The 288,358-nt window shown below is 38.0% G+C and overlaps 1 protein-coding gene, 1 long non-coding RNA gene, 1 other non-coding gene and 2 pseudogenes across 5 annotated transcripts; 3 read left to right on the forward strand and 2 right to left on the reverse strand.

Annotated features, from left to right (window-relative positions):
• Positions 1 to 41,786: 41,786 nt before the first annotated feature.
• On the reverse strand, positions 41,787 to 161,896 carry LNPEP (leucyl and cystinyl aminopeptidase). 2 transcript variants are annotated; one of them, XM_077139083.1, is made up of 18 exons: positions 160,585 to 161,896; positions 102,197 to 103,037; positions 96,966 to 97,104; positions 95,504 to 95,635; positions 87,216 to 87,336; positions 86,403 to 86,557; positions 84,142 to 84,255; positions 82,344 to 82,475; positions 76,957 to 77,088; positions 74,351 to 74,511; positions 74,044 to 74,132; positions 65,287 to 65,470; positions 63,992 to 64,148; positions 57,914 to 58,098; positions 56,974 to 57,135; positions 51,845 to 51,985; positions 51,097 to 51,178; positions 41,787 to 50,472 (listed from the first exon to the last, which is right to left on the reverse strand). In XM_077139083.1, the coding sequence occupies exons 1-18, from the start codon at positions 160,682 to 160,684 to the stop codon at positions 50,341 to 50,343; spliced, it is 3,159 nt and encodes a 1,052-aa protein (XP_076995198.1). In that variant the 5' UTR covers positions 160,685 to 161,896; the 3' UTR covers positions 41,787 to 50,340. The 2 variants fall into 2 exon arrangements, with proteins under 2 accessions (XP_076995198.1, XP_076995199.1); XM_077139084.1 differs by lacking the exon at positions 160,585 to 161,896 and adding an exon at positions 159,801 to 160,105.
• On the forward strand, positions 141,670 to 142,501 carry LOC143665555 (TIMELESS-interacting protein pseudogene; annotated as a pseudogene).
• Positions 159,831 to 222,506, forward strand: LOC143665556 (uncharacterized). Of its 2 annotated transcripts, XR_013167052.1 has the most exons (3): positions 159,831 to 160,092; positions 220,127 to 220,284; positions 222,305 to 222,506. It is a non-coding gene; the product is annotated as an uncharacterized LOC143665556 (long non-coding RNA). The 2 variants fall into 2 exon arrangements; XR_013167053.1 differs by lacking the exons at positions 220,127 to 220,284; positions 222,305 to 222,506 and adding an exon at positions 178,867 to 179,222.
• LOC143665853 (U5 spliceosomal RNA) lies at positions 164,972 to 165,087 on the reverse strand. Its single transcript, XR_013167248.1, has one exon. It is a non-coding gene; the product is annotated as a U5 spliceosomal RNA (small nuclear RNA).
• Positions 222,507 to 255,563: 33,057 nt separating the features above from the next.
• Positions 255,564 to 258,410, forward strand: LOC143665183 (protein lifeguard 4 pseudogene; annotated as a pseudogene).
• The last annotated feature ends 29,948 nt before the right edge of the window (positions 258,411 to 288,358 follow it).

The following is a 288,358-nucleotide window of genomic DNA, read 5'->3' on the forward strand; positions in this document are numbered from 1 at the left end:
GCCTCGTACAAGAAACTCTTTCTAATGAGAAAGATTTTCTTCTCCCTATCTGCAGGGAGGTTCATTTCTCAGCAGTTTTCTTTACCTTACACAATTACCACCTAGCATATAAACTCTATGTCACTACGCTTTCTGCACAATAACCTTTATAATACCCTCTGTTTCATATCTAAAGTATTATTTGTATAAATATTTGTAAAAGAGATTCTACCACCTGGACACTTGAAGAAATTAATTAAAAGATGGGGATGATTTTAAAAGACATGTAGGTCAAATTGAAAACAATCTTTTTCAGCTAATCAAAGGTTAGGGAGGGAGAAAAATGAGATTAAATAGCAAGAATGATCAAATAAATGTCTATAGCTTAATACTGCAATCACAAAAAAAAAATCATTAACTTGGGTTGTGCCCATCCTCACTGTATAATATACTAATGCTTGGCATCTTTCATCATAGTCTACTTAAATTTTCCCAATTCAACACAATTAAGGTGTCTAATATGAATCTATTTTGAATACCCCTCGTGTGTACTTGTCCTTCCTGCCCAACTAAAGTGTGATACAATGACTTTTCTACTTATTAATTGTGACAAATTTAGATTCTAAAATACGTATTTTAAAATTAAATGTTAAAGGACACCAAGGATATTATATAAGAACCTACAAAGTTTCCACTAGGGTAACTTTACAGAAACCTACAATCTCCAGATGGGTCCCTGGACTAGACAAATCCTGAAATGCAGGGGGCCCAGCCTCTCCAGAACATCAGCTAGTTCCATCCTCCTATCCCAATTATTGACAGCCCCTTCCAGCATGAAAAAGGTAGAATGGCCATAGCCCAAATACCCCTAAAGAGTGGGAGAAAGATCAAAGGTGATGATGGAGTTATACAGAGAAGGTAGGGTTTAACAAATAAGTATAAGTGTTGAATCATTATACTGATAATTCTTTTGGCCTCCAGTACCTTAGAGCAGCTAGAAGTAAAAACCTCAAATTGTAGAGTTGTAACCCAAAACAAAATCTGAAATCTGTTCTACAACTAATTATTGTGATGTACTTTGAAATGTATTGCTTTTATGTATATGTTATTTTTCAAAAAAAAGAAAAAAGTCGATCGTGATGATAAATGCACAGCTATATGATAAAAAATTTTCTTAAATAATTAAAAAAAACTTTAAAAAAGTTAAATAGTTGCATTATTTTACTTATAAAGTACGTTTAAAAAGTACATATATGTTTTTTGCTGGATTCCTAATTTAAAGGGTATCAGCTTTTAAGGGTATATACTGGTTGAGTTATTAAAGGCTAAATCAGAGATGTTAAGTAGGTTAATTATCACCTGTATAGAGGGCAAAATCAAATTCCTGTGATAAACATAGTTTATGACTTCAGGTGAACAAATAGAGCTCTCTACAGAAGCTATTCTAATAAATGTTATTATAACAAACATTTTCTGTTGCCAAATTTATAAGACAACAGTCATTAGAACTATTCAAACAGACCTTTCAATTTTACCGGGAGACTCTGCCTTTCTTAGCAAATAAGCTTGGACAAAAACTCAGGTTTATGACAATAAAAATGTAGGAAAAATAACAATTTAAATTAAATTTTAATATACAATAGGTTTGTAAATATCTGCTGACCTTTTCCTAGATATCTGACTTGTAGCATGACCAAATCAGGAATTATCTTCTCAAAGCCACTCTATCAACAAAGTTGTTGTCCTCCTAACTTCAATGATACTTTTCTAGCCAAGGCAAGCATGCCTCTTCTACAATTGTTGTTATTATTTCATTTGCATACGTAAAACAAGAACACTCAGCTCTCTTCCTTCAAGAACTATTTTCAGTGCTTTAAATTTATCAGCACATTTACCTTTCAACAACCCTATGGTGTAGGAATTAGTATTCTCTTCAGTTTATAAAGGCAGAGATACAGTCAGAGAGGTTAAGTACCTTGCCCAAAGTCACACAGCTAGGAAGTTAGCTTTCTAGTGGCCTCCTCAATAGTATCCATTATGGGTTAGGTCTGGGCCTGAAGGCTCCCTGATCAGCAGCTAAATCAGGGCTTCTTAGGCTTGGCTGAGCATATAATTACCTGAGGATCTTTTGAAATGCAGTTTCTGATTCAGTAGGTCTGGAGTGGGGCCCAAGATTCTGTACTTGTGACAAATTCCCAAGTGACGCTGATGCTGCTGGTCTGAGGAGCCTCCTTGGAGTAGGAAGGCCATCGCCATGCTCTTGCCAGCTCTCACGGCTCAGGGCTGCGTCGTGGCGCAGGGGCCGTGCTACCCGTTGGCCAGCACAGATGATGTGCAGGGAATGACATTACGATGCCTTTGAATATATGATGTGACCATCTCAGTCTTGTTCTGACAACTATTATTAATATTTACTTGTCCATTAAAATGCCTTCATGTCCTAGGACCTGTCAATATTGCTGGTTTCCTGTCAAATCAATTCCAATCATCAGTGGAGAGATGCAGGCTTACATAGTAATTTTTCTTGTTCAATTCATTCCACACAGCTGTCCTCAAGAATTGAGGGGACAAACTGGTATAAAAATCTGCTTCTGAAACTCATGAACTCAGAATCTAAACTATAGCTCGCCAGGGCCACGGTGGGGGTAGGGAATGGGGAGTGAAAGCTTAAATTCTATTTGGGTTGACTGTAAAGCTTTGGTGATAGGTGGTGGTGATGGTAGCACATTTTGAAAATAATTAAAAGCACTGAAATATATAGGTGTATGTGATGAAAAGGAGACATTTTAGGTTGTACATATGTTACTGGAATAAAAACTTTTAAAAAAATAGGACTGCACAACGCAGTGATAACTGCTATGAATGAAGGACAATAGTTAATAGTACAATTATAAAATGAACGAAGGATAATAGTTAATAGTACAATTATAAAATGCTCATGAATTGTACACATGGGCCACACTCTCGCAAAGTGTCAACAATAGGGTGGGATGCGGGAACCCTATTTTATGCATGATTTTTTGGTAAACCTTCAACTTCTCAGATGAAAAAATAGATAAATGAGTAATTAAATAAACAAGTAAAAAGATAGACTTCTACTCTGGGAGGCATTTTAACTGGAAAGGTACTGATACAGCTGCAAATCCTGAAGATAATTATTTAGCACCTGCTGCTGGTGTGAAGCCTGCACACACGAGAAACATTTTGCACAAACCCAAGAGTTTCATGTGCACGTGTTCAGACCTAAGGAGAATAAAGTATCTTTTCTTAATAAACACTTCTGGGCTAAGCACTTTTTCATGGTTTCAAATTAAATCTCACATTTTAATTCTCACAACTATCGCATGAGGTAATTTTTTTTCAGGGTCTATGTCCATATTTTTTAATTTACTTTTTTGTGTGTGCTGTACAGTGGGGTCACATCTCATTTTTCCATGTGAGTATCTTGTTACTGCAGCATCATTTGTTGAATTTTTGTTTGTTTGCTTTTTGTTTGTTTTTAGGGATGGGCATGGACTGGGAATCGAACCCGGGTCTCCCGCATGGCAGGCGGGAATTCTACCACTGAACTACACTTGCCCCCCTTTAATTTACATTTTATTGAAATATATAATATATTCACATACCATGTAATCAACCAAAGCGTACAGTCAATGGTTCACAGTATCATCATATAGCTGTGCATTTATCATCACAATTGACTTTGGTTTTTCTTTTTTGTGAAAAATAACATACATACTAAAAAGCAATAAATTTCAAAGCACATCACAACAATTAGTTGTAGAGCAGATTTCCGAGTTTGGTATAGGTTACAAGTCCACATTTTTTAGGTTTTTACTACCAGCTGCTTCAAAACATTGGAGATTAAAAGAAATATCAGTATAATGATACAGCAATCATACTCATTTATTAAACCCTACCTTCTCTGTATGACCCCACCATCATCTTCATCTTTCTCCCACTCTTCAGAGGTATTTGGGCTATGGCCATTCTAACTTTTTCACATTGGAAGGGGCTGTCAATGTATAGGATAAGGGATGGAACTAGATGATGTTCTGGAAAGGCTGGCCCCTCTGTATTTCAGGATTTATCTAGTCTAGGGACCCATCTGGAGGTTCTAGGTTTCTGGAAAGTTATCCTAGGGCATGGGACATTTGTAGATTCTTATATAATGCCCCAAATGTTCTTTAGGATTGGCAGGAATGGTTTTGGTTGGGGCTTGGTAACCTATGATAGATAGTAATGTCTAACTGCAACTTGCATAAAAGTGATCTGCAGAGTAGCCTCTTGACTCTATTTGAACTCTCTCAGCCACTGATACCTTATCAGTTACACTTCTATTTGCCCATTTGGTCAGGATGGTGTTGTTGATTCCATAGTGCCAGCGCCACACAAATCCCTGGGAGTCATCTCCCACGTTGCTGGGAAGACTTTCACCCCTGGATGTCCTGTCCCACGTAGGGGTGAGGGCAATAATTTCATTTCCAGAGTTGGATTTAGAGAGAGAGAGAGAGGCCACATCTGAGCAACAAAAGAGGTCCTGCAGAAGTAATTCTTAGGCATACTTATCAGTAGGCTAAGCTTCTCTGCTGCATACATAAATTTCACAAGAGCAAGACCCAGGATCAAGGACTTGGCCTATTGATTTGGGTGTCTCTAATGTTTGAAAGAATATTAGGTGTTTCCCTTGTGGTAAAGTTTAATAATTCCATATGTTTTCTTTCATCCCTCAAGGGACTTTGCCAATACTTTTTTTGTCTATTTGCTTAATATACTCTGGGATGTATCCAGGCATTACATTAAGCTATACAGGATTTAGGGCCCTCATTCTTATTCTGAGCTCCCTGTGTTTGGATTGTTTAACTGATCTATCCAGACAGAATGACTTATATTACATGCTACATAAAATTTAGGTTCTGGACAAAATACACCTCTATTTCTTTGGTCTCACAGAATAAGTGAAGTTCTAAAATACAGACAATGTCTTCCTTACCCATGTTTCCTGAATTACCTTAATCCCAGCCTGATTGGCTTCATTCTTATCTCTAAGTACCAGGTTATACGTATATAAAACAGCCTCTCAAAACTGAGAAATAACAATTACCACTCCAGAATAAATGTGACTGCTATAAGAGCTTACAATCTAAGCCTCAGTTTTCTTATAAATATTTTCTAAATGAGAGCATACAATATTTGCCCTTTTTTTCTGGCTTATTTTGCCTCACCAAATGCCCCATAGATTCATTCACAATGTTGCATGCCTCACAACTTTGTTACTTTTTGTAGCAGCACAATTTTCAATTATATGTATACCGTTATTCGCCAGTTTACTCCTCAGTCAGTGCATCCTTCAACCACCTCACATCATATAGAATGTCCAAAGTCAATAGTCAATCAACACTCTCAATTTTAGATACTTTCATTGCTCCCAAGAGAAAGATAACCAATAAACACATCCTCACCAAATAGAAAATCCAAACCTCCCCTTAACTCTTGTCCCCCCCCCACCCCCCCTCCATTATTTACCCCTGGTATTGCTGTGGTACTGTTGATGTTTTCCTGTTAAACATAGCCCACAGCATGCAACAGCAGTTTTCCACCTATACCCCCAAGTTGTACACTCTTTGTACAAGATCCATACCTTTACAGTAGTTCACGCAGGAATTTACATGAGTGTTAACTGGTGGGACACATGTGTCTATACAACCCCTTTCGATCTTGTTCACCTTCAGTATGGTAATATTACTTATAGACCCACTAGTGAACCACCTTCACTTCTGTTTATTACCTTACATTTAAGTTCAACTTCATTAGCTAACCAGTCACCCATCTCTAGCGACTGTGTATCTCTAGGTCTCCGATATTTTGTATTTATAAGCCTTTGATTTTACCTCTACCATGATCATAAAAGTGGAATTATACAGTATGTATCCTTTTGTGTCTGGCTTATTTCACTCAGTATTATGTCCTCAAGGCTTATCCATCTGTTCATGTGCTTCAGGATGTCATTTCATCTTACTGCTGCATAATATTCCTTCATATGTATATACCATGCATTGTTAATCCACTTGTCTGTTGATGGGCACCTGGATTATTTCCTTGAATCTATAGATCAATGTGGGTAGAATTTAACCTTCCTGTCCATGAGCAAGAAATGTCTTTCCACCTATTTCAATCTTCTTGGATTTCTTTTAGCAGTGTAATATAGTTTTCTGTGTACAAGTTCTTTATATCCTTAGTTAAGTTCATTTCTAGATACTTGATTTTTTGTTAGGTCATTTCTTAGGTATAGAAACATTACTGATTTTTCACATTAATTTTATATCCTGCCACCTTGGTGAATTTGTTTATTAGCTCAAGTAACTTTATTGTACATTCCTCAGGAGTTTTTAAATGTAGTATCATGTCATCTGTAAATAAGGGAAGTTGTACTTCTTCCTTTACAATTTGGATGTCTTTTATTTCCTTTTCTGTCTGATTGCTCTAGCTAGAACTTCTAGTACGATGTTGGATAATAGTGGTGACAGAGGGCATCTTTGTCTCATTCCTGATTTTAGGGGGAAAGCTTTTAGTCTCTTAGCATTCAGTATGATGCTGGAAAAAGGAAGTTACCTTTTTTTTTTTGTATGCTGTATGGGGGGGGAGTCACATTTCATTATTTTTCCATGTGAGTATCCCATTATTGTAGCACTATTTGTTGAATTTTTGTTTGACTTGTTGGCTTTTTGTTTGGTTTTGCTTGTTTGTTTGTTTTTTGGGAAGTGTGTAGTCTGGGAATTGAACCCAGGTCTCCTGCATGGCAGGCAAAAATTCTACCCCTGAACTAACCTTGCACCCCCAGGAAGTTACCTTTGATTCCTACCTTTTGAAGTATTTTCATCAGAAAAGGATGTTGAATTTTGTCTAATGCTTTTTCAGCATCAATCCAGATGATTGTGTGAATTTTCCCTTTTGATTTATTAATATACTTTTTACAATAATTGACTTCCTTGTGTTGAACCATCCTTGCATTCCTAGTATAAATTCCACTTGATCATTGTGTATAATTCTTTTACTGTTTCATTGGATTCAATTTGTTAGTACTTTGTTGAGAATTTTTGCATCTGTGTTCATTAGGGAGATTGGCCTGTAGCTTTCCTTTCTTATAGCATTTTAACCCAGTTTTGGTATGAAAGTGATGTTAGCTCCATGAAATGATTTAGGTAGTGTTCCTTTTTCCTCAATTTTTCAGAAGTTTGAGCAGGACTGGTGTTAGTTCTTTTTGGAATGTTTGATAAAATTTTCCTGTGAAGCCATCTGGCCCTGGGCTTTTCTTTGCATGAAGATTTTTGATGACTGATTGGATCTCTTTACTCATGATTCAAGAAGAGATATAGTTCATCTTGAGTCAGTGTAGCTTGTTCATGTGTTTCCAGGAATTTGTCCATTTCATCTAAGTTGTCCAGTTTATGGGCGTATAGTTGTTCATATGATTTTTTTTTTTTTACTTCTTCATGATCTTCATGGTAATGACCCCCTCTCATTTCTGATTTTGTTTATTTGCAGTCACTCTCTTTTTCCTTTGTCAGCTTTGCTAGTGATTGATCAATTTTATTGCTTTTCTCAAAAGAACCAACTTTTGGTTTTATTGATTCTTTTTATCATTCTTTTGTTTTCCCATTCATTTAACCCTGCTTTTATATCTTCTTCTATTTGCTTTGGGGTTAGGTTACTGTTCTTTCTCTAGTTCCTCCAGGTGAGCAGTTGAGTCCCTGATTTTTGCTCTTTCTTGTTTTTTAATATAGGTATTTAGGGCCATAAATTTTCTTCTCAGCACAGCCTTTGCCACATCACAAAAGTTCTGGTGTGTTTTATTCTCATTTTCATTCGTTTCCAGATAACTACTGATTTCTCTAGCAATTTCTCCTTTGACCCATTCATTGTTTAAGAATGTGCTCTTTAATCTCCATATATTTATGAAAGTTCCCATTCTCTAGAGAATTGATTTCCAGCTTCATTCCCTTGTGATCAGAGAAAGTGCTTCAAATAATGTCAATGTTTTCAAATTTATAAAGACCTGTTTTGTGACCCAGCATATGATCTATCCTGGATAATGTTCCAATGGCACTAGGGAAGAATGCATACCCAGATGTTTTGGGGTGTAACGACCTGTATATGTCTGTTAGATTTAATCCATTTATCAAATTGTCTAAGTTCTCTACTTCCTTGCTGATCTTCTGTCAGTTGTTCTATCTACTAAAGAGAGTGGTGTATTGAAGTTTCCTATTATTATTGTGAAATATCTAACACTGCCTTCAGTTTTGCCAATGCCTGTCTCATGTACTTTGGAGCTCCTTGATTGGGAGCATAAATAATTATGATTGTTGTATCTTCTAGGTGAATTGACCCCTTAGTAAGTATATAGTGTCCTTCTTTGTCTGTTATGATGTTTATACATTTAAAGTCTATTTTGTCCGATATTAGTATAGCTACTCCTATTTTCTTTTGGTTACAAGTTGCATGGAAAATCTTTTTCCATCCTTTCATTTTCAATCTATTTGTATCCTTGTGTCTAAGATAAGTCTCTTGTAAGCAGCATATAGCTGGGTTATGTTTCTTAGTCCATTCTGCCAATCTGTATCTTTTAATTGGTGAGTTTAGTCCATTAACATTCAAAGTTATTACTGAAAAGGTGTTTCTTGAATCCACCATCTTATCTTTTTTATTTTGTTTGTCAGATCTCTATATTCTTTTCCCTCTTTTTCTTTATATACTTTAAATTACCCTTTGTGGTACTCTTCAATTGTGTGCCCTCCTCCAGGCCTCCCTCTCCTGTTTTTTTTTTTTTTTTTTTTAGCTGGCAGAACTCCTTTTAGATTTCTTGTAGGGCCGGTCTCTTGTTGACAAATTCTTTCAGGACTTCTTTGTGAAAATTATAATCTTTCCCTTACTTTTTTTCCTTCTTTTTTTTATCCCCCTTACTTTTGAAGGACAATTTAACTGGGTATAGAATTTTTGGTTGGAAGTCTTTCTCTTTCAGGATCTTAAATATATTGTACCACTGCCTTCTTCCCTCCATAGTGCCAGTTGAGTAGTTCAAGCTCAGTCTTACGTATTTTCCCTTATATGTAGTAGATTGTTTTTCTCTTGCCGCTTTCAGGATTTTCTGCTTCTCTTCAAATTTGACAGAATGATTAATATGTGTTTTGGGGTATGCGTATTTGGATTCATTGTGTTTGGAGTTCGTTGGGCTTCTTTGATTTGCATACTGATGTCTTTTATAAGTGTTGGGAAGTTTTCCCTCATTATATCCTCAGCTAATCTTCCTAGCCCTTTACTCTTCTCTTCTCTTTCTGGGACACTGATGATTCCTATATTTGTGCATTTTGTTTTGTCCATCATTTCCCTGAGATCAATTCAAATTTTTCCATCTTTTTTGCCATTTGTTCTTTTGTGTTGAAAATCTGTTGTTTTGTCCTCTAGTTTGCTTATTCTTTCTTCTGTCTCTTCAAATCAGCTGTTGTGTGTCACTAGTATATTTTTTATTTGGTCTACAGCATCTTTAATCTCTGTGATATTCACTATTTTTCTTTTTATTCTTTCAAATTCCTCTTTATGCTTTTCTAGCATCCTCTTGATCTCCTTTATGTGATTAGACAACCCATTGATTTAATTTTTTCCTTTATTTTTAATATTTTTTATTGTGAAATATAACATATATACAAAAAAGCAATAAATTTCCAAGTATGTTTTTACAAGTAGTTTTATAGGACAGATTTTAATGTTTTGTATGGGTTACAGTTTTTTTCTTCTAGCTGCTCTAAGACACTGGAAATCAAAAGAAATATCAATATAATGATTCAGCAACCAATCTCATTTGTTCAGTCCTATCTTTTCTGTTACACTCTTCTTTCTTTTTCTTTTTCATGAAAAGTAACACAGTTGAAAAAAGCTATAAATTTCAAAGTATATCACAACAATTAGTTGTAGAACCCATTTCAGATTTTGGTATGGTTTACGGTTCCACGAATTTAGGTTTTTACTTCTAGTTGCTCTAAGGTATTGGAGCCTATAAGAAATATCAATATAATGATTCAGCACTCAAACTTATTTTTTAAACCCTATCTTCTCTGTGTAATGCCACCATCACTTTTGACCTTGTTTGCACCCTTTAGTGGTATTTCAACAATGCCCATTCTAATTTTTTCATGTTGGAAGGGACTGTCAATAATATAGGATAGGGGGATTGAACTAGCTCTCATTGATTTCGTTTAGTATAATTGTATGAATATCTTTGATTAGTTGTTCCAAACTCTGCCTCTCCTCCAGTGTTTTAACTTGGTCATTAGGCTGGGCTATATCTGTCTGCATCTTCATATGCTTTATGATCTTCTGTTCCCTTTGAGGCATTTAAATATCTTGATTGGTTTATTTTGGAAGTTGATTTTCTTCAGTAGTCTAAAGCTTTGTATTTGAGGGATGGATGTGGAGCAGGATGTGGGGTGTGGGGTGGAGCACAAGTGCAGTGATGGGTTGCAGGGCAGGTAAAGGCATGGGTTGGGGACTCTATACTGGTTACTGTGAGCATGTGGTGTGGGGCATGGGGTTTTGAAGGTGCAATGCGGGGGCCTTGGGGGCAGTGTGCAGCTCAGGCAGGCCTTAGAGTGAAGGAGTAGGGTGTGGCGTGGGAGACACAGAGGTAGGGCATGAGAGGAGGAGGATGGGGGGCTCTATGGGTACATGGGGGCTGATGCAAAGGCAGGATGTGGGTTGGCACATGGGCCTTGGGGGTGGGTGGGTATCAGGTGTGGGGTACAGGGCACAGAGGTTGGGGTACGGGAACAGGAGGGTGCAGGTGTGTCCTTGCACAAGGAGAAATGCACAAAGGGGGCTGGGATGAAGATTCGCGAGTCTGTAGGGTCTGAGAACAGGTCACGGTGGTTATGGGACATGGGTCAGGGTTGGGTGTTGTCGGGTTGGCAGGACCCTAGCAGAGATACGCAGGTGTGTGGAGGTGGGGCATGGGTGCACATGTATAGAGGGTGAGGGCTATCTGGCATGGATATGCACATAAGCACCTACCAGATGTGGGAGCAGGGTGCTTGTGCTGGGGGTTGGGGCAAGTGTATGCATGTGTGCAGGGTAGGGGTTGGGGTGCTGGGGTGGAGAGATTGGTGCAGGGATGCTTGGGTGCCCGCTGGGAGGATGTGGCTGTGTGCATGAGCAGGTGTGGGAGCGATGTCCTTGTGTGTGCATGCACACACTCAGAGGAAGCAGAGCTGGGTTGTGCTTCGTAGGCTGAGGGAGGGTGTGGCTGTGATGCACAGGTCAGCACTTGCCCAGTGTTGGAAGGGCAGGGGCTGCGTGCGTGCACAGGGCCAGCGTGGTGGGGTGCAGTGGTCGAGGGGGTGGGGCACAGATGCCACAACACGTGGGTGCGCACATGCACAGGACTGGTGGGGCTGGATGTTGATGTATGCACGAGCAGAGCTCAGAGAGGGCGGGGCAGGTTGCAAGACTGTTTGGGCTGGGGGTGGGTGTGGCCTGAGTATGCAGGTGAGTACCTGCAGAGGGCAGGGAAGGGGAGATGGGAGTGAAGGGGCTGGATGCAGGCATGTGGGTCTCAGGAGTGGTGGGGTGAGACTGTGCTCTTGTGTGAGACAGATGGGTTGGGCTGGGGCTGGCGTGCATGCATGCATGGGGCAGGGATGTGGGGTGGGATTGCATGAGTGGGGGTTCGCGGTGGGCATGCTCGCAACACAGCTGGGGGATAAGGGGAGTCTCAGGTCACGAGTCTCAGGGCAAGGATGGTGCATGTGGGTGTAGTACATTCAGGGAACCGGCTTGGCCTACTTCCTTTTCCCCATCTCCCTGTGCAGTAGGCTGTTTGTACTAGCTGTATGCTCTCTGGTTCTCTGCATCTCAATTTTTCAGCTTTTGCAACCAGGGCCTTGCTAGGTGGTGTAGAAGACCCTCCCAGGTCACTTACACCCTGGAATCACTGTCCTAGCTGTTTTTCTGTCACTTCTCTAGCTGTTCCTTGGAGCAGAGGTGAACTCAACTTATCCCATTCCCCCACTTTCCCAGAATTGCCTTCCATGACAATTTAATCCTTGTTTAATAGATGAGAAAAGTGAGACTTGAGCATTTTATATGACTACACAGGTCATAGGGGTACTGTGTGATGCAGCTGGGCTTTGATTCCAGGTGCAGAGTCTTCTTTTCATGATGTAGCTTTGATGTTTATGCCAGCCTACACAGGAGCCAGATAAAGTCAGAAGGACCTGGGTTAGCAGCTCAGCTATTGTACTTTTTTAGCTACATAACCTTGGACAAATATGCTTAACTTTTCTAAGGCTCGGTTTTTCAATATTTAAAATAGGGATAATATCCTCCTTGCAAATTTGTTTTGAGGATTCAATAAGGTAATATTAAGGCAATGAGAGTTATATACGACACTGTGCCGGTTTGGAGCTGTTATGTACCCCAGAAAAGCCATGTCCTTTTTCCAGATCTGATCTTGTGGAGGTAGCCAGATTTCTATAATCTTGATTTAATATTGTTGGGTGGAAACCTTTGATTAGATTGTTTCCATGAAGATTGGCCCACTCAATTGTGGGTGTGACCTTTGATTAGATGGAGATATAACTCCGCCCATTCAAGGTGAGTCCTGGTTAGTTTACTACAGTCCTTTAAAAAGGGGAAACATTTTGGAGAAACCTCAGCTGCTGATGCTTGGAGAGCAGTTGCTTCATAGCTGACAGAGATGCTTGGAGATGCTTGGAATGCCAACAGAGAGAGCATATGCCTAGACATGGATGTTTGGGGAGCCCAAGACATGTCGCCATATGCCTTCCATGAGATGCTAAGCAAGCCAGAACCCAAGGTTGTGTCTTGGGGTTGCTAAGTGAAGGTCCACAGACACACAGAGGAAACCACGGGCATCAGAAGCTGGAAGCAAAGGAACTGGGAACAAGGACCAGCAGGTGCCAGCCACGTGCCTTCCAACGTGACAGCTTTTCTTTGGAGTGTAGGTATCTTTTCCTGGATGCCTTAGTTTGGACATTTCTATGGCCTTAGAACTGTAAACCCACAACTTAATAATTCCCTTTTTAACAGCCATTTCATTTCTGGTATATTGCATTCCAGCAGCTTTAGCAAACTAAAACAGATATATCATAGGTGCCAGATAAATCACAGCATATTTAGAAATTCTTCTAGGTTCAGCAAGATTAACAGAGCCAAGGAGACTTACTAAGCCTCGGGTGTTGGGTCAAGGATTCAAACTTTCCTTCCTTATACCCTATCTTACTTCAGAGTTTCCCATGTCTGTCTTAATATAGATGATTTTATATTAATATCAGCTCTTTATGTAAGTTTTCCTTCTAGACTAAAAACCCTTCTAGAGTAGGAACTGTGTCTAATTCACATTTGTTCCTCCAGTTCTAGCATAGTTTCTTGAACACAGTATGCACACAATAATGTGTATTGACAAATAATAGCCCAACAGAAGAGAATTTGATATAAGCAACAGTGTTGAAAAGTAAAAGAATGAATTCAAGAAAGCCAGCGTTTAGTTTCCTCATATCTAAAACAAACACCATCAAAGGGTGACTTGAACAACAGGAGTGTTTTGTTTGTGGTTTTGAGGTTAGGAGAAGTTCAAAATCAAGATGCCATTAAGACAATGATTTCCCCCAGAAGACTATGGCATTTGGGGGCTGGTTGCTGGTGATCCTTGGTACTTGGCTTTTCTCTCATATGGCAATGCACATGGTGGCCTCTCTTAGCCTCTTGGCTGTCCTGAGCCAAACCATATCTAAAGTAATCTCATCGAAAGGTCCTATTTACAAGAGTTCATATCCACAGGAATGGATTAAGTTTAAAACCATGTTTTTTGGGGGTACACAGCTCCAAGCCACTTCAGTCAATCTAAGTGAAGAAAGAATAGGGCCAAAGTCACATTCATTCGTTCCTTTATTCAATACGTATTTGTTCTCAGCACAAAGATAGACCTTACCCTTAAGGAACTCAAAATTCCATGGGAAGCCAGACCTGTGCACAATTACAATATGAGGGGATCATGCTATAAGAGGGATACAGGGAGGGCTCTATGGGAATGCAGAGGAGGCTGCCTGGGAAGGATTAGGCAGAAAATAATATCTGAGCTGAATCTTATAGGGAGAGCAGGAAATTTCAAGGCTGAATGTAAGATGGGGCAAATGAAGACAAATTTATCAGTGGGAACAACTGTGCAAAGACATGGAGATAGGAGAGAGCATGAAGTTTCAGAAGGTATCAAAATTTCAGGGCTGTTGGCTCATGAATCCCTCCTTCAACAAATGTAGCTCCATAACAGCTAAACTCTTATCTTCTAGCTCTGGGCCTAACCCAGAGTATGAACTCAATGCCACTTGGAGGTGTTTTAGTAAAATGGTTGAATGAAATGGATAAATGAATAGATAAGTGAAAATATTTCATATCTAGTGCTAAGCTGAAGGAGGCTTGCTGGTCATATATTGGTTTACAAGTAGCTATGGCATTTTCAGTTCTGCCATCTTGCCAAATAGAGACTATATAATTATGTTAACTCAGGCTGAAGCCAAGACTCAACTCCCAAGTTCTCTGAGGAATACATATACATTTATATACATCACTTAGTCATTTGTGTCTTGGTTTTCTTGTTTGAAATGGAGATACTGCATCCCCCTTTCCTTATGATGAGTAAGATTACTTTGTATTCCATATCTCCCTCCAGATAACATGGTAGGATAAAAATAACATCACAATGATTATTACAATATCTGTTTAAGTTTGCTAGCTACCAGAATGCAACACACCAGAGATGGATTGGCTTTCAATAAAAGGGGATTTATTTAGTTAATGTATAGTTCTTCAGAGGAAAGGCAGCTAACTTTCAACTGAGGTTCTTTCTTATGTGGGAAAGCACAGGGCGATCTCTACTGGCCTTCTCTCCAGGTCTCTGGGTCCCAACAACTTTCCTTGGGGTGATTCCTTTCTGCATCTCCAAAGGCCTGGGCTGCGCTGCAAGTGCTGAGATGAGGTATGCTGAGCTGCTTGGGCTATGCTACGTTGAGCTCTCTCAATTAAGCACCAGCCAATTAAATCAAGCATCATTCATTGCAGCAGGCACACCTCCTAGCCGACTGCAGATGCTGCCCACACCTTGGTTTGTGCAGTGTAGGGGGTTCAATTGTGTCCCTCAAAGATGTGTCTACCCAGAACCTGAGAATCTGAACTTATTTGGAAAGTAAGGATCTTGAGATTGGCTCATGCTGGATTTAGGGTGGGACCTAAATCCAGTGACTGGTGCTCTTAAAAGAGAAAAGAGAGAGATTTGAGAGGTGGACCCAGATACACAGATGGGAAACCTACGTAAAGATAGAGGTAGAGACTGGAGTGATGAGTCTACAAGCCAAGGAATGCCAACAACTGCTGGCAACCACCAGAAGCACAGAGAGAAGCATGGAAGGAATTCTCCCTCAGAGCCTCCAACCAGCCCTGCCAACACCATGGGTTTGGACTGTTAAACACCAGAACTGTGAGAAACTAAAATTCTATTGTTTAAAGTCACCTAGTTTGAGGGAGTCCCCAGAAACGAATACAGTAATTACCCAGAGCTCTCTGCCACTCAGGCTGCAAAGCTGTAATGTCTCAAGCTCTGGCTTTCTTAGTAGACATTCAGGAAACAGCTTTTCTGGATTTTACCTTTTTTGAAATCTTTCTCCAAAGTCAGGGGTAAGAGTCCACTGGGGCTGAGTACTAAACCCGTCACCCTTCAGCATTGTGCTGTTGACTTTGGACCAAAGATCTATACTTAACCTGTCCTTCCAACTAGAGGAGGACTCATTTACAGTCCCAAAGCATCCAAATTATGACAGAATATGGTGTGAACTCAACTCAAGATGGGATTCATGCTACATGAAAAGCTCCTTACAGACAAAGGCCACACTTCTTTTGTGCCCCTTTCTCTGCTCCATTATATTGGACAAATGGTTAACACTTGAGAATACTTTTTAAATTGAAAACTGATGGTTTAACGCTATATAGTATTTAAGCACTGCAGAAGAAAAGGAGACTCCTAAAAATAACTAAGCATTTCAGTTCAAGCAGAAGCAGCCTGGCTCTGTATGCCTAGTTCAGCAGACAGTGTCTGGATGTAGTTGGCCCTCTATAAACACATGTTGAATGGGCAGACATTTTAAAGGCTCACTCTGAAATAAGACAAATAGATCTTACCTGTTGAGGATGTAGGTCCCAGAACATTATAATAGGCCATGATCTCAAAGAATGACTGTGAAGACTTTTGACACACATAAAATTGAATTTTAAAGAGAATGGCATTCTCTTCCCCATTAGAATCCTTAAAGAAGTAACATGGAATGGCATAAGAAAGAATAGGAAAAGAGAAAAGGAGACAATAGATCATTTTCTATCACTCATTTTCTTACTCTAGTCTTGCTGACCTCTGAGCTATCTCTTGCACACTTCAGGAATGTTCCCATCTCAGCACTGCTGCAGCTGCTGTTCCCTGTACCTGGAATATATAGACCTCAGATCATTCATGTGGCTTGATCCCTGATTTTCAGGCTCCATTTCGCAATTTGGCCTTTCCTGATGACCCTCTATTGTCACACTGAGATTTTAGTGTTAGGTCCACATGGGGAGTGTCACGGTCAGGTTCATATGTCAACTTGGCCAGGTGGTGGTACTCGTTTGTCTGGTTGGGCAAGTGTTGGCCTGTCTGTCACTGTGAGGACACTTCATAGAATTAAATCACGATCATGGTGGCTGCATCCACACTTGATTGCATTTGTAATCAGCCAAGGGGAGTGTCTTCTGCAATGAGTGATGCTTAATCTAATCACTGGAAGGCTCTTATGGAAGATTCAGAAGAGACAGTCTTCTTCCTTCTTCAGCCTGGTGAGCCTCTCCTGTGGAATTCGTCCAGACAGTTCATTGAAGTTGTCAGCTTCATAGCCTGCTCTACAGATTCTGGATTCTATATTCCCATGGTAACATGAGACATTTTATATCTATGAATATTTCCTGCTGATTCTGTTTCTCTAGAGAACTCTAGCCAATACAGGGAGGGACTGTTTGTTCACTGCTCTGTCTCCAGCATCTAAAACACAGTAGCTCAATAAATAATTTTTAATAAACAATTATTTGCATATGGATGGGCACAAGATATATATGATTAAGTAAAGCATTGGTTAAGACTTACACTTCTGGGCATAATGGAGTAGTTGGCTCACTGAGAAAAACTAGATTCTTAAAAATTATGGGTATATGTGTATTAGAGACATTGGAGTGCTGCCGAAGCTAATGGGACCATGATTTGTGGGGAAGGGAGCAGGTCACTGAGAGGTGAACTGAAATTCTGTTGCTTTTCCCTAGGACATACACAATTCTGACAGAGAAAAGAAGCTGAAATTGTGGATTTTTTTGTGTGTGTGGGTGGGGAGAGGTTTCTAGGGCTAAAGAAACCAGTAGAATTTTGGTCTAGTTCTTGGGGCTGAAGAGGCCATGCTAGAGACGTGAAGGTTTCGGTCCTGGTGAGAGGGAATGGTAGAGAAAGAGCACTTACTGAACTGAACCTGAAACACGTTCTGTTTTCTTGTCAAGGCATTTGCTGGATTCTGAAAGGGCTTGGGACAGGTCTGATTAAGCAAGTAAGCAGAATGCCTTGGAGAGTTGAGTAGAAGTTGGAGAGTTGAGTAGTTTATTGGTCATGTCATGCTGAGGCAACAGTAATGAGCACTCACAATGAGGTGCTTAGGAGACAAGGATGATGGGAGCATCTCCGCTGAACACACGAGGCTACAGCACTGGGTCCTAAATGTGGTGGCATGTTGGAATCACTTGGGGGTCTTTAAAAAGTGTGGACTCCTGGTTCTCACCCCCAGACATTTTTATCTAATTGTTATGAGGTGTGAACTGGGTGATCAGGTCTCACTTAGTCCATTTAGCAGAGGAAAGGGTACATCTTCTCAGGAAAAAGATAACGTGGGCTGAAGTATGTATGATTTTTTGCACACAGTGTCAAGGTTTTAATTTTTAAAAAAAGCACTAGGAAATTCAAGAGACAGGGCTATAAGATGAAAAACTAGAAGAAAAAACAGTGCAAAAACAGACCTCAGAGGTGATGCACTTATTGGTATCTGCAGATAAAGACTTCAACTGATTAATATAGTCAATCAAATAGAGGAAAAGATGGGAAAAGTAGACAAACGATGGACTATTAAATTGGAGTTGGATTTTACTAAAAAATGAATTGAATGGAAATTCTAGAACTGAAACAAATAATAATTGAAATTGAACATTATAGATAGATTTAACAGCAGATTAGATATAGCAGAAGAAAATTAGTAACCTGTATTGAGAACTACAAGACCAATAGATATTATCCAAAATGAAAAAAACTACATTATTTTATGTCCAATCATTCATTTAAATTGAACAGAGTTTTCAGCAAATTTATATCCCTGAATACATTTTAAAATGTCAAGACTGTGAAGTTCAAATTGCCTGCATGTACCACAAAAAGGATATAATAAATCGTTATTAAATTCCTCACTTTACTTTTCTTTTTTTATTAATTAAAAAAATTAAACAAAACATTTAGAAATCATTCCATTCTACACATATAATCAGTAATTCTTAATATCATCACATAGTTGCATATTCATCATTTCTTAGTACATTTGCATCGATTTAGAAAAAGAAATAAAAAGACAACAGAAAAAGAAAGAAAACGATAATAGAGAAAAAAAAAAAAAACTATACGTACCATACCCCTTACTCCTAGCTTTCATTTACCACTATTTCAAACTGAATTTATTTTAACATTTGTTCCCCCTATTATTTATTTTTATCCCATATGTTCTACTCTTCTGTTGATATAGTAGCTAAAAGGAGCATCAGACATAAGGTTTTCACATTCACAGAGTCTCATTCTGAAAGCTATATCATTGTTCAATCATCATCAAGAAACATGGCTACTGGAACACAGTACTACATTTTCAGGCAATTCCCTCCAGCTTCTCCACTACATCTTGATCACCAAGGTGATATCTACTTAATGCGTAAGAGTAACCTCCAGGATAACCTCTCAACTCTGTTTGGAATCTCTCAGCCATTGACACTTTGTGTCATTTTACTCTTCCCCCTTTTGGTCAAGAAGGTTCTCTCAGTCTCTTGATGTTAATTCTCAGCTCATTCTAGGGTTTTTCTCAGTCCTTTGATGCTGAGTTTCAGCTCATTCCAGGATCTTTGTCCCACATTGCCAGGAAGGTCCACACCCCTGGGAGTCATGTCCCACACAGAGAGGGGGAGCGTGGTGAGACTGCTCATCATATTGGCTGGAGAGAGAGGCCACATCTTAGCAACAAAAGAGGCTCTCTTGGGGGTGACTCTTAGGCCTAAATTTTAAGTAGACTTGACCTATCTTTTGTGGGGTTAAGTTTCATATGAACAAACCCCAAGACTGGGGGCTTAGCCTATAGCTTTGGTTGTCCACACTGCTTGTGAGAATATCAAGAATTCAACTTGGGGAAGTTGAATTTCTCCCCACTCTCACCATTCCCCGAAGGGGGCTTGCAAATACTTTTCCAGTCACTGATCAAATCATTCTGGGATTCATCGGGGGATCACTCTGGACAAACCAACAAAATCTCATGTGCTACCTGAGATTCCAAGTACTTATAACATTCAATCAAACTATCTACATGAGTTATATTAGGAAATACTCTAGTCAAAATATAAATTTTGTAACAAATAAACATTTTTTGCTTTAGTCTCACACATAACGTGACATTTTAAAGTATTAGTTATCATCTATTTTCAGCACCCTGCAATAATGACATTCCTTTGTTCTTCCTCATGCAAAAACATTTTTAAAATTTGTACATTGTACATTTCACTATTATTATACACTCTAGGCATTCCTAGATTATACCATCTCGATCTTTAACATCTATCTTTCTTTCTGATTTCATTTATGTCCCCAGCCCTCCTCCCTCTATCATTCTCACATGCAGCTTCATTCAGTGTTTTAACATATTTACATTACAGTTAGGTAGTATTGTGCTGTCCATTTCTGAGTTTTTGTATCCAGTCCTGTTGCACAGCCCGTATCCCTTCAGCTCCAATTACCCACTATCTTACCCTATTTCTATCTCCTGATGGTCTCTGTTACCAATTACCTATTCCAAGTTTATTCACTAATGTCGGTTCATATCACTCACTTTACTTTTCTCATGAGTATATAATTTTCTATCATTTGGGAAAGGGGTAATCAAGGAGAGTAAAAGGAGTTTAAATCAGCAGCCCACCATTCCTGCCACAATTTAGAGGCATTTTGTGCTTAATTAAGCCCAGTGTGGTAACTGTATGGTGAAGTTAAGTCTTACACATACCAGCGTGGCTGAACGAGTTCTTTAGTTAATTGGGGAGTTTAGGTCAGTTTTAGAATAGGTCAAGGTTAATGAGAATATCAGTACTATCTTAGGCTAGCACACATGAACCTCACTATCCAATGAGTAGCCCAAGAGATTTTTGCAGTTACTATAAATGGAAATGGAGCCATGGAGGCCAGCACTGATTGGCCAGATGGTATCATTTCCCACTTCCTCTTTGTTGTTAATCCAGTTAGAAACAACCCCATGTCCTGCAAAGTGGCTTTAAAAGGACGATTTAACAAAGAAGAGCCTGAAGATTACCTGATCTGAGACTATAAAGAAATAGAGATGTTGTTTTCAAGACCTCTATATCAAAGGAATAGCAAACAAGAGAAAATGAACAGCAAGCTCATTTATAACCCTAACAACTATAGTCATATTATATATTTTCCGATATGACTATAGTTGTTATGGTTATTTTTTCTGGAAAACTATATTTTCCAGAACTATCTCTTAAAATCTTAGACTCTATGGGCCCATAGGGGTTTGCAATAATCAACACATTAGAATGTGAAGAGAGGATACAGTACCCCTGGTGCGTAAATGGTTTCCAGTACCCAAGAGTTCTCACGTAAAATGAAACAGCCACCTGCATTGGACATTGCTGGGAGAACGCCCCTGTCTGAGAAGGGCTTGCTCAGAAAACAAAAGCAATTGACCTGCGTGGGTTTTCCGAGAATCTGGAACACACCCTACAAGGCTGCAGATAAGCAACACCTGGTGATAAGACGCGTTTCAGTCCAGGAGAGACAGCTTGCCGGAATGGAGAAGGCTACCACCTGACGCAGCGCGCATCTGCCCCCCACTGTGTAAGATCCACCCCCACCCCAGGTAAAACGGGTCAGCCAATCGGAACATTTCCTCACTCGCTTCTGTGTTTGCCCTGAATGAGTTTCCCCCTTCCATCCCCTCAGCGGAGCTCCCTTCTCCTTTCTGGCTGGGATGCTACCAGATTCATCAATCGCTCGGTAAAGCTGTGAGATCCTAAATTGCATGGCAGGTTTTTCCTTCGCCAGGGCTGTGGGGCCGCTCTCCTGAGACGTCATTCACCGCAGAGCGCAGATAATGACTGACACAAACCAGTTGCTGTCCCTTGGAGGCTGAGAGGTGGAACCGTTCCAAAGGAAAAGAAAGGCTTTTCTCACACCCAGCCTTTCAAAACAAAGTAACTGAATAGCTTCAGAAATAACAGCAACAAACAATAGATCACCACAGACCAGGTATCAACTGAAACAATAAACGTTTTTACTCTCTCCATGGGTGGGAGTCAAAACCAACTACCAGGACGGCAGGTCTGCTTCTTTTCCATTTCTAGTTCACTTCTCCCTGCAAATGAGTCTTGGTTATGGTGTTGGTTCTCTTACTAGCAGAGAAGAAGGTGACGGCTGCACACAGAGATCCAAGGAAACACCCTTGGACAGTCAGCCTCCTTTGCCCACTTGACCATCCTCCTGCCCCAGACTTGTAGGTTCCGGTCCTCTCTAATGATGCTCCATTGTATACACAGAAAGTGGTCAACAAAACAACACTGTGTAAACTGGGAATAAAATATATTCTGGGCTGAATTAAAGCACCATTAGCTCCTTGAAAAGTCACTCTGAGGAAGGGAAAGCCAACCAGCCTTTCAGAGGTGCAGAGGAAAGAAGAGTTGTTACCTGGGAATCCTGTTCAACTTTAAATGCTATTCAGATTAGATTACTTAATGAGTGGAAAGAATAGAGTGAGCATAAGTTAGGAAATCAGTTTGGTTGTTTTCTGTCAGGAACAACTGGAACAAATGAAGCAGGTTTTTGAAAGTTAATTTCCGTGGGTTCTGCTTCCGAGTGCATTCTAAAAATCTAAAAGCAAAAACTTCCAGCACTGTTTTGTCCAGGAGAACGATGCCTGACATCCAGAGAAAGGGGGAGTCAGGGAGACAGCGTCTACCAGGGCCTTCCTTGTAGGTGGACAAGGAGTATAGAAAAAGGACCTAACAATGAAGCACAACCATTTGGATTCCAAGTAAGGTCGCCATGGAGAGGGAATATGCTAACTCTTATTTTAATGTGCCTTTAGAGTACTTAACTGTCCTATTCTGATAAATAATAATAACAACGCTACAAAATAGCCCATAGTTTACAAATTTCATGGGGAAAACTTGGATGAAGCAATGGATAAAAATGCAAAACACATTCTCCCATTTCTTCTCCTCTTTTTTTTTCTTAAAGGTGGTCTTTCTCCATCCACAGTGTGGTCGGATGTTAAACTCAGTAATTTTCCTTTCTGCAATTCCGACCCCATTGTGCTGCATTATGGCCACGGCCATGCTATTCATCTGTCATCTTCTGCTAACTACCACAATTTAGTAGGTGTTTGCTATTCCTGAAGGTAGTGTTTTTCATTAAAAGACACATTCAAGCTAGTTCTATACACTCAGTTGAAGGGAGGGCTTGGAAATGAACTCATTATTTAAATTAATAAACAGTTCTAGGACACTGTTTTAAAACATAGATCTTGTTTTAGAATTCAAGTGGCAAGCAGCCTGGCCTGTTTTTGTCGAGAAAAATGTTTTATTCACTTTGCAACACAGTTATTTGCATTTTTTTCTACAGCTACAATTCACTAAACTGAAAACAAATAGCTAGAGATGTAAAAATGAAATAGCAAAATAAATAAAACCATGTCCATGCCTTTTTTTTCTCTCTGTTTTTTTTTTTTTGAGACACACCAAGAAAACAGGCTTGATTAGTTCAACATTTGGGGCAACCAGACATAGCATGTAATGTTCAGCAAAGCCATCTCAGCAAGAGACCCAAGGCCATGGCCGAAGGGGATGTTTTATCAGACAAAGGGGGTCTCAAAGATTTTTCAGTACTTGGAGGCACCTTTCCCAGCCCTTCCTGTTTGCATTCCTCAGAATCAAATTTCAGCTAAGAGGATGGAAATTAAATAAAGGTACACAGGAGAAGACATAATTAGTCCTTAAATCACAGGACCTCAAATTCTTGAAATTTCATTGGAAGATTAGCTAGAAAGTCTAAAAACATGCCTCCGAGGGAATCTCTCCAAGTTTTGTCCCAAGAATTTAACGCTAGCATACATAAGTAATTATTACTCGGTAGTGCTCTTTTGTGCAGAGCTGACAGTTTTCTTTAGCAGTCTTTCCCACCTGTGGAACAGCATAACACACATGGGCAAATACAATGACATTCACCCAGACCTGTTCCCATGTGAAGTTCATTTCAAATTTTTTCTCAGAGCATCCAACCCTTCTCTCAGTTGTTTCTTGCAATTGTTCACATTGGCAAACACATTACTGAATGGCACTAGGTCAATCTCAGAGCATTCTCGGGTGTCAGTCCCCTTCATATAAGAGCCACCCTATGGAGACAAAGGATATAATGTGGAGAAAACCTAAATGAATCTTCAGAGGAGTGCAAACTTCAAGTTGCAGCATTTTTAAGGATAAATTAACATTGTGGCGTAGCTAAGTCATGTGCTATTTTACCATTCCACTCCCCAAACCCCTGCCACCCCTCCCCCCCCCCCCCAAAAAAAAGACAGGAGAAGGAGAAAATAACCTATCATGTTCTACTGAGGGTACTGGTTCAGTTGTGGAAATGAAAGCAGAATTTGCAGAAAAAGCTGAAAATCCTTATGAATAGTTGCAGCTAAAAGTTCTCAGACTCCTACTTGAAAAGCCACTTGATTGTGAGGAATCTATGCGGACAAGAATTAAATTCACTCTTTACACCCAGAACCCAGCCCACACTCACACCTAGTCAGCCTCAGTGAACCCCTGGGAAGGCTGGCTCCTTTGTGGAGGTGCCATAATTACACCCCTTAAGTTAGAACTATTAAATGATTGCTTTCATGTCTCTGGTGGATGTTAGTTTGTTACGTTTCTGAATATATCATGAATGATTTTAATAAAGGATTCTGTCATTACAGTTCATGAAAACTAACTTCAAAGTTCCTGATAAATAGAATGTTAAGTAATTAACAGTACATCTTCATCTCCTTTACCTTCTTAGCACTCAAGAAAAGACTTTGCAAGTTCCCAAAGGCGGCTCTTTAGCAGCGAAAGGAGCTGTTATCTGTGATTTAGGAATCATCATGACCGTAAGGCAAAAGCAAGATGGCGAAAGGTAGAATGTCATACCTAAAATGACCACAATTTCCCACAAAGTGAGAAAGTGTTTGGAAGCTGTGACCCCTCTGCCATTTATGGTATGGCAACCTCATAAGGATTTTAGCAGCTCACTCTCTCAGGCACTGTGTCGAGTGCTGAAGTGAGATAGCATGTGCCATTTTTAATTCCTTGGCATCTCTCCAGCCTGCCCTGTCACAGAGACATGGCAACCTGGCCCAAGTCTCTAAAGGAAGAGGGAAGAGTCCACGGAGAGTAAGGACCATCTGCTATTAGAGCAAATAGGGGGATACATTATCACTCACCAGTATGCTGTGTAGGTCTTTCAAGTCATAGGATCACAAAAAATACTTCAGAGCGACACTTCCAAAGTTGAGAACCACAGTGTACCCGTCAGGATTCAGAGAAACCCTTCCAGGTATTTCAAGCAGAAAGGGATTTGATGCAGGGAAATCTTTGGAATAGCTAGAGGAGCACGGCTCTAGGAATGACTTTCAGAATAACCCTGCAGAAATGGATGTTAGGGAACTACAGTCAGAGACCCAGGAATCTGGAAGCTGCTATGGCAACTGCTGGCTGCAGGAGCACGCTGCCTTTGTTAAGATCTGGGAATCAGGAAGCCCTAGTTGTTAGTCCAGGGACCGCAGGGCATCACCAGAACTCTTGGCTCCAAAGCCGTTCTGCATCTGCTGCATCTGCTCTAGTTAAATGAATGTCTCATGCCCCACTGCTTCTCTCCTGACTCACTCAGCTCTGAACACAAAGTTTGAACTAGTGCAACTAATTGACAGGACCTAAATCACATATATAGCAAAGGAGTATGGGAAATGTAATCTTTAGCTTCTGTGATAGGACTGCTCTTAATACGTTAATAGGCACTATGAGTTTCCAAGAATGGAATACAGGGCTCAGCAATATCTGCCCTTATTTTAGCATCCATCCCTGCTTTCAGCTAGAATCTTGCAGGACCAGAATAAGAATTCTGGCTTGCAGTTCTCAGCTCAGTGTTCCACACTTTATCTCTATAAAAGAAAAATGTTGTTCTACATTCAGGCTTTTATCATAGCTACCTTGGCTAGAGTTTAATACTCATAAAATCATATTTGGTACTGAGTTACATTAAAGGATGATTTTTGCTTTTAAGTAAACTTCTGGTTTAAAGATGATTTTATAAAAATAATATGTGTGTGTGTGTTTTAAATGAAGGAATGGAAAATCATCAGAATAAAATACCCCCAGAAATATCTCCCCTCCCTCCCCACCTTTTATTTTAAACAGAGATTAGACATTATTTGGTGATGGTACTAACATTAAAAGTAACAGTCATGGAAGGGACCACATTCCATCATTCCTGTTTGGATCCCTTCCCTGAGCTTAGGTCGTTTTCCCTCAAGGAACTTTTCACAGAATGGCCTGGACTCTATGCACAGCCACTCCGGCACACGGTGACGTGCTGTTAAGCTGACAGGGAGTCCATCAGCCCAGCACCTAATTACTTCCACAGGCAGGTTGCTCTGGCATGAAATTGTACCCTGGGGGGAAAGACTCGCCTCCTTTGCCTTAAATTCCCTTTAGCATCCTTTTCTAAATTTCAGTCAAGTGAGCCAAGTCTTTGGTCCTGCCAGTGTAAAAGGCACTTTAGTCCCTTGGGCAGAAATTGCCATCCATAATGGGTTCCAGCTGCCTGCTGGTTGAGTGCCAGTTCCACCAGCCTGCAGCCTGCCCCGGCATTTCAAAGGGCTCCTGCCAGGCCTGGTGTCACCCCCGTGCGAAAGGCGAAACTGGCCTCTGAACATGTGGCCCTGCCCCGTTGATGTGCGTTACCTCCAAGGGAAAGGAAATGGCTTCCTTACGGCTGCAAGGCCTGGCCAGAGAGTGCTGGAGCTCAGATTACCCGGATCACTCGGAGGCCAGCTCCGGAAGGCAGCCCTTGATCAGCTTGATGAGACCACCGATTTCAGCAACACACGCAGCGCTCAGAGCGCCTGAGGCAGGGCGAGTTTTTTCATCTGCAAATCTCTGCAGCTCTTGGGGACTTTTACCCTCCAACACAGTATGAGGTGAAAATCCTGTGGACATTTGGGCTGCACAGAGAAATGATCAGTATTTGATACTCACTGTGCAAAAATAGATTTGTATGGCTAAGGCAAGAATCCAGTTCTGTGGCAAAGCTGTGCGTAGCTTATGACTGGGATGACCTTGTCATGAGACCAGGAGACCACCTCTCCCTGCTGCTGCAGCATCGGTTCAACCAGCAGAATCTGCCCGCTCCCTTCTTAGCTGATGTTTAACCCTCGGTTTCTAACAGAGAAATGGATGGATTTCATAGAAAACTGAGATATCTGGACATTCTTGTTCCAGAAAACAGACAAAGAAAGAAGCAACTTTGCCCCAATTTACTAAATCATTTTAAGTTTCTAAATGAGAAACATGCACTTTAACAAGGGCCATTACAATGATCCCAGGGTAAAGAATTTCAAATTAAGTGATCTAGTCCAGGGGTCTCAAACTGTCAGCCCATGGACCTGATTCTGCCTGCGGAATGCTTGGTTTGGCCTGCACACTGCTTTCAAGAGAAAACATCTAAAACTTGTGAGATAGTACATTTTTAAAAGTGGGGTTAGCAGAGGTGTGTTTTGTTTTCTTTTTTTAACCAGAAGTTCTGACGAGGCTGACCAAGTCCTTCCCAGACCGGAACTGTGAATTGCAACCTCCTGTCAGAGGGAGGCGGGGATGGGTGGGTGGTTTTGAGAATAACAGAAGTTTTACTAAACGAATAAATTACACCCCAGCATCTCATAATGCAATTTTTCAAATAGAGGTTTGCATGGAATAATGTAATAAAAGGGGTCCCTAGAGAGAAAAATCTGGGAACCATTGTTCTAGACTCTTCTTTCTTGCTCCTAATAAAAATGTCTTTCCCTGGAAATCAGCTTTTTAAGTATTAATGGGCTAATGTGATAAGGTAATTTGTGCTAATTCACAAAAGAGTTCTTCCCAAGTAAATATGTGTATATGTGTTCATAGACAGTTACCTTGAAGAGACAATGTCATCACCTAAAGGAATATAGTTGCAGGAAGCTCAGACACTGGGCCAAAATTTGGGGGGAACAGTTGTGAGACCATGCACAGTCCCCTTCAGGTGGGCTGGACAATTCCCCTTCTCAGAGGCACAACCCACAGCTGACTCCCAATTGGTACCACTGAGTGACTTAATTCTGTATAAATATCAACTGCAGAGTTCTCTTATTTAGGCCAAATCTACTTCACAATGCTTATTTCAGATTTAGGCCCCAGAGCCTAGGGTGAGCTTCAATGTCTCTCTCTCTCTTTTTCTCTCCCATCTCTGTCTTCATCTAGATTCTCAGAGTCCTGAATGCCTGTCCCTCTTACAAGGCCTACAGGCTACTGAGTCTCCAAGCCCTGAGGCAATCAGCCTCAGGCATCTGCTGCTGGTTGGAATTCTCTTCCTGCCCCGATGGTCCTTGCCTGATTTAGGGGATCCATGCAAACCTAAAAAGAGAGTCTCCTTCTTTGCCCAAGACATTAAGGCCTGGAGGCCCTCCAGGACACTGCCTTCTGCTGGGGCCACACCAGCTTGGTTTTCCCATGAGACTGCTCCTAAGTTTTACCCATTTCTCTTCCATGACCAAGTCTCCCTGTTATTTTGTCTTGCTCATTCCTCTTCCTTGGGACTGAGCCTGCTCCCCACCCCACAGTAGCTGGGGTTATGATATGAACAGTCAATCCTCTTGGATATGAGTAGCCCACATCTTTGATTCTGAAAAACTGACTCCTGCTGGATTCCTGACACTATGTCCCCATGACTGACCGGAAACCCCAGGGCTGACTCTCCCTAGAATTGTGCATCTGACTGTGTTGTCTCTTTTTACGGTCACCCCGTTGCCAAGCTTCCTCTAGAGGGTTGTCCTCTGTTCCTTTTGTCCCAAGCATCTCAAGGCACATCCTGGTTCCATTTGCTTCCTTCTCTATTTCTAGTTTTTGGAAACAAACTCTCATGCCTTGCCTTGAAGAAAACCAAATACAGCTCCTACTCTGTGTGGATATTCACAGGAGGCAGGTGCTGGGCATCTGCTTTACTTCTTTTATTGGCTGTGAAGTGATGCTCTTATATTTCATGGTTCTCTCTACTAAGGATAGTTCCAAAGTGCCTAGAATGCATCCTATAAGTTTTTTATATTTTTATAGCCATGTGCTTTATAGTCCTCTCTTCTAGATTTTCCCAGGTTAGCTTGGGTGCCTCCGGAGTTGACCTGTCATGCATAAACTGAGAAAAAGGAAACACAACTCAGAAATTAAAAGCACTATTTGAAAGATCTGCTGGCCTTCCTCTCGTGGGCAGAGTAAATTGTCACTCCATCCTCTGAGGGTCTCCAAATGCAGCAAAGACCTTTACTCCTGACATAAATGGAAAACTGTTGTAGATTAATAAAGTAAAGAGCGAAGGAAAAAAGATATAATAAAAAGAGTGCTAGATTTTGTTTTACAAAAGCAGAATGAGATCCTAGTTGTTGCATGACCTTGGGCAAATCATTTCACCTAGCGGAGTCTTTGTCCCTTCACCTGGGAGATGGACAGAAGGAAGGACACTCATCCACCAGTCTAGAAGAGGACATTGGTCATTGTAAAAAAAAAATTGTCAAAGTAAAAAAAAAAAAAAAATTCTAGCATTCTGAGGATCAAATCGCGGCACAAAGCACTTGGGATAATATTTACAGCAACAGCAACCACCCCATATATACCCCTTGAGCCCAGCACAAGTGCTAAGTGCTCTTCACAGCAGCTCTGTGATAAGGACACTTTATAGCTGAGGAGACCAAGTCACATAGCCTCAGCTACTACGTTACACCACCTGTACTATGTCCATGAGTTTTAAATTTTTAATTTTCTGTAATAGATTTCCATACAGAGGACTAAAAACCAAAACCAAAGACAACCCAGGAAGAGCATGGGTGTTTTAGAAAAAGTGGGAAGAACACGGAAGCTTTCACCCACTTTCACCGGCTTGTACCTTACCGTGTTCTTGGGGCTTCTCCCTCTTGACTTCTTGGCCACGGTTTTCATGGTGGACTTTTCCAAGATGCTTCCGTCAAAAGTGATACTTCAGAGCCCAGTGTCCGAGGAAATCATTCCCACAGCGCTCACAGTTGCAGGATTTAAGAGCCCGCATCTTTCCCAGTGTAGCCTTAGATTTCGATCCTATTGAAAACAATGACACAAAAAAGCATAAGCCTTTCTAAGAGACTCTGGTCCTCTACAGTTAATTAGAATAAAGATACTATTATTTCTATTGTGCTTATTTGTGCTCTGTTACCTGAATGTTTTCTAAGGAATTTTTCCCTCACTAAAATCAAATATGTAGAATGGTATGATTTCTAAATGTTGGGTTAATTTCTTTTTTTCCGTTAATTAATAAAAAAAAAATCAAATATGACATCACGAAAATGTCTGTGAAGATTGGCAGTTTGTAACTTGGGTCAATGAACACAGGAAGGCTGCAAAAGCCCTAAAAGTAAAAATGCAAGCCTGCGTGTGTAAGAATGTAGGTGCATTTTTCTAAAGAGAGTTCCGAATGGATCTGTTACCCAAGACATGTTAATATCTGCTGATTTAGATTTTACCTCAGTGACTCTCTGAGAATCATTGTTTCTTCAATTTTTACAATTCAATCAATTCCCATATTTGAAGAAATTACCATGATGGTTTCTACAGATCTTTGGAATCACTCTCAGTTTTTTTTAAAGTAAAATAATTCAAAAATAAAAGCAGAAATGTATACCAAGAGACACAGTCTAGAAAGGACATTGGTCATTCTGGTCTTCAGCTGCATCTGAAACTGTTTATTTTTTTCATTGCCACGGAACTTTAACTTGTATTTGTAGTAACTTGTCTGAAGCTTGGAGCTCCTTCCTATGAGTAAAGAATTATGGAATTTGTAGTTAGCAGTTATAGAGCAAGGGATTAGAACCAACTCTTCTCACTGTGCTTACACAAAACCTGTGTGCATGGTTTTCTGTTTGCTGCTGAAAGAAATTGCCACAAACTTTAGCATCTGAGACACAAAATTTTCATTGTATAATTCAGAGGCTCAGAAGCCTGACATGGGTCTTACAGGAACTAAGAATCAGAATGCAGGGTGAAGGGTGACAGTGTCTGTATTTTAGAACTTCCTAACCTACTTTTGTACTGCATTTGATAACAATATGTAATAGATATTTATAGATATTTATAATTCTCAATGTGTGATTAATGATCCCCTGGGAAAGGATCTCGATCTCAAGAGTCCTTTAAGAGGTCCATGAGGTCAAAATTATTTTCTTACAAATATTAAAACTTTATCTGCCTTTTCAGTATGTTGACATTTGCATTGATAGTGCAAAAGCAATGCGGGTAAGACTTCTTGTGCCTTAGGAATACTCAAGACACTGGCACTAAATTATAATAGTTTTTACATTCTTCATCCATGTGCAGTGGCAGTAAAACAAGTGAAAACCTGTTTCACTGAAAAATATCTTTGATGATGCAGTAAAAAGTATCAATTTTATTAAATCTCTACCCTTAAGTACACATCCTTTTCATATTCTACGTAACAAAATGGAAAATGTGCAAGAGGCACCTCCTTTGTATTCTGAAGTTGGACAGTTTTCCCAAGGAATGGCACTTCTGCAGCTGTTTGAACTGAACCAGCCCCTTTTTTCATGAAACATCATCTACTTGAAAGAATGACTGATCGACTGTAGTTTCTTTGTCAAACTTGAGTATTTGGCAAACAATTACTCAAAATCAATGAAGTGATAAACGTAGAAAAAGATGTATGACAGCACTAGTCCAACAGGGTAATGCATATTAAGGCCACAATGAGATGTGACAGGCAAAAATTGGAAATAATGAGAATGACTGCTAAAAGGTGAACTGAGGTACAGCCACACCATGGAATACTTTTCAGCAATAAAAAAGGACAAACTATGGCAACACACAACAACTTGAATGGATCTTAAGGGAATTAAGCTGTGTGAATAAAGTCAAACTCAAAAGATCATGTTGTGGTTGACTAAACCTGCTGGAATGCAATATACCAAAGATGGACAGGCTTTTACAAAAGGAGACTTACTGAGTTAAAAATGTGCAGTTCTAAAGCCATGAAAATGTCCGAAGACATCAGCATGATACCTGGACTCTGAAGAAAGGCGGCTGGCATCTGGACCGCCTCTCTCAGCTGGGAAGGCACGTGGCTGCCATCTACTGGTCCTTGCTCCCGGTGTGTGGCTTTCAGCTTCTGATTCCAAGGTCCTCTCTTAGCTCACCCTGAGTAAACTCTGGATTTCAACTCTTAGCTTAGCTTTTTCCAAGGAGTTTCTGTCTTCAAGCATCTGTGCTTTCTCCAAAATGTCTCCTTCTTAAAGAACTCCAGTAAGCATCTCCAGTAAGCCAATCTTGAATGGGCGGAGTCACGTTTCCATGGAAATAACCCAATCAAAAGGTCCCACCCACATTAGGTCTGTTCCCACGAGATTGGATTAAAAGAGCATGGCTTTTTTGGGGTCCATAACAGTTCTAAACCAGCACAGGTCACAGATGTTTATATAACGTTCTAGAAATGACAAAATTATAGAAATGGAAAACAGGTTAGTGGTTACCGGAAGTTAAATTGGATGAGAGAGGCGGGGTTTGACTATGAAGGAGTAGCATGAGGGAATTCTTGGTAGTGATGGAACTGTTCTGTACCTTGAGTGTAGTGGTGGTGGCACAGGTCTGTGATAAACGGCATAGAACTATGCATGCATTGTACCAAAGGGAATTTCCTGGTTTTGATATTTTGTATTATAGTTGTGCAAGATCTTGTCATTGGGGGAAAATGATGAACGGTATATTGGAAACTTTCTGTACTAGTGTGACAACTTAAGAATTTATAATTTTTTCAAATAAAAAGTTAAGATATTGTTCAAAGGTTAAAAAAATGAAGTGAACCTGTCACTTCAAGAAAAACAATAGAGAGTATTTGTTGCCAATGATAAAATTTGAGCTTCCAAGAGAGAATTGGTAAACTGGAACCCTTCCATCTGCCCCTGGGAGCTTGACAGCTCCCCAATTACTAAAGACTTTTTTTTATAAGATGGGAGGTAATATTAACCAATGTGATTTTCTTTTTTATAGTTTCTGATGAAATGTGTCACCATTTGAAAGCGCTGCATAACTCAGTGAACCAAGATTTTCGAAATGACCCCTGCATGATGTTTCAAAATCATTCATGGGCAATAGATTCACTCAAAGTGCAAGAGCCATTAATGGATTTTAAACTAAGAGAGTGAGAAAAGCTGATGATAATGTTACAGATTCCACATTGCATCCAACCTATAAGAAACAACCACTTGTGTCTTGGTGATTAAAGAGGAATATCCACAGTTATCTGAAAAGGCTATTAAAATGTTCCTTCCTTTTCTAACCACATATCTGTGGGAGACTGTATTTTTCTTATATATTTCCACCAAAATAATATATTATAACAGATTAAATGAAGAAGCAGATATGGGAGACTGATGATCTTCTATGAGGCCAGACATTAAAGAGATCTGCAAAACTGTAAAAGAATGGCTTTCTTCTTACTAAAATTTATTTTTAGTTTGAAAAGCATAGTTATTTGCTATAAAATATGTAATTAATTTTAATAGGCAATGGGTTTATTTTGATTAAAAATATCACAAATAAAGGTTTTGGGGTGTTCTCACTAATTTTTAGTATTTTATTTTGATTTTTTTTAACTTTACTTTCTCATTAATTTTTATGAATGTAAAGAAGCTTGGAGAACAAAACATTTTAGAACTGCTGTTCTACTGTAATTGAGCTTTTAACACTTCTTATCTTGAAATTTCTGTATTAATGAGAGGAAGTCTATACAACCCAATGGCTAGAGAAGTTTAAACGCAGGGCCCAAATGTAGAGAAGAGCTATAGTTCTCTTCTGTACATTTGGGGCGACATCACTTGGAGCTACTTTTCATGGAAAACTAATCGTCCGTTCTTCAGCCTCAGTGTGGGTTGGGCAGGCTGGTGGGCTAACTTGGACAACCATCTCCATGGCAACCGCTGGGCAAAGGAGCACCCTTAAGAACCAGCACCCTTTCTGCCTATTCCATCAGGAGCCTTGTCTCACAGATTTCAGGAAGATTCCTTGCCTGAAGGAACCTGGCGTAGTCTCGGAACCTGGCGTAGTTTCCGCCCCTGGGATGAGGTGGCCCCAACCAAGCCCATACACTGCCTGCCTCCTTCTGGAGGAGATTCCAGCTGCTCTAGCAAAGCATCCCCTGCTACAGTTCCTGCTCGAGTCAGTCTCATTCGGGGTGGGTCAACTCCCTTCCTGGTCAGCTCTGCTCAGCCACTTGGGAGGAAGGTGTGCGATGTCCTTGAGAGCTCATCAACTCTTTTCACAACACAAAGGCCTTCCTTGTAGGCGCCACCCCAAAACTACTCACAAGGAGCACATTCCCAGGATGCCTTTGATTCCATTCACAGTTCCCATTCTCTGTGTGAGTCTGGGCTCCCTGTTACAGGAGCTGTGTGGACTCTCAGCCATCTCAGGCAGATGGGTCACTCTTGGTGAGCACTGGGCCAGAGTTCCTCTCCCACTCTCCAATCCAGCAGAAGCTGCACCCCGAGCACATTCTAAGACTTGAGCAGAATGCTCTTAACTGAAGGCAAGGACCTTGGAAAGGTCAAAGACCAGAATTCCTGTTCTGTTTGCTGAGGCAGGAGGGCAGTAATTGCAATAACTGAGGTGGTGCCTGTTATCTGGAAGCCAAGAATGTAAACAACATACTTCCTGTACAAAACATTTGATTGTGCTCGGGGACTTTACAGATGACCTTTCAACCACAAACAGTGCCACAGTTTACCCTCTAGCTTTACCACCTTTTATTGCACTTAGGTGTAAGTCAAGACTCCCTGCTTTATAAGTTTATCTGAAACGCTCTCCTTCTTTTTGCTTAGCCACAAAGACATGGAACCCAGACATGGAAGCACTCTTACAACTCAGATTGAGGTGAGCAAGCTCATTTATTGATAATTAGAATTCAGGGGAACCCTGGAGTGAAACTGAAACAGGCAATTAACTTCCAGCCTCTTGTCATTCACTTGGAACACACTTAGGAATGAACGCCTGTGTGCTTGGGTATTCTGTAGATCAAAAGCACCTCTAGTTCCAAATCAGTGTCACAGGACATGAAACGAGGGCACTTAGACAGTATCTGGGGAGAGGCCTCCACTTCTCACCTTGCACCGCACACATAAATGAGCAGAGGGAGAATTCCGGCTGGGATATGAGTGTCCCCCAAAGGCTTCACTCAAGGTGGTTGTACAGTTGTTGGAGTTTAAAACCTCCCACTGCAACACCCTTCACTTCTGTTCCTCAAGACCCCAAACGCCCTCAGCTATCTACCACCCACTATGCAGGCAGTGTTTATAAAACCTGAGTGGCATTCTCCCAGCTGGAGAATGTTCCTCAGTTGGCAGAGTCAAGTCAAGCCTCATGCACCCTCCTGGCATAGGGCCTGGTGCGGAGTAGATAATCACGAATACTTATTGAATGAAAGATCCATGAAAAACATTTTAAAAGTCTGGTCTGGCTTCCTCCTTCTACCGGTTCAATTTATGGCTGCTTTCTCCCACCCAAAGTCAGGATGTGCTCAGATATTATAAGCCAATTTTCATATTAGCCTGGAAAAACATAGTTAGGAAGAAAAATCTGTTCCCAATCTAAAGAGGTCAATGAAGTTTCCTTTTACTAGAACAATGTATTAGTTTGAAATAAATAGCTGATTAGTTACTTGAAGTAAGAAATGAGACTCCAAGGCGTAAGCCCAAACAGCCAAAGGCCACAGACTGGCCTTTTCAATCACAGGGCCAGCTGCTGACTTCAGGCCATTTATTTTGTTGTGCTCCTGATGGGCTTGTTTGTGCAAATCTGGGTGGCGATGCTGAGGCAAAGCACAAGGATATAAAGAGGGAGAAATTTCTAGTTCGGGGGATGTCTAATAGCAAGAGTGAAGAATTAGCAAGGCCCAAGGTATGCACATGTGTTTGCATGGATGTGTACATGTGGGTGCTTTGGGTGGGAGAGGTAGGTCAAAAAGATACCCCAGAAATGGCAAGGTAAAAGAGAGGCTCTGGAGAACAGAAACATTAAATAGGAATGAAGCTATTGTAACATGTGAGAGGTACTCTCCCTCTCAGACACTTCCAGATGAAATCTTGGGGAAAATCTACATTGCTCAGTGATGCTTTGGCTTTAGCCACATTGCCAGGGAGATTTACACCCCTGGGAATCATGTCCCATGTAGAGGGGGAGGGCAGTGAGTTTGCTTGCCATGTTGGTTGAGAGAGAGAGAGGCCACATCTGAGCAACAAAAGAGGTTCTCTGGGGGTGACTTTTAGGCCTAATTTTAAGTAGGCTTAGCCTATCTTTTTCAGGGATGTTTCATATGAACAAACCCCAAGATTGAGGGTTTGGCTTACTGATTTGGTTGTCACCACTGCTTATGAGAATATCAGGAATTCTCCAAATGGAGATGTTGAATTTCCCCCTTTCTCACTATTCCCCAAGGGGACTTTGCAAATACTTTTTTATTCCTTGTTCAAATCACTCTGGGATTTATCAGGGCATCACAATGGACAAACTAACAAAATCGCATGCCCTATTAAAGATTCCATGTACTTATAGTGTTCAACTAACCTGTCCATATAAGTTATATTAGGAAACGCACTAGTCAAAATATAAATTTTGTTAGGTAGGACTTTTTGACTAGGTTGGTTCCATAGATATGCAACCCACTCAATTGTGATTGGGACCTCTTGATTAGATGGAGATGTGACCCTGCCCATTCAAGGTGGGTCTTTTAGTTTACTAGAGTTCTTTAAAGAGCTAACACAAGAAAGCAGAGACTTCAGATGCTTGGAGACAGACAGAAGAATACACAGACATTTGGAGATGCTAAGAGATGAAACCCGCAGTTTGTCCTGGAGAAGCTATATGGGGACCCACAGATGCTTAGAAAGCCACTGGAAACAGTAACTGAGAGAGCTGTTTGACACCAGAAGTTGGGAGAGAAGCAGACGTCACCATGCATCTTCTTCCTATATGACGGAGGAACCAGGGCCAGCTGCCTTTCCTCTGAGAAGATATCCTCTTGTCGATGCCTTACTTTGGACATTTTTATGGCCTTAGAATTGTAAGTTGCAACTTCATAAATCCCCTTTATAAAAGCCATTTCTGCTATATAGCATTCCAGCACTTTAGCAGACCCAAACAGATTTTGGTATTAGAGAAGTGGGGTGCTGTGGTTTAAAAATACCTAACATGTTGGAATGGCTTTTTACATGGATAAGGAGAAGATTCTGGAAGAACTATGAGGAATTAAATGGGAAATGCTTGAATTGCTTTGAACAGATTGTTGGTAGAAATATGGACACTAAAGATACCTCTGATAAGGTTTTAGACAGAAATGATGAATGTGTCATTGCAACTGGGAGAAAGGTTACAGTTATTTTAAAGTGGAAGAGAATTTGGTGAAATTGAGCCCTGGTGTTTGGTGGAAGGTAGAATTTGAAGGCAAAGAGCTTGTTTATCTAACTTAAGAATTTCCAAAATGAATGTGGAAAATACAGCCTGGCTTCTTCTTGTAGCTTATAATAAATGTGATAGGAGAGACATAAGCTGAGAACTGAACTTACAGGTACAAAGAAACCAGAAACTGATAGTTTGGAAAATTCTGAGCCTTTAGAAAATGAGGCCCCAGAGAATATTGCTCCAAGTGAGGATTTAACTAAACATGGAACCATTTCAGAAAAAGCCAGGATTGGAAATGGAGTTATCCAGAAAGGATTTTTCTATTGTCTGATGGTTACGATGTCTGTATGCTGCATGCCAGATCAACACATTTTTGGTGAGATCTGTATGAATGGAAACACTGCCAGTTTGGATTAAGACAGACTGATTGAAAGAAAAATGACTTCAAAAGCAGAACCATGGAAGTTACAGGCTGGAGTCAGGAAATCTCAGGCCAGGAGAGATCCACCCATGCATGTGGAGAAGGTGAGTTTTCCCTGAAAGCAGAGGCAGGCCTTCTGCTTCATTGTTCAGGAAGAGTTTTGCCATCTCAGGCCCCAGAGAGAGTAGAAAGCACATTCCCCAGGGATTGGGGAGGACCCTGGTGACAACCCCACTGTTCTGAAAGTGTTGAGCATGTGCCCTGGAGATGGCAGAGCCCAGGTGCTGCCCCAATGCTTGGAGAAGGTGGAGCTGAGGACAAGGTGGTCTTCCCAATGCTTGGATATATTAAAACCCTCATCCCAGTGTTTTTAGAGAGAAGAGCTGCTGGGTAAACCCTTGCAGAGGGTGGGACTGCCACTTTTGCAAGTCTTATAGAAGAAACATCATTCTATGAATGAGTTTCAGACTTTCAAATCAAATTGAGTATGCCCTGCAGGTTTTCAAAATTGTTTGGGTCCAGTGACCCATTTTCCTTTCAATTTCACCTTATGGAAAAGGTAATATTTATCTATGACTGCCCCGCCTTTTTATACTGGCAGCAGTTAACTCGTTCTGAGTTCCATAGGTCCATAGACAGAGGAGAATTTTGCCTCAGGACTTTCATGCATATGACTGATTTTGATGAGAATTTGTACTGTTTCTGACTTTTTATTGTATTTGCATTGTTACTGAAATGGTTTAAGGCTTTTCTGATATTGTAATGGAATGAATATATTTTCTATATGAAACAACATGTCTTTTTGGGGTTCAGAGGGTGAATTGTGCTGGCTCGAAACTGTTAGTACCCCAGAAAATCCAGTCTTTTAATCCAAACCCAATCTTGTGGGGGCAGACCTACTGTAGGGTAGGATCTTTTTATTAGCTTGTTTCCAGGGAGATGCACCTAATTGTGGGTGTGACCTTTTGATTAGACTATTTCCATGGAGATACGACCCCACCCATTCAAGGTGTGTCTTACTTGGTTTATTGGAGTCCTTAAAGGAGCTCATGGAGAGAGAAATTGCTCAGAACTGACAAGGGGAGCAGAAAGATGAAAGCAGACATAAGGGAAACCCACAGAAGCTAAGAGGGTGATTTTGAAACCAACCCAGGAGGGCCAGCAGGTATCACCGTATGCCTTCCCATGTGACAGAGGAACCTGCCTTTCCTTTGAGAAGGTCCTCTTGTTGGTACCTTAATTCAGATATTTTCACAGCCTTAGAACTGTTACTTGAAACTTAATAAAACCCCTTTATATAAACCAGTCAATTTCTGGTATATTGCATTCCAGCAGCTTTAGCAAACCACTATGTGGGCACTGGGCACCATGCTAGGTACTTTATAGATATTTACCTCCTTGTCAGATAGGCAGTATCCCTCTTTTATAGATGGAGAGAAGAGAGGCTAACAAGAATTAAGCAATAGCTATCAGTGGAAAATGACTGAACCAGAAGTCAATCCCAGGCCTACTTGTTGTCAGAGTTTATGCTCCATAGCCTTTCAAGTATTTTAAACTTCTTGAACTCATTACCTTTTGTTATTATATGATAATAGCAATGTTCCATTGATTTTTGTTTAAATTAAAAATTACAAAAGCCGTGGAGGCAAAGAAAATGAAAATGTAAACAGCAATGAAACACATAGGGAAGCCAATGTACAATCTTGCACGTTGTGCCCAAGGATCTCTTCAGGAACATTCACAGAGGAAGGAAACAAACAGCATCAGAAAAGAAAACATCAGACAGGTGGGCATTCATTTCCATTTGGCCTGTGGGCACACAGCACTTCAATAAGCAACACACTGACATCCTAAATTGCTTTTCTTATGCTGATTTTTCATCTGATTTCTTTCAAACTATTGCTTCCTGGTGCTACCTGTTTGTGAACAGTTTAAGTTCGGCAGCATTTCTCTCTTTGACAACTCCACTGGGTTATTTGTTTGTTTTTACACCATGTTCTCCTTTTATAAAAATAGGAAATTAAGGATGAAAGTTATTATACATATGAGCATAAGCCAAGGATGTCAAAAAGCTCAGTCAACAACAGGAGCCAGGGGTCCCAAATGTGCACTTAGCCTCAACTGGACTTAGGCCAGTTGATTGGCATCCATTCATGGATGAAGAAACATAATAAATTGATCAAGTACAAAGCAATTACAATATATTACCAATTATTGGATCCAGAGGGGGGGATATAATCAAGAATTTAAAAGTATATTTGTTCTCTCTGGAAATAAAACACCCCTCTATAGCATGAAAATCAACTGTTCAAGTTGCAGTTTCAGAAAGTGCTTGGAGCCCTTTTGTGTGTGCTTTACAGTAAGAATTGAAGAAATAAGCAAACAGAGAATTCAATCAAATCAAACCGTTTTGTGCCTTGAGTTCTAAAAAAGTAAATGATTTAGAAAAATAGTATAAGTTTACAGTCCATCTAAAAAGTCCAATGGAATCAAAGTATTCTTCACATTTAAAATTGGCTTTAGTTCAATTGTTTACTGCAATCGAAATTTTAAGTAAAAAAAATATCAAAACCTTAACCAGAAGCTTTTGATCAAAATTTTCATAATTCCTAATAGCTTTTGCTGTATGCATTATTAAGCTCCATCATAAGGACTTAAAAAGGGCGTGGCACCAATACCCTTTTGCATCCTCAGAAACAGTATGTGGAGTATGCAGCTTAAGTTAGGAAATTTACTCAATTATGCCCTAAAATGACCAATTTTAAGCCCAAACAATTACTATATAAGAATTTCCAGTTCCCACAGCTGGAAACCAAAGTAAGTCTCAATTCTATGCGTAGACTACTCATTGGAAAAGAACAAAAAGGCTCCTTTTATAGACCAGGCCAGGAGCATAGCTGTAGCAGTGCTGGCCACTCCAGTTCAAAGTAAATCAAGACAAAGGATGTCCCTTTGATAACATCCAATGCCATTTCACCTTTAAATTAAGATAGTGAATGTTCTTTGGTTTTACTGGCATAAAAGGTTACATGCTTCACTGTGCTGGTTTGAGAGTACTGTGTACCCCAGAAAAGCCATGTTCTAATCCTGATTCAATCTGGTGGAGGCAGCCATTTCTTTCAGTCCTGATTCCGTAATGTAGGTTGGAATCTTTTGTCGAGATTATCTCCAGAGTTGTGACATACCCAACAGTGGATGTGACCTTTATTTAGAGATGTGACTCCACCCCTTCTGGGCGGGTCTTGATTAGGGTTATTGGAATCCTTTAAAAGAGGAAACGTTTTAGAAAGAGCGAGAGACAAGAGAAGCTTCACAGCTGATGGAAACTTGACAGCAGAGCTGACACAGATGTGGACACGTGAATAGGAACACGTGTTTGGCGAAGCTTGGAGCCCAGCAGACAATGCCATGAGAAGTTAGCAAGCCAGAACCTGGAGCAGGAAGCCAAGAGATGAAAGCCAGCCCCGGAAAAGCAAAGTGAGGAACCCCCGGAGGAACAGAGGCTGAAAGCAACGCAGGAACAAGGGACCAGCAGATGCCAGCCATGTGCCTTCTGAGCTGAAAGGTGTTCCTGACCCATCAGTCTTTCTTGAGTGAAGGTAACCCTTGTTGGTGCCTTCATTTGGACACTTTCACTTCCTTTGAACTGTAAACTTATTAAATTCTTCTTTGTAAAAGCTGTTCCAGTTCTGGTAGATCTCATTCCGGCAGTATGCAGACTAATGCACTGGTTCATGTGTTGTATTAGCACATCAACTGCCTTCTAAGGGGATCTGAAGTGTGTATAGCATCATTTCAGTCCAAAAAGTAAAAAATTTCCTCAGATCAAGTTCATGTAACTGTTACTGAGCCCCCTGCTGTATGCATCCATTTGAAGTTTTGCCCCCTCCCCGAACCCAAGGACACTTGGCAATGTCTGGAGACTCCTGTGGTCGTCGTAACTGGGAGGGAGAGAAGTGTGCTGTTGGCACCTAGTGGGTAGATGCCAGGGAACCTACTAAGCACCCTACAATGTACAGGACAGCCCCTGCAGAAAATGTCAGTTGTGCCGAGGTCGAGGAACCTTGAGTTACATGTAGTGACAATGGGGTCTTAGTGAGTTAAGGAAACAAGTTATGAAAGACAACAAATATGGTCACTGCCTTGGTAGAGTTCATAGTCTGAGAAGAAATACCACTTTATATATATAATTCTTTTTATCCAAAGAGTCCACATGTTATTTGTATTTAAATACTTTTATTTTTCATTTCACAGAAAAAAAGCAACAGTGTTTGCAGTTACACATGCCTTTCAATCAGTGCTGGTCATATGCAAAATAAGTTATCAGAAGTATAAAGAAAAATAAGCTTTTTCCCTTTACAACTGAAACAACACAATTTGCATATACAATTTTATACATATACATACTATTTTCAGTCTTCCACAAAAGACAGATTATGATATAAATTTAGAATTCCAACCACAAACTCAGATTCAAGGAACTGAGGATCTTTATAGGTGCTTAAATATAAAAAATTTCCAAGTAATTACTTTCCAAAGTATTTGAAAGATGCTGTTCTTCACAGCAACATGGAACACGGCTTTAATCAAGACAGTGGCAAGACTAAGTTTTGTCTCAATGTGAGTTTGTTGATTAATGCAAATGCTCCAATTATGTTGTAATTCTCATTTTATATATACATACACACATGAGTGTATTATTGTTATGATGGTTTATAACATTTCAACTTCTGGAACATTTCATTCAGTTAAGCCATGACCTTTTACTTCCTTTGAAGTCTTTCAAATTAAGAACTGTTCAGAAATATCACTAATGACTACCATGACTAACTCCAAAAAGGTGTCCCCTCTCTTTTATTTATGATCAAAGTTAAATATGTCATGAACAAACTTTTACTTTTTCTACAGCAGCAGGTATAAGTAACAGCAAAGTAGAGGCTAATTTTTCAACACTAGAACCTGAGAATTTGATATGGTAAATAAAGTTTCTTTGCAATTTTACAGGAGTCCTATCACCTAATGTTTCTAAAAACTATATATAATATGGCAAATCTTCAGCATGGAGTGCATCATTATAAATGTCAAAACAAACAATGCTAAGATGCTTGAAAGAAGGGAGGGAGGAAAGAAAGCAAGAAGGAAGGGAAAGATGTTTACATACACATCTTCTTTGATACAGACAAATATGGAGTCATGACATTTACCATGTGGTAGATGAAGAGACAGCGTGAAATATAATACAAGAATGCTGACAGTGCACATAAAAGCCTGGGTGCATGAAATGCACACACAAACATAGAGCTAGTGAGGCAGCATTGGCTTAAATTTTTGAGTGCAATTGAAGATAACATCTAACAGGGAAGAACCAAAGACAAAAGGGAAAAGGAACAGGATAGTACAGCAAATGGAGAACGAAGGAGAGAGATGCAGCCACAGCAAAGAGCTCTGCACAGGAAAGGGCCAAACTTGCTGTGCCACCTCCAAAACTGTTTTTGGATTATGTTTTGGGCCCAAGGTTTCATTCACTGGAACCATGATAACTCAAAAGGCTCATTCTCAGAATCAAAATAATTTCCCCCAGGTACACATGAATATGCTATTGATGGAACTGAAACTGACTTCTGCAGATGATTCAGAATTCGAGGTCTCAAAAAGGAATTACTCTCAAGAGTCTTCAAATGAGTACCAGGCAGCATTTTTATTTCAAAATACCATAGTCGGCTTTATTGTCTTAACAGTTACTGAAAGACTAATCATCAACAAACTGTAAACACACTTTAACTGCTGTCCTCTTGCCTGGGCTGGGAATTTCCAAAGTAGAGTTTCCTTCTCACCATTTTATTCAGTCTGAATCAACATGAGAAATATTGGATCTGATTTGTGTCCACAGTTGAACCATATTCAAAGAGTCTTCTCATATCCAAACAGTCCCTCACCTTATTTGCTATCCATCTACTGCCACTAGTTACAGCACCACGCTGCTGGGCCTTCAAGCCAGACAGCAGGGATTCAGTGGGCCTTTATTTCTTGTTACGTACCTTCACAGCCCTGTAAGGGACTAAGAACTAAAGAGAAATGATGAAAATAAAGAAGAAAATTGTATGTATGTATATATATAATTACGATTTTAAAAGTATAGACCCTTTGGAACAAGGTGAAATAACCACAAAACAACTATTATACTAGTTACTGCTGAACAAGAAAATACATGGGAAGGAAAGAAGTGATCTGTAATGTTAAGAAGCTCAATATTCTTTAGGTCCCTAAATATGCAAAAGACTAAATACAAAATGGAATAAAGCCTATTTATACTTACTAATAATATTTTCCTGGCAAAAATACAAATCCCACCAAAACTAACAAGTAAGTAAACAACATACAACTATTCTACTAACTATTGCCCATATAGGCAATAAGGGGAAGGGGAGAAAGGGAGATGTGTCATACATTGATCCTCAATTTTCATTAGTTGCCCCTACATCTATGCAAAGGACAAGGTACAAAACCAGTAACACAAAAACACTTATATACATTTATTAAAAATACGCACCCTATTTCCCTTAACCACTACCCACCCAAATAAGAAACCTCAGAAACAAAACAAAACCATAAAATGAAACAAAACAAAAAAGCCTACCCCAAATTATTATAAAACTATTGCCCAGGCAGGCAATGTGGGACGGGAAGAAGAGGAGATTTATCATACATATGGACCTCCACATTTCATTAGTACCTACAAGTTCCAGCAAAGGACTGGGTACTAAATGAAATAACACAGAATGTAGCAAACTTCTATGTACATTAAAAAAATATAGAGACCCAACACTTTTTCTCACCCAGAAAGAAAACCAAACATCTATTCTTCTACCATTGCCCACCAGGCAATGAGTGCAGGAAGAAGGGGATATTTTTCATAGACTCAATCTCAACCTCAAATATATAAACAAGCAAACCCTCACACTATGGCTACTGCCCGTGTACACAAGATTTAGGGGAAGGGAGAAGAGATCTATCACAACTCTGGATCTGGGCTTCTGTATTTAATTTCATTTTCTACCTCCAAGTACAAACACAAAACTGGGTTTGGAATCAAAGAACACAAAAGTAGCAAACATTTATATACGTTAAAAAACAATACAAACCCAGAAATCCCCATCCCACCCTGCCAAAAAAACCCTCAAAAAACCAAAAACCTAAACAACTACTCTATTAGCCATTGCCCAGACAGGCAATAAGGAAAGGGGAGAGAGGGAGATTTTTCATAGAATGAACCTCAATTATGTACCTAAAATAGCCATGGAAAGGTCTAGGTACAAAATGAAGCAACAGAAAAAGGTGCAAAAACATTTATATACATTTTTTAAAGTATACATCTCCACCCTCCTGGGGGTGGTGATGGAATAAAAAACTATTGCCCACAGAGGCAATAAGGAAAAGGGACAAAAGGAGATTTTCATACATCCGGACCTCCACATTTCATTAGGTACCTACATGTCCTAGCAAAGGACTGGGTCCTCAATGAAATAACACATAGAGTAAGAAAAACTGTATATACATTTTCAAAAAGTATATAATATATCCTGCCCTTAGCCCCCTCACCTCCCTCAATATTCAAAAAACCCAAACTATTGAAAAATTATTGCCTATAGAGGTAAAAAAGGGAAAAGGAAAAGAGGAGATTGTTATACATCCACAACTCCATGGTTTATAAGGAACCTAAGAGTCCAAGTGAAGGAGTGGGTGCCAAATGAAGTAATAATTAAAATATGTACATGTGTTTAAAAAGTATATGTCCTGAAATCACCCTCTGCCCCAATACCCAAAAAGAACCCTTAAAACTACTCAACTAGTCTTCTATCCACTGCCTGCACAGCAATAAAAGAAGGGGGAAGAGGAGACTGTCACAGACTGAACCTCAATTTTCTTTATATATCTAAATATTCATTTAAAGGACAAGGTAAGAAATGAAGTTAACAAAAGAGTAGCAAATACATTTATATACATTACCCTGAAACCCCTTTCCCTCCCCAGGCAAGAAAACACTCAAAAAAACCCAAACTACTCTAAATTATTGCCCACTAGGCAATAAGGGAAAGGGAGAAAAGGAGATTGTTATACATCCGGAACTCCATGGTTTATTAGGTACTTCCAGTCCAAGAAAAGGACTGGGTACCCAATGAAATAACACAATATAGAAGTAAAAACATGTATATACACAAATACATATCCCTGCCCTGCCTTCTCTCTCTCACCCTATTACCACCCCATGCTCCCAAAAAACACACAAAAAACAAAACTTGACTGCAACAACTACTCTATGACCTACAGCTCACACATGCAATAAGGGAAAGGGCGAAGAGACTGTTATACATTTGGACTTCCATGTTTCATTAGGTACTCTCATGTCCATGAGAAGGATGTAGTACAAAATGAGGGACATAATACAAAATATATTAGCAAATATACTTGTATTTATTAAGTACATATCTTACATACCCTACTCACGCCCACCCCTAATATAAAACAAACTACTCTATTAGCTATTGCCCAGAGAGGCAATAAGGAAAAGGGAAGAGAGATTTGTCATACTCTGAACCTCAGTTTTCATTAAGTACATGTGCATCCAAAGGAACAAGTATAAAATATAAAAAGTAGCCAAATGTTTATATACACTTAAAAGAATGATATAAACTCTCCCTCCCCCCACCACCCTCAAGACTAGATCAAGACAGTAGCAACTACTCTATTAGTTATTGTCCACACTGGCAATGCAATACAGAGAGAAGAAAATGGGACATTAATCACACTTCTGGAACCCTATGGTTCATCAGGTATCCATATATCCATAAGAAGGCTGAATGAAGTTCAAAGTGAAATACTGACAAAATAGCAGCAAAGACATTTATACACATTTTTAAAAGAACATATTCTGTTCTACTCCCAACATCACTACCTCCTTTCCCAATACAAAACCAATAAACTACTCTGTCAACTGTTGCCAACAGAGGTAACATGGGAAGGGGAGAAGAGATTTTCATAGGATAGTACCACACTTTTTGGGGGACAAAATATATAAAATGAAAAACTATAAATATCAAGATACATGTATATTTGAAAAGTATATACCTTCCTCAAAACCACCCAAATCAACCAATCAATCACTATTCTATCAACTACTTGCCCATGCAGGTAGTAAGGGAAAGGGAAAAGAGGAGATTTATCATACTTTTGGACCTCTACTTTTCATTGGTAAAACAATGCAGAGACCAAAGTCCAAAATGAAAGGATGTAAAAAAAAAAAAAAAAAAAATCAAACAAATTTATATGTCAGTTTTAAAAAATTCAAATGGGAAGGGGAGGATGTTTTTCAAAAAGAGAGTAAATTCTTATAAAAAGAAGAGTAACAAAGGCAAAGGGGAGAAGAAGAGCTACATCATAACCCTATGACTTAAATTCTTAGACAGGTCTGTGTAACAAAATTCCGGTGCAGTTTTGCAAATTCAGCCCAGGAACTGCTGTCTTTGGTAACAAGGCGTTCTGATATGCATATGGCTTCCCTGCAGCCCCATGAAACACAAGGAGTTTAAATGATGTTTGGCAATCTGATTGCAGATTATGGCCCTAGGTGCCTTAGTCTTGAGTAGATGCTGTCAAAATCCAACCTCAATAAAAAAGGTCATCAGTTACCCAAGGAACTCAGCATTTAACTTTAATTTCTCACTTTCTGATATTCAGGAAGGATTCCGTTCTGTAATCAGTAATACTGAAGCTGCTCCTTCCTCTGTGCAGGACACTGCTGACAATGGCTAAAGCCCAACAAAATGAAAGTACGGTGAAGAAGATTAGAGTGGCGTAAACCTTTGATAGTGTGGAAGTGTTTCATGAATACTGTAAAAGTGTCAAGCCAATTTCATTTAAAGAGACTTATATGAAACCACAAGATGGAGGAAGGCACAAGCTTATGGTGGAAGCTGACAGTATTTGCAGTTCAATATAACTAATCATTTGATTACAATGATTAGTTATATTTAATCATTTATATGATTAATGATTAGTTAATCATTACATTTATATGTATATTTATACAACAGAATAAACTGGACTCATTAGATTTCTACTTTCATAACTCTTGAGATCTCCAAAGCATAAATTTTTCTTCCACAATTTCCAATTCCACCTTCCCTAATAATTTAGTATGATGCACCTTTTACGTTACATTCCAGTGGACAGTTTCTGCAGTAAAAGGCATACGATATTTACCAACCTACTTAATTCTGTCATAGATCTGTGTGCTTATAGAAAAAACATACTTTGACTTTTGTGCTTCAGTCTGTTTGAGTTCTCAGAAATATAGTGGCTAAGATAAAGTTTTTTTTGGGGGGGGGGACTTTGAAAGCTACAATCATACTTATTATACTATAAGTTTTACCCATTACTTAACCCTTAGGTTTCTAGCTTAGAGATAACTGTTAGAAGTCCTATTTGGATGGGTGAGTAGAATGCTAAAAATTAATGGCATTTATGGGAAAAACTGAAGGAAAGCCTACTAAAACTTACAAAAATAATTTAGATGTTATGGATCTGGAAGGACAGGAATGAACAGCTTTTCAGTATGAAGATAGCAATGGGTCATGAGTTGCTTCTTCTTTTAGCCTGAGTTTTGACAGGTTTTACTTAGAATGACACCTTTCCCACATTACAAACAAACACACACACACGCATGCACTGAGAAAAATGATGTAATTCAGGACAAGATTTGCCATATGCAGAGTTAATACATACTACAGGAGCGATGCCAAGATGGTCAGGTAAAACTGAAGAATTACAGCTGGTTTTGAGAAATAACAAAATTTAAACTTGGTATCAAAGTGGAATTTAGTAATATATAGTAAAAAACCAGGAACAACAAGAAAACCCTCAAAAGTTTATTATTATCCTCACTTTAGAAATATAAAAAAACATTAACTTTCAAAATAAACTAAATTATCATCCATTTACTGAAAAACAAAAGGAACAGAGAACTACATTCACCCCAGTTTCAATAAGACATCTTCAGATGATTCTGTGATTCTCAGGACAAGCAGAGAGATAAATATTGTTTAGAAGAACTTAAATTGGGGGAAATGTATTGTAGTTAAAGAAAGCTGTCTTTTAGTTTGCCAGCCTTTTAAATTTTGTTTTATAAAAATATTTTCCATAAAAAAAATATAATTTTATACAGTCCCACAGATTCTAAACTGCACACCTGCTGAATAAAAAAAGTGACCTTTCCCATTGTTTGACTACAGGGTACTATTAAGAGCTCACAAATGGGCAACTACACTTTTAATGTACATAGAAGCTGTTTTCAAACTACTTAGGAATTATTAGGAAGAAAGCTTTTCCCCTAGAAATCAAAGAAACACAATAATCTGGGTTTAAGTCTGCATAGCTCAAAAAATTCAAGTACATATTTCTCCTTCAGAAAGAGTAAAAATGCCATACAGTTTTGATATTCTCCCTCATTTTCTTTCTTTCTTTGGCCATTTTTTTAAATTTATTAGTTTGACCACAATAAACAAAAAACTATGATTTCCAATGAAAGAAAAGTACTGTTTTTCATGTTGGAAAAAATTCAAAACCCACCATATCAAACCTGAATTCACGTTACCTCTACCCTACAATCTATTAATTCATTAAGGTACTATGGTGAACCTCAAATAAAAATGTTCAATTTCTCAAAGGTCTAATTTTAAAATATGCTTCTAATATGCTACTCTATGATATAAAATGAAAATCCACACAGGGGTATGATCTGGAAACAAAGTATCTATGACCTATTATGCCAAAAGGTAACTTAAGCAAACTGTATTCTTAGTAATAGAGACAAAAATCATAATGAAAGACAGCAGTGTTAACTAAATGCTTGTCATGAATGTAGAAATGGCTAACTGTAACAGATCACAGGGAGTGATAAAGGTGTACAGATTTGGGCAATTTCAGTATCCTTGAATAAAATAATCACTATCAGAGTGAACTAATTTTGGAGCAGTTTCCTATGGTAATGTTATAAAAGATCAAAAAGAAAGTGTTAAATATTTGGAAAATTTAAGCTTTTTGGCCTTGTTATTTAACTTTTCAATGCAACAAAAACATAAAAATTCCGTAGCACCTGGCTATTCTGCAGAAAAAGACACAACAGCTATAGAGCTTATTTAAACTTTTTTTTTCAGAAAAGAAAAGACTAATCAAAACCCCAAAGTAGATCTGCACACCTGAGATCAGTTCTTACATTCGCACACTTCACCATCTTTTCATCATATTCTTTGAAGTAAACTTTGTACCACATTCAAATGAGATATATAAACATGAAGCAACGAATGGCTGACAGAACAGCAGCTTGCAGAGACGGTGGCCCTTACGATAGACCTTTCACTGTGTTAGCACTTTCCAGATATTGAGAAAGAGAACGGATTTCTAAAACAGATTCCTCAGATTCCACCCTCCTCCCCATTTTTATATCTTCAAAGTAGAAAATTTACTCATTGTTTTTGTAGATGACTGGCATTTAGGGGAATAGAATTTTGTAATAAATAACTATAGACTGCCCGAAGACACCAAAACAGACAGACATGAAATACAGACATGCCCTGAGCTAACTAGAACTCTGAAGAGTGTGCAAACAACTTGGCAACAATTCTGGCTTCATCTTGGCTTTTTGCAAAAGCAGCAGAGCCCCCAAGTTTACAAGCTTTCTGAATGGATGACAAAATGAGGTGTGGTTGTGTGTGCTACAGCCACGATGACAGAGTTTTTAGGTTTTTCTCCATCCATTGGATATTTAACTGAATGACTTCCAAAGCCTCCTGGACATAACGAAGCCGAAACGTTGCCTCTGATTGATTTTCAAAGAATGCCTGGACCTGGAAGTTCAACACAGAAATATTTCAAAAGAAGAAAAGCACAGTAAATTTCAGGTAACCATGAATATCCTTTGCAAATAAGATTTTAATTGATGATGATTGTGATATTTTGAAATCAGTGGAGAGAAGAGGTACTTTGATATTCAAGGTCTTTACACTGAGTTTCTGATTTTAGTGAAGTACTTTTACAACTAAATTCTCCTTATTTCCACAAAGATGAATTTTTTCAAATTAAAATATAAAACAAAAAGGCCCAAGTAACAGTAAATAAGATACAGGCTAAAGTTAGGCTTGGTGCTAAAAATTCACCCCCCAAATACAATTCTTCAAACAATTTTACTTCCACTTAAATAAATATTTGGTATATTTTGGTCTTAATCTAAAAAATTATTTGTTATTTTCTAATAGAAAGAAAAGAGAGTATTACTGAGAACAGAATCGTAATTTTTCCTCAGTGTCATTTAGCCCATCCTTCATAAGTAAATCTCAACACAGAATCATTAGCACCGAAGGCCCGCAGAGAAAAGGGGGACAGGGACAGACACGAGAATTCACCATCTCAAAGATAGCAAACCTGAGGAGAAAGAGTTACTCAATATCCATATAGCATTTTATACAACTAACCTCTGACAAATGTGTCTTTGTTGAAAACAGATGAGTTGATCCAGCAACGATATTTTGCATGATATAGGACCCCAGAAGGAACCTGGAGTAATACAAATAAAAAGAAAAAAATGAGGCAGCTGCTGGTAAGCAAAGCACTATTCCCGAATACAGAGGAAAGGCTTTAATGTAAGCTATAGATGCCAAAGGCAGAGCGGAGTCCTGATTTTGGGAATCTCAGCTCAGTAAATGAGAAGCAGTCCTACACAGTTACTTCCAGTAGGAAGGAAAGGACCAAAAAGATTAGGCATTAAAGATAGCCAGATAAAGTATTATTCATTTAATCTACTAAAAATCATATCAAACTCCCAGAAATTTCATTCTCACTTTAAAAAAAGAAAGAAAAAGGGAAAAAATCTACTTGTGCTACTTAGCTAGGTGTGAGTTCTTAATCTCTTGGCAATGACATACAACTAAACACATACAACTAAATGGCTCTTCTGAAATAGCCTACGGTTATGCTGAGCTAACTGACCTAATGCCACACATGACTGGGCTTGATGAGAACTTGAATGGAACACCTCAGTTAAATGAAGCATATTATGGAATTATGCTTACAAATGTGAAAAATTCTGGGTGTTTCAGTTAAACTGTCAATGAAGCATTTTTCTTCTCACAGTAAATCATAATTCCTGTGAACCAACAAAAAACTGGGGGACTTTAAATGTAGAACCTGAGAAAACTAACAGTAATTCTCTGAGAAACTTACTTCTGTACAAGCCTATTCCATTTCTCTTTGACAAAATCCCATGCCAATAAATGTCCCGGAAAACGCCGTCCCACTGTTTTGATGACGAGCGACAGCTTCTGTGCTCGGATGGTATCTCCTTCAAGGCAACTTTTCATTAACCTGAGGAGCAAAGCAGATTTAGTCTCCAAAATAATTGTGATAAAGTGATGACTGAATTTAAATTAGTGTTGGTTTCCTATTAAAACTCTGGTGCAATTCAAGGGAAAAAAGTATTGGTATAGTCTAAAATTGATCTATAGATGAAAACCTCTCACTTGTCTAAATGAAGGGAAACTCACCCATGAACTAGGCACTTACATATACCCTCAGAGAATAATAAATAGCTATTGGCTACATATATTGACTATACAAAGCACACTGGAAATAAATTCTGATAGAATTCTGGAGACAGGTATTTTTTTTCTGATAAAAACCTTATTTGAGTTGGAAGGCATATTAACACTCATGAAAGAACCAGGCTAGTTTAGGTGATTTGAAAATGAAGATATATTTCAGAATGTATTCTTAAATGATATTAATAGTTAACACTTATTGATTACTATGTGCCAGATAATACTCTAAGTTCTTGTCACACAAAGCTATTAAATAGGTATTTATCACCTGTTTCTATTTAACAACTGAAGAAACAGAGGTTATGAACTTACCCCATGGTTGCATGGCTAATAAATGCTAAAGCCTGGCATTTGAATGTAAGCAGTTCTCATCACCTGAGCATTACTATCTGTTTACAGTGAGAAAACACATTATAATGGGGATAAATCCCAAATATCCATTGTGTAGACTGAACTATATACCCCAATTTAGACATGTTCTTAATCCTTATCCATATTCCTATGATGTGAGCGCAATGTGAACAGGACCTTTGGAAGATGTTATTTTTAGTAAGGTGGGGCCACACTGAACCAGGGTGGGCTTTAATCCAGATTACTGGATGCCCTATAAAGAGAAAGCCACAGAGGGGAATCAGAAGTGGGAAGACAAAGGGGACCTGGAAGAGAAAGGAGGAAACAATGCCAAGTGGCAAGAAAGCCAAGAATTGCCAGGAGCCAGTATCACAACAGCACAGAGCCCACGAACAGTGTGGTATTTGTGACAGCAGTTCAGGCAAACTAGGGCACTCATCATGGGCACTTAAGGAAATAATGGTTTAAATAAATTATAGCAGACCCATATTATGGAATACTGTGCAACCATAAAACAAATGAAGTAGACTTTATAAACCAACATGGAAAACCTTAAAAGTGTTCATGAAAAAGAACCTCGTTAGACAGATTTATCTAAGAAAGAAAACCATAAAGAAATGGAAAACCTGAACAGTATTATAAACCAATTAGACTTAATAGACATGTATAGAATCTCACCATCAACAGCAGAATACACATTTTTCTCTAGTGCACATAGGTCATGCTCTAGGATAGACCATGTTAGGTCACAAAACAAGTCTCAATAAAATTAAAATTAAAAGTACTGAAATCACACAATGTGTTTTCTCCGACCACTACAAAATGAAGCTAGAAATCAGTAACAGAGGAAGAACTGAAAATTTCACAAATATGTGGAAATTAAACAAGATACTCAACCAACCCATGAGTCAAGGAAGAAATCATAAGGAAAATTAGGAAATATCTTGAGGTGAATTATACTGAAAACACAGCATACTATAACTAATGGATGTAGCAAAGACAGTGCTGAGAGATCTCAAATCATTAACCTAAACAAATCTAGAGGAACTAGAAAGAACAAACAAACCCAAAGTGAGCAAGAAGGAAGGAAATAAAGATTAGAGAGAATATAAATGAAACAGAGAGTAAAAATAAATAGAAAGAATAAAATGAAACCAAAAGATCAATAAATCAACAAAACTTTAGCTAGACTGATTGAAAAAAAAAAGAGGGGATGCAAAGAACTGAAATTAGAAATGGCAGGGAGACATTACTACCTACACCACAGAAATGCAAAGGATAATAAAAGGACACTACAAATAATTGCATGTCAACCTAGATAACCTAGACAAAATGGACAAATTCCTAGAAATATACATCCTACCTACACTATCACAAAAAGAAATAGAAGATTTGAACAGACCAATAACAAGTAAAGAGGTTGAACCAATATCAAAAACCTCTGAACAAAGATAAGTCAAGGCCCAGAACGCTTCGCTGGTGAATTTTTTTTTTTTTTTTTGGTCATAGGCAGGCTTCACTGGTGAATTTTACCAAATACTCAAAGTAGAATTAACACCAAGCCTTCTCAAACTCTTCCAAATAATCAAAATGGTGGGAACACTCCCCAGTTCATTATATGAAGCCAATATCAACCTGTCACCAAAGCCAGATAAAGATATCAGAAAAAAGGAAAATTATAGACCAATATCTCTTATGAATATGCGCATGCAAAAATATTCAACAAAAACTGAATCCAATAGCACATTAAAAGAATTATAAGCAGGAACAAACAGAATTTATCCTAGGAATTCAAAGGTGGTTCAACATAAGAAAATTAACAAATACAATACACATTAACAGAATGAAGGAAAAAAAATTATCATCTCATTTGATGCAGAAAAGGCATTTGACAAAATCTAGTACCCTTATTGAAAGCAACTCTCAGAAAACTAGGAATACAAGGAAACTTCCTTAACATGATAAAGGGAATATATGAAAAACCCACAGCTAATATCATGGCTGAAAGACTGATCAGATCAGGAAGAAGACAAGGATGCCCAGTGTTAGCACTGTTATTCAGCGTTGTATTGGAAGTTCCTGCCAGAGCAATAAGGCAAGAAAAAATAAATAAAAGGCATCCAAATTGGAAAGAAGTGAAATCTTCCCCATTTGCAAATGCAATAATCCTATTTGAAATCCTAAAAAAATCCACAACAAAGTGACTAGAGGTGATAAACGAATTTAGCAAAATTGGGGTAAACTATCAACATGCAAAAATAACGATGTTTTTATACACAAGTAATGAACCATCTGAAAAGGAAATCAAGAACCAAATATCTAGAAATAAACACAACTAAAGATGTAAGGGATTTACTTGTACATGGAAAACTACAAAAACATTGCTGAAGTAAATTAAAGATGTCTTTAATAAATGGGAGGACATTCTGTGTTTATGAATGGGAAGACTAAATATTGTTAAGATGTGAATTCTACCCAAAGTGATTTAGAATCCTAATGAAAATCTTAACATTCTTCTTTGCAGAAATGGAAAAGTCAATCATTAATTTCCTATGGCAATGTAAGAGGCTCTGAACAGCCAAAACAACATTGAAAAAGAAGAACATAGCTGAAGGATTCACCCTTCCCAATTTTAAAATATATTACAAAGTTAAAGTAATCAAAACAACAATGTACTGGCACAAGGACAAATAGACCAATGGAATAGAATTGGTGGTTCAGAAATAAACTCTCATATCTAAATGGCCAACTGATTATACTGACAAGGGTACCAAGTCCACTTAATGGGGAAAAAACAGTCTCTTCAACAAATGGTTTTGTGAAAACTGGATATCCATATGTGAAAGAATGAAAGTGGACCCCTACCCTCACACTATATATATAAATTAACTCCAAATGAATCAAAGACCTAAATATAAAAACCAAAACTATAAAACTTCTAGAAGAAAACAAAGAAACACCTTCAGGACTTTGTTTTAGGCAATATTTCTTAGACTTTAAACCAAAAGCACTAGCAGCATAAGGAAGAAACAGATAAATGAGACTTCATTAAAATTAAAAACTGCTATGCATCAAATGACATTATCAGGAAAGTAAAAAGACAACTACAGAATGGGAGAAAGTAGAGGCATATTCACATTTGATAAGAGTTTAATATCCAGAGTATATTAAGAAGTCTTACAACTCAGCCATGAAAAGACCAAAAAGACCAAGAAACTCAATTTTTAAATGGGTAAAGGATTCAACTAGACATTTTTTCAAAGAAGATACACAAATGGCCAACAAGCACATGAAAAATACTCAACACCTTTAGCCAATAGAGAAATGCAAATCAAAATGACAATGAGAGATCATTTCATACTCACTAGAATGGTTACTATTAAAAAAAACACAACAGGAAATAAAAGCATTGTGAGGATGAGGAGAAAAAGAAATATCAAATATTGTTGTGGTAATGTAAAGGGTACAGAAGTTGTAGAAGACAATGTGGTGGCTCCTCAGAAACTTAAGTGCAGACATACCATATGACTTGGTATTCACATATTTTACTCCGTTTCTTATGTATCACTTGAATTCTTTATAATAGGAATGGATTAGTGATTATTAGCTTATTTTAGAAACAAAATATGTTCTCTATTTGCTTGGGTCAGAAGTTAGCTACCATTTTGAAGAAAATGCCTATTTAGAGTGTGTCCTTTGGAAAGTGCTCTGGGCAGGGAATGATGACATCTTTAGGGCCCTATTAGGATTTACCTGAGCAAAACACTGAGACCCAGGTCCTCCCTCTGTCCTCAGGATGACTCTCAATTTCTGATGTCTTACACACTAGGCAGCAGATACTATCATACTTTTCTTGGCTACCTAGAACTCCTCTTTGCTGCCATAACCCATTTTTCCTGTCCCAAAGCTCTATTTACTGCCCTTCTTTCACGTATTCTCAGTCCTTCATCAGCTAGATAAAAAGGAAATAAATTCACATGAAGGTATTAACCTGTAAGCTTTTATATGTTATCTTTTTTCTGAAGTGTCTGAATTTTCAAACTGACAGCTCAGACAGAACAACACCTTGACCCAAAAGAATAAAGCACTAAATGTGGAATCTAAGGCAACATACTAAGTTAAGACAACCTATGAAGAAGTGCTTCAGCAGGGAGGAGGGGGTTGTGAGTCCTGGCATCTTCCAATCTCTCTTGGGCAAAGCATGTTCTGCAAATCTGTAAATGTTCACTCCCTGAAAGGAAGCCTAGTGCATGAAAGCTCCTCACCACACTGTCCAAATTAAGTCTAGCCTGTTAGTAAAAGGAATAAAAGGGAGGTCCCAAAGAAAATAAGGTCCTCATCCTGGGAACATAATCCTTTTATGTTTTGCTTTCTTTATACCATACTCCTTGGGTAATGTCATACCAGTAAAGTTTCCGTACATCATCTGAGCTGGCCAGAGCTTCAAGTATTTTATTCTTCTTTGCTTCAGAGTCTATAGTAAAGTACTTGCTTAAGAGAAATGACCAGCCTTTCTCAGTTTTGGCTCCAACTTTGAACACAGTAGTCATGACATCAATAGGAATACTGTAAGACAGGTGGTCACACGTGAGAACAAGAAAAAATTCTTAAACACAAAGGCAAAAAAGAGAATTAATTGGCAAGTGGTGACTGTTTTGGGGTCAGGGTAGGTAATAATTAGAAGAGTCTTTACTGCACAATAGAGGGTCAAGGAAAGGTTTAATTCAATGGATGCTACTTTCCCAGTGGTATGACTATGAAGAGCATCAATTCAATTTCATACAATGACTATTCACTGAGCACCTACAAAAAGTCATGCGAGCAACTGGCTGGATGTGGCAGAAGGGAAGGGGTATGAGACACATTCCCTGCCCTCTAGGAACCCACAGGCTATCGCAAAGTACAGAACAATGAAAACACTCAGTACAAAACAGAGTGACAGGATCCAGGACAGAAATACGCAGCAAATGTCCAAGGGGAACAAACACAAGCAAATTCCTATATCAAAGTATTAGAGCTGAGAGAAAGCTCAATAGGCTATCCTAATTCCCCACCCCAACTCCCCATCAGATGCTTGAATCTTCTCTTCATAATGCCCAGTAAGGAACCCAGAGAGAACTAATCATTGCCAAAAGCATTTCTAGTAACTGTTAACTCTACCTGCTACTTTTTATTCCTAAATTAAAAGAGGTTTGTTGGAGGAATACAAAAGCACAGAGTTTAACTACACTAACACTCACATTTTCCTAACATTTATGCCCCAGAAAGAGAAGATCCTGTTTTCAGTATATGATGTGAAGTAAAGAAGAGGAAGAGAGTTCATTTGAATAGAAGTACACTTCACCTGTGAGTTCCATTGGACGCCATCCAATCATCAAACAGCTTCATGGCAGCCGTGGTACAGTTTTCTAGGTTGTGGTTGCAAGCAAATTCTAGTAAGAGTGACCGAAGCTCTCGCATAGATGGGGTGCCTTCATCAGTCCAAGTTTGCTGTTTGATATGGTTTTGAAGCAATTTAAATACTCTGGTCTGGAGAGAGAAAATGGATTATAATGAAGTAATAATAATTAGGACAACCAAATCATTTCTCCCATCATTTACCCAAAGAGGGAAAAATAAAGGGGAACCTATTACTCATTAAATCTCAACTGATATATGTAACTCATATACAGCTAGGATGAAACCATTTGATAACAAAGGCTATATACACATAAGGCTGCTATTGTCAAGGGGGACTTTGAGTAATATAACAGAAAGAATTAATGACTTCTGTGCAGTAGGTAATCTTTATTCTCTGTGTACTCTAAGCTAGAAGTTATTTTCCTGCCAAAAAGTATCACTTACAACCACTGCTGGAAGAAAGTTGGAACTTCCCAACTATGTGATCTTAGAATCCATAAATAATACAAGAAAAGTATAATTCTTTACTTACGGCTAAATTTTAAATATTTCTGAATCTAATAGTAAAGGTATACTTACTATATCAACTAGATTGATAGTGTAACTAAATTAATTAGCAAGATGAGTCCTGAGGGGAAGAACAGTTGCTTATTATTTTTTCTCCCAATTTTTTGTTTAAAAAATTTTTCAAACCTACAGAAAATACGTAAGAACAGGAAGATGAACACTCATATGCTGCTCAACAAGATTCAGTTTTTAATACAATTACCTTCGCTTTGTCTCCAGCGTGTAACAGATATGCACCAGCACTTAGTTTTTCTTTGAGGGGGCCCAAGGGGGCAGTCAGCAAAAGCATATGAAAGTTGAGTTATAGCTTTCATGACAACTTCACTTCTAAATTTTATGGCATGCAACTCTCAGAAATAAGGATATTCCTTAACCAAAATACCATATTACACTTAAGAAGATGAAGACATTCAGTGTTATCCATTATCTAGTCCACGCTTAACTTACTTCTGAATGGGATGTGATAGCTAAATTCATACTTGTAGTATTAAAAAAGGAAAAAATCTCATTTTTTCCATCTTCACCCACTACAAAAGCATAAAAACTGTTCATAGTGTATGTAAATATTTCCATATTGCAAGCTGTTGTGCATGGTGAAAGGTGAGGACATATGGGATTCTAAAAATTCAACATATGAAATCTGGCAACGGAATAACTTACCAGTATTTACTATGGTTTACCAGCCTCTTCCTCCTGCTCTTTCCTGGATGCTATAAAGTGTTCCACTAGTCTCCAGAGTTTCAAAGCAGTAGACTCAGATAACTCCTGCCTGTTTAATATTTTTTCTGGTAGAGGGACTGATTCATGGTACTTTCTACTCCATCATCTTCCCAGTCCTCCTCCTACTACTTTAATTTGACCTTGATATGCCCAAGGAGTTCTTTCTTGGGTTAACTGAGTTTCTTGAAAGTGAAATGTCACCTTTTAATGCAAAAGGGCGTTCTCCTCAATCCCTCATATGTAAAAGAATGACCAATTTGTAAGTGAGAAATAGTAACATGGCTGAGATCAGACCCTAGTATTAGATGCATATAATAAAATGTAACTCAAATGTACCTTTATATTACACAGCAAAACATCATGGCATGCATCACAAAATGCAGCATATATCATGTGTGTCATACATAACAAAATGATTACGGAACATACATGATGCTCTGGTAACAAAGATATAAAAATTAACTAGATACTAGTCTTAAATACGGACACTTTTTTGATCCAAGGATTCAGAAATGCCAGCTATCCCAAGCTCTAACTATATTGGGTCATATTTCATAACTTCAGTTTTGATGTTACCAGAGTACCTGATGATTAGAATAAGAATTTTAAGAAGGCAGTTCTTCCCACTTAATGAACCAACGCTAACCTGACTTTTAACTAACAATCAAGACTATTAAGACCTACAGCAAGGAAAAGGCCTCTGATCTTACAAACACTTACTAAGCATCCTGTCTTACCCTGTACTCATTTGTCTCCTAGACTCTACCCATACAGAAAACTAGACAGATCCCTGGAAAACTGGATATCATCTGTTACGATTCAGTGAGAAGAAGAGTTACTTGAGTGTCACAATAGGAAAAAATTCAAAAGGTCGAATCCCTTAAACTGTTCTTTAGTACTGTTAGCACAGTGGTTAGAATGTGAAAATGTCTTGACGTAAGAATGAAGTGCTTCCTGAGCACTAGACCCGAAACAGGGTTAACTGGGAGAGGGAGAGAGAAGAATGGCTCTGTCTTCACGAAATTTATTTAGCTCATTAGCCCGAGAGTAGGCTGATATTCTGCCTTCTCTTAGGGTATATTCAGTCCCAACAATGTCCTTTAGTAAAAAAAAAAAAAAAAAAAAAAAAGGTGAGTAATATCTTATTTACTGCTATCCTAAATGATATTTTATGACACTAATTACTGCCAATGTAATTCTATAATTTAAAAAATACATGTATATACACTATAGTACAATGGGGTTAGGTCAACTGGATATTCATATTGAAAAAAACGAATCCACCTCCTATCTTTCACAAAAATCCATTCCAGATAGATCATAGATCTAAACGTGAAAGACAAAACAACGTTTCCAGGAGAAAACACAGGACAGTATCTTGGGATAGGCAAAGATTTGATAAATTAGAATACATTAAATTTTAAGTTAATAAAAGAGGGCGGTGCGTTGGTGGCTCAGTGGCAAAGTTCTTGCCTGCCGTGCTGGATCCGGGTTCAATTCCCAGTGCCTGCCCATGCAAAACAAACAAACAAAAAAACATGATGGAGAGAGTGAAAAGCAAGCCAGAGCTGGAGAAAATATTTGGATATATACATGATCCACAAGACTCATATTTAGAATATATAAAAGAACTCTTACAAATCAGTTTTAAAAAGGCAGAAAAATCCAACAGAAAAATAAGCACTTTGCAAAAGAACATCCAAAAGGCCAATAAACCTATGAAAAATTTGTATTTCTTCACTAGTCATTAGAGAAATACAAATTAGAGTCAAAGTGGCAATACCACTATGCACCTTGATATCAGAATGGCTAAAATGATAAAGATTAACTATTAATGCTAAGTGTCAACTTTTTCATGAATTGTAACAAATGCAACACACTAATGCAAGGTGTTAATAGGGTGGTACATGGGAACTCTGTATATTATGCACGATTTTTCTGTAAACGAAGAACTCCTCTAAAACAATTAATACCTAAGTATTGACAAGGATGCATAACAGCTAGAATTCTTGTATACTGCTGGTGGGAGTATAAATTGGCACAACAACTTTGAAAATGTATTTGGCAGTTTGATATTAACTATGTGTACTTTATGATTTAGCAATTCCACTCCTAGGCATATATCCCATGGAAATGCCTATGGATGATCGCCAAAAGACATGTATAAGATATTCTCAGAGCTATTATTTGTAATAGCCTCAAACTGCCTATAACCCAAATGTCCATCTACAATAATTGGCATGGCTAACAAATGACCAATTTCTTTACCATATTACCAGTGGAAAATCTGTGTTAGATTCTAAGTTTGCCCTGAAGAGACCAGTAAGTTACTTGCATACTTCCTAGAAATGCACATAAATACTCTAAAAAGGCACTGTTCCTATCATTTGGATATAAAAGAACTTTAATTAAATATTAAATTGGCAATTTCATTTTCAAGAGAACAATTATTTAAACTTTAAAAAAACAGTTTTTTAAGTGGTTTTAATTTAAAATCTCAGTTTAAAAAAAAATGAAAGTAAGAAAGAAACAGCTTTAATTTTTTCAACAAAAAGGTATCCTTTGAGGTTCCATACAATAGGGTAATTTTCCAAAATCTACAACCTCCAGATGGGTCCCTGGACCAGATAAGTTCTGAAATGCAGAAAGGCCAGCATTTCTAGAACATCAATTAGTTCCATAGCCCTAGCCTGTATTATCAACAGTTCCTTCCAACATAAAAAGTTAGAATGGGCATAGCCCAAATACCCCTGAAAAGTGGGAGAAAGATCAAAGCTGATGGTGAAATTATACAGAGAAGTATGGGTTTAACAAATGAGTATGAGTACTGAATCATTATGCTAATATTTCTTTTAGCCTCCAGTATCTTAGAGCAGCTAGAAATAAAAACCTAGAAGTGTGGAATTGTAACCCATACCAAATTCTGAAATCTGTTGGACATCCAATTGCTGTGATGTACTTTGAAATTTATTGCTTTTATATATATATTTCATTGAAAGAGAAGGAGGAGTATAACAGAGAAGATAGGATTTACAAATGAGTATAACCCTGAATCATTATATTGATATTTCTGCTAGTCTCTAGTTTTGGAGCAGCTAGAAGAAAAAAACAAAAATCATGGAATTGTAACCCACATGAAACTTTAACATCTGTTCTATAACTACTTGCTAAAATGTACTTGAAATTTATTGCTTTTTTTGTATATAAGCTATATTTTACAATTAAAAAAACGTATCCTATGAAAGATGTCTTTGCTAGAACATAATTTAAAATATACCAATACAAACCAAAAAGTAGGCTCTGGCAAGAAATTAATCTGGGTTTGAATCTCAGCTTTATAACTTACTAGGTAAGCGACTCTGAGGGAAATTATTTAATGTCTCCTCATTTATCTAATGGGGTATCTATCTCTTGGTATTGAGTGAGGATTAAATGAAGAAATCTACATAAAGCATTGAGCATGGTGTCTAGAACACAATAAGCCCTCAAATGTACTTGTTTCTGATGTGTTTCCTTCATCTATTTACTCAGCAAACATTTACTGAATAAATGTTTGGTCATGTTCTAGGCACTGGGTTTTATTAAGGCTGGTAGTTGAGAGTCTGATGACCTGGTTTGACAATCTAAAATAGAACAATGATAAACACCTTAACAATTAGAAGAAATCTCATAAATCATCTAACCCAAGCATTCTTACTTAAGAGTCGGAACGGGGAAGGCGATTTTGTTGTCAGATCAGAAACTTGCAGGGGACGGGGAGGTGGGTGCTTTTCAAGCTCTGGATGGCCTGTGAGCCTTGCGTTCTCTCCAGCGGGAATCATGAATGTGGTGAGAGAGCACACCACGCGGGATGTGCAGTAAGACAGTCACAGAAAGTTGTTTAAAAAATGATTTAAATCAATCCTTTCATCTTACCAGTGAGGAAACCAAAACCCCAAAAAGACCAATTTAATTCCTGGTCCAAAACTTTCTTCCTTTTCCTGAGAGTTGTCTTTTGCCCAAGTTCCTAAAAAACCTGACGAGTTTATAAAGAAAACTGCTACCAGAAAGTGTTGATTAAGAGAAATAGGTAAAAACAAGAATTCATCACTCACTTCCAAGCTTTTTAAGGACTCAGTCAACAGTTCAATACCGGAGGAGTCTAAAATGACAACTGTTAAGATCAGGCAATCAGTTTTAAAAAAGGTACAGCAGTCACCAATACCAAGAGTTCTTTAGTGTTTTGCAGAGAAACTTACATCCATCAGCATCATGATCCATAGAATAGGTAGCAGCAAGGACTCCTAAAACAAAATATTCTCAATACATACATACCTGTCATGTTATAATGAACACTGGGAAATTAATAGGGAGATCTACTTTGCAAAGGAGCCAATTTCAAGCATTCACTGTGTAAAAATAATTCAGGATGTAAATGTTACCACAAAAAAAAATTAAAAACAATGAGCCAGGATTTGAACGGAGAAATTTTCTTTTCATGTGACCCTATTTTGACAGCAGTGCCTAAAGTCTATATTTTGATACTCAAACAAAACTATGCCATGCTAAATCTTTTATCAACTCATTGTGGCAAGCAATGACGTTATGATTCAAAGTAAAGATTTCGTAACTAGGAAAGCGAAGAAAATTGAATTTGACGGGTTGCTTTTCTAGCCCACTATGGCTGAATGGAAGACTGTCAACAGAAATATTAAAGTTAATCAGCAAAAAGGAGCCGGCAGAAAGTCGGACTTACCACCAGTCTTGAGGCCAGTTCCATGTGTCCTTGTTTTTCAAGGAGGTTAAATATGAGTTCTGTCTGGAACAGGGCTTCAGTGATGGGTGCAGTGTGGGTTTCATTTCCAAGATAATCAATCAAATCAAAGGCCCTCTGAAGAGGTACCTTACCTACACTAAAAGGTAAAAGAACAGAAAAAGTAAATATGTGGGGACAGACAGATGAACTTCCTACATGTTGAGAGGGAAGCATTATGGCTAGATAGTGAGTTTTAAAGATCTCAAATTTAAGCTCTGACTGGTGTTCTGTAAAGCTAAACTAGATTTCCTTATCTTTGATAAGTCCATGTGGCCCAAGGCGAAAGACACATTTCAAGAGAAATATAAAGTTAAGCAATAGCTCAGTTTTTAATTGCAACACCTGTAAGTTGCTACTGACTCAGAAAAGTATTACAGTGTTTTAGGTAAGAAAAGATTGAGTACTAATTTTATTAATTAATTAGTCATATTTACTAGGGGTGAGGGGTGACAAAGAGAGCATTTAAATAATAAAATATTGTTTATAGGTTGTGAGGGAATTTACCAAAATTGTTAGGACCAAGAGCCACTGTGAATTTATGATGAGTACATTTAAAAATTTAATTATTTTGCAGAAATCATACAATGATGGCTGAGATGACTGATATCAGAAAGTAACTTCATAAAATATGAACCAAAACAGAAGGGCAAGAGAGTTCAGAAAGAACACTTCTGAGCGCTCCTTGTGTCTTTAGGCCCCCTAAAAATTTAAAATGGTAATCTTCCTATTTAGAGGATATCTACTCGAGGTCACTGCCATTCTTGACTTTGAATGTTATTCGGAAGGCAAATGGTACACAGATAAAGAGATTCCAGCCATCAAAGATGTCCCTCAGACCAGGGGTAAGCACCAACTTTCACACTTAAACCAACTGCTGCTTGAAAAAATTTCTCTAATGAAATAAACTGACGCCTAAACTCCTGTATCAATTTAGTCAGGAAATTATGTATCCTGCGTGGTGTTAGCTACAGTCTTGAAACACTATTTACAGCTTGTTTTATGTTATTTAGCTACTCTATATGTTTGTAGTTAATGTTTCTAAATGGGTTATAAAGTTCCTGAAGGCAAGGAATATGCATTATCTTTTCTCCATCTCCCCAAATGAGCTATACTTACAGGTTACAGGTTAGTTCTTTTGAACCGTGGTCCTGAAATCTTCTTTTTCCAATAACACTTGTTAAAAAAACAAGCAATCAAACAAACAAAAACAAATACCCAAACCAAGCATACTCTACCCTGCAAGTTCAAAGATGTTGTTGATGAGGTTGGCTCGGTCTTTGTCACTCAGGACAAAAGGGTCGATTTTCAGCTGTTTGATTAGTGCTTCCCAGTCCTCATCTGCATAGTGTACAATGTAATAGCCGTTCATGTTCGTATTGACTTTGACCCACGGTACTTCTTCTGTAAGATTGATGACACCTGATACAGACCGAAAAATAAAGAGGGGGAGAAGGTAAAAGAGAAGAAGAGAGAGAAGGAAGATAAACAGTGCAAGAAAAAAATTTAAATGGATGCTTGGTTTCAAAGTTAATATAGTTTATTTTTATATTTAATCATTTTACTAAGAAACTAAATATCTGCAGTGACTTTCATGTTAAGTATCATCACTCATTCATTAAATAATGATTTATTTACTGTGTATTACTGACTCTAGGGCAGGCATTGGAGATCAAATGCTGAATGAGGTAGGTATCTCTCTGCTTTCATGGATCTTACAGTCTCATGTAATCAGGTAAGTACAATATCATGTAAGTGTTATAGATGAGAAAGGAAAATGTGGCATATTACAGGAGCATATAAAAATAAGTGTTTCACCACCCTCCCCACTCCCTTGGGAAGTTAGGAAAGGCTTCCTCGAAGATATGACATCTATGTTGAAAACAAGGTGTTAGCTAGGTGAAGAGGGTAAATTAGGGGCCTTAAGCATTCAAGGCCCAGGTAGCATGGATATATGATGCCCACGCATTAAACTGGCTCTCAAGTTCTTTACTGTGGGGTGGGGGGCGGAAGCATAGAGAAAGGTAAAGCATAGAGGCAAAAGGAAAAGTCAGTGGGAGAACTATATAAAATGTGTTCCATCTCAGCCTTTTCTTTTGCTCTGTTAGCAAAGAACAAACACAGCCATTTAGAAAAGTTGCATAATTCAAAGCTACCAAAATAAACACTACGGCAGACAAAATCTCACTAAACACAACTATAATACAAAGCAGTTAAAATATACAGAAAAGTGATATGCACTCTTGGGTCTCCTACCATTTTATATATATATATATATATATATATATATATATATAAACACTGACAGAATTGTTAAAAATTCCTATGGAATAATTTCAATTAACCTACTGTATAAATGAGAAGATAAATGAATATTAAATAAATGTATGAATTGTTTAAATCCTTAAAATTACTAATCAAGAAAAGGATGTGGATTTAATATAATAATTAAGAGCTGCTTCTTAGCATTCTGAGTTTATCATTTTTAAAATATACGTTCCATGCGCTTACTGTTTTGTCCACTTAACCCACAGCACAATAAACCTTGCAGGTGGCTCAAAAACTGTTTGTTGAATTAATGAATGAAAAAATAATAACTTCGTAGGGTAAACAGATGCAAATAAAATCTAAATAAGGTTTCTAGATGTTTATGAAGTAAATTTGTTTTTCCATTTGAAAGTAATGAGTACTAAATTTTAAAATTAAACAAGAAGGCAGGACATGGTGGCTCAGCAGGCAGAGTTCTCGCCTGCCATGCTGGAGACCCGGTTTCGATTCCTGGTACCTGCCCATGTGAAAAAAAAAATCAAAAGAGAAAGAAGAGCACAGATAAAAATAATCTAAATTCAGCCAATGATAGCATTTGGGGTGTCTTTCCTGCCCAGTGTTTTCCTAAACACATTTTAATTGGAATATTTTATACAGTGGATCTATATACATTTATTTTCACCTTGCCTTTTCAGTTATTGGACTTTTTCTATTGTCTGATTCATAAGCAGTGTTGAAATATCTATATGCTACTACATTTCAAGATATATCACACTTTAACCAATCTCCTATTTTGAAACATTTAGGCTGTTTTAAATTTACAGTATTATAATTCTATAGCAAAGGTATCAATATATAAAATGCTTTAGAAGCATACTGTAAACCCAAGGATTATATACAAATCAGTATGTGAAGCCTGTTATTTATTAACTTCAAAAGCATGAATAAATTCAAATTTACAGAATTTTCTTAATGTCTTAGTTCTTTCTACTGAAGCAGAATATTTTTAAGATGGAAAAGGCTTACATTATGATCACGTTTTAATAGGACATGTCAGTTAATCAGTCTTCTTCACTTAAAAACTCCACACTAATTTCTGTTGTGACTATTGCTGATATAGCAACAGACAGGAAAGATCAATTAGATTAAGTAGGGTATATTTCATTTTCAAGAGTAGATATAGTTCTAAGGAATACTCGTAATAGTAACAGTAGCTGTTTCAAGTTGGAGCCATTTTTAACAAACCTATGATTAATACAATTAACTTTATCATCGGCTAATCTGAAAAAAATCCATACTCTCCAGTTCACCAAACTCGCTCTCCTATAGAGCAGGACTTTGGGGAGAAGGGCGATAGGGCCTCAAATCTCCCTTGCCTCAAAATGGAGACAAGAAATGAAAAACACGGCAACTGTTTTAATGGATTGATGTGGGAAAACACTGAAATACAAACTCCTTGGGTGGAGAAGCAACTTGCCAGGTTGTAAACTTAGCCAAGTCAAGAGAGGAGGAATGCAGCTGGGAATGTACTTGAAATGATTACTGGCATCCAGATGACAAAATATAAAGTAAGGCAGCCGAAAACACAAAGAGAAAAAAGTTACCATTTATAGAATTAACAAGTAAATTTCTTTCAGGTCTTCAGAATTATCCAGAAAGGAGGAATTGAAACCATAGGTGTCCAAAAATAATGTCTTTGTATATAACAGAGGTAACTACACCCTGCAGCTCAAATGTGGATGAGGCTGTTTTCATGTTTTAAACAGATTAACAGTTCAATTTTCATGGTCCACTGAGTAGTTAAAAAAAAAGTGAACAACTCCAATCTTAAATGGCAGAAATCCAGATGAAGTAATCTAATGCCCCTTTTCAAAAAAATATTTGTCAATGAGTTATGAAAGCCAACTATTTCTTTATAAAAATATTGAGGTACAGAAACAAAAACATGATTTTTACTAAAGAGTTACAAAATTTCCTGCCCACTTAGCTCCAGAGCGCCAGAATGATACCTGTAGTTGAATTACTTCCCCTCATTTACAAAAGCATTCCTTTCTCTAATACCCTTTTCTTCTTTATTTTATTAGGGGGGAATAAGGCAAAAACTGAGAACGGCACACTGGAAATATTTTAATCACATGCCCTTCCTTATTCTCCAATTATCGTTCACTTGAACATGTCCTTTGGTTTCAGAGGAATATTTCTGGCACAGTGATATCCTTTCAGAAACATGAATGTTTTGAGTTATAGTTAATCTAAAAGTTTTCTACAGTGAAAAAGCTTGAATGTTAAGATCTAGATAAGAAGGAAAGGGAGAAAGGGAGATAAGACGACTTTGAAAAAATATAATTTCCTCAATATGTAGGCTGGAAAAATGTACCTTTAGCCCTTCTTATGTACAACAAATATTAACAGTTCAAAATTCACGCGTATGGGTATAAAGACTGCAAAAACTTCTGACATCAACTGCAAATGACTGCAGTGTATATCAACTCAATGCAGAATCTACCTGGAGTTAAGACACACTCCACAGGCAGGGGCAATCCTCTACTGGCCTCGGACTTGGGAGCCCAGGCCACTGACAACTTCACCAACTGGCTAGAAATCGTGGATTTCCACCAACCCCTTTGGTTTCGTAATTTGCTCTAATGACTCAGGAAAGCATTATACTTATGATTATAGTTTTATTATAGTGACAAGGAAACAAATGAGAAGCCAAAAATGGGAAGGTCTCAAATGCAAGCTTCCAAGTTTTCATGCCCTCCATAAGGAGTCAGAATGTCACCCTCCCGGCACACGAATGTATGAGAATTCACATGGGTTCCACCGTGCAGGCATGACTCTTATTATACAGGCCCACATGGTTGCGGTTGAACTTGCTCTCCTGGAGGGGGAGAGTCTGGGCTGATCTGGAGTGGCTCAAAGCCCAACTCTCTCTCCTCACATGACTGGCTTTTTGGTATGGTCAGCTGCTCAACTCTAAGACAATCAGGTGGTTGGCCCTCCCAGTAATATCGTTAGCATGTCAACTATCAGGTAGGGTCCAGGGCCACTATGAATAACAAAAGATACTTGTATCATAGGAAACTCCATAGATTTTCAGGTTATCCCTCCAGGAGCCAGGACAAAGGCTAGACCTTTTGCGAAGGCCAAATTTCCTTACTATGCAGCAGGCGGAAAGCGACAAAGATACTGACCAACTATAACTCCTGTGTATGAATGAACTAATGGACTAACCTGGCAACCCTGGAATTGGAACACATGAAAATTTTCAACAGGTTTAAATTTAAAACCACCAAGTTAATAGCATTGTTTTGAAGTCATTTGGCATAAAATAAGCCTGAAGTTATCCTGCTTCATTTCTTTTGAGAATAGAAAAAAACAGAAATGCAATTAAAATAAGAGTGATTCTAAATGGAGCATTAGGAATCAAGACGACCCAGCTATCCTCAGGGTCAAACACTTCTTGGGAGGGCAGAACATTTTCAGTGTGGACTCTAAAAATGACACAAATGAGAAGAGGCCCAGTTCCAGCTCTGGATTAAATGAATTATATTATACTACATCTTTTATATTCCTCTTTACTAATAAGAATTTTTCATATAAAGGGAAGAGAAGATAACATTTCATAAGGCTTTAAATGCTCTTTTCCTAAACCATTCTATTGTAAGATTTGAAATCGAATCACTTTATGTAGACTACAATTCATTCATTCAATAAATGTATGTATCCTTATGAGTGCTAAGGTTACAAAAGTGATTCTTAGTAATGATCCTTACCCTCAATGGCCGATATATCTAATAGTAGACAGACTTAAGTGAAACTTTACTTTTTATTACGGCTGGGAAAGGAGAAAGTGTTATGTAAATGAAGTAGGGCATTCAATGAGATCTGGGGTGAGGGAAGGCTTCCTAGATCAAGATATGAATAGGCTCAGATCTAAACAACGACTATGAATAAACCAAGGGAAGGCAGGGGTGTTCTTCTAGAAGAAGAAATAAATGTAAAGGCCCAGAGACAAGAGGCATGTTTGAGTTGTTTAAAGAACTTTTGTGCAGCTGATGCACAGAGTGCCAGATAAGGGCTTAGAAAGAAAAGGCCAGAGCAGAAAAATATGAGCTAGACTATGGGGTGTAAATCTCAAAGAGTTTAACAAACTAACATACAAAATGAGCTAAAGGATGAAGGTATTATGAAAGCAGAACACACTATCCAATTATTTCTAATACCACCAGAAATTAATACACTCTCAGGAGGAGGTGTGCAAAATTTTCTTTTTGGTCCCATTTGGATGTTTCAGCCTTGTTTTAGATTACTTGTACTCTGTTAAGGCCAGAGATGATCCTTCAAGGACCCACTTAAAGTTTTACATTTTGTTTTTATCAAAGAAGGCAGCATTTCTTTGCACATCCAAATAAGCCACATTACCAAAAGATGTGATGACATCAACAACTCTTCCTAAGGTTTTAAAATAATGGGATTAGGGCGGGCCATGGTGGCTCAGCAGGCAAGGATGCCTGCCTGCCATGCCAGAGGACCCGGGTTTGATTCCCGGTGCCTGCCCATGTAAAAAAATAAATAAAAAATAAATAAAATAATGGGATTAATGTTGTAATAACACTCCATATTCTGGTAGAGTACAATGAAACCGACATGCTCATATATTGAGGTGTTATAATTAACCTTTACCACACATAGAAGGTTAAATTAATAATATGTATCAAATCACAAAAGGTAACAGCAATTTTATTTTGGAGAAGTATTAAGAAAAAACTTATATACTGGAAAAACCTTCACGACTCTTGCGCTGGATTGAAAGGATTATGTGTCCTTGAAAAGACATGTTTTAATTCTGATCCCATCTTGGAGGAAGCCATTTCATTTAATCCCCATTCAGCACTATAGGTTGGAAACGTAATTGGAATACCTCCACAGAGATGTGATGTGCCCATTGTGGGTATTAACTTTGCTTAGAGGGACATGTGACTCTACCCTTTCCAGGTGGGTACAGATTAGTTTACTGAAATCCTTTAAAAAAAGGAAGCATTTTGGAGAGTCAGAGAGCCACAACAGAGCCACGAGAACCAACAGAGCCCAAGTAGCCAGAGTTGGAGATGAAGAAGGAAAACGCCCCTGGGGGAGCTTCATGAAACAAGAAGCCTGGAGAGAAAGCTAGCAGATGTCGCCATGTTCCTCATGTGCCTTTCCAGTTGAGAGAGAAAGCCTGAAAGTCATCAGCCTTCTTGAACCAAGGTATCTTTCACTGTATGCCTTAGATTGGACATTCCTATAAACTTGCTTTTAATTTGGACAATTACTCGGCCTTAGAACTGCAAATCCGCAACTTAATAAATTTGCCCCTTTAAAAGCTGTTCTGTTTCTGGTATATCGTATTCTGGCAGCTAGCAAACTACAACAACTCTACTTTTTATTAAGGTGTTTTTATAAAGACAAATAGGGGATCAAGTGTCTAATGGTCAGAGAAAGGTTAAAGGTTAAAAAAAAGACTGGAAAGAATCATGGGAACAATTCTAACAGTGTGGTAAGATTTATTTGTTGTCCATTTTTCAAATTTTATGAAATGTGGATATACTATGTTTAAAGATTCATTTTTTTCAAAAACAACATTAATAAAAGTAGTTTACATTTATAACAAAGCTGTTATACATGCCAGGCACTGTTCTGGCACTTAATATAAATTTAGCTCATTTAATCCTCACAACATCTTATAAAGTACATATAATTACTACCTTCATTCCTTGGCTGAGAGAAAGAGGTGCAGAGAGGTTATATAACTTAACCTAACTCATACAACTGACAAATGGTGGAGAATGGTGGAGCCAAGAATTGAATCAGGCAATCTGTCTCCAAAGTCCATTCTCTTGAACATTAAGCTACACTCCCTTCTCATAAATATGGGCTTGAACACTAGATTCAAATTTAAATAAGAAAATTTTCCTTTTCCCATAAATCTCTAAAGCACAACTAATGGTTCCTACAGAACCCAAGAGCCTTTATTCTTTCAGGCTGTAAATTAAGAGGATGCATGGTGTGATATGCATGGTGGTATTTAACAGTGGTCAGAATCTACATTTCAATTGCTTTTTATAGATTCCCTGGGGATCAGCTCATACCACCTTTATATTTTATTACTCCTCTTCTTCCTTGCTAGCATAATTTCTTGTCCCATTTTCTTATTACCAAAGAATATATACTATGTCTGCAGGACATTTTATAATTATATTTACTATATAAATCTAGGTCATGAATCACAACTTTCATTATGCGTAAGAATCACCTAGAGTGTTTTTAATTAAAAAAAATTTTTTGAAGTTTTATTTATGTACCATACATTCCACTCAAAGCATACAATTAAATGGCTCTTGGTATAATCACAGAGCTGTGCTCATATTGCCACAATCAATTTTAGAACACTTTCATGACTACAAAAAGAAAAAGCCCAAGCTCCTTAAAGCCCCCTATTAATGACACTTAGCTTTGGTGTGGTATCTCTGTTACAAATGATGGAAGAACATTATGTTATTACTGTTAACTACAGCCTATGGTTTGCATTAGGTGCATTTTTCCCCCACATACCACCCTATCACCAACCCCCTGTAGTTGTGACATATATTTGCTCTAATTCATGGAAGAACGGAACTTGTACTATCAATCACCTGCATCATCTACAACAGTGTTCAGGATGTTACACAACCCCTTGTTTCATCCTTTAGCTTTCCTTCCAGTGATATTCACGACCCTAAACTTTCCCTTTCAACTACTACCACACACATGATTTAGCCCTGTAACTAATATACATGATAATGTGCTACCATCATAGTGTGCTGTGTTGGTTTGAATCTATTGTGTAACCCAGAAAAGTTGCATCCTCTAATCCTCATTCAATATTGCTGGGTAGGATCTTTTTGATTATTTCCATGGAGGTGTGACCCACCCAATTGTGTATGGTAACTTTTGATTAGATGGTTTCCATGGAAGTGTGCCTCTACCTATTTAAGGTGGGGTTGCTTACTGGAGCCATTTAATGGGAATCTTTTTGGAAAAAGCTTTAGAGCCACCAGAACCAACGGAGCCCATGCAGCTAGAGACCTTTGGAACAGAAGGAAAATGCCCCTGGGGGAAGCCTTATGAAATGAGAGAAAGCTAGATGTTGCCATGTGCCCTCCCAGCTGAGAGAAAACCCCCCAACTTCATAGGCCTTTTCTTTGCAGTTAAGGTATCTTTCCCTCGATGCTTTTATTTGGACATTTTTGCAACTTAATAAATTCCCTTTTTAACAGTCATTCTGTTTCTGGTATATTGCATTCTGACAGCTTACAAATTAAAACAGGTGCTTTCTAAAATGCAGTTGCCCCAGCCTACTCCTAGAAGGTAGTCACAGCAGAGCATATTTTAAGAAATTGTCTATTTCTATTTCTTGCTTTGTAACATAAAATATTTATTAGGATATAAGAATTCAGCATTTATTATTTTCTGCCAGGGCTGCAAGCACATTCCTTGCAACATTTTATACTTTATTTCATACAACTAAAGAAAGACTAATTTTGTACATTAATCACACTTTAGTCACATCTTACGTATGTGCACCACCCTAGAAAGTGTGCATACTGGAAAGTGTAGTCCCCTTTTTGATCTTTGGTCAAACGTTTTTATTTTTTAATTTACTGTTCCTAATCTCTTATCGGTAAAGTGTTAATTATAGTCAATACCTGATTTCTTGTCCAGTAATGATACCAATGGATATTTTGAATTATTTCTTCCACCAGTGATATAGGACAGTGGAATATGCCACAGGTGGCTGTAAAAAGAAAATACTGTAAGATTATTACTCATTTCAGTACTCTGCCAGGTACGATTTCTAGGGTCTGTTTTTTGGGAAGGGGTTGAAATTTTTAAGTTATAATCAGAAAGGGATAATCTCAGTTCATTTCATAAGAGCCTATGATAACAAAATATTAAAAATACTTCCATCTGAGGGTATAAAAGAGACCATGAGGAGAGAAAGAGGGCATGTACCTTATATCTGAAGGCTGAATTTCAGGTTTTATATTTAATAAGAATTTCTCTTGTTGTACAAAAAGTTCCTTCCCTTTTCGCTGAACAGTCACTAAAGGAAGTCCCTTCTGCAGGGTCCAGGTTTTCATAATTTTCTTTACATCTAGCGTTTGGTTTGTGACCTATGAAGAAAGAATAAATTGTACTTAAAGATAAAAATTTAAATATTTTAATTTATTTCTATCCTTCCCTCTCTCCCTGATACATCTATGAAGATTGTATTTAGTGTTACTATTAAACAAAGGCATGAATGCTCTGAGTTACATCTATATCTCTAATCCAGGTAAAGGTTACAAGTAGTCTGCTAAAAGGAAAGCAACCTGGACTAGAACTAAGTGATAACCAAGGGCAGTGACAGAAACAAATTATTGATTGAATTGCGTCCCCTGTTTCCAAGTCCTAGTTCCCAGGACCTCAGAACGGGATTTCATTTGGAAAAAGGACTGCTACAAATAGAATTAGGCAAGTTAAAATGAGGCCGTACTGCAGTAGAGTGAGCCCTTAATTCAGTATGACTCAGTGACCTTATAGGAAGAAATTTGGACCCAGAAAGACAGACAAGAGGGAGAATACCAGGTGATGACTGAGGCAAAGGATGCTGTGGATTGCTGCCAAGCCATCCACCAGAAGCCAGGAAGAGGCCTGTGACAGATTATTCCCTATGGATAGAAAGGGAGTATGCCCTTGCCAACACCTTGATTTCAGACTTCTAGCCTCCAGAATCATGCATCAATAAATTTCTGTTGTTTGAAGCTACCCAGTTTGTAGCACTTCTTTATGGCAGCTCTTGGAAACTAAGACAGTAAGCCACTTCCCACTATATTCTCAATTCTCTGGCAATACCAAGATAGGTATCAAAATGCCTGGAGACAAGACATCAAAAGTACCTTCATTCTCCTCATTTACAGGAGGATGAGGCACAGAGAAAATAAACACCTTCCTCAAAGCCAAATGATGCCAGTGGTATCTCCTGCATTGGATCCTACATTCTCTGACCCCAAAACAGTACTTAAGAAATATAAACCCTTGCCAATTAATGTCCTCGTCTGTCTGTAACTCTAATTCCAAATTCCCAGGAGGAATTTGGCAGCACTGCAAAGCTCCGGGGGCACCATTTACACAGAATATGGAAATCCCATGGCGCCTAGTTTCATACATCATGAACTTTCAGAGGCCACCCTCAGAGGTAAGTAGCACATTACAGAGAAGGTGGTAATGAGTTAAGCAGATACCTCAAAAGGTTTGTCTACTGAAGTGATCTTGACAAGTCACTAAGTTTATTGGATATTTAGTTACCTTATCCCATAGCAGTTTTAAAAAATGGTCTCAAGATTCTTTAATGCTCCTTCCACTGAGAAGCAGAGGTGTTTGTCCCTTCTCCCTGTATTTTGGCTTTGTGAAAGCATGACCAACGGCATACAATGCAAATGCTACTATGCCAAGTTTCTGGACTCATATTTCAAGAAACTGGAGGTTTTCACTTCACATTTTTTAGGATGTTTGCTCTTGGGACCTAGTCATCATGCTGTAAGAAAATAGCAGCAGCCCCAGGAGAATCCCAAGTGGACAGCCAGTGCCACCCTGCTAGCTAAGTGAGGGAGCCAACTTGGCAGTTCATCCTCCAGCCCCTAGTCAAGTTATCTCAGCTTAAATCCTTCATGGGGGAGAGATAAGCCTTCCCCATGGAGCCCTTTCCAAATGAGCTAAGTAAACAACTGTTCTTTTCAGCCATTAAGTTTTGGAGTAGGCTGTTTTGCAGTAACAGATAACAGGAACAGTCATATTTTCAGCCTTCCTCATGACAGTATTAGGATGATCTACAAAAAGTGAAAGCTTTTTCAAGTTAAGTCAGATACATTTTTTATTATTTCAGAGTAAACAGGTAGCAAAACCACGGTTCTCCAGGCAAGTCAGCAGCTGGTCTGAATTAAAAAGAAAGGAGTTAGGTGCTAAAGGCAGAAACTAGAGGAACCAGGTAAAAGAAGGGGAGCATGAAGGAGGACCCTAGGGCAGAATGCCATACTTTATCAAGTTTCAGGTTTAAAGGTAAACCTGAGAGGCTGTCTGACCCTTCTTCCAGACAGATACATGAATACTGATTCTATTTTAAAGGCTCTATAAGGAAATAAATGTCAGGGTCTAGCATTAAGCTTGAGTTATTCTGTATTCTCTCTCAGGAAATTTTAAACGACGTCCCTTAGGTTTCCCATTGGCACACATCCCTGAGTTATGTTGTCAGATAAACTAGGGAACAAAAATAGAAAGCTGAAGGGGAAACAACTTCAACTTAGGAGCACTGGCTGAAGAGGAGCAGGTGCCAGGGGTGGTGGGAGGGCAAATCCACCAGGCAACTGTACGTGCCAGTTTATCCTGGGCCATGATAACTCTGGCCCAGAGGGAGTTTCCAGAAGTTCCAATTCAGTGCTCTATTCAGATAGAGTAAACACTAAGCTCATCTCCCTCTCTCCTCAGTATCACAGGACTGTGTACATATTTGATAAAAATATAAATAAAAGAACTTGTCTCGTCTTACTTTAAGAACTAGGTAAAATATCCCGGTTGCTTACCTCATTAAAACTATCCCACAGATCATCACTTTGAATGGAGGCATAACTATGATTATGCAGGTAAAGAATAATAGCATGTTGAAATACATCTTCACTAAGATAAGTTTTCAGCATCAACAAGAGGGAAGCTCCCTATTCCAAAAAAAAGAAAAGGAGGATATAATATAACACCATAGATTACAGAACCAAGAATTGAAAATTCAAAATACAATCATTGTAAATATAAACTTTCATATGTAGAATTCTGTTATCATACACTATTATTTATATCATATAACCAATTGTGGACTGTGTGTTTACACTGCCTTTTAATTATTTTAAGTGATTTTAAAAAGAACTAATCAAATAGATTGCCTTGTGCATTACCATGAGCTATTTAGTGTGGCCTTTCAGTATACTCACTGCTACAATGTTACTCTATGCCTTCAAAAGCTAAGTGTTTATAAATATACATTTTTAATTAATTAATTAATGTTTTGGTGAATGCACCGGGAATCGAATCCAGGTCTCCCGCATGGAAAGCAAGCATTCTACCGCCTAACCACCCGTACACCCGATAAATATATTTTTAATAGATCAAATTGTCTGTGGCATTCTCCTTCACATTCTCAATGCCTACAGGCACCAGCTGAATTGATCAGCACTGCCAGAGACACAATAAAATTAGCAGAGTTCTCAAAGTCTGTCTGCTAGGTAGTCATTTTGCTTCAATTTTAGTACTTTGTGTTGTTGAAGTAACCAGGGTCTCTCTTCCTGCAGAATTACTTCAAATATCTTTCTGAATAATGAATGTACAGGGAAGCAAGCATACACTGATACTACAGAATTGGGCACGTAACAATTATTGTTACATTCTATAGTCACTCAAGCATGTCATCATCCCCAATCTTGAAACAAGGGTTTCCTCTCTGAGGACTTCCCTGAATCAACATAGAAATCACATTAACTTCAATGGCACTTTTTTTTAAATCACTTTTTGCATGTGCTATAGATTTATTTTCCTCTTTAACTGAATGCTAGTTGAGGGAAAAGTTGAAAAGCTCAACTCCAATAACTGAAAAATGCGTACTATACACTAAGCAATCAATTTTAGAATGAATTTAATTTCTGATAAAAATGCCAGAATGCTATCAAGACTATCAGACACACATAACTGAATTTAATATCTATTACACAATTATTTTTATATCATGCTTCATAGGTACTTTTTCTATAAACTGTTCTATAAATTGAAGCACTCATTCTTTTCTCAACAGTCCATGTTCTCCCCTGCATCACAAACTTTCTCTTTCCCATTAGCAAACAAAAATGATATAAAATTCTTCATTTTAAACATAAAGAAAAGGCACTTTCCCTTAACTCCATACCTTCTATAGTTATTACTCTATTTCTTGTACTCCCTTTGTAGTAAAAATTCTCAAAAGAATTGTCTGCATCTGCTATCTCCATTTGCTCTCCTTCCATTTCTCTTGAGGCTACTTCTAACCATCACTCTTACTGGAAATGCACCTATCAAGGCTGTGGATAACCTTCACAGTACCAAACCAATGTCAATTCTCAGGCTTATCTAATCAACCTATCAGAAGCATTTGAAATGACTTGACTAGTCCTTCACCCTGAAACTCTTTCTTCATTTGGCCTCTGGACATCACTCTTGATTTTCCCTATCACTGGCCTTCCCTCTCATTCTCTCTCTCTCTCTCTCTTTTTTTTTTTCAGTTTTACTGAGATATTTCCACATCAAAGGAAACCATCCAAAGTGTACAATCACTGGCTCACAGTATCATCATACAGTTGCACATATATAACCCCATGATCAATTTTAGAACATTTTCATTACTCCAGAAAAGAAATAAAAATAAAGATAATCCAAACCCTCCCATACTCCTTTCCCCTCCGATTACTGACCAACAGTATCAGTGTAGTCCATTTGTTGGTGTTAATGAAAGAATATTAAAAAATTACTGTTAACTATTAGTTCACAGATTGTAATAGGTACATTTTCCCCCATAAATCCCTCTATTATTAACTCCTGGTAATAAAATGAAGCTAAAGAATGAGGAGTAGTTACTTAATATGTAAAAAATATTTATTTAGGTTGTACTTAAATACTGGGAAATGGACAGAGATGATGGTAGTGCATTATTGTGAGCCCAAGTGATTTTAAATTATTTTTAATGCAATTTTATTGAAATACATTTATATCCATATAATCAGCCACAGTGTACAATCAATGGTTCACAGTATCATCATATGCTTGTGTATTCATCCATCACCACAATCAATGTTTGAACATTTTCATTATTCCAAAAAAAATAATAAAAAGAAAAAGAAAAAATAATACCCAAAACATCCCATACCCTTATGTCCCCTATTATTTATTTATTTTTGTCTTTATTTTCTTACTCATCTGTCCATATACTGGATTAAGGGAGTGTCAGTCACAAGTTTTCACAACACACGGTCATGCCATAAAATCTATATAGTTCTACAATCACCTTCAAGAATCAAGACTACTTACTGGATTACAACAGTTCAACAGCTTCAGGTACTTCCTTCTAGTTATTCTAATACACTAAAAACTAAAAAGGGATATCTTTATAATGTATCTGAATAACCTCCAGAATGACCTCTCAACTCTATTTGAAATCTCTCAGTCACTGAAAATTTATTTTGTTTTATTTCTCTTTCCATTTTCAGTTAAGAAGTCTTTCTCCATCCCCCCAATGCCACGACCAAGTTCATTCCTGGGAGTCACGCCCCACCTTGAAGGGAGAGTTCCACCCCTGGGAGTCATGCTCCATGTAGTGAGGGGAGGACAGGAGCTTTACCTGCAGAGTTGACTTAGAGAGAGACCACCCACATCTGAGCAACAAAAGAGGTTCTCTGAGGGTGACTCCTAGGCCTAATTATAAGTAGGCTTAGCTTCTCCCTTGCAGGAATAAGTTTCATAAAGGCAAGCCCCAAGATTGAGGGCTCAGCTATTAAATGGGCAGTCCCCAGTGACTGTGAGAATATCAGGAACTCCCCAAGTGGGGAAGTTTAATATTTCCATATTTTCCCTCACTTCCTCTAGAAGATTTTGCTAATAATCTTTTTATTTTCCCTCTCAGTCTCTTGCCAGATCCTCCTCATCTTCCCAATGACTAAATTTTGGTATTCACTGGTATTTGATCCTCAGACAGTTTTTTCCTCTCTATTTACATTTACTTTCTAGTTGATCTCATCAACTCCAAGGGTTTAAACGATTTTCAAATCTGTATATCTAAGCAGACTTCTGCCCTAAATTCTAGGCTCAAATTCCAGACTGCTTGCTTGGTATCTTTACTTGGATATCTAATACACATCTTAAACTTACTCAAAAATTGAGCTTTTTCTTTTTTTTCCTGCTCCAAATCTGCTCCTCCAGGAGTCTTCTCCATTTAAGCAAATGGCAACCCCATTTTTCCAGTTCAGGCAAAAATTTTGAAGTCATCCTTAACTTCTCTTGCACATTCTACAACTAATCCATCAGTAAATTTTGTTCAATTAGTCTTTAAAATATATTCAAATCCAACCTATCTCAGAACCTTCACTACTACCACCCTAGCCCAGGCCACCATGATCTCTCCACTGGTCTAGTACAACAACTCCCTAACTTCTCATCCTGACTCCATGTGCTGTTGAAGGTTAAAATGATTTTTAAAAATAAGTCTTACCATGATATTTCCCTGATCAAATGGCTTTTTATTTCACTTAGAATAAAATCAAGGTCCTTACCATGGCCTACATACCTTTACAATTACCCGCCCCCCTATAAATTCTCTGACCTCATCTACTACTGTCCCCTCTGTTTACTCCACTCCACATTGGCTCTCTGCTGGTATTTGAAGAGACGAAAAATGTGGCAGTTTGAGTTATATGCACCACAGAAAAACACGTTCTTAAGTATAATCCTTTCCTAAGGGTGTAAACCCATTATAGGAAGGTTCTTTTGACGAGGCTACTTCAGTTAAGCTATCACCCACCTCATTTAGGATGGGATTTAATCCTATTACTGGAGTCCTTTATAAATGGAATGAATAGAGAGAACAAATGGAAGCAGGAAGCTGAAATCAACGAGACCAGGAAGAGAAGGGAGAGACAAGAATAAGCATCGTGTGCTTTGCCACGTGACAAACTAAGGACCAAAAGCCACTTGCAGCCAGCCCCAGAATACTCCTTAGGTGGGAAGCATTGCCTTGATGATGTCTTGAATTGGATTCTTTCCCAGCTTCATACTGTGAGCAAATAAATTCCTATTGTTAAACCTGACCTATTTCATGGTATTTGCTTGAGTAGTCTAGAAAATTAAACACTTATGGAAAAAACATCCAGATTCCTTATGTCATACAGGATCTTCTACCACTAAGCTTCACCTACTTTCCCCATCTTCTCTACTGCTCCACATGCAGCTTCCATTGGAGTCAAATGTTTACTCCCTAACTAAACATGCCTTATCCATCAGTGTTCCTAACCTTTTCTTTGCAGATCTCATTGTCCCATTTCTGCCCAACCCTACTCTTCCTTTTCACCTATTATTACTCTTTAAAACTCATTTCAAATCATATTTTTCTCCATTACCCCAGGCAGAAGTATCCTGTACCCCTCATTTAGCATATACTACCTCTCATATTTCTCCATAAATATCCATCAAATAAATTATGAGCTTCTTGATAGACTATATCCCATACTTTGTGTATTTCTTCTCTGTCCAAAACAGGAATTCAATTTATTAATCAATTAACATGATAACCAGAATAAGAAGGCCAATAGGTAGTTAAGATTCATTCCCTATTTCACTCCCAGCTACACAAATATAAATGACATCGATACCCTTATTCTGTTTTCTGACTTCTGATAACCCTAACTGGTTTCCAGTTTCATTTTTGCTTCACTCCCAAACTTGAGTCTGTGTTTCGGATCCTGCAATCTAATCTTCAATTCTTAAAATCTCTGTTTGCTTAGTTATTTTGATAATCCTGACTTTGGAATAGACAACTATTCTTATAGCCCAGGGCTTGCTTAGGGCTTTCCTGGACATTTTCTATCTACAGATTTGGAGAATAAACCAACTTTTAAAAATACATTGCTATAAGATCTGGTTAACTGCCTACTGTACTAGTCATAGAACTCAAGAGAGAGACAGAGAAAGAAAGAAAAACTCACAAAAAAGTTAAAATGAAGACTTAAATAGAAGCAAATACCTTAAATTAAATTTAATTAGAACTAATGCTACATCTGAAATTATTCAAATTTAATATTCAAAATATATGAAATTAATATTCATATAATATTCAAAATATATGTAGTTTGCTCATATATTTAATTGAGAACTACTCCAGATACTTCTTAATGCATAACAATACCTTAAAATAGGAAAGAGAATCAAACATCCCTTCAATCTGCTCTGAAGATTGAACAGATGATGATATTGGACGAGATGAATTCAAGGAATCTTTCTTCATGGTTTTAAACAGAGCATCGAGGAAATCTTCATACTTGTAAAAAGTGAAACAAATTAGGATATTATGAACAGTATCAAAGGTAATTATAGCAACTTTTTATATGGATGAGACTAATTGCTTTGTAAGGACATTATGAAAATTTCACTAAATTTCAGAATATAAGCTTTTGAAAATGCAGGATATTGCTTATATTTAAAAATAAAATTTTAACTTGGCCACATGAAAGACAGCATTCCCTAAACAACAGCATAAGGATAAATTAAGAACCTATTACTAAGGCAACAAATTCCAAATCTGGATATTCAATTTGAATACCCTATAAAGGTACGTGTGTGTGTGTGTGTGTGTGTGTGTGTGTGTGTGTGTGTATAGTTTTTTTCTTTGTATGTCATATGGTGGGGTCACATTCCATTGTTTTTTTCCATGTGTATCCTGTTATTGCAGCACCAATTGCTGAATTCTTGTTTGCTTGTTCTGCTAGCTTTTTTGGGGGAGAAGTACATGGATCAGGAATTGAATCCGGGTCTCCCACACGACAGGTGGGAATTCTAACACTGAACTACCCTTGCACCCCCTAAAAAGGTGAATATATATTTTAAAAATGAAACTCAAAATTAAAAAATAAAATTAACTCAAGCATTTCTCAACTCAGTTATAGTCCAACTTTTCTACTAAGATGATATGTAGATTTTTAAACTCAGGTTTATTTTAAATAAAACATAACTCTTAAACCAAAAGAATTCTTTGAGCGCTCAGCAGATAAATACCTCCAGAATATATATTAGAAGTTTTAAAAAATTCTGGGCACCACCAAGTGGTGAAACTGTATATCTCATTGCTTAAATAGCATATAATGGATTCAGAATAACTTGCTTAGTATTTTAGCTAAATATTAGTTTCCCCTACCACTTGAAATTTCTGAACAAGCCCTACACAAAAGTTTCAATGTGAATGCTCTAATACTTCTGTTTTGAAACAACCTTGACTCACATCTCCAGAAGTTTAATAAAAAGCCATAGAATTTTAGGGTTGAAAGGAAACTTTATATTTTCCCAGCTATTGTTTGAATTATTTTCTCAATATATGTCATGTCATATGGTGGCCCAGTGTGTCCAAATATCTCTAAGAATAAATAGGAAATATCTCCAGAGAGTCAAATAACATAATGAACAACATTATTATTCTTCCTTATAACAGAATTGTTCTAAATCTTTTGAAAACGGCAGAAAATATGGTTCATACACAAAAAAGTCAAATGATTAATCTGTATCAGCATATGTATCATTGTTATAAGAATGCAAACAGTGATAATAGCATTGCTTCAAAATGTCTTAATTTTTTCTTTCTATGTATGTTGATCTGCATAAAAAAGGCTTTCCAAATTTATCTAAATTCCTTACAAGCAGAAAGGCCACACACATAAAATATAAAACGTAGCAATTTTTTTAAATGGTCATCTTAATGGTAAAAAGGTTAAATAATTTCAACTTTTAATGAAATACATTAATAAATAATACTGTACTTTTCACTTGTTAAATTTCAAAAAGTAAATAAGGATCAAGTAATAAGGATCAATTTCATTGCATCTTTCTAAAAACACTGCTGTTACTTCAAATGCATAGAATATACAGAGAAAATAGGATTTGACTACTTTTGCCTCAGCATTAGTAAAAAAAGGGTTAAGGAACACCGTACTTACAGTGGAGAGCTCTCCGAATATTTTTTCCAAAGCGAAAAACTCCAAGAAAGTGGCAAAACCTTCATTTAGCCACAGATCATTCCACCACTTCATTGTTACCAGGTTACCAAACCACTGCGGGAAAAAGCAAACCACTAAACACCACAATATTTAACATTCTTGAGAATTTTCTAAAAATTGATAGTTATTAAATTAATCACCAATAACTATATTACAATTTCAAAAGTACAGTTATTATGATGATAACAAATTATACTCAAATTAATTCGACTTACAAAAGTTGTATAAGTTTACTTTAAAGTTTTAACAATTTACCTTATTTGAATGGGAAAACAAGCAAGAAAGATTATTGGTATATTTATCAACCTAACACACATGCTTTGCTGGTTTGAAATAACCTAGAAAAGCCATGTTTTAATCCTAATCCCATTTTGTAAAGGCAGCTGTTTCTTCTAATCCCTATTCAGTATTGTATGTTTGAAACCATAATTAGAGCATCTCCCTGGAGATGATTTAATCAAGAGTGGCTGTTAAACTGGATTAGGGGAGATGTGTCTCCACCCACTTGGGTGGGTTTTAATTAGTTTACTGGAATCCTATAAAAGAGGAAACATTTTTGGAGAAAGGGAGATTCAGAGAGAGCAGAGCAGAACAACATAGCCATGAGAAGCAGAGTCCACCAGCCAGTGACCTTTGGAGATGAAGGAAAATGCCTCCCGGGGAGTTTCATAAAACAGGAAGCGAGGAGAAGAAGCTAGCAGATGATGCCGTGTTCGCCGTGTGTCCTTTCAGATGAGAGAGGAACCTTGACTGTTCACCATGTGCCTTTCCAGATGAGAGAAAAACTCTGACTGTGTGCCCTTCCACTTGAGAGAGAATTCCCGAACTTCATCGGCCTTCTTGAATCAAGGTATCTTCCCTGGATGCCTTAGATTGGACAGACTTGCTTTAACTGGGACATTTTTTCAGCCTTAGAATTATAATCTAGCAACCTATTAAATCTCCTTTTTAAAAGCCATTCTGTTTCTGGTATATTGCATTCTGGCAGCTAGCAAACTAGAACACATGCATTATACTAGGTAAATAAAAAATGACTGTATTAGCCATCCCATCAAAAGTAAGCTTTCCTAGATAATGAAGATAATTCTACCTTTGAATATCAAGTTGGTATGTAAGATTATTTTTTCATTATATCTAAACCATCTATGACAAGTAAAAAGTTAAGTTTCTATGTGAGAAATCTTCCTCTAGTAAGATTTCTCCTCAGTTGCTCAACTTCAGGACAGTATTTCCATGATTCCAAACAGAATTTAAACAACATTCTTAAAACAAAAAAATTGGCATGTTTATAAACAAATTAAATCAGAAAGATCTTTAAATGACTTCTTATATGAGGAGGTAAGAATAAAGGAGAAAAGAGCGATAAGAGATCCTAAAAAACTGCAAAACCTCAAAATAAAGAATGACCGTAAGTTATACATTTTAGTCAGTGTGGCCTAGGGCTTGTTTCAAACCAGCAGCAAAGGGACAGGGCTCCTAGAAACTGAGACAAAAACACTTTTGAGAACTGTAATAATATACTTTTTTTCCAGATATTATCTTAAAACCTGTTTCAGAGGAAGATGGTCTATTAAGTCTTAAAGAAGCAATGGAGAAATACTTCCCAGTGGTGAGGGTTGGTCCCCAAAGTAACAGACCCAGAAGACAGGAAAGACAACCAGGGACAGATTCTGTTTAAGCTAAAGAGTGAACTGACCAGAGCACACCACACTCTTCCTCCATGCCCTTTCCAACATCACAGCATCCACCAAACACACCTAACACTGATAAGCACCTCACCAAGGGCACAAGATGGGAAGGTTCATGTACTTATATGATTTTCTTTTTTACTCCTCTGTCGTAAAAATGTATTCTCACCCTTTTCCCAAGACTTCCATACCAATATTAGAGAACACAGGTCTAACAGGAGATGAAAAAGTAACTCAAGTCCTGAGCACTACAGTTCAGAAGTTATCCGAAGAGAGAACAAAACGATTCTTTTCCACAAAGTTACAAAGCAGTTAGCATTTGTCAGAATTGTGAAGCAGATGCGTTTTATTAGGGAAAAAAAATTGTTTGTATTAAAGGGCATCTTTTCATTGTGAAAAAAGACAATATTGTAATTAAAAACTGGATTACTATTAGCATCTACATCTATTATAAAACTCTAGGACACGAAGCAGACCACAGGAATGAGATATGACAATCCTGGCTGCTAATACCTGATGGGCCAGCTCATGAGCGATGACTTTGGTAAGCAGTCTTGCATTTGCCACTGAAGAAGTATTACTGTCATACAGAACTGTCGCTTCTTGAAAGGTGAGCAAACCCCAATTTTCCATTGCTCCTGCTTGAAAATCAGGAATAGCCACCAAATCTGGACACCAAAACAGGACAGAAATGATCAGTTTTCCCTCCACTAAGGCCCTCCCTAGTTAAATAAAAATATTTTATGATAGGTTTATCACAGTGAATCAGTACGCATTGAGTTCTCTTTATAATTCTAACAAATGGAACCTTCCTCATACTATCCAGCATGTTCCTTAACCACCCATCAGCTGAGGAGACCCTGATCAAACTCCTTTTAGTTCCACTGTTCCACTGTTGCTTAGAAAAGGAAGAGATAACTAATTCCTTCACAATGAAACAACATCCCAGAGTAAGAAGGCCAAAGAGCAGGGCTGACATTCTTCTACATAAGACAGCTCCATATTAAACAGTACTAAACTCCTCTGGCTTTCCTGAACTCCCAGTACTCAATTTTTACTTGTGTATCAGGAATTTCTTAGGAAGTTATAATTAGTCAAACTTCAGACTTTAGTACCTTTGTAAAGACCCAAAAGCTTCTAAGTGTTTCAAGATCCAGTTGAGATATACTCATGGAATCTAAATAATCTTGACAATTACATCTTTTTTAACAATTAACATTGTTGATTACTTTTAAAATAACTTTGAGAAAATATCTTCTAAAAAATTTGCAAAATGAATCAAGGTTATAATCATTAAGAAGAGCAGAGGCACTGTTTAATTCTTACCCAGTTTCTTATATGGGAATTGAATTTCAAAGTAGTTTTGGAAAAACTCAAGAAGCTTCACAGCTGTTTCCAAGGCATGTTGAACTTGACCAATCTTTTCTGGTCTAGCATATATAGAAACCTAAAGGAAAGCATTAGGTATGATGTAAGGACAGATACAATTAAAATGGCATGATATTCAGGTGATCACTGTCAAAGACTAATATATTTGAAAACTGCATAGCTGTATGAGATCTTCCAGGACAGAAACTCTTACTTATAGTTTGTAGCCCCTGCAGAGTTTAGCAAGTCTCTCCCATACCACAATACTCAAAATACTTATTGATTTTTTTTAAAATTCTAACATCCAGTCATTTTAAGCAATTAATAAATATTTGCTCTTTATGATATTATTCTCTTCCTCTCTTACTACTGTGGTTGCCTTTCCTTACCTATGAGCTATCAAAAATGTGAGTTCTTAAAAGACAGGACCGAATTTTTGTCCTTCCAGTACCATCACAGCGCCTGGCAGCTAACAACTCTGCCATACATGCAATGCAGAGGAGTCAGATCTTATGATGGAGTTAAATTTGCAAGTTAACATATAAGGCAAAATTTGCACATTTGCTAAAATAACTCTGGAAAAACAGATTAGAGACCAATTACTCCTTTTTCAATTAGTAGCGGACAGTTTTCTTCCAGTTTTGGAACAGCTTACTTGCTTTCAGTTGTTGGCCTGTTTACATGGACCCTGTTGTATAAAACACATCATACCCAGTAGAGTGAAGCACACCATGAGTGGTACACATTAACTAAAATCAACTAAGGGAACAACAGATTCATGTTCTCCATCTCCCATTCATTTTAGAGCAAACACTCAATAGAGGGAGCAGATGGAATAAACTTCATTAATTAAATCGTTATTCTTTCTCTCTCTTTTTTAGGCTAAGCGCATAAATTAAACACTTAATGTGACTCAACTGCACATTCTTATTCAGTGAATACCAAAAAGCAAAATTTAACAACAATAAAAAGAGAAACAATCCAGTTTAAAAAACAGGCAAAAGATACGAACAGACAATTTTTCCAAAGAGGAAAAACGAACTGCCAAAAAGCACATGAATAGATGGTCATACTCATCCTCACTAGCTATTAGAGAAATACAAGTGAAAATGACAATGAGATACTATCATACATTTAATACAATAGTTACTATGAAAAACAAACAGGAAACTACAAGTGTTGAAGGTAGGGACAAACAGGAACACTTATTCACTGCTGGTGGGAATGTAAAATGGTACAGCCACTGTGGAATATAGCTTGGCAATTCCTTAGGAACCTAAATAAAGAATTGCCACATGATCCGGCAGTTCTGTTACTAGGTATATACCCAGAGGAACTGAAAGAAGGGACGTGAATAGACATTTGCACACCAATGTTTACAGCAGCTTTATTCACAATTGCCAAAAGAAGAAAACAACTTAAGTGTCCATCAACTGATGAACGGATAAACAGAATGTGGTATATAAATACAATGAATATTAATCAGCAGCAAGAAGGAATGAAATCCTGAAGCATGTGACAACATGGATAAAACTTGAGGACATTATGCTGAGTTTATGTCAGACACAAAAGGACAAGTATTGAATGATCTCATTAATATGACCTAATCATAATATGTACACTCACAGACATAAAATCTAGAATACTGGTACTAGGAGATAGAACAAGGCTACAGAATGAGGAATGAATGTTTAATGTGTGCTGAATTTTTAACTAGGTTGAATTCAAATGTCTAGAAATGAATAGCAGTCATGGGAGCACGTTACGGTGTGTATAATTAACAGCATGGAATTGTGGGTGTGACTGTGGTTGAAAGGGGGGAGTCATGTGTGCCACCAAAAGGAAAGCTAGAGGTTAAAATAGGGGAGTGTGATACAACGGGCCCTGTGGTGGATGATGACTACGATTAACAGTACAAATGTTAAAGCTTTTCAATGAACTACAACAAATATACATTATTATTACAAGAAGTTAATAATAGAGCAGGGAAAAATGCACCTATTGCAAACTATATACTATAGTTAACTGTAATATTTAAATATTCTTTTGTAAACAGTAACTAATGTACTACACCAATGCTAGGAGCCCATAATAAGGGGGGATGTGATAACGGGTACAGGATGCTTTGGACTTTTTTTTTTTTGGAGTAATCAAAATGTTCTAAAACAGATTGTGGTGACGACTGTACAACTATGTGATGATACTGTAAGACAACTGATTGTATACTTTGGATGGATTGTATAATGTGTGATATATCTTAATAAAATTGCATTAAAAAATTTAAGCAATTATGTTCAAATAATGGGTTTTAAAAAGGAATATTTACTATCTCTTAATTGACTAAGAAAAGTCCTTCTACACTCACTTGAGAAAATGGGATGTAGATGAGAATCAGCGGAAAATAAATACCTCAAAATAAAGCTCTCAACAAATAGGAAATAATTCATCATATGGACAAAATAGACTGGTAAACTTAACACCAAATTAATTTTAGTTTCCCATTAAAAGGATTATAAAACCATCAACAATTCCTAAATGCTCAAAGAGATTTCAACCATAATTGCTTTAATGTGGGGCTTTGGTTTACAGAATGTATGCATTAATCACAGAAACATGGAGGTAACATGGCAGACAAATTCAATATAAAGAAAAAAAATGTTTAGGTAAACAAAAAGTTAAATTCACGAGTTCGGTAGTTAGGTCAGGAGTGTCAGGGATCAAAGTGCTAGTTTAGGACTGTGAACAGGTTATCTAGTCTCAGCTTCTTTATGTGTAAAATGGTGATAAAATTACCCTCACACAGGGTTACTGTGAGAATTAAACGAATTAATACACATATAGAACTTAGATTAGTGCCTGACACAAGTAAAATGCTCAAATTTAGTTAACTTAGTTAGGACTCGCTGTGTACTTTAGTTCCATAGATTAAAAAAATTTTTTTTTTATTCTGTTACCATAATCTAACATTTCCCCATTTAACACTATTCGCATATATATATTTAAGTGCTGTTAATCGCACTCATAATACTGCCCTGCTGTCATCACTGTTCAATACCAAAACAGTCTTACCATCCCTGCACATTTTAACTTCTCATTTCGCATCCCCGTGGCATCCCCTGGTAATCTATACCTTAGAGTCTGGCTCTATAAATTTGATCATTCTCATTTTTCAAATCAGTGAGATTATACAATATTTGTCCCTTCATGTCTGGTTTCACTCAAGATGAAGTCTTCAAAATTCATCCATGTTGTCACATGTATCAGGACATCATTCCTTTTTATGGCTGAATAACGTTCAACCCTTTGGATTTGTTGATTCAATTTTTTTTTCCTATTTTATCTCCATTCTGATTTTTGTTATTTTTTCATTCTACTTACTTTGGGTTTAGTTTGTTTTTCTTCTAATTCTTACAGTTTTGAGGTTAGGTCTCTGATTTGAAGTCTTCTTTTTTAATGTAAGTGTTTATAGGTATAAACTTCCCTCTGAGCACCGTCTTTGCTGCATACTGCATGTTTCGGTATGTTGTATTTTCATTTTCATTAGCCTCAAGATATTTCCTTATTTCACTTCTGATTTCCTCTTTAACCCATGGGTTAAGAGTTATGTTATTTAATTTCCATGTATTTCTGAATTTCCCATTTGTCCTTCTGCTACTGATTTCCAGCTTCATTTTGTTGTGGTCGGAGAATATACATCGTATGATTTCAATATTTTTGAACTTATGAGACTTGTTTTCTGACCCAACGTATGGTCTATCTTGAAGGATGATCTCCATGCACCCAAGAAGAATCTGTATTGCTTTTGTTGAGTGGAGTGGCCTACATGTGCCTGTTAGGTCTAGTCAGTTTAGTGTTATCATTCAAGTCCTGTACTTCCTTACAAATCTTCTAACTAGACTTTCTATCCCTTATTTAGAGTGACGTGTTAAAGTCTCCTACTATCAATGCAGAAACATCAATTTCTCACTTCAAATCTGTCAGTATTTGCTTCATATATTTTGGGGCTCTACTGTTCGTTGCATACATTTTCTAACTATTACATCATCCTGTTGAATTGTCCCCTATATCAATATATAATGACCATTTTTGTCTCTCGAACTGTTCTTTAGTCTGTTTTATAGAATATTAGTAACAGCTACTCCAGCTCTCTTTTGGTTCCTACTTACATGGTAAATATTTTTCCATCCTCTCACCCTCAATCTACTTGAATCTTTGAATTTAAGGTAAATCTCTAGCAGAAGCATATAGTTGGGTCATGATTTTTTATTCATTCTGTCAATCTCTGCCTTTTGACTGGAGAGTTTAATCCATTTAAGGTCACTACTGATAACATGGGAATTTCATCTGTCATTTTGCTATTTAACCTTTGTAAGTGTTATGGCTTTTTTTCCCTTACTTCTTCTTATATTTATTTGCTTTTTTATGCTATACCATATTGAGTGTCTGCACATTTCTTTCTGGATAAATTTTTCATCTGTTTACCTTGTGGTTACACTGGGTCAAAATTTAACATCCGAATTATATAACAATAATATCAACTTGATATCAACTTAACTTCAATAGCATGCAGTATACTTTTTCTATACACCTTTGTCCCCCCACCATTGTTTACACTTGTTATCACTTATATCTTCGTAAACCGAATGTCCAAAAACCTGGACATATCATTACTTTTTATGCATTTGCATTTTACCATCCTTAGGAAGTGAAAAGTGGAGTTATATATCTAATACAGTACAGTAATACTGGCATTTGTAATTACACAAATGGTTACCTTTATCATAAGTCTTTTATTTCTTTATGCTGCTTTGAACCTAGTGTCCTTTCCTTACAAGTTGAAGAACTTCCTTCAGCATTACTTGTAGGGCAGGTCTAGTAGTGATAAACTTCCTCAGTTTTTGTTTATCTGATAATGCCTTAATCTATTCCTATTTTTTAAAAAGAGTTCTACTACATATAAAATTCTTGGCTGCAGCTGTTTTCCTTCAGTACTTTTAGTGTTACAACCCATTGCCTTCTTGCCTCCATGTTTCTATTGAGAAAGCAGCACTCAATCCAAATGGGACTTCCTTGTACTTAACATGTTGCTTTTCTCTTGCAACTTTCAGAACACTTCCCTTGTCCTTTGCATTTGATACTGTAATCAACATATGATGGGGTGCATTTTTCTTCATGTTTATTCTATTTGATGTTCTCTGAACTTCTTGAATATGCATGAAAACGTCTTTTGCAAAATACGGAATGCTTTCTGTCACAATTTCTTGAGCTATTCCTTCTGCCTCTTTCTCGCTTTCTTCTCCTTCTGGGCCTCCCATAACACATATATTGGGGTCCCATTTTTATTTTACACTATTTTCACTTTAGTAGTTTTTTCTTTCTGTTCCTCAGATAGACTCATTTCAAACGTTTTGTCTTTTAGTTCATGGATTCTTTCCTCTGCCAGCTCCAATCTGCTCTTGAGAACCTACTGGGCATTTTTTCATTTCAGTTACTATGGTCTTCAACTCCAGTAGTTCTATTCAGTTTCTTTTTTTTTTTTTACATGGGCAGGCACCGGGAATCGAACCCTGGTCCTCCGGCATGGCAGGCAAGCATTCTTGCCTGCTGAGCCACCGTGGCCCGCCCCTATTCAGTTTCTTTTTAAACTTTCTCTTTTAAATTTCTTATATTGTTCATTCACTGTTTTCCTGATATCTTTCACCTCTTTCTTTGTACTTTCCTTCATCTCCTTGAGCATTTTCAAAATCATTTTTTTCAAGGCTTTGTTTACTATGTCCATATTTTTGTGTCCTTTATTGGTGTTTTTCTGTATTATTATCCTTTTCCTTTGGATGGGCCATCATTTCCTGCTTCTTTGTGCTACATTCTTTTGTCGGACACTATACTTACTTACTTACTTACTTACTTACTCACTCACTTACTCACTTACTTACTCACTTACTTACTCACTTACTTACTCACTCACTTACTTACTCACTCACTCACTCACTCACTCACTCACTTACTTATTTATCGCATGGGTAAGGCACTGGGAATTGAACCCGGGTTTCTGGCATGGCAAGCGAGAACTCTGCCTGCTGAGCCACTATGGCCCGCTCAACACTATACATTTTAATATTTTAAAATGTTAACTCTGGGATTTACTCCCTGGGATGTCTGTTTCCTGGTTTTGTAACCAGCTGGTAATAAGACAGATTTTCTTGAGTGTCAGCTCTCCTATAAAGGAGGTCTCCCCAAGGCACATCTAGTGTACAGGGTTTTCCCTGCCTTTCTAGGCTTCTGTCTTGTCCTGGGCTTTTGCCTGTTAGCTGTTTTTGGAGTTCCCCTATTTATAGGAGTTTCGGCTTCCCAGAAGAGAGCGCCCCCCTCCCAGGTATGTGAGGCTGGCAGACCCCTGTAACAGACTGTCTGTCTCTACAGTTTTCCACATTCCTTTCATAGCCTCATGCCGCTTTTGCCTAGAGAGGAAATTCTGGGATGGTGGTTGTCCAGAGAACTTTCCCTAAATTGGTCTTTCCTAGTCAACACAGGACTAGGGACCCACAACAGGCATAAAGACTGGCCCCACAGTGCCCCAGGGAGGGGGAATCAGGAACGGTACCAAAATCTCCTTCAAAGCTGAGCTCTCTTGGGCTGCCCAGCAAATGTCTCCCTTCAGCTAACTTTACCCTTCAGCTCTGAGGAAGTACTGCATCATTAAATTTCCATCCCCTCCACCTCTGTCCAGGAAGGGCTTAAAGAGCCACCTTCGTCCGGGGCAGGTTGAAACAACAGTTTGCCTTCAGAGGGGGGACCCAGTGATCCAAATTTGCTAATCATGATGAGTGATGGCTATGCCCACCCCATTCTTAGGGCAAAGGACTTTCCTGTCCCTTTCTGTTATGACAAAGCCAGTCAGAGACTGGACCCCAAGGTGGCGGGTGGGCACAGGCTGTACTAAGAGAGCACTTTACAGTTCTTTGTCGTAATTTATCTTCCCTGGATGCTAAACAGTGTTCTTCTGGCTTCTGGGGTTTCAAAATAGTTGTTTCAGATAGTCCCTGCTGATTTAATAGTTGTTTGGGTGGAAGGACTGGTCCTGGCACTATCTACCCTGCCATGTTCCCTGGAAGTGCCCCTCCATTCTTCAACCCTGAGCTAAAGGCACATCGTATTACTGCTAATGAACAGCTAGAGAAACCTTATCTCTGTGACGTATGGCATATACATAATAATTTTTTCTAATGGAAAAAATATATCCTTTTGAAGTAGTAAAATGATAATACTCAAGAATACTGTGATAAAAATAGCAAATCCAGCTGGACATGTCCAAATGGTAAACAATATTCCATGGAAGTGTTAAAAGAAAAATGAAAAAAAAAATTCCATCTATTTTTCTATCATGATGTATAACAATTTTTCACTTAAAAGACCCTTCTGTCCTTCAATATTATCAGTAAGTGAAAACATTAGCTTTATTAGGTCACCACTGTGAAAATAACGCATAACATCCAATCAAATAATCATTTGCAGAGCAGGCATTAATGATAAAGAAAAGCAGAGGAGACTGATTAGAACAAATTTTGACAAAATACAGATAAGCCAGACAGTTAAACTAAATCAACCCACTCACTACTCTTAGATGAGGAAAATTCAGGACTTGAATTATCAAACACATACACACACAAAAGATTCACCTAAATTTTACAACCTTGAGTTTTTATTTTAATCACATGTTAACAGTATCTTTTAAGTCTATTTTAATGTTCCGGCATTTAGTGCAGCCTAATAAAACTGTCTGCATTGACGGAAATGTTCTATTATCTGCACTATTCAACATGATAGTCAACAGCTACATGAATACTCTTGAACACTTGAAATGTGGTTAGCAAGCCTGAGGAAGTGAATTTAAATTTTTTTTTAATGTTAATTAATTTAAATTTAAATAGCAACAGGAGGCTAGTGGCTACCATATTTACAGTTCTAGACGCTTTAGTGTGCATATATTACCTTATTTGAAGCCCCTTATAAAAGTAAAATTAAAAGTAACTTCAAAATTATTGACTTTTAGTATTAAATTAACAACGGTAAGTAACAGCTAACCAAAAGAAGCAGTATTTCTAGTATAAATTATCAGAGAGTTGTGATGAAAGAAGTTGTTATCCTTTATAAGGACTAGGAATCCCACCAAGAATCATTAAAGCAAGAATTTCTCTTAACCTTTTACTTACGAATGAGGCTTTTAGACAATTAACACAACAACATACCAGGGTTCCATTTACGTCCTGACTCAGGTTCTTCATCTCCCCAACAATAAAAGCAACCAAGTAAGTGCTCATCTTTACACTCTCGAAAAACTCATCCTGAACGAGTCCCTCTTCCATAAGGACTGATGATTTCTATAAGCAAAAGGGAAAATGATGACAGTCCTACAGCCACGGAATAAATGATAGGAAAAAATAAACTGAGAAAGCGAAAATTCAAATAGGATATAGACAGTGAAGACACTGGCATATTTTAATCACTCAGCATGAGTTTGTGGATAGACAACAGCCCTTAGTCTCATTCTGTTCTATCACCCTTCTTCATGAGGACATACTGAGTACAGAGAAACGTCTTAAGGAGTTTTTAGTTCTAAAAGATGTCTTTAAATAAATACAAATTAGAGATAGTAAAAGTGATGTTTTGATTCTCACCTTAAAACACCACCACAAACAAAACCCTTATTTTATTACCTAGGAATGCTGCACTCTACTGCAACAAATACCTACACAGAAGAAGGGGCTACAGGTGGGATGGCAAAAGATTCTATCCCTCCAAATGATCTGAAATGGCTCCCTAGGGTACCATGCTGAGGACCCTGAGAAGGCTCAGTTAGATGAAAGGTGGTCAATCACTAGAGAAACCTGCAACAGGCACAGGATGAGGGAATACAGGCAACCTTGCAGGACTTCCCAACCACAGTTTTAGGATCCGAGGCAAGCGGGCATCACCTCTTTTAGAGAACGATTAAGGTGAAGATGACGGGTGGGAGTGGAGCTCCTGGAGTGATGCCTTTAAGGACAGTTCACGCCTCCTCCTGCCTACAGGGGTTGATCCCACAGGCTGTCAGGTGTAGCTGCCTCTCTCCCTTATCACATGGTTCTGGGAGGCTCCCATCAGGCTACATACAGCCCTCAGGCATGTGAGAAAATAAAAGGATCCCCAAGGTTCTGTTTGGCTTTAAGAGCAATCCTGCTTGATTTCATCCTCACTGCCTCCCACAGCGAGCTGAAACCCAAGAAAGAGGCTCTTTTTCTAGACGTCAATCTCCAAATTACAATATTGATTTTTTTCACTGAGTAATAAACACAATGGAACAATATGACTTAACACTATCAAATATCACTTCTTAGAATAATAAATTCACTATCTCTTAGAAAATACAACTCTGATTTTAGGTACTAATTCATAGTGCTGACATTTGCACAATTTTAGTACATGGTGCACACTTCACATTTTATAACCATTATTCCAATGGTTATAACCAGAAATTCATCTCTTCTCAAGTGCTCCTCAGGCTGGTTTCCCAGTTGGTCCCAAATATATTTTAACTTTTATTTAAGAAATAATAAGAACATAGATGATTTTAATCATTCTCAAGTGACCAGGCAAACAGGAATTCAAGTGCTTTCAAAAAAGAAAGAGGCTCAATCAAATATTTTTATATTCCAAAAAACAGAACAGTACCTTAGGCATATTTGATAAAGCAGTGTGTTGCTCATCCCTTATAATCCTGATGATAAATGTGGCTTTAAGTCCTGGTTCATCAAAACAAGGAAAAGCAGATCTTGCTGCCAGGGGTTCAAACTGAGTTGCTGCAAAGTACCTAAAACAATATAAATCCAGTCCAACAGTTATTGAGCATCTACTATTCCAGGCACCACTCCAAGTACTAGGGATATTAAGACAAACATTGTACAATTCCAACCATGAAAGGATCCACAATGAACTTGGAGAGGTAGAGGTTTACACAACAGATACAAATTTAAATTACGTCCTAACAACACTGGAAGAAACTGGTGGAGATGAAAAGTAGGAAACAATAAATTCTGATTAAGGTTGAAGACACTGTAAAGAAACTGGTGACAAAATCTGAAAAGGACCTTAAAAGATGAGCAGTATTTGAAAAGGTAGAGAAGGGAAGAGAGTACAATCTGGAAGCCAGGGGCGACCCAAGAAAATACAGAGACCAGTGCATGTTCAGGGATAGGGGCTCTCTAACGTAGCTGGAGATGAAGCCACAAAGCAGACTACAGCTGGCCAATGACATCTCAACAAGGTTTCAGTTGGAAGAACAGTTAGGAAAGATGGTCATTAAATGCCATTAATCATCTGAACAGACTCTGGCTTCACAATACAAAACTCAAATTCACTACTTGTACTTTCAGGAAACTAAAAACACTAGGTGCTGATTTCTTCTACTCTTTTCAGAGGTTAATCAAAAAATTTCCCTCTACTTCCTATGGCACAGAAGCAACATTTGAAAATTTAATCCATATAATAAGTCCTTAGCAACAGGCTGGGTGGAAAAAAAAAACATAAGAAGAAAAGGGGAAAAGTACAGATTTTCAAATAAGCAGAGAAATACAGCAGATACGCATCTGGTAGATCACTCAAACGTGGCCACAGGCTAATTAGGCCAGTGTGGCACTGGTCAATAGACTATATATTTACAATTACCACTTTGAATGTGATAGCTTCTCAGGCTTAGGGCTTATTTTCCACTTCTAGAAGATAAAATAGAAGGAAAAAAAAGAATGTGGAATTTGGAATTAGAAGATCCTAAACTCCGCAATTTATTAGCCATATGACCTTGGGTATGCCAATTTCCTAAGTCTCAATTTCCTTATTTGTTAAACTAGGATACAGATACATCCTATATCAATACCGAGGGCCTTTGTTAGAATCAAATAAGACCATTCATAATAAAAACTATTTGTATGCCCAGTACAGATGTTAGTATAAAGACTACCAGCTATAGCTCTTCATTTTCTTTTACATTTAAAATTATTGTACTTTTTCCTGGGAAGGATGTGCTCAACTGTTTCTATGGGGCAAAGTGCAAGAAAGAGAATCATCAATATACATGAAGCAATTTAAGCACATTATGTTTCTAACATTCTATTTCTTTACCTTGCCCTCAATATTTCTTACCCAAGACAGAAGACTTTGGAAGAGTAACACAAGGTACCAGGAATAGTTTGATGATTATTCATATAAAAGAGCTTATATGCACAATCACTTTTGAATAAAAAAATGGTTAATAAAATTCTAAGACAGAAAAAATCTAAAGTTATTGTTAAAAGAGATGTAATAATAACTATCTTGCATAAAAGTTCTTACAAGAAATCTGTTGCTTGGTGATGCTTATAATCTGTCCTGTCTATGCTAAATACCTTGAAACTTATTCTTTAAGCAGTAACTATATTTGCTTTTAGAAATACTAATAGCAGTTTGAGCAGTACTTCAAAACTCATTACTGGTCTAAAAACCAAAAATAGCAAGTCTCCTCCTGAAAGCAGGATCTCCATTTTAGTCTATTCTCATTGCTTTCCATTTACTCAGCCATGCTGTAAAGCTCATCAGCAGAAAAAAATCAAAGTTATATGTGAAAAATTAAATTTACTGAAAGGCGTTTCTTTTGTATCAAAACACCCTGCTCACTTTAAATGGACACATTTTGATCTTCTATTCCACACTGCTTCTTCCAAATTGAAGCCTGTTTTCATGTAGGATATTATTTCTAATTAAGCTTCAGATTAACTTTACCTAGGTTTTGTTAAAGCAAAACACAGCTATTTCTGATTGTCACTATCTCCAGCTATATTAGAAAGCCTTTCTCTTAAGACCAGAGTTTATTCAGAGCACTTAGGGATAAAGCTAGGTTACAAGAAGTGAGCTATAAATTATATAAAGTAAAAGACTTGACAACATGCTCCCTTAAAAGGACAAAAAATTGAAAGCTTTGTATAACAAATGTTTTTCAGCCCTTGGTTTATTATTTAATCTATTTCTATTTTTCAAAAGAAAAATGTAACAACATTAATTCAAGCTTTTAATTCTTTAACTCGCCTACTAAATGTAAGCATCAAAGTAGATACTACAAGGTATGCTCAAGTCATACAAAGCTCAGATCTGCCTTTTATGAGTTTCCAATCTACATCATAAGATGCTTGGGTAGCCAAATTTTAAACCACACAATTTGAAGCACTGGGGACAAAAAGATGAAGAAAAGAATCTTGATAACCCATTCACAATATGGTTTAAGAGGCAGATATGTAATAAAACGGTCTTGCAATAAAAAAAATGGGGCGGGGGATGTATAAAGTTCTAGAGTGATAGCAGACAAAAAGGAATTAACTCTGGTGAAAAAGGCCAAGAAGTCCTCTGGTAGCACATTATATCCAAGCTGGAATGTAAAGGGCTGTTATGAATCAGTTGCAAGGGATAAGAGAATTTGCTACCCCAATTTGTTACATTGGGGTAACAATGTGCAAAGGTAAAGAGTTGTGAGCTAGGGAGGTAGCATATCATAGTGGTTAAGAATGTGGCCTCCGTAGCTAAAATGACCTTAGGCTTGAGTTCTCTCTGTTACCCAGGAACTATCAGATGTTAGGTGAGTTTCTTTTAAGGTGCCTCTGCTTCCTCAGCTATAAAATGGATAAAATATTAATATCTACCTCTTAGTGGGTTTGGCAAGTTAGAAGACTAAACATATAAAATGCTTGAAACAGTTTCTGGTTCTTTGGGTCTCAGTAAATGTTGGCTACTGTAATCATCAGGTTTCAGTAAAGTGTAGGAGGTTCAATATGGCAGGTGAGCGCTGCAAGAAGTGATGAGGGGCAGACCACGAAAGGTCTTCAACTAATTACTGTTAGGAATAAGGAACTGCTGAAAGACTGTATGCCAAAGACCACCATGGTCAGACAGGTACTTAAAGAAATACGAGTCTGGCAGCAGAGAAGGAGATGGGCAGTGGGGGGAGGAGAGAGTTGCAGCAATATCTGAGGTCAGGAGACCTGGTAAGATGCTTGTTAAGAACTTTAAAAAAAAAAGGATGCTGAGATTGAAGGACAATAAATAAAACACACTTTCATCCTAAATGTGTTTACTAGTTTTTTTAGTATCAGTTTGTTATCTAGAATCTTAAGTCTAACACCAAAAGCTTCCAGGTTTATTGCAAGGTTACTGATCTGCTCCTCCTCTCACATCACAGGGGTCATTTCCTTGCCAAGAGCAATAACCAAGCAATGCGTTTGATGTTTACATACAGTCTGACTCTCCAATCAATAAGGAATATATCTTTTAATCGCTTTATCTACCAGCTCAAATATTTACTGTAATTATACCTCAGAGGGAAAACAAAAGTATAAAAACTTCTTTAACAGAATAAGAAAAATTAAAAGTGGAAGACAAAAATAATCATTTCGAACTATAGTTGCCAGACATCTTCAAAGGTATAATCTTTTAAACTTTTATCTTACATCAAGATACAATCACTTGAGATACTCATTTTACTAAACCAGGGAGGTTAGTAGACATATTTTGCTTATAACAGAATTTCCAACTAATTTATTTTAATATACTTAAATAGCGTTTTTATACTCTATTTCTTAATTTTAAGGAACAACCGTCTTCCATTTTTCTAGCATTTTTCGCAACTCATTCCAGTCTATGACAATAGTCAACAAGCGACTATACCTAAAAAAGCCTTACTCTGCTACATAACATTTATTTCTCCCATTATATAATAGTAGGCCCAAGGGCCCAAGGGACACCAGGGGCAACAATTTAATTAGAGGAGAGACTAGGAGACTTGTCTTAAAGAGCTGTTTGTATACTAAGAACAATGTTTTTATGTATATCCATCCACTAGATGATGGAGATTATAGCCAGAAACCCAGCCACCTTTGCTTTCAAAGGTGCTTTCAAAGCCAGATCTCATTTAAGTTAAGCAGAATTGTAGAACATTCCATTTATTTTAAAAGTGCTAAATAGAGGGAAAAGAGAAAAGTTATTTATCTGAATAGAAAGACAGAGCTTGCTTCAACTCTTTCTTCATTTAAGAAGAGTAAAGAGATTCCTTAAGATATATGTGAAATATTCGACTCTAACTATTTCTCTCAACACATCAATATGCATTAGCCAAATGGCCAACATTAGTAATTTACTTACTGGTTTACAGAGTATTATGAGAGAATGCTCAAACAGTATAAAGTTGATCCAATAAGGACTTTGTACATGGAAGAGAATTGACATTATGATTACTTAAGAATAACCTGCATGCAGCATGCATTCCATCTTCCCAGAAACGCACACTACAGGTTATGAATACTAAGTTATATAGTACAAAATACATGGTCCAAATAGAAAGCTGAATATTTTGATGTTCTGTATCACTTAAAAAAAATTCTATCATAGATTTTCAAAATTTCCATCATAAATCTAAAATAGTGTGGCATATTTTAAATAAACCAATAAAGATTAAGGATTCTAAAAATGATAGATGTAAGCATATATCATTCTTCATGCCTTCTTTTTTTATCTAATGGTCCTAATAGACTAATCCATACTTTTTTATTCTGCTTTCCATACAGACTTCGTGAGGTAACAGAAAACTAGTGCCATTTTATAAGATGTAAAAAGCTCCGGATAATGTACATTTTTGTGACAGAGAATGTAACTGACTTAATCTTTCCCATTCTCCTTTACCACACACCCCTACCCCACCCACCACTCTATAAGTTCAATGCTTTGACAAAGACTGAAGTAGTATATATTTCCAAATCACCATTCTGACTATTTTGCACATAACCTCTTAAAAAAAATGCGGTCAGAATCTCTGGCATGGGCAAGAATGCATATTCCAGGAGTCATCAAAGAACACAGAATCAGAATCATTTAAGAGAGCTACATACTTTTTCTCTTTACTTTCATCTGTGTAGGTGAAGCCATAAAACCCATAGAAAGAGCGAGATATATTTGCTGAATATTCTATCTTCAGGGTATAATTGTGTCCTTCTAGTAGGGCTTGACGGGCAACAACAGCAACCTGTTGACGAGACGGATATTCCAGGATCTCAACTTGCTGTTCTTGGCTTGAAACTGCTGACCTCAAGGTCACTCTTGAAATATTATGGCCTTTGCTATGAAGAATGATATTCCACGTGGCCTTAAGAACCTGAACTGAGATCAACACAGAACCCCTAAAAGTCATGGAGGTGAGATTTGGGTGTAAGTTAAGTTCATAGCGTACTGGCATGACAGCAGTGGGAAGCCTGGCTTGTGCCCACGGAAATACCTTCCCGTTTGTCGCAACTGGTTGAATCAGTCCCATTGGTAGGCTCATTTTGTGGCAGCCTTCTTTGGTAAAGGTACATCTGGGCAGTAGGTAAATCACCATGATTACAGAAACAGCAACCATAATGACAAAAGCACAGACCACTATGGTCCTTACAGAGGGTACTGAACAAACCCCATCAGGGCTCTGCCGATAGCCGGTCACGCTGTTCCGAAGGCCAGAGCTTCTGTTCATGAAGGACATGCCCAGCAGCTTTGCAGATGACTCATAGTCTTCTTCGTCCTCATCCATCTCATGTTCACCCAGGCCCCGCACAAGCAGCCGTGAACCCCGGGGCTCATATTCCACCTCATCAGGCTCTAGAGGATGTAAACAAGGCTCTTTGGCTAAATCCACAACATCTGGTTCTTCCTCAAACATGCTGTTTTCAATCATATTCCGGGGGAGCTGAAGTCGATCTAAAAGCCAAAATATAAGGACAAGGCAGAGAGTTTGAGAAAAAAAAAAAAAAAAAAGATCATAACAAAATGTCTTCCTAGCAAAACCGCATTTAATCTAAGAATTTTTTTGTAACCACTAAAATTTATTTCCATTTCAGAGTTATTAAATTAAGTAAGAGGCTTATGACATTCTTGGGCGATTCATAAAAAAACTCAAGCATAAATAAAGTATACCAGAGTCATGAAATGAGAAAGCTAAATAACAGGTTGTGCCCCCCTCCCCAAAAAAACAGCTTAGATTAAATAATGCCTTAATATACTCCTGTCCAACAACCTGGGCTCCTACCCTAGGCTATCGAGGGCTCTGCTTTGGCCTGCCTCTGGCTATGCCTGTCACTACAGGGCAAGGACTCAGTAGGATCAAAGTGATGTAACTACACACAGTTCATGTTGTCTTTCTGGAATCCAGGCATCAGAACCCAAAATATTCTGCCCCAAAGGACTCAAATCTGCTTCCTGGGTCTTTGAGGGTTTTTTCCCTGAGTACTGTCTTCCTTAGGGAGGACTGCAGCTGATATGACCATTTCTTGGTTTGAGTGGTAGCCAAGCAACAGGGTAGCTTATTTTCCCCCTGGGAGAAAGATGTTCCTGTCTCACAGCAAATTGGAAGCAGCAAATTAAATAGGACATTTCCATAAGCAAGAAATAATTTAAAAATAATAGTAAGACAGGAAAAAATAAAAAATCATATGAAACTGCAATTCATGGGCCAAGCCCTTGATCTGAGGCTTACTCTTGTGAAGCTTATGTACGTAGAGGAAAAGCTTAACTTACCAATAGGTATGCCTAAGAGTTACCACTGGAGGACCTCTTCTCTCACTCAGGTATAGCCTTACTCTCTCTAAATCCAACTCTGCAAGTAAAACCATTGCCCTCCCCCCTAAGTGGGACATGACATCCAGAGGTGAAAGTCTCCCCGGCAGCGTGAAAAATGGCTCCCAGGGATGAGTCCAGCTCTGCCAGGTGGGATCAATAATATCATCCTGACCAAAAAGGGGAAAAGAAGTCTAACTAATGAAGTATTAGTGGCAGAGAAAGTTCAACTAGAGTCGAGAGGCTACTCTGGAGGTCACTTTACGGAAGTGTCAGTTAGACATTGCTACCTATCATAACTTGCCAAACCCCAACCTAAACCATTCCAGCCAATCCTAAAGAACACCTAGGGCAATATACAAGAACAAAGGCCCCATGCACTAGAGCAACTTTCCAGAAAGCTACAATCTCCAGATGGGTCCCTGGATCAGATAAGTCTTAAAACCTAGAGGGCCCAGCCTCTCCAGAGTATCAGCTAGTTCCATTTCCCTACCCTATATTACTGACAGTCCATCCAACAAGAAAAAGTTAGAATGGCCATAGCCCAAATACCCCTAAAGAGTAGGGCAGAAAGATCAAAGGTGATTGTACAGTTATACAGAGAAAGTAGGGTTTAACAAACGACTATGATTGCTGAATCATTAAATTGATATTTCTTTTAGTTCCCAGTATCTTAGAGCAGTTAGAAGGAAAAACCTAAAACTGCAGAATTGTAACCAAACTCTGAAATTGGTTCTACAACTAACTGCTGTGCTGTGCTTTGAAATTTATTGCTTTTTTGCATATGTCATTTTTCACAAAAAAGTCGATTGCAATGATAAAAAAATATTTATTCCTTCTAGCCTCCTATGCTCTGGAGCAGCTAGAAGGAAAAATCTGACATGATGGTATATCAGACCATGACAAACTCTGGGATCTGTCCTGTAACTACCTGTTGAAGAATGCTTTGAAAACTATTAATTTTTCTTTCTTTGCTTTGTATATATGTTATATTATACAATAAAAAAGTAAAAACAAAAACAAAAACAAAAAAACGGTAATTCAATGCTATTTTCCCATACTTGTACAGCATGCATAAATACAACATATTCCCATCTGAAACAACTATACTACATACCATAAGCGTCAATGGAACTTAAGGTGGGATAATAATGAGAGCTCGCATAAACTAAGGAGAACCACACCCTCCAACTTGCTAAGAATCACTGAAAAAAGACAACTCAAAAAGTAGAAGGATAAATAATCCCATATATTCCAATATTTCTACAATTACATCACTTTATCAATGTTCTCTATTTAATAATGTTAGAATTTTTGGTTTTAAGGGTCTTAAAGTTATCAAATTGAAAACCCCGGTATCATTTCACTGCAAGGCAGGAAGTAGGTATTGTTATTTAGAAAGATTTTCATTTACAGCCCCCACCCCCAACTTTTCTAACATGTATAAGCCACTCCAGCCATTTTAGCAACCATTGTTACCTATCCAAAACTCCCTTGTTGGGCACAAAGTTCTTGAGGACCATTTCCTTTAGTAAATCACCAAAAGGTTAAATTCTGACTACAGCTGCCAGCGATTTGTACATCAGAATTACTGAACAAAAAAGTAAAAGCACAAAAAAGAAAGCAAATGGCTCCATTATACTGCAAAATTCAAGCAAACTTAGGCAACCAAAAAGGAGAGACTACCTATGCTCTCATGTACTTACTTGCTTTACATGTTAGCCAGAGAGCCAGGGAGAGAGACCAGAACCGCGGAGCTACACCTCCACCTATCAGCACGTCGTAGCACAATGAAAGAAGAACCAAGCTATGAGCTGAGGGGGGTGAGGGGAAGAAAGGGCTTTCTGAAATGACCCTCTAGAACTAGTTCACGGGAACGTTTCTTCCAACGAAAGAAGAAAATCAAATCAAATCATATGAAAACAAAACTTCAAATATCAAATACAAAAAACTTTTAAAAAAATGCATAGACATGACTCTCTGACGGCATGGGGCATGACTCCCAGGGATGAGCCTGGCCTTGGCAAGGTAGATCAACAATGCCATCCTGACCAAAAGGGGTAAAAGAAGTGTAACAAATAAGGCATCAGTGGCTGAGAGAGTTCAAATAGAGTCGAGAGACACTCTAGAGGCCGCTCTTAAACAAGCTTCAGTTAGGCATGACTCCCAGGGATGAGCCTGGCCTTGGCAAGGTAGATCAACAATGCCATCCTGACCAAAAGGGGTAAAAGAAGTGTAACAAATAAGGCATCAGTGGCTGAGAGAGTTCAAATAGAGTCGAGAGACACTCTAGAGGCCGCTCTTAAACAAGCTTCAGTTAGACATTGCTACCTATCATAGCTTGCCAAATCCCAACCAAAACATTCCTGACAATCCTAAAGAACACCTAGCATTCCGTTAGAAAGGAAATTTTTTTCCTAATTGTTAAAATTGATTTCTTAGTAATATGCTTAAAGTATTGTCAGCGAGCATTTACATTATTCAATTAAACATTAGAGAGTGTTAAACATATTAGCTGCTAGTTTATTATTTCCTTAAGGACACAATTCAGTACTGGGTATTGCTGACATATGGGGAATAACTGCTCTATTCCCTGAAAACCTCTGTATAGGATATAGAAAACAGCAAATACAAGCCTCAGGAAATTAACAAGTGATTAGTAAGACAGGTAAAAAATATTTTTAAAATGTGTTAGAGGTAGGTAGCTTCATATGAAAACAAAACTTCAAATATCAAATACAAAAAACTTTTAAAAAAATGCATAGACATGACTCTCTGACGGCATGGGGCATGACTCCCAGGGATGAGCCTGGCCTTGGCAAGGTAGATCAACAATGCCATCCTGACCAAAAGGGGTAAAAGAAGTGTAACAAATAAGGCATCAGTGGCTGAGAGAGTTCAAATAGAGTCGAGAGACACTCTAGAGGCCGCTCTTAAACAAGCTTCAGTTAGACATTGCTACCTATCATAGCTTGCCAAATCCCAACCAAAACATTCCTGACAATCTTAAAGAACACCTAGCGCATTATATAAGATTCTGAAAAGGCTCCATTCACTAGGGTAACCTTTCTGAAACCTACAAATTTTAGATGGGTCCCTGTACCAGACAAGCCCTGAAATGCAGAGGGGAGAGCCTCTTCAGAGCATCAACTAGTTCCATCCCCCTATCCCATACTATCAATAGCCCCTTCCAACATGAAAAAGCTAGAATGGGCATAGCCCAAATACCCCTAAAGAGTGAGAGAAAGATCAAAGTTGATGGTGGAGTTATACAGAGAAGGTCGGATTTAATAAAGAAGTGTAAGTGCTGAATCATTAAACTGATATTTCTTTTACTCTCCAGTAACTTAGAGCAGCTAGAAGTAAAAACCTAAACTTGTGGAACTGTAACTCATACCAGACTGTAGAAAATCTGTTCTACAACGAACTGTTGTGATGTGCTTTGACATTTATTGCTTTTTTTGTATATATTTTTCACACACAAAAAAAGTTATTACTGGGGGTGCAAGGGTAGTCCAGTGGTAGAATTCTTGCTTGCCATGTGGGAGACTGCCACTTTGCCTCCCATGTGGGAGGACTGGGGTTTGATTCCCAGCCAGTGTACTTCCCCCATCCCTCCCCAAAAAAAGTCACTACTGTAAAAAAAAAAAAAAAATATATATATATATATATATATAGAGAGAGAGAGAGAGAGAGACATGAAAGTGCATAATGTCACTATGGAAATTAATTTATAATTATAACAATAGCAGCTAATATTTATTGAGTACTTACGTCAATCTAGCACATTACATAAATTAGTTCTTTTATCTTCACACTAATTTTATGAGGGTGTTATTTTCCCTGTATATATATATTTTCATTTATAGCCCCCACCCCCAACTTTTCTTCATATATATATGAGAAAACTAAGGCAGAGAAAAGATCATTAACCTTCCAAGGTCAAAGAGAAACATGTGGCTAAAAGATTTCTTAACATAAAACAAATAGCTTCTGGCATGCAGGACTGTTTGAAGGTACTTATTTGAAAACAGCTCCCATGCACTACAGGCTTTTCACAGGTAAAATACCACATGCCAAAGTGGCAAGTTTCCTCATACTTAGCAAAGTAAACCATATATTATAGCCAAAATCAAAACAGCCCAGACCACGAACTTCACCTCACACGGTGTTAGAAAGCTGCCTCTGAAGATGGAGATAGATTTCCTAGTCGCATTTAAGTCGTCTTTGCATGAACAGAGCAATGACAGCAATACAGGACAAAGCAGAACTCCTAAAAGTTCTTAACTCAGGGTCTCTGCCCATTTGTCTCAAAACCTCGAATATATACCACTCTCTGATAAGCTCCCCCTTGTGTTCATTATTATACCCGGTGTCTATGACACATCACAGACATTCAACAAATATTTTTTGAATAAATGAATGAGAGGAAGAGAAGGAGGCACTTATTCAGAAGGTATCATGATTACAGTTTTAATTCCAGTTGGATCTGAACCACATTATTCTGTTCCATAACTTTCAGTGTAATAGAAAAATCTTTGATGAAGTTCCACAGAATTCAAGAAATAAGAGAATATTTTCTTGAATTCTCTTATTTCTTGACATATGTTAAGTAGAAAAGTCAGTATAAACTCAAAACTTGGTGAAAGTCAGAAAAATCTATCTTTTTCAGTCTGCCACCACTTTTAGCCACCATCACCACCCCGCACTAATAGTTAGCCTTTTGACTCTAATGCAGGTCACTAAAAGTACAGGACTTTCCAAAGATAGCTAACTCCTTGTCTTGAAGTTAGGAAATCAACTGTTCTGTAACATACTGTAGTTGTCAGAGGCAATGACAGAAAAGATAGTTACTAAAGTGTAATTTGTCATATATTATTCATATGCCTGCTAGGTGAGCTAACTGACATTTTGAAATATGGTTTTAAATACCCAAAGATTCCTAGAAAAATAATTTGACTATACCATAGTTACTAATATTAACAATAATCAGTGTTAAAAATTACCATTTATTAGTTGCCAACCATGTACCAGATACATTATACATATCATTTTTAATCCTCACAATTCTATAAAATTGCAAGTATAATTGCACAGCTATTTTAGACATGAAAAAATAAAAACAGAAATAGGAGCCAATTTATCTTCATAGAATTACACAGCTATTATGTCATAAAGTTGACACTGAAGCCTAGGTCTAAAAATTTGATTCTAAAGCTCAGGCTCTTTCCATTATTTTGCATCTTCCTAACCAAACCAATTCAAAACAGAGAGCTTATATCTAAATTATTTCTTTTTAGTATTTGGTCATGAAGTTGCTAAGCCTTTTATTTCACCACTGACAGAGTAAAATTTACAAAAAACTATTTAAAAATATCTAGCTGACCAGGAATGGCACTTATTTTGTGTTATTCAACAAACACTAATTTAACAGCAAGAACTCTGTGAAACAAAGATTAAGAAGTACTGAAACAAAGTATTGATAAAAATTAGGAGACAATTTATAGTCTTTTGCTATTCCAAGTATGGTGTCCCCAATCCAGTGCATCTTAAGTGGTAGCTTGCAAGAAATACAAACTCTTGAGTCTCTTCCTTGATTTTGAATTTTATCAAATCCTCAGGTAACTTATGTGCATTTAGGTCTGAAAGGCACTAAACTAAGCCTTCTCCGTGTTTGGATGCCAGGCAGCACTAGCCTCTCCATTTCTGGGTGTGCTCAAGTCATCCCCAATTGCTTACTTTTCTGCCATCTTCCACATGCCTGTTCCCTCTCCTCTGTTTGGAATGTCATTTCTCCTTCCAATTTCAGACTACCTAAGAATACCTATTCTGTAGCTCAGCTTAACCTGCTACAATGTAAATTAGAAGCTATTTTTTGTTTACCCTTTTTCTTTTATCTTTTGAAAACAAATTCCTTTTAAAACTTTCTCTCACTTTAGCACGTTGAGGAGCATAGAGACCCCAATTAGATTGCCTTTTCCTGCCTCCTCTCCATTCTGAACCTTGTAACAGCAAAGCTACTTTTAAAAATATTCTCTCAATAAAACTTCTAATCATTTTCTAGGTGTGGATTTAGCATGCTGCCATCTATCCATCTGCTGTAAATGGTCTGGAAATGAAAAAAGGGTTATACCACCTTAGTTTGGGTATTTAACCTCCTGAGTTTTCTAGTGTCCCAACTTCTTGTGATAGTTTGTTTTCACATTTAATTGTGTTTTGGAGGCATGTACTTCATTAACAGAGTAAATATTGCTATATTCAATTTTTTTAAAGACAATTTTAAATTCTTAATGAGCTCTTAATAGTTAGAGATTTTCAGTAGTAATTTTCAGTACCTGGTACAGTGCTCAGTTTAGGTGCACAATTTTTTTTTTTTAAGCTTTAGGCCTTTTCTGGCTTTTTTATGTCACATGGGAAGACAATATTTTCTTTGACATTTACCAGTGTTTTGTTCTGTGAGACCTGACAAAGATGATGCTCAAGTCTAGGGAGTATGGCTTTTCTTAATGGATTTCTAAAATAATTTTGAGTAAAATTTGATAGAGCATTCCCATTCCTGGCTTCTGTCCTCTTAGAATGTTGTTTTCATGTTTTTTGATTCTGCAGACATAACCCCAGGGATATTCTATAGATCAGCCATCTAGCAACTGCTGTTTGCACTTCAGATCTTTTCACAAAGGCTTAGTCCATTGCCTGCCTAAATCCAGAAAACTTACTTTTATTATTTATCACCCAATCAGATTAATATCTACCTAGAATTCTATTTTTCCAGAAATGGAGTACATCAACCTATCTGCTCTATTTTATTGCACATTAGAAACAAACTTGTGTATAGGTACAATCATATCAAGTTAAATAAATCAAAACAGGAGAAATAAATTTTATTATAGGAAGCTCAGGAAGACTAATGTGCCTGTGGACTGGCCATGACTGTAAAGCAGAGAGATAGTAGGAAGTCTAGTTCAATTCTCTACATAAATTCTGGCTTAAATAACTGAAATTGAGAATTTAGGATTTCATATTCATGTATATAGTCTTCTCTCTCATATATTTTTGGGTGGGAGGAGAGTAAGGATGGAGTTATGAGATAGTATTCAGTATGGGATATGATATATTTGCTATACCAGCTAAATATTCATGTAGAGATGTCTAGACAAAAGTTCAAATTGTGGCTCTTCTACTGACTGCTTGATCTCAGACCAGCTACCTAACATCTTACTTAACATCTCTAAGCGTCAATTTCCTCATCTATAAATGTGGAAAACATGTTGTAAGGATCAAGGTATGTGGGTCGGGAGCTCAAAAAAGGGATCTGGGTAGGAGATCCAGATTTCACCATCACCTGGGTTTCCATGATAATTAAAACCATGCATTTAGGAAAGACTTCTAAATGGCAGAAGATGGCCACAGGCATTTAAAAGTGGGCAGAGGAAAAGGAGCAGCAAAGGAGAATAAGAAGGAATGAACCAAACGTAGGAAAAAAGGAGAGTGGCATCACAGAAACCAAAGGAAGAGTTTCATAAAGAAGGAAGTGGTAACCATTAAATGCCCTGGAACGGTCAAGTAAAATGAGGCCCAGACAGGTCACTATATCTGGCAACCAGGAAGCCGGTGACTTTTACTGAGGTACTTTCAGTGGAGTGGTGGGAGCCTGATTTCAGTGGCCCAGAGAATGAACAGGAAGCTAATAAGGGAAGGCAAGGGCTGCAGTCTATTCTTGTAAGGAACATAGCTGTGTATCAAGGTAAAAACAGATTCAAACTAAATAAAAATATAGTGTAGAAAAGAGTTAAATCTTTTTACTTTTTATATGCCTGTGTTTAAGATGGGAACAACTTAAGCATGTATTTCTGTGGGGAGGAAAAGTAAAGGATAAATGGTGAGGCAGAGGGATAGAAGAGGGGATCTGCTAGAGTAATATCCCAGAGGGATAGAAAAAGATCACAAGAATTCTAAGAGAGGGAAACCTCAGTGGGAGACAGGCAAACTCTTTCTCCAAGACTGGGCGAAAGGAGCTAAAGGAGATAGAGAAGAATGATGTTTATGAGCATGGAAAGCTGAGGATGTAAACAGCACAGAACCTCTATTTTCTCTGCTACAGAGGAAGTAATGTCATTTACCCAAAGCCAAAGGAGTGGGGAAGGCATAGGTGGCTTGAGGAGAACGATGAAGGACAGCTGCCATGGGAAAGGACCAGGGAGTGGTGACGCAAAGGCAAAGTTTAGCTGAGAAGTTTAGTCAGCCCAGTGAAATTCATTATACCACCAGTTTCCTCACGTGTCTTCAGCTGTGCTTCCCAGCAAGGTCTAAAAGTACAGAAGGCAGATGGTTAATCCAGAGTTGAAGGTGTAAGTGGGGTTTAGAAGAAGCCAAGAGAACAAGGTATAGAGTGTGCAGGCAAGAAAATAACTGAGGGGTTCAATTTAGAAGACAGTACTGGAAATAAAACCATGACAAACATCATGAATTAAAAGGTACAAACTTTCTCCCTTTAAATTACCATCACAGTTTCTGAAAAAATGAAATGGGGTTTATTTTCAAATCAACAAGTCAAAGCAACTATAAAAGAAGAGGCCTGATCTAAATAAGGCCTCGGGCAGATATAAGATTTTCTGTATCCAAATCAGGCCCTAACAATAAAGCATTCCTCTTCTTCTGAAGTCTTTCTGACATATTTAAATAAAGCTAAAAGCTCCGAGCCTCAAACAGTATTTATATCTTTTAGATTATTTCCAAAAGGAAACTTTATTAAATTTTTGATATGGTGGTGAATTACCAAATAAAGTTAACTATTTCACTAATGAGCAATTCTCTTCCATTAAAAAAAAGATTTTATTTTAAAGAGGTTTAAGCATAAAAAGAAAAGGGAAAAAAAACCTAGAATTTAGAATAAACAAAACCTTTTCCTATATAAGCCTAACCTGATAAAATATTACCCAATCCTATCCTACCCATCACAGGGCTCATGTTAAGTTACAAGTCTGGATGTATGGTTATCTCATCAGAAGCTGAAGGAGTAGCCATTACCAGGGAACAAGTTTTGAAGATGATATATCTTTGTAGTCCCTTTCCCTGAATACCATGTTTGCTTACAACTCCGTATATAAGCAGAATCATAAAAATAAAACTCGGAAGTCCCTATATGCATTTCTACTTTTACTCTTAGAACACAGTGTTTTTTCACTTTTAATTTTCCACTTGAGAGTACCAAGGTCAAGACCCAGGATGGATGATCCAAGTTAGTTCTTTCCCCTGTTTCCTGCCCCACAACTTTTCTCCCTTAGGAGAGAAGTGAACAGATGAGTGGGGAAGGAGGAAGAAGATCAGAGAAATGATTCAGCCCATGAACACCATCCCATGAGCACCATTTTACTCTATTCAGTTCTAAACAGAAAGAATAAGACTCATTTTTTTCTTTTAAGCTACCCCTAAATTTGATTGCGACCTGCATAAAAATTCTGCAGGAGACTTATGCTTCCATCATGACATATTTATTGGTATTAATCTATCCCTCCACTCATAAATAACTATTAAACTGGACAAAATGATACAAATGTTTTCTGGTCCTGGGTAACAAAAAAAATCAACACTCAGTGCAAGAATGTGAACTCTGAGACAAGGAAGACTCAAAAGGGAAGCCCACAATTGTTCTGGTTCCCTGCCTTGGGACAATTTTCCAATTGTGATGCAGCAACCTGCAGTGCCTAGCAGAGCAGGTCTTGGAGGCAGAGGTCAGGACAATGGATAGGAGGGTGGTGTGCACAAGTGGGACCACAGAGATTTGTACAGCGATTCCTGCAAGTCCTTAGCTGAAGCAGGATATAACTACAAGCAGTTTACAAAAGAGTGGTTTTAATAAGCTTAAGATGGAATAGAAATATCCTTTGCAGTGCAAAGAGGCACTGGAGGCTCAATCCAGCCAGAGTGAAGAAACCACCTAATGCCTCACAATAGAATTGAAAGCCTTAAAATAAAGCTTACTCTAGACCCACCCTAAACAAAGCCTAAAACTAAGCCCTAATAAAATCTACAGGGGAAACAATTTGGAGGTTGAGTCTTCCTACATTAGAGAGACTTGGGAAACACTGTGGGCTTTCCACAGTCCATCCTAACAAAGTGCAAAATAAAGCCTAAAAATTTCAAGGTAATCCACCAGAAACTAAACCACTTAACAAGAAAAATTAACACTCTACAGAGAAAATGAAAAACAAAAACAAAAAACAAAAACAAACCAAAAAACAGCACCTCTACAATGGATCATCAGTAATAGTCAATATGCAATAAAAAAAGTGTTAGACATTCAGTGAAACAAGAAATTGTGACCCATAAGAAATAAATCAATAGAAACTGACCCTAAGGTGGTCCAGATGTTGCAGTCAGCAAAGGATTTAGAGCAGCTAGTGTAAATACATCAGAAAAAAAAAAAGGAAACTGTATGAACAGATGGGGAAATCCCAGCAGAGAAACTAAAACTATAATAAAAGAACCAAGTGGGGAAAGATAAAAGAACCAGATGAAAATTCTAAAACTGAAAGGTATAATAACTGAAATGAAAAAGGTCATTGAATAGACTTAGAAGAATATAGATAGTAGAAAAAGGCATCCATGAATTTGAGAAATCACAGAAATTACTAATTTGAGGAATTGAGAGAAGGATTGAAGGAGAATAAACAGAGCATCAGGGATCTGTGGCACAATATTAGATTGTCTAACACTTATGTAGTAACAGGAGGCCCAGAAGAAGAGAGTGAGAATGAGGCAGAAAATATATCTTTAGAAAAATGGTTAAAATTTTATGAACTTTGATGAAAAATATCATTTTTTTCAGATCCAAAAACTTTACCAAATTCCAAACCAGTTACAAACTGGTTTGCACAAACTTTATACAAATACAATAAAAACCATGTCTAGGTATATCACAGTCAAAGTGCTAAAGGTTAAAGATAAAGAGAAAATCTTGAAAGCAGCCAGAACACAACACATTTCATGCGAGGAACAATGACACAAATACTAACCTCTCACAGAACAATGGGGGCTAGAATATGAAAGAACAACATTTTTTAAGAGGCTGCAAGGAAGGAAAAAAGGTCAACTCAAAATTCTATATCCAGCAAAAATGTTCTCGAAAAACAAGAGTAAATTAACACATTTTCAGATAAATGAAAGCTGACAGAATTCACCTAAAGCAGAGTTGTGCATGACAGGAAATTCTAAAGTGTGTTCTTCAGGTTTAAACAGAATTTTACTTCGAGGAGAAACCCAGATCTTCAGGATGGGAGGAAGAACTCCAATAATGATAAGTGGTAAAAACAAAGGTTCATGTTTTTTATTCTTCTCATAATTTCCTTAAAAGACATCTGCTTAAAGCAAGAATGATATTGCAAGGAGAGGTTAATAATGTATAAGAACATAGCACAGAGGTGGAGAGGGTAACAGGGATTATAATAAATTATCTAACATTAGTATATTGAGAAAGGGAAAATGGAAAGTTTCAAATGTGAATGTGAAGTAGGAAGTGAAAAGAGTCACATGTAAAGTGTGAAATGGGACAATATCAACTGTACACAGACTTCAATAAGCTAAGGATTTCTATTATTAGCCCTAGAACAACTATCATGAAAGTAATAAAAAAAGATGCATGACTAAGAAGTCAATAGAGAAAAAGTGAAATATGAAAAATATAGCTAATTAAGACCAAAAAGAAGGCAGTACAGGGGAAACAGAGAAGCATAAACATATTATAAAAACATATATATATATATAAAGTCTTACAATTCAACAATAAAAAGGCAAACAATCCAATTTAAAAATGGGCAAAAGGGAAGATGATGGAATAGGATAGGTCGAGTTCAACCCTGCTCCAAAAATCTCCTAGAAAAGGGGCAGAAGGACTACTGAGATGGCAACTGCAGGGTGTAAGTGACCTGGGAGGGCCTTCTGCACCATAGAGGGAGGTCCAGGTTGCAAAGCTGAGGATCTAAGAAGCTGAGAACTGGAAACTGCCCAGCTGTTGCAAACAGCCTAACGTGGAAACCCAGGGCCCTCAGGAGTGCACAGATGGGGAAACAAGGACTAGGAAGTAAGTCAAGCCATGTTCCTTAGAATGTGCTACCCTCACCAGAGCAGCCCCGCGACCCGAGAATCAACCTACACGCCATGCCCTTCCATCCCCACAGTCCAAATGCCTTCCTGACTCAGGAAGAAATAGATGCTCTCAACAAACCAATCACAAGTAAAAAGATTTAATCAGTCATCAAAAATCTTCCTACAAAGAAAAACCCAGGGCCAGATGGCTTCCCAGGGGAATTTTATCAAACATTCCAAAAAGAACTAATACCAATTCTGCTCAAACTTTTTCAAAAAACGGAGGAAAAAGGAACACTACCTAATTCATTTTATGAAGCTAGTTATCATTTTAATACCAATACCAGGTAAAGATGCTATAAGAAAGGAAAACTACAGGCCAATCTCTCTAATAAACATAAATACAAAAATTGTCAACAAAATATTAGCAAATCAAATCTAGCAACAAATTAAAAGAATTATACATGTGACCAAGTGGGGTTTATATCAGGAATGCAAGGATGGTTCATATAAGAAAATCAATTAATATAATACAGCATACTAATGAACTGAAAGGGAAAAAATCACATGATCATCTCAATTGATGTTGAAAAAGCATTCGACAAAATTCAATATCCTTTTCTGATAAAAAACACTTCAAAAGATAGGAATCAAAGGTAACTTCCTCAATATGATAAAGGGAATATATGAAAAACTGATAGCCAGCATTGCACTCAATGGAAAGAGACTGAAAGCTTTTCCCCTAAGATGAGGAATGAGGTAAGGATGCCCTCTGTCACCACTATTATTCAACACTGTACTGAAAGTTCTAGCTAGAGTGATCAGGCAGGAAAAAGAAATAATAGGCATCCAAATTGGAAAGGAAGAAGTAAAACTTTCATTATTAGCAGATGACATGAATACTTGGAAAATCCTGAGAAATCTACAACAAACTTTCTTGAGCTAATAAAAAAATTCAGCAAGGTGGTGGGATATAAAATTAATGTGCAAAAAATCAGTAATGTTTCTATATACAAGCAATGACCTAATGGAGGAGTCAGTTAAGGAAAAAATTCCATTCAAAATAGCAACTAAAAGAATCAAATACCTAGGAATGAACTTGATTAGGGATGTAAAGGACTTGCAAACAGAAAACTAAAAGAAATCAAAGAGTATCTAAACAGGCAGAAAGACAATCCCTGTTCATGGACAAGAGGGCTAAGTATAGGTAAGATAGCAATTCTACACAAATTGATCTACAGATTCAATGCAGTACTAATCAAAATTCCAACAATCTACTTTGAAGACTTGGGAAAACTAGTTACCAAATTCAACTGGAAGAGAAAGAGACCCCAAATAGCTAAAAACATCCTAAAAAAGAACGACGTGGAAGATTAACACTCCCTGACTTTAAAACTTTTTATAAAGCCACAGTGGTCAAAACAGCATGATACTGGTACAAAAGACAGAAGTATTGACCAATGAAATCAAATCAAGAGTGCAGAAATAGACCATCAAATCTATGGTCAACTGATTTTTGACAAAGCCCCCAAATCCACTGCACTGGGACAAAATAGTCTTTTCAATAAATGGGCCTGGGAGAACTGGATATTATTAGCCAAAAGAATGAAAGAGGGCCCTTACCTTATACCCTGTACAAAAATTAACTCAAAGTAGATCAAACACCTAGATAAAAGAACCAACACCATAAAGCTTCTGGAAGAAAATGTAGGGAAACACCTTCAAGGTCTAATAATAGGGGGTAGCTTCCTAAACTTCACAAGCACAAGCAACAAAAGAAAAAACAGATAAATGGGAACTCCTCAAAGTCAAATGCTTCTGCACTTCAAAAGACTTTGCCAAAAAGGTAAAGAGGCAGCCAATTCAATGGGAGAAAATATGTAGAATTCAAACATCAGACCAAGGTTTGATATCCTGTATATACAAAGAAATCATACAACTCAACAACAAAAGAACAACCCAATTATAAAATGGGCTAAAGATATGAATAGGCATTTTTCTGAAGAGTGAATACAGATGGTTAAAAAGCACTTGAAGAGATGCTCATTTTCAGTAGCTATAAGGGAAATGCAGATCAAGACTACAATGAGATACCACTTCATACCTGTAAGAATGGCTGTTATTAAACAAACAGGAAACTACAAATGCTGTATAGGTTATGGAGGAATTGGGACACTTATGCACTGCTGGTAGGAATGCATAATGGTATAGCTGCTATGGAAGACTGTTTGGCAATACCTTAGGAAACTAAATATTGAGTTGCCCTATGATCCAGCAATAGCACTACTTGGTATATACCCAGAAGAGCTGAAAGCAATGACACAAACAGACATTTGCGCACCGATGTTCATAGTAGCTTTATTCACAATCACCAAAAGATGGAAAAAACCCAAATGTCCATCAACAGATGAGTGGATTAACAAAACATAGTATATACATACGATGGAATATTATGCAGCAGTAAGATAAAATGACGTCCTGAAGCACATGACAGGATGGATGAGCCTTGAGGACATAATGCTGAGTGAAATAAGCCAGACACAAAAGGACAGATACAGTTTGACTCCACTTTTATGACTATGGTAAAGGTAAAATTGGAATTTTATAGTACAGAATATAGGGGACTTAGAGATACATAGAAGATAGAGATAGGTAAATGGTTAGCAAATGAGGTTGAACTCAAATGCAAAGGGATAGGTAGAAGTGAAGGCAGTTCTCTAGTGGGGCTATAATTACCACATTGAAGGTGAACATGATTGAAAAGGGATGTATAGACCCATGTGTCCCACTGATTAACACTAGAAATACAAATAAGTTCTTGCAAGAACTACTTCAAAGGTATGATTCACGTAGAAAGAGTGTTTAAGTCCAGGGTACAGGGGGAAAACTGCTATTGTAACACTATGGGCTATGTTTAACAGGAAAACATCAACAGTTCCAGAGCAACAGCAGAAGTAAATAATGGGGAGGGGAGTGAAAAGTTAAGAAGATGCTTAGATTTCCTATTTGGTGAGGGTCTGTTTGTTTGTTATCTTTCTCTTGGGAACAATGAAATTATCCAAAATTGAGACTGTTGATAGACTGTGGACTTTGGGGATTACACATGATGCCTAATGAATGCAGGTGGCTGAATGATGCACTGACTGAGATGTAGATTGGTGAATGATGGTGTATACATATAATTGACTATTGTGCTACTATAAAAAGGAATGAAGTCGTGAGGTATGCAATAATGTGAATGAACCTGTGGGACATTTGGTGAGGCAAAACAAGCCAGAAATGAAAGAACAATTATTGTATGGTCTCCTTAAGAAAATGCTTATAAGAAAACAGGGGCCTAGACTGTAAGCTCTTATAGCAGGCACATTTAGTCTGGAGTGGTAATTATTATTTCTGGATTCTGAGAGGCTGTTTTATATATGTATAACCTGGTATTTAGAGATAAGAATGAAGCCAGTCAGGTTGGGATTAAGGTAATTCAGAACATAAGGATAAAGAAGACATTGTCTATATTCAGCACACAGGGGTAAGGAAGACATTGTCTATATTTTAGAACTACACCTACTCTTTGAGATCAAAGGAAGAAAGGTTTATTTTGTCTGGGACATAAATTTTCTGTAGCACATAATCTAACTCAACCTGTTTGGATAGGTCAATTTGAACAATCGAAATACAAGGAGCCCAGAATAAGAATGAGGGCCTTTAAATCTGAATAGCTTAGTGTAATGCCTGGATACATCCTAGAATATATTAAAACATAATCAAAAAGTATTAGCAAAGTTACTTGAGGGATAGGAGAAAAAATATGGAATTATTAAACTTTATCCCCAGGGAAACCCCTGATACTGTGTCAAACAGTAGGGGACACCCAAATCCACAGGCCAAGCTCTTGATCTTGAGGCTTACTCTTGTGAAGCTTATCTAAGTAGCAAAGAAGTTTAGCCTACCTAAAGGTATTTCTAAGAGTTACTTTTGGAGGACCTCTTTTGTTGCTCAGATGTGGCCTCACTTTCTCTAAGCCCAACTCTGCAAGTGAAATCATTGCCCTTCCCTGCTTGTAGGACTTGACATCCAGGGGTGAAAGTCTCCCTGGTAGCGTGGGAGATGACTCCTAGGGATGAATCCAGCCATGGCACTATGGATCAACAATTCCATCCTGACCAAAGGGGGAAAAGAAGTATAACAAATAAGGCATCAGTGGCTGAGAGTTCAAATAGAGTTGAAAGGCTACTCTGGAGGTCTCTCTCATGCAAACTTCAGTTAGACATTGCTCCTATCATAACTTACCAAACCCCAACCAAAACCATTCCAGCCAACCTAAAGAGTACTTAGGGCAATATATAAGATTCTACAAAAGGTTCCATGCACTAAGGTAACTGTCCAGAAACTTAACAACCACCAGATGGGTCCCTGGACCAGATAAGTCCTGAAACCTTGAGGGCCCAGCCTCTCTAGAACATCATCAGCTAGTTCCATCTCCCTACCCCATATTATTTACAGTCCCTTCTAACATGAAAAAGTTAGAATGGGCATAGCCCAAATACCCGTAAAGAATGGGACAGAAAGATCAAAGGTGATGGTAGAGTTATACAGAGAAAGGAAGTTTTAACAAACAAATATGATTCCTGAATCATTAAATTGGTATTTCCTTTAATCTCCAGTATCTTAGAGCAGGTAGAAGTAAAAATCTAAAATTGTAGAATTGTAACCCATACCAAACTCTGAAATCTGTTCTACAACTAATTGTTGTGCTGTGCTTTGAAACTTATGGCTTTTTTTAATATATGTTATTTTTCACAAAAAAGAAAAAAAAAGTCAACTGTGATGATAAAAAAATATTTAATCCTTCTAGTTCCAATGCTCTGGAGCAGCTCGAAGGAAAAATCTGAGATGATGGTATAGTGGCCCATGACAAACTCTGGGGTCTGTCCTGTAACTACTTGTTGAAAAGTGCTTTGAAAAATACTACTTTTTTCTTTTTTGCTTAGTATATACATTATATTATACAATAAAAATAATTTTTTAAAAATGGGCAAAAGGATGCACAGGTGGTTCAGCTGTGGAATGTTCGCCTTTCAAGTGGGAGACCTAGGTTCGATTCCCGGACCATGCACTATCAACTTCCCCCCTCCCCCAAAATGGGCAAAACACATAAACAGATATTTTTCCAAAGAGGAAATACAAGTGGCCAAAAAGCACATGAAAAGATATTCAACTTCACTAGCTGTTAGGGAAATGCAAATCAAAACTACAATGATAAATCATTTCACACCTACTAGAATGGCCTGTCATAAACAAAATTATAAGTGTTGGAGAGGATATAGAGAAAAAGAAACACTAACTGCTAGTGGAAAAGTAAATACAGCTGCTGTGTATTTTTTGTATTTGGTGGTTCCTCAGGAAGCTTAGAACTGCCATATGATCTGGTAGTCCCACTACTTGGTATATACTCAGAAAAACTGAAAGCAAGGACCCAAACAGACATTTGCATACCAATGTTCATAGCAGCATTATTCATAATTGCCAAAAGATGGAAGCAACCCAACTGTCTATCAACCAATGAATAGATAAATTGTGGTATATACATATAACGGAATATTATTCAACCTTAAGAAGGAATGAACTATTGATACATGTGAGAACTTGGAGTGAAACAAATCAGACACAAAAGGACAAATATGGCATGACCTCACTAATATGATCTAAATATAATGAGCTAACTCATAGAATTAGCATCTAGAATATAGAAGACAGAATGAGGATAGACTATATGGGGAACTGATGCTTAACTTGTGCAGAATTTTAAAATAAGGTTGATTGTAAATGTCAAAATGGACAGAGGTGATGGTAGCACAATATCATATGTGTGAATAAAAGCACTGAATTCTGAGTGTGATAATATAAGGGGAAGCTTAGAGTTACGTATGTCACTAGAGGGTAAGCTAGAGGATGAACAAGGGGCTGTATAACATACGGAACCCTGTTGTAAATGATAATGGTGATTAACAGTACAAATACAAGAACGTTCTTCCATGAATTATAACAACTGTATGTCACAATTACAAAGTGTTAATAAAAGGATTGTACATGGCAAATAATGCACCTAATGCAAACTATGAATAATAGTTAACAGTAATATTGATGTTCTTCCATCAATTGTACAAAGGTACCACACTAATGCTAAGTGTCAATAAATAGAGGGGTATAAAGGGCATGGGGATTTTCTTTGTGGAGCTATGAAAATGTTTTAAATTTGATCATGGCAATGAAAGCACAGCTCTTTGATTATACTGACAGCCACTGATTGTACTTTGGATGGATTGGATGGTGAGTGAATAAAACTGATCGGGGGAAAAAATGTCTAGCTAGGTTAACTAAAGGAACAAACCAGAATTGGGTATTAGGTTAGAAACAGAGATCCTTATTAAATGTCCAACTGCCATGCTTTTGTTCTTTCAAGATTATCTGGCAAATGCAAAATCATTTATCCAATGAAAATGTTAATTATACCCAAACTTAGAAAATACATGCTCTCTCCCTTTTCCCAAATAAAAGTATTTAAAATGAATTCGAGGAACAGCTATTTAAAGGAAACCTTCAATGTTCTCTTCTAAAAGTTAAAAAAAAAAAATTCAAGCAAAAAATTGTACTTAATTTACTCACTTCTGTATTTGGATGTCTGTACATTATTTTTAAAAAAGAAAACACTTTTAACAAGTGCTTCAGTTTGTTAAAGCTGCCAGAATGCAATATAGCAGAAATGGACTGGCTTTTGCAAAGGGGATTCATTAGGTTACAAATTTACAGTTCTAAGGCCAGGAAAATGTCCAAATTAAGGCATCAAGAGGAGGATAACTTCACTCAAGAAAAGCTAAGCATGTCCGGGGTCACACGGGAAGGCACATGGCAATGTGTGCCGTCCTCTCACAGCTTCTGGTTTCTAAGGGCTCTCTCAGCTACTGTTTCCAGTGGCTTCCTCTCTAAGTATCTGTGGGTCCATACTTAGCTTCTCTAGGGCAGACTCTGGATTTCATCTCTCAACTTAGCATCTGCAAACGTCTGTGTTTGGGTTTATCTTTGTTCTCCATGTTGGCTCTCAGCTCTTTGAGTTCTTTTAAGGACTCCAGTAAATTAATTAAGATACACTTAGAATGATCGAGGTAGGGGTGGGGGGACCACATTTCCATGGAAATAATGTAATCAAAAGGTTCCACCCACAATAAGTCTGCACCTACAAGATTGGATTAAAAGCATGCATTCTCTGTGGTACATAGCAGCTTCAAATCAGCATATTACACCTCTGGATCCCCAAAAGACATGTTCTTTTTATATACAAAATACATGTATTCCATCACAATATGATAAAAGGCTTAAACCACTTTAGCAACAATACAAATAAAACACAAAGTCAAACAGTACAAAATCTCATCAAAGTCAGTTACAGATGTCATCTGTCCTAAAGCAAAATTCTCCTTTGGCTGTGGACCTGTGAAACTCAGAACAAGTTATCTGCTGCCAATACACAAAGGCTAAGTCTGCACCCACAAGACTGGATTAAAAAAACATGGCTTTTCTGTGGTATGTAATAGTTTCAAACCAGCACAAGTGTCCATTTAAAATTTTAACTAAGTCTTTCTCAATAGGAAAATTTTTTAAAGGAAGCCTATTTTTAAGCATCTGATTTAAACTCTTACTTCACTTAGGGTAATTACAATACTGAGGCTCACTTTGCAGAAGTACAACTATGCAATAGGTCAGGACACAGCCCCTTCTGAATCTTAGCAACCTAATGGCCAAACCTATGTATAGACAAACTAAATCAGCCTTGGCCCTCAACCATAGCTTCCACAAACCTCTAAGCACATACAACCACACACAATGCCTGCTGTGCCTCTGACCAGCATGCAAGACCAGACTGTGTGGCAACCATCTCCATTTCTTTAAAGCATAATATGGCTGCTTTGGTCACTTCATTTTGTTTACTTATCCTACCCTCCTCATTTTCCTCAACCCTCTCTTTTCACCTTATTTATTACACTAGTCCACTTTTCTCCTCCCTTACTACACTAGTCCAATATGTCTTTTCAGATCTCTAATTTCTTTTACTTTAAAAAAATGATCTAATAATTGGAACAAATGTCTCACTCTGGCCAGTTTCCCTCATCTCCCTAAAAGAGTACACCATAAAAATTAAAATGAGTAACTCTTTTCTAAGGATAAAATGTCAGAAGCATTACAATAAAGAAATGTTCATTAAATGGGCCCTTAAAATATCCCAATAAGACTTAAACAGATATTGCCATGTTCACTTTTTTCCCTATGGTAACTCCTTGGACAACATAAGAAAAATAACTTGATCTGTAGTAAAATTAACCTTATCTAGTCATCTTTCTAAAGTAATATATCAACTTGGAAGATTATCCAGTCTGGGCTTGTTTCTTGGTAGCCACTGTACATACATTTTGTTTATAATTAGAGTGTACCGTGTTAATTATGTTGGTCTACCTGCCAATGTTCCAGAGGCTACAAGGAGAGCTCAAAGTAATCATTCCACAAGTCTGAGTCACCTCACTCTCTCACTATACAACTCTAGCAGTCCCTCAGACCTGTGAAATGGAAGGCGAACACTACTTACTTACACAGCCCTCCACATTTAGGATGAAATACTGAGTTCCAAATCTTGCTCCATGTTTACATTTCTAGAATAATGGGTATATTTTAATCCTTTTAACTTTTTTCTTTTTAAAGAATTACAGGTCGAGAAAGGGAAGGTTAAATTTCAAAGCCAGTTTACCCAAATTTTGCTTCACTCATGGATAATTCCTCCAGGGAGGGGCTCTTATTTCATTCACCTTGGTATCCCTGGTACATAGGAAGGAAGACGCCTGAAATAAATGTTGAAACTTAAGTAGGAATACCCAAGACATTAAAATGCATATAATTAATAAAATACCTCCATGTCCTCTCATAAACTCTTTGGGGAGCTGAACCCAGATTTAAGAAAGCTTGGAATAAGGCAGAATTAATGTGCTAGTTATGAGAGTAGCAAGGTCCTTCTAATACCTGCTAGGCAGCTAGGTCTTAAATCAACAAGGCTTAGCATCACTTCAGCGATTATGGGCTCTGAGTCACTGCATTTCATTTCTACTGAACTATGACTACGGAGACCTCTCACCACATTTCCTCTTCTTTCCTCAAATCTGGTATATAATTTAAATCAGTTATGGTTTAGGAAACAAAGTACAGAGAAGAGACACCTGAGGATTCTAATCCTGGCTGTGTTTCCTCACTGCCAGAACAGGAATAACAACATCTACCCTATCTACTTAGATTATCGTAGGGGTCAAATAAATTAAGTGAGTTACAACACTTTGAAAACTATGAAATGTTACATTAATAGGAAGTTAACTGCTACTATATTAAATTCTTGAGGTGGGATTTTCAAATCATAAGCAAATAAAGAGCTCTTTGACTCTTCAGCCAAGTATCCTAGTATTTCTCTTTAAAATCCACAAGCATAATCTCCTCCATCTCACCTTTTAAACTATTAAAGATGATGTTTAATGTCAATTGCAGCAAGCATCAATAGACATATTCACAAAATAAGAAGAGCTTAGAAACCTCATTTTGACTTCTGCTTCACTAATATCAAATGGTCAACACAAAAAACCCTGGTGTCTTGATGTCTTTTAGGATCAGTCACAGCAAAATCCTTAGGCAGTATAAAACAAGATTACTTCAGATGCTACCATGTTTCACAGAGATTTTAACACACCAGTTTTATGTTTTAACTTGTCTGACTTCTAAAACATTTGTCAAATGGCAACCTTCATAATACAGATACCACACTGCCCCCAAAACATCCTTACAGATTAAGCATATCTAAAGGCCACTATCATTTGCTGTAATTGCATTTACATAATGATATTCAGATACCTGATGACAACAAAAATTTGTAAGACACCTATTTATATAATGCTAAACATAATCTGGTTGAAATAATCTAAAGGGCAGCATTGCACAGGCATTAATTATATTTTACCAAACTAAAGCACTTGATAAAACTACTTTCTTCAAATTCTATATAGCATTATTTACTGTATCTAAGCACACTGTTATTTTCCGTGCAGTTTCGTAGTTCTACGAGCAAAAATCAAATGTTAATAGTGGAGCGAAGAAGCAAAGAACATGAAATTTTGCCAGTTCAATTTTTAAGCTAAGAAGTATATTGTTTTAGGCTGCTAAAGCTGCTGGAATGCAATATACCAGAAACAAAACAGCTTTTAAAAAGGGAATTTATTAAGTGGCAAGTTTACAGTTCTAAGGCCATGAAAAGATCCAAATTAAGCTACCAACAAGAGGTTACCTTCACTCAAGAGAAGCTGATGTCGTCCGGAACAGCTCTGTCGGCTGGGAAGGCAAGTGGCTGGCGTCCGCTAGGGTCTCTAGCTTCTGGACACCTCTGTCAGCTGGAAAATTATACTAGCTTTCTATCACAGCTTCTTCAACGGCTTCCCCGGGGGTGTTTTCTTTCACCTCCAAAGGTCTCTGGCTGTGTGGGCTATGTTGGCCCTAAAACTTTTCCCAAAGTGGTTCCCTTTTAAAGGGCTCCAGTAAGTAACCTCACCTTGAATGGGTGGAGACATATCTCCATGGAAACCACCTAATCAAAAGGTACCACCCACAAATGGGTGGGTCACATCTCCACTGGAACAATGAAAAAGATCCTGCCTAGCAATATTTAATGAGGATTAAAGAACATAGTTTTTCTGGGGTACAAAACAGTTCCAAACTGGCACATTCCACCCTCTGGATCCTAAAAACGACATACTTTTCCCATATACAAAATACATTAATTCCATCACAATATCAGAAAGCCTTAAGGCATTTCAGTAACAATAAAAATGCAAGTGAGAAACAGTACAAAAATCTCAAAGTTAGTTTCAGCCATAGTCTGTCCTAGGGCAAAATTCTCTTCTGGCTCTGGACCTGTAAAACCTCTGAACAAGTTATCTGCTGCCAACGTACAAAGGAGGGACAGTCATAAGATACATGTTTTCATTGCTATAGGGGAAAATCAAAAGGTAAACAAGTGGTCATTGGATCCAAACAGTTCCACAAGTTATCTGCTACCAACATACAAGGAGGAACAGTCATGGGATATATGTTTTTATTGCCATAGCAAGAAATCAAAACATAAACAGGAGTCACTGGACCCAAATATTTCCCAAAACCTGCAGAACAAACTCCGTTAGATTTCAAATCCTGAGAGTCATTTACCTGCAAGGCTTTAGAAAGCAGCAGTTCCACCCTTTCCAAAGGCCTACGCAGCAGCCTGGCTCTCTTCAAATGCAACCTTGGGGGACACTGGGAGACCACTATTTTTTCAGCTCCACCTTCTCCACCAACAGAGCAGCACTCAGGCTCTCTGCCATCTCCAGGGCACATGTTCAAGCCTCTCAGAACAATGCGGTGGTAGCCAGGCTCGCCCTGGTCCCCAAGGAATGTGCTCCACCCTCTCCAAGGCCTGAGGTGGCACAACTCTTCCAGAGCATTGAGGTGGAAGGCCTACCCTTTGCCTTCAGGCAAACTCACCCTCTCCAAGTGCATGGGTGGGGCCATTCTCCTGGCTTGAGGTTTCTTTGCTTTGGACCTTGGATTCCATGGTTCTGCCTTTGAAGACATTTTTCCTTCAATAAGTCCCTTTTCTGTCCCTTTTAGTCCAGACTGGCAGTGGTTCTGTTTATACAGATCCCCAACACTCTTGTGGGTTTTCCATGTACTTTGCAGGAATAATAACCATCAGACACTAGGACTTCACACAAATCTTTCCTGGATAGCTCCATCTCCAATTCTGGCTTGTCCTGTAATGGCTGACTGCTGTCATGATTGGCTAAATCCTCACATGGGGCACTATTCTCTGGAATTTCCCTTTCTGGAAGCTCAGAAACTTCCAAGCCATCAATTTCTCATTTCTTTGTACCCAAAGAGTTCAGTTCTCAGCTTATCTCTTTCTTGTCACATTTCACTGTAATTTGCAAGGAGAAACCAGGCCACACTATTCACATTTAATTTAGAAATCTCTTCAGCTAAGTATTTCAGCTTGTGGCTTTTAAAAATCTACCTCCCATTCAAAACCAGTAGTCAATTTTGGCACATTCTCTGCCCCTTTAAAACAAAGATCACTTTCCTTCCAATTCGCAATAGTATATATGATGTATTTCTGTCTAAGACCTTACCAGAGACATCTTTAGAGTCCACATTTCTACGTCTTCAAAGCATTCTAGGCCTTCTCTATCAAACTCCTCACAAATCTTCCAGAATCTTTCCCTTACCCATTTAAAAGCCATTCCACATACCCCATGTTATTGACAGTCCCTTCCAACATGAAAAAGTTAGAATGGGCATACCCCAAATACCACTGAAGAGTGGGAGAAAGATCAAAGGTTATGATGGAGTTATACAGAGAAGGTAGGGTTTAACAAAGGCATATGATTGCTGAATCATTTTATTGATATTTCTTTCAGTCTCCAGTATCTTAGAGCAGCTAGAAGTAAAAACCTAAAATTGTATTAATTTTCAATTAACACAGTATTATACAATGCCCAAAGTAACAAATTTCTTCCCCTCTGTAAGACATTTTGTTGATGCCAAATGCCCAATAAATACCTACAGCCCACAGGCTACTTCAGTATTTGCACACCAACCACAATTCTTACCAAGAATTAGTTATTTGTTCTTAAATCACGTTATGCTAGTTGTAATTATTACTGCAGTTATATAATACTGCATTAACTGAAAATACACAAAGAAAATTGTTTCTATGACAACTGAGTGCTCTGAGGTCAGTCTGGATTAGGGTGGGCCCTACATCCCATGACTGGTGTTCTTATAGAAGACCAAGTGAAGAAACAGGAGGACACAGGCACACAGAGATACTACTATGCGATGATGGGAACAGATACTGGAATGATGTATCTACAAGCTCAAGAATGCCAAGAATTGTTGACCAGAAGCTAGTAAGAGATAAGAAAGGATTCTTCTCTAGAACCTCGGAGGGAGGTTGGGCAACGCCTTGATTTTGGACTTCTAGCTTCTAGAACTATGAGAGAATAAATTTCTCTTGTTTTTAGCTATCCAGTTTGTTGCAGCAGCCCTAGGAAATGAAGACACTGAACTATGCATCCAAAAGACCCTACAAAGGTGAATCCCCAAAATAACCCTGTTGCCAAGTTAAGCAGGATCAAGAAAATATAAAGGATTGTTGGTATAATAAGACAGGGGGAGGGGAGAAGTAGAAAAACTATAGACATTCTCAATCCACTTTAATAAATTTTTTTTTAAATTCTAGGAATTACAGATATATCATGGACATTGTATATCACTATCCAGTCAGTTGATCCACATACAAAGTAAAAGTTTTGGTCCATGATACTAGCATAGGCTAGATGATACTAGGAACTAAGTGTACACATTTGTGAGTTACAAATAAAATGTTTAAATAATTGACTTTGCTTTATGGCCTCCATTTTTAACTAGTTTTAAAGATTATTCATTATTTTTGAAAATATGCTAAAGGTAAATTGGTGTAAGTCCAATGGCTCACACCTAAGAGTTCATCCTTACTCTCAAGTGAACATATTTAAATTCTCCCAAACACAAACCATAACTTGTAAATTTACCTGGGATTGTCTAATGAACAATTTTACTATAACACTTAAGAACTGTGCCAGTTTGAAAGTATTACGTACCCCAGAAAAGTGATGTTTTAATTCTGATTCAATTTTGTGGGAGGCAGATATTTCTTTTAATCCTGAAAGAATACTACAGGGCAGAAAATTTTTATTAAATTATCTCCAAGGGATATGCACACCCAATTGTGGGTGTGACCTTTTGATTAGATGGAGCTATGACTCCACCCATTCCCAGTAGGTCTTGATAAGTTTACTAGAGTCCTTTAAAAGAGCAAACATTTTGGAAAGAGCTCAGAGCAGAGCTGACAGAGAGAGCAGATGTGGGTGGTCGGAGAACAGTTGCTTCAGAGAACAGAGACACAGATGTTTAGAGATCCTTGGAGCCCAGCAGACATCACCATGAGATGTTAAGCAAGACAGAACCTGGAGAGAGCCAAAGGAAGTCAAGAGATGAAAGCCAGCCCTGTAGAAGCAAAGTGAGGAACCCCCACACGAACAGAGGCTCAAAGCAAAAGAGTCCAGGAACAAGGGACCAGTTGATGCTAGCCATGTGACTCTCCAACAACAGAGGTGTTCATGACCCATTGGCCTTTCTTGAATTAAGGTATCTTTACCTGAATGCCTTGGTTTGGACATTTTAATAGGCTCAGAACTGTAAACTTGTAACTTATTAAATTCCCTTTAAAAAAGCTGTTCCATTTTTGGTATACTGCATTCCAGCAGCTTAGCAAACTAGTACAAGACAAGCTCTGCAAATTGTATTCATTGATAAGTTTAAACCAGAGAACTTAAAAGACCACACAATAATACATATCAAAAACCTAAAATATGTTTATACTCTTTGACCAAGAAACTATACAAGAGGAATTTACCTGAAGAGTAACAAGTAACCCCACATATATACAGATAAATGAAAATCACAGCACTATCACTTTACATACCAAAAAAAGGGTAACAACTTAAATGTTTAATAACAGAGGCAAGTATACTCATATCCAATAAAATATTATGCAGACATAAAAATTATTTATATCTATCTTAAATATGAAAAGATGTTCAAAATATAGTTTAAAGGGAGAAAAGCAAGTCATACAATTTTAAATAAATATACATACATATCTTTAACTAGTTGGATACACTGTAAATAAAAATGTTACCAGTTATTATTTCTAGGTGGTAAAGTTGTGGGTGTATTTCTAGGTGTTTTTTATTTGTTTTCTACTTTTCATAAAAATGGAAAGAAAAATCCAAACATGCACAGATCATGATTTAATTCGTCAAGATCTAAAATAAATCAATAAAAATATCAACCTCTTATTATCAACATTATTGTGGTGTCTTAAAAATGACCCTGTGCAGATCAATCAGGACTCTGGACACCAAGACAGGCTTTACTATTCAGTTTCCACAGGACCTCCTATTAAGAGGGAGAGTCTATATATCTTTACTCCTTGATTCTGTACTGGCCTTATAACTTGTTTTAATCAACAAAACCCAGTTAAGTGATGCACCACAATTTCCAAGACTAGACTTCGAGAAGCCTTGTAGTTTCCACCAATTCTCTCTTGCTGCCCTGAGAGTCCCAATGGGAAGAAATGTGAGCTAGTTTGTGATTGAGGAACCACATGGAAGACAAGCCCAGGCAACAGCCAACACCAATTTCCAGATATATGAGTCAAGCTCTTGGACAACCCAACTCCAGTTAAGCTGTCAGATGACAGCTACTACAAGAACGGCCCTCAGGCAAGACCAGCAAAATAAACACACAGCTGAGTACAGCTAAAATTACTGACCTACAAAATCATGACATCGTTTTGGTGTACTGTTCTTTCAGGCTAGTTTTATTCCCTAAAACAAAGTTAAGATTACACTATATATGCTAGTCCTAAGATTCTGTGGTGTCTCTGGAATGGGAATACATGCAGGGCCTAATGGTTACTTTGGACTTCAACTGAGACACACAGAGAGAACTGAATGTTTGGTATTCAGAACATTTGCATTCTTTGTGTGTACTCTTGAGTACAGCTGTGGAGTTGCCCCCCAAAGGTCCTCTTGTACATGGTGCCATAGTTTCTCACCCCTTCATTGAGGCATGAAAGGAAGCTCTGCTTGGAATCCTAGCATAAGACCAGGTTAGACACAGAAGGAAGTAACATGAAGTTTACCACCACCACCATCACCTTACCACCACCACCAATGATGATTATAAAAACTAACATTCACTGAAGGCTTTATCACATGGTAGCACTGGGCTGAAGTGCAAGAAAGCAGCATAGCAGAGTAAAGAAAACTCTCAGGAATCAGAGAGCTCTGCCACCTTCTAACTATGGGACCTTGAGCAAGTTTTTTCTTCTTTTCAAGACTTAGTTTACTCCTTTGTAAAATGGGAGTAGTAACTGTACCTACTTCATTAAGTAGATGTAAAAATTAAATGAGATAGGTATAAAGCATTTAGAACAGGGCCTAGGGCACAGTAAGTGCTGAATATATACTAACTCTCCATATTATTAATCAGCATCCCACATGACTTCTCATTTAACACTGACAATATTATACAGATCAAGGAGTAAAAGTCAAAGGCTAAAAAACTTGCTCAAGGTTACAAAAAGTCTATTTTTTGCTATTTTATGAAACAAGAAGCTTTTTTAGAAAACTAGAAACATTTTTAGAGAACCGCTAATCCTATTACCTTTTACAGATAAAACAATTAACTTTTGTGCAAAATTATTCATCTCACTTGTGAAAATGATTGAAACCAAGGAGTTTTTTTCTTTTAGTCTTAAAATTTTACCTTCTCTGTAGAAAAATGGAAGTGAAACCATAAGAAATTTTAACCCACAGAACTGTTCAGCTAAGTTTAGCTCTATCCAAATTCAGCTTGGTGAGTTTGAAAACAAACAACCACTTTCCCAGACTTACAGGAAATAGTTAAGCAACCTCAGAAGTCATTTGTTCTTGCAATGTGGTAGGCAAAAAAAAAAAAAAAAAATTAAGTCCTTTCTCTGCAAATAATGATATACTAACATTGCACAATCATCAACTTAAGCAGCAAGCCTACAAGACGCCACGCGTTATTATTCTATCCTAGATATCCCTTTTCCTTTTAAAAAAAAAAAAGCAAAGAGAACTATTACATGTTTTTCTTAAATGAACTTTTACATTTTATAATTAAATGGATTTTCAAAACCAAGACCAAGCCAGAAGAATAAAAATCGTGGTAGAGAACAGACAGGCTAATAACTCAGAACAGAGCAACATATGGTTCCATCCTGATCTCAGTCATAGCAGAGGCCAGACATATTTGCTGGAAAAAATGACATTTTAAGAGAAATTTCTCAAGTTTTATTATAGCTGCTTTTTTTTTTTTGTGAGAAAATCTATCTGCTGTCTCTTTTTTTGCTTTATACTATTTGCTGATATCCAGAACAGTAAAACATATTACTTGGAATGAGAGAATCTTGTATCATTACCAAAATTACAGTTTTCTGGCTAAATGTTGAAACATTTCCTAATTTTTAACATTTGTGGGTTTTTTTAAAGCATTGTGTTTTTTGAACATTTGTTTTTGATGCAAGCATTTCTACACATTTTATTGCTTTCCTGTCTTACAAAAAGTATTCTGAAAATATGGTCATCATTGGAAAAATCATTGACTGCATTATATAGTTGTTGGGACCCAGAACTTAGTATTCTAGCTAGTAAGAGTCCTTTATGGAATGACCTTGACCCCACAACCCCAGAATATGGTCAATTTGCCCAAAAATGTGTTTCAATTAACAATTTAAAGTTTATAACAAATCATATTGCATGGAATTTTTTTTAAGTTTTAGTTTAGATATAGTCATTGAACTAAGTTTCACTGCAACTGTTTACTCCAACTTTTTCCCAGAGGATTCTAAAGCTTGACTGAAGGTTAATTTTGATTATGATTCACACATCAGATCATAAACATTTCTTACTACTTAAAAAGACATTTATTTGATGAAGCCAATTAGGAAATCTGTGAATTGAGATAAATGTAAAAAGCAGGCTAGATGAAAAATGTGTTGGCATATACATATTAATAATATTGTTTATTACTATCCTTGGTGTTAGAGTCATGCACTAGACTTTTTTTTTTTTTTAGCATGGGCAGGTACTGGGAAACGAATCCGTGTCTCCAGCATGGCAGGCAAGAACTCTGTCACCGAGCCATTGCTGTCTGCCCAAGACTTTTAATTTGAAAGACACAAGAGATTCTCATGATTACAAATTTTAGACCATCCCAGGTTGAGAAAATCCCTAAATACTCAATTTGATCAGATAAAGAAAAAGACCTGCAGAGATATGGCGTTAATAAACCCAATTGAAAATACAAAACTAAACCAAAACCAAATTAAAACAAAGATGACCCCTAAAATGTCAGTTGTTAAAATTCATCCTCATCTGTGGAGGTGTGGCACTACACAAACCCAAGAAAAACATGTTTTTAAACTTACTCCATTTCTGTGGGTGTGAACCAATTATAAATAGGACTTTTGATGAGGTTACTTAAGGTGTGCTCCAATTCAATCAGGATGGGTCTTAATCCTTTTACTGGAGTCCTTTATAAACAGAATGAAATTCAATGGAGTCAAGGACCAGGCTCACCACAGCCAGTCTTCAGGGAGAAAGCATCGCCTTGATCTGGACTTCCTCCTGGCCTCAAAACTATGAACTAATAAGTCCTCATTGTTTAAACCAACCTACTGCATGGTATTTGCTTGAGCATCCCAGGAAACTAAAATACCAACTAATACAAATAGCTAAAAACTTTATCGAAAGTGAAAATGAAGAAGAGTTCAGCAAATTATTAAATTAGATAAATATGATCGCACAGCTATTTGGGTGAACTGATCAAGGTCAAAATTTTGGAGCATCATGAGCCATGTTAAAACCATTCCACCCTCATCTTCTCCTCAGTTCTAACCACAGAACACTACAACAAGATATAGAGGTAGGGTACACATGTGGTTCAGTGGTAGAAGGCTGGCTTTCCATGTGGGAGGACCTAGGTTTGATTCTCACATCATGCCCCCCCTCAAAAAAAAAGATACAGAGGTAGTTTCAGTGGCTCATCAAATAAAATAAAAAATCCAACTATTCTGGAACATATTCTTTGTTCCCACATCACTTCTACATATGGTAATTAATTCTGTCCTTCATCAGCGCACCAAATTAACCATTACTCTCCACTACCTTTACAAGTTGACTGGTACGATAGGCAGAATAACAGTCTCCCAAAATGTCCATTATCTAAATCCCCAGAACATCTCAGTGTGTTATTTTACATGGCAAAAGGGACTCCAGATGTGTAATTAAGGTTAAGGACCTTGAAATGGAGAGATATCCTGCGTTATTGTAATTGGCCCAATATAATCACAAGATCCCTAAAAGTAGAAGAGGGAGGCAAAAGAGGTCAAACTGGACATGCTGTTTAAAGGACTCAACTCAGTTCCTAGCTTTAAAGATGGAGCAGAAAGGGGGCCAGGAACCAAAGACTATGGACACCCTCTAGAAGCTGATAAAGACAAGAAACAGATCCTGCCCCAAAGCCTATACAGAAAAGAAAGCAGCCCTGTGAGATTTTGGCCTGGTGAGACCTATATCAGACTTCTGACCTACAGAAATATAAGATAATAAATTTGTGTTAAGTCACTGAGTACGTGATAATTCGCTATGGGGAGCAAATGAAAACTACCACACTGCTACCCAGAGCATGCCCAACTTCAAGGTCAGTCAGCTCCTCTCCAGTACTCTGGTGGAGTTAGGTGTTTAGCTCTGGTATTTTCAAGTATGCCTGGTATAGTCATTAGGAAACTCAATTCAGTTATGAAACAGATGAAGAAAGCTATTCTGAAAAGATCAACTGAAAGCTATGGAAAGTCTCAGAAAGGCAAGCCACTAAAATGTCCATGTTTTCACTTTACTTTAAAGAAACTAAAAGCAGGCAGATTATGGAGAGCCAAACTTTGTGAAACACCCCACATGGGAGGTGAGTTTTTGTTTCTTCTCTTTTCCTTCATCACTTTCTCCCAAGGGCAAAGTTGTGGAATGGGGTGGCAGGACCCAAAGGTAGAACTCTTAATAGTTGAAGTCCCATCTTTCTATCCAGAGAAACTAGGAAAATCATGTCTCCCAGCAAAGAATGTGAGAACCATAATAACCCCCAAAGCTACATATGTACAGGACAGACCAAAACCAGCAGTGCAAAGTGTATTAGTTTTCTATTGCTATTCTAACAAATTAGATGGCTTAAAACAACACACATTTATTATCTTACATTCTGGAGGTCAGAAGACTGAAATGGGTATTACTTGGCTAAAATCAAGGTGTCTGCAGTGCTGTGTTCCTTCGGGAGGCTATAGGAAGAATCTTTTAATCTTCTCCAGCTTCTACCAGTTATCTGCATTTCTCACCTCACAGCTCCCCATTCACTGTTAGAGCCAGCAATAGCTGGTCGAGTCTTTCCCAAAGAATCAAGAAAACGTGAGCAATTCTGAAGGGAAAAGACAATCAACAGAGGTTAGAACTGTCAAATACTTTAAAGCTTTAAAGCTCTTACTACAGCCATACTCCATGAGGTAAAGAAGAACTTGAAATAAATGAAAGAGTAAGATTTTCAGTAAAGAAATAGAAACTATAAAAACATTTATAACTGAAAACACAATATCTGAAATAAAAAAATTTTGAATGAATTGTCTCAAGGCCAGAATGGAGATGGCAAAGAAAAAAAAAATCAAGGAACTTAAATATAAACAGAAATTATTCAATTTGAAGAACAGAGAAGAAAAAGTATGAAAAAACATGGGAACAGTGACTCAAGAATGTGCAGGACATTATTAAAAGAAATTAACATATAGTAACTGGAGACCTAAAATAAAAGGAAAAAGACACTGGAATATAAAAATTATCTAAGAAATAATGGCCAAAAACTTCCCAAACATGGTAAAAGATAAATTTACAGATTCAAGCTCAATTAATATATATGAAAAAGATAAACCTAAAGAAAATCAAACCAAGACACAAACTGCTGAAAATCAAAAGCTAAGATAAATTCATAAGTAGCTAAAAAAACAAACCAAACAACCCCCCACATTATGTATGGGGAAGCAACAGTTCAAACACAATGGACTGCCTAACAGAAAATTACGGAGGCCAGAAGACAACAGAACATCTTTAAAGCACAGAACAAAAAAAACCATCTACAAAAATTCCAGTGAAAATATTCTTCAGGAGTGAAGCTAAAATAAAAACATCTTCAAAAGAAGGAAAGCTAAGAAAATCTATCACCAGCAGAACTGCTCTACCAAGAAATAATAGAGAAAGTTCTTCAGGTTGAAAGGAAAGGATACCGGAGGATACCAAGAGAAAAATAAAGAACAAAAGATATGGTAAATAGACAAGAATTTATAAAAGATGTTTTTCTTTTTATGTTTTCTGAACGACACCTGACTGTTTAGAGCAAAAATTACAACATTGCTTTGTGGAATTTCAATGTATGAAACAATATATAACAACCATAACATAAAGGTCAGGGAGAAGGGATACCTAAATGGTCGCAAAGTCTTTAAATTTTACATGAAGTGGTACAGGGTTAATAATAATGTTGAAAGCTTAGTTATGTATATTGTAATTTATAGAGAACAACCATTAAAAAATAAGAGAGTCAAAACAGTCACTATATAAATTAAAATGGGTATTAAAAACATTTAAATAACCCTGAGGAAGGCAGAAAAAGGAAAAACAAAAACAAAAACAATAAAATGACAGAGCTCAATCGAATGATATCAATAATTATATTAAATGTTAATGGTCTAAACACTCTAATTGAATGCAGCACTTGACTTAGATTAAAAAAATCAAGATCGCAGAATATCCTGCTTATAAAAGACACTTTAAATATAAAGACACAGATAAGTTGACTGCAAATGGATAGAAAAAATATTCAATTTGAACAATATGGATAAGAAGGCTGAAGTGGTTATTTTAATATCAGATTTTTAAACAAAGAGTATATTATGATTCACATGATAAAAGGGACAATTCATCAAGAAGACATAACAATTAAAAATGTTCATGTGCCAAATAATATGGCCTAAAAATACAGGACACAATGACTGACAGAATTAATGGGAATAGAGACAAATTCACTGTCGAGATTAGAACACCTCTGTCAGCAATTTATTGAACTAAACAAAAAATAAGTAAAGGCATAGAGCATGTGAACACTATCAACCCCTGATCTAGCTGATTGATATCTCTAGAGCACTATATCCAACAATTGCAGAACATACATTCTTTTCTAGTGCAAATAGTACTTTCAAAAAGAGACCATATGCTGAGCCATAAAACAAGTCTCAATAAGTTTGAAGAGATTGAAATCACATAGAGTACATATCTGACTACAACAGAACTAGAAATCAAAAAGAAAAACACAAGTATCTTAAAATTAAGCAAGAACTATCTAAATCATTCCTGGATCAAAGCTAAATTTACAAATGAAAATTTTGTCTAGAAAGTGAAAATGCAACATATCAAATTGTGTGGGATACAGGTTAAGGCAGTGGTTAGATAAAAACAACTTTAAATTTCATATTTAAAAAAAAAAAAGAAAGAAAAGCCTCTAAAACCATGATGTAAGAAGGCAGAGGACGAAGAAGAAGGTAAACCAAAGAAGAAAAGAAAGAAATAATAAAGCTAAGAGCAGAAATAAATGAAACAGAAAACAGATCTTATATAAAGAAAATTGAAAGAATCAAAAGCAGGTTTTTCTTGAAAACTCCCTAATTGGCTTATCAGGGAAAAAAAGAGAACACAACACAAAGGTCAAAAATGAAAAAAAGGATACTGCCACAACTCTAGTAAACTACAAAAGATTAATAAGAGAATACTGTGAACAACTTTATGTCAATGAATTCTACAACTTAGGTGAATCTCTTGAAAAATTCATCTTGACAATTTGCCAAACTCATACAAGAAGAGAAAATCTGACTAGCCCTACATCTATAAGGGCTTATTTATTTGACATAAATAAGTCAAGTGTATTATAAAAAAAATTTCTCAAAAACAAAAGTCCAAACCCAGATGGTTTCACTCGTGAATTGTATCAAACATTCAACTAAGAAATATCACAAATCTTGCACAAACTTAAAAAATTAGAAATCAATATCCCTCATAAACACAGGGATGCGAAATCCTCAACAAAATAATGGCAACAGAACTAGAAATACATAAAACTGAAAACATAGCATAATCAAACAGTTTATCCCAGGAATGCAAAGTTGGTTTAACATTCAAAAATCAATCACTCTACTTCACCACATTAACAGAATAAAAGAGGGGGAAAAAACCATGATCAAAATTCCACAATTTGACAATATTGATCATTAAAAACTCTCAGCAAATAAGAAACAGTAGGAAGTTTTTCTAACCATTAAAAGGCAACTGCATAAAATCTATGTGTTCATGGATCAAAATACTCTATATATTGTTAAAGAATGTAAGTTTTCCCAAAATTGATCTATAGCTCCAAAGCAATACAAAGCACAATTCCAGCAGACATTTTATAGAAACTGGCAAGCCAATGCTAAAATGAATAAGGAAATGCAATGGACCTAAATTTAGCACAAAACAATTCTGGGGGAAAAAGAAGATGGAGGACTTTTCTTACCCGATGTCAAGACGTACTATAAAGCTGCAGTTATCAAAATGCTTTGGTATTGGCAAAAGATAAACATATAGATTAATGAACAGAATAGAGAGTCCAGAAATAGATACACACACACACACATATGGGCAATAAATTTTCAATAATGGTACTAAGACAATTTGATGAAAGGAAAATCTTTTTAATAAATGGTATTGGATCATTGTAATATGTGCATAGGGGTAAAACTAACTGATTTGTAACTCAAATCATACACAAATTAACTCAAAATGGATTACGGACCTAAATATAAAACCTAAAAGTATACAACTTCTGGAGGGGAAAAAAAAAACACAGGAGAAAATCTTTGCATCCTTGGCATGAGTAAAGATTTTTTTTCTTTTTGCACCGGCAGGCACTAGGAATCGAACCCAGGTCTCCAGTCTGGCAGGTGAGAAATCTGCCACTGAGCCACTGTCACACCACCCCATGGGTAAAGATTTTTTTTTATAAAGTACAAAAAGCAGAGACCTTTACAGAAAAAAACCTGATAAATTAGATTTCACAAAAATTAAAAACTTTCCAAAGGCACTATAAAGAAACAAAAAGGCAAGTCACAAACAGGGAAAATAAACTGGCAACATATACATCAGACAAAGGATTATATAGATGAATCTTAAAAATAAGAGGAAGAAAAGAAAAATAAGCCAATTTAAAGGAGTAGGAAAAAGATCTGAACTGACACTTCACAAAAGAAGATGAGCTAATGGCCAAAAATCACATGAAGACACTCAACATCAGCAGCCATCAGGAAAATGCAAATTTAAACCACAATGATATACTAATATATACCCACTAGATCGGCTAAAATTTAAAAGACTGATCATACCAAACGTTGTCAAGAATGTGGAGAACGGGCACTTTCATACCCTGCTGATGGAAATGTGAAATGGTGTAACTACTTTGGAAAACAGTTTTGCAAATTCTTAAAAAATAAAAGCCTACAATACAATCCAACCAATCAACTCTCAGGAATTAACCAAAAAGAAATGAAACAAATGCCCACATAAATACTTGTACAAGAATTTTCATACAGTTTTATTCATAATAGTCTAAAACTGGAAAAACAATGTCCCTTAAGAAGTGAACAAATTATGATATATCCAGTCAATGGAATACTACACAGCAATAAAAAGGAACTACAGATACAATGCAGATGATCTCAAAATTATTATGTTGAGTGAAAAAAACCAAGCCCAAAAAAGTGTATTGTATGATTCCATTCCTAGGAAATCTATATAAAATCCATATAATTCCATTCAGATAAAATTCTAGAGAATGCAACTAATTCATACTGACAAAATGCAAGTCAGTGGTTGTCTAGGGATAGAGATGAAGGGAAGAATGGATTATATAGTTTTGTCTGTTTTGCATTTACTTTAAATTTTTAAAAAATGACACCAAAAACTGGGACTATGGAACACTTTAGCACTCTGATATTAATTACCCAAAGACAAATTTAAGATGCTAATGAATTTGAACAATTACTGCCTATTTACATGCCAGACTCCAGGCCCTTTTCCACAATTACCTTCTGCCCACTTACACATAGGAACTCTACAAGGTCTTCTGTTTAAAAGTATTCCTGAGACTATTCTGTTTAAAAGTATTCCTGACACTATAAAACCAGCAGAATGAAGGCTAAATCTCTACAATGTTAATAAGTATTCCAAGGTATTATGAATGGGTGAATAAATCACCTACTTTTACAGAACTCTAGTTCAATGGATGTACATGTTAATGTTAGATCACAGTTTACAATATATGCTATTTTGGGATCAGGAGAAGGGAAAATAGTTTTAAGGTTACTATAACATCAATTTTGACCTTCACAGTTTCACTTATTTCTACTTTAGACATTACGCTAATGCCTAAAGAAATCCTTATAAACCACGGACGACCCACTGTGGACAGGTTAATACAGAATAGGCAAAGACAACAAATAATTTTATTGTGATATACCTAGATGTCAAAGGTCTCACAATTCTTCTTTTTTAATTATCTGGTGAGCATTCTTTAACCTTAAGGATAAAAGTAAATGTAACTTGAGCGGTGCAATGGTGGCTCAGTGGAAGAATTCTCACCTGCCATGCCAGAGCCCCGGGTTCAATTCCCAGAGCCTGCCCATGCCAAAAAACCCTGCAGTTTGCTGCCACCTAAGGCAAGTGCCAGGCTACAGTGTCTGTAGTGGTAAGTGAGGTTCGAGGAAGATGAACCTGCAAAAAGAGATCCAGGAGGAGTGTCCAGAAAGGGAGGAAAACCAGAGAAAAAGATGCTAGAACCACAGGAGAACAACTTGATTGACCTACCAAATTATGATCATGTACAAGATGAAACTTTTCCTCCTTCTCCCATCTCCAGCCTCTCCAGAGAGAGAAGATGGTGAAGGTGCTGAACCTGATGAAGAATCAGGGAGAGGAGCACCTGCTCCGTACCTCCAAAGAGAACTGATAAAAGGAATTTACCCAAATTGGATGCTCAGAGATTAATTTCAGAGAAAGAGAGCTTCCAGCCTCTTTAAGCAAAATTCAATGTTATGAGGCTGAAGACTTAAAGACGCTGATCAGACACATGGAGCACTGGGCACATAGGCTGTTACCTGAACGGCAGACTGAGGATTTTATTAACAGAATTGAATACCTGGGGAATAAAAACAAAGTTCAGACCTGTTTAAAACAAATTCAACTTGATCTCCATGCTATACATGAAGATTTTATTAGCAATAATGATAAATTAGGGGAAAATAATGGCCATGATTGCTACTGAAATTGATGCCTTTTTCACAAACTCATCTGTGAGGAGCTTGCTTCTCAGTCAAGCAAAAGCATGACAGAAGATCAGCAACAAAGAATTGAAAGGAATAAACAATTGGCCTTGGAAAGAAGGCAGGTAAAGGTATTGAGTCGCAGTTAGTCCCAAGGAAATGATTTGATAGTGAACACACCTACAGCACAGTCAGTTGAAGAGGTCAATACAGGTGAAGATCAAAAAGAGGAGTAAAACGACTAAATGAACTCATTCTAGACAATCCACATAATGCTGCTGCCACTAATACTATAAATGTAGAAGAGGAATTAAAATTAGAGAAAACACAACTGGACTAATCCTTTAAAAATGTGTAATATATGTAGGTAGTGGAGAAGCTTTGACTACCTATGGGCATGCTAAGAGTTATTTCTGGAGGACCTCTTTTGTTGCTCAGATGTGGCCTCAGTCTCTCTCTAAGCCCAACTCTGCAAGTGAAATAATTGCCCTCCCCACTATGTGGGACATGATATCCAGGGGTGAGAGTCTCTGGCAATGTGGGAAATGACTCCTAGGGATGAATCCAGACCTGGCACCATAGGATTAACAATTCTATTCTGACCAAAGAGGGTAAAAGAAATGTAATTAATAAAGTATCAGTGGCAGAGAGAGTTCAAATAGAGTTGAGAGGCTACTATGCAAGCTTCAGTTAGACCTTCTACCTATCATAACCTGCAAACCCCCAACCAGGACCATTCCAGCCAATCCTAAAGAACACCTAGGGGGCAGGCAATGGTGGCTCAGTGGCAGAGTTCTTGCCTGCCATGCCAGAGACCTGGGTTCGTTTCCTGGTGCCTGACCATGCTACAAAAAAAAAGAACACCTAGGGCAATATATAAGATTCCACAAGGGTTCCATGAACTAGAGTAACTTTCCAGAAACCTACAACCTCCAGATGGAATTCTGGTCCAGATAAGTTCTGAAACCTAGCCCAGCCTCTCCAGAACACCAACAGTTACATCTCCCTACCCCATATTAGTGACAGACCCTTCCAATATGAAAAAGTTAGAATCACCATAGCCCAAACACCCCTAAAGAGAGGGATGGAGGGATCAAGGGTGATGGTGGAATTGTACAGAGAAGATAGGATTTAACAAATAAATATGAATGCTGAATCATTAAACTGATATCTCTTTTAATCTCCAGTATTTTAGAGCAGCTAGAAGTAAAAACCTAAAATTGTAAAACTGTAACTCATGTCAAACTCTGAAATATTTTCTACAATTAATTGTGGTGTTGTGCTTTGAAATTTATAGCTTTTTTATATATGTTATTTTTCACAAAAAAAGAAGGAAAAAAAAGTCGATTGTGATGATAAAAAAATATTTAAGCCCTCTACCCTCCTATATTTTGGAGTAGTTAGAAGGAGAAATATGAGAGGATCGTATGGTAGCCCATGACAAACTCTAGGATCTGTCCTGCAACTATTTGTTCAAGAGTGCCTTGAAAACTATTCCTTTTCTATTTCTTTGCTTTATATATATGTTATACTATATAATTTAAAAAGTTAAAAAAATAAAAGAGATTGTTGGAGGAGGGAGATGGATGGAACAAAATAAACACATTTTAAAAAAAAAAATGTATAATAGTAACTATGTTTCATCAAGAAATGATATTTCTGAAGTTAGATAAGACTCACCTAAGAGAGAAAATGTATCTGTTAACTTACTGGTTTGGAGGTATTATGTGTTTTGTCTACTTTGAATGAAAATCCTTTCATTGTAAAGTTTTTACACATTTCCTGCTTAAAACCTGGTATCTGTTTAAATTATGCTTTTCATTTATTATTATTAGCTTTAGTTAACAGTCTATTCTCTTTAGTGCTTATTTTTGTATAGATGGATATGGCTTCATGAAATGATGAGGAATTAATAAGCAGTTTCTGTTGCTAGTTCTGCCATTTGATGCCTTGCTTTCACTAAATTGTGTGATTTTAAATGTAAATATATGTTGAATATTAATGCCCATTTAAAAAAATAAATGAAAATAAAAATTATTTTACAAACTGAAAAATAAATGTAACTTGATAAACACTGGGCAGAAAATGTTACAAGGTCAGAGTCAGAGATAGTTTTTGCCTCTATGCTACACAAGCGTTTTTATATCAACCTCTGTCAAGAATTTTAAAAGGAGTAAAAAATAAATAAAATATGAAATACTTCAAACACTAAAACATAGACCTGGTTTGCTTCTTAGAAATTAATATTTTAGTTAAAGCAGACAAATAAAAAGATGCTAAAATACAACTGGGCAAGAGGAAACTTTCAGATCACAGCAGAGATACATGAAGACCCTGGAAAGGAGAAACCACATAATTTCAATGTATGGCAAAATATTATTTAGCCACATATTATTCTCCATGTAAGTAAAGCCAACTTGCAGGGAGTGAACATCCTTCTCTATTCCATCAGATAAACTGGATTCTAAATAGACTCTTTAGTCTGTGCAAGAGAGAGACATACAGAGGAAAGAAGGTGGAAGTAGGAGTGGTTTAGGTAGCAGTGGTTGGCTGAAAGAAAATAATTAGTAGTTCTGATTTAAGCAAGCCGTAGATGCTATTCAAAGCTTTAAAGAAATCTGCTCTGAAAAAAGTCTCCCACTATACTGTAATAAGGCCTGCCTCTCTATATTTATACCTCACTAGCTTTTCAAACCAACAAAATATCAATCAGGAATCACGAGAGTCGTCTAGGTGCTCTCTACCTAGTAAAAATCACTTTGCAGTTTACTGGAAGAACTCTCCTTTCCCCACTGCTAGACAAATGGAAATAGCATTATAGCAAGCTAATTACAGATTGTCTGTTCCAGATGCAGTCAAATCCCATGGGCTGGTCCCAGCTAACCTAGTTAGGTTCAGGGACAAAATCTGTAAAAATTAGATCAATACTAGTCCCTCATTTGCCCAAAGAGCCCAGAATAAAGAGGGTTTATTCTAGTTCTCTTTTAAAGGTCTAGATCATTTTATGGCAGGGATGGTATGGGACAAAAGGTTTTTGTTTTTTTTAATCATCTAGGACTCCTGGTTCCATAGATCAGGACAAGTAAACACAATAATAAAACCATGTAGTTCTCTGCTTCATTAAAATGAAGAGAATGCTAAGCAACCATTAAAGGGCTGAGAAATTAAATTATGTATGCCTGTGCTGTATGTGTTAAAGGGTAGACAGTATTAAGAAAGAAGGAGAACTTAATGAAATCTCTTCAAGTATAAACAGAAGACAGATAAAAATAGATTATTTTAAAAGGTAAATAAGTGGTTAAAAATATATATTGTGTTCTCTTAATTTTAGAACCATCCAGGGCTGAAATAAATAGAATCATCTAGAATTTTCAAGTGATCAAGGCATCTGACATGTGGCTTATTCAGATATGCTTAGTCAAAGCATTTCCTGCTCCTGTGACCTAGATCTATCTTAAGAAACTGGCTATCCAATTCCAAGGGCTCTGCTTCCTGCCAGCGGTAGACACCCAAAGTTTTGTTCTAAGGTATTCCTCTCAGTCCCCGAGGAAGATGGGGTTAAGCTTAGAGTGACACACTGCTCCAGGATGTGGTACAGGTATCCCCTACGAATCTTGATACTTTCTCAGGGGGTTTCAAACTCAAAATTATTTTCATAATAAGATATAATTTGCCATTTTCACCTCTAGGCTCTCATGAGTGTACAGTGAAGTTTTCCAAAGGCTTCATGACATGCAATATTATAATCTGAAAAGTCTGATGCAAAAGTGGATCTGAAAACCTAGCTGTTTTCTTTTAAGCAAGACATTAAAGAGATTTCACACACACACAAAAAAAGTAAAATAATGCCTCTCACTAATTTTCCTGTTTTGGAAAATGGTTATTTTTCATTTAAAAATGTTAACATGTAAAGAGTTTTTATTGCTATTTTTCAATAAATATTTTTCTAAATTTCTGGTGTTAATTTCTAATATAGTATCTATAGATATTACCCACATGAACAAAGCTCTTTGGGTCCACAGTAACTTTTATGAGTGTAAAAGGAATCCTGAGACCTTAAAGTTTGAGAACCATAACCACACCTTCAAAGGAAAAAAAAAACTCCCAAACCCCCAAGACAAGATCATGATCATGAAGTCTCAATACACTATTTGAAAAAGCATATAGAGTAAATATACCAAGTATAAAAAGCATATGGCAGGGGAGGTATGGAACAAAGGGTTTTGTATCATCCTGGATTCCCAGGTCCAGAAAAAAACATTCATTTAACTAAGTGTGCTTCTTTGAGCATCCTAGGGCAGGAACATAGATGCCAATAACTTATTCCTATGGGAAAGCACAATCTTCTTTACCCTTGTGATTTCCAGGCACAGGTTGTCTAACGTGAAGATCAACTATAGTTCACTGCCAAAAAGTCCCTCCATAAATATACTAAGGTGACAAAAATGAAGATTTTATTTTAAGGGTTTTTGGGAAAGTGTATTGAATCATGTCTTCACTGCACCCTAATATACGACCACTGTGGAGCTGTTTAGATTCTGTCCTCAAAATATCATTTGATTTTTATACTCTAACATTAAGACAGAAACACTTGCATTCTTTTTCCCTCCTGGTTAGTATCAGGTCTAAAATTCATGTTTTCATACCTTATCTCACACTGCAAGTAATTCATACCACTAGTTATTCTGTTATGTCAACTAACAGAGAGACCTGCCTTTCAGTGTTTTTTTCTAATGACAGCCACAACATAGCTTCACCTCTTTCATCCTTCCCATAAGGAAAAGGGAAAGCTTGTGCATGACCGATTCATGTCTTATTACCAACCCAGTATGATGTAAGGAAATTCCTTCTTAAAAGTTGAATCTTACTGGCTTGAGAATGTTTTGGGGGCTATCTAATGATGAGAAAAGTACTTCAACCGTAGGTCAGCCGGAAGGTCCTGAGCACTGCAGGAAAAGAAATGACTTAACCTTACCACTTTGGCTTCAAACGCACAGCAGCCCTCTAGCTATGAAGTAAGCTCAGAAGATAAGAGTGTAGGAAAATATTGGGCTTTTCTTCAATTTTGATTTTGAAAATGCCTCAAAGTAAGAGATACCTTTCCCCCAATCATCATCTTTCCCTCAATACTGAGACCATGCCATATTCATCACTGTCTTTCTTCACTGCACAAAGCATAGGACCTGAAATACAGCAAATGTTTAATAAATGTATTTAGTGGAAATGTATTCAGTGGGAAGGGAAGCTAAATGAATACTGACAAGAATGCTCCAAGATATGATTTGGAATTACTCTAGTTGCTACAGAGAAGTTCACAGAAAAAGGAAAAGGCCAATGAAATTTAGCTTTCCTTTAAAAAACAAAAAACACTGTAAATTAAAAGAGTACAAATAAGACAAAACTATTTGTTTTAGAGCTGCTTAGAGTATAACAGCCTCAGATAAAATTTACTGAGATCTAATATGTGTGAGACACTATGTGAGGTGACAGCTAAAGTAGCAAATACAAGAAAATTTTATTTTTATCTGCTGTATGTAATCAATGGCTCCTGGTTGAAATCACACATACAGTCTTTATATAGACTTGAAATGTGGTTTCACGCACTTAGAAAATGGAGTCCTAAACAACTGGTACCTCTGCTTTCATAAATATCATTTACGCTTCTTTGAGCATCCTTGGGCAAGACTGAAGACGCCAATAACTTATCCCTGTGGGAAAACACAATATTCTTTTCGCTTAAGCTTCCCAGGAACAACTGCGGTCCAAAGCGAGGACTGCCTCTTCTCGGTTCCCATATAACCCACACTAAATAACAATTTATTCCATACATCTTTCAACTTTCTGTTTGGTCAAAATACTAGCATGTATGTTTCAGAAGTTCAAAATACTGTATTTGTAAGAAGAAGAAGAAAAAAACAGATCCAGAGACTTCTGCAGAGTAGATTTAGGGAAGTAAACTGCCATAATTAATAATGGATTCTCAGAGTCAAAAGCTGTTACTAAGGTACATTCATTTAGCAAAAAATAATAATAACAAAATAAAGGCATCAGTCACTAGCAGAAATACAAATTTACTAGTTTCTTAAGGTTCCTGTGAGGAAACATAGCAAAATAGGTATGAATCTTAAAACACATTATATTATAGATATGTCTGTATTCCTGATGCCTATGAAACACAGGGCTTGATACTAGTTTATGAACTATTCTTACTCTGTATCTTCATGTTAACACTACCCCTTTCTGGTCTTAAATTCCTAATCATTTCAACCCCACCTAACAGACAAAAATATATTTAAAACCTGATCTAAGATTGAAACAAGTTCTACTTGTATGAATAATCAGATGTTGCATATCACATGTGCTTGAAGGAACCAGAAAAATAAAAAAATAACTCATCTAGACCAGATTTAAACTGAACATTGGAATGAACCTTTCTCTGAAAGTGCTACAAATTCATAAAAATTGCTAATAAATCTGAAAGGATTTATGCAAGCAGTCTGAATTGCTATTCACTATTATGCTATGCTATGCTATGCTATGCTATGCTATGCTATGCAGAAATCTTACAAAATTAGGCATATTCATGGACAGATCTGTGTTAGTCTGCCAAAACTGCCAGAATGCAACACACCAGAGATGGATCGGCTTTTAATAAAGGGATTTATTTAGTTAATAATTTATAGTTCTTCGGAGGAAAGGTAGTTAGCTTGCTTCCGAGGTTCTCTGTCACACGCAAAGGCACACAGCAGCGTCTGCTGACCTTGTCTCCTGGCTTCTGGGTTCCAATGGCTTTCTCCAAGATGATTCCATTCTGCATCTCTGTGCCAGTTGGAAAGAATTTACGTAACCTTGAAAAGCCACATTTTAATCCTGATCTATCACATGGAGGCAGCCATTTCTTTTAAACCCTATTCAATACTGTATACTAGGGACTTGATTAGATTATCTCCACAGAGACGTGGCTCCACCCATTCTACACAGGTCTTGATTAGTCTACTGGAATCCTGTAACAGAGGAAACATTTTGGAGAGAGTACCTTTTGAGAATGCCACAGAGCCAAAAAGCAGAGAGTCCACCCCAGCGACCTTTGGAGAAGTAGAAGGAAAATGCCTCCCGGGGAGCTTCATGAAGCAAGTGGCCTGGAGAGAAAGCTAGCAGATACCATGTCTGCCATGTACCTTTCTAGCTGAGAGAGAAACTGAACTTCATTGGCCTTTCTTGAGTGAAGCTAAACTCTTGTCGGTGCCTTAATTTGGACATTTCTAGAGACTTGCTCTAATTGGGACATTTTCATGGCCTCATAACTGTAAACTAGCAACTTAATAAATTCCTCCTTTAAAAAAAAAGCCATTTAGTTTCTGGTATACTGCATTCTGGCAACTAGTAAAAACTAGAACAATTTCCAAACATCTGGACTGAACTGCAAGTACTGAGATGAGGTACGCTGAGCTCTCTTCTGACCTCACTCTTTTAAGCTCTGGCTAATTAAATTACACCTTACTCATTGCAGAAGGCATTCCCCACCGCAAATGTCTTCAGCCACAGATGAATCTCACATACTGATGACTTAAGGGAACAGAAACAGGACAGGAACATCATCACCTTGCCAAATCAATACCCGACCCTAACAACCACAGTCTCCAAAATGAAAAAAGAAACATATAAAACCAAATATGTCTCTGGGAAGAGGAGTATGGGATAAGAACTGTGCTTCTCAAAGTCTGGGCATTTTCAAAGAGAGTGTACTGATTCGTATATTCATATCAATAATATTTTTAAAAATTAACTCCCCTGGAATATAATCTCCTCAAAGGGAGGGAACATACTGTATTCATATTTTCACTCCATCTTTAAGAACAAAGCTTGGAACAAGTTAGCACACAGTAAAGGTATATTTTAACAGACTTGTATATTAATGTATTTATTGGAGGGGGCGTATCTTTTAAAAGACTATTATCTTAAAAAAAGGATAAATGGGCAAAAATAAAGAACTAAACATATACAAGGGAGTTTAAAACAGTGTGAAGGAAGCCTGTGTACTAACATATACACTCTATGCGTCCTCCCTCACCTCCTTTCCTACCCGACACCCAATGAAAAACAGAGCAAGGAGATATGGAGAAGTAATTTTGATTTGTTATATTTTTAGTCTTCATAATGAAAATAAGAGATGAAGGAAGAACTATTAACATGATGTAAAAAAGAAGTTCAAAAGGAACAAATGGGGAAATAACCAAAGAATAAAAAGGAACACAAATTAAGTACATTTGAACCCCTGTATTCTTTAGTGTCAATAAAACAGAATTAGGCCCAAAGTATTCATCATTCAAAAAAAATTTTGTATGTAATCTCTATATACATTTCCATATTTATTTTATCGAGTTATTTGCAAAAGAATTAAGAGAAATAGATAATTTATAAGAATTTATAAAGCACTAAAAATCACTGAATTCTACTGAATAATCAGGCATCCAAAACCATTGTCAATGCCTCAAAGGAAATAACTCCAGTTAAAATTCTGTCAAGAAGACAGGTAAAAAGCATTAAGTCAACAAGTGTAACATGATATTCTACGGACTAAAGAATACAAACAGTTCAAGAGTGGATACTGAGAGCATCTAGTTCCTTTCTCCTGATACTTAGCATTATGACAATATCAAAATCCACCTAAAGATACACCATTTTACTCACTTAGTAGCTAGCTAATATCCTTGTGGAGGGTATAACTGAGAAGTTAGGAATTAATAAATGATTATGATTACTGAATCATTATATAGATATTTCTTTTTACCTTCTAGTATATTAGAGTAGACAGAAGGAAGTACCTGAAATTATTGAACTGTAACTCAACTGCCTCAATCTTTGATAATGCTGTCTAACTATATACATAATCTTTATCCTGTGATTGTGAAAACCTTATGACTGGCTCCATTTGTACCCTCATCCTGTTTCTCAAATGATCACAAAAAACAGCCCCTAATGTTTAACAAAGAACTAGAGTCCCCCAAAACTAATCCATCCCAATTACTAAGCTATCTAAGTTGATCTAACCAAAATTGGCCAGTCTAGCATGCACTGTAGCTTAAACTTTAACCTATACGTGACCTATACCTCATTATAATACTAAAAACCAGGTCCATCATATTAAGGCTGCCATCTTCTTATATACATTCTGTAAATAAGCAGGTAATCAATCTGTGAATGCTCAATAATCAAATCATCTCTAACTTCATCATCTTGAACCACTGTATTCATTATCTGAAAACTTGCCTACTTTTGATACTATAAAAGTATTAGAGTTACAGTAGCTTGGGGAGAGAGATTTTTAGGTCAAAAGGTCATCTGATCTCCTGCTTCACCCTTAGCAATAGAATCTGTCTCCCTTTGAAATCCCATTGTCTCAGGAATTGGTCATTTGAATGCATCAGGCAGAAAGCAAGATACTGACCTTGCTTTTGGTCAGTATCAATTTGGTGACTCTGGAATTCCAGGAGTACTAATTTATATATATTTACACACTAGTGCTTATTTACCTTTAAGCAATTCAAACAGCTTTTTTAAGACTTTTTAATTTACTGTTACCATGGGGAAGTATGAAAATATACATTGAACAAGCAAATGGACACAAACAGAAAATCAGACATAAAAAAACAAAGAATTATACTTTTGAGAGAGACAAAGGATTGACTATACATCATCTCATCCCATTTTTGCTCTCTTTTGCAGGACAAATCTAACTGTAATACATATCCTTTTCTATAGAACCATTTTCAGGCCATTTCTCTCCTGATTCTAAATCATATTAAGGCCAGACAGTGTTACAGAAATAAACTATTTCTTGTGTTTTTCCATAGGCTTATAACTAAAATCTTCCTAATTTTTCACATCCATCCCAAAGGGCTACACGCAAGAATGCTATTAGAATCAGAGTTTCTTATTCTAAAGAATATCAGAAAGCAGCAGCCAATTAGGAACTCTTGAACCATACAAATGCAATAACACACCAACTAACAATTTAAACAGATATTAAACACTTAATTTCATTAAATACCAATCAATTGGTGGATTATTCAACAGACAGAAAACAGAAAAGGTGTAGATGTCAGAACAAAGGGTGACTGTTCTGGAAGCAGGACCCCAGGGTCTTAAAACCCAGGCTCAGGGGACTCAAACCTGCATACTAACTTCCTGATCCACTTTTACCTTGAGGTAAACTCACCCACTCACCCACCCAGGACCAGGCCCGGAACTGGAAACTATTTCTCTCTTTGAAGCTTTAAAGCACTGAGGGGCATGGAGTGCCCACAGACCAGGAGAAAACCCGGCTGCCGAGCTTCCAGGCCAACAGTCTAGCGGCGGCAAGAGGCTCGATTATCACGTTTGCCTGGCCTGCCAGGGCTCCAGAACTTCGGGAGTCGGACTCCTTACTGCTTAGGGATCTGGTCCTGCCAGAGTTGTCAATCAATGATACCGATCAAAAGGGAGGGCAGGTGGGAGGAACAGCTGCCCAACTGCTTTCAAATGACCAATTTCTAAGACCCTCTTTCATACATTCAACTACTTTTCTGTGTGCTTTCGCCAAGTACAAAGTTACCAAAGTCTCTCAGTAGCCCATGCTGATGCAGATGGAACGCTGCTCTAAAGAGCAACTCATTTCTCATTCCCACAAACTAGCACCCTAAACATCTGTCTCCTACTGCAAGCTGAGCAATTAACTTTCTCTCTTTGAAACCCCACTGGTCTCAGGAATCGGTCATTTGCGTGCACTGGGCACAGAACTCCTCACTTTTAACCGGTATCAGGGGAAAATAAAATTATTTGACCTCCAATTTTCTCATTTATTTTCCTTGGCTAAAATACCTATCCTGATGTTTATATCAAACTTGTCCTCATATCAAATTTACAATCATTATCTTCTATAGTATTTTTTAAATCTGCCTTCATAAAACAGGCCACACAGTTCTTGATCATCCTCAGGGAACCTCTTAGACAGACTGAGCTCTAAAAGGTAACTGAAATTGAAAACGCTACCTAAATATCTATGCTCATTAAACCTTTCAAGTGAATCTATATCACTACAAATACCTCTGTAAGATCTAAAGGTAAAAAGTTTATCTTTAATTCTATCAACAATCAGGATATGGTTTCAAAAGAACTAAATCTATCATAATTTCTTATTTAAAATGGAAAATGGCATTAAGGTATTATGAATACCTGTGAGTGGTTTCAGAGGGAATTCATATCACTGAATAGAATCTACACAGAAAATTTATCTAAGAACTCTTCAACATAAACAGAAGTTTATGAATAAGAAAACACCTCAGTTAGTGAATAAATTACCAGATTTGTTCTCAGAAGGATCAAAAAATGATTTTGCTGATACTGCTCTGAAATACTTTTCTATCTACTCATCAGATTGATAAAACCAAGATATATGGTAGTCTTAAATCGCTGTAGCAATTATTTATCATCAATTCATAAATGACTTGAGGGTCAGTTACCTTATCAATAACCCATTTAAAAAGGCTAGGATTGTAATCACATTTCTTCTATCAACAGCCACTGTCAAGATAAGCTTCTTTGCATGAATTCAAGACTTTATCTTAAAAATTTTCCAAACTGCTATCAATTACAGCAGTCATGCACACAACTACGACGTGCAGCACTTGTGAACAAAGCTAGCTACACGTAAGTGAAATGTGTGCTTACTCCTAAGCCAACACATTATATTAGGTAATCTCCAATTCAGACCAGACCCTCCTTCATACATTCAATTATTTTTCTGTGTGCTTCCTCCAACTGCAAAATTACCAAGCCTCTCAGTAACCTGTGATGCAGATTTCCATCTAAAAGAGCATCCCCACAGACTAGGACCCAATACTCCACAATCAGCCTGAGCTGATTTTTTAAAATCAATAATTAAAAAAGTATATTTTTAAAATAAAGCTTCAGCTAAAAAAAAAATACCATGGCCGGAAGCTTCCTTGCCAACCAGAAAGTTCCTCTATGACACCAAATGACACCTGAGGCAGTTGTCTGGGAAACATGACCAGATACCACTGGTCATAGTTTGCTGTGCCACCCAGGGAGGATAGCAGCATACCAACCCGCAGAGGTACAATTTTAAAACTGCACCTCCCTACTCTGGTTCCCCCAGCTTAAGAAGCTCTCCCTGGAAACCTCAGGAAGCCTTTCCTTAAAATTCTTTCACCCCTGATCATGGCTTGGCCTCCCCAAACAGCAGCAGCGCAGAACACTGTGGACCCCATTCCTACCCCCATCACCCATTCTAGAGCAATTCTGACACTCGGCTTAAGTTTTGGTTTGGTAATTGCATTCCTGAAATATGTGGAAGGAAAGTCCAGGAGATCTATCTTTATCAAGCAATACACACTTGAAGGAAATGAATTTCAAAGCGTCTTCTACAAAAGAACTTCATTCTCCATTGTTTTATGAAACTCTCTTGGAAGTCTGAGTTATTTGACAAATGCTATGGTTTAGATGCTAAGGTCGGAATTTAAAACAAAACAAAACTTTTAAGTGGTTCAATGTTCTGTCATAAGCACACACTGAAAACCGAAGCAAAACCAGGCAGTGCAAAGCAAGTGGCCACTGCCATGGTGGTCCACAGAGTAGACGGTTTATAGACTTCTTTGTTTTTTTTCTTGAAATCTAAAACATTCAGAACAATGAGCAGCCCTAACATTACAAGTGACTATGACTTTTCTGATTACGAAAGAGAGAAGACTATGATTAAACCCCTAGTAACTGTTTTCCATCTCCTTCCAGGACCTCTAAATGCCTGTCTTAACACATTCAACCTCCTGCTCTCTCAATTTCTTTTATCCAGTCTCTCCTAACAAACCTCCATCTTCCAACCCTATCTTTCAACCTGATGCAACAGCGATCTGCTCCCTACCTCAGCCTGAGCTTATTTCTGAGCCAAAGACTTAAAAGATTCAAGGTATGACCTGAAAATCTCTGCCTAACAGCCTTCTTCTTTACCCTCTCCACATTTCTTTCATTTTTATCACTAATTTTCCTCTTACGTCGCGGTTTTTCCTAAATAACTTTGGTTCCAAAGTACAACAGGCACATTAATCTTCTCCCAGGGTAATCCTGACCACCCTCATGGATGCACAGACTCGTAACTGTCACACTTACTGCCTGGAAACACCAGGGTAGTGAGCAAGCAACCTTCTCTAAAAGACCACTAGGAATAAAAGGAGCTGTGCCACTTCAAGGGATCCCAGACTTCTCTTCATTCCCATTCCTGGAATCCTGTGAATTCTCAAAACGCTGCATTTCCAGAGATTCAAATTTTAAAAAAAAGGACTGCCTTTCTTGGGTTGCTCCAATGAAATCATGGAAAGTCCTAGTTCCAACTACAAAACACCAACCTCCTACAGTTTTAAGACTGAGGTAACTAATCGACAGACCGTGGCTACACTATTTTCCTAATTCAACTGCCAAGACCCCAGTCTAATTCTCTCTCCATCCCAATTTCTAGGGTAATCTTGAGCAAACTCCTCTGCATCTCATTTTTCTAAGGCATTCATGGAGAAGGTCAAAATTGTTGGCTTTTTCTTAATAAGAGTTGTTTTTTATTAAATCAGTAAAAATGTGAACTTACTGGTGGCAGATGTTACGTGAACAGTTAATAAAAACAATTTTGTACCGTTTTTTCATGAATATCGTCCTAGACCAAGTTTGTTTGTTTTTCATTTTTAAACAGTTTTATTCACATATCATACAATCCAACCTAAGTAAAAAAATCAATGGTTCCTTTCCTTCAGCAAAGAATCTCATACCCCTTCCTCATATCCCTGTCCCCTTACATTTAATTTTGGCATATTGCCTTTGTTACAGTCAATATAAGCACATTACAATGTTATGGTTAACTATACACCACAGCCTGCATTGATCGTATTTTTTCCTGTAAACCACCCCATCTCCAACACCTTGCAATGCTGATATTCATTTGTTCTCCCTCATGCAAAAACATTCTTATATTTGCATATTTAATTCCCCAGCACTGTCCACTCTAGGTATTTCTAGATAAAGGATAAAGACATCTCAGTCTTTATGCTATCTTTCCTTCTGGTTAGACCAAGTTTTATTGCCTTTTCAAGTCTATATTTTCATATTTCTTTTATTAGCATGAAAACAAAACTAGGTTCTTCCAATTAATTTCTCTTAGCTTACTAGTATCAGATGACAAGTTTGTGGGTTTTTTCTAACTGTGCCTGGCAGAAAATCTATTTGTAAGTGGGCATTCAAAATTGGTGTCTGGGGCAGTGTGATGGTGGCTCAGTGGCAGGATTCTCACCTGCCATGCTGGAGACCAGGGTTGGATTCCTGGAGCCTGCCCATGCAAAAAGAGAGAAAGAAAGAAAAAAAGGAGTCTGATTGTATTCTTGAACAGAAAATCAGCCTTCATTTATTTTCTATATAATTTCCTTACAATCAAATTTTCCAGTTACATATCTTTCAGGCTGTTTCTCAAGAATCAAGTAGATATATGATAATCACTGTAACAATTTCTAAAGTATGGTGTTTTTTTTAACTTCTATCAAGACATGCTTTTTGTGAAGATGATAAGTAAAAGCAAATAAATCTTTCACCTCTACTTTCCAGTTAGCAACTAGATTGGTTTCTAGCCACAACCTCAACCTGAGACTATTAATAATGCCAACACCAGGCTTTACTGCTGCTTCCATTTGGTTACTATTTGGCTTATTTCCCTGACTGAAAAAACTTACAGAAGGATAAACAGAATCTAATATATTCCATCATATAGAAAAACTATGATTATCCATTTTTTAAGAAAAAAAATATAAACAAACATAGTAAAGCTAACATTTTTTGACAGCTGATGCTAAAAAAGTTTTCTTTTTAAATGTTTACCTAAAGGACAACTATTATTTCTAAGATAAAAAGGTGAAATCACAATTCTTAACTGCCTTACAACCCAGAATATCTCATTTGTTGTCTAGATTTCCATTTTGGAAGTTGGGTAATACTTTCAACTGGATGTCAATCTATAAACAAAAACAAAAATAATTTTGTAAACCAGATAATACACCAGGCTGTAGTACTAAAGTGATTACCGGGGGCTACGTTCATATAAAAAAATGACAAACTGTTTCCATTATGTTTTCAGTTTTGGGACTTTAAAACACCAATGTTGTCCCCAATCTCTACATTTACTTCAGACCATACCACAAACTGGAAAGTGTAAAAAATGTATATATAATTACAGGAAACAAAGTTTATCCCCATAAATATTTTCACAAATCCTGAATCTGTTTACCTTAACAAACAACCCCAAACCCCCTTCTGGTGAATACTTCTAGTATCCTTAAACTGTAGTTGTGGATTCCTAGTCCCAACGTCAGACCTAATAAATCAGATTTTGAAGGTAAGTCTTAACATCTGCTTCCTTAACACGAACCTAAATTATTCTGAAATAACCAAGAGCCTTGCATATAAATGAAAACAAAGTTACACAGACATAAAATAACTCTAGCAATTTGATATTACCTCTAACAAAAGACCAAGATAGTTGCCAAAATTGTTTTGTGATGTGCATATCACTATTCCTAATAGTTTCACCCACACCTGCCTAACAGGGCACAATAGTTACTGTCAGATCAATTTAAGCACTGGTACAGCATGTCTCCATTAAAAAAAAAAAAAAGCCACCAAATATCCAAAGCCAGGCGGGATATCCAGTCTTTGGCATATCAGCAGTCCCTTCCAAGGGCAAGGCCAAAAATATCTCCTGAGCCAAATTATGTCCCTAATGATAAGCCCTTTCTTAAGATGAGCATTTTAAATGGGTTGCAGCACTATGTAGTCTGAGCAGGCTAACGAAAGATGTTCATCAAATAAACCAAAACCCATTATCAACAGGCAGAAAGTAGGACCTAAAAAAAACGGGCCACATCAGTAGTAAGTTTTCACTGAAAACAAGTGCAGAAAGCCCTACCAGAATAAGTGAGTACTGAAGGCAGGAATGACAAGACAAACTAAATCTGCCTCCTTTACAAATGGATAGGTCAGAGTATAAAAACAACATTGTCACTAAAAGATATGTGGTCCTGAATTACAGAAACTTTCTTTTGTTAAGTGACACATCCCTCTTCATTATAGGAATATATGAAAGCATAAGTGGTAAAGACTTTAATTAAAAGAGGATGAATGTGTAACATAAGCTAATTAATTTCAAACTTGATAAATCCTGCAATCAGAAATTCTGTGAATAATGAAACACTCTGCACAGAACATACGGACCTACAGGAGAAGTATATATGCATATCATTTGCAGTCAATTAAGTACAAAGATAAACATACTTTCCACTAAACCATGTGATGTTTGAAGACACTAGAAAATTTTACATCTATTCCTTCAAAGGGTCCGAAATAAATACCCAGCCCATCTTCAATGTGAAAATTACCTCAATTTGCTAGCATCTAATTTCTCTTTTTTTTTTAACATGGGCAGGCAGCAGGAAGCGAACCTGGGTCCTCTGGCATGGCAGGCGAACACTCTGCCTGCTGAGCCACTGTGGCCCGCATCTAATTTCTTTTTAACTTAAGATGTGGTTTCTGTTCTCCTTGTTAAAGAACACAAGAAAAGAGTACAAGGGAGGAATAACACATTAACTAAAATGATGTACTGCAAAACTGTCTTCAGTACAGACTCTGAATATATGAAACATAGGCAAGGATTAGAAATCCAATTTCCTACATAGAAGCTGAAGCATTGCTTCCTTTTCTTACCACCCCCCCACCCTGGGATTTTTCCATTGCCCTCCCATATGTGACAATTTTGCAAATATTCACATCTAGAACAGCGTATTCTATGAAAAGAAAACAGGCCCAAATTTTAAGACTTGAGAATGTACTTCAATTCTGTAGAGGCAGGTTCATCAAACGAGCAACTAATAATCTTGAGCAAATGGGTGATGCAGCCATGCTACAGAGATTTTTTCTTTTTTTATTTAGGTGAAACTGTACATTTAAAATCCTACCAACATGGAAGCTACAAGCATTCTATCTAGAACAAACAAGAAATCTATGGAAGAATAAGCACTGGAATATTCAAGCGCAATATTATAATATATATTATAATACTAAAGTGCTAGATGGTCTCTAAGGCTCCAATCAGCTCAAATCTTCCTTGATTCTCTGGATAACTTTACCAGACTACTCTTAGAGCCTTAGTAATTACAAATAGAATTGAAATGAGAAAGAAAATTCAGAATTAAAGTTGTCATTATTAAACCTAATTAATCAGCTCAGACAGAAAGATGGCAGCAGAATAAAGCATTCTGAATTAGGGACAGAGTAGTTATAACGACCCCATGAACGAAGCACAGCATACAACAAAGTCTGGCTGAGGTTTGGGATAGAGTGGACAATGTCTGTCTTTTGACTGGTAACTGACAATTCAAACAGGGATGAGACCGGCCTCGATACTGCTATAGCCTAACTACCTGAAAGTAATGAACCACACATCAACTGGGAAGTGAATCTACTTAATTTTAGCGTGAATTCTCCCTTGACAGTTTTCCTACTTTGTATCCTTAAAAGGCATCCTATACTCAACGCCGCACAATGGTAAGACATCTCACCCATATATTGTGACTCTAGCACTCCTGGTGCAAACAAAAGCCATCGTTTTAATTAGAGATGGGACTCCATTCAGTAAAGCGCCGTGGCAGTTTGCAGGGCATCGTGCAGGCTCCTGCTTTGACTCTCGCCTCAACCCAAATTGTGATATCATCGTGACGGACTCTTGATATTTAACGAGTCTTTGACTGAAAAGCTGATTATCAGGAAGGCAGGAAGCCGAACGCTCTGCAGAGCGCCTCAGCAACAGACAGGAAAGTGGCAATGCGGATAGGCATCTCTCTTCGGCAGAGGGTGAGCAAGGCTTCCCGCAAGTTTCCCCTCCTTCCACTCATTGGTCTGCCAAGGCCCCCACCCCCCCACCGCCCTATTAGGAAAAGTCACGCCGGCAACTCTCTGAAGGACAAGGGGACAGAGCCCGGCGTGCCACAGAAGTTGGGTTTGGCAGGCGCCACGGTTTAACCCTACCATCCCGAAAGCAGGGGCAGACAACTTTCCCGCTGTCCCCTCCTCTGCGCACAACAGCCCAAACTTTGTTGTGCGTCCGTCCGCCCCGCCGCACAGCGGAGCTCTGGGTCCCGGCCACCCCCAGCCACCTCCCACCCGGGGCAGCCCCCCGGCCCCGCGCTGGCCGCTGCCGCCCCCAGCTTCCTACCACCTCCCCTAAACCCAGGCAAGACACCCGCGATGGGGGCAACTGAAACCCGTCCCCGCGTGTCACGGCTGCCGGCAACCCAGAGAGCTTGTGAGAGCCTGACCCCGGCGCCTCGGGCCTCCCACACTCACCATTGGTAAAAGGTTCCATTTTACCCCGCCGCGGCTCCTTGCAGCCGGAGCGCCTAAGACTCCTACTCCGCCAGCTGAAGCGGCCCTGCCGACTGAGCATGCCCAGCGCGGCCGCCGAGGGCTGCCAGGGAGGTGCCGCGAGGGGTGGCGCCGCTCCGCTGCTTCGAGGCTCCGGGTTTTTGCGGTGGCTGCAGGAGGAGGGAGGGAGGCTTGAGGGCAAAGCGAGGCTCAGGCTCAGCCCTCGGGGGACCGGGGGAAAGAAGGCGGAAGTAGAAAGTTAGGCCTAGGGGCCACAAGCCCCGCCCCTCGCCCGAAGAGGCCGCGGCTCTGTTGCTCTCCAAGGCCGAGAACTGCAGCCTGTGGTTCACCAAATGTCAGTGGGCTCCCTGGGCCCGGACCCCGTTCTAGGCTGCGGGAACACCATACTGCGCCTGGAAAAGTCCCTGCTCCGTGGAACGTACATTCCAGAGCAGACAAAAAACAAACACGGAAGACACATGGAGTAAATGTACCGCAAAACATTAAATCGGGGTGGTGGGATGCAGAGTGAGTGGGTGGCTAATTCGAATGGCGTCGGGAGGACAGGACTTGCTGAGCCGGTGCCTCTGAACCAGAGGTTTGAAGACAGAGTAGGAGCCTGCGGGCGAAGGTCGCACTCCGGACCGCGAAGCATCGGTTTCCCTGTGAAGCTGGTCTCCGAGGAGCTCAGTTCGCCAAGGCCCGAGGGAAAGGGCGCCGCAGCTCTCCTCAGCACAGTGGCCCCAAGCGGTCGGTCGCCTGGAGTCCAACGGGAGGGAAGGGAGCCCCGAAGGGCCCAGTGGGCCTAGAGTCGGGTCCTAGGGTTAGCGGCTTCGGGTGCGGCCTCTCGATGCGGGCGGATCACAAAACCCGGCGCCGGATCTCCAGGCCCCGGGCCGCGTGCGCCACAGGATGTGGGCAGAAGGACGGCGGGACCCGAGCCTCGAATCAACACCTGCGGCTCTTGGGTGAGCTGAGGTTGAGGCCGCGCCTTGCTAGGCCCAAGGAGCCGAAACTCCCCTAGTCGCCTCCCCACCCCTCACCCCCACCTCCAGCCCTAGCGCCATGGTGTCCAGCCCCGAGCCACCATTGTTTCCGATGTCGATTCCGGGCACTCCTGGCGAGACTCGGGAACATCTTGAGGCCCCGTTGACCCCTGGGAGGCCCGTGGGGGGCCCCGCTTCTTCCGCCTCCCTTCCTCGCTGTGCGCAGGGCCGCCGTCGCCTCCTCTCCTTGCCCCCTCCCGCAGCCCTGGCCCCTGCAGCGACTTGGCTCGGGCTGCCCCTCGCTGCGCCTGCCAACTGTCACATGCTCCTCCGAGGCTGTCAACAGGGGAGCGTCGGGTGCAAACCAGCCCGCGGCGAGCGCAAACAGCCTGAGAAAACAGAGGTGGCCGGGGTGTCGTTCAATTCGTACAGGAATTAGAAGTTAAATTTTAAAGAAGTAAAATCAAAGTGCGTGGCCATTTGGGATACTGTATTTTAAAATACGAAATGAATATCACCCATCTCCCAATCCCTCTTCAAAAACCTCCAGTGGGCATCAGTTACGCTTAGAATAAGATCGTAACCCCTCATATGCGTCAGGGACCTCGTCTTCTACCCTTGCAGTGCTTTGGCCACAGATGCCTTCATGCCGTTTCCGAAATCTCAAAAAGTTTTATCCAGTAACGTTAGTCATTGCTTTTACCTGTTTCTGTGCAGGAACTGTTCCTTCTGCCTGGTACTTTGCCTGCTGATTCCTTCTTGTCATTTAGGTCTCAACTCAAATGTCACCTCTGTAGAGAGCCTTTCCTGACCACACAATCTAAAATAGCCACAGACAAAATTTGTCTATGTATAGATTTGTCCTGTTTTGTTTTCTTCGCAACTGTCTTCTTCATCACTATCTAAAACAATGCTTTTTGTTTACCGTTTAATTATTGTCTATTTTCCCCTGAAGAATACAAGCTCCAGGAAGGCAGGGTTATTTTACCTTTTCTACAGCTGTTTCTGGTGCCTGGATAAATATGTAATAAACAATTTTTGGATTAATAAGTGAATGAATGCAATGGTATTTAAAGTTCTGGTTCGCTCTTACTGACCAAAACCCTTCCGGAGAATGCGTATTTCTGATCAGTACAGAGAAGTTTTCTGTATGAAAACTCAAGGCTGCTTTCTTGCCACTGCCCCACAGCCTTAGGCTGGCCTGGTGTAGGGAACTTCAGAGCCAAAAATAGGATAGGTTCCTAAGTATTCCCATATTATATGGAAAATTCAGAAAAGGGTTTTATTAAAATGATCTCATAACAAAACACTGTATTGTTTAGATAAGAAACTCTTCCTTAAATTTTAGGTCATGTTCCTTTGAGGTTATTTTTGCAGTCAAAGCACTTAGTATCAGAGATATTTAAAACTCAACAGCTCCTTGAATTACCTCACCTGTAAAGCTATGGTCTATCATGCTTTTATGTGTGAAACACGTTATCTGGTATTTTGTCTGAAGTGTCTTAATTCTGCAGAGACTTGTGGTAAAAATGTTTCACCATCGCACTAGCAAATATAAGTGAATCAAAATGTCTTTCCTAAACAGGCAAGTAATTTCGTTATCCTCTCTTTGCCAATCTCGTCTGCCACACTCCTTGCCCCCAGCCCCACACCCACCCCATCACCACCACAAAGATATTAAGGGGGCATTTAAAGACTTGCAATTCTGTATTGGAGGTTAATTTTTTTTTTAAGTAGCAAAACCAAAATCTGTTCAGAATCCTATCTCCCTCAAAAGAACAATAATAAATTTGTTTTATTCAGTGTTTTCTTGGATGCCATTTTATACTTGACTTAATAAAACTTGTGGCAACATAATTTCAGAAATTTAATATTGAAACCCATTTATGTTTCTTTCTTTGACCTCCTCTCATCCTCCCACACAGAACTTCCTCTTTAAGTTTCTAACACTTTCAGTTACCATGGAAGTTACTATTCATTATCAGAAGAGGTCTGATAATGAATATACCCATGTACTATTTTCAGAATCATTAAACATTTAAAAAACAGAAATTTAGAGGGCTAATAGTAATTGAATGAAAGAAAAAAAATGAGTGCTGTAAATAACCAACAGTGTTATAAAGAACAATAAGCATGCTGGTTAATGAATGTAGGGACATTTTTATCAAAATAAAGTAATTGGTCTGCTCTAGGTCAGATAATCCAAACGTCACATCTGACAGAGAAGGGAATTGAATTCTAGAAAGGTTAGATGATTTACCCTTAATCCAGTCAGGTTGTCTGTGTTCTAAACCAGTGCTCCAGAGTTTGCCATTGCCTCCCTATTCCTGTGAAGAAATTAGGGTCAATGAAAACAATCCACAAAATCAAAGAGGTAAAGAGGAAAACAGCTGACCTACAGGCTACAAGAAGGATATTCCATATCAACTTTGAGTTTAGCATTATTAAATATTTTTTCTAATTTTTCTGAAATAAGCAATATGTCAATTCAGTGCCTATATTTGAAAATGATAGTGTTTGTTCAGCACTCTTTAATAAATAGAGGAAGCGTCTTGCTGCCAGAACCAGCATGACCACAGTGAAGTTTCCAGCCACCCCCAGGCCTTACCCAGCCACCCCCAAAACCAAAGGAATCAATCAATATCTCATTACCCCTGCCACCCATTCACAGATACATACTCAGAATTTATAATTGATGTTGGAAGTTAAACCAAATTAAGAATTGTTTACAGCACTAAGGAAGGGAGAATAATTTTCCAAAAGAATTCTTGTACACTTAGCCATAAGAGAAAGATCCAGCTGAGTAGAGAGAAAAGTCATTACATAGGAAGTGTCATGGTCAGGTTCATGTGTCAACTTGGCCAAGTGGTGGTACCTGTTTGTCTGGTTGGGCAAGCGCTGGCCTGTCTATTGCAATGAGGACATTTCATAGAATTAAATCATGATCACATTAGCTGCACCCACAGCTGATTCCATTTGTAATCAGCCAAGGGGCGTGTCTTCTGCAATGAGTGATGCTTAATCTAATCACTGGAAGCCTTTTAAAGAGGATTCAGAAGAGACAGGCTCTTTTTCCTGCTTGGCTGGCAAGCCTCTCCTGTGGAGTTCATCCAGACCCTCCATCAGAATCGTCGGCTTCAAAGCCTGCCCTGCGGATTTTTGACTCTGCATTCCCGCGGTTATGTGAGACAGTTTTATAAATTTTATATTTGCAAGTGTTTCCTGTTGATTCTGTTTCTCTAGAGAACCCTAACTAATACAGGAAGGAACATTTATGTACTCCTTCAGATGTTTTGGAGTACAAAAACCAAAACCCCATATCAAACTAGTTTACATAATAAGGAAAATTTTTTTTCTCTCTCTTTTTTTTTAACTGTTTTATTAGCCTTGCCTAAACAGGGCCTCAAAAAATTGGTTTAAGACTCAGAGGTGCTTCTCTCCACGGAAATCTTTAGTAAAAAGCGAAAGATTTATACGATCTGAAGAGAAACCAGAGTATACATAATAAGGAAATTTATTATCTCCCATAACGTGCAGAGAAAAGACAATCTCCAGTTATAGTTCTACAATCTCAAGAACTCATCTTTTCACTCTCTCCACCCTGTGGCCTCAGTGTGAGTACTTTTCCAAGACACTGACTGCCATGCGGTCAAGAGGCGGCCGGGGAAGAAGAAGCAACTTTCTCTTTAGTGTCTCTTAAGAAGCGTAAAGAAACTTTCTCAAAAATACTCTTATTTGCCAAAGCTGTGTTTCATACATTTCTAAACCCACCACTGGAAATGAAAATGTGGATACTTCCAGACATGGTGGCTTGGAGTTACGTACCCAAGAAAAACATATTCTTAAACTTAATCCATTCTTATAAGTGCCAACCCATTGTAGATAGGACCTTTTGATGAGGTTACTTAAGTTGAGGTGGCCCAACTGGATCAGGATGAGTCTTAATCCTAATAGGTCCTTATAGTGAAGGCCACAAAGAGAGAAGCCATGGGGAGCAGCCAGAACCTGGAAGTCAACAGAACCCAGAAGAGAAAGACTCTCTACGCGCTTTGCAATGTGGCAGAAAAGCTAAGGCTGAGGGATGAATGGAAGCAGCCTCAGAATGCCACAGTCTTTGGGGAGAAACAAATGCCTTGCTTGATTTTGGGCTTCGTGTAGCTTCAAAACCAAGAGCCATAAATTCCCATTGTTTAAGCCAGCCCATTGTACGGTATTTGTTTTAGCAGCCCGGAAACTAGAAACACTGTGATTGGCTTCTCAGATAAAGCACAGTTCAGGAGTGCTGAATTTAGAATCACCTCCCTCATTTCATATGGGAGAAGAAGAGGTACTAGCACAGAATGGGAGGAAATATTTGCAAATCATATATCTCATGAGGTATTTGTAGCTAAGTATTAAAAAGAACTATTATATCTCATAATAAAAAGACAAAGCCAGTTTAAAAATGAGCAAAGGATTTCAGTAGACATTTCTCTAAAGAAGATATACAAATGGACAATAAGCACATGAAAAGGTATTCAACATCATTACTCATCCAGAAAATGCAAATCAAAATCACGAGATACCACTTTGATGCACTAGGATGAATATTTCAAAAAGACAAATAATGTGATGGCAAAGAAACAGAATTTGGGGTCCTCACACACCACTTGTGGGAATGTAAAATGGTGCAGCTGCTTTGGAGAACAGTCTGGCAGTTCTTCAAAAGGTAAAACATATAACCCAGCAATTCCACTCTAGGTGTACACCCCAAAGAATTGAAAACATATATCCACAAAAAAACTTGTACATTAATGTTTATAGCAGTATTATTCATAATAACTCAAAATGGGAAATGACCCAAATGCCCATCAACTTATGAATATATAAAGAAAATGTGATATAGCCATGCAATGGAATATTACTCCGCTATAAAAAAGATGGAGTATTGAGACATGCTACAACGTGGATGAACCTTGAAAATGTTATACTTAATGGAAGAAGCCAGTCACAAAAGACCACATATTGTATGAATCCATTTACATGAAATGTCCAGACTGGACAAATCTACAGAGACAGAAAGTAGATGTGACTGGGGAATGACTGCTAATGGGTATGGAGTTTCTTGTAGGGATGATGAATATATTCTAAAATTGATTGTGGTGATAGTTGCGCAACTCTGTGAATATACTGAAAAACAGTGAATTGTAAGCTTTAAATTAGTGAATTGTATGGTATGTGAGTTATATCTCAATAAAGCTCTTATATGTAGATAAATAGAATTTGAAGTTATGGATTTAGAATCACCATATATTGTCATGCTTTAAATTAAACAGTAAAGCAAACTATATACTATGAGAATGTTCTTTCACCATTGTTTAAGCAAGATCCCTTTACACCCTAAGCTGGCTGCTAAAAAGTTGCTGATTCATTCAATTAAACACTGACCCATTTAGAAATAGAGAAATGCTGTGGAAAATCCTACAGGTATAGAAATATCTTTTCCATCTTTTCCAATGGGTGCCCTAAACTTACTAGAAATGCTAAAAAAAAGAAATCTTCACTCTGGAAGTGATCTGCAAACTGGAATGAGTATTAAAATCACCTGGTGAACTTAAAAAAGCAGATTCCTGGGGTTTGTCCCTACAGATTCTGCAGTAGACCTGAGATGTAGCCTAAAATCTGCATTTTTAATAAGTATAACCGAATTATTCTGATGTAGGTGGCCCTGGAAAACCCTGGTAGAAACTTCCCTCTAGGATTCCTAGCGTTTATAAGAATCATGTAGGACCATGGTGGAGAGCCAGGCCTCAGGAGGCAGATTCCCAGGACTCAAAATCTGGCTTTCCCCACTTCCTACGTCTATGACCCAAGCAAGTTGTTTAAATCACCCTGGGTTTCATTTTCTTATTTGTAAACTGAGAACAAGTACTTCTCAGAGATTTATTGCGAGAATAAAATGAATGAACCTACCTAAGCTGCTTAGAACAGAGACTGGTGCAAAGGAAGCCCTAAAGATGCATTTGCTATTATGACTAAATGTAAATCATGAAATTTTAATACCATGTAGATTTGCCTGCAAAAATGTTGGCACATTTTAATAACACCAGGAAATTCTTTAGAAGTTTTCACACATTTTCATAGTGAAGTAAGTAACCCAAGGAAAATTGTTCTGATTCATATCCAATCTCATCTTTCATTCATATTCTCTGTCTTTCTTTTTGTCTCTCTCTCTCTCTGTATCTCTGAACATACTGTTAGTGTCACTTTACAGAATATTAGCATCTTTCAGGAAACCATTTAGAGGCCTTCTTCTGTAGATTTACCTGATACGTATTCTTGTACCATTCACATTTGATTATTTGCACTTAAATTTTAGTCTTCCTACCATGATCTTGTTTGTAAAACAGTCACCTTACAAAGATAAATCATTAATCAGAGTTTTTGTTTGTTTGTTTTTCTAGCTAGAAACAGTGAATACATTTTTTTGGGGGGGAGTATGCAGTGTGATGGGGATCACATTTCATTCTTTTTCCATGTGAGTGTTCCATTACTGCAGCACCATTTGCTAAATATTTGTGTTTTTTCTTTCCTTGTCTGTTTTGGGAAGTGCATGGACTGGGAATCGAACCTGGGTTTCTTTCATAGCAGGAGAGAATTCCACCACTGAACTACCCTTACAACCCCAGTAAAAACTTTGAAGAAGAAAAAAAAATGTTGGCACCATCAAAGTATGATGTGGTAGCAAACACATTCTTACCTGATCATTTAAGATGTTCTAAGAAACAGAGTTTTCAGTGTTGAGTTGGTATCTAAGCCCTAAATCCATCCCAGGTAGCCTAGGAAGTGACAGGGCTGTAGAGTCCTGCTATAGCCATGAAAATCAACCATAAGCCCTCTTCTATAAAAGTCAGAAGATATAAAAGACATTTTTAGAAATGATCTCTCATTTGAATTTTCTATTGACTTATTCTTTCTAGGGAGATGCTTATACTCCTAAAATTTTAGACCTGGTTTTGATTGTCCTTTATTTCTTAAAGCTATGCTGAAATAGAGCTTCTCTAAGGGTTTGCTTCCATAGAATGTGTCCAGCTTTTTGTTTATTTTTGAGCATGAAAAGGTCCTGTAATATTTATGCAGAAACTTACACTTGACTGTGATTCTTGGCTGACTCTCAGCTGACTCAGATGCTTTTTTTTTTCCCTCCGGCTGATAGCTGCCAGCACACGCTGTCAGTCACAACATTTGTGGAGTGTCCATGGGATATAGAGTACCAAAGAGAATTAAAAATGAAAGAGAAGCTAAGGCTTTGCTTTTAAGGTTGGGTCAATTGAGACAAGCACCAAAAAATATATGTAATTCATAATACATGACACAGAAGTATGAAATCATGTACTAGCAGAACCAACCTGAGGCAATTGCCAAGTGGGTTTATCTCTGAGTTTTCTTAGATTCCATTTTCTGTTTTTCTTCCACACTCCCAGGTGATGCCGCACACAGCAAACAAGTATTTGTCAAATGCCATCTGTGTACAACAGTACTCGAATAAGTGACAAATATTGTTCTCCAGAGCTTCCCACCCAACCAGCACTTTCTGAGCTATTGCTCTCATTCCAGAAACCCTCCTCAAACCCTCCTGCCTCCCATCGCTGTCCTCCCCTCTCTATTCCCCCACCCCCACCCCGCCCTTTCTTGTTCTCTCTCCTCAGAGTCCTTTTCTCAATTCACTGTAAAGAAATAAATATGGTTGGTTTGTTTTTTTAAGTGACATTGAAGCATGGCTAAAGGGCTACAATTTAATGTTCTTTTATTAGCCTAAAGGGATGAATCTGTACTAGTGGAATATATAGAAGAAAAGGAAACCGGTTAAGGGGACATGTGCTTTGACAAAAATCTGGTTTTCCTTTTTAGATTTGGATTTGCAGGAACAATGCAGGTGTTGTTTCTTTCTAGGTCCTCAGTGAGACTGATGAGCCAGCAGTTGATATATTCTCGTTGGTCGTAGAATCCAAACACCTAGTCCTCCCAGAGGCACAGCTAACTGAAACTAAAAGAACGAAGTGCTTTTCTTTATGATAATGATTTTTCTATAATGTAGAAATTTATATTTAAAAAACAATGCTTTGGGTGGGCCACGATGACTCAGCAGGCAGGATGCTCACCTGCCATGCCAGAGACCCAGGTTCGATTCCTGGTGCCTGCCCATGCAAAAAAATACAAACAAACAATGCTTTGATTAGTAATGTCATAACTATTATCTATACATAAGACACAACTTGGAACAAGAATAAACAAATAAAAATCTTTAATATGGACCAAGACCACAATTTATTGCCAGCTGATAGCCAACAACTTATTCATTGTCGCTTAAATGACATAATTCAGACCCCATACATAAATTGAACTAACTCACCCAGAACACAGGGTTTGACTACCATGGATTCTGTCTGGTCTCACACAGAGGAGGCAGGAGTTGTCTCAGAGCAGACCTTCTCTTCTGCTAAAATTTTGATGCTTATCAGCCCAGGTCTCTTTACTTATTTAACCCTTACCAATAAAAAGTCTTCTAAGATTCCTGAATTTAGTCTTTGGCTTTACATCTGGAGGTCTGAATAGAAAGAAAATAAAATTATACGCCAGCAACCTCAAGCCATGGAAACAATTGTTTCCTTTTTAGAAAAGGTTCTTCCACCCCCTTCCCACTATAACCTGTGCCCTCCTGGCAGTGGTGCCAGCTGAGTTCTGCTCCGGGTTTGTTAGTCTCAATGCTATAAGAATTTAGAGATGAGAGGGCCCGTAGGAATAAGTAGTAAAGTTTATTCAAGAGAGGGAGAAAGAGTACACGTTAAAGGCATAACGCAGACATGTTCAAGGGAGAAGCACGCACTGAGTGGAGTGAGTTAGCTTGTTTTATAGGAAGATTTTACTGGTGGCAGGTTTCCATGGTAACTTTTGAATACCATGGACTTACATGGTCTGTATCAACCAGGTGTTTACATGGCTTGCATTGTTTCAGGAAGGGGTAACTGTTGATGCTTGTGGCCAGCCCATCAAGAATCGAAAATTTGTCTCTACGCAGATGTTTAACAATGTTTACAACCCCAGACTTTCTGTTATTAACTGAGAGTTTACTTTGGGCCCATGATTTTACAAGCTTTTATGGTTTGGGGAGCTTTTGGGACTGTGGGGGATATTCTTTTTGTCCAATGAAGTTTGCAGTTTTGCATTAATTCCTTTAGAGTTAGATAAGAAACTAGGACTTTTCAGTTGCCCACTAACTGTTTCAAGAGCTGGATAGGAAACCAAGGGCCTGCACTTGCCCATTTATTCTTTCAGAGCTGAATTAGAAACTAGGGACCTGCAGTTGTTCTATTCCAACCTGCTTTTACCACCTCTTCCCATATTTGAGGTTTTAAAGAATGTTCTCTCTTCTTTCCAACTCTAGCTCAAATCATTAGAGTCAAGTTAGAATTATCAAGCTCAGTTTATTGGAAAATAGTTTTAATAGGGAATAAAGTTATTTTCTCTTTTTTTGTGAAAAATAATGTATATACAAAAAAGCAATAAATTTCAAAGCACCTCCCAACAATTAGTTGTAGAACAGATTTCAGAGTTTGGTATGGGTTACAATTCCACAACTTTAGGTTTTTTCACTAGCTGCTTTAAGATACTGGAGACTAAAATAAATATCAATATAATGCTTCAGCAATCATACTCGTTTGTTAAACCCTACCTTCTCTGTATAACTCCACCATCACATTTGGTCTTTCTCCCACTTTCCAGGCATACTTGGGTTATGCCCATTCAACCTTTTCCACATTGAAAGGGCTGTCCACACTCAGGGGTCAGGAGATGGAACTAGCTGATGTTCTGGAAAGGCTGGCCCCTTCAGTCTTTAGGACTCATCTGGTCCAGGTACCCATCTAGATGCCACAAGTTTTTGGAAAGCCACCCCTGTGCATGGAACCCTTGCAGAATCCTATATTTCTCCCTAGATGTTTTCCAGAATTGGTCAGAATGGTTTTTGGTTGGGATCTCAAAAGTTATGATAGGTAGCAATGTCTAACTGAAGTTTGCATAAGAACAACCTCCAGAGTAGCCTCTCGACTCTATTTGAACTCTCTCAGCCACTGATACTTTATTTGTTATACTTCTTTCCTGCCTTTTGGTCAGGATGGAATTGTTGATCCAATGGTGGCGGGGCCAGACACATCCCTGATGTCATGTCCCACATAGGGGGGAGAGCAATGATTTCACTTTCAGAGTTGGGCTTAGAGAAAGAGAGGCCACATCTGAGCAACAAAAGAGGTCCTCCAAAAGTAACTCTTAGGCATACCTATAGGTAGTCTAAGCTTTTCCACTGTATACATAAGCTTCACAAGAGCAAGCCTCAAGATCAAGGGCTTGGCCCATTGATCTGAGTGTCCCCAATGTTTGGCACAGTATCAGGGCTTTCCTTGGTGGTAAAATTTAATAGTTCCATATCTTTTATCCCATCCCTCAAGGGACTTTGCCAATGTTTTTTGATTATCTACTTAATATAGTCTGGGATATATCCAGGCATTATATTAAGCTATACAGGATTAAAGGCCCTCATTTTTTCTCTGTGCTTCTTGTATTTCAATTGTCCAAATGAGCCATCCAGACAGGTTGAGTTAGATTATATGCTACAGAAAATTTGGGTTCTAGACAAAATAGAACCTTTCTTCCTTTGGTCTCAATGAGTAGGTGAGGTTCTAAAATATAGACAATGCCTTCCTTACCCTTGTGTTCTGAATTACCTTAGTCCTGACCTGACTGCTCCTGTCCCCGTCTCTGAACATCAGTTAATAAGGGAATGAAGTTCTAAAACTGAGAAATAATGTCCCTTATTCCTTTTAAATCCATTCATAGACAAATTATTCTGCCTACTTGTAAAATGAGGTTTTCAGTTATAACTAAGATACAGTTTGGAGAAGTAGAGGGACACGCAGGTATCTGAGTGCTGCCATCCCAGGTGGAACTAACACAAGAACCAACTTGAAATGTATTGAAAGAAAGCATAATTCAATTGAGGGGCAGATTTTTCTGCTAAAAATAAACTAAAAATGCAGGCTGAAATGTATCAAAATTTTGTTTGAATGCACTGATGATCTGGAAAGTAAGGAAAGAATATACCCAGACCGAAAACTAAGTTTAAGTAGGAACTTTAAGTGGTAAGTAGAAGGTTGAAGTCAACTTTTATCTTGAAGTATTTGTTAAGCCAGATGAGCTGAAGCTTCTTTTTGTTTTTCAGTCACTCCTATGTTTATTTATAAATAGGGTACATGCACACATACGCAGGTGTCACTGGCATATTTCAGGATTCTTGGAGCTGGAAATGCCCCTTCCTCTTAACCCTCTTTTTCTCCTGGAAAAGCAGCCTGGGCTTTCTAGAAAAAGGCTTCTGATCATTTCTAGCGTGTTCCCAGAAACTGTAATAATTTATTTTCCAACACGTAAACACCTAACAGTATTGCATTACAGTCTCCTTAGGATAAAAACTAGTTTGCAATATTGACTATAGTATTGGTTTCTCATAAATAAGGTTGTGGGATGCCTAAAATTGTGTGTAATTTCTGTAACATTTTTGTTTATTCATAATAAAATAAAATAAAACTAACTTTAACCAAGACTGAGTTGTCCTTCTTACCAGTCCTCAGGCCTGGATTGGTGTTAGTGGTTTGACATCACCATGAAGCTTTTGAAAGGCCATACTACTAAGTTAAGCAAATTCATTTTTAAAGAACTACTCGCCAAAAATTACTAACACAGTAATTCTCATTTTCTAAATCACAAAATTGTTACTTTGTGTACTCAAATCTTAAGAATTCTAGAAATTACAGATGTGTTCGATATTGTATTTACATGAGGAACTAAAAAGAAAAGAATTAAAAACTTGAAAACTTATGGTAGATAAGTTAATATGCAAAAGAAAGTGCTTGAGTATTTATGGAAATATTGATGTGGCACAACTGCTTAATTTACATATTATCTTGGTGGAAAAAAATGATATTCTTTACTCTATTTCCTTTATGTTAAGGTATATAAAACTCCATCAGGCTGTCACTTAGATATTCTAAAGGCCAAGGTAGGTCCATGACAAGGTCAAATCTAGAATTAAAAGATGTTTAAAAGATTCCAAAAAATGATTTGAAAACAAACTTGACAAAATACGTGTTGGGTTGTAATCGTGGTCCATCTAAGCATATCATGTCTCTCATGGTGGCACCAGAGAAAAGTCTACAGAAACTATGATTGACATTCATGATACTGCTCCAAAATGCACTGCATAATTCTCCCCCTGACGTCCCCAACTTCCCTTAATAACCTGTATAAGCCAGTCATCTATGTCTTAACTCAAGTCTTTCATCTTTCTAAAACTTATTTACATTTTCGTACCAAGCCATATGTGGGATCATGAATTTGTTAAGTTTACTACTTGCGTACAGAGTGATGATTTCTTTACTTGTTCCAAATCACCTTTATTATGCAAGAGAAGCATCTAGCTTCTTCTAGCCCAAGGGCATTTCAGATCAAGAGGTTCTTGTATACTAAAATATAAGTAAATGCCAAAATTGGGTTATAAATACAGTGATATATCTTAAATATTTACATTAAACTATGTTTTAACTCAAAATATCACTGCAATCTACTTCTACATTTTTTACAGGATTTATTAAAAATGGTAATAGTATAAGACTAAAGTGGTATGGGAAAATCTTTCTCCAGAGTCTACTACATTTGGCAGTACCCTCAATAGTCAATCCTTTAGGCTCTTCATGAATATAAGGCTCTTCATGAATGTAACCAAAGACACTGCTGGCTTCCTTGATGACCGCTGACATATAGTTTATAATAATCGGAGATTTGGTGACAAAATCTCTGGTTTCCTGATCTTTATCCTTCATAATTTGGGTCAGATTTTTCAGAAATAGTAAAAACAAACTATTTTAATTCAGGCTAAGTTGAAGGCAGAGAAGATGAGGGGATGGAAGAGTAGAGATGAAAGATAGATATTCTATGGATTGGCTATTTCTACAAGTTGGACAAACTTCAGGATACTAAGCAATGTTAAAAAAAAATTAAAGAAGCAATAAAAGGGTCCAGCATGAGCAATGTACAAGATCTGTGTTGTGACTAATCTACTACAGATAAATGTATGCATACACATACACACACCTACATATATAGGTAATATATATGTGTGTAACGGTTTATGCACATGTATGTGTCCATATATACCCATTATCTAGGAAGTTTACTTTTAAATCTTCATTGGCTACTGAATTGGCCTCCCCCTATCTCAAGCACTATGTATCTGTTGACTGGAAAGTTTAGCTGAGAGCAAGCAGCTGCTCTTGTTGATTTCTGGCTCACTGATTTCTGGAGGCCTCTTATTTGTTAGACAGAATATCCAAATCTCTGAGACTTGAGCTTTGCTGGTGTTATTCTGTCTATTTGCCTTCAGGTAGATACAACATGTGTCTGATGTTGTTCTCTCTATTGACCATTTAAATATTAGCCAAGTCCTCTCCAGCCACTTAATATTTTAGCTCATGGTTTGCAGAACAATTTGAAAAATACCCAGGTCTGATCCTTGGGACTGAAAAGATTCAAAAAACACTTTTACCTGAAAAATATGCAAGAAAAGAATTACTAATGTGGTTCATTAAACACTTTCTCTTGCAAAGGGTTTCAAAACAGCTTGCAAATTATACCATACCAGCTGCAAGCACTTTCCTTCTTCTTTTTTGTATAATTATTTAGACACTATATCTTTTAATGATGTTAAAGTAAGGCAGGAATTATAAATCACCATCTTACACACTGTGCATAGAAAAGTTAAGTGATTTACCCAAGTCATAGAATAAGTTGTACGGTTGAATCTGAGTCCTGGAATTCTGAATTTGCTTATATGAATTCAAGGTTTAAAGTGAAAGAAGACGTAAAACACAAGAATGCTTAAAAAAAAAAAAAAAAAAGACAACTACAGTTACCAACATTAGTACTTTTGTTACAAAGATCTTTGCATATACTTCCAAACTTTAATCACCTCTGCTTCATGATACAATATGAATGAAATAATACAGAATGACTATTATCTTTCAAGCATACTTTCATTTTGAATGCTATGAACACATGTATTTCAAATCAGGTTCTAGTCCCGTCCCCATCATTTACTTGCTATATATAGTAGATTTAATTATGTATCCCAAATTGGATGTGTTCTTAATCTTAACCCACATTCCTGTGGGTGAACCCATTGTAAGTAGGACCTCTTAAAGATGCTATTTTAAGTTAAGGCCCAACTGAATAAGGTTGGGTTTTAATCTTGATTACTGCAGTCTTTATAAAGAAAAAGAAACCAGAAAAACAGAGTCAGAAAAGATAACAGGAGGAAGCCGAAAGTGAGCAGGCACCCAGAATGGAATGGGAAGTTCATCACCACATGGCAGGAAGCAGGAATTCGAGACAAGGATCCCCATAGACCCCCAGAGATAGCACAGAATGCTACAGGCTTGGGGGAGAAAGCATTGTCAAGCCAATGGACTTCTAGTCTCAAAACTGCAAGACCAGACATTCATGTCATCGAAGCTAAACTATTATGTGGTATCTGTCATAAATACCTGGGAACACCAGCTATTATAGCAGCCTGGAAAACTAAGAAACTATCTAACATTGGATAAGCCACTAATTTTTAAAAAAGTAAAATGAGAAGTTCAAACCAGATCATATCTAAGTTCACTCATATCAGTAAAGATTTTTCAACAAGAACTTTCCAATATATGTACTTTTATTTTTTAATTATCTGCATGTATCATTGTACTAATATGTGATATTAAAGGTTAAAAAAAAGAACATTTCAAAGCAGGAGATAAATAATATAAACAATATATTTATTTAATATGTAAATTTTGTTTTATGATTATAAACTTACATATAAATTTATTTAAATATGAGATTTCACAACATGAAAAAATAAAAATTTTATTTATTTATGATTTTTGAAATATAAAAGAACTGGTTTATACAAATTATGCCGTTAAACTCTTTTAGTACCATACAATTTTTAATCCCAATAGCTAATAGATCAATGATAACTGATATTCATACTGATGGCTTGGAGAAACCACAACACAAAGGAATGGGGAGGGGGTCAAGAAATTTGCATTTGTCATGCAGTGACCATATGGTAGGAATAATATTAGTCTCTGCACATCTTATTTAATGGCCAGAGCTACCCAGTGAGGTGGTTATTATCCTGATTTTTTAAAAGTGGGAATAAAGCTTGGAAAGGTTAAGTAACTTTCATGAGGTGGTATTACTTGTAGTTTTGGAGATGGGATTTAAACCTGTGATTTCTAATGGCAGTGCTCTATCCTCTATACTATATGTACTTAAATATCCCAAATGCCATTTGAATCATAAAATAAAGATTAACTAATTAAATGTAATCCATATTGCTTTGATTTTAGTGTATTTTGCTGTGCAAATTTTATGAAAGTTAGTAAGTAACCAATACATTGTAAGATCCTTTAGGGTAGGGTGCATAGTTTTTTCAGTACTTCATCCCTAGCACCAGTGTCTAACGCAGGAGACATGCAAAGAACTATATTTACAATTCATGAATGAATAAAGCCATCGATTAGTCTATATAAGGACATGTTTCATTAAAAGTCATACTAGCAGTCTTGGAGTTTGGGAAAAAAAAAAATGTAATTGTGTTCTTGACTACCAGTAGCACCCAGAATATTTCAGAGGTAAAATATCCCATTTAACATGTTGAACCATCATATGCACATAGATGGGATCTTGCAGGTAACCAGTCACATAAGAATAATAATATTTTTATAATATTCTATTGTGGCATAGGACAGCAGGACATTTACATTTTAGCGTAACTCATACAACCCATTCAAATATGAACAAAGAGAGGAGAAACACAGAGCTAAAAGATAATTTTTCTAAAACTGATTTTAAACTTAAACCTTAAAGAGCAGGAAAGTCCTAAAAGAAGGAAATGAAACCTTGAATTATTTTTTAAAAAGGAGAATTCAAGAAAGGATTTCAAAGAGCTCACTGAGATTTAGCTATGGGGGGAGAACTGATGATACCGTATTGTGGCAATTTGCAACAGAGAAAACTGGCACTATAACATTGTATGGCACTAAAGTGAAAATTTTTCCTTCTATTTTATAAAATGAATTTTCCAAAATTCACATAGAAATTTGACTTTCCAGGGCATCCAACTTTAGAGTCAGACTTTTAACAATAACAATGTAAAATCATATGTTGGACAGAAATCAAGATTTATATCAAAAAGATTGCATGATCTGTTAGTACCTATGTTTGGTGACTGCTAAACCAAGCTGCGACATAATCCATTTGGTCGCTGAGCCTCTTCCTGATTATAAACACCATCTGAATCGATCTTGCCACCCACACATATTCTAATGGTCAAATTATCAATTTTCCATCAAAGGTGAAGGCAGGAACAGGTAGGGACCAAGGTTTGGCCTGTGATATTGGTGGATGAGGGAGCAAATACATTTTTACAAAAATACCTCCTTTAACTAGATGTTTTAGACGTGTCATTGACTGATTAGTGGTGTTTTAATGGCGCGTCTTTCGCATTGCTTCCTTCACATTTGCTTCTTTGAAAGGCATGGCTTTTGGAGATCGGGTTCCTCCCTGCTTCCACCCTTTAGCTCTCTTTCTACCTCCCTGCAGTGTTGACTAGCTCTCCCCGTGGGGACCTAAAACCTGCTTCCCACAAAATCTATTGAGCATTTACTCTGTAAATGTAACAGTGGTGTATAATTCTCATACATTGTTTTTCCTATCCTCACTAAAAGGTTTTAGATCCAGTGTCTTGCTTGACTAAAGACTTTTTACAACAAAGTGAAAGGAACACAGAATAGGAAAGAAGTCTAGATCGACTTTAATTTTCCACTGGATTCTGTCCACTGAGAGGAGGGTTGGGCTGACTTCCAGACGCAAGGAAGATGGCTCAGGTCACAGGCCAGCTTGAAAAGGGCCGTCCAGGCGTCCTGCCCCAAACGCAGCCCTCGTGGCTCCAGCTTTGCTTGTCAATCAGTGGCTTAAAATACTGGGGAGGGTAACACTGCATAAAGCACGAGGTGGTTGACAGAGAGGCTAAATTTAGTTCTAACACATTCTTACTCACCCAGACAAAGGGTCCAAACTCAAACTGTCTGCATGATCCTTACCAAAAGCACAGAACAACTGAGCTTCCTATTTTTCTTCTCTTTTTCAGGCTGTCACCTATACATATGTAAAGAGTGTCTATGGAAAAAAAATGATTTCGTTTCCTATCTGTGGGAGGACTGTCAATTGATAAAAGAGAAGATCACCTACTGGTGATCTCAGTATCCTAACTCATCGGAAGGTGCTGACAAAGAATGAGTGTAATCAAACCCTTAGGTGCTGTGTTATTGACGGTGCTGCCAGCCAATCTCCTCAGCTTCTCCATGATTTAATCCCAAATTCACTCAGTACAGACAGAAGCTCCTCAATCTTCTAGTTACCACATGCTTACTTAGTGACTACTCTGAAAGATAACAAACTTTGAGGCTTTCAATGACATCCGAAATATTCTATCATATGATAAAACATGTGTAAGAGTCCTGGACTTTTTTTTTTTTTGCATGCTGTATGGTGGGGGTCACATTTTGTTCTTTTTTCGTGTGAGTATTCCCTTATTTTTGCTTGTTTTGGGTTTATTTCATTTGTTTGTTTGCTTGTTTGTTTGGGAAGTGCATGGGCTGGGACTCAAACCTGGGTCTCCCACATGGCAGGTGAGAATTCTACCACTGAACTCCCCTTGTACTCCTGAGTCCTAGACTTTTGAAAAGTGCTGGGCTGCTTATTTCATGTTGGAGACAGTGAGTCAGGTCAAGGGCTTTACTCAAGGGTCAGTCTTCTTGCACTGAGGTATAAAACAAATATCGATGATTGGTGCACACCTTGCAGTTCTTAGTACTACAGCATCAAATATAAAGTAGAGCACAATAATAGAAGCAATTTATTATAGCCAGATCATTTGGTTTAAATCTCAACTCTGTCCCTGACTGGCTGTGTGATCTTAGGCAAATTACCTCAACTCTCTGGGCCTTAGTTGCCTCCCCTGCACAATGAGGATAATAAGAATGTCTTCCTCATAGGCTCGCTGTGAGAATTTAATGAATTAATATATGTACAGCACTTAGAGTTATGCTGAGCACATAATAAGAACTTAATAAATGAAATAAATATTAACTGATATTGATATTTTGTACCAACTAATGAAATTTTCATATAATATGTCATTGACTAGTTTCATTTGTGTGTCCTAATTGTTCTCCCAAGTAAATTTGGAGCTCTAAGGACCTGCGCCATGTCTTCTTTTTTTGATATTGTTCCTAGAGCCTAACAGAGGGAAGCAACAATCATTGTGAGCAAGACAAAACTAGGTATTCCCATTTTATTTAGATTCTAATATTGTATGCCTTCTTTGTACTTTCTGTTACTGAGAAGAGCAAACCACAAACCTATTACTCTGAGTACCAAAATGTCAGAATCTCTTCTGTAGAAGAAATAAACCATTATGCCGTCACTTTTGTCAAGTGGCTCTAACGTGTCCCTGAGAGGGAATGCCTACACAGGGTCTCCAATCCTTTTTGCGAGCATCCAACTCCTACACTTAGCATCCCGTGTGATTTGGAACAGATTCTGGGACAAAAGGTCTCTGTGTTGAATTTTTCATGAACATAACACTCTACCTCCTTTGGATTTTTTAAATTTTCAAATTCTTATCAGAAAAGAGGGAACTGAAACGAGAAAGAAGTGAAATGAAAGAGAGCCAACTTTTGTTGTGGTTTTACTCTTCTCAATCATAATGACATTACTGCTTTGAAACAGGCTTACAGAAATTTGTCTAAAAATTTCTTCTGAAGACAGAGGCCTGGACTATGTATTCTGTTATTTGATGGTCTGCTGTATTTTGAAGAAGCAAAACCATGAAATGTCACACGTCCTCCCCACACGTATAAGTATTGTTGTAGGTGGCCTGGTATCAGTAATGGAAGGAAACAGTCTTATATTCTTGGGTTACAGTTTTAAAAAGAATGTTTGACATATAAAGATTATATTAATCCTGGTTTTCTTTTCAGTCCAGCCTCATTTATTTCTTACTAAAACAAATGCAATTATTAGAATCCTTTACTTTTGTATTAGCCAAGTTTTCTTTACTTTAAGCTGATTATTTATTCAAAAAGGGCTTTTTAGTATCTCTTTTTATTATAAAAATAATATAAACAAATACAAGCAAATTGCAAAACAACTGGGAACTAGGAAAAAAGGGAGAAAAAAGACACGTAGTTTTACTACCTTTCCCATTCAATATTAGCATTTTAGAGTATTTCCTTTGGTCTTTCCCTCCTCTTTCACTTATTTATCTTATATAGTTGCAAACATAATTAATACCCAAACTTGCATTCTGCCTTTTTTCAACATCACATTATTTGAAATGCACCTTTCTATGTTTTAATCTAATCTGTCATTTAACACGTGATCTTTTTTAGATAGTTTGTATTAGATAACACTAATCATGCCAACAGCTGATATCTATTAAGCAGGTACTGTGCTTTGTGCCCTATCTGCATTAACTTATGCAATCCTCAGAACAACTCCATGTGCTAGACATTATTCTTACTGGAGTTTTAAAGACTAGAAAATTTTAAAGATGAGCAAACCTGGGCTTGAAAAAGTTTTTTAAAAATCCTGCCCAAGATTAAACAATTACTGCTGCAGAGGTAGTACTTGAACTCAAGTCTGTTTTAATCTGAAACCTGTTCTGTTACACTACATTAATCCGATCACCTAATGGAGAACAAAGAATAGTATTTGTTTTTTCCACTGATGCATCAATGACTATAGGGTCCCTTCTACTAAATTTAGAGTAACTGTAAATTTATAGGCTAGAAAAGCAAAAATGTCTTCCCAACTGATTGAAAGATGGGCTTTATTTGCTGAGTTGCCAATATTTTTCATTCTTCCCAGGCTTACATTTTTAGTTGACCTTCTCTGAGATCTGCTAGACGTTCTCCATTGAGCAGACAAACCTCTTTGAATGAGAAACATCTGCCTTCTTAGCCTACCATGTATCACCTCCTATGTAGGACAGGTTCTTCCTAATCCTGGCCTCCAGCATGATGTTCCTGAGAGCTGTGGGGGTGAGGACTGAGCTCTGGCTCCTTTGCCTTTTGTAACTAGGGAGTTCTGTCATATAGAGAAGCTTTGCCTGAGGGAGATCCTGCTGGTTGCTTTAGATATGACCTAAATAAGCATCTGAAAGGAAATAATATGTCACACTGAATAAACTGAGTACACTACAGTAATTCTCAGAACAGGAAAAGCTTACAATGCACAATGCCTCACCTGATCCCCAATTTGTTTTTTCATTGGGAATTATGTGACCTGATTTATTCTGCATATTATTCTGCTGATGATAAAGGGAAAAGGAAAAAACAAAACAAAAAACAATTTGCCTTTCCAAGAAAATCTTGAGAGGAATGAACATACAGCCAATTCTTCCTTCATATCCCTACCAAATTCATATGGATTTCTCAGTGATGAGTGCATTGTGCTCAAGGCTAATAGCTCATTTAAAAATTATAAAGGTTAAGTATATATTAATGCTCATTGTTCCACAGATGACACAGATATTTGGCTTAACAGCCCAAGGAAGTGAGACAGGCCTTGGAGAGGGTTTGGAACTTTGGCATATGGGAGAATGCAGGGCAGTGCCGACCTTCAAGAGCTCTGGCCACCACACCTCCACCTAGGGTTACCTGGTGGGAAGGAAGGCTCACAGTTGCCAAATCTTCTCATATTCTACAGGACTCCAGAAGTCAGGATTTTTATATAAATTCTCTACTTTAAAATGTTGGGTCAGATTTATAAACACAATGTGGGTCAAGATGCCTCATCTGTGGACAGGTTAGGGCAGTTTGAGACCTCTGTGAAGCTCCATCTTATGAATGATCAACAGTGAAGATCTGCCTTTGAAATATGGTACATGTGGTTAAAAATCAGGTATTTCCTGTGAAAGTAGATGAAATTTTGAATTACATAACCAGCTGAAATTCATCAAGAATCAGACCTATTCTGTTCGTAAGTCTGAGAAGTGGGTGGCTCTGATTCAGCTGGGTAATGAGCTCATCCCATCCATGCCCATCATAGTGAACGATAAAATAGCTTTTTAAGTCCACATTGAATTTCACCCAACTGGTCTTTCATGTAAATCCAGAATATCTAGGAGTGGGCATTTCATTATCAACATACACACCAGGGGCACTAAAAAAAATATTAGTTTCCATACTATTATTAGTAATCAATGAGAAAACAAAGTTTTGAAAGAGTCATGATGACGATTATTTTTATAGTCCACTGGATGGTTCCTCTGGGGAAGATGGTCCTAACATGAAAAATAAATTAACACATAGGAAAAGGACTGCTGAACTTGTTCTAGAAAAATAGTCTATACAAGTCTAAGAGGTATTCAAGGGCCTAATGAACTAGATGATTTTAGCATGAATTTGTCTTAATTTACTGGTGCCATTGTCTCAAGGTTTGGTTACTATCATTAAAATGTGTGTATGTAAATAAGCAATCCATTTGTCCAATCCTTATTTTGGGTGAAATAAAGACTCCAGGTTGAACATGATTTTATAATGGAAGCCCTCTCAAATTTTAATGAGGACATTATGCTGAGTGAAATTAGCCAGAAACAAAAGGACAAATACGTTATGGTCTCACTGATATGAACTAACATTAGTGAATGAACTTGGAGAATTTCAGCCAAGAACAGAGACCATCAAGAGATAGAAATAGGGTAGATATTGGGTAATTGGAGCTGAAGGGATACAGATTATGCAACAGGACTGATTGTAAAACTTCAGAAATGGATAGCACAATACTACCTAGCCGTAATACAATAATGTTAGTACACTGAATGAAGCTGAATGTGAGAATGACAGTGGAAGGAGGGCTGGGGGCACAAGTGAAATCAGAAGGAAGGATGGACCATAAAGACTATGGTATTATCTAGGAATGGCATTATCTAGGAATGCCTAGAGTGTACAATGATAAATGTACAAATTAAAAAATGTTTTTGCATGAGGAAGAACAAAGAGATGTCGATATTGCAGGGTGCTGAAAATAGATGGTAATCACGTTTTAAAATATTAACTTATGTGTATGACTAAAGCAAAAATGTTTATTTGGTACAAAATTTATAATTTAACTAGTGCATTTCCTAATATAACTCATGTGGACAGTGTAATTGAACACCATAAGTACATGGAAACTAGAGTAGGGCATGAGATTTTGTAGGTTTGTCCAGAGTGATGCCCCAATAAATCCAAGAGTGATTTGAACAGTGAATTAAAAAGTATTTGTAAAGCCCCCTCAGGAGAATGATGAGAAAGGGGGGAAATTCAACTTCCTCAAGTGGAGAATTCTTGATATTCTCACAAGCAGTGGGACAACCAAAGCAATAGTCCAAGCCCTTAATCTTGGGGTTTGTTCATATGAAACTTATCCCTGCAAAGAATAGGCTAAGCCTACTTAAAATTAGGCCTAAGTGTCACCCCCAGAGAACCTCTTTTGTTGCTCAGATATGGTCTCTCTCTCTTAGCCAACACAACAAGCAAACTCACTGCCCTCCCCCTCTCTATGTGGGACATGACTCCCAGGGGTGTAAACCATCCTGGCAACATGGGATAGAAATCCTAGAATCAGCTGGGACTCAGCATCAAGGGATTGAGAAAACCTTTCAACCAAAAGGGGGAAGAGAGAAATGAGACAAAATAGTGTCAATGGCTGAGAGATTTCAAACAGTCGAGAGATTATTCTGGAGGTTATTCTTATGCATAATATAGATACCACCTTTATTAGTTAAGGTGTAATGGAGAGGCTGGAGGGAACTGCCTGAAAATGTAGAGCTGTGTTCCAGTAGCCATGTTTCTTGAAGATGATTGTATAATGATATAGCTTTTGCAGTGTGACTATGTGATTGTGAAAACTTTGTGTCTAATTCTCCTTTTATCTACAGTACAGACAGATAAGTAAAACATGGATTAAAAATAAGTAAATAATGGGGGGAACAAATGTTAAAATAAATTTAGTAGATTGAAATGCTAGTGATCAATGGAAGGGAGTGGTAAGGAGTATAGAAAAAAATAGGGAAAACAAAAGCTAAAATATATTGGGTAGATGGAAATAGTAGCAGTCAATGTAAGGGAGGGGTATGGGGTATGGTATATATGAGTTTTTTCTTTTTATTTCTTTTTCTGAATTGATGAAAATGTTCTAAGAAATTATCATGGTGATGAATATGCAACTATGTGATGATATTGTGAGTTATTGATTATATACCAAGAATGGAATGGTCATATGGTAAGAATGTTCATATTTGTATGTTATGTTTAAAAAACAATTAAAAAAAAAAAGAGAAACAAGAGTGTGCATAGGTGGTTCAGTGGTAGAATACTCACCTGCTTTGCAGGAGACCCAGATTCGATTCCTGGACTATGCACCACCTCCAAGAAAAAAAAGAGAATCAAGGGAAGGAAAAATCTGAGAGGATCATATGCTAGCCCGTGACAAACTCTGGGATCTGTCCTGTAACTACTTGTTGAAGAGTGCTTTGAAAACTATTGTTTTTTTATTTCTTTGTTTTCTGTATATGGTATACTATACAATAAAAATTTTTTTAAAATGCTAATGAAGTGCTCTAGAGGAGAAATCAAAATACACTACAATTAATTGTGCTACTATGCTTTGAAATTTATTGCTTTTTTTGTGTATGTGTTATTTTTCACAAAAAATTAAAATTAAGTAAAATACACTACATATTCTTTTAATATGACAGGCATTATACTAGATGGTATAATTATATTATCATATGCTCTCAACAACTCTGCAAGGTCTAGTTCTCATTCAGAAGGATAAGAAAATTGAATTGAAAATTCAGGGGAAAGTTCAGTTATTAAGTTCACACAACCAATAAATGAAAGCGTGAGGATCTGAACCCAGTATCAATTGATTCCCAAGTGTATGCTTCTCCCCACTACACATTTTTGCCTCACGGAATAAGAACTAGATTAGAAAGTATTAAAGAATGTAAGGCAGGCTTCCATCATTTCTTGTTATAAATGCAAACCTATCTTTAAATGCTAAAAACACAAGAAAACTTCCAACTGAATGAAACATTCAGACTTTCTGACTGCAGGGTTCTTTTGGTAAGGAACATGTGGATAAATGAGAATTTCACAAAACATAAGTCTTTATCATTATGCTACTCATTGCATCTTTCCTTCAAATAGCTCAAAACATGTTTAATTTCCATATTGAAAATCCTATTTGGCTAACTAATTAATTACCTGTCTTTTTTTAAAGATTTTTTATTGTGAAATATAACATATATACAAAAAAGTAATACATTTCAAAGTACATTGTAACAAGTACTTATAGAACAGCTTTCAGGGTTTGCTGAAAACTCTGAAGTTACAATTCCACAATTTTAGATTTTTCTTTCTAGCTGCTCCAAGGACACTGGAGACTAAAAGAAATATCAATATAATGATTCAGTGGTCATACTCATTTGTTAAATCCTACCTTCTCTGTTATAACTTCTCCTTCTCCTTTGAACCTTCTCCCAATCTTAAGGGGTATTTGGCTATGCCCATTCGAACTTTTTCCATGTTGGAAAGAGCTGTTGATAATCTGGGCTAAGGGAATGGAACTAGTTGATGTTCTGGAGAGGCTGGCCCCTCTGGGGTTTAGGACTTATCTGATCCAGGAACCTATCTGGAAGTTGCAGATTTCTGGAAAGTAGCCATAGTGCATGAAACTTTTGCAGAATCTCAGGTAGAGCTCCAGTTGTTCTTTAGGGTTAACACAATGCCTTCAATTGGGGTTTGGCAAACATAGTAAATAGCAACATCTAGCTGAAGCTTGCATAAAAGTAGCCTCCAGAATAGGCTCTCGACTTTATTTGAATTCTTGAAGCCACTGATATCTTATTTTGTTACATTTCTCTTCCACATTTTGGTCAGGAAGTCATTGCCAATCCCATGGTGTCAGGACCAGGCTCATCCCTGGGATTCATAGCTCACATTGCCAGAGAGACTTTCACTCCTGGATGTCATGTCCCACGGAGTAGGGAGGGTAATGATTTTACTGGCAGAGTTGGGCTTAGAGAGAGAGAGAGGCCACATCTGAGAAAAAAAAGAAAAAGATATCCTCTGGAAGTAACTCGTAGGCATAACTATAGGTAGACTTAACTTCTCTGCTACATAAAAAAGCTTCACAAGAGCAAGCCTCAAGATCAAGGGCTTGGCCTATTGATTTAGGAGTCCCTAATATCTGAAACAGTATCAGGGATTTCCCTGGTGGTAAATCTTAATAGTTACATATTTTCCTCCCGTCCCTCAAGGGACTTTGCCAATACTTTTTAATGATCTGCGCAACATACTCTGGGACGTTGCTGGGCATTACATTAAGCTATACAGAATTACAAGTCCTCATTTCCTTTCTGGGCTCCACATGTTCGAATCGTTCAGATGATCTATCCAGACAGGTTGAGTTAGATTATGTGCTACAGAAAATTTAGGTTTTGGACAAAATAAATCTCTCTTCCTTTGGTCTCATAGAGTGAGTGAAGATCTAAAATACAGACAGTGTCCTCCTTACCCCTGAATTCTGACTTACCTTAGTCTTGACCGGCTTGGCTTCGTTCTTATCCCTAATTGAAGGCTGATCTTTTTTTTCGGTTTCTTTAACAGTTTTTGTATGTGGCAATGCTGACTTTCAGATCTGAAGAACCCCTACTCTGAGTCTTGGGTGTCACACATCCTAGGGAAATACCAGTTTAAACATATACAGCCCAGCATCTCAAAATCTAAAAATAACAATTACAGCTCTGGACTAAATGTGACTCCTATAAGAGTTTATAATCTAGGCCCCTATTTCCTTACAAATATTTTCTAAAAGAGACCATATGATGTTTATTCTTTTGTTTCTGGATTATCTTGCATCACATAATGTCCCCCAGGTTCATTCACCTTGTTGCATGCCTCACGACATCGTTCTTTTCTGTAGCCTCACAATATTTGATCATATGTATACACCACAGTTTGCCATTCTTTTTCTCAGTCTTTGGCCACCTCCATCTATTGGGCATCGTGTATAATATCCAAATTCAACAATCCATGTCTTAAATTATCCTCACTTAGTTGTACAATCATCAACACTCCCAATTTTAGACAATTAACTGATAAACATACCCTCACCAAATAGAAAATACAAACCTCCCCTTAACTCTTGTCCCTTCCTGCCCCCCCCGCATTAATTACCCCTGGTATTATTGTGGTAATGTTAATATCTTCCTGTTAACATAGACCATAGTTTACATTAATAGTTTACCCCCTATATCCCAATATTATTTACTCTTTATGCAAGATTCATATCTTCGAAGTAGTTCATGCAAGACATTTATATTTATAGCGCTAATTGGTGGGATATGTGGTTCTATACAACCCCTTTCAATCATGTTCACCTTCAATATGGCAATAATACTTGTAGTACTATTGAACTGCTACTAATGAATGCCTTCACTACTATCCATTCCTTGGATTTAAGTTCAACCTAATTAGGTAACCCTTCACCTAACTCCAGCTTTTGTGTATCTCTGGGTCCCCTATGTTCTGTATTATAATCCCGAGTTTAACTTTATCAAGGTCATAAAAGCAAAATCATATAACATGTATCCTTTTACGTCTGGCTTATTTTACTCAGCATTATGTCCTCAGGCCTCATCCACCTTGTCACGTGCTTCAGGACGTCATTTTACTGCTGCATAATATTCCATTGTATATATATACCACATTTTGTTTATCCACCCATCTGGTGATGGGCATTTGGGATGGTTGTATCTTTTGGCAATAGTGAATAATGCCGCTATGAATATCAGCGTGCAAATGTCTGTTTGTCTCAATTTTAGTTCTTCTGGTTATATACAGAGTAGTGTTATTGCCAGGTTGTAAGGCAACTCAATATTTCATTTCCTAAGGAACTGCCAAACTGTATGCCATAGTGGCTGTATACATTCCCACCAGCAGTGGAGAATTTCTCCACATCCTCTCCAACATTTGTAGTTTTCTGTTTCTTTAATAGCCGCCATTCTTTCTTTTTCTTTACATTTTTAAACATTTTTTATTGTTAAATATAACATATATACAAAGAAAGGAAAGAAAAAGCAATGCTTCTCAAAGTACACTTCAACAAGTAGTTACAGAACAGATTTCAGAGTTTATTATGGGCTACCATTCCACTATTTCAGATTTTTCCCTCTAGCTGCTCCAAAACACTGGAGATTGGAGAAATATTTTTTTCTCTTTTGTGAAAAATAACATATATACCAAAATCAATAAATATCAAAGCACAGTGCAACAATCAGCTTCAGAACAGATTTCATTTGGTATGAGTTACAATTCCACAATTTTAGATTTTCACCTCTATAATACCAGACATTCTTATAGGTGTGAGGTGGTTTCTCAATGTAGTCTTGATCTGCATTTCCTTCATAGTCAGCGAAAATGAGCATCTCTTTATGTTCTTTTTAGCCATCTGTATTTGCTCTTTGGAAAAATGTCTATTCATATCTTAAGCCCATTTTATAATTGGGTTGCTTGTTCTTTTGTTGTTGAGTTGTATGATTTCTTTATGTATACAGGATATCAAACCTTTATCCGATGTGTGATTTCCAAATATTTTCTCCCATTGAGTTGGTTGCATCTTCACTTTTTTGACAAAGTCCTTTGAGCCTCAGAAGCATTTGATTTTGAGGTGTTCCTAATTTATCTATTTTTTTATTTTGTTGCTTGTGCTTTGGGTGTAAAGTTTAGGAAGGTACCTCCTACTACAAGGTCTTGAAGATGTTTTCTATATTTTCTTCTAGGAGTTTTATGGTACTGGTTTTTTTATTTAGGTGTTTGATCCACTTTGAGTTAATTTTTGTATAGGGTTCATTACCTGTCTTTGTACAATGTCTATGAATTGTATTAGAGGAACTTGTGGAGTAGGTCAATGGGATATGCCAAAGATACCTATGTTAGAAAGTAAGGATTATTACAAACCAAATGAAAGATCATTTCAATTTTCACATTTCAGATTCAGATAGGTTGTGAAAAACACCTAGTCACATATCCCTCACACTTGTCAGTGACCTCATAAATTTTAAGACCAGCGTATTCTTGGGGTAAAATCAGAGGAAATAATTCTTCCATGAGGATTATAAAGGTACATCAACATATACCTATTAAACGCTGTCATAAATACCTATGTCATTTGCTGTCTATAAATCTCAAACCATGAGTTCTGCTGTTTGTTTTCTTCTAAGTAAAAGAAATAACACGAAGAATGCATGGGTGGTTCAGGGGTAGAATGCTCGCCTTCCACGCAGGAGACCCAGGTTCAGTTCCTGGACCATACACCTCCCCTGTCACCTCAAAAAAGGTAATAATAATAATAATAATAATAATATGCAATCTTTCTTTCATGTATCCCAAAACTCTAATTGACAGATGCATGTTAATTTGAATAACCAAACCAAAACTGTAGGAAAAACCTTGTGGTAAAAACTTACTCCTACATGATTTTTCACTTCTTCTTCTGTTTAATGGGGCAACTTTATGGGCTCACTGGGATTATTTAAGTTCATTTATTTATTTTTGTCATTGTAACAATATGTATTTTAATATTTGTGCAATGATTTAAATCAATAAATATCATATGGTAAAAAAATTATCACAAACTAAATACAGTAACAAAAGGGGAGAAAAGCTTATGCACACATTACCAAGGTCTTTACAATAAATTGTGGTTTCAGTTCCATCACAGCATATTTGTGTACAGAGCCACTAATGTGAACACTGAAAGAAATCAGTCACATAGGTCTTTAATCTGATTTAATAAAATTTGTACAATATCAAATAATATCAAAAGTCTAAAAAAAGACAGTGAGTTTTATACTGTGTTTATTAATTATTGTTTTATATACCATTAAAAAACATAAGGTCAGGGGTGGGCCACAGCAGCTCAGCAGGCAGAGTTCTCGCCTGCCATGCCCTGGACTCAGGTTCAATTCTTGGTGCCTGCCCATGCCAAAAAAACAAAAAAACAAACATAAGGTCGGGGACTTCCGGGAAGATGGCCAACTAGAGTAGCTCCAGATTAGCCCCGCTCCACGGAAAAGTTAGAGAAGGAACAGGAGTGCAACTGAGGCAGCAATTGGAAGTGTGGCTGACCTGGACAGCCTTCTACACCACATGCGGCAGCCCTAATTGCAGAGGAGCTGAGAGTCAGAAAGCTGGAGTCAGGTGTGGAGGTGCAGAGCCCACGGCAGTGCACGGATGGGAGTGCGGGATTACTAGGTAAGCCAGGTCGTGTTCCTTGGGTGTGCTACCTTCCTTGGTGCAGCCCTGTGACTGGCGACTCACCCCGCACCCCACGCACCTGAAGCCCCTCACTTGCTCCCACTGCCCACACTCCAGGTGCCCTCACCCCACCAGCCCCCAGTGCACATTCCAGCCCACACCTCCACCCCCAGTACAGCCCAACCGGAGCACAACATAAAGGTTGTGGGCACTAACCTCCATACCTAGGCTACTCCCACCCATTGCCATAGTGTCACACAGCCTCACCCGCCCTCCTTGAGCTCAGCGCATCCATTTATGGAACTCCCAGGCCCACGCATGCGCACAGGCCCCCAATCACCTCATTCAGCTCTGGGAATCACACTTTACAGCAGTCCTAGAACTGCGCATGTGCACAGTCCTCAGCCTCACTTTCCAGCTCTGAGAAAGTGCTGACCTATGCAGCCGGGTCACATCTGCCCCAATTCACTAAGGCATAATGCTGACCTGCTGGCACAGCTCTACACATGTGCACAAAGGGCCCATGCCCTAAACCAGTGCACACCAGCGTTATGCCCCCCAGACCAGTGCACCACACAGCCACATCTTTCCTGGCAACTCAGCGCCCATATTCACAAGCATCAGTGTAACATCTTGAACCTGTGCCCATACCTGCCCTGAAACAAGTCACTGTACTGAGTGCTCCACCCCGTGCCCTGCTCCCTGTACAACCGTCCTGCAAACACAAGGCCATAAGCTACTGAAAGAAATCATTTCCCAAAGTTAATCAATCAAGATATTTACATGCCATGAAGACAGCAGATCACTAAGCATGTCACAATGCAGACAGATATAGCCCTGCTTAATGACCAAATTAAAACACCAGAGGAGACACAGACATTAGAACAACTAATCAAAAGATGTTCATACAACTCTACTTAATAAAATAACTGGGATGGCAAATGACATAAAGGAGATCAAGAAGACAATAGAAGAGCATAAAGAGGAATTTGAAAGAATAGATACAAAAATAGCAGAAATCACAAAGATTAAAGATTCTGTTGATGAAATAAAAAACACACTAGGGGCACACAACCCCAGATTTGAAGAGACAGAAGAATGAATAAGTGATATAGAGGACAGGATAATTGACTTCAAAGACTCAAAACAGCAAATGGCAAAAACAAGATAGAAAAAAAATTGAATTGGAGCTCAGGGAAATGATGGACAAAACAAAGCTCACAAGTATAAGAATCATTAGTGTCCCAGAAGGAGAAGAGAGGAGTAAAGGGCTAGGAAGAGCAGTTGAAGATGCAATGGGGGAAAACTTCCCAACCCTCATAAAGGACTTAAATATATAAGTCAAAGAAGCCCAACAAACTCCAAAGAGAATAAATCCAAATAGGCCTTCTCCAAGGCACATATTAGTCAGTCTGTCAAATGTTGAGGAGAAGCAGAAAATCCTGAAGACAGCAAGAGAAAAACAATCTACTACATACAAGGGAAACCAAATAAGACTGAGTACAGACTACTCAACTAGCACTCTGGAGGCGAGAAGGCAGTGGTATGATATATTCAAGATCCTGAAGGAGAAAAACCTCCAGCCAAGAATTCTGTACCCAGTCAAACTATCCTTCAAAATTAAAGTTTTCACAGACAAAAGAGTCCTGAAAGAACTTGTCAATAAGGGACCAGCCCTATAAGAAATACTGAAAGGAGTTCTGCCAGCTGAAAAAAGAAGACAGGAGAGGGAGGTCTGAAGGAGGGCACAGAATTGAAGAGTACCACTTAGGGTAATTTAAAGAATACAAAGAGAAGGAGGGAAAAGAATATATAGATCTGACAAATAAAATAAAAAGATAAGATGGTGGAATCAAGAAATGCCTTTTCAGTAATAAATTTGAATGTTAACAGACTAAACTAACCAATTAAAAGATACAGATTGGCAGAGTGGATTCAGAAACACAATCCAGCCATATGCTGCTTACAAGAGACTCATCTTAGATACAAGGATATGAATAGATTGTAAGTGAAAGGATGGAAGAAGATTTTCCATGCAAGTTGTAACCAGAAGAAAAGCAGGAGTAGCTATACTAACATTGGATAAAGTAGACTTTAAATGTAAAGACATCATAAAAGATAAAGAGGGACACTATATACTAATTAAAGGGTCAATTCACCAAGAAGATATAACAATCATAAATATTTATGCTCCCAATCAAGGAACACCAAAATACATGAAACAGACAATGGTGAAACTGAAGGGAGTGATAGTCTGCACCTAATAGTAGGAGACTTCAATACACTACTCTCTTTTATAGATAGAAAAACCAGACAGAAGATCAACAAGGAAATAGAGAAGTTAAATAACTTGATAAATGAATTAGACCTAACAGACATATATAGGTTATTGCACCCCAAAGCACAAGTATATACATTCTTCTACTCTAGTGCTCATGGAACATTCTCCAGGATAGATCATATTCTGGGGGCACCAAACAGGTCTTTACAAATTTAAAAATATTGAAAATTATTCAAAGCACTTTCTTTGATCATAATGGGATGGAACTGGATCTCAGTAACCACCAAAGAACGAGAACATTCACAAATATATGGCAATTAAATAACACACTCCTAAACATCCACTGGGTCAAAGAAAAAATCAGCAGCTATCTGGAGATGAATGAAAATGAGAATACAACTTATCCGAACTTATGGGATGCAGCAAACGCTGTGCTGAGAAGGAAATTTACTGCCCTAAATGCCTATATGCCTATATTAAAAAACAAGAAAGAGCACACCTGGAGGAACTTGAGAAGAAAAAGCAAACCAACCCCAAGGCAAACAGAAGACGAGAAATAACAAAGACTAAAGCAGAGATAAATGAATAGGAGAATGAAAGAACAATAGAACGAATCAGTAAACCTGAAGTTGGTTCTTTGAGAAGGTCAATAAAATTGATGGACCATTAACAAGACTCACAAAGAAAAAAAGAGAGAGGATGCAAATAAACAAAATCAGAAATGAGAAGGTGTGCATTACTACAGATCCTGAGGAAATAAAATAAATTATTATTTTTTATAAGGGGAATTTTATCAAGCATTCCAGAAAGAACTTACACCAATCCTGCTCAAACTTTTCAAAAAAATTGAGGAAAAAGGAACTCTACCTAACTAATTTTATGAAGCTAACATCATTTTAATACTCAAACCAGGAAAAGATGCTATAAGAATCGAAAACTACAGACCAATCTCCATAATGAACACAGATGCAAAAATTCTCAATAAAATATTAGCAAATCGAATCCAACAGCACATTAAAAGAATTATACACCATGACCAAGTGGGGTTTATACCAGGAATACAAGGATGGTTCAATACAAGAAAATAATTAATGTAATACTCACACTAACAAATTGAAGGGGGGAAATCACATGATCATCTCAATTGATGCTGAAAAAGCATTCCACAAATTCATCATCCTTCTTTGATAAAAACACTCCAAAAGATAGGAATCAAAGGTAATACCTCAATATGATAAAGGGAATATATGAAAAAACAATAGCCAGCATTGCAGTCAATGGAGAGAGACTGAAAGCTTCCCCCCTAAGATCAGGTACAAGATAAGGATACCCACTATTGCCACTTGTCATGGTCAGGTTCATGTGTCAACTTGGCCAAGTGGTGGTACCTGTTTGTCTGGTTGGGCAAGTGGTGGCCCATGTGTTGCAATGAGGACATTTCATAGAATTAAATCATGATCATGTCAGCTGCATCTACAGGTGATTCCATTTGTAATCAGCCAAGGGGAGTGTCTTCTGCAATGAGTGATGCTTAATCTAATCACTGGAAGCCTCTTAAGGAGGATTCAGAAGAGACAGGCTCTTCCTCCCTGCTTCAGCTGGCGAGCCTCTCCTGTGGTGTTCATCCAGACCCTTCATTGGAATTGTCGGCTGCACAGCCTGCCCTGCGGATTTTGGACTCTGTGTTCCCACAGTTACGTGAAACACTTTTACAAATTTTACATTTGCAAGTGTTTCCTATCGACTCTGTTTCTCTAGAGAGCCCTAACTAATATGCCACTATTACTCAACATTGTGCCAGAAGTTCTAGCCAGAGCAATCAGAAAGGACAAAGAAATAAAAGACATCCAAATTGGAAAGGAGGAAGTAAAACTCTCATTATTTGCAGATGATATGATACTAAACTTGGAAGATTCTGAGAACTCTACAGTAAAGCTACTTGAGCTACTCAACAAATTCAGCAAGGTGGCGGGATATAAAAAATTAATGTGCAAAAATCAGTAACATTTCTGTACACAAGCAATGAGCTAGCTGAGGAGTCATTAAGGGAAAAATACCATTCAAAATAGCAACTAAAAGAATCAAGTACTTAGGAATGAACCTAACTAGGGATGTAAAGGATGTGTACATAGAAAATGACATAACATTGCTAAAAGAAATCAAAGGAGACCTAAACGGGTGGAAAGACACTCCCTTCTCATGGATATGAAGGCTAAATGCAGTTAAGATGTCAATTCTCCCCAAATTGATCTACAGATTCAACACAGTACCAATCAAAATTCCAACAACCTACTTTGAAGACTTGGAAAAGATAACTACCAAATTCATCTGGAAGGGAAAGAGACCCCAAATAGCTAAACGTACCCTAAAAAACAAGAACAGAGTGAGAGGATTAACACTCCCTGACTTCAAAACCTATTATAAAACCACAGTGGTCAAAACAGCATGGTGTTGGCAGAAAGATAGAAGCATTGACCAATGGAATCAAATCGAGAGTGCAGAAATAGACCACCAAATCTATGGTCAACTGATTTTTGACAAGGCTCCCAAATCCTCTGAACTGGGACAAAATATTCTTTTCAATAATTGGGCCTGAGAGAACTGAATGAAAGAGTACCCCTATCTTATGCCCTACACAAAGATGAACTCAAAATGGATCAAACACCTAAATATAAGAACTAGCACCATAAAGCTTCTAGAAAAAAAGTGTAAGGAATCATCTTTAAGACCTAGTAATAGGAGGTAGCTTCCTAAACTTTACACCCAAAGCACAAGCAACAAAAGAAAAAATAGATAAATGTGAACTCCTCAAAATCAAATGTTTCTGCACTTCAAAGTGTATATACAAAGAAATCATACAACTCAACAACAAAAGAACAAACAACCCAATTATAAAATGGGCTAAATATATGAATAGGCATTTTTTTTCTGAAGAGCAAATACTGAAGGCTCAAAAGCACATGAAGAGATGCTCATTTTCACTGGCTATGAAGGAAATGCAGATCAAGACTACAGTGAGATACCACCTCACATTGCTATTAGTGTGAGGTGGTATCTCATTGTAGATATGGTTGCTATTAGACAAACAGGAAACTAAATGTTGGAGAGGACGTGGAGAAACTGGGACACTTATGCTCTGCTGGTGGGAGTGTATAATGGTGCAGCTACTATGGAAGACTATTTGATATTTAGGAAACTAAATATTGAGCTGTCCTATGACCCAGCAATAGCACTACTTGGTATATACCCAGGAGAACTGGAAGCAACAACACAAACAGACATTTGCACACTGATGTTCATGGCAGCATTATTCACAAAGACCAAAAAATGGAAACAAACCAAATGTCCATCAAGAGGCAAGTGGATCAACAAAATGTGGTATATACATGTGATGGAATATTATGCAGCAGTAAGACAAAATGACGTCCTGAAGCACATGACAAGATGGATGAGGCTTGAGGACATAATGCTAAATGAAGTTAGCCAGACACAAAAGGATAGATACTGTATTATTCCACTCTTACGGCCAGCATAAAGGTATAATCAGAGGCTTATAATACAGAATATAGAGGACTTAAATATATATATAGAAGCTAGAGATGGGTGAACCGTTAGCTAATGAAGTTGAACTCCAATTTAAGGGAATAGATAGGAGTAAAGGTGGTTCTCTAGTGGGTCTGTAGGTAAAATAACCATACTGAAGGTTGAGTGGGGTTGTATAGACCTACGTGTCCCACTGATTAACACTAGAAATACAAATTCTCACAAGAATTAATTCAAAGATATGATTCTTGTAAAAAGATTGTTTTAGTCTTGAGCACAGGGGGAAAACTGCTATTGCATGCTGTGAGCTATGTTCAAAAGGAAACCATCAGCACTACCACAGCAACAGCAGAGGTAAATAATGGGGAGAGGGACAAGAGTTAAGAGGAGATTTAGATTTTCTTTTTGGCAAGGGTGTGTTTATTGAGTTTCTTTCTCTTGGTAACAATGAAATTATTTAAAATTGAGAATATTGATGGATTGTTGACTTTGGGCCCTTTACATGATGCCTGATGAATGCAGGTGGCTGAAGGATGCACTGACGGAAAAGTAGATTGGCAAATGATGGTATATACTTATGAACGAAGGTTGTGCTGCTACAGAAACGAACAAAGTCGTGAGGCATGCAACGATGTGAATGAACACGTGGGACATTTGTTGAGACAAAATAAGCCAGAAAAAAAAAGAACAAGAATGGTATTGTCACTTTAGAAAATGCTTATAAGAAAAAAGGGACCTCGATTGTAATCTTTTAAAGTAGACACATTAACTCCGGAGTGGTGATTATTATTTCTGGATTTAGAGAGGCTGTTTTACATATATAACCTGATATTTAGAGATAAGAACAAAGCCGAACAGGTTGGGGTTAAAATTATTCAGAACATAGAGGTAAGGAAGACAATGTTTATATTTCAGAACCACACATACTCTTTCTTTTTATTAAATTGTATTTATTTATTTTTACATGGGCAGGCACCGGGAATCGAACCTGGGTCCTCTGGCATGGCAGGCAAGCAATCTTGCCTGCTGAGCCACTGTGGTCCGCCCCACACATACTCTTTAAGACCTGTGGAAGAAAGATTTATTTGATCTGGAACTGAAATTTTCTGTAGTGCGTAATCTAATTCAACCTATCTGTATAGCTCATTTGAACAACTGAAACATAGGGAGTACAGAATAGGAAAGAGGTCCTTTAATCCTGTATAGATTATTGTAATGCCTGGATATATCCTAGAGTATATTAAGCAGATAATCAAAAAGTATTGGCAAAGTGCCCTGAGGGATGGGAGAAAAATATGGAACTATTAAACCTTACCTTTAGGGAATCCCCTGATACTGCGTTAAAGTTTAGGGACACCCAAATCAAAAGGCCATGCCCTCGATCATGAGGCTTACTATTGTGAAGCTTATGTAGGTAGCAGAGAAGCTTAGATTCCCCATAGGCATGACTAAGAGTTACTTCTGGAGGACCTCTTTGTTGCTTAGATGTGGCTTCAGTCTCTCTAAGCCCAACTCTGCAAATGAAATCATTGCCCTCTACCCTATGTGGGACATGACATCCAGGGGTGAAAGTCTCCCTGACAATGTGGGAGATGACTCCCAGGGATGAATCCACACTTGGCACCATGGGATCAGTTATTCCATCCCAGCCAAAAAGGGAAAAAGAAGTGTATTAGTAAAGTATCAGTGGCAGAGAGAGTTCAAATAGAGTCAAGAGGCTACTCTGGAGGTTGCTCTTATGCAAGCTTCATTAGACCTTGCTACCTATCATGACCAGCCAATCCCCACCAGGACCATTCCAGCCAATCCTAAAGGACACCTAGGGCAATATATAAGATTCCACAAGGGTTCCATGCACTAGAGTAACTTTCCAGAGACCTACAACCTCCAGATGGGTCCCTGGTCCAGATAAGTCCTGAAACCTGACCAGCTTCTCCAGAACACCAGTTAGTTTTATCTCCCTACCCCATATTAGTAACAGACCCTTACAATATGAGAAATTTAGAATTGCCATTGCCTAAACACCCCTAAAAAGAGGGATGGAAAGATCAAAGTTGATGGTGGAGTTATACAGAGAAGATAGGATTTAACAAATGAATATGAATGCTGAATCACTAAATTGATATCTCTTTTAGTCTCCAGTATTTTAGAGCAGCTAGAAGTAAAAACCTAAAATTGTGAAATTGTAACCCATGCCAAACTCTGAAATATGTTCTACAACTTATTGTGGTACTGTGCTTTGAAAGTTATAGTTCTTTTGTACACATGTTATTTTTCACAAAAAAGAAGGAAAAAAAGTCAATTGTGATGATAAAAAAAAATATTGAAGCCCTCTAGCCTCCTATATTCTTGAGCAACTAGAAGGAAAAATAGGAGAGGATTGTATGGTAGTCCATGACAAACTCTGGGGTCTGTCCTGTAACTACTTGTTGAAGAGTGCTTTGAAAACTATTATTTTTAATTTCTTTGCTTTGTATATATGTTATACTATAACATAAAAAAAAGTCAAAAGAAAAAACACAAGGTCAAAAGCACAGTTTTTTAAAAAAATTGTTATTCTTCATAAGAGCTAGAAAAATGTTTTGTCCCAAGTAAGAAGCAAAGTAAAGGCTTATATACAGTTTCTTAGGAATTTCCCTTTAACTCTCATACGACCTTGGTTACATATACAAAAGATAAACCAATGCAAAGGTAACTAAGCAATTTTTATAAAAATTATAGGAAATGTAGATCTGGCAGTGGGAAACATCACAAATAAAATTAATTATAGGTATATCTCAAAGTGAATTAAATGCCTCTTTAAGGCATTTAATCAATTAAATGGAAGGAATGGACTGTCACTGGATGACCAAATTTGAGAAATTTCGAAAACTTCTTAGAAGTTTTAATTTTCTAAAGTTTTTAGTTATAACTGACAATAATGTTTGCATCCAAAGGTTATGCAACTAAGATAAAATACGATTAAAAGGTAATAAATCATAGCATCTACTTTTCACAGAAAATAAAGACTAAGAATGCAGTAATTAAAAGATAACAATATAAAAATTAGTCAAGAAGAAACAAATGGATGACATCTAACTCTGGGACTTAATCAGCATTTTTCAGAGTAACTCTCATTCATCTTATTAACAAGAGTAATAGATTAAAGATATGTGTCTTGATTTGAGTTAAGCCTTTCCCAAGATTTTTCAGGATAGCCTGGCGAATGAGCTGACCATGTGGATAATTAAGTTTGCTTTCATTATTACTCAGAACAATATGTTTTAATACATTATGTATTAAGATCTTTTGCTAAAAAACAAAAGGCAATAGGAGGTTTTAGTATCTAATTCACCATATAGGGAATATCTTTTCTCTGATGATAAGATGCACAGCTTTCATAACGCTTCCCAGGTCTGAGTCACAAGTATAGTATTGAAAAGAACCCATTTAAAAGTCATAGAACAGAAATATACCTAACCACTCCCTACCTCAGAACGGAGATTCTGAAGGCTGCTATGGAATTACTAAGAACACGACTGTTGCACAAAGCTGTCTGTACCACATGAAGCTCTTTAAACGTGATCAAGGCTGCTCCAGCCCTTTGAGTCCCATGTGGAAATAGCATTCCACAGAGTTGTCAGAGGAGCTGAAAGGAAGCTAGCAAAATAAGGTAAGGTAAGCTGGACCAGAAAAGAAAAGCAGTTCCATTCCCGTGGGACTGCCCATTCAGGGTCCTCTTTGAAAACCCCCTTCTGGAAGTGCTGTTACTGTAGTGTGAGTGAACTCTTTCTTGTCTAACCAGCTTGAGGGGGATTCCCTTCTGTAAGGTCCATGTAGTTATCATCTCTGACCTCCACATTTTTCCCCAGATAGATGAGCTGAAATGACAAGTGACTTTAGTATCTCAAGGGAGAAGTAAGGATCCAAAGAGACATCAGAATTATCAGTGTTTGTGGATGCCAGAAACAAGGCTTGGGGAGGAGGAGGGGCAGAGTGAGGGGAGACATAAGAAGTGGGGATCTTGGGGCTGGAATCTCATGGAAGGACAATTTGGATGTCTGGACTCAATTCGGCTACACAAGTGTCCAGGAGGGTTCTCCTATAGTTACCTGACAGGAATACTTGCAGGAGCTTGAGAGATGACACAGGACAGGAAAAGCCATAGAAGAAGAGGAGAGGAATGGCTGAGACTGGAGCTGTGTCTTGCTCCCCCTTCTTTCTTTCCAGTCCTCCTTCTTAAAAAGCATGGAATCCAGGGGTGATTTAGTAAGGCAATGTCTGTCTTTAGAGAAGCTGTAAATATATGCCAATGTTACACAAATAGATATATACTGACAGAGAACAAAAATAGCTTCCTAGCTTCTGGTATAGATTTCTGATCACTGGCTGATGCTGAATCTTCCTTTATAAATCATTACTTAGGGAATTACTATAACTCTTAAAAAGTTGGCCTCTTCTCCACTATGACTTTCTTTTCACCCTTTTATAGTGCTTCAATAAGTTCCCTGAGGTAAGCAGAAAGACAAAGGCTCAAGAAGTCCATATACTCTATTTCCATACCTTAGCAACATACCTGGTTTGGCATTTTTCAGAGCCAGAGGGGATGCCAAAAGTAACAGTAAGAGCTCAAAAGAATTTTGAGGTGAGACCTTTTCAGCTAGCAGTAGAGTTGTAGAAAAGCTTAATTACACCCAAAAATACAGTAGAAAGAGCATCACCCACTTAAACAGCCTGAACATTTCTTTTTTTAGCTAGCTTTGTTTCAAGGAAAATTGTGGAGCCTCTCTTCCTGTACAGTTATTTTAAAGGGAGAGATGAGGCACTCTACCTATCATACTCACTCCAGGTCAGAGTGATGTACAAGATCTCCTACTCTGTAACTCTTTTTACTTACTGTGCTACTTGTCATCTTGGAATCAGAACAACAAAATCCACCAGATGTAAAATTACCTTCTAAACAATTCTATAAAACAAGAATAAAAAGCACAACCATTTGGCACCAATAGTAGGCTGAATATGCATATTAGGTACGAATGCAACATTTATTAGCATACCTGTATGAGCACTCAAAGTTTAAAATTTAATTCATCTAGACATAATGCAAATGAAAAAAATTGGCATCTTTGCAGTGATCATAGGAAATTCACAAAAGTTACTCGTCCCTTGTTCAATGTGTTGGAATAACTAGTTTGGGATTTTGAGTTAATTTGTAAAAGTGCTGAATTTTCTTTTCATTTTTTCCCTTTCCCCTGGGAAAAGTCCTACTTTATTCTTTCATTGTGCATGTCTTAACTCCAATATTCAGGTCTTTGATCTGTTTTGTGTTAATTTTTGTATGGGATGTGAAATATAGATTCTCTTTCATTCTTTTGTATTTGGATATCAGTTCTCCAAACACCATTTATTGAAGAGGCTTCTTTGTCCCAGTTGGTATGGCTATCAAAGAGCAATTGTCTATACATGAGAGGGGTTATTTCTGAATACTCAATATGATCCCATTGGTCAGTATATGTATCTTTATGTCAGTACCATGCTGTTTTGACCACTGTAGCTTTATAATATGCTTTAAAGTCAGGTAGTGTGAGACCTCCTAATTTACTTTTCTTTCTCAAGATATTTTTTTGCTATTTGAGGCACCCTGCTCTTCCAAATAAATTTGGTTGTTGATTTCCCTATTTCTTCAAAGTAAGTTGTTGGGATTTTAATTGGCATTGCATTAAATCTATAAATCAGTTTGGGTAGAATTGACATCTTAACTATATTTAGTCTTCCAATCCATGAATATCATATGCTCTTCCATTTATTTAGGTACTCCATGATTTCCTTTAGTAATTTCTTGTAGTTTTCTGTGTATAGGTCTTTTGTGTCCTTGGTTAAATTTATTCCTAAATATTTGATTCTTTTGATTGCTATTGTACATGGATTTTTTTTTTCTTGATTTCCTCCTCAGATTGCTCATTATTAGTATATAGAACCACTACTGATTTGGGGGTGTTAATCTTGTATGCTGCCATTTGCTGTACTCATTTATTAGCTCTAGTGGCTTTGCTGTAGACTTTTCAGGATTTTTAACATACAGTATCATGTCATCTGAAAACAGTGAAAGTTTTACTTTTTCCTTTCCAATTTGCACGCTTTTTATTTTTGTTTCTTGTCTAATTGCTCTAGCTGGAAGTTCCTGCACAATGGTGAATAACAATGGTGATAGTGGGCATCCTTGTCTTCTTCTGATCTTCAACTTCATTTTCGAGGATGATGTTAGCTGTGGGTTTTTCAAATATTCCCTTTATCATGTTCAGGAAGTTTCCTTCTACTCTTATCCTCTGAAGTGTTTTCTTCAGGAAAGGATGCTGAATTTTGCCAGATACCTATTTTTGCATCAATCAAGAAGATCATGTGATTTTCTGCTTTGATTTATTGAGGTGGCGAATTACATTAATTTATTTTCCTCTGTTGAATCAGTCTAGCAAACCTGAAAAAAATCCCATTTGGTCATAGCGTATAATTATTTTAATGTGTTGCTGGATTTGATTTGCAAATATTTCGTTGAGGATTTTTGCATCTATATTCATTAAAGTGATAGGTCTATAATTTTCTTGTAGTATCTTTGTCTGGCTTTTTTCTGGCTTAGGGTGATGTTGGCTTCATAGATGAGTTAGGTAGCTTTCCTCCTCTTCAATTTTTTTGAAGAGTTTGAGCAGGATTGGTATTGATTCTTTCTTGAATGCTTGATAGAATTCATATGTGAATCCATCTGGTCCCGGACTTTTCTTTTTTTTTTGGAAGCTTCCTGATGACTGATTCAATGTCTTTACTTGTGATTGGTTTGTTGAGGTCATCTATCTCTTCTAGAGTCAATATTAGTTATTCCTGCTTTTCTAGGAAAGACTACGTTGTATAGTTTATTAGAATATAGCTGTTCCTGCTTTTCTAGGAAAACTACATTGCCTAGTGTTCTAGTCTGCTAGCTGCCATAATGCAATATATCAGAAACAGAATGGCTTTTAAAAGGGGAATTTAATAAGTTTCAGATTTAGAGTTCTGAGGCCATGGAAATGTCCCAATTAAAGTAAGTCTATAAAAATGTCCAAATTAAGGCACCAGCAAGAGGTTATCTTCACTGAAGAAAGGCCAATGAAGTTCTGGGTGTCTCTTTCAACTGGAAAGGCACATGGTGAACATGTCAATATCTGTTAGCTTTCTCTCCAGGCTTCTGGTTTCATGAAACTCCCGCAGGGGTGCATTTCTTCTTCTTCTCCAAAGGTGACTGGCTGTGTGGGCTCTAAAGCTTTTTCCAAAATGGTTCCCTCTTAAAGGGCTCCAGTAAGCACCCCCACCTTGAATGGGTAGAGACACACCTCCATGGAAACCATCTAATCAAAAGTTACCACCGACAATTGGGTGGGTTGCAAATCCATGGAAGCAATTTAAAAAGCTCCCATCCAGCAATACTGAAGGAGGATTAAAGAACTTGGCTTTTCTGGGGTTCACAACAGATTTAAATTAGCACACCTAGTTTATTAGCATATAGTTGCTCATAGTATCCTCTCATCATGTCCTTTATTTCTGTGGTGTCAGTAGTTATGTCCCCTGTGCTGGTTTGAAATGATGTATGTACCCTAGAAAAGCCATGTTTTAATTTGAATCCCATTTTGTAAAGGCAGCTGCTTCTTCGAATCCCTATTCAGCACTGTATGTTTGAAACTGTAATTAGATCATCTCCTTGAATATGAGATTTAATCAACAGTGGTTGTTAAACTGGATTAGCTGGAGGCATGTCTCCATCCATTTGGATGGGTCTTGATTAGTTTCTGAAGTCCTATAAAAAAGGAAACATTTTGGAGAATGAGAGAGATTCAGAGAGAGCAGAGAAGAATGACATAAGCATGAGAAACAAAGTCCACCAGCCAGTGATCTTTGGAGATGAAGAAGGAAAATGCCTCCTGGGGAGCTTCATGAAACAGGAAGCCAGGAGAAGAAGCTAGCAGATGATGCTGTGTTCACCATGTGCCCTTCCAGATGAGAGAGGAACCCTGACCATGTTCGCAATGTGCCCTTTCGCTTGAAAGAGAAATCCTGAACTTCACTGGCTTTCTTGAACCAAAGTATCTTTCTCTGGATGTCTTAGATTGGACATTTCTATAGAGTTGTTTTAATTGAGACATTTTCTTGGCCTTAGAACTGTTAACTAGCAACTTATTAAATTCCCCTTGTTAAAAGCCATTCCATTTCTGGTATATTGCACTCTGGCAGCTAGCAAACTAGAACACCCCCTTTCCCATTTCTGAATATATTTATTTTCATTCTTTCTCCCTTAGATTTTATTGATTTTCTCAAAGAACTATGTTTGGGTTTTATTGATTCTCACTATTGTTTTCATATTCCCAATTTCATTTTGTTCTGCCGTAGTCTTTGATACTTCTTCCCTTCTGTTTGCTTTTCGGTTAGTTTGCTGTTCTTTCTCTAGTTCTTCCAGGTAAACAGTTAATTCTTCAATTTTTGCTCTTTCTTTTTTAATATAGGCATTTAGGGCAATACAGTTCTCTCTCAGCACTGCTTTTGATGCATCCCATAAGTTTTGATATATTGTGTTTTCATTTTCATTTTTCTTGAGATATTTACTAATTTCTCTTGCAATTTCCTCCTTAACCCACTATTGTTTAAAGATGTGTTGTTTAGCCTCCACATATTTGTGAATTCTCTGGCCTCTGTCTGTTATTGATTTCCAACTTCATTCCATTATGATCTGAGAAATCATAATTATACAACACACATATAATTTCAATCTTTTAAAATTTATTGAATCCTGTTTTTGAGCCAACATATGGTCTATCCTGGAAAATGATCCATTAGCACTTGAGAAAAATGTGTCTTCTGCTGTTGTGGGGTATAATGTTCTGTTAAGTCTGGTTCATTCATTATATTATTCAAAATCTCTGTTTCCTTATTGACTTTCTGTCAGTGTTCTATCCATTGATGAGAATTGTCTATTGACATCTCCAACTATTATTGTTGTAGTGTTTACTTCTCCCTTCAGTGTTTTCAGTGTTTGCCTCATGTGTTTTGGAGAACTCTGGCCCAGTGCATAAATATTTATGATTGTCATGTCCCCTTGATGAATATTTCCTTTTATTATTACATAGTGTCCTTCTTTATCTTTTTAAATTGTTTTACATTTGAAGCCTAATTTGTTGAATATTAGTATAGCTACCCCAACTCTTTTCTGGTTGGTCTTCATGTGAAATATCTTTTCCCAACCTTTCATTTTCAATCTGTTTTTGTCATTGGTTCTAAAAGTGAGTCTCTCGTAGACAGCATATAGATGGGTCCTGTTTTTTAATTCATTCTACCAGTCTATGTCATTTGATTGGGGAGTTTAATTCATTAACATTTAATGCTATTACTGTAAAGGCAGTACTTTCTTCTACCATTATGTCTTTTGGATTTTATATGTCTTATCTTATTTTTTTCTCTTTTTACCTTTACTTGTAGCCTTCATTTCTATGCTATTCTCCAGACCTCTCTTCTGACTTTTCTTATTTTCCTGTAGTGCTCCCATTAGTATTTCATGTAGAACTGTTGTCACAAACTATCTCAGTGACTGTCTGAAAATATTTTAAACTCCCCCTCCTTTTTGAAGGACAGTTTTGCTGGGTACAGAATTTTTGGTTGGCACTTTAATCTTTCAGAATCTTAAATATATCATACCACTGCTTCTCATCTCCATGGTTTCTGCTGAGAAATGTTCACATAGTTTTATTGAGCTTCCCTTGAATGTGATGGATTGATTTTCTCTCACTGTTTTCAGAATTCTCTTTGTCTTTGATATTTGACAAACTGATTAGTAAGTGTCTTCAAATAGATCTATTCAGGTTATTCTGTTTGGGGTACACTGTACTTCTTGGATCTATAATTTTATGTCTTTCATAAGAGATGGGAAATTTTCAGTGATTATTTTCTCCATTTGTCTTTCATCCCCTTTTCCCTTCTTTTCTCTTTCTGAGACACCCATAACATGTATATTCATGCACTTCATGTTGTCATTCAATTCCCTGAGACCTTGTTCACATTTTTCCATTCTGTTCTTTTGTGTGTAGGATTTCAGATGTCCTGTCCTCTAGTTCACAAATCCTTTCTTCTGCCTCTTCAAATCTGCTGTTGTAGGTCTCTATTTTTTTTCCAACTCTTCTATTGTGCCTTTCATTCCCATAAGTTCTGTCATTTGATTTTTCAAGCTTTTGAGTTTTTCTTCATGGTCATCCAATGTCTTCTTTATATCCTCCATCTCTTTTGCCATATTTTCCTTCAACTTTGATTTCATTTTTGATGTGATTGTGCATGTCTGTTTGAACATCTTTAATAGTTGTTTCAACTCCTGTGTCTCATTTGAAATTTTGATTTGTACTTTACTTGAGCCATATCTTTGTTTTTCCCAGTATGACTCATTATTTTTTGCTGGTGTCTAAGCATTTAATTTCATAGCTTATTCTCTTTATTCTGGAGGTTGTTTTCACTCTTTTACCTAGGATTTTCTTGTTGGTTGGCTTTGTTCTCTATCTGTTCTTTGGCATTCAGTTCAACTTATTTCAGACCTCTAGCATAGCTCCTCTTTAACTGATAAGAATTTTTCAGCTCTTGTTTTTCTGGTTCTGGCCCTGCCTATATGGAAGATTTTTGAGGAGGGTCTCCTCAGCTATGATTGACCCCAGTCAGATTTTCCCATATTAGACAAACCCACATCTTAGGAGGAGAGGGTAATCAGTATCAAGTTTCCCTGATGGTGAGACTGGGCAGGTTGACAGACTTTCCTATGAAGCCTCTAGACTCTGTCTTTTGCCTATCCTTCCCAGCAGGTGGTGCTTGTCAGCCCTCAGCTCCCCAACAGTGTAGAGTGATGCAGGGCCTTTAATTCTCAGCGCCTCCCCTTCACAGGGGATGGTTGAGAGAGAGTCTGGGGTAGAGGGCAGGCCTTTGTTGCTTTTATTTCCAGCCCCTAGGGCTTGGGTTTTCTGAAGGAAGTTCACCACTTGAGCTGGGCCCTGCCCCCTTTTCTTGGGGAAGACACACCCTTTAGGGAATTATCTCCCTCAATTAGCTCATTAATTTCTCTCTCAGATTTATCTTAACTCAGTGCTTGGTTGGGAACCACTGACAGTTGAGAATGCCTGGGGCTTTCTCTAATGAGCTGCTTGAAATAGTTTACAGTAAAATAAAATAAAAGAAATTCCTTTTCAGTCAGTCCGCAGCCCCCAAAGTTCCAGTACATGAGCTTGCTGACTCCAAAATCTTCCATCCTTATTCTATTTTGTTCTAGTTAACATTTTTTCCTATCAGCCCTGCCTCCTCTCTGCTGGGATTAAACTGCAATTGGTGGTCAGCTGAGCTACCTTCCTTTGCTCTCAGTAGAAACTCTGTAAAGACACACCTTTAGGGAATTATCACCATTCACCTAACTAGTTACTTTGTCTCTCAAACATGGCTTAATTTTACCCTTGACTGGGCAGTGCTGAAACTTGAGAATGCCTGTAGTTCTATCTAATGAACCATTAAGAGGTTAAAAAAAAAAAAAAAAGAAAAGAAAAAGAGTAAAAAAACCTTTCAGAGCTGTACCCAAGTCCTCCAGGTTTGTCAATCAAGAGCTAGAGTTGGTACAGGGTTCTATGTGCCCCCTTTTCTTGGGGCCCAGCCCTTTTCCAGTATTTAGTACTTACTCCATGTTTATCTGTGCTAGGGGCTTTTTTTCTACAGACAAAATTTGTTAATTAATTCTACAATTGGAGTTTGGTTGAGCTACCTTTCTTGCTCCTAGTAGAGTCTGTTTCTTTCTCCTCAGGGAACCACTCCACCATGCTTGTAGGGGAGGGGCACTAGCCTCCACGGTTTGGGAGACTTACAGTTCTGTGTGGGATCTTGGCTGTTCTACCCATTCCAAATTGGTGTACAATGCGTGTCTAGTCACTAAAGTCCCCCAAACAGTTGTTGCATACAGTTCCTAGCTATTTACTTGCTTCCCCAGAAGACAAACTGAATTACACACCTCACTACACTGCCATCTTGCCCAGTCTCCTCTCTCTCTCGTTATTGTTTCTAGCTTCAGTCCATTGTTGTAGGAGAAGATACACTGTATGATTTCAATAATTTTTAATTTATTGGGGCTCATTTTGTGACCTAACATATGGTCTCTCCTAGAGAATGATTCATGTGCACTAGAGAAGAATGTGTGTTCTGATAATGTTGAATGAAGTAGTCTATATATGTCTGTTAGGTCCAGTAGTTTAACAGTATCATTCATGTCTTCTAATTCCTTATTGATCTTCTATTTAGATGTTCCATTCATATTTTAAAATGGTGTACAGAAGTTTCCTATGATTAATGGAGAATTGTCTATTTCTCCATTCAAATCTTTCATTATTTGTTTCATTTATTTTGGGGCTCTGCCATTAGGTACACTTAAATTTATGACTGTTATATCTTCTTTTTTCAATAGACCCCTTTATCAATATATAGTGATCTCCTTTGTCCCTTGTAACAGTTTTTGACTTAATGTCCATTTTATCTGAGATTATTATAACTTCCCCAAATCCCTTTTGGTTTCTATTTGCTTGGTGTTTTTATCCATCCTTTCACTTCCAACCTACTCGTGTCTTTGAATTTAAGGTGAATTTCTTGTATAGAGCATAGATTAGATTATGCTTTTGTTTGTTTTCCATTCTGCCAGTCCCTGCCTTTTAACAGGAGATTTTAATGCATTTACATTTAATGTAACTACTGATAATGCAGTACTTTCTTCTGCCATTTTGCTCTTCAGCCTTTTACATCTTATACATTTTGACCCTCAAGTCTTCCATTAATGGCTACTTTTATTTTATTTGATGCTTTGCATTGCACCATCTTGAGTGCCTTCTTCCTTCTCATTTCTTTATGGTTTTATTTTTCATATATTTTCTTTAAGGTTACCATAGGACTTAAATTTAATCCTAAATCCTAAATCCATCACATTTGATTTGAGACCAACTTAACAATAGAATTCACAGTCACTGTTCCTATACTCCTCTATCCTCCCACCATTTTGTTGTACTTGTTACAAATTATATCTTAATACACTTATGTCCCAAACCATGGATTTCTTTCTTTTTTTTTTTTGAAGAAATAATTTTGAATTTTAGCACCTGTAATAAGCAAAAAGTGAAGTTACAGACAAAAAATACAATACAATATTTCTGGTATTTATAATTACGCACGTTGCTACCTTTGCCACTGTCTAGTATCCTTTCCTTTCAGACAGAAGAATTTTCTTTAACATCTCCTGTAGAACGTCTCAGACTCTGTGATGAACTCTGTCAGCTTTTGTTTATCTGGGAGTGCCTTAATCTCTCCCTCAGTTTTGAAAGAAAATCTCACCATCTATAAAACTCTTGGTCAGCACTTTTCCTTAACATTTAAATATTTCATCCTACTGCCTTCCTGCCTCCCTGATTTCTGATGAGAAACTGGCAATTAATGTTATTGGGATGCCTTTCTCCATAACACATTTCTTTTTTCTTGTAGCTTTCATAAGTCTCTCTTCATTCTTGGCATTTGATGGTTTGATTATTATGTGTCTGGGTAAGTTTCTCTCTGAATTTATCCTCTTTGTGGGTCATGGGGTTTTTGAATGTGAATATTTATGTCTTTCATTAAATTTGGGAAGTTTTATGCCATTATTTCTTTGAATACTCCTTCTGCTCTTTGTCTCTGGGACTCCCATAATGTGTATATTGATATGCTGAAAGTTTTCCCACAGGTATTTAAGACTGTGTTAACTTTTTTTTCCGTTCTTACTTTCTGCTCCTCAGCCTAGATCATTTCATTGTCTCTCTTTTAGTTCACTGATTCTTCCTTCTGCCAGCTCTAATCTGCTGTTGAAACCTGCTAAGGAATTTTTATTTCAGTTATTGTGGTCTTCAACTCCAATGCTTGTTGGTTCTTTTTAGAGATTTCTATCTCTTTATTGAGATTCTCATATTCTTCATTCATTGCTTCCCCAATAGCCTCTCATTCTTTCTCTGTGTTTTCCTTTGTCACCTTAAACATACTAAGGATCTTTTTTTTTTTACAATCTTTGTTCAGTATGTCTAAAATCTGATCTTCTTTACTGTTGATTTCTGGATGTTTAGCTTGTTCCTTTGGATGGTCCATAATTTCCTTTTTCTTTGTTTGTCTTGTAATACTTTGGTGCACTGCACATTTTAATGTTTTAAAGTACTAAAACTGAAACTAGCTTTGTCCTAGATTTATGGCAAAGGTCTGAGGATAAATATAAAAATGTGCTTGGTTAAGTTATCTTTTGATAGTAAGTAACAGGTACTGAAAAAAAACAATAAAAATTCGTTTAAGGCACTCAGGTAGTTACATAATATTACTGATGAATAAATTTAGTTGTTAACCTCTGTTTCAGATTTATTTCCAGAGATTAACTTGGCCACTACAGAGAATAAAACTCTGACATTTCTGACATATAATTAAAATAAAAAGAATGCATCAGGATAATCTAAGTAAATATTAACTCTTGACCTACATTTTATATATAACACAAGGTCTATGTATTAATCTTCTTTCATGTGCTTTTATATTGTTTATTAATTTATCTAAATTCATCTATTTATTTACTAATTTGTTTATTTATTTATTTAGCCTATATGTTGAATACTGTGCATTTAATACATCTCTTTTAGGATTGGAATCTGCAGAAGATCAGGAAGCTTAAAGAACAAGATTTTAAGGTTCAAAGGAGTCTTGTTTTAGTTATAGAATAGAAAACGCTATGTATGTAACTTCTAGAAACTGTTTAGATTCTATTCCTTGTTTACAACCTCAGATAATTTTGCATATACCAATCTTCCCAAGGACATCTGTGGAAAAGGATGGGGGTGTTTCCTCAATTTGAGAAATGGTAAATATGCGTACAGGTTGAACTGACCACGGTCACTTAGCCACTTAGTAAGAGGGTTTTCATTCAAAAAATATATTGAGAAACTACATGTGCCTGGCACCATGCCATAAGTTAGAAATACAAAGATGTATATAATACAGTTACTGCTGTATACCCAATACAGTGATAGAGGTCATCCAGTAGACAAATGGCAGGTGGTCTGGGATGGCTAAAGCTCAGAGTGTGGGTAAAAGATGAGGCTGGAGACATGGGGAGACACCAGGACAGGGAGGCCTTGTATGTCATTATAAGGACTTTTGATTTACCCACTGACACTGGGGAGTCCTTGCCAGGTTTTATGTAGAGGAGCAATGTGGTCTCATAAAGACCATTGGGGAGACACAATAGGCAAGGCAAAATGCTGTCTGCTGCTTCAGCCCTAGATTCTGTGTCTCCATGTAAGAGAAGCTATCAAAGGAAGGCACAGAGGGAGCATGGAGCCTGAGAGGTGGCACTCTCAAGTCATTTCCCTGTGAACATGGGGCAGAAAGATGAGGAATCCCCAGGCTCAATTAAGTGCTTTGGAGCCCCTGGTGACTAATGATCAAAGCCCCTAAATGGGCCAGTGAGGAGAAGCAGTCTATATGTTCTCCAAGTACAGTGCTGAGCATGCCATTAGGTACTTAGCTGACTGCTCTTTTTTAAAAAAAAAATTTATTATTATGGTGATGATAAAGGGTGACTTTTTTTTGCAGAATTTTACAATGGAATGATGTTTGCCTGCAGGGTGAAAGAGAATTTCCTGTGCTTTTACTGAGTTACTGAGACCTTTCAGAAATGAAGTAGATTGGAAATAATCTCTGATGAGATCTAAGTTTGCTGTTCCGTATTTATGTGATACAGTGCTGAGAATGGCTCTTGGAAATCTCATCATGGAGATTTGGAGCACTGTGGTCATTGCTGCCATCCCTAATAATATTTATCAAGTGCTTCCCACATGACAGGCACAGACACTTTCTTAATCAGTAATCCACCCAGTGGGTTTACGAAGCAGGCACTACTATTAACTTCATTCTGTAGATGAAGACGCTGAGCCTCAGAGCAGTTAGGGAACATGCCCAGGGTCAAGCAGTCCACTGACATGGAGCTTTGTAGTTACACTGAAAATAATCAGTCCCCATTATCAGGGGGAACAGGTTCTATCAATACAGTTTTGGTTGTAGGTGGAGTAACCTATAGACGTTTAGGCATTTTGTTTCTAAATGTGCAGGATTCTGAAAGTAATTTCTATATATTACTGCTAAGAAAATAATTTATTTAAAAACATGAGCATATTTTATATTGGTAATATGGAAAAAACTTACAGATAAAAGGTATCAAATAGTGAGATACCTGGGTTCGATTCCTGGTGCCTGCCCATGCAAAAAAGAAAATGTATCAAATAATTTCTAATGTGTTTACAGTTCATCAAAATTGGGGAACACATAATGAACTCACTTCTGAGTATTTAGACTTAAAGTATTTCATTATGGCCATATAATCACAGTTCCACCTGGAGGAGGATTGATTTTTTTCCCTAGGGCTGAAATAATGTATTGCATTTATTATTTAAGATAATACTAGCTGTTAAAATAGACAAAACCCCAAATTTCAGTGTATTATCACAAGTCTAGTTTTCTCCTTCAGGGTGTCCAAAAGGCGCTCTTGATACGCAAGTGGCTTTTCCCAAGCAGTTACGTAGAAACTTCATTTTGTGACTTTACCATCTTCAAAACATGGTTCACAAGGTGGTCCTGAGGGTCTTCTCCATTCCGGCTAGTTGGAATGGGTGTGGCTCCCAGCTTGCAGTCCGTATGTCAAAGCCTATGCACATGACCATGACTAATAGCAAGCAACTATAATTTAGTTGTGTGCCTGGTGAACAACCAAGTTGTCAAAGTCCCAGATTAGGTACTTAGGGTTCAACTGCAGCAATTTTTTTTAACCTTTTATTGTATAGTATAATATATACACAAAGCAAAGAAATAAAAAAGCAATAGTTTTCAAAGCACTCTTCAACAAGTAGTTACAGGACAGATCCCAGAGTTTGTCATGGGATACCATACTATCATCTCAGATTTTTCCTTCTAGCTGCTCCTGAACATTGGAGGCTAGAAGGAATAAATATTATTTTTATCATCACAATTGACTTGTTTCCTTTTTTGTGAAAAATAGCATATGTATATATAAAAGCAATAAATTTCTAAGCACAGTGCAACAATTAGTTGCAGAACATATTTCAGAGTTTGGTATGGGTCAATTCCGCAATTTTAGGATTTTACTTCTAGCCGCTCTAAGATACTGGAGACTAAAAGAAATATGAATATAGTGATTCAGCAATCATATTTGGATGTTAAACCCTATCTTCTCTGTATAGCTCCACCATCACCTTTGATTTTTCTGTCCCTCTCTTTAGGGGTATTTGGACTATGCCCATTCTAACTTTTTCAAGTTGGAAGGGGCTGTCAATAATATGGGATAGAGATATAGAACTAGCTGATGTTCTGGAGAGGTTGGGCCCTCTAGGTTTCTGGATTTATCTGGTCCAGGGACCCATCTGGAGGCTGTAGGTTTCTGGAAAGTTACACTAGTGCATGGAACAAAAGTTACATATTGCCCTAGGTGTTCTTTAAGATTGGCTGGAATGGTCCTGGTTGGGGATTGGCATGTTATCATAGGTAGCAAGGTCTAACTGAAGCTTGCGTACGAGCAACCTCAAATTGGGAGTTCAAATAGCCTCCCAATTCTATTTGAACTCTCTTAGCCACTGATACTTTATTAGTTACACTTCTTTACAGGAGGATTGATTTTTGCCCTTGGTTGGGATGCCAGGGTACTAAGGGGTAGAAGGAGAATTATTTTAAATAGAAATCTTTTTTTGTAGGGTTTCCAGTTCTGTGCTCTGCATGCCTACATAGCTCCCACCCTTGTTTATGAAAGGACATTGGGGCCACTGCTCTGGTTTGAAATGTTTAAGAGGATAAATATAGTGGCTACTTCCTTTGTGATAAGAATTCCAATATGAATCCTGGGATCTAGAGATTGAGTTCTTTGCAACTTGATATAACATGTTGAATTTGATCATCCTTAAGGTAGCCTCTAGAATTAAACTGAAATGATTCCATGTTGTTTTAGGAGATTGAAGGCATTCTATATAATATAATGCTCTTTGGGGTTGATACTAAGAGAATGTCAGAGTTGAAAGTACCTATTGTGCTTGTTCATGGGCTGTGACTCTGGTGACCCATAGTTTATCAGAAGCAGAAGAAGTCTTGGGAACAAATAACATGATGTCTCTCTATATGTGAGGAGGCCCCATTTTCCATGGTCCCCAGAATAGCAGCTAGATCTAAGAAATAAGAACCAGTAAACTTGATCAACGTGGCTTCCAAACCAGAAGTTGGATTTGCTCCCTCCTCAAATATGTAGATACATGTAAGTAGACTTTCTGAAAATAAAGACTTCTTAACACTGACATGGAGCCTTGTAGTTAACCTGAAAATAATCAGTCCCCATTATCAAGAGGAACAGGTTCTATCAATACAGTTTTGGTTGTAGGTGGAGTAACCTATAGACATTTAACCATTTTGCCTCTAAATGGGCTGGATTCTGAAAATACTTTAGATGCTGCCAAGAAAATAATGTATTTAAAAACATGAACATATTTTGTATTAGTAATACTGAGAAATTGTAAAGCTAAAAGGTATCAAATAATCTCTAATGTGTTTACAATACATCAAAATTGGGAAACATATAATGAGCTCAGTTCTCAAAAAAAGAGAAAGACATGGGATTTTTAATTATGGGAAAACTTCTTTTAGGAACAGTCTCCTTAGTTAATATTTCAATCAATATTTCAAGCACATAATGGCCTCTATTATGAGCAAGTGTCCTTCTACGGCAGTAGAAAAAAAGCTCTGGGCATACATTTTTTCTGACCTTAGGGCAATTCGATTCCATTTTCAACACTGACATTTCTTCTAACTCTTCAGAAAGACTTAGGGGGAGAAGCGAAATCAAATAATCATTAAGCAAATTAGGTGTAAGGTATATCAATTTATTTTAGATTATCTGTATTATGTCTTAATACATTCATATTCCTTCACGTGGCATGATTTATAAGATTCATTGATACAGTTACTTTCCATCATCGAGGAAATATAAAAGAGAGAGTATTTTCTACTTTCAGTGGTCCTGTGAATTGCCTCCTGGAGATGTACTATTTTAAATCACTTTCAGAGACCAGAATGAATGATACTATAAAAAACAAGGATGAAGTATCTTACTATTGTATTAGAGGGAAAAAATAAGCCAGCGGTCTAAAGAATTCTTCCTCTCTTTTCTCTTAATTTTCTTTTCCTTTAGAAGCAACTAATCAACTAAACCAACAGTTCTCTACACTCAAGGAATCAGCTTGAGCCCTGCTCATAACTGTTCAGACATACTTAGCAGAATCTTTAAACAGATAGAAGCATGACTAAGCCAGGGTATAGTTTTCCTTCATCTAATTAGAAAAATGTTTTCCAGAAGAGCTTGTGAACTTTTCCTAAGAAAATGTTTGAACCCATTAAAAGGATTTTTTCTGTGTTTTTCTGTGCATTTTTCTGGGGAAGAAGTCCATCTCCTTTATCAGATTCCCAAAGGACAGTAAACCAGTTCAGATAAAAACAAAGCCTGTTCCCCGCCTTCTCTGGCTGAGTTAGATATCGCTTGTTTGGCCCTTGCCAAGACCTTGATGCTAAATATATGATCCAAATTTTAAGGACTCCTGTTATGACTCAGAAAACAGCATTTATTAAATATTCCTCAAAGCAATCACTCTCCTTTTTCACACTTAAAATTTCCTGCCATAATGAAAGGTGATGCATTGTTTAGATGTCTGATGACACATTTACATATATTAAAAAAGAAAGAAAAACCTGTTCAAACATTATGAGATTTCAAAGGGAAGAAATGGGAATATCAATATTGATAGAAATGATAGAATCTACTGCCAAAGAAAAGTTGCAGGTCATGGAAGAACAGATAAATTCTCAACAAGTATCTACACGTATTGTAAGACTTTTAATATACATATAATTTATTCATAAGACAATTGTACATTTGGTCTTAACATAGGGGGTGACTAATGAAAATAAACTTTCTGGCTGTCACAACTCCAAGTAAAGATTAAAGCCTAGCCTTCCCTTTCTTCCATCCGGAGCTCTAGAAATCACTCAGCTGCTCTGGCTCATAAATTGATTTTATAATCCTGCTTTGTTCCTTTGTCTTGTCTTCCCTCTTTAGAACTACCTTCTAGAGCATTTTGTTCAACTGTGATTTCAAACTCATTTAATAAATATTTGTAATTGTGATTTTAATGTAGGGTAAGATTTATCAAGTGTTTCCTTTACTTTTTAAGAAACAGCCTTGGAGGGTTAAGTGATATTTAATAGCTTTTAAGTAATTCAGGCATGATATATCCTAATTATAGACAGGCATGTATGAGAGAGAATGGATTATTTCCCATAGCCGTTAGAGGTACTTTTATCTGCTCTATTTTTTTCTCAAGCTGAATGCTTCTTGGGAGGCGCTTTTTTTTTCTGGAAAAATGTAGGATTGATGGTTGCTATTGATCTTTCCTTGACTTTTGACCTAGAGGATAGCAGTGGGTTATAAGTAAACTGAGCTCAGTATATCCATATTGATGAATGTTTAGAATCTGCACTATTTATTACAGTAAGACTCAGGAACTATAGGAATTAGCCCCTGAAGATGGTTTTAATGGTCCCTTTTAACTTCTTTAAGAGAAACAGGGTGAGCAAACAGGGCCAGGGTGGAGGAGGGGAGAGAAAGGATATGAGAAGGAGTATGTCTCAATGTCCTAAAGTGAAAAAAAATGTTTAACACTGTCAGAAACTTTAAAAACTAATCTATAGAAATTATTAATTTTATGTCATGATTTTTATATGACCTGCAACACTGTAAAAAATCACTTCTTTTATTTTTTAAGAGAACAAATAAAACCTGATAGACTATGAATATCATCCCATGTAAGGAATTCTAATACCACTCCAAATGATTTGTTTCATCCAAATTTTCTAAAGCAAAAATCTGTCTCAGTTTTGAACTCTGACCTCAAGGATCAATACAGGTAATGGATGGAGGGACAGTTTTCAGCTTTTTGTTTACATAAGTCTTTGGTTAATTTTCGTCTTTTATCTAAAGGGCGTGGAAATTGTTTAAGAAAATTCATTCAATTAAATGTGCAATGCACATGTGTCGATACTAAACCTGAGAGGGAATAGAAAAAATGATCCACAATATTTGGGCTTCTCATGAATGCCTTTTTCTACACTCAAGGACCATCTCTGAGGAATGAATAGTTCCTTCATGGGCTAATTCAACCTCTTCAGTGCCATTTATATCACACATAAACACAGAGAAATCAAAGCAAGTCAGATGAGCCAAAATAAAGGCGGTGATGTGGAATTTGAACCTACTCAGTTTTGGTAGTGAATAGCTGATATCAAAGTAACATTCATAAAAACCAAGTAGCTTCAGTAATGCGTCCAAAGCATGTTGTGTTTGACTCCATTTGTCTGGGGATGCATAGATGGACATATGGAATATGTTGACCAGAATAAGTGGTCTTCAGATGACAGCGTTTATCAAGCGTTTCCTTCACTTTTTCAGAAACAGCTTTGGAGGGATAAGTGATATCTAATAGCTTTTAAGTAATTAAGGCACAATTCCCTTCCTGACAACCCTTACCTGAAGAAAAGCAGACTGCATTTTTCAAGAAAGTATTGAGAGATAACACTAAGCTCATTGTCAATAAGGGATAAGAGTTTCTGTAAAGTATTAAAGCAAAAGTTAGTCCTGGAAATGATAAACAGCTATGAATATTTTGTGGTAGTCCAAATTTTAGGGGCTAATCTGTAAAATTTGAGCTACATTAACCTATCATATTACGAGACCCCATTTAAGTTCACTTCTATACTATACTCTAGAACTTGAGAACTAGCCTTCCAAAATTATAACCACAATTCAAACAAATAATTATAATAAAAAATTATAAACACAATTCAAATAAAATCCAGGCTGAGGAGGTGGGAAAGCCTTCAAGATTTTATTGGATCCGCTCCCCTGTCAGTTTGCTTTAAACTTCAAAATGTCAACTATGTCAAATGACTTCCTCAAAGTAACTAGCCGTGAAATGGAAAAAAGCAAAATTAGATTCCAGGTTTCCCTGGTTCCAAGTAAAGCACTGCTTTTTTGATTTTGTGACTTGCTTTCATGCTCTGAATGCACTGAAGTCCCTCAGAAATTTTATACTGAGGATATGCAATAGTCAGCATTTTTTAATGGCTTGCGAAGCTCTATGCTAAATGCTTGCATATAAATTTTAATTTACTCCTCATGAGCACACTGTGAAGTATGTGCTATTACCTTCATGATGAAGAGATCGAAACCCATGGAGATATAGTAACTGGCTTCCAAAAGCCCAGATGGAAAGTTGCAGAGCTGGTATCTGAATGCAAGAATGTTGGCAGAAATATTGTCCTCAAGTAAAGTGCCATCTGACCTGCCACACATATACACCTGTGTCTGCATATGTCCGTGTTCAGGGATGACATTATACGCATATGGATGCACAGTCCCTTATATATCTCCATGGATTTGGCATGTATATAAATTGTGCCATGCAATTCATAAGCATTATTTATGGTTCTTTGAATATGGTTTTATGTCTACCATTTAGTTTCTCAGGATAAGGAGATCTTTTTTCCCTTTAGTGTCTGTATAGTTGTTTGCCAAAAAATTAACTACCCAAGATCATTGACCATTGGGCGGAACTGTAAAATTTTTGCAAAAAGTAATGAGGACTCCAAAAAATACAAAGGCCTCCTTTTACTAAAGAAAAAAATGTTAGAAAAACAATTTTCAAGCAATATGAATGTCCTAAAATAAGACACCGATTTTAAAAACCCTAATAGTACCTACACTCAGGGTAGCACTTTACAATTATTAATATAATGTTATAGAAAAACATCTAATAACATTCAGTTCCTCATATCCTATTAAAGATAAAACTGGGTTAAAACATTTGCATAAAATATTATTTTGTGCAAAGTATGCCTATATGGACATTATATATTGTTATTGTACACACGCAATGACATACATATAGAAAAAATTGGGAAGCCATAAGCTCTAATGTTATCAGTAGTTACATCTTGGTGATAAGATTATAGACAACTTTTTATTTTATTTTTTGTCTATGTCTATTTTGTAAAAGAAGCATCAGTCTTGGACAATAAGGAAAATTCTTAAGAAAATGAAGGAAAACTCATTGCCTTCAAGACACTATTCTGCATCGTGTATAAAATCGGAACCCAGTCTCAGCTTGACCCCTGACACGATTGTGCCACTCACAGAGTTGAAATTGCAAACTAGGTAGGCTACAAGGTGTATACTCATTTTCATAGTTGCTTCGAAGTGATATTCTAAGAGGCCTCCTTCAAGTTCAGTCATCTTAACCTACAGGCAAGGAAAGGAGCCAGTATTTGGAAAATGGTGTATTTCACAACAGTGCTTGTCTTTAAAGACAGGAAAGTGCGGGAAACTGCTCCATTCTGAAGGAAATACTTGGTGCCCTTGAAAAAAAATCCGTGGCCTCTCAACATTCTGTGGGTTTTCTTGCTCTGTTTCTTTTATCTCTGGACTCCCTCAAAATACACAACATCACTGCTTTGGGTACCCCAAAAGATGCCAAGTTTTATTTCATTGTTCAAAAGCATAAAACATCTCAGATACTTCTACTTCATTACAATGTAATAATCTCCAATACTGGCATAAGTTCAGATTCTGGGCTTCTAGAGAAAATGCCACAGAATGGCCCCCTTTCCTTTGTTGTATAATAAAAAACATCCTGTGAAAGAAAGAAAGGAAAACCAAAACTATGCCAAAGGTTTTACATTATCTCTTCATCCTCATACTATACGGGTGTGAGAAAGATGTTGTTTCACAGGTGAGGAAACGGAAGCTCAGAAACACTAAGTGAGTTTCCCAAGATCACGTGGTTAGTTCTGCAGGAGAACTGAGATGTGGATTTAACCCTGACTCCACAGGCACTGCTGGGTCTTTCCCTCACTGTGTGATAGCTTTGAGTCATTGTCTTATTTTAAATTTGCTTCATTGACCCAGCAATGAAAGCAGTCAGGCCATGGAGGTCATTAGTAATTTAAGCTTCTTCCCATCAGCTGGGGAAGCAGAGCATTTTAAGCCTACAGAATGATTGGTCCCATCCATCAACGTCACTGGGTAATTACTGAATTCCATCTTGATTTGGTCTGGGTAGCTTGTCCAAATGATGGTCTCAACCACGGTACCCCTAAGTACTGAATGGATACAGATCCAATAACCTGAAACTACCACCAAATTGGTAATGACTCTTAGACTAGGTCATATTTTCCCCTTTCAGGAAGTCAGGCTGTGACAGCACTGACCACGGCTTATTGAGCATGTTTCATGTGTTTAGATAAAATTGTCGTTTGTTTTGGTGAGAGAAAATAGCTTCAAGCATAACCATAGACTGCCTAGCATACTTCAGTGACAGATGGTTGAAGTTCCACAGAATTTAATTCTGCAGAATTCTATGCAATAAAAAAAAAAAAATTCCTAAATTCCCATAAAGCAGAAGACATTGACCAAATACTATCACACTCTAAAAAAGGTAGGAATATATGTAGGGTTGCAATTTTTACCTCCGCCCAACAAATTAATTTTTCCCACCACTATCTTTTTATGGGAATTGGATTCAACGAGAGTTTTATGGGTGCATCCTCCCAGCAAAGGAGGTCTTATGGCGGGAGCAGGGGCTCCCACACTAGTGATCTTTTGACCAAACTTAATGGCAAAACCATTTAGTTAGGCACGTGGAGGGATGAGGACAGGAGGAGGCAAGGCTGTGGAACTGTGGGGGAAAACAGAGTCTAGAAAGCTGTGGCATAAATAGTAAGGTGCCGATGAGCATTCACTATGGTTCCTCTCCTCAGATGAAGACAGAGCCCTCTGAGTCTGAGTTTTGCTCAGGAACACAGAGAGACCCATGTAGATTAACAATGCCTTAAATGGAAGTGTGTGGGCAGAGAGTGTAAGTTCTTCCAGGATGGTGATGTAAACACCAAGTATGAAACACTTGTGACTGGACAAAGAAGCTTCAGCTGTTTTCTCAATGCTGGCAGGGCTCCACATATATGACAAGCATCACAGTAGGTGTGTGTTCCCTTAAGTTATGAAAGGGACAAAGAAATGCTACAAAAGCTTTGCCACCTCTGCTAGTGCTTCCCTTAAATCCTGTATTCTTGACTTCCCACCTACCCATAACCATTCTTACGTGCTACAAATATTAACCAGAGAATGTGATTATAGCATTACTTCAGTTCTCTCTTTTTTTTTTTTTTTTTTTTTTTAGCAATGAGAAGCAGAAAGTTAAGCAAGTATTTGCTGAATTGCACATAACCCAGAGAGCTGGTCCAGTGAAGTGAGGCAATGTGGACGATCAAGGAATTTATAGACTACTTTCAAAGGGTTCCCTTGTTTTTCACAAACATGAAAAGCTACTGGAATTTTCTGAAAATAGAAATCTAAAATTCTAATATAAAAATGATGTTAGATGTGGTTGTGACAATTTGTGTTTGCATAACATTGTTATTAAAGTGATTTACTGATTGTATTTTTACTTTACCCTCTATTATTATTCATGTGAAAAATTATATTAATAATAAGTTGCCAGGGAAGAAGCTGAAATGATAAACTGCTCTTAAATGAATGTGCTGTTGGGGGAAGATGGTGGAGTGGGGTAGGGCAGGGTTTGCCCCTGCTCTGTGGTGCGACAAGAGAGGGGACGGAAAAGTTGACCAGGACTGTGGGCTGGTGGGGTGAGTAATTAAGGAGAGTCTTCAGCATTTCTTAGGGAGGGCCTGGTAGAGAGAAGTGGGGGCATTGGGTTGGGGACAGCAGGGTGACTCTTTTTGGTGGCAGCCCCACTGGAATTGGGAAGTAGCATGCAGGGAAGTGCGGATCTGAGGGAGTGGACTGTCCCTCCCTTCCAGCCTGCCCCTGCCTCTAGCTGGGGAGACTTCCCTGCACATTTCTACAGCTGGCAGCACACATGGGGAGCCCAGGGGCACTCCTACTCATCCCCCACTAGGGGCTATGCCCACCAGGTGCTGGGATCAGTCAACATGGGGGGCACCATGAGTGGCCGTTTTGTCAGGAGCTGTGGGTGGCAGATCTGCAGGGCACTGGGCATTATGGTCAACTGCCCCACCGAGCATTGTGGTCTGCTGCCCTGTCCCACATGCTGTGACAGGACATCCTGCTGCTGGGTGTTTGGAGCAGCCCTCCTGCCCACACTATCTTGTCCAGCCAGCCATAGCAGAGAGGCAAGCCTGTGTGGAGATGTGACTCAAGAGCACCATCTGCTGGGATGCAGTGGTAAATGCCATCTGTCAAGCTTCTTACCTGACTAGGTTTTCCTTTTTTTCAATTTTTATTTCTTTTTTATTTTTATTTATATACATTTTCTTCTTTCTCTTCTGTGGGCACCAGTTTGAGTTCACTCCCAATATATCTTAGGGTGTCTCCTTCTGGCTTTGGGGCCTACTATTGCTGAGGTTCTTTTTTTTGTGGGGGGGTGCATGGGCCAGGAGTTAAGCCAAAGTCTCTCATGTGGTGGGTGGGCGTTCTGCCACTGAACTACCGGTGCACCCCTGCCTAGCTTTTAGTAGACCCTCAAGTAGAATTACACCAAAGCTATATGACATCTTGGCCTTGGTTTGGTGAGGAATTACTGAGAAATCAAGGGCATAGGGGGACCTTCAACACAAACTCAAGTAAATACAAAACTTTAGACAAGTGAAGGAAACCAACTTGCAAAATAACCTTATTAAGATAATCAAATGTCCCAAACACAACAGAAAATCATAAAGCACATGAAGATCCAGACAAAAATGGACCAGCTAAATGACCAAATCAAAACACTGGTGGGGACACACAATATGGAAGAACTACTCAAGGATATTTACAAAGAAATAAAGGGTTTCAAGAATACACTAGAACAGCTTAGAGAGTAATTTGAAAGATTAAATAAAAATTAGCAGATCTCGCAGAGATGAAAGATAATGTAAACTAAATTAGAAATATACTAGAGAAACATAATAGCAGATTTGAAGACACAAAAGGAAGAATAAGTGAGCTAGAAGACAGAACAATTGAACTAGAGTGTTCAAAAAACAAACGGTAAGAAAGATGGAAAAATGGAACTGTATCTCAGGAATATGATGGAGAATGAAAGGTGCACAAATATAAGAATGATTGGTATCCCAGAAAGAGAAGAGAAAATAAAGGGCTGGAGAGGTTAGTTGCAGATATATAATCAGAGAAAACTTCCTAACCCTCATAAAAGACATAAATATGCAAATCAATGAGGCCCAATGGACCCCAAATAGAATCAAATAGAATAGATCCAAATAGATGTACTAAGCCACAAATTGAACAAATAGTCCAGTGTGAAGATAAGCAGAAAGTCCTGAAAGCAGCATGAGAAAACTGACCTACTATATGCAAGAAAAACCACATAAGACTGAGTTCAGACTACTCAACAGGCACTATGGAGCTGAGAAGGCAGACATATGATATATTTAAGATCCTGAATGAGAAAGTCTTCCATCCAAGAATTCTGTGCCCACCCAGTTGTCCTTCAAAATTGAGGAAGAGATTAAAATCTTCAAAGACAAAGACTGAGGGAACTAGTCAATAAGAGACCTGCCCTACAAGAAATGCGAATGGGAGTCTTGTCAACTGAAGAAAAAAGGCAGGAAAGGGAAGTCTGGAGGAGGACATAGAGTTGAAAAATACAACCAAGGGTAATTCAAAGGATAAAAAGAGAGCTAGGGAATACAATATATAGATCTGACAAGTAAAAACTAAAGGATAAGATGGTAAATTCAGGAATTGTTTTTTTCTTGTATACTGTATGGTGGGGGTCACATTTCATTCTTTTTCCATGTGAGTATCCTATTATTGCAGCATCATTTGTTGAATTTTTGTTTCTTTTTTGTTTGTTTGCTTGTTTTGTTTTGTTTCTGGGAAGTACATGCACTGGGAATTGAAACCAGGTCTCCTGCATAGCAGGCGAGGATTCTACCACCAAACTATCCTTGCACTCACCAAGAACTGGTTTTACAGTAATAACTTTGAATGTTAATGGATTAAACTCACCAATTAAAATATACACACTGACATAATTGATTGAAATATATAGTCCATCTATATGCTGTTTTCAAGAGATGCATCTTAGACCCAAGGACAGAAATAGGCTGAAAGTTAAAGGATGGAAAAAGATGTTCTATGCAAGCTGTAAGCGAAAGAAAGCAGGAGTGGTGTGATGGTTGGATTCTGGTGTCACCTTGGCCACATGACAATACCCAGTTGACTGGTCAGGTAAGCACTGGCCTAGCTATTGCTGCAAACCAACCAGAAGGCTGGTTTCTTAAATCATCAGTCAGTTGATTGCAGCTGTGGCTGATTACATCTACAATCAATGAAGGGCTGTCTCCCATAAGCAAGATAATCCAATTAGTTGAAGACTTTTAAGAAAGAGGAGAGACTTTTCACTGTTTCTTCAGCCAGCAAGCCTCTCCTGTGCTATTCATCAAGACCCTTCAACGGAACTGCCAGCTGTGAAGAATGTGCACTATTTTATTTCCATGGTTGCATTTCCATAGTTGCAAGAGACAACTTTATAAATATCATATTTACAGATATCTTCTGTTGGTTTTGTTCTGTAGAGAACTCTCACTAATACAAGTGGCTATACTAATATCAGATAAAATTGACTTTAAATGCAAAGACATCATAAGAGACAAAGGACACTGCATATTAATAAAAGGGACAATTCACCAAGAAGAAATAACAATCATAAATGTTTATGCACCCAATCAGGGAGCTCTGAGGTACAGGAGGCAAACATTGGTAAAACTGAAGGGAGCTATAGATGTTTCAACAGCAACATAGTGGAAGACTTCAACACATCATGCTCTGCTAAAGACAGAACAATCAGACTGGATCAACAAGGAAATAGAGAATCTAAAGAATGTGATAAATGAATTAGACCTAATAGGCATATAAATAGATGGTTGCACCCCAAAACAACAGGATAAACATTTTTCTCTAGTGCTCATGGAAAATTCCCCAGGGTGGATCATATGCTGGGACACAAAACAGATCTTCATAAATTTAATAAGATTGAAATTATCCAAAGCACTTTCTCTGACCACAACAGAATGCATATGGAAATTAATATCACCGAAGAACCAGAACTGTCACAAATATATGGAAATTAAACAACACACACTTAAATAATATACATAATCAGTTGGCCAAAGAAGAAATTGCTACAGAAATCAGTAAATAACTGGAAATTAATGAAAATGAGAATACAACATATCAGAACTTATGGGATGTGGCAAAGGCGGTACTGACAGGGAAATTTATTGCCCTAAATGTCTGTATTAAAAAACAAGAATGAGCAAAAATTGAGGACTTAACTTCTCACCTGCAGAAATTAGAGAAAGAACAGCAAACTAACCCAAAAGCAAATAGACAAAGAGAAATAACAAAGATCAAAGCAGAAATAAATGAAGTAGAGAACAAAAAATACAATAGAAAGAATCAACAAAACACAAAAATTGGTTCTTTGGGAAAGTCAATAAAACTGTTGGACCCGTAGATAGGCTGGCAAAGAAAAGAAGGAGAGATAGGCAAATAAACAAAATCTGAAATGAGAGCGAGGGTGGGGGGTGGTGTTCTTACATGGATTCTGAAGAAATTTTTTAAAAATCATAAGAGAATACTATGAAGAATTACATGCCGATAAACTAGACAATTTAGATGAAATGGAGAAATTCCTAGAAACAACTACCTACACTGACTCAAGAAGAAATAGAAAATCTCAACAAACAAATCACAAGGAAAGAGATTCAATCAGTCATCAAAAAATTCCCTACTAAGAAAAGCCCAGAACCAGATGGCTTCACAGGGGAATTTTATCAAACATTCCAAAAAGAACTAACATCAATCTTGCTCAAACTCTTCCAAAAAATCAAGGAAGAAGGAATGCTACTTAACTCATTTTATGAAGCTAAACTCTAATACCAAAACCAGATAAAGATGCTATAAGAAAGGAAAACTACAGACCAATCGGCTAATGAACATAAATGCAAAAATTCTCCACAAGATACTTGGAAATTGAATCCAATGACACATTTTAAAAATTATGCATTATGAGTAAGTGGGGTTTGTTCCAGGTGTACAAGCATGGTTCAACATAAGAAAATCAATCAATGTGCATTAACTCATTAACAAAGGGAGAAATCACATGATCATAATCACTGATGCTGAAAAAACATTCGACAAAATTCAGCATCCTTTTCTGATAAAATAATTCAAAAGTTAGGAATCGAAGGAAACTTCCTCAATATTATAAATTGCCAAAAGATGTAAACAGTCCAAGGGTCATCAATAGACAAGTGGATAAACATATTTGGTATATTCATATGATGGAATATTATGCAGTAGTAAGTTGAAATGACATCCAGAAGCATATGACTACTTGGATGAACCTTAAGGACATAATGATGCTAAGTGAAATAAATCAGATACAAAAGGATAGATACTGTATGATTTTGCTATTATGACTCTGGTAAATATAAGCTTAAAGGTTTCCACTGTAGAATACAGGGGACCTGGAGGTTCACAGAAGCTAGAGATGGGGCAGGGAGTGGAGATTACCCAAAGAAGTTGAACTTAAATTTAAGGGAATGGATAGAAGAGATGGTAGCTATTGAGTGGCGTTATAAGTCACATTGCCATAATGAAGGTGAATATGATTGAAAGGGGATATATAGTGCCATGCATCCTACTGATTAACAATTATAAATAAGGTCTTGCATGAGCTACTTCAAAAGTCTGATCTTGTGCAAAGTGTCAATAAAAAAGGAGGGGGAAACTAATATTGCATGCTATGGCCTATAGTTAACAGGAAGATAGCAACAGTACCACAGAAATACCAGGGGTAAATAACTGGGAAGGAGGAACTAGAGATTAGGGGAGGTTTTGATTCGATATTTGGTGAGGCTGTGTATGTCAATTCTTTGTTTCTTTCGACCAATAAAAATTGTCTAAAATTGAGAGGGCTGCTGATTGTACAGCCAAGTGAGGACAGTGTAAGATATGGTTTGTTTATTATGAACATCCATGATGCCTAATGGATAGAGGGAGCCAAAGAGTACAATGACTGAGAAGCTGAAAAGGTGAACAGTGATATATATATATGAAGGAATATATGAGAGATAATGACAAAGCCGATCTGGTTGAGACCAAGGTAAATGCGAATACAAGGCAAAAGATGATAGTGTGTGTACTCTAGAGCTTCACCTGCAGTCTGAGACCAAAGGCAGAGAAGTTAATTGTTTAGAACCTAAATTTTCTGTAACACACAATCTAAATCAGCCTGTCTGGATAGCTCATTAAACAGCCCAATCACATAGAGCCCAGAAAGGGAATGAGGTCTTAACATAATATCTGAATACATCCCAGAATATCGTGGGTTGATAATTTTAAAATACTGGTAAAGTCCCTTGAGGGACTGGAGAAAAAATATTGAACTATTAAACTTTCCCATCTGGATAATTCCTGGTGCTCTTTTAAACATTAAGAACTCCCAAGAAAATAGGCCAAGCCCTTGATTTTGAGACTTGCTCTTATGCAACTTATTTCTATAGTCAAGAAGCTAAGACTACCTATAATTATGCCTAAGAGTTACTTCCAGGAAACCTCTTTTGCTCATATGTGGCTTCCCTCTCTCTAAGCCCAACTCGACAGGGAAAATCATCACCCTCTCTCCTACATGGGACATGACATCCAAGGGGGAAAGTCTGTCAACATGGGACATGTCTCCCAAGGATGAGCCTGGCCCTGGCACCATGGGATTGATAATGCTTTCTGGACCAAAAAAGGGGAAAACAAGGATAACAAAACAAGATATCAGTGGCTTAAAGAGTTCAGATAGAGTTGAGAAGCACTTCTGGAAGCCACTCTTTCACAAGCTTCAGTTAGATATTGCTAATTGCCTCAGTTTGCCAAACTTCAACCAACATCATGCCTATTAGCCCCAAAGAACACCTAAGGCTCTAACTGAAACTAAAGTTTCATGTACTGACTTTATTTTTCTAAAACACATTACCTCCAGAGGATGACTAGGCTAGATAAGCCATGAAACCCAGAGAGGCCAGCCTCTCCAAGAATATCAACTAATTCCTACCCCCATCCTGTATTATTGGTACCCTTTTTCAACATGAAAAAGGTGGAAAGGGCATAGCCCCCAAATCCTTGTAGACTGGAATAAGGATCAAAGGAGAAGGAGGAGTTATAACAGAGAAGATAGGATTTAACAAATGAGTATGGCTGCTGAATCACTATATTGATATTTCTTTTAGTCTCCAGTGTTTTGGAGCAGCTAGAAGGAAAAACCTGAAATGGTGAAGTGTAACCTACATGAAACTATGAAATCTGCCCTGTAGTTGCTTGTTGGAGTGTACTTTGAAGATTATTGCTTTTTCTATTTTTCTATGTATGCTACATTTCACAATAAAAACAAAAGGTTAACAAAAATGAACATGCTGTTGGAAAGAAGACTTGGAGTTAAAGTAGCACATTATTTTTACCTGTAAATGAGTGATTTGATTAAATTGCTATCTGTATGATCATGGGGGAAAAATGAGATATGTGTCACATGGACTGCTGGCATATTTTCCCTTTATCTGCTCTGCTGATATTACAAAGTAGATACCTTTTCCAGCATTAAAAAGAAATCTGGAGAAATGCAGCATCTAGATTATCCAGTCATTTCCCTTCTTCATCCACAGAAGCCAACCACTGTGTAGGGCACAAAGGAAAGTGGATGTAGGACTGCTTGCTGGCCTATGAAGACCCAGCTGCTTTCTTTACTGCTCACCTTTCTGAAGCACTGTCAGGAGAGCCTCTGTTTTTGTCCTATGTTCCAAGCAACAACGGGGAAATATTTTATATTTTGTTGAATATCGCGAATGGCAAGTGCGTCATTAGTGAGGAAATATAGGCTCAACGAGGCTCAGCGTCTGCTGTGTCTCTGAGGGTCTCTGCATTTTAACCATAATATGAGCCATATAAAGGTGCTCCAAGATTTCTTTCAATTAAAAAAATTTTATAACCACTATAAATACTCTTCATAAATATTTTTAAGAAGTGCTTCTGCAATTTAAGAAAAAATAATTCTAAGCTCCAACACAGACAATGAGATAAAAAAATTTCCCGGGGAGGGGCCTGGCCTGGTCTTCTCAGTCCCTGCTTCTCCAAACGTGGTCCCCAGACCAATAACAGCATCACATGGGAGCTTACTAGAAAGACAGAATTTTGAGCCTCACCTTCCGAAGTTGAATCTGAATTTTAACAAGATGCTCAGGTGATTTGCCTTTACGTTAAAATCTCAGAAGTGATGCTAAATCTGATCAAGTAACACTGTTTTAAAAACACTGTGTCCATATGAGCTCAAATAAAATAGCAATCACTTAAACAAATGCTTTTTGTATAATGAAGTCCAAACAGAATGCTGCTACAGTCTAGAAAGATTGCAATTATATATTATATAGCTGGATTAAAGCAAATTAGTGAAATGGGAAATAGCAAGTGTTGGAAAGTGTGTGGAATGATAAGAGCCCTCATACTCTGTTAATGAGAGTATAAAATGTTGCAACTGGTGTGGAAAACAGTTTGGCAATTCCTCAGAAAGTTAAATTGCTGTAGACCCAGCAATCCCACTTCTAGGCACATACCCCAAAGAATTGAAAGCAGGGACTCAAATAGGTATCTACACACTGATGTCCATGGGGCATAGTTCACAATGCCAAAAGATGGAAGCAACCCAATTTTTTCATCAATGGATGACGGGATAAACAAAAAGTGGTACATACATGCAGTGGACATAAGAAGGAATGAAGTTCTGATGTATGCTATGACGTGGATGAAAATTGAAGTCATGTTGAGTGAAATGAACCAAATACAAAAGGAAAAATATTCTATAATATCAGTCATGAAATAAGCAGAATATACAAATTCATAAAGCCAGAAACTAGGAAACAGGTTGTCAGGGGCTGGGTGGGGTGGGGAATGGGGACTTTAGATTCAGCTGCTAAGGAGTTTCCATTTGGAATGACGAGAAAGTTTTGGCAATGGATGATGCTGATGGAGCATGACTTTGCAAATATAATTAACACCACCAAATCTTATATTTGAAAGTGGATAAAACGGGAAATTTTAGGTCGTATATAAGTTCCTGGGTCAGGGGAGCTCCCAAAGAACAAAATAATACAGAGTGACCTCTAATGTAAACTATAAACTATAGTTAATAGTATAATTACAATAACATTGTTTAATCAATTGTAACACAAGTATACATTAATACAAAATATTAATAATAAGGAAAACTGGGGTTATGAGAGGGGGAGTATATGGAAACTCCGTACTTTCTGCATGATTTTTCTGTAAACCTACAACTACTCTAATTAAAAAAACAGCTAATGGCTTAAGTCTTGAACACAAAGAAAATATTTAAAAAAACTTGAGAAAGATTCCCCAATGTTTCTGAGAGTGGTCATACCTTTGGCATGTTGGATAGTGCGATGTATCTGCTCTCTCCTTTTATCTTGATTAAACCACTTTGAGCAATGGTTCATTAAAGCAAAGGAAAACCATACGTGGTGTCACTGCAATTAATCTGTGAAGAAACCCATTCCGGCCAGAATAAACAAGTGAAACCAAAAAGAAAAATAAATTTGTACCTTCAGCAAACAGCTATCAAACCTGGTGGTGATGTATTTGATTTCTCAAGCTACAATCTCAGTGAATCCAGACTCTCTCTCTTTGAAGGAACCAAGACCAAGTAATATTTAGTGACCGCCAATCACACGTGATGCACTGTGCCAGGAACTTTACTTATATCATCTCCTTTAATTCTCATGCCAGACAAGGTACTGAGGTTCAGAGAATTTGAGTAGCCTTACTAGAATCCTTGGCTAATAAATGGCCGAGCTAGGACTCATGTCCAGTCAACTTGACCTCAAAATTGACTAGGAAATTGTTAGGTTAGAACTATCTCTAAACCAAAGGAGGCCCCAGTCAGACATCCAAATACTTGCAATGTGAGTGACAACTTAGGTTGTGTCCTCCAGAAGTATATTACGACAATGCCGGGTGAAACAAGTAAAGGAGTGAGAGAGGCACGACAGGGGAAAGGGACAAGCCAATAAAGGGTGCAATTTCAGGGAAAGTCCCAGCCTGATCCCCAGGAACCCTGGAGTGTAAACTATACCTCTGCCCTACAGGGTTTTTAATGCTCCTGTACTGTCTTTGGGGAAATGTCGCCGGGGGAACTTGAACTCCCAGACACTTCTAGCTTTCTATGGTTGCCAGCAAAGTGGCTTTAATCATTGATACTCTGAAAAATCCTTCTTCCCCATTATGTTGATAATTCCTGAAACTGTATAAGTACAGATTTGTCTTTTGGACTTGAGGCTTTGTCTCCAACAAGAAGTAAATCTGGGGGGTAGATTTTGATTGAGAAGGAGGAGAGAACAGAAAAGTTAAACAGTCAGATACAAAGTGAGAGGGGTCAGGATGGAACAAAGAGGGGCTGTCTGGTAATTTTGCCTCAGCTTACTTTATTTTGATGATACAAATGAGAATATAAGGTAAATGTGTTGGGGGTATAAATAATTTGCTTGGGGGCTTCAGGGATTTATCTGGATTTGGTAGCAGATACTGCAAATGGAAAGGAATTCCAAATGTCTCATATGATTATCACTAAAGGAAAATTTTGGTTATGGTAAGCCTGCATTAGAAAAGATCACACAATTAATTTTAGCTCTATATACAAACTAGTGATATCCTGATTCTCAAAAGAACCTCCGTTGACTAAATTACTTTTGTGTTTTAGGCAAAGGGAGGTATGTGCATGTGTTTGAGACAGAGATCCATAAATTTCAGTTCACATTGTCCAGTATATAATCTTACCTGCCAGACCTCAGTACTAGGTAACTGAGGATGAAGAGAGCTGACTAATTCATTATGTGAGGGTCAGAAATAGCCAGCAAAAGTGACGGGAGGCATGATGGGAAGTCCTCAGACTCTTACTCCAAAAATCCACCCCCCGGCCCCGAGTCTCCCACAGTTCCCAAAATGATAGTTCCTTTGGATGGAGGTTTTGCCGCTTGGAAAAATGAAAAAATGCCATCACCTGTCACATGGTACCTCAGTGAGAATGAGCTGGTAATTTTCTCTGTGATACTGTGCTGGGTCTAAGGACAGGACCTTGAGAAGTGAAGTTGAAATGAGGGGAAGTGTCACCACGTTTTGGTGGGGGAGGAGATAGGTGTGGGGAAGGGATGCCTCAGTGGGGCAGTGAGGAAAGGTTATGGGGGTGGGCACTTGAGGGCTTAATTTGGGGAAGAAAGAGGAGGTCTGTGGCAGACTGTGCTGGTGGCCTACCTGAATCCATTCCCCTTCTTCCTTTCTAACAAGAATCTGATTTTGTTCAGAAAGGCCATGTGTCCAGATAAAACAATGACTTCTTCAGACTCCCTGAAAACTTGGTGGAGCATATGACCTATTCTGGCCAGTGGAATATAAACTGAAATACTTGGGTGGGAAAATTACGTAAAAGGAGTCAGACTAAGCTGGAAACTTTCTGCCTTTTTCTCCCCAACTGTGATAGTTAGGTTCTGATGCCAACTTGGCCAAATGATGATGCCCAGTTGTCTGGTCAGGCAAGCACAGGCCTGACCATCGCTGCAAGGATATTTCATGGCTGGTTGATAAACTGGAAGGCTGGTGTAGTAAATCATCAGTCAGCTGATTGCATCTGTGGGCAATTGTATCTGCAGTCAACTAAGGCCTGTTTCCCATGATGGGATAATCCAATCAATCGGAGGCTTTTAAGGACGAAGAGAGACTCTTACACTGCTTCTTCAGCCAGCAAGCCTCTCCTGTGGAGTTCATCCAGACCCTTCACTGGACCTGCCAGCTTCACAGCCTGCCCTGTGGATTTTGGGCTTTTTCATTCCCACAGTTGCGTGAGACACCTTTTTATCTCCTGTCCTCTCTAGAGGATCCTGACTGATACAGCTTTGTACCAGGAGTGGTTCTAAAGAAACAGAATCTTAGAAATGGGTTTTTACAATCGGTTTTCTACTCTGACTAGACTCAGAGGCACAAATGACTGTTTCCAGTACTCATGATGCAGTGACACTCCATGGGGTGAGTTGGCAAAAGAGATACTCAAAATATCGCCATCAGATTCTGCTAATTGTATGCTTATACAAGGTAGGGCTCTGGGTGACAGTGCTTTTGACAACTTCATGGAGTTTTGGAATTACAAAAACAGAGGATCACAGCCACTTAATCAATTCCCAGACTTGAAACAGTTTACAGACCCAGGCCCCTTGAATGAAGGGGAGGGTTGTATACTCTTGGGAAGGACCCTTTTACACTGCCCCAAATTTACACTGTTAACCTTTCCCCCAGCATTCCTCAAAGAGACCTGAGGCCTTTTACCGGGGTAACTGCACTGGGGAAAAGGAAATGATCGGATATTTCAGGGATTATTGGAAACTGGCTCAGAAGTGACACGAATTCCAAAAGACCCAAAACTTCACTCTGGTCTACCAGTCACAGTAGGGGCTAGTGAAGGCCAGGTGATTGACGGAGTTTTAGCTCAGATCCGACTCACAATGCATCCATTGGATCCCTGGACCCATTCTATGGTCATTTTCCCAGTCCCAGAATGCATAATTGGAATCACCATATCAGCAACTGGCACTCAGCCCTGATTCTCTGACTCACAGGTTGAGGGCTGTCATGGTAGGAAAGGGAAGTGGAAGCTGCTATTGGATTGAGTTTCTCCTGGTTTGAAAAATGAAATTCCTTACTGTTTGGGTCCTGGGCTTTGCCGTCAGAATGTTTGGATTTCACCACGTTTGCCTGTATGACCTCAGGAAAATTTCCTGATATTTTGAGCAACATTCTCCTCATCTATAAAAATGATATAATAATTGTACCTTCCTTATAAGATTATTTGGAGGATTAAATGAAAGATGAAGAATTTGGGATACAAGTAGCATATTGGAAGTATGTAATGAATACTAAATATTAAATTATTATGTGGTTTCCATTATACTACACTGACATTAGTTTGTATTGTAGTGAACAAAGCATTCTGGGATTGAAGGCACAAGAATTGCAACAAATATTTGGGAAGGGCTAAAAGATATATATACAAAGAGTAAGTAGTTAAATAGAAAGATTCACCAATCAAGTCCCATTCTCAACTGCAAACACTTTCCAGTTCAGTAGTGCCAGATTGTGGTAGCTTGAAGCTATTATGTACACCAGAAAATTATGTTCTTAAATTTAAGGCATTCCTGTGGGTATAGAACTATTGTCTATGGGAACTTTTGATTAGGTTGTTTCCACTAAGACGTAACCCACCTCATTCAAGGTGGGTTTTAATCTTCTTACTGGAGTCCTTTATAAGAGGATAAAGCGCATAGAGATGAAATTAAGAGAAGTTCATGGAAAAAGACCTGGAGAAGCTAAGAGAGGGCCCACAGCAAACAGAGGGGAAGCCACCGAAGCCAGAAGCTGAAAGCAATGAAACCTGGAAGAGCAGGGCCAGCTTATGCCAGCCATGTGCCTTCCCATGGTACAGAGGCATCTCAGAGGTCAGCATGCTTTCTGCAGAGAATTTGATGCTTTGGGTCGGATATTTTCCTGGTCTAAGAACTGTAAATTGTAAATTAATAAATCCCCATTGTAAAAGCCAACCCATTTCTAGTATATTGCATTCTGGCAGCTTTAGCCAACAGAAACACTGATTCATCCATTTCTTCAGAGCCTCACCTTAGATCCTAAACCTCCCCCAAATAGCACTGAATATCTTTAGTTCTGGTCATTATCCTCACTGAAAAATTCTGATCTTAAGACAAATCCAAGAGAAATATTGGTGTGTTACCTCAATCCATGCTGATGCAGATTTGAATACACAGTAATTCATTTTTTGCTTTCACTTTCTCTACCGATAAGAGAACTTTGCATACCTCCTGCTTTCAGCACTAGCTGGTTCCTTATCATGGAGATGTGGGGCTGAGGACAAAAGCTTTATTACAAAATGCACAGGAAACTTCCTATACACTAACACACTAAGTGGCTTCAGAGAAAAACCCAGATCATTACAAGACAGCGTATGACTCCAGCATCCTAAGCGCTGCTGCCACTGCTGCTGCTATCCCCGCTCCTTTCCTCATCCTCAGGTATAAGGTTCTGAAGAACCTAGGCTAGTGGATTTTTCTGCCAAGTTATTTTAAGATTTGAACCTGAAAGCCTCACTGCGCTGTGTCCTTCATACCATGAAACCTGACCTCTGCCCTTTCACTCCCAGGAGGTGACTTCAAGGGTACCACTGACCTCCTGGTCAGCTTCTAATGCCTTTGTTAGAGGTGATTATCATTAGCTTTTCCATGTCTGCAACCTCTTGTCTCCTGGGCATAGGGGGACTGTACCCCACTGTCATCTCCTGTTCTCGCGTCCTCCTTGTGCTGGCTTGCAAGTCTTATATACTCCAATAAAGCCATATTTTAATCCTGATCCAGCCTTGCAGAACAGCCATTTCTTTTAATCTTGATTCAATATTGTAGGATGGAAAGTATTTATTAGGTTTTCTCTATGGAGATATCACCCAATTGTGATGATTAGATGGTGATATGACTCCACCCATTCAAAGTGGGTCTTGATTAGTTTACTAGAGTCCTTTAAAAAGGGAAATATTTTGGAGAAACGTCAGAAATGACAGAGTTGACAGAAACTTCAGAGCAGAGCTAACACGATGCCGACACTTGTTGAACAGAGACACAGATGTTTGGAGATGCTCAGAGCCCGGCAGACGTTACCATGAGAAGTTAAGCAAGCCAGAATCTGGAGAAAGCCCAGCTAAGCCAAGAGGTGAAAGCCAGTCCTGGAGAAGCAAAGTGAGGAACCCCCACAGGAACAGAGGCTGAAAGCAATGGAGCCCAGGAGCAAAGGGCCAGCAGATGCCAGCCACGTGACTTCCCAGTTGACAAAGGTGCTCTGTACCCATCAACCTTCCTTGAATTAAGGTATCTTTCCCTGGTTGTCTTAGTTTGGACATTTTTACAGGCTTAGAACTATAAACTTTGAACATATTAAATTCTCCTTTTTAAACACTGCTTCAGTTCTGGTATATCACATTCTGGCAGCTTGCAAACGAACACATTCTGAACCTGAATCTGAGCCTTCCTTGAAATGAAACCTCTGCCCTCCGCTATTTTCTCTCTTTGTGCTTCCCTCAGAGTGTATGTTCAGGTACAGAGAGCTGACATATATCCTCACAAATCCTGCCTTTTTTTCCCTCGCATTCTGATCTCTCCTTCCAGAGTACTGCTGCTGCAATTCCAACAGCGCTACAGATTTTCACTGTGCAGATGTTGTGAGCACTGAGATGGGATGAACAAGCATTCTTTGAACATGTAACACCTCAGACAATTTCTTCTTTCCCTAGGTTGGTGACTTTTGCTTTAATTTTATCTCTTTCACGCCTTCATCATTATTTATTCTTGGCCCATGTAGTTATTTTGATTCTGCCCCTTTCCAATTTGTTACCAAAGTCCTGTTTATTCTTACCTTTTAATCTCTCTCAGTTCAACTCTTGAAATTTTAATTCCTACAATTATTAAAGCAGCCCAGAATCTCACCACTCCCCCCAACGACCTTCAGACAGGTCTCCCTGGCTTCTCCAGTCCTTCTGCCTCTGGTCCACTTGCATAATGCTAGCAGATTCATCCTTTCAACTACTGCTTGATTGTGCACGCCTCCTCCTCAAAACCTTTCCCTGGTTTCTCCTGTTTACACGGAGAGGCAGGTCCCATGTGAGACCTGGGTGATCAACAGCAGCCTATGAGGGTACATAAGCCTCTCGTGCCCTGTCTGGCTGTTTTGTTTAGATCCCAGTGTATGAAAAGGACACGCACCTACACAAGGGTTATTCTTGACATAAGAACATAAGAAGATAAGCCCTTATTCCATTACAGATCCTCTTCATATACTTGTATTACTTGCTTTGCCCTGGTGTGCATTTGAGTTTGCAATCTGTACTTTGGCTTAACATCCAAATGCTTCCATGAATAGGTCCCAGTTAATTCTCAAGCCATAACTTTTTCTCTCTTTCTATATTTTAGCATTTCAACTTGGATGAACAATCTGATAAAATATAAGGGCAAAAAAAGCAAGGAAGTAACCTTGCAACAGGCTGAATGGAGTCCCTCTGAGTGGCATTTTGTGTGCATATTCAGGCACCATGGGGGAATGGGAAAAGACTGGAAATGGGCCAGTGGGGAAAAAGGGTCAAGGAAGAGGAGGTCCTAGGGGAGGGAGAGGAAAGGGTGTAGGAAGTGTAGGAAGCTGGCAGTAGTTCTGGGACATTCCTTGGCCCACTGCCCAGTCCACCGGGAGAGGCGTGGAGTTCTTAGAGCTCTCCCCTGCCCAGTAGATCAAAAGCCCAGATAGAGAAGAAGGGAACAGGGCCAGCTGATTGAGCTACAGAATCCCAGAAGGTTGAGTAGGATCTAGGCAACTTCATAGTTTTTCAAAAAGTATATTCCTCAGCTTTTTTACTCCAAAAGGAGTTTCTAACATTTCCATATTTATTTTTTCTGATTAGAGAATAGCTTTGGGGGGTTTGTGGCTGAGGCAACTCACGTCTCACTCTTTCACTTTGTCCTGGACTTCTGAACTCTCTCGCTCAGAAATTCCCTTATTGTTGGCTGTATCTGAAATAGTAGCTTTCCTACCAAATCTGCTCCTGATATCACCCATTTTCTATCCTGTTAGCCTGTTTTATTTTTTCTTTTTAGCATTTGTCAATTCATTGTATATATACATATATGTTGTCTAAGCTTCTCCTCCACTAGCACATTCCCCTGTCAGGCCCAGACTTTGCTCTGCTCACTCACTATTGTATTCCCAGAGCCTAGAGCAGAGCCTGGCATAAAATAGGTCCTCAGTAAATATCTGCTGAACAGGTAAGTGTGTTTCCAATAATATTAGTCTTTTCTTTCTTTTTTTTTTTTCCGGTTTGCCCTATACTTACTCCATGCTTCAATCAAGTCAGGGTATTTCTGGATAAGCCCAGTATTTTCCCATCTTTACTGAAGCTGCCACTCCATGAATTACACACTGTCAGTGTCCCTTGGAAACCTACTTATCACAGGCAAATGCCCTCTGCAGGGAGTCAACCTGGAGGTAAGCCATGCTTCCTTCCCAGTTCCTAACTATAAGCATTTGGTTCAGTCAGTTCCACTGGCCCTTAGCTTCCTCTCCTGTTTTTTTATATCCCTCCTTAAATTATCAAATACGGCTAGGGCCAAGCACCATACTGCCACCTTCTTCTAGCACCAAGCAGAGTGTCTGTACATGGTAGGCCCCCAGAACACATGAGAATAGGGCAGTGCAACGGTGGCTCAGTGGCAGAATTCTTGCCTACCATACCGGAAACCCGGGTTTGATCCCTGGAGCCTGCCCATGCAAAAAAAAAAACAACACCAAAAACATGAGAATAAACAAGTTAAAGTTAGTTTTCCAAAGAGTTGAAACAATTTTCAAAATATTTTGAAGATTCTATTAATCTTCTATGGAAATCTTTCACTTCAAGGGAAATCTTTCTCGAATATAATACATGTGATACATTTGTTTCCATCCTCTTAATGTTTTCTCAGTAGATTGAAATCTTAATAACTCAAGTTTCTTATTATAAACTGGACCTAGAATCAAGGAAATTGGGCTTGAGTTCTCTGTTAAAACAAATCATTTACTCATTTCCATATTAGAAACATTCCTTAATTAATTGATTGTTGTCAATTTCAGAATCAGTTTGAGAAATATGTGAAAAAAACCAGTTTATGTTTTATAAACTTTTAAGGGGGTTACATGCATTGATTACCTTTATAATAATCAATGATGATGCTATATTGTAATGAAGTGCTGCCTTTGAGATAACTGAGATGAAATTAATGACCCCATGTTGCTATATCTTTTTGAATTCTTGTGGGTACTATACAAGGTTTATTCCAGCTTTTCTATTATTACAAGATTTTTGTTTGCTTCCTATTGCTACTTTCAGCCATCCTTACCCTCCACCCTAAAGCTCTTTTAAGGTTGTTCCTTTTAATGTCCTGCAAGCTGAAACATGAGAAAATGAAGGTAGCTGTGCCTTATTTCAGCTTGGTGGCTTAAAAATTATTTCCTAATGCTGCTTGTGTTTCAGGCGGTGAGACTTCAGGATAGATGGCCTCCTGACAGATGAAACGTTAATAAATCTCCTCTCTTTTTTTTGCTAGAATAGCTGTTGAATTTCCTCCTTCCAATACTGGTATCTCCGGGTTTGTCAATGCTAGATGCCTGTCACACTCAACCCAGCCTACTTAGCGTTTTAAAAAAATGCTTCCTCTTCTCCACCCATTTCTTAACAAAGAATCTCTGAAAATCTGTTAAAAGTCTAGGGATGCACCATAGAATTATTGCTATGTTTCTCTTCATTTTCAAATAGAGAAGGACAGACTATACTATGGTTTTTAAATGTTTAATTTAAGAAAAAAAAAAGAAAGTTTCTGATCACACAAAGAATCAGGCCCTTATCCAAAACGTGAATGATGGGGAGGCAGGTGGGGTGGAATTCAATGAGCAAATGCATTCTATAATTTTGTTTAAACTCTGTCCATTTCAACAGAAAATGAAAACAGTATAGTGTCAGAATTTTAAGTCAGGAGTTGATAGAAATATGATTTTCCAAACTTGACATCTTTAGCATGCTTTCCTCAAACACTTACTATAAATGAACAATCAGAACAATTCCATAATGAAAATCTTACCTTGCTGTGGTAGAATAGAGTACAAACTTGACATTAAACAGCTGAAATTGTAGCACATTTTAAATTCTTAAGAGCCAAGTGGATAATTTTGGTGCTTCTATCATTTCCAAATTAAAGAGTACCGAAATAGCTGATGACACATTTTCAAACAGTAAAAATGGTTGCAAAAATGAGCAGAGTGATTCTGAGTTTCTCAAATATTTTATTTTGAAAGTGAATGTTTATGCTCCCAGCTGATAAAACCAACAGATAAAACCAAATCAGTATCATTTGGGTTCACTACCTAAATATTTAACTAAAATATTTATGAGGATGTTTCACATTGTGCAAATATAGTATAACAAGGAACGGATTTACTCTCCCACTTTTTGGTGGCAAAAAACTGGACAAAATATATGAAATGATGGTGTGCAGGACAGCTCACCAAATATCAGAGCACCAAAGACAGTGATACTGGAAGAGAAGGTGAGCCCAGTTTTTCTGCCTTAGGAGAGTTTCCAGACCCCTGTGTTGGAGGGGGCCCTGAGCGGGAGCTCAGCAGACCTTTGGGTCGAGGAGATGGAATTAGAGACTGGGAGAACAAGGAAACTTGAGGTTATAAGACAGAGTACCAGAGAGAGCAAGCTGCAAAGAGAGCTTCAGAGATCTGCTGAGAGTTCTGTTGGCTATTCAGTTAAGCACTCACTGATCAGCACACACCCTTGAGGAAAACAGCCATGCCAGGGACTGAACCACCTGAAAGGATTAGAGACAGCAGTGCCTGGTGTCCATAGAGGCAGGCATTGTGCCAGCACCCACCAGCCAGGCTGGAGAACTTCTGCGTGCACTGGCAGTGGGGAGAGCACACAGAAGGCTCTGGACTCAGGAGTGGGGTGCAATTAGCCCTGGATAAAGCACTGCTCCAATCCCACCTCATGCTTCTTAAAAGCAAGATCCAAAAGACATCAGACTGTTCCCAGGTAATTTAAATGCGTCCCAGAACAAAGCTCAAGAATATTTATTGGAATAAAATAATTAAATACTGACCACCCAAGTAGGGTAACAAGGTGGAGCAGGATTTATGTTTTTAATTCCTCCTTCCTATCTTTAATTCACTGTTTCTCTCTCTTGAATGTGCCCAGTCTAGATTTTATCTTTCCTAGTTTTTTTTTTTTCATTGACTACATTCTTCATTAACAATTGGGTTCTTTTTCCAAAACCTCCTTTCAGCAGGAAGAAAAGTCATCCCAGAGGGAAAAATAAAATAAGAGCTTAAGGTTTCGATTAACTATTAACTATTAAAATAAGTTGTGTTTTTGTTTTATAACTTTAAAATAGAGTGTGAAGAAGACCAAGGCAGGGAGGTTTGCCTAACCAGATATCAGGGCTATTGCTCTAAAGCTGTAGTAAATGGAAAAGTGTACTGATGCAAGGATACTAAACAGACACGAGCATAGAACAAAGTGTGCAGAATCAGGCACGTAAACATGGGAACCTTGATTTATGACAGAGCTAGGATTGCAGATCAGTGAGGAAATGAGGGAATATGGTGCTGGGACAACTGGCTATTTATATGGAAATTAATGAAATTGGATTCCCTCTTGACACCATCAATGAAAATGAATTCCAAGTGGTTTAAAAACTTACAAGTAAAGGGCAAAACCAGAAAAAAATTAGAAGGATATTATAGGATGCCTTTTTTTTTTCGGTATCCAACTTTGGGATAGGGAATGTTCATTAGGAATTATTTTTTGTCGTTAACATAGTAATCCCTTTTGAGGGCTAAAAACTTTTGAGGTTTCTTTAACAAGCAAAGGAGAAAAAGAGAAAAGGTGAGAAGTTACTGTGCTAAACAGTAAGAAACAAAATATTTTGTTACTTCCTTTAATCCTCAAAACTACCCAAGGTAATAGGCATTTTTTTAAACCTCATTTTACTGGTGAGGGAAGCAGGGCTCAGCAAAGTGGTGTAAATTGCCTGAGGAGTCCGCGAGCAGGAGGCTTAGCAGGTGGCACTAATTGCAGCTCTGGCCCATGACCGTTTATCACAGCCGCACCTGTGGGTCGGTTTCTCTTGTTCATTGTTTCTGTTCCTATAGTCCTGACTCCTCATTTGCCTGGTTATCTTTTATGGTTTGCTGAACCTTGTGTATGAAAAATTATAGAAATAATTTGCGGTTTGGGGTGACATCATTAGCTCCACGGAGTTAATGGTCAGAGAACAGAGTCATTTCTCCGGCACTCCTGTTCAGCCTTCCCTACCCCAAAGCTCATTCCCTCCCTCAGCTCTCCCCAGGTTGACCCTGCCGACAACTGCAGCATCCTTGATAAGAAATGCAGCTTCAAATCTAGCACTGTCAGGAAAGGCTACCCAATGACACTGAACTTAAATGCAAGGGAATGGATGGAAGTGATGGTAGCCAATTAGCAGGGTTGTAAGTAATGCTGCCATATCGAAGGTAAATATGGTTAGAGGGGATGTATAGTGCCAGGTATTCCACTGATTAAATCTGTAATTATAAATCAGTTCTCACATGACCTATTTCAAAGATTTCATATTGCAAAGAGTCAATAGTAAATGGATGGGGGGAGACTAAAAATGCACGCTATGGTCAGTAGTTAACAGGAAGACATCAACAGTACCATGGCACCACCAAGGGCAGCTAATTGGAGGTGAAGGGACAAGTGATAAGGGATAGTTTTTATTTGATACTTGGTGAGGTTATGTTCGTTGGTTCTTTGTCACTATGACAAATGAAAAATGTCCACAATTGAGAGTGCTGCTAATTGGACAACCAAGTGAGGATACTGGAAGACATGATTTGTTTATTTTGGACATTATACATGATGCCAATAGATGGAAGGAGCTGAAGGGTGCAATGATAGAATGAGAATGGCAAACTGTGATACTTTTATATGAAGTAATATGGTGCAGCTAAAAATAAAGAAGGATGTTGAGAGGCGCGCAGTGAACCGAATGAGCCTTAGAGACAATGTGCTGTGCAAAATAAGCCAGAAACAAAAGAAGAAATATGCTAAGGTCTCTTTCAGCAAATACTTATAAGGAAATTGAAGCCTAAATTGTAAACTCTTATAGCAGCCACATTTTATCTGAAGTTGTAAGTGTATTTCTAGATTCTGAGACATTGAGCTATATGTGTATCAGCTGGTATTTCCCTGGAAATCTGAGTAACTCAGTGCCAACTAAGACCCAGAAATGAAGTACTACAACCCTGAAAGACAGCATAGCTAAATACAGTATCATTTAAAGTAACTGAAAAAGAGATCAGGCCTCAATCATAGGTAAAAACGAAGCCAATCTGGCTGAGACTAAGGTAAATCAGAATACAGGGTAAAAGATGATAATGTATGTTCTATAGACCTTCAACTACTGTATGAGACTAAAGGCAGAGAGGCTTATTATATTTAGAACCTAAATTTTCTGTAACACAAAATCGAAATCAACCTGTCTGGATAGCTCATTTAAACAACCCAAACTCCTGGAGTCCAGAATAGGAATGAGGCCTTGTAATTCTGTGTTGCTTAATGTAATACCAGGATATATCTCAGATTATGGTGGGCTGATAATTTAGAAGTATTGGTAGAGTCCCTTGAGTTTCTGAAGGAAAAAAGTATGGAACTATTAAACTTTTGGGGTTTGCTTGAAGATGTTATATACCCCAGAAAAGCCATGTCTTTTTCCTGATCCAATCTTGTGGGGGCAGCATAGTTTCTTTTAATCCTGATTCAATATTGTAGGGTGGAAACTCTTCGATTGGATTGTTATCATGGAGATGTGACATACCCAATAGTGTGGCCTTTTGATTAGATGGATATCTGACTCTATCCATTCAAAGTGGGTCTTGATTAGTTTACTGGAGTCTTTTAAAAGGGGAGACTTTCTGGAAAAAGCTTCAGAGTTGACACAGACAGAGACATTTGGAAATGCAGAAAGAAAATTCCCCCTGGGAAGCTGTCTAAAACCAGAAGCCAAAGGACCATCAGATACAGCTATATGCCTTCCCATGTGACAGACATTGGTCTTTCTTGAGCCAAGGAATCTACCTCTGGATGCCATAGTTGGGACATTTTTATGGCTTTAGAACTGTAAGCTTGCAGCTTAATAAATTTCCTTTTTAAAAGCCATTCTGTTTCTGTTAAAATTTTATTTTGGCAGCATTTAGCAAACCATTCCCTGGGTACTCTCTCAACCATTGGAAACTCACAAGAAAATAGCCCAAGCTTTGATTTTGAGACTTGCCCTCATGAAACTTATTTCTGTAGCAGAGAAGCTAAGACCATCTACAATGAGGTTTAAGAGTTGCTTCCAGGAACTCACATGTGGCCTCTCTCTCTAAGCCCAACTCTGCAAGGAAAATCATTACCCTCCCCTCCCATGTGGGACATGATGTGCAGGGGTAAAAGTCTCCCTGACAAGGTGAGGCATGGCTCTAAGGGATGAGTCTTGCCCTGGCACTGTGGGATCCACAACACCTTCCTGATCAAAAGGGGAAAAGAAGTGTAATAAAATAAGGCGTCAGTGGCTAAGAGAATCAAATAGGGTCAAGAGGCTATTCTGGAGGCTACTTTTATGCAAGCTTCAGTTAGATAGTGCGAATCGCCATGGTTTGTTAAACCCCAACCAACATCACTCCTCTTAACTCTTAAGAACACCTAGGGCTTAAACTCTAAAAGTTTCAGGCACTAAGGTTGCTTTCCTGGAACCTATAATTTCCAGAGGGCTCCTAGGCCAGATAAATCCTGAAACCCAGAGGTGTCAGCCTCTCCAAGATTACTCACTAATTGCATCCCCTTATCTTTTAGCATTGACACCCTTTCTCAAAGGCATTGCCTAAGATCCCTACAGATTGGGAGAAGGATCAAAGAAGAAGGAGGAGTTATAATAAGGAACATAAAATTTAACAAATGAGTATGACTCCTGAATCACTATATTGATATTTCTTCTAGCCTTCAGTCTTTTGCAGTAGCTAGAAGGAAAAATCTGAGGTAGTGGAATGATAACCCAAAACAAGCTCTGAAATCTGTTCTGTAACTACTTGTTGAAGTATACTTTCAAAATTATTGCTTTTTCTTTCTTTTCTTTGCATATATGCTACATTTCACAAATAAAAACATTAAAAAAGAACTAACTGGTGTGCCAAAGGAAATCCATGCATTGTTTAGGGCATACCCTTCGAGTTTTCTGATTTCTATAAGATTCATGGCGTTCATTGTCTTTGAGCTATTTTACAACTCTGTAAACGGTAGGAAATGGATAGTCACGCAAATAAATTGTCATCCATAGAAACAAAAGCTGTTTCCAGTGGAAGGCAATTAATTATCCCCCTCTGAATATTAGCCAGTTCTGCCTCTATTTGTGCATTCATTTCAGCATGCACACTGTAGTACATTGAATTCTCCTTTGACATCTTACTGGTTCCCTCATTAATTGAAGGGTTAAAGAAAATCTTTGACATGTTAAAAAAAAAAACAAAAACTAGCCCCATCTCCAGCTCTTTCTTCACTGAGCCGGATTGCTACTCCTATGGCTTTCTTCTACAGAAACCCATCTCTTACCCCTCTAACAAACCGATAAACTAAGTAAAAGTGGGTGGGCTTTGTGAGTAGCGTTGTGAAAATATGATTTGTAAGTTAATTCCTAACTTTTTTCTAAGAGGAAATAGAGGCTTCTCTCTTTTGTTTCTACCTCCCTGAACAGCCGAGGCTCGGTAAGGCGAAGGTGATGGGTATGTCTATATAAATAGGTATCAACTACAGAAGCCACAGATTACAGCTTTAAGGCCATTTTTATGTGCTTTAACACCTAGCTTTCTGAACTGTATTGAAATGAACAAACTAAGAACTGGTCATCTCATCCCCAGAACAAAACCATTTTGAGTTATCCTATCTATTAATTTATAATCGCACTGCAATGACATATCGTAGCCAAACAATAAATGCTCTTACTAGGAGAGAGGGAGAGCAAAAGCAGTAGGAGCTTCATCTAGTGTTGAAAAATGTAACTGCAGAGAATCATTTGTCCTAGAGCTAACTCTTTATGCAAACATAAATCCTGTGGCAAATGACACAATCCAAAAAGCAATTGGACCTGTTTATCTAATTAATTATCTATGACCCAGGTCCAAGATAACCAAATTTGTAAGTACTTTGATTTTGGAAATGTGAAGTCGAGAACTAGGGATCCAAACTCATATGATTCTATTATCAACTCTAATATGGGTACCTAAATAAATATACTTTAGAGCTATGACTCCAGGCAGTGATTCTCAAGCATGGCCCCTAATGACGGCATCAGCGATACTCAACGCAAATTCTTAGGCCATCTCAAGTTTAATTAATCAGAAACTGTAGGGTGGGCCCTAGAAGTCTATATTTTAACAAACCTTCCAAGTAATTCTGATTAGCTCACCATTATGAATAAGACTGCCTGTTTATATCCTGGCTCGATTCCTTAATAGCTGGGTGGCCTTGTGCAAGACACTTCATTTCACTAAGTTTCAAGTTCCCCCAGCTGTCAAATGGAGTAAGAATAATACAAACTTCATAGGCTCATAGTGAGAATTAACAAATAGACCAGGTTCCCCAGAAAAGAGCACCTAAGATAGAGTGTAGACATTAAGCTTTTAATGAAGGATGGGGTGACTATTTTCCATAGATGACCACACTGATAAATAGCCCCTCTCACTTCTTAGTGAACCTGACAGTCCTCCATTGAGGAGTGAGGCCTCTGTTCCTTCCCTTCGATCTGGGCGGACTTTGGTCACAGCCTCTAATAAAATGCAGCAGATGAGACATTGCATTACTTCCAAGGCTAGGTCACAGAAGGCAAGATGGCTTCTGTGCCACTGGGGTTCTGAGGCCAGCTCATAAGTGAGAAATGGTTGTGTCATTCCAGCTTTGGGCTTGTGACTTCACGTTGGTAGGTTGGAATTGGCCTCAGGGAGTACTAATGCCAGAGAAATCAGCATAAAACAGGACATTTTTTTCCACCAATAGAGTTGGTTGTTAAACATGTTGCAACATTTTCCACTACCTCTGCCCTCCCCTCCTCCCCCCATCCCCCCACCCCTTCTCTCCTGGGAGGAGGTCAGGCCAAGGAGGACAGGCCATGTGTTGGCTTCAGGACCCAGCTCGGTGCTGGACTGACAGCCTGCACCCACCCCCAGCCACCTGGTGCGCAGCCTTCACACGATTCCTGCCTTCCAGAACTCAGCCAAGTCCCGGCCGCTGTAGCACAGAGACAAATCATTCCCATGTGCCCTGTAGGATTCCTGACATTCAGAAACTGTGAGAAATAATGACTGATTTTTGTGTTAAGCCATCAAGTTTTGTGTTAATTTGTTATGCAGCCATGGTAACTGAAACGTGGGCTATAATCCCAGGAAAGTAGAAGAGGGGAAAACAGAAGGGAAGCAGGGAAAAGGGCCACACTGCGCAGCAACCTACGTTACTGGGTCTCAGACAACTGAGACCACTGGGTCTCAGAATGGTCTATTCATGGGGACGAAGGTTGAACAAATCATCCGCTATCTTCTTCCCATCTCCTGTCTGGCAACAGTCAGAAGCCAATCCTCAGGACTTCTTGGTGGTATTTAAATCTCTTCACACCCCCATCCCCCACCCCCACCACCTGTAGTCTGGCTATGGTGCATTTGCGAGGTCTCCTGCGCCCCGGCTCCCGAACTTGTCATTGCGATAGTAGTGGCTGCGGGTAGGACATCACAGCTGCCACTGTGGATTGACTATTGCTAGTACAACTCTAACCGGGAAGCAAGGCAAGCAGTTGAGGTCCTGGGGTAGGGAATTAGGAAAGAGGTGGGCCTAGGTAATGCTGGAGTGACATATAAATATATGCCGGTTTGATAGATATGTTAAACATCCTTGGTGAATGTTGGTTACGTATATTAATTATTAAAAACATAAATTACAGTGCCTGTCCATTTTTTTCACACGAGTGAGCTTATTATTGAATTATCATGACTATTGAAGGATTTAGGGATTAGCATTAAAGTTGGCTCTTCCAGTCAAGAGTCACAGGCCAAAAGGAGGGACACGTTGAACATAAACAACGTGTGCAGGAGTGAATCACAGAGTTCAGGTCATGCTGAGCTTTACGAGGGGACAAGAATCCAGAGTTTATGCCCAAGGACTGAAAGAGAATGAAGAGACACGACAGTAAGGGAATAGAGATAATGAGGCTGGAGGTGATAGGGCATGAAGTTTTACTATTCTTTTAATTTAATAATCATATTTCACTTTTGAGTGGAGCCATTTGTAAACACATAGAAAAGTAAGGGTACAAATATATGTAACTCCTGTAAGCATGTATGTTTCATAGATTAAATACAGGGCACACAGAGTGAGTATGTACAGCTAACATTTCATCAGTCTGGTCTACAAAATCATAGGGCAAGAAAAGTGCTTGGCAAAGCTTGCTGAAGGCCATAGGATTTGGAATACTTTTCCACTCTGTGATGGTTTGAAGCTCTATGTAGCCCAGAAAAGATCATGTTCTTAAAGTTTTGCCAAGCACTTTTTTACAAATTTGCCAAATGACATTAATGCAGTAATGCAAACCTACTGTAGGTGTGACGCTGTGATTAGGTTTTTTTCAGGTGAGGTATGCCCCAGGTGGGTCTTAATCCTTCCAGTGGAGCCTCTTTAAAAACATGAAATAGAAGATAGAGAAGCTCAGAGAGAAAAGCCTGAGAAGCTGAGAGAGGACACAGGAAACAGAGATAAATCACAGAAACAGAGAGGAAGCCACTGAAGCCAGAAGCTGGAAGCAACGAAACTCAGGACAGAGGGAGAGACCAGCAGGCGATTGCCTGGCCATGCGGTGGAGAAGCTGAGGATCGCAGGTAGCCAGTCTTCAGGAGAAAGTATCACCTGTTCATTCCTATGTTTGGATGTTTTCACAACCTAAGAACTGTAAACTTGTAGCTTAATAAATTCCCATTGTAAAAGCCAGCCCATTTCTCGTGTATTGCATTTTGGTGACTTTAGCGAACTAAAACACACTCCATGTATGGATGAAATATTGTGTGTTCATATGTAAATGGGGGGGGTTCAGTTTGCTAAAGCTGAAACAGATTGGCTTTTACAAAGGGGATTTGTTAAGTCCCAAGTTTACAGTACTAAGGCCATAAAAATGTCCAAATTAAGGCATCAAGAGAATACCTTCACTCAAGAAATGCCAATCACATCTGGGGTTTCTCTTTCAGCTGGGAAGGCATGTGGCTGGTATCTTCTGGTCCTTTGTTCCCAATTGCATTGCTTTCAGCTTCTGGTTCCAGTGGCTTTTTATGTCAGTTCTCCAAGCATCTCCAAATGTCTGTGTCTAGGCCTCTGCTCTCTATATCAGCTCTCAGCTTTCTGTGTCACCTCTTTAAAGGACTCCAGTAAACTAATTGAGACCCACATTGAATGGATGGGGTCACACCTCCATCTAATGGAAAGGTCCCACCCACAACTGAGTAGTTCACATCTCCCAAACAAGAGGTCTGCCCCGACAAGACTGGATTAGGATTAAAAGGACATGGCTTTTCTGGGGGATATAATAGTTTCAAACCAGCACAAGGGTCATTTGTCCACTCATAAACCACTTATTACGTATGTTCTGGGACTGGAATAGGGGATTTGGTATGATAGTCAGTAATGGAATTAAATTAAAAAAATAAAGTTTTGGGATACTGACACAGCATAATTAAGGCCTAGAGTAAGAAACTACTAAAGTGGGATCGTGTTACCTTGGTTTTTGGTGTTACCTTGATGAAAATCATTTGAATGTTATCTGGACATTTTGTTAGTTTTCCTTCCAAAACTGAGTCTCAGTTGAGGATATGAAACATCAGATAAATGGCTTATAGAGAACAAATGGTTATTTACCAAATAATCCTATATGGTTGTTTCAACACCATTTTTTTAAAACTTTTTTTATCATCACAATTGATCTTTTTTTTTACATGGGCAGGCACCGGGAATCGAACCCTGGTCCTCTGGCATGGCCGGCAAGCGTTCTTGCCTGCTGAACCACCGTGGCCTGCCCACACAATTGATCTTTTTTTTTCCTTTTTGTGAAAAGTAACATAAATACAAAAAGCAGTAAATTTCAGAGCACATCCCAACAATTAGTTGTAGAACAGATTTCAGAGTTTGGTATGGGTTACAATTCCACAATTTTACATTTTTACTTAAGATACTGGAGACTAAAAGAAATATCAATATAATGATTCAGCACTTATATTTCTTTGTTAAACCCTACCTTCTCTATAGAACTCCACCATCCCTTTGATGTTTATCCCATTCTTTAGGGGAATTTGGGCTAAGCCCATTCTAACTTTTCCATTTTGGAAGGGGCTGCCGATAGTATGGGATAGGGGGATGGAACTAGTTGATGTTCTGGAGGGGCTGGCCCCTCTGCATTTCAGGACTTATCTGGTCCAGGGACCCATCTGGAAGTTGTAGGTTTCTGGAAAGTTACCCTAGTGCCTGGAACCTTTGTAGAATCTTATATAACAATCTAGATATTCTTTAGGATTGGTTGGAATGATTTTGGTTGGGGTTTGGCAAGTTATGGTAGGTAGCAATGTCTAACTGAAGCATGCATAAGAGTGACCTCCAGAATAACCTCTCAACTCTATTTCATTTCTCTCAGCTGCTGATACCTTATTTATGACACTTCTTTTCCCCCTTTTGTTGACACCATTTTTATAGCTTGCTAACTTCTTGCAAACCTCCTGTTTCTTAATTCATTTACAGATGGCTTGTATTTATGAAATAATTAGTGCTTTTTATACACGTTTGCAATGGGATCAAGAGCAAATTCAGTAATTTTCATTGTTATCAGTAGGGACATTAAATATGGAGGAGATGGACCTCCCTCCACCTTTATTGTGGTTCCGTGCTTTCTTGGTTGGCTAGGGTTGCTGTAATAAAATGCCACAGACTGGTTGACTTACACAACAGCAATTTATTTTCTCACAATTCTGGAGGCTGAAAGTCCAATAACAAAACATAGATAAGGACATGCATCCTCTTAAGGGGTAAATCTTTTCCATGCCTACCTCCTGGCTTCTGGTGGGTAGCCGGCAATCCCTGGCATTCCTTGGCTTGTGGCAGCGTAACTCAGCCTCTCCCTTTGTCACATGGTTGTCTCTTTTTTCAATCTCTGTCATACTGATGGTGTCCACATTTCCTCTGCTTGTAAAGACACCAGTAACAGTGGGTCAAGGGCTCACCCTATCTCAGTTTGGCCTCACCTTGACTAAGAACATCTTCAAGGACCTTACTTCGAGATGAGGTCACATTCACAAGAATGAGGTTTAGAACTTGAACATATGTTTTTGGGGGCACAATTCAATCCATAACAGGTGCTTTAAAGTTAATCGGGTATTTCATATAAAATCTTCTGTAGGATGCAGGCCTGAAGTGATTTTCTGTGTCTATGAGAGTACTCAGAGACTTTTTCTATCATTTGGATAAGGATTTCACTGGTTTAGACAATAGAAAGAAGCCTGAACAGATCACATTTCAAGGGGACAGAACCCAACATTCAGCCAGAGGACAGACCCTCATCACTCCAATTTTACTCACTATTTATTTGGCTAAAATACCACTAGAAAGAGAGTTGTATAAAGAGAGCACACGCAAGTTAAGGAACTAAAATAAATATTAGCAGTAATTCAGGATTTACTCTTAATATTTCTAGCTTTGTGCTCAAAGCCCAATTGTCTTTCAAAATTCTAGCTTAGATTTGCATATATCTTTCAGTAAGATTCCCATTGAATGCCCACTTCTTTCTATAATTGGACCTCTGTCAATAAATATTTTAGAATTTTAATGCACATATAGAAAGTCCCTTTGAAAAAAACTGTTATTTATTCAGTCTATTAAATCTGTCCAAATTTTGAGGTAATTACTATTGAACTCGTATCATCAACAGACCCAAATCCAAACTATTAGATGTGATATGATACAGTTGGCAGAAAATCAGAATTCCTTTTCAAATCCATGTTTCCCTCCAAGGGTTTATATAAGCTCCTTGTGTAATCAATGGACTCTTTTAACATTGTGCTTTACAATTTAGTGAAAAAAAACCTTAAAACCTCTACCACACCTGAACAGTGACTTCTGTTTATCATTTGACAGAATATTTTTTGCAACTTGTACCAAACAGATGCATAAAAAATGTAGCACAGTAAATCTGACTCTTTTCCACTGTAATCTTTTCTTTCCTAAAAACATGTCATTTTCAATATATATTTATTTTCTTTGAAGTGCTAGAACACCGAGTATTACTTTCAGGCAATAAGGAATCACCTGTTTGCAAGTCTATGGACAAACACAAGGACGTATGGGTTTGATATATTTCACATAAGTTAAATAAATTTCAACTCAGTTTTCACATTAATAATAAGGCAATCTTATCGTTCTGGATGGTAACAGTGTCAAATCACCACCAAACATTATTTAAATATAGGGGAGGATGACAACATTAGCCATTTAACAGATGTTTATTGTGTATACATTCTTGATAAAATATTATATTAGGTACTGCTGGGGAGCCAAACAATCTCTGCCCTAGCCTGAGGCATCTTGTATGCATGTAAACATAAATATGTATATGAATGTATTCACCTTTTTGAAAAAAAATAAAATAATAATGCACATGGTAAAAAAAAATCGTAGAAAAGTTATAACAAAAAGCAGTAAATCCTCTCCCTACCCTCTCCTACTTCCAGTCACACTTCCCAGAAACAACCATTTGCAAGCTTGTTCTTGGATGGTTATTTTCCTAATTCTAAATTATATATTTTGATCATATATCTTTAAATAGGATCTATTGACTCTCTACTTTGAAGGATGGGGATTTAGTTCACTTTTATGCTTCTCAATTTATCCTCTCACTCCAAGTTTTTGATCCCTTTTATTTTAATTTCTCTGTTATACAACCCAGATAAACCCTATCTTCTGATTTCATCATTTTAGACAGTATCTCTTCATGCTCAAATATGTGAGAGGACAATTATCAGCAGTTATTGGGCATTAATATGTGTCAGACACTGTTCTAGGTGTTTTACATGAACTACTTTGTTTCATCCTCACGGTTAGCCTGTCATATATTATTCCTAATCTACAGATGAGAAACCTAAGGCATGGGGTGGGAGGTGACTTGCCCAAGATCAAAAGATGATTGAGGTGGCAGAATGGACATAACGTTTTTTTAAAAAGCCCAAGCAGTCTGTGGTAGATTGAATCATATTTTCTACACACACACACATAAAAATGTTCAAATTCTAACACTCTGGTCCTGAGGATGTGAACTCATTTTGTAAATAGAATCTTTGTAGATCCTTTTAAGATGAGACCAAACTAAATTAAGTTGGGAGCTACACAGTTGTGCCTGGCATGTTCTTAAAAGCAAAGGAAATTGGACGCTGAAGTACAAACCACAGGAGAAAGCAGGAAGAGACACATCACTATGGGACAGAGATCAAGATTGGTTGCCACCAAACCTCCATGGGATGCTACAAACTGTGGAGAAGGCATGCTCTGCTAATATCTTGATTTTAGACTTCCTGCTCCCAAACTGTGAGACAATAAATCCGTGTGGCTGAAGCACACCAGTGTGTGGTATTTGTTATAGCAGCCCTGGCAAACTGAGACAGTCTGAATCCAGACCCAGAAAGCCCCACTACTTCCTACCTGAGGATGTTATGTCCTCTCCTCCCTCCCATATTTCATCAACTAGATTTGCTCTTTTACCAGGTCAAGTTACATTCACAATCTGTCCTATAACCATATTTAAAACTTCTGTTTTTTCCCCCCAGGTAAATTCAGAAGGCTGAAAGTGAATAGATATATTACATATCATGACAATGCAAGTATTATCCCTGGCAGAACCAAGAAGTATGCCAATATTACATTTCTTTTCTATCTCCCAAAATATTTAAAGTCCTTTCTTCATTTATATACTGAAGAAATAATTTTAAAAGATTACTGAATTGTTGGGACTGGCTGAGTGGGAAGGAAAAACACAAAGTTGTTTAACTTATGGCTTTATGTGGGAATTATAATATAGAATTTCTAGTGTGGCTGGGGTTGGGACATCTTTGACGAGAGGATGGAACATTAGCTAGGTCTTAAAGAATGATGAGAATTTGAAGAGGGGACGAGATGCATGGTGGAAGTGATATTAAATGAGTAATTGAGATGGGATTTCTAAATTTCTTGCACAGAACAGGGGATGTACCAGACAGGAATGGAAGGTATGACTAGAACCTGATCATATCTGGCTTGAAGAACTGATAATAATTTTCACATAGAATGAGTGGATAGTTAGAAATGTAAGCAGGAATTCATGAAAATGTCAGAGTTAGAAGTCACACCAAAAGGTGATAGTCATGCGACTGGATGAGTCTGCTAAGAGAAAATGTGGGGCGAGATGAAGAAGGGGCTGAGCAAACGTACATTTTAAAAGGAACCTAATAAAAATGGGGAAGAAAGAAAAAAAGGATAAGCACAAAATGTAGGAAGTGCCATGAGTGCAGAGAGAAAGGACAGCTGAGAAGGAAGACCCTGGCAGCATTAGGTCAGGACAGAGATGTGGGTATAGGGCTGGTGTGAAGATCCCAAGAAGATGAGGACAACAGCAGAAAGACAGTGTCACAGGGAGGGGAAGCAGGGCCCTGGGTATCTGGCAACCTGGGGAGAGAAGGGTGTGCCAGCCCCGTGGTGGGTGGAGGGAGTAGAGCTGGAGATCAGAATACACAGAGGTTGTGGTATAGAGACCCTCCAGCTGGAAGCGGGGGACCAGGTGAGGAGCTGTTGGTAGGTGAGATGGGCTGAGGAAGACGCTTTGGGGAGGAGCCTGAGGAGGGTCTGCAAGGAGTTGGAAGCCTGGGGCCTAGATTAAAGCCAGATGGTGATGTTAGAAAAGAGGGCCATGAAGAGATAGCACAGGTGGGTCTGGAAAGAAGAAATAAATATGTGAAAAAGTTAAGTGAATACTGCACTCCCATGAAGCCTAAGTTAGCATGACTAGCATGCCAATATTGGTTATACCTTGCTCCACCTGCATAGAGGTGAAAATAATCCAGCTAACTCAGGAAAGTAAGAGCAGAATGCAAGGACATGGAAAGGGTGTGTCCGAACTTTACTTGGGCATGGGCTTGAAGAATGGCTCTTATAAGGAGTGATCCCCTTCCTGTTTAATCTCTGGGTTGTCTCATGTACCTGTTACAGTGAGGCAGTGCATGAAACACAATATCTAGGGGTCTTTCTTGTTCGGCGGGGGTGGCTGGGGGTTTGGTTGCCATCAGGGCCGATGTCAACCTCTGTGCTTCTGCTCCTCAAGCGAGTATGACTTCACCTATGGTGGCTGCGGGGCCCCTGCCAGCTTGCACATCCAAGCGACTTTCTAAGAAAGTCTACAGCATCCTTTCTTGGGAAGTCCTCTTAACTACAATGACGTCTGTGATGATTGGGTTCGGGTGTTGACTTGGCCAAGTTGTCTGGTCAGGCAAGCACTGGCCTAACCATTACTGGAAGGATATTTCGTGGCTGGTTAATAAACCAGAAGGCCGTTTGTTAAATCATCAGTTGATTGCATCTGTGGCTCATCAGCGATCAGCTAAGGGTGTGTCTTCTGCAAACGAGAAGAATCCAATCAATTGAAGAGTTTTAAGGGAGAAGAGAGACATTTTTGCTGCTTCTTCAGTCTGCAAAGCTTTCCTGTGGAGTTCATCCCGACCATTCATCAGAGTTGCCAACCTCGCTGCCTGCCCTACAGATTTTGAACCCTTGCATTCCCATCGTTGTGTGAGACACTTTAAAAAAAAATTATTTATTAATTTAAAAAAATTAACAAATGAAATAAAAATTAACATAGATAACCAGTAATTCACAATATCATCACTTAGTTGTATATTCATCATTTCCTAGAACATTTGCATCCATTCAAAAAAAGAAATAAAAAGACAGTAGAAAAAGAAATAAAACAAAAACAGAAAAAAAAAACTTATATCTACCATACCCCTTACCCCTTGCTTTCACTGATCACTAGCATTTCAGATTAACTTTATTTTAACATTTGTTCCCCCTATTATTTATTTTTATTCCATATATTCTACTCGTCTGTTGACAAGGTAGATAAAAGGAGCATCAGACACAAGGTTTTCACAATCACACAGTCACATTGTGAAAGCTATATCATTATACAATCATCTTCAAGAAACATGGCTACTGGAACACAGCTCTACATTTTCAGGCAGTTCCCTCCAGCCTCTCCCTTACATCTTGAATAACAAGGTGATATCTACTCAGTGCATAAGAATAACCTCCAGGATAACCTCTCAACTCTGTTTGGAATCTCTCAGCCATTGACACTTTGTCTCATTTCACTCTTCCCCCTTTTGGTTAAGAAGGTTTTCTCAATCCTTTGATGCTGAGTCTCAGCTCATTCTAGGGTTTTTCTCAATCCCTTGATGCTCTGTCTCAGCTCATTCTAGGATTTCTGTCCCATGTTGCCAGGAAGGTCCACACCCCTGGGAGTCATGTCCCACGTAGACAGGGGGAGGGCGATGAGTTTGCTTGTTGTGTTGGCTGGAGAGAGAGGCCACATCTGAGCAACAAAAGAGGCTCTCTTGGGGGGTGACTCTTAGGCCTAAATTTTAAGTAGACTTGACCTATCCTTTGTGGGGTTAAGTTTCATATGAACAAATCCCAAGACTGGGGGCTCAGCCTATAGCTTTAGTTGTCCACACTGCTTGTGAGAATATCAAGAATTCAACTTGGGGAAGTTGAATTTCTCTCCATTCTGTGTGAGACACTTTTATAAATCTTGTATTTACAGATAGCCCCTGTTGGTTCTGTTTATCTAGATAACCCTGACTAATACAACATCTACCCTTTTTTTTTTTTTTAAATACCTTGAATCTATATGGACATTTGTACACGAAAGCCTGGCCTTAATTTTGGTGTTTGCCCTGGGATCTTTGGGTTTGATTTTAGCATTGACTATAAACAGACATAGACAACCCCTTAAACTGCATCTGCTCTTTGGACTTCCACTGTAAGAAGCTCTGACTGTGGCTGTTATTGTTTTCTTTGATGTATATTTTATTCTGCAAGCTTTTATACTGATGACTGGGGTATTTCTTGGTGACTATATATACTCTACAATTTAAGAGAGTTTTCAGGAAATTTGGAGCAAGACTCTTTGTTGTTTTCTGGATTTTGTGCCTGTTAGGATTCCTAAATTTGTTTTTATATAGTGAGACAGCAGAGTTGGGCTTGGCTGCTGCGGGAACCCTTCTCTTCTGTGGATTCCTCATCTACGATGCTCACTGATGCCTAGACTGTCACCTGAAGAGAGTATATTGACTGCTATAGGCTCTATTTGGATATCATCAATCTGTTTCTGCACCTGTTGCACTTATTGGAAGCCGTTAACAAAGCGATTGAAAGCAGTGTTTCGAGACTCTAAGTAATAACATCGGAGACATAATTTAAAAATATAAAACCAATCCATGATGGCTGCAGAGAAGGTGACCCTGTCATCATCGTGAAAAGACCAACTTAAAATAAGACAAAGGAGGTCCTTAGAACTCAGAACTCATTAGCTATTATAAGGCTAACCATTCACCAGAAAATAGTAGGTACTTTTAATATGTTCTATTCTTAACCACTCTAATTTCAAGGAATTTCTGTTGAAAGTTCAAATCCCATGGCTGGCTTTCAAACTGATATTCCTTGCTAATAGGAAAATACCTTGTAATTTTCTGTGGCAGCTTGGTTTAGTCTGATACCAAGGCCATGTTTACCATGGTTGGCAGCACCAATTTCACTAATAAGAAGGCAAGTTTGCCTAGTTGTTTGTTCACTTATTTAAGAATTCACTTTTAACTGAGCTGAAACATTTTTGTGATCATGACATGCCAACTAAAAATCTTAATAGTAGTGCTTACCTTTTATAATGGGTGATTTAGTCCCCTACTTATGGAAGTCATTTCCTGGTTCAAATCCAAATCACAATATACGTTGATTCACAAATTATGCAAATATTTAAAGATAAGAAAGGTATCAGGATGCTTTTAATTGCAGGTTTCCCTCTGTTCAGAAGAAATATTGGAAAAAATCACTGTGGGGTAAATGCAATACAAGTTCTTCTGCCGATGTCACGGTGGAGTGTTAAGCACATGAGCTTAGAATTCAGAACAGCCAGGTTCTAATGCTGGTCCCTGCATGTCCTTCCATTAGTTATTCAAGTTCTGTTGCTTCAATTTCCTCATTTGCAAAATGGGCATATTACCTTTCAGGGTAATAGCTGGGCTTAAATGAGAGGTACATGATGGAGCTTGCAACACAGTAAGTAAGGGCTGCATATATGTTAGTCATCACAATTACTGGTGGTGACTGACATTAACGGTAGGTTAAAAAAAAAAAACAATATATAGTCAATCTGTGATGGCTGGGAAAACATTGCAAACTTAATCCAGCTTTAAGAAATCTCTTCCAATATATTTTCCATGAACCTTCAGACTATCCCTGTTAATTTTTTAAATGAGAATCTGGAAGTATCCGTCAAAAGCCACTTACATTGTTGTCTAATCTGTATTCAGATCACTGGGGTCCCCTAATTAGGCCTGTCTGTCCTCTGTTTTGTCTGAAATTGTCTGTAAACGCCTCACAAAATATCTGTGTTCATTATTTCTGTGCACCAGGATATTCACAGGGAAAATCCACACAGCAGAAAGAGACCAGATGTCATCAGGTTTTCAGGCCCTGAAAAGAAAACATCTTGCTCACTTCCTAAACACAAGCCGTGGGGAATAAGATAAAGTATTTTTAGGAAAATCAACTACCTTGATGTTCCCGAGGCCTTCCTTATGTGTAGAAGGAACTTGCTAAAAAAGACCTAAACTGGAAGGTAAAACTCTGTGGAGCACAAAGTGAAATATTAAGTGTTTTACATTAAAAAAATCTTTCAGTTATTGCTTGCACAGTCATTTTGTCAAATTTTGAAAAATAAAGAAAGGGTGAGTCATCATGGGCAGTATTTAACAGAGGCAAGTTTTTCTACCTTTGCTTTTTAAAAAATATTTGATTGTGGTAACATATTTACAACATAGTATTTCCCATTTTAATGCCTGTAAAGTATACAATTCACTGGTATTAACTGCATTCACAGTGCTGTAAGGCCATCACTACCATCTTTCTTTGTTTTTGTTTTTTTTTGTTTTTTGGGGCCCATGGTCCGGGAATCAGACCCTGGTCCCCCATGGAAGGGGGGCATTCTACCACTGACCCACCCATGCACCTGTTTTTGTTTTTGTTTTTTTTTCAACATGGGCAGGCACTGGGAATCGAACCCGGGTCCTCTGGCATGGCAGGCAAGCATTCGTGCCTGCTGAGCCACCGTGGCCTGACCCTGTTTTTGTTTTTAATGGAGGAACTAATGTTTGTATAGCATCTACTATGTACCATAGTAGTTAGTAAGCCTTGTTTCAGATGCTTAATACAGACATATGTATAAATTATGTAGGACAGTATGGGCAAAAATTAGATGATCTTTACCAAATTACTAAGCAGCTAGGCAGAAGTTAGAAGATGAGGCTTGTGCTATTTGTAGAGACCCCACCTAAAGGCCCATAGAGGAATAAATGTGCAGGAATTGTGCTAGGTGCTTTTTTAACCTTTTTTTTTTTTTGCATGGGCAGGCAACAGGAAGCCAACCCGGGTCTCCAGCATGGCAGGCGAGAACTCTGCCTGCTGAGCCACCGTGGCCCTCCCTATTTGTTATTTACATTTAAATGAACATCAATTCTTTAAAGTAAAAAACTCCTCTTCCTTATAAATGATAGGCCAGGTAATTCATCAAGAACCTCAACTATTTTATTAATATAGGGAAATTCACTGAATTCATTGGATAGATACTAATTATATCACAAAAGTGAAAGAGAAAGCAATGTAGCAATTTTAAAAATTGTAAAAAAAAAAATCCCTGGAGATATCTGACATCAACTGTATTGGAACTAACTAGCCATCCCATGCAAATTGGAAAAATCACATAATTTAAATGTATTGGGGAACAACGAGTTCTGGAAGAACTTCTGGAAGAAGGTCTGCAGCCTCTGACAGAGGGAAGCACAACGAGTGAAGTCCACGTTCATTCTGACTTTTTACCAATTTGTAGATGGGGTGGAATGGAGGCCTCGTGGAAAAGAGCTGCGTCATTGCACCAAAAAGATAGGTTGAAGTTCAAAGCAGCCAAACTGTCTGGGACATGAAGGAAAAAGTCTTAGAGAGGAGGGATCTGAAGGAGATGCATGTTAAAATGCATGTGAAATCTCCCCATGCGGCATTTCCAAACTCTTTTAAGATATGCATGTTGTGGATTGAGTTATGTACCCCGATTTAGGCATGCTCTTGGCCTAGCTCTGCATTCCTATGGGTGTGAGCCCATTCTAAATATAACCTCTTGAGGATATTATTTTAATTAAGTTGTGGCTCAAATGAATGAGGTTGGGTCTTACTCTGTATTAAGTCCTTTATAAGGAGGAGAAATTAAGACGGAGAGAGGAAGCCACAGGACAAGCCAGAAGCTGGTAGTCAGTGGAACCTTGAAGAGAAAGGAGAGGACACGGCCATGTGATGGGAAAACTAAGGAAGACAAGATCACTGACCAGCCAGAATGCTCTTGGCCCTGGAAAGAAACATGTTCTTGAGCCTTTGAAACTGAGCCAATAAATTTATGTCTGAACTAGTTTGCGTTATTTATGATAGAAGCCTAGCAAACTAAAACACAGGTGAAGGACAAGACTCCAGAAAATCTAGAAGAAAGCAGCACCCTAGAGGCTGAGAAGCTGAGCAGAGATTTCACCATCATTGCTCCGGTGAGACATAAGTTGACCCACGAAGTGAAGCAGCCCTTGTAAATACTTCAGATTTGACCACAGAAATCCATATCCTAGGAGTAAGATGTGCCAGTTTGAAGCTATTATGTATCCCAGAAAAGTCATGTTTTAATCCTGATCGAATTTTGTGGGGGCAACCATTTCTTTTAATCCTGATTCAGTACTGTAGGGCAGAAACCCTTGATCAGATTATCTTCATGAGATGTGACATGCCCAGTTGTGGGTGTGACCTTTCGATTAGATGGTGATATGACCCTGCCCGTTCAAGGTTGGGTCTTGATTAATTTACAGAATTCTCTAAAATGGGAAATATTTTGAAGAAACCTCAAAGCCAATGCAGACATTGGAGAACAGTTGCTTCAGAGCTGACAGAGCCCGCACAGAGACCTTTGGAGATGCAGAAGGAAAATGCCTCGGGGAAACTTATGAAATGGGAAGCCAGGAGAGAAAGCTAGCAGAGGTCGCCTCGTGCCTTCCTAGCTGCAGATGATGCCATCTGCCTTCCAGATGGCATCAGCCTTTCCTGAGTGAATGTAACCTCTTGGTGTCTTAATGTAGACATTTTCACAGCCTTAGAACTATAAATTTGCAATTTATTGAATGCCTTTTTTAAAAGCTGTTTCATACAAAAAAAAGCTGTTCTATTTCTGGTATATTGTATTCTGGCAGCTTAACAAACTAGCACATAAGGTGAAAATGAAATAGGTTTGCTCTAATAAAACCTGCAACGTACTCACAAAATAGAGAAGGCACTCACCTTGGGGAGCAAATTTTCCATCCCTGCAGAGCCCAGAGTTGTAAGAATGAGAAGCACAAAATCTTCCAGTGGATCATTGGGAGAGATGGAAAATGGGACCATTCCTGCTTCCACTTCCTGGTTCTCAGACCCATTTAGTTTTCCCTTTGCAGACACAGCACTGTTTAGAGGTCTCTGAAGATGGTACTCCATCCTTGCAGAGTATTGCCTCAGAGCTGGAATTTCAGCTGGAAACTTCAGGAGGTGGTTCCTGTACTCTCCGATGCACCTGCTGATGCTGCAGCAGGTGCTACAAATATAGATCCCATGGTCATGGGCCCTTTCTCATGTTGTACTTGCAGGAATTTATTAAAAGTTTGTGGCACTTCATGGAATCATTAGAATTTAGAAAACAAACTCATAAGCTTTTAGGAGAATAACACCCACAATTTAGTCACACAATCAGGTCAGGATCTTGACCTTGCAATGATTACTATTTCCAATATTAGCTGGATGCCTCTGCCTACATAATTAAAAAAAAAAAAAAGAAACTACATGAAGACTATTTGCCTGTGTTGCTCATTTCTGAATCAAAGACCCACATGAATGCACCAGATTGGTACAGCCAGATCATATGTCTGCAATGCAGTGCTTGGCACACAGTAGTTGCTCAATATATTTCTGTTGCATGAATATAAGGCTATTTCTTCTCTTCTGTAAATCCAGCCCCCACTATTCCTGATGTAGACCTAATTTATAATTAGATTCCCTGGAAGTGCCACCAAATTAGTCGATAATATATATTTCAGTGCTATTCTCTGTCTCAATACGATGTTAAATTGTACCTGGAATGCCATTCTATGTCAAGTAACTAAAGTAGAGACTTGCCCAACTGTTCAGAGCAGTCAATATGCTGCCCATCCCTTTAAACTAGTTGGACTGTATTTAAATTTCAGGTGTGAAAATCCCCTTCAAACATTAACACAAACAACCCTTTTGACCCCACTAATTTTATGAGGCTGAGGTCGGTAAGTCAACAATAATTGATAATGCCACAAATACTACCAGTAATACCAGTCATATTTATCAGGCTTGCTTTACATTTTACAAAGCACTTCCATATTTATTATGCTGATGATCCTCAGAAAAATTCTGCACAGAAATCAGGTCAGGGATCATCAGGTTTTACAGAAGACAAAATTGAAGCTCAACGAGGTCAAATGACTTGTTGGGATCTCAGCAGTGGAGAGTGGAAAGGTCAAGGCAGATGTCTGGCCTTCCATGTTACATTGTTCGGGGCACTTTACAACTCACCGCGCAGTCAGAGTGACAGTAAGGCACAGATTGTTCCCATTCTGGAAAGACACGAGCCGTGAATCCACCAGGAATGTCCCTCTTTGGCTCAGCCAACCTAAGACCACAGAACAAATAGCCCAGGAGCCTGAGGGGGCACCTTGGTCAGCAGAACAATTCCCCAGACTCAGAGTGCACCCACAGAGGAGCAGCTTGTCTGGAATGAGAAGATGGAGCATGGCCCAGAGTTGTGTTTGTGCCTTGGTTCCCCGAGAGGTGTTTGCCTCGTGTGGAAGAGAGGCTGATTAACAGCCCCTAATGCAGCTTGCGATGATCACAAAGAATGTTTTTCTGTGGCTTGGAGACACAATTGAGTCAACCTCATCAGATGTCTTCAGGGGTCAGGCCCCATGCTAATCATCAGGGGGTCCAGAGATGAATAGAGCACGATTTCCCCTCTTGTGTGCATGTGTGTGAGTGTTGTTCTACCTGTTTCTCTTTTTTCTTTTAATTAAAATATCAGTCCAAATCTCTGAAAGCACAGCAGTCAACCTCAGGTTTTGAAGGTAACAATCTTCAAAGTCAGGCTTCTTGGGATTCTTGTGGCCCGTACGATATGATTTGTGTGTGCCTACGGACCAAGGATGTTTAAAAGTGATGGGAACATCTTGTTGGCTGTTTTTTGTTTTCTTATTTTTATTTCCTTGCTCGTCTTTTATTCTGGGCATGAAACATTTAGCTATAGTGTTTGTTTATTTATGTACCTTGATTAATCTAATTTAGGAATTGTCTAGGCTCTATCAAGGCAGGAGGAATAGCAGGTGAAATACTGGCAGGACATTGTCGTGCCATATAACTCCAGTTAACCTGATTACTACAGACAAATGCAATCACCCAAAGGCCTAGAGAAATCTCTAGGAAGCACATATCTTTCTTTGACATAAATCTCCAAGGTAAATCGTTGTTCATGGACCATCAAATTACTAGTTCAAGGTTATTAGGTGTGATTAAGCAGAGAAGAGATTTACAGTCAACATCACTGGCTCAATGTTCACTGTAATCAAATTTATAAGATGCAAAATTATTTCCCATTGTGGCTAAACAGCAAAAGGCATGGTGGAATCAATAGTTCAGCCTCTTTGCTCCCTCCAATCTACTATCCTTTTCTCTTGTTCTCCCAGGTTTTCACCCCTACTCTTGCTATAGAGGTCCCTTTTAAAATTTTTTTGGATTTTTTTAAATTAGAGAAGTTTTGGGTTTACAATGATAAATACATATAAATACTATATGTATTTTAGTAACATATATATACAACTTAAAATTTCCCCCTTTAACCACATTCAAATATATAATTCAGTGCTGTTAATTGCATTCACAATGTTGAGCTATTATCACCTCCATGCATCATCAAAACTCTTCCTTCACCCCAAATAGAAACAAAATTACCAAACACCCACCACTATTATTAACACCTTGCATTGGTGTGATAAATTTGTTACAATTAATGAAAGCAAATTATTGTAATTTTACTATGAACTCTAGTCCATGATTTATACTAGGATTCCCTGATTGTGTTATATAGTCTCTGTGCTGGTTTGGCACTGTTATGCACCCCAGGAAAGTCATGATCTTCTAATTCGATCTTGTGGGAGAAGACCTATTGTTGCGTGGGAACTTCTGATTAGGTTATTTCCATGGAGATGTGACCCCACCCATTCAAGGTGGGTCTTGATGCAGTTGCTGGAGTCCTTTACGACAGCCCAGAGTTTAGAGAAGTTAAGAAGGAAAACACCCCAACAGAAGCCAGAAGGACCCAAAGAAAAGAGAGCCATTCTTGAGGCCAACCCAGGAGAGAAGGGCCAGTAGATATTGCCAAGTGCCTTTCTGTGTGACAGAGGAACCTAGATGCCATTGGCTGTTTGTCAGCGAAGGTGTTCTTGTGTTGATGCCTTAATTTCAACATTTCCATGTCCTTAGAATTGCAACCTGGAACTTAATAAAGTAATAACCCCCCTTTGTAAAAGCCAATCCATTTCTTGTATATTGCATTTTGGGAATTTTTTTTAAGGTTTTTTTTTTGTGTGTGTGAAATATAACATATACAAAAAAGCAATATATTTCCAAGTACATTTTAGCAAGTAGTTATAGAACAGATCTTAAAGTTTGGTATGGGTTACACTTCCAAGAATTTTTTGTTTTTTCTTCTAGCTGCTCCAAGATGCTGGAGACCAACAGAAATATCAATATAATGATTCAGCAGTCATACCAGTCTGTTAAATCCTATCAATAATGGGAATTTATTAGCTTATGGTTTTGAGGCTTAAAGAAAGTCGAAATCATCAAGGTGATGCTTTCTTTCCAAAGACTGGCTACTGGTGACCCTGGGGTCCTTAACGTATCATATGACAAGGCACAGTGCAGCGTCTCCTAGTCTCTTGCTTCTCTTCTGTCTTCAGCTTCTTGTTTCCTGTGGCCTTCTCTCCCAGATGTCTGAAGTCATTCTACTTAAAAAGGACTCCAGTAATAAAATAATAAGAATCATCCTGATTGGGCCGGGCTACACACACCTTAACTTAAGTAACCTCACCAAACGGTCATGAATACAATGGGTTCATACTCACAAGAGTGGATTAAATTTAAAGATATGTATTTCTGAGGTACATACAGCTTCAAACTACTACAAGTCCTACGTGTCTTTATTTTCAGTATTTTAGTAACATGTATACCACTTAAAATTTCCCCTTTTAACCACATTCAATTATATAATTCAGTGTTGTTAATTGTATTTACGATGTTGTACTACCATCACCACCATCCATTACCAAAACTTTTCTATCACCCGAAATAGAAACTCTGTACTGAGTCAGCATTAACTCCCCATTCCATATCCCAATCCTGTCCCCTGGTAACCTATATTCTAGTTTCTGATTATATGAGCTTGCTTATTTAAATTATTTCATATCAATGAGATCATACAATATTTGTCCTTTGATGTCTGGCTTAGTTCACTCAGCAGGATGTTTTAAAGCTTCATCTATGTTGTTGCATATATTAGAACTTCATGCCTTTTTTATGACAGAATAATATTCTGTTGTATGTACATGCCACATTTTTAAAATCCATTCATTGGTTGATGGATCCTTGAGTTGCTTCCATGTTTGGCAATTGTGACTGATGCTTCTATGAACACTGGCATGAAAATGATTTAGTCCCTGCTTTTGGCTCTTTGGGGTGTATACCCAGAAGTTGGATTGCCAAGTCATAAGGTAATTCTATACTTAACTTTTTGAGGAACTGTGTAGGGCCCATTTTGAACAAACTTTGGGGGCTTGATCTTGGCTTTCTCCTTTGGACATGGTTTTTGGTATTTCCTCTGAGCAAGTGATATGATGCTGAGTCCTGAAAGACTAGAAGTAGTTAGCAAGGCAAAGAGTGGAGATCACAACCTAAGCAAAGAGAATCGCACATGCAAAGGCCCAGAGGCAGAAAAAAGAACAGGTCACATTTAGGGGAATAGCATGTAGTTCAGTAGAACTATTGTAGGGGACTGAACTAGAAAGGCTCTGAGGGAGAGAGCCCAGCTGGGGCATTAGGATGCAGAAGGACCAGATGGACATTGGGGTGCCTAGAGAGGGGGGGAGAAGAGAAGTTTAAGGTCAGTTTCTACATGATCCAGTGAGAGATAACAGACAAAATGAAGAATGAAACAGGCAATGTGTACAGATTCAGATTAGAAAGACACGTATCCATTTGTTAGAGCATTACATGGGAGAGACCAATGAAGAAGGCACTTCAGTGAGAACTATGCCAGAGTTAGGGAGAAGGGCAATAGATCGAGCATGGCTGGAGGGGAGAGTCATGGAACTGTGGCAGAAGGCTAAGTAATGGAACGGGGCCCCAGGGCCAGAACAGAAGCAACGGGATGCAGCAGTAAATTGACCTGAGTAGTTGCTGTGGGCACGAACCAACTCCTTAAATGTCCCCGAGGACAAGATGGATTGCAGGGATTTGGGGTGGGGTTTGAACTTGCTAGGAGTAAGACAGAAGCTGGTGGCTCAGACAGCATTCCATTTTCATATCTCAGAAAGGCTAATAATTTGGCCCTATCTAATCTTCTTCAAATATTTGTTTATAACATATGTATAGGGAAGGCTTGGTACTGCCTGTGCCGGAAGGAGAACAGTTTTTCCTTACTGTCCCAGCAATGTAACTGTGATCCACACAGCCACTGCCAACACACATTTAATGCGGCCCCCTCTTCTTAGATGGCGCTGCCTTGACCATGCTGCTAGAGGTCTCATCCTCGCTCCCACCTCAGCCATCATACTGTTCCTCCCAACTCCACACAATGGTCCCCTTGACTAAAGTTTCAGCAAATACAATTTTTCCCACCCTGTGATACTCTAACGTTGATTCAGCCAGGGGTGATATTAGACATATTTAATGGCCTGTATAGCGCATACACCACAGAGCAACCAGAATGAGGCTGCGTTTGTGTAAGGCCCTGGACACCAGGCACTGAATCTTTTGTTTCCAGCTGGTGAAGAAGTCCAGTAGGATGAGTGGGAGACTTCTGGAAGCCTCCAGGGAGGAACTAGGGAGACCTGGACAGGGGTTTATACACTTGTGGGACTCAGGGAAACCAGTATGGAAATGTCTCAAGATTTTACCCTGATGCCCATCTGTTAAATATCAGCTCTGGTTTGGTGCCCTGGGAAGCTCCTTTGCTTTCCTCTTTCTTCATCCAGCTCAGGGTCCCAGCAATGGTGAGAGGAGACATGCAGGGGCAGAAAGGGAGCCCGGCAAGGCTGCATGGGATATGTTTATACTTAAGAAGGAAAACACACACCTATATACACACATGTGTGCATATGTGCATGTGTGTGTGTACTTGCACAAATTATCAGAGAACCCAAAATTCCCTTCCCCTGGGTCGTTTTATTGCCCTTTACCTACAAGACAAAGAAGGATACCTCTTGGAATTCAGATTTTCTTGACTGTGAAAAGAAATGTAAGTGTAGTTCAAGCTGTTGAGGCAGCTGGAGAGAGGTGGCCGAAGTGCTGTCGCAATCTCCAGCTGGTGGTGAGCTGAGGTTTTAAAAATGTCATTGCTCTTTTCTTTGGAGGAAAGTGCCTAATTTCTTTTATGGAAAGGAACTTGTAACCTTTACCCTAAAATTAGAGGTGGCTATGCAATTTGCGAGGGAAGCTCCCCCCGGGGGTGTGGTCTCCCCTTGTGCCTCTGCCCGCTTGTCTGGGTGGGGTTTTCATCTAACGCTTTCCTATACACAGTTGTGTCAAGAGTGGGAGATACCAGTGTTTCCTGTGGAAGTAGTTTTAGCAAAGTTGTTATTTACATTCTTACAGCTAGACTTCACTGGTTATTTATTCAACTTTGAAACAATTTATTCTATCAGAACATTCCTCATCATTTATTTTTTAAGATATGGAACTATATTTGATAACAAAACATTATACTTCAAAGCGGAATTGCAAGTGAATCTACTTCTTTCATGTTTTATGCTTTTTCTATTATTGACAGCCATGGTGTATGAAATATCATCTTAACAGTTGAGTCTTTCTCCTTTCTCCAATTTCCTTTCCTGCCAGAAAACAAATGTGCATGGTAGAATGATCACCTAGCAAATGATTAGAGTCTGTAGAGCTTTTTACTTTTACTTCTATTTTTTTATTGAGAAAAATTGCAAAATAGGTGAAATTCGTCTAAATTAATTTCTGCCTTAAAGTTCCCCTCTCTCCTTGTCCCTTAGGTTTCCAGGACTCTCAACAGTGTTTTGACTATTCAAGATTTCCCACAGGCTTTTCCTCCCTGGGAAATTTCCCTATACCCTAGAGCTCCTTCATTTACCATGTCTTCCGTTCATCAAGACAATAGTCAGTTGTATAGTGCTATGAACCTAAACTGAGGGAGTGATGTGAGTTTTGTGTGTCCTTGTCTCACCATCATCTGGTATATTATTTAATACTCCTCATTATTCAATGTAAATTTATTATCTGACAGTTCCATAGGTCAGAAGTCTGGTGCAGGTCTCAATGGGCTAAAACTAAGGTGTTAGTAGACTCCATTCCTTTCTAGAGGTTATAGGTAAGAATTCATTCTATGCTCATTGGGCTGTTGACCAAATTCAGTTCCTTGTGGCTGTAAGGCTGAGTTCCCAGATTCCATGCTTCTAGAGGTCCTTACATTTATTAGGTCATGACCCCTGTATTAGTTTGCTAATGTTGTCAGAATGTAGTATACCAAAAATGGAATGGCTTTATAAAGGGAATTTATTATGTTACAAGTTTACAGTTCTAAGGCTGTAAAAATGTCCAAATTAGGGCACCCACAACAGGTTACCTTCACTCAAGAAAGGCTGATGCTGTCTGGAATACCTCTGTCAGCTGGGAAGGCATGTGGCTGATGTCTGCTGGTCCTTGTTCCTAGCTTCATTGCTTCCAGCTTCTGATGCCAGCTGTTACTTCTCAGCTCCTCCCAACACAGCTCTGGGTTCTGGCTTGCTTACCATCTCATGGGAAGGCACATGGTGACATCTGCTGGGCTCTACCCATGTCTAGGCATCTGCTTTCTCTGTTGGCATTCCCAACATCTCCGAGTGTCAGTACATGAGGTTTCTTCAAAATATTTCCACTTTTTAAAAGACTCTAGTAAACTAATCAAGACCCACTTGAATGGGTGGAGTCAAATCTCCATCTAATCAAAAAGCCACACCCATAATTGAACATGCCGCATCTCCCCGAAGATAATCTAATCAAAAGTTTTCACCCTACAGTATTAAATCAGGATTAAAAGAAACAGTTACCCCCACAAGATTAGATCAGTATTAAAACATGTTTTTTCTGGGGTATGTAAGAGATTCAAATCAGCACAGCCATCTTCTTCCATCTTCAAAGCTAACAAGAGTTTGTTGTGTTCTTCTCATGTTGCATCTCTCTGATATAGTATTCTGCCACCCTTTTCTGTTTTTAGAGGCTCATGTCATAGATTGGACCCTCCCAGAGAACCTAGGACAATCTCCTTTTCTCCAGGCCCAAACCTTAAATCGTACCCATGAAGTTCCTTTTTCCATGTAAGATAACACATTCACAGGTTCCTAGGATTAGGATGTAGATATCTTTGGGGGGCTGTAATTCTGTCTGCCATACCTGGATTCCAGGACATTATTCATCTTGATCCAGTCTTCCCTGTTTATCTCCTGCCTGCCTTCTTTCTTACATACTATTGAGCATCTACTACAAAGATAGGTACTTATAGATATTATGGGTACTAAGATGGCAAAGGCAACTTATTTGTTAAAAGTAGTCTCTCTACAGGCAATAGGCTTATTGGTGAGTGTCCTGGTTTGAAAATATTATGTGCCCCAGAAAGGCCATGTTTTAATCCTGATTCATTCTTGTGGGGGCAGCCATTTCTTTTTATCCTGATTTACTACTGTAGGTTGAAAACTTTTGATTAAATTATCTCCACAGAGATATGACACACCCAATTGTTGGTGTGACTTTTGATTAGTTGGAGATGTGACTCCCACCAGTTCAAGGTGGGTCTTGAACAGTTTACTGGAATCCTTTAAGGAGTAAAACATTTTGGAGAGTTAGAAATGACAGAAACCTCAGAAACACCAGAGCCAAGACAAACTTAAGAGCAGAACTGGCACAGATGCTGACACTTGCAGAACAGAGATACAGATGTTTGGAGATGCTTGGAGCCCAGCAGATGTTGCTATGAGATGTTAAGCAAGTCAGTACCTAGAAAGAGTCAGAGGGAGCCAAGAAATGAAAGTCAGCCCCAGAGAAGCAAAGTAAGGAATGCTCACAGGAACAGAAGCTGAAGGCAACGGAGCCCAGGAGCAAGGGACCAGCATATGTCAGCCATGTGACTTCCCAGCTGACAGAGGTGTTGCAGACCCATCATCTTTCCTTGAATTAAGGGGTCTTTCCCTGGATGCCTTAGTTTGAATGTTTTTGTAGGTTTAGAACTGTAATCTTGCAACTTATTAAATTCCCCTTTTTAAAAGCTGTTTCAGTTCTAGTGTATCATATTCTGGAGCTTGCAAACTAACACAGTGAGTATGGACATTGTATATGTTATAATAATGATGATGTAAAAACTCCTACAACATCTGCTTCTTTAATGCTAATTAGCTCATGTTTTGGCAAGTCGGAGAATGAGGTCAGTGTAGGGGGAACATTGTGTTAGTAAACACACAATTTTCCTCAGCATGTTAATGTTTTAAAGCCTTAATACCAAGCTTGTTTATAATTACAGAAAAAGCTTCACAGTATATCAAGATTTTAAAGATAAAAGCTAAAAAATGTTGCAGAAATGCCACCCTTTTGTCCAATAAGTGTTTTGTTGAGTAATTTCAAGAACTATTACATTTTCCACTATGTTAAGCTCTCTTGGAAGTTTTAAGTAGTGATTAAGAAACCAACACATTTGCTCCCTGTTAAAACAAAAATTAATAGAAAAAGAAAGTTGCCCCTGGCTTGTATTTTTAATTTTGCTTAAACTGATTTCCATGGAAGAAAATGCCTCATTCATCTCAAATGAGGAAGTGTGAGTTCTATGTAAAAGGCCACAGAAGCTGGAATGACTGAGATTTTCTGGTAAATACCCAAATTTAAAGATACTTGCTTATTTTCTTATTTGGATTGTAATTGGTTTCATTAGGGCCCTGATTTCAAAGTTGCATAGATTTTGAATATTCTACCCTTGTGCCCATTTTCTCCAAAGCCCTCTTCTTTTTAGTATGCAATTTTTTTTTTTTTTTGCAAAATGTGAAGGATTTCAAGAACACATGAATGGTGTTACTGCAGAGCTATCACTCGAGCCTACTGTTGCTTGAATAAACAAGATGAAAATAGCATATACAAGATAAAGACTCAGAGTTCTTTTACAACATTGGCCTTCAATAGTTTGAACACAGAGATATGCTTAAATTAATTCATTTATAAATTTGAGTGAAATTGTGAACTGATATACCACTTCATCAGCATATGTTTACATACTTGGAGTGTGTATTGGATCAAAAGCATAATATTAATTTTCATCAATGGCTAACCCTTATAAATGACTACAATCTTTTATTGACCTTGACTACCCACCAGAAAGACCCTATGCTAAGTCCTTTGACTGTTTCATCTCATTTGATTCCCGAAACAGACTTAGGAGGTTTGATACTACTTTCACCACTTTACAGATGAGAAAAGTAAAGTTTAAGAAGATTAAGTAGCTCAGTTAACGTAGCTGTGTATGTGTGCACGCATGCATGTGTGAGAGTGCAAAGCTGGGAGAAGGCAAGGGCTAGAGTGAGATTATTTGATTCAGGAAGGAGAGAAGTGGCCATGATTACAGATTTCCTCCAATGAAGTGATGTCCTCCAAAGCCCATCTTTTACCTGTATTTTATAAGTGACTGCTTCCTCCCCAGGGGGCCCAAAGGCAGTTGCCCACTACTAGAATCCTGTACTAGTTTGTTTAGCCTTCAAGGGGGCAGGGAAGTTACCACTTCATTCCTTAGAACTTATAAGTGCTTTGATGCTGATTGGTCCAGACTTCTAACATGTCTCCTGTTTCCATAGGTACTCTGCTCACAATACTGATGTTATACTTCATGGACAGGCTAATCTTTCCAAAGCCACATTTCACTCTAAACTCCAAATTTAAGACAGCCACTGGCTTACCTGAGAAGGGAATTTTGCCTTTTTAAGTTTTCCCCCTAGTTTACTTAGATATGTGGACAAATTCAACTCATATTATCTGAACCCTTGTTGGGAGAAGATGGGTTCATTGGCCAAATTAAGTTAATTGCAGCTGCCCCTCTTACCTAACATTTACATCTTCTTCTTAGATTTGGTCCATTTGTACACATGTGTGGTAGTTAGGTTCAGGTGTCAACTTGGCCAGGTGAAGGTGCCTTGTTCTGTGGCTGTGGACATGAACCATTAGCATGTGAAACTCATCTATTGCTGAGTACATCTATAGTCAGTAAGGGGAGTGCCTCTTGCAATAAGTGATGTTTAATTTAATTAGCTGGATGCTTAAAAGAGAGTGCCCAATGCAGCACAACCCAAGAAGCTCAGCATGCCTCACCTCAGCAATCACAGCTCAGACCTTGGCGATGTAGAAAGGAACCACCCCCCGAGAAAGCCATTGGAACCCAGATGCCTGGAGAGAAGGCCAGCAGAGATCACTCTGTGCCCTCCCCAGGTAAGAGAGAACCACAGATGAAAGTTAGCAGCCTTTCCTCTGAAGAACTATACGTTTTCAACTAAATAGATCACCCTTTATTAAAAGCCAATCCATCTCTGGTGTGTTGCATTCTGGCAGCTTTAGTAGACTAAAACAACATGTCTAACTAGAAAGAAGTATACAAGGTACAAGGCATTGAAACTAATTGTGGGAACAATTTGTTAGACTCTACAGTAGGCATTTTTTAAATGTGTGTGGGCTAAGGCAAGTTCAATCTCTCTGTCCTGGTCTCATATAATCAGATTTACCTGAAATCCTCTCATCTATTTTGACTACAGTCAACATTTCTTTGACTACAGTCAACATTTCTAGGACATGCTCTCCCCTCCTTCTGCCCCCACATTGTTCCAAACCAGGACACAGACAAACCACCTCTCCCCTGGGGTCAGTGGCAGCAGGCCTGTCTAAAAGGAACACTCATTGGCTTTTCCTTCCCTAGTTGACTTCTGAATCTGAAAGCTGATTTGCTCCTCTTGGTTTAACATATGCCTCAATACCTAATTTGCTTACCTCTGATTTGTTGCATGTATGAACAAGGATGCAGAGTTCCTACCTCAGCCCAGTCTCTAAACCCTGCCTCTGAAGCAAATCCAAGGGCATACGTTTTAGCCACCCAAGATAATTGTTTTAATAAAACATCTCTAGAAAATCAAATTTAAAGTCATCTACAGCCTATTACATATCATTCTGCCTGATTGTGGAGTACAGTGTATTTATTTTTCAAAGTGGATGAATCATAAGATAATTTAAAACAGTTTAGCCATGAAAATCCCTGCAGCATGTACAGAACAAAGATTAAATTTAAGGCAATAATAATACCCTGTCACAAGAAAATGAATATATTCATGAAGGTACTTCATTTGAAAGGTAATTGAGTCACTATTTCTGTTCACGTTACCATCTGAACATCGTACAACTAAATTAAAAACTATGGGATTGTAATATGCTTTTTGGAAAAGCCATTGTTAATGATCAAACGCGACTATGAGAACACATGTGTGCTGGGTTGAATCTGTGGTGGACCCCAGAAAAGCCATATCCTTTAATCCTCATTCAAAATTGCTGGGTGGGAGCATTTTGATTGTTCCCATGGAGATGTGACCCACCCAATGGTGGGTAGTAACTTTTGATTAGATGATTTCCATGGAGGTGTGTCTCCACCCACTGAACATCGAGTTGCTTACTGGAATCCTTTAAAAGAAGGAACATTTTGGAGAGAGTCCCTTTTTTGTAGAGCCACATGAAAGCCAGTAGATCCACCATGTTCGCCATGTGCCCTTCCAGCTGAGAGAGAAGCCCTATGTGCACCATGAGCCTTCTCACTTGAAACAGAAACCCTGAACTTCATCGGCCTTCTTGAATTAAGGTATCTTTCCATGGATGCCTTTGATTGGACATTTCTATAGACTTGTTGTAATTGGGACATTTTCTTGGCCTTAGAACTGTAAACTTGTAACTTATTAAATTTCTCTTTTAAAAGCCATTCCATTTCTGGTATATCACATTCTGGCAGCTAGCAAACTAGAACAACATGTAAAATAAGTTATTCTTTAAAAAGTAGGAAGGCACTAAATTATATTTATGGAAATGATACCATTTCTGTTGTTGCTAAATAGAGGTACCATATCCTGCCCTTAATTTTTATTAGAAAATTCTGAGAATGAATTTTCTTTTCAGTATTTCTTTCAAATCAAACCTATGAACAAAACTTTCTTAGGCCATAAAACTTGATATGCAGGATTTTTTTTTCTTCGATAACTAACTTCTATCTTAAGTCCCAATTCCATATATCTTAAATTCCAAATCTACTTACTGAGAGAGACTTACTTTTAGAAATTCAGGGGAAAATTCAGTCAAATCATGGTTTTATTCATCAATTCTGGGATTCTCTCTTTCTTCTTAAGGGTTTATCTACTTATCTGGATGTGGGTTTTATATTATACACAGAAGGGAAGGAAGTGGAAAGAAAGAATTGGTCCCTGGTCAGCATTTGTCCTTCTTGGCATGTCCTTCTCATAAAAATAACATTAGTTGTCTATGTTACTGTTGCTGGATTCCATGCTCCTGTGTATATAATGCCAGAAAAGTTTTAGTGGCACTCTAAACAGCAGCAGATCAGAGTGTCATTAATAGAAAAAGTGGGAGGTTAGAAGTCAATCAAGTTTAGGCTCCTGTCACAGAGAATTTGATATTTGTTGAATGAATGAGCAAGTAGGTAAATGTCTTCTTCATTGCTGCACTTTTGAGGGAGTAGGCAGTTTGCCTCCTTCCCACATGACAGGACTGCACTATGTTTACTTGCATTTGTTCTCTTTTCCTTGGCTTTCACAGGACTTGTTGCTAGATTTTCTATACCACCATTCCAATCTGTACTACTCTTGCAGTTTTTTGTTCTTTCTTTTATTTTTTTCTTTTGCATATCCTCTGTTTCTTTTCCTGTGTCTACTTTCCTAAAAAAAGGTTAATATTTTATTGCCAATTGTTCTAGTTTGCTAGCTGCCTGAATGCAATATACCAGAAATGGAATGGCTTTTAAAAACGGGAATTTAATAAGTTGCTAGTTTACAGTTCTAAGGCCAAGAAAATGTCCCAATTAAAACAAGTCTATAGAAATATCCAATCTACGGCATCCGTCAGGCAAAGATACCTTGGTTCAGGAAGGCTGATGAAGTTCAGGGTTTCTCTTTCAAGTGAGAAGGCACATGGTGAACATAGTCAGGGCTTCTCTCTCAGCTGGAAAGGCACATGGCAAACATGACATCATCTGCTAGCTTTCTCTCCTGGCTTCCTTTTTCATGAAGCTCCCCAGGAAGCGTTTTCCTTCTTCATCTCCAAAGGTCACTGGTTCGTGGACTCTCTGCTTCGTGGTGCTGCAGCATTCTCTGCTCTCTCCGAATCTCTTTCATTCTCCAAAATGTTTCCTCTTTTATAGGACTCCAGAAATTTATCACAATTTATCAAGATCCACCCAAATGGGTGGAGATATGTCGTCACCTAATCCAGCTTAACAACCACTCTTGATTAAATCACATCTCCAGGGAGATGATCTGATTATGGTTTCAAACATGCAATATTGAATAGGGATTATTCTGCCTTTATGAAATGGGATTTAGATTAAAACATGGCTTTGCTAGGGGACATATATCCTTTCAAACCAGCATACCAGTATCAGCTGTGCTGGTTTGAATCTGTTATTACCCCAGGAAATACTATGTTCTTTTAATCCATTTTTGTGGGGGCAAACCTAATGTGGGTGGGACCTTTTTCTTAGGTTATTTCGATGGAAATGTGACCTAGCCCATTCAAAGTGGGTCTTGGTCCCCTTGCTGGAATCCTTTATATGAAGATAAAAGGCAGAGACCTTTTGGAGAGAGCTCAGAGACAGGAATGCCCTGGGAGAAACAAGCAAGGACCCACAGAAGCCCAGAGACATTTTGGAGTGAAGGTCCAGCAAACGTCACCATGTGCCTTCCCATGTGACAGAAGAACCCCAGATGTCAGCAGCCTTTTCCCAGAGAAGGTACCTTCTTTTTGATGCCTTAATTTGGACATTTTTATAACCTTAGAACGTTTTCCCATTTGTAAAAACTAATCCATTTCTGGTATATTGTTTTGTTTTGTTTAACTGAAACATTAACCAATCAGAATAACCATATAACACTGGTCTCAGCATAAGGTACATAGTTACATTCTTTGCCTCCTCTTGACTGTGTGTCTATTGCTTCCACATGGAAATGGCCTGTGTAGATGTCTCTTGAGTTCCAGGGCTCAAGAAGGAGGATTCTCAGGAACCATGTTTGGTACTAACTGTCCTGGATTGAATGTAAGAAGCAAAATCGGTTATCTGTGTGCAGGTTTGTTATGGCATGCTTGTAGTTTGTTTGGACACTGTTTTAGTTTCCTTGGCTGCTGAAGCAAATATCACCCAATGGGCTGGCTTAAACAAAAGAAATTTATTTGCTTATGGTTTTTATGCTAGGAAAAAAATTCAAAGCAAGGTGTTATCAAGGCAATGCTTTTTTTTTTTTTTCTCAAAGACTTTGGTGTTCCTAGGCTGGCTGCTGGCTATTCCTGGTTCTTGGCTCCTCTGTCACATGGCAGTGCACATGGCAGCCTCTCCTGGCTCCTCCTTCTCTTCTGGGTTCCATTGAGGCTCAGCTTCTTAGATCCTGTGACTTTCTCTCCCTAAGTCTGGATTTCTTTCTGCTTATAAAGGATTCCAGTAATAGAATTAAGACCTCTCCTGATTGAAGTGGACCATACCTTCTTGACTGAATTAACCTCATTAAGCGGTCCCACCTACAATGGGTTCACACCCACAAGAATGGAGTAAGTTTAAGAACATGTTTTTCTGGGGTACATACAGTCCAAACCTCCATAGACACAAACCTATGGACACAGGCTAGAAAAAGAATGAGATCAAATAATAAGTAGCATCAAAGAAATGTTTGACATCATCGATAAACCATGCAGTCCAGTTTCACTACAGTAGTAGGCCACACGACATACTGGTATGTCTTCTAAATTTGCAGAAAACTCTAAATTTTCATTTCCCTCAGAGCTTGGTTGACTACTACTTAATTTTTTATTCTAATGTCACTGCTCACTCTTTATCAGTGAAAAGAGGCACAGGATGTAATGCTACATAGTGCAGTCTGATTAATGGAACTAAATTCGCCTCTCCTCAAGCTGATGTTTCAACAAGGACATAATTATTGCTTAGAAAATTACTTTCAGATAATCAACTCTCAAAGTCATGCCTTCAATTAGAAGAAAAGTTCATTCAATTACTATAAAGCAGCTAATTATGTATAGGCCATAATTTAATTATACTGGGCTTTTAACTACCTGAAACACTTTCTTATCAGAAATAATTTTCATGGATACCATTTATTTAGTCAAATAGATATTTTTGAAGAGGTAGAAAGAAATCAAGCACATCAAAATATTATGTGAGTCCATCAACCTCTCTGGGCTGACCTTCCTGGTAGGAGGCCTGAACTCTGAAGGAAAGCAGTAGCCAAAGCACAGCCAATTTGCAAAGATGGTGAAGAATGTTATTTGCCAAGGTTTGCTTGGCTTTGTTAGCTCCTGACACTCAAGAAAATCTGTCACATCACTAGCTGGATACAAACTCAATAAAACCCCAGATTTCTCAGGGATTAAATTCTAGATTTAAGATTTTAAAATATTAAAAATAAAGTATACAGTAAAAGACTACAAGACAAAGAAACAAGAAATGATGGCCCACCCAAAGGAAGAGGATAAAAATCCAGAGACATCAATGAAGAAGGCAAGACTGTGGACATATGGAACAAAGACTTTTAAAAAAATGGTGTTCAATATGTTTCAGGGGAAAATACAGAGAAAGAACTAAAGGATATCAGGAAATCAACGAATGAAAAATATGAGAATCTCAGAAAAGAGATGGGAGATTTTCAAAAGAATCCAAAAAAAAAAAAAAAAAACTGAAATGAAAAATAAAAAATTCCCAGGAGGATTTCAACAGCAGACTGGAGTTGGCAGAAGAAAAAATTAGTGAACTCAAAGACAAGACAATTGAAATGTGTCAGGCTAAGGAGCAGAAAGAAAAAAGGATTCTTAAAGAATTCTAAAAATGCAACAATAGCTTAAGAGGCCTAGGGGACATCATTTAGTGAACCAATATACACATATGTGAGTCTCAGAAGGAGAAAAAAGAGAGAAAGGGGCAAAAAATTAGTAAAAGAAATAATGAAAGAAACCTTCCCCAATATAGAAAAAGACACAATATGTAAAACCAAGAAGCCCAAAGAATACCAAACAGGATAAACTTGAAAAGAAATAAACCCAATCACATGTTGATCAAATTGTTGAATGCAACAGACAAGGAGAGAGTTCTGAAAGCTGCAGGAAAATAGCAAAATGTTATATTCAAGGAAGCCTCAATTAGATTAAGTATCAATTCCTTATTGACAAGGAGGCAAGATGGCAGTGGGTTTAAATACTTAAAGGACTGAGAGAAAACAATTGCCAAACAATAATTTTATATCTGGCAAGACTTTGTTTCAAAAATGAGGGAAAGATTAAGACATTCCCAGATAAATAAAAGCTGAAAGAGTTCATCACCACTTGACCTGCCCTACAAACAATCCTAAAGGGTGTTCTTCAGACTGAAAGGAAAGGACAGTAGACAGTGGTTCAAAGTAGCATAAGGAAATAAAGACCTGTGGTAAAGAGGTCTGGATAATTATAAATGCCAGTACAATTATCCCTTCCATGTCATGGGAGTTAGTGGTATGGCATTCCCATACCAGGTAAAAAAATTTTGTCCCTTTTTTGTACCAGAGAAGTCTGAATTTCTTATTTTTCTTTTATGGGATGTGTTTCAGTTTGCTAATGCTGCCAGACTGCAATATACCAGAAATGAATTGGTTTCTACAAAGGGGATTTATAAGTTAAAATTTATATTTCTAAGACCATAAAAGTATCCGAACTAAGGCATCCAGAGAAAGATACAATGCCTACGAAGAAAGGCCACTGGCATTTTGGACACCTCAGTCAGCCAAGAAGGCACGAGGCTGGCATCTGCTTGTCCTTGTTCCTGTTTCCATTGTCTTCAACTTCTGATTCCAGTGGCTTTTTCTTTAAGAGTCTGTGGGTCATCATTTAGCTTCTCCAGGGTAAACTCTGGGTTTCATCTCTTAGCTTAGCATCTCTAAATGTCTGCGTCTTGGTTTCATCTCTCTGCTCTCTGTGTTGGCTCTCCAAGCATCAGTCTGCTCTCTCCAAAATGTCTCCCTCTTAAAGGACCCAAGTAAGTGGATTAAGACCCACCTTGAGTGAATGAGGTCACATTTCCATCTAATCAATAGGTCCCACCCACAACTGGGTGGTTTGCATCTCCATGGAAACAACCTAATCAAAAGATCCCACCCCCAAAATAGGTCTGCTCCCACAAGATTGGATTAGAAGAACTTGGCTTTTCTAGGGTACATGACAGTTTCAAACCAGCACAGGGTATTTACCCTATTGTAAAATTTGGGTCAAGTATTTTGTCACAGGCTATATGTAGTTCATTTTTTATTTTCATAAATTTTTCTGTGTTGTCTGCTGGCCTTCACATGTCATCTGTGGCTTCCACAAAACTCCCACAAAATTTCCATTTAATTTCTTGCGCCAAACTGCAGTATATCGAAACCACAAAGGGGAAAGTCATGATAGAGAAGGGATAACTGTATTGTTGTATTGTGGTTTCTTTTTTTTTTTTTTTGGTATCTAACTCTACTTCTTCTTATAGGGGCTAATTTGAAAATGTATTAAAGTAATGATAAATCTATGGTTTTAGACATACAATGTTACAAAGATATACTTTGTAACTAGTGCAAACTAAAGGTGGGTTCATGAAGGGGTGGAGAAACAGTGTATGTGAATGCTATTAAAGTCAAGTTGGTAACAAACCAAATGTGATTGCTACATATTTAGGATGCTAAGTTTAAGTCCCATGGTAACCACAAAGAAAATACATGAAAAATATATCTGGAAAGAAATGAGAAGAAATTCAATACTATACAATACAAAAAATCAAATAAGCAAACAAGTAGGTGTTAACAGAAGAACAAAGGGACAAAAAAGGTATGATACTTACAAAAACTTAAAAGCAAAATGGCAGAAGAAAGTTCTGTATTAGCATTACTTTAATTACTTTAAATGGAAATGGATTAAACTCTAAAGTCAAGAGACAGAGATTGGCAGAATGGATAAGAAAGCATGACCCAACTATATGCTGTGTATAAGACACTCTTCTTAAATTTGAAGACATAGGTAGGTTGAAAGTGAAAGGATAGAAAATATATATTCCATGCAATCAATAACCAAAAGAGAGCTGGAGTAGCTACACTAATATCAAATTTAATAGACATTAAGTTAAAAACTGTTATAAGGGTTAAAGACAATCATTACATACTAATAAAAGCATCCATTAACAAGAAGACAGAGCAATTATAAATACACATATATCTAAGAGTGGAGCCCCAAAATATTTGAAGCAAATACTGACAGATTTGAAGGGAGAAATAGATTGTTCTACACAAATAGTAGGGGACTTTAATATACCACTTTCAATAATGGATAGAACATCTGGCTAGAATATCAGTGAGGAAGTCGAAGACTTGGATGGTACTCTAAACTAACTAGACCTAACAGACCCACGTAAAACTCTTCACCCAACAGCAACAGTGTACACATTCTTCTTGAGTGCACAGGGTCACTTTCCAGGAAAGACCGTATTTTAGGCCACAAAACTAGCTGCAATATATTCAGAACTATTGAAATAATACAATGTAAATGAAAATACAACATTCCAAAGCTTATGGGGTGCAGCAAGGCAATGCTGAGAGGGAAATTTATAGATTGAAATGCTTACATTAAAAAAGAAGAAAGAGTTCCAATCAGAATCCTAACCGCAAAACTGGAAGGACTAGAAAAAGAAAGTCAAACTAAACCAAAAGCAAGCAGAAGGAAGGAAATAAAGACTGAAGTGGAAATAAATGAAATAGAATTTTTTTTTAAAAGTAGATAGAATCTGCAAATCAAAAATTGTTTCTTTGGAAAGATCAATAGAAGTGGCAAATCTTCAGCTGGATTGAAGAAATGAAAAAGAGAGGACACAAATGACTAAAATTAAATGAAAAGGGGGCTATTAATACTGGCCCCACTGACATAAAAAGGACTATAAGACGATACTTAAACAGCTGTACACCAACAAATGAGATAATGTAGATGAAATCGAAAAAATCCTAGAAATGCACAAACTACCTACACTGACTCAAGAAATAAGAGTTCAACAAGCCAATAACTAGTAAAGAGATAGAATCAGTAACCAAATACCTCCCAAACAAAGAAAAGCCCAAGACCATGTGGCTTCACAGGGGAATTTTACCAAACATTCAAGAAGAATTAATACCAATCCTGCTCAGGCTCTTCCAAATAATTGAAGAGGAGGGAATACTCCCTAACTCATCCTACGAGGTCAACGTCATCCTCCTACCAAAAGTCAGAAAATAATCACAAGAAAAAAATCATATACCATTATCTCTTACAAACATAGATGCAAAACACTTTTTAAAAATTAGCAAATCAAATCCAAAAGCAACTTAAAAAAATTATATATCATGATCAAGCAGAATTTATCCCATGAATACAAGAATGGTTCAACATAAGAAAATCAATTAATATAATGTACATTTATAAAATGAAGGGGAAAAAAACACATGATCATCTCAATTTGTGCAGAAGGCAATTGACAAAATCTAGCACACCTTCTTTTTTTTTTTTTTTGCAGAGTACTTTGAAGTTTATTGCTTTTTTACATGGGCAGACACCGGGAATCGAACCTGGGTCCTCTGGCATGGCAGGCAAGCATTCTTGGCTGCTGAGCCACCGTGGCCCCGTTCATTGCTTTTTTAAACATATATTATTTTTCACTATAAAAAAATCAATTGAGGGCGGGCCACGGTGGCTCAGCAGGCGAGAATGCTTGCCTGCCATGCCCGAGGACCCGTGTTCGATTCCCGGTGCCTGCCCATGTAAAAAAAAAAAAAAATCAATTGAACATTTAAAAACATATTTAGAGTATTTAATGTTAAACCTCTAGAAAAACCAAATCATTAAATAATCCAATCACTGAGACACTACTGTTTTTAAAAATTGGCAATATAAAGGAAATTGGGATCATCATTAGGATACTGTGATCCAAAGAGTATTGAAAAAATATATACAAATATGAAAAGACTGAGCAAAAAATAATTATATGACATAAAAATGTGAACTTTAGAGTCTTAATAGTGTTCCACAGGGATATTTAAAGTAAACTATTGTGTTCATTTCTGGCATATCAGGTTATATGTGATGAGAGCCAAAGACATATATGTGGAATAAATTAATTAAAAGAATTGGGAAGGAAAAGAGATTAGACATGATAGCTAGCATCCTATTGCTACTATTGTCCTATATTTATTTTACAAATTTAGGAAAGTTATTGTGAAGGTTAAAATTGCACTTTTTAAAAAATTTTTTATTGATAAAACCAAACAATATACAAAAACAAACATTCTTAACATATGAACATTCCATACTTGGTGTGCAATCAGTGGCTCACAATATCATCACATAGCTATGTATTCATCTCCATGATCATTTCCTAGAACATTTGCATCACTCCAGGAAAAGAAATAAAAAAGAAGAAATTCATACATACCATACCCCTCACCCTTCCCTCATATTGACCACTAGTATTTCCCTCTATCCAATTTATTTTAACATTTGTTCCCCCTATTATTTATTTATTTTTAATCCATTGACCACTAGTATTTCCCTCTACCCAATTTATTTTAACATTTGTTCCCCCTATTATTTATCTATTTTTAATCCATATTTTTTACTCGTCTGTCCATACCATAGTTAAGAAACATCAGGCACAAGGTTTTCACAATTACACAGTCACATTGCGAAGGCTGTATAATACAATCTTCTTAAGGAAACATGGCTACTGGAACACAGCTCTACAGTTTCAGGAACTTCCCTCAAGCCCCTCTAATACACCTTAAACTAAAAAGGGGCCATATATATAATGCTTAAGAATAACCTCTAGGATAAACTCTCGACTCTGTTTGAAATCTCTCAGTCACTGACGCTTTATTTTGTCTCATTTCTCTTTTCCCCCTTTCGGTAGAGAAGGTTTTCTCAATCCCTTGATGCTGAGTGCTAGCTCATTCTAGGATTTCTGTCCTACATTGCCAGGGAGGTTTTCACCCCTGGGAGTCATCACCCACGTAGAGAGGGGGAGGGCAGTAGCACCTCTTCTTGATAAAAACATTCGAACACTAGGAATAGAAAGAAACTTCCTTGACATAATAAAGGGCATATATGAACAACCCACAGCTAACATCCTACTTAATGGTAAAAGACTGAAAGTTTTTCCTCTAATATTAGGAACAAGACAAGGATACCTACTGTTGCCACTGTTATTCAACATTGTACTGGAAGTTCCAGCCAGAGCAGTTAGGAAAGGAAAAGAAATAAAAGTCATCTAAATTGGAAAGAAAAAATAAAACTTTCCCTATTTGCAGATGACATGATCATATATAGAGAGAAAATCCTGAAAAGTCTACAGCAAACCTCTTGGAGTTAATAAATGAATTTAGCACAGTGACTATGTATGTGACCACACCTCAGAATCAGTAGTGTTTCTGTATACTAAAAATGAACAATTCGACTATAAATTTTAAAAATCCATTTACAATAAGATGTAAGAGAGTCAAATCTCTAGGTATAATTCTAACCAAGGATTTAAAGAATTTGTGCATAGAAAACTATTAAACATTGCTACGAGAAATCAACAAGACCTAAGTAAATGGAGAAATACTATGCGTTCATGGATTGGAACAGTAAATACTGTTAAGTCTGCAAACCCTGTATTCTATGCACAACTCTTCTATAAACCTACAACTCGAATTAAAAAAAGGAGAAAAAAATCTGTAACAACATCACAAGTTCATAAATGTCTATACTGAAACAATCATGTTTGGTACAATTTAACCAGAATTCATTCACGCATCTATCAGTCTGGCTGGTATTTTTAGGTGGCTAAACTATATATGTGCAGGCAAGTACATTTAATTTCTAAATTTAATTAGAAATTAAAATTTCTAATTTTAACAGAAAATTAGATACTTTAAAGATCAGCAAATTTTAATGGAAATCGATCTTGTTTAGTTTCTCATTGTTCACACAGTAAAGTTGTATTTAAGTAAATTGAGGGAACTTCCATTTCAATGTTAAAATATATAGTAATCACAAAATTAAACCTAATAATTCACAGTGTCGTTCCCCCAAATTTGAGTTCATTGCTACAGCAGGAAGGGTTCATCAGGAAAAGGTTCTGATTTTTGTATTCACATATTTCTCTCAACTCGGATTTAGTAATATTGACTCTCAGGGTCTCTTCATCTAGCACATCTTTTTAAAGTTCTCTACCTCGTTGGAACTTAATTTTCAAATGCGTGTACTCCTGGGCACTCATACTATGCTGTTCTAATGACTGACTGATTTGAGCATCCAAATAGAAACTTCAGTTTATCATTTTTTCCTGTTTTGAATTTCTTTTCATCAGCAGCAGCACATTACAGCCAGCCTCGCATTTTATTTTATCATGGCACCTCTCTTCCTGAGTTCTTAAATTTTAATTCATCTCTTGGTTGGCTGCATGGGGAAGGGGACGCTGGGGATCTGGGAAAGAGAAGGTGACATGAAGTTGTCATCCAGGACATCATGGCTCAAGGAGGGATCCCAGAACCAGCAGCAATATTTCCTGGGAGTTATAAGAAATGCAGACTTTCAGGTCACATTCCAGACTATAGAATCAGAATCTGCAGATTGGCAAGATTCCTAGGGCATTCATATGCATATTAAAGCTTAAGAAACACTGGTAGAAGACGCCAGTTCTCAAATTTTGCTGTCCATTGGTATCAGCTGAGGAATTTTAAAAAACAATGGTGCCTGTTTCCCATTCTGAGAGGTTCTAGTTCAATGGGGATTCAGCGTGGCCTGAGCATTTGAATTATTAAAAACTCCTCAGGTGATTTCTATTGCAGAAAACTTTGAGAACCACTGATCAAGGAGGATAGAAGAGTAAACAGACCAGAATAGTGAGTCTCCAACTTAGGTTTTTTAATTAGAGTTGTAGGTTTATAGAAGAGTTGTGCATAGAATACAGGGTTTGCAGACTTAACAGTATTTACTGTTCCAATCCATGAACGCACAGAATTTCTCCATTTACTTAGGCCTTCAGCACCAAAGGCACACAAAACAATTCAGAGGGTTGTTGAAGCAGGAGAGAGAGATTCTGGGCTTCTGCATTACCAAGTTCCCCAGATCGTTCTGATAAACAGCAAATTTTAAGAATCACTAGGTTAGAAAAGTATATTTTAGTCATGGGGCAGCTTTACGGGGAAGCCTATTTGAAGTTGTTGCTGGTGTCCCTTGAGTTCAGTTGATTATGACCGAGTTTGAACATTGCTACAGCACGTGTGTGTGACCATTCCATCACTGTCCTATTTTATCATCTAATAAGTATCTAGAACTGATTCTTCCAATCATTAAATTAAGCTCTGATTGGATGCTACACCAGAACCATCACTAATAGTTTTTCAAATGTGATCTTCAAAGAAAAAGCATCCAGACAAAGATTTAAAAATTATGTGTTTGTGCAATTTCTCTCCCTCTTGTTTCAGAATATACATGGACATTTCCACAGGCAAGTCTATTTAAACTCATTAGACCATTCGTGCTAGAGAGGACCGTAAAGAAGACCTAATTTAGTGGTCCTTTTCAATTGAGCAAACAGAGAACCAGAAGGAGTGAGTATGCTCAGGTCACCCAGAGAATAGCAGAATAGGAGTGATAATTTTGATAATTTTTAAAAAGCTTGAGTAGCCAAACATGCTACCTAAACTACATAGGCTAAGACTTATAAGAATAAATTAGTCAAATGAACCATCTTTAAAGATAACAACACATTAACTGATGTACATATAATTAACCTGTAGCAATATAATCAAGAACAAATGGTGAGAGTTTGAATAAATGATTGTAATTAGTGTTGCTTTTATACTGACATTCTTATTTTTTATCAATTCTTCTATGCCCAGTTTAACTTCTTCTTATATATCATGAGCACCAAAGCTTAGTTTTCTCTCCACTGACATACTGTCATATTGTATGCATACCACTCTGTAGACAATTTTGCAAACCTTGAGAAACACGCCTTAATACCCTCTATTTCTCTGGGTGGAGGGATCAGCATATTCATTTTTTCTTAACCAATTTGTTTTCCTCTTCTTCTATCTCTCTCCCTTACTCTTCAAACCTGCAGTATCCTAGTCTTTTTAAAGGGCCTAAGGTCAGTACTCGAAAATAAATAAACATAGCTTCCACACTTTTTGGATCAATAGCCCTTTAAAAGCTTGAGCAATTTTCCCCAAAGGAGGAGAGGGTGCCAGAAACCGTGTCGGGCAACATTCTGAAAATAAGATTTGTTTTCCAACTCTCTTGTGACTCCCTTCTTTCAGCATCTCCTTTGAAGCTAACCTCTGGTTTCTCATGGTTCTCACTGAAGTTCTTTATCTGTCCAACCTACCAGTCCTACCTCTAAAAGTGTTTTCCTGCTTCCCTCAGGGA

Source organism: Tamandua tetradactyla, chromosome 21 (genome assembly GCF_023851605.1).
Source record: "Tamandua tetradactyla isolate mTamTet1 chromosome 21, mTamTet1.pri, whole genome shotgun sequence".
Lineage (NCBI taxonomy): Eukaryota > Metazoa > Chordata > Mammalia > Pilosa > Myrmecophagidae > Tamandua > Tamandua tetradactyla.

Excerpts from the sequence above, each read along its gene's own strand:
- LNPEP (XM_077139083.1), bottom strand. The coding sequence starts at position 160,684 with ATGCTCAGTCGGCAGGGCCGCTTCAGCTGGCGGAGTAGGAGTCTTAGG. Across the intron at positions 87,337-95,503 it reads AGGACGTAAATGGAACCCTG|GTTTCTATATATGCTAGACC; the intron begins GTATGTTGTTGT and ends GCTTTCCTTTAG. Across the intron at positions 74,512-76,956 it reads TGTGGGATAGTTTTAATGAG|GTCACAAACCAAACGCTAGA; the intron begins GTAAGCAACCGG and ends CTTTCTTCATAG.